This window comes from Cyprinus carpio, chromosome A14, assembly GCF_018340385.1.
Source record: "Cyprinus carpio isolate SPL01 chromosome A14, ASM1834038v1, whole genome shotgun sequence".
Lineage (NCBI taxonomy): Eukaryota > Metazoa > Chordata > Actinopteri > Cypriniformes > Cyprinidae > Cyprinus > Cyprinus carpio.
Window position 1 is genome coordinate 16667503 of NC_056585.1, and position 288358 is coordinate 16955860.

The following is a 288358-nucleotide window of genomic DNA, read 5'->3' on the forward strand; positions in this document are numbered from 1 at the left end:
TTGTTTTATAAACAATGTCTAATATTTTTAAGTTTGACATAAGGTTGGTATGTAGAAGCAGTAGGGGTGGGTAATATGGCAAAAAAAAAATCACGATTGACAGAAATCTTTATTAAAAAAAATAAGAACAAAGATACATATTACCAATACACATACAAATAAAACAGTGCTTTATTTTTCAGGTATAGTAGGTGTATTTAGCAGTAGCATTCAAGAATTTGAATTAACAAATATAAAAAAATAAAACGCTTTATACAATATATACATCAATTATACACTGATTCTTATCAAAACAACTGTATTAGTTCAGACTGTATTGAGTCAAGAGCAGTGAGTGATTTTTCTCTTTGTGTTTTGTTTTATTTACAATATAGTTGCAAAAAAGAAAAAAAAAGAAAAAGGTTCTGTCATTTAGATCACTCTCAAGTTGTTTCAAACCTAAATAAGTTTCTTTCTTCTGTTGAACATAAAAGTTATTTTAAAGAATGTGGTTAACCAAACAGCTGCTGGTCCCCAGTGACTTCCACAGTATTTGTGCCTGCTGTCAAAGTCAATTGAGACCTGTAACTGTTTGGTTACACACATTGTTCAGAATATATTATTTTGTGTTTAGCACAAGAAAGAAACTAATACAGGTTTGGGACAACATGTGAGTTAGTAAATAATGGCATAATTGTAATTTTTGGGTGAACTAAGTTACCCCTTTAATGACAAGCGGTAACATGTTTAGTAGTCTGCTTTCACCGCACTCATCAAACGTTAATATACAAGCACGCATCCGTTTATCTCTCAGCTGTTTACTTTCACTTTAGACAAAACTAAATGTGTTTATATGTAAACCTTGTGTTTTTGACAGTATTAGTGCAACCAGACGCAAATGTCCAGTAATCAGTGACATGACATACAGCCAAGTATGGTGATGGTGACCCATACTCAGAATTCGTGCTCTGCATTTAACCCATCCAAAGTGCATACACACATTTAATTTGTTTTATTATATAATTTTTTGCAATAATATATTTTCTATTATTTATTTATTTATTTTTATTTTATATTTTATGTTTCTTGGAATGTTTTGTGAAATGAAAGAGCAGGGGTCGCACATTAAATGTGTTATTTGTTGTGTTGTCAATAATGGCGTCGGAAATGGACAACAACGGGGAACTTTTTCCCTTTAAAAGTTGCCTAATAAAATACCGAGTTTGTAACCATTTGTGAATAGTTTGTCGGATTCATTTCTTAAATGCTTTATGCATCATTTATTTTACGAGCACATTATCATAATATAGCTAGCGATCTAAATAACTATTGATTTATTGATTCATACTTGAGCATCGTTATCCCATATAAGTTTGACACATTCATGTTAAGTTTAATACGAAGATTAAGTTGCAGACCAACCTTTATAAATGGTTAATTAATAAATCACCTGTCGTCAACAAAATATGTAACAGCAATAGTGGTTCAATAGTGGTTCAGGAAACACTCATGTTTTCTATAAAAATAACTAATCAGACTTGAAAATTTGGTAACACTTTATAATAACTGCACGCTATTAATCATTAGTTAAGCATTAGGAAAACAGTTAATTCATCATTTATAAAGCATTAATAGACATTAATAAGCAGTTTATAAATACAGATATAAATGCTTTATTCTTGATTTTAAAAGCATATCTATAATGTATTTTATTTAATTGTTTTTTCATACTTTATTAATGATCAATTTATCATTTCTAAATGAAGTATAGCATTATTTACACACCCAGTTCTAAAGGAGTTGTCAGTGGTTCATAGGATCACTTAGAAATTGTAAGTAAATGATTAATTATTTAAATGTGCATTCATACATCTTATTATTCAGACATATAGTTTATAGTTACTTAGAGTGTTAATAAAATGGTTCATTAACGTCAGGGTTAATTCAGGAGTTATAAAACATATGTAGTTGTTAGTTAACTATTTTTGTGAGCTCATCTAAAGTGAGAACTATTTATGCCTTGTAAAGCATACAAAATGAGATTTAAAGGCTGTTAATATTTCTATGTCTGTATCACTGTGTTGTGTTTGTTTCCTTTTCCTGTTAACCGATCCTTTAAATATCCTTTATAAATGCTTTAAGGCATAAATAGTCCTCACTTTAGATGAGCTCATACATTTACTGACCACTACTAAATGGTATAACTACCTGAATTTACTACATTTCTTACCTGTCGAATCACTGGCAACTCCTAAATAAAATAATGCTAGACTTCATTAGAAATTTGATCATGAATAAAGTATGACAATAAGGTTATAAACACATTATAGATAGCTTTTAAATCAAGAAGTACCAGCATTTATATCTGTATCAGGAAAACTACTTATAATGTCTATTAATGCTTTATAAATAAATTATCTGTTTACTAATGCTTAATTCAGATTAATACTTCTGTTTACTAATGCTTAATTAATGATTAATAGTGTGCAGTTATTATAAAGTGTTACCTTTGTGTCAGTTCGCCTTCCTGTTGCTTGATTCCTTCTCTCCTTTTTTCCAGATTAAAAGACCTTATTTCCATGTGAAGGCTCTGGATAGAGCCCAGCTGAAAGCCTGGCAGGGCTATCTGGACTGGGAGATATTTCAGAAGCTGAAACAGTGGCAATTGATGCTGAAAGGTCGGCTTTGGAAGGCCATGAAGGCTCAAAACAAGAGTGTATAGCTGGGCACAAAAGATTACTGATTCTGTTTGAACGCTGTCTCATTGCTTGTGCACTTTATGAGGAATTCTGGAATAAATTAAGTGGAAGGGAGATCCAACAACCTGTTCTTAAAGATCACAATAGCTGTGTTTCCACTGTCGGGCCAAAAGCAGGCAGTGTGTACCAGGGCTAGTCGTGTTTCCACTGTCACTCCTGGGGCTTGAGGAATGGTCATGAACAAAGGCTGGGTTTCTCCAAGTCTGGAGAGCATCAGTGCTGTAGATCATTTCATATAGTTAACAGATATAACACCAGCATTAAAGACTTTTAACATAATTTTAGCTCAAACTCACTTTCAGACAGCAGCGAGTGTTTGAAATAACATCTGTTTAAGATCACCATACATTGGATTATGATCACCATACAAGGCAGAAATATTTATATGTGAGGCAAAAGACTATGCACGCTAGCCTTTGCCATAGTAAACATGGTAAATATGGCCGCTTGAAGAAATCGGACAAATCATATCGGCTATCAATACAATCCTGTATTTATTTAGTTACACATTTTATCTGTCAGAAAGTATCGTCTCTTTATACCGGACTGACTGATGTTCATATTTAGTTCCGCGTATGTCATAAAATATATATTATAATCATAGTTTTAGTTCAGGAGCTCCCTCTGTGTGACAAATTTTGATCAATTATGATCAGTATATCACTTATAAATGTAAAACATTGATGCTTTGGTTTTAAATATTTAAGTGAACAAAAAAAAATGCAAACAAATGGCTGCTTTTATCATGTTCGTTTCATGCTAGTTCCAGTGATTTATTTCTGATTAGTTTTCTGATAAAGTTTTCTGTTTGGTGAAATGATGAGGTTGCGTGATGTTGTTCCAGAGAGGCATGTAAAGGGCGGGATTTAGTGAAGTGCTGACAGTGGACAAGCGGCTATTGATCTGTTTTATAATATTGCTGACTTATAAAACTTTTTTGTTGCATTTTGTAAGCTATTATTGAGGTTGTGGTTTAGTGGATTTTTGTCTGTTTTATAGTATTGCTGACTTATAACCTTCTGGTTTGGAGGAAAACTGCGGTTTAGCAAAAAAAAAAAAGATAGACGTGCGTATTGAGAGATGAGTAGTTTAGCTGCTGGAGTGTACATTACGGATTTTGAGCAGGAGCGTTTGGATGTGCCGGTTTGGCTCTGCGTCATGAGAAGAGGAAGGAGACAGGGTTTGGATGTGGCAGCTCTGCTGAAGGAGACGGTGGAGCAGAGTAAAGACAATCCCCCACTCCATGCCTTCTACTCCATCAAACTGGCTCGCTTTCTTCACAAGCTGTGCAAGAACCCTGCCAGGGCCCGCACTGTTCTACAGGAAGCCATAGAGCTAAGTCCGGTAAAACACCAGCGTTTGACATTTCATACCACTACCATTCAAAAGTTTTGGCATCAGTAAGATTTAAAAATAAAATAAAATAAAAAATACTTTTATTCAGCAAGGATGCATTAATTGAGATAAAGACATTTATAATGTTACAAAACATTTGAAATAATTACTGTTTCCACAAAAATATTAAGCAGCATAACTGTTTTCAACAACAACAATAATTAGAAGAAATTATTTCTGAAGGATCAAGAGACACTGAGAACTGGACTAATGGCTGCTGAAAATTCAGCTTTGCCATCACAGAAAAAAAACATTTTAAAATATGTATAAAGAAAAGTTATTTTATATTTTAATATCATTTTACAACATTACTGTTTTAACAGTATTTTTGATTAACCTTCTGGAGCTGGAGATGTCAGGTGCCCTGCGGACTAATGGAGGTGGGGTTCTACAGTGTGTGGCCAAAGCTCTTGCAGCTCCTCTCTCCCCAAAAACCAAAATCCTTTTCTCCCAACGTGGCCTGCAATTTGCTGAGGACTTTGGGAGCACAGTACAGAGGTCAGAATTAATTCGGACCATTGTGGAAGTAGCTTCAGCACAAGTGATAAAACATGTTTATTATGATAAATTACAAATGTATTATTGTTATCATTTTTTACATTTACGTTTATACAAATGTATTTATTTATTCACTACATTCTATTTTTCCGTGTCGATTCAGCATTACTAGGTTTACTTAAATGTTTCTTAATGTTTTTCTTGTATGTTATCAGTGTGTGGAGCATGTATGAAGGGCACCAGAAGCTGCTGAAGGAACATGATGCAAAGAGAGAAGCAGAGAATGGGTGAGCTAAAAAAAAAAACAAGATCTACATTTTATATTCAGTTGTGAATGCCTTTAGAAAGTGCGCTTTTGTTTTTCCTCAAGCGATAATGATGATCCAGAAAAGATGAGCAAAATGGACGTTGCATTGGCCTTGACGGCGCCACCCACAATGCCTCACGTTCCCATGACAACACCACCTCCCTCTGTGATGGGCGGAGACACGAGTGGATCATACAGGAGCTATGACAGCTGGTACCAGGTAAAGGATTGAATGAGCACATTAAAGTTGTGTTGTTAAAGCACTGCATTTAACCAGTAGGAGGCAATTAAAGCTTTAAAAGATTAAACTCATAATTCAGTGCATCATGATTTAAAATGTGTATTGCATACAAATGTTGTCCCTGTGTCTCAGCAGCAACAGTATGGAGGGTATGGCATGGAACCAGTATAATCAGTACTACACTACCAGTTAAATCCCTTCAAAGATGGAGGTCTGGGGTGCTGCTTCATGTGATCCACTCATACATCCTCAATCCTCCAAAAGGCACAGCAGTGCGTAACTTGAGATAGTGTCAAAAGAGAGAAGGTTAATGTAGAAACCTATTATGATGTTTTTAAAGGATGTTACCCTGTCTTTCCCTGAATTTTCTGTACCATGTGCCACCTTAAAACCTAAAATGCATCTGTAGATAGAGCTATATATGTATACCTGTTCATGCTTGGTTTTGAAGTAATTTATCAGTGAATTAAGTCAAATTTATTGAATTCCTGAAATGTATTATAAACATTATTCTTTTGACCATTTTGTACCAATTATTTAAAATGTTTAAAATTAGGTTTATTCTGTGCAGTCACCATCTTATAATTTTAATAAAATATAATGTATACAAAACATGTTTTTTTAAATTCAGATATTTTGTAATAAATATAAATGTAGTTTTTACTTAATTGACTTTTAATAGATGTTGGCAGATGAAAGAGACTTTCATTGTCATCTTGTATATTTATTTTATTTTTTGTGTGTTTTTAATGTTTCACATCTGTGGTTCTCAACTAGGGACCTTAATTTATTATATTAAAATATGATTATTAATATATAACTAATATTAGGTGTATTATTAATGTATATAAACAATCTGTGTGCATTTATCAAAAGGTTAGGAAGCACTGCTTTAAATAGTATAGGTAATTTGCTATGATTGTCCAATTCTGATAAAAGCTACTATGAACACTGATGTGTTTTTTAACCCCTTTTCAAACATGAATATTACAATTTGGTATAGCACAATTCTTGATACTGGCTATTTTAAGAGCTAAAAGTCACTGTATATGCAATGTTTAGAAGCTTCTGCTTATTTACAGATTTTGCCTTTACTTCCAAAGCCAATATAAAATTCAAATCATAAAACTAAGAGGAGTAAGATAAATTTTATTGTTGAAAATGTCTTTCAAAACATGAAGGTAACACCACCTTCTCAATGATCATCACTGTGAAAACTCACTTGACCCTTTATTAAGCAATATCAACAGGTTTATGTTTAATGAAATTATTGATCACTTCACTGCATTGCATGTTTGGTGCTTCAAGTGAAATCATTGCAGTCCACTGATTCATATTCTCCACAGAGAAATCCTTTTGAACTTGCATTGACGTCTGGAAGAACAGCTTGTTTCTAAAAATTGTTTCACTTCATTTCTTGATAACGACAAGGACGGCAGAAGGCACCAAACCTGACAAGTAAAACAAAAGATCCGTAAATGCCAGATGTTAAGCACTAATTCTGAAGACAAAAAAGATAAGGTTAATTCCTCAGAGACAAAGAACTGATCATTTTAGTTCTATATCACTAATCAATGTCAACCTTATTTAACCCTTGTGTTGCCCTTATTTGTGAACCACACTCATGTTCCTTACAGTCAAAAGTGACCGGACACCTGAAATGTAACTTTTTTTTCTTAGGTAAAATCAAAGTAACATATTTTTGTTCAATTATATTTTGCATTTTGAGAGAATGTTATGGTACTAATTAATATTTATGCAATAATTATTATCCATATTTCCATACTGAAAATTATATATATATATATATATATATATATATATATATATATATATATATATATATATATATATATATATAAAAAACATGATATATATATATAACATGATATATATATTACATATTTTTTAAAATATTTACTATATTTTTTCAGATTAGTGCTGGTTGTAGGCAAGGCAAGTTGTTAGTCCCTAGTTGTTCTTAGACAGTTACATATTTTAATAAGGTGGAAGATTTTAATATATATTTAAACAAAAAAAGTGTTAGTTTTTGCATTATGATTACAGTCAAACCTGAACATTGTGTTAGAATGAGAACACAAGAAAGCATTTTGTTACCCATTTTTTGATTCAGAATTTAATAAAATAAAAAGGCTTAAAAAGTATGAGTGGGTGTCTATTTCACACTTTATTATTATAATTTTTTCTCCCCTTCACTCTTGTGAGTTTTTTCTTCATTATGACTGAATTAGTAAATTTATTTCACAAATTCTCAAACTTTTCTCTGAGTTACAGTTGCACCAATTCACAGGGGTGTGTTTATTTTGCACTCTTGGCGTTTCAAAGTGTCACTCCTTCATACACCCCTGTATGCTTTTTTTCTGCATCGTGGCAGATTTGTAGATCATGTACACAAAATATTTTCTATGGAGGTCATTTTTGACAGCAAAGACCATGAGTATGACTTTTTTTTTTTTTTTACGACCATTTAGCATGTTCGAATCATGCCCTCAATTTTATTTTGTGTTCACATGCCAAGTGAAATAGAAAGTCACCAGATTTCATACCATTCTGATGAAGCTACGATTTTTAACATTTCAGAAAGTAAAATTGTTCAGTCTAAAGTGACCGAAGAACGCAAGAGGCATAAGTTGTCTTACCCAGCTCACACAGGGGTTTTTCCATGTCTAGATCTGTGAACACACGTCTGGGATATGGGGTGATGAGGTTGAAATCCTGTCCGTTTGCCCCATTCATCTGAACATAGACTCTCACAGCAGCCAGAGGCTCCTGAGCCTTGAAGACATTGCTCAAGGTGGATCCATCTAGAAGACGCACCTAATGACCAAAGTAGGGTAAGTTGTTTACATTTTTTTTATATACATTTATGGAATCATTCATCTTTAAACACCTTAAAATCCATTTTACAATCTTTTCCTTTTGCTCAATTCAACTTCATTCTGGAATCTAAGGACTACTTGAACACTGCGTTAAGAGTGAAAGGTGGCATCATTTTGTGGCAGTACCTGTATCCGACAGTCATCGTAGTCTTTCTTAGGATGAGAAGCCTCTTGGTTCTCAGGTGGAGACTGCAGAGGGGCTTCAGAGGGGGGAGATGACAAACCCATGCTTGATGAACCACCTCCAAACTGCAGAGGTTTTCGTTATTTATTATATATATACACTTGATATACTAGTAGGCACATAAGAATAAAAGTACACAAAATATCTTAGATTACAATTTGCATCTAGACAGATGTACTGCTACTTCCTCTACTGTCAAAAACTTGGGTGTTATAATAGACAGGAACTTGTCTTTTGAAAAGCATATTTCACGTGTTACAAAAACAGCATTCTTCCATCTTAGAAACATTGCCAAGCTACGAAACATGTTACCTGTTTCTGATGCAGAAAAGCTAGTTGTTGCATTCATGACCTCTAGACTGGACTGTTGTAATGCACTGCTAGGTGGTTGTCCTGCATCCTCAATAAACAAGCTACAGGTAGTCCAAAATGCACCGGCTAGAGTCCTTACCAGGTCAAGGAAATATGATCATATTACCCCAATACTACAGTCTCTGCACTGGCTACCTATTAAGTTCCGTATCAGTTACAAAATATCATTACTTACTTATAATGCCCTTAATGCTTTAGCTCCTGCATACCTAACTAGTCTTCTACCACGCTACAATCCATCACGCTCCCTAAGGTCACAAAACGCTGGACTTTTGATAGTACCTAGGATAGCAAAGTCCACTAAAGGAGGTAGAGCTTTTTCACATTCGGCTCCCAAACTCTGGAATAGCCTTCCTGATAACGTTCAGGGTTCAGACACACTTCCTCTGTTTAAATTGCATCTCTTTAGCCAAGCATTCAAATAACGTATGTCATAACCTTGAACTCCAGTTATATCTGATCAAATGCACATTATCATTTTTGCTTGGTTGGAGTAGCAGCTACGCTAATTTTTCTCTATTTGCTTCTCTGTTTCTGCCATGGGAAGGGAATCCAGATGTAACTAGGATTTAAACAAGCTTCAGTCTGGATCCAGCCCTAACGAAGATCTGAGATGACCAAACACCTGAGAGGAGATGATGGCAACCCCTCAGAGGACCTCAGATGACGCCAACACTGAACCAACATACAAAACTACCAAATCTTCCTATAAGTTTGATCACAACATATAATCATTGCTTTTAATTGTGTTCACCATTTATTTGAATACATGTCATTAATATTTTTGTACATTTATAAGCTACTCCTAAATGTAATGTAGAAACTTTCATTTTCAGTGAAGCTGCTTTGCAACGATTTGTATCGTGAAAAGCACTATACAAATAAACATGAATTGAATTGAACTGAATTAAAAGCATTAATACCTTTCGTGCCCTCTCCTCTCTGTCTCGTGCAATCTTTTCTTTAACTCGCTGCCTGAGAAAGGATCACAGGTTATTACTAGTGGTTCTCAACTAGGAGGCCCCAAAATGACTTCAAATAAGATAGAAAATATTGTATATATAAAAGGACATAAAATGAGCATTAAAATAAAACAAAAATATATATATTTGCTTTTTTTATTTTTGTTATATGAAGAACCAATTATTTTCAAAAATCATTTTTAATTTCAAAAGAAAAATTTCTAGACCCTGAAATGTAATGCTAAATGAATAAAAATTATTTTAACTTCATGGGCACTTTTATAATGAAAAAACATTTTTATAGTTATGCCAAGCTCTAAATGATTTCCGGTAGAGAATGGGAGTAAATCTTTGCATTTCTCCTCTTCTCTAGCTTGCTTCCTAATTGTCTAAGAAACCTGGTTTTGTGTACAATGAGTATTGTTGGCTCTTTGATGAAGTGCATGGTTCCTCTTTTTTAAGTCACTTTGGATAAAAACTTTGAATGCTTTAATGTAATCCTTATTCAGTAAATCACAAAATACTGGAAAGGTTATGTGTCTGTTGTGGACAATGGTGGGGCTTTGAAATAAAAAAGAATGAGGAACCACTGAATTCAAGTTAAAACTTCACTGAAAGTGCTTGATCAAAGTCAAACAGGCAATGCATCCGTGTTCATCTTACTTGGCAAGCTTGTCCTCCATCTTCTCTCTCCTGCGCTGATCCGCTAGCTTCTTCATTTCGTCATCTTGAAGCTTCTGTTTAACATGCAGCAGGTCTTGGCCCTGTTTCCTCCTCTGCTTTTCTCTTTCTATTTCCTCCTTTCGCTCTCTCTCTCTCCTCTCCTCCTGTCTTATCTTCATCAACTCCTCCAGTCTGGGGTGGGGGGGCAATACTTTGCATCAGCTTTTAAACGTGTGCTTTTTACGTTAATACATTTTAAAGGTCAGCTGCAGAAAACACAAACCGTTTTACTTGTTCCTTCCTTTCTTCCTCTGACCTAGGTTGTTTAGGATCTCCCTCTTGTTCAGCAACTTCAGTGGCTGTTTTTTGTTTTGGTTAAAGACAAAAATGAAAGAGAAAGTAACATTTTGTGTTGGGTGATGAAATGATGACCACTGTGTTTTTGTGAAATTGAGAGTGCGGAGCATCAGAAGAGAAGAACATACATTCAGAGGGTTCTGTGGGAGACTGGCTCTGTTCTTCTGTTGTGCCGAGAGTATGTCCAGCAGGCGGAACATAAGGCTCGTCTATATCTGGATCATTCTCATGCTCCATTAACCTGTACAGTTACAGAACTGTAAATTCAACTTCCGAAAAAATATGATATATTTAAATGGTACATTATTGCTCTTGAGGACTCACCAGTCCATCGCTTTCTCAATGCCCTGGTTTCCAGTATGTGCTACTGCCTTCTCCCTACAAAACAATCACAGGGTGAGTGAAAGTACTGGATCAGTGTGTAAACATAGAGAAATCATCACTTACGCTCTGTTTCTGTCGAAGCCCATTTCCAGCAGACTATCAAACGTAGTGCACTCAGCCATTGTGCTGAAAAAAGTTTATTATTGCATTATAACAACACAGTGACATTATATCACAGTACATATAGTACAGTACATGAATATAAAACCCCTCTTTTATCATTCACAAAGCTTCCTTGGACTTTTTGAAGATATTTTCAGAAAACGCTTAAAGATTTTAATAAATGTTTTACAACTTAATATACAAAAAAACAAGTCATACAGTTGTGTAGATACTAAAGTGACTGCAGCTCGAAACAATAAGATTAATTAATTCTAGCCTTCTGATTGACATGATCATATCATCACTTCGCAAATCAAATCTGACTCATTAAACAGTTAAAATAAGTGTGGCAGCAGCCTATATTTATTCTGATAGAGACATGATCAAATCCAGTTAGCTGGCAGGCTAACCCTGAACAGCCTCCAGCAACAGCTAATTATTCTTTTGCATAACGAGTATCTTATAGAGAGCGGGTGAGAATTTTCTTTATAAAGTAATAGCGCTTTTGTATATCAGGAACGATATTTGTTACTTAATTTCATTATTAGCTGTCTCGTTGCAATCTTTTCTTTAACTCGCTGCCTGAGAAAGGTTCACAGGTTATTACTAGTGGTTCTCAACTAGGAGGCCCCAAAATGACTTCAAATAAGATAGAAAATATTGTATATATAAAAGGACATAAAATGAGCATTAAAATAAACAAAAATATATATATTTGCTTTTTTTATTTTTGTTATATGAAGAACCAATTATTTTCAAAAATCATTTTTAATTTCAAAAGAAAATTTCTAGACCCTGAAATGTAATGCTAAATGAATAAAAATTATTTTAACTTCATGGGCACTTTTATAATGAAAAAACATTTTTATAGTTATGCCAAGCTCCTAAATGATTTCCGGGTAGAGAATGGGAGTAAATCTTTGCATTTCTCCTCTTCTCTAGCTTTGCTTCCTAATTGTCTAAGAAACCTGTTTTGTTACAATGAGTATTGTTGGCTCTTTGATGAAGTGCATGGTTCCTCTTTTTTAAGTCACTTTGGATAAAAACTTTGAATGCTTTAATGTAATCCTTATTCAGTAAATCACAAAATACTGGAAAGGTTATGTGTCTGTTGTGGACAATGGTGGGGCTTTGAAATAAAAAAGAATGAGAACCACTGAATTCAAGTTAAAACTTCACTGAAAGTGCTTGATCAAAGTCAAACAGGCAATGCATCCGTGTTCATCTTACTTGGCAAGCTTGTCCTCCATCTTCTCTCTCCTGCGCTGATCCGCTAGCTTCTTCATTTCGTCATCTTGAAGCTTCTGTTTAACATGCAGCAGGTCTTGGCCCTGTTTCCTCCTCTGCTTTTCTCTTTCTATTTCCTCCTTTCGCTCTCTCTCTCTCCTCTCCTCCTGTCTTATCTTCATCAACTCCTCCAGTCTGGGGTTGGGGGGGCAATACTTTTGCATCAGCTTTTAAACGTGTGCTTTTTACGTTAATACATTTTAAAGGGTCAGCTGCAGAAAAACACAAACCGTTTTACTTGTTCCTTCCTTTCTTCCTCTGACCTAGGTTGTTTAGGATCTCCTCTTCTTTCAGCAACTTCAGTGGCTGTTTTTTTGTTTTGGTTAAAGACAAAAATGAAAGAGAAAGTAACACATTTTGTGTTGGGTGATGAAATGATGACCACTGTGTTTTTGTGAAATTGAGAGTGCGGAGCATCAGAAGAGAAGAACATACATTCAGAGGGTTCTGTGGGAGACTGGCTCTGTTCTTCTGTTGTGCCGAGAGTATGTCCAGCAGGCGGAACATAAGGCTCGTCTATATCTGGATCATTCTCATGCTCCATTAACCTGTACAGTTACAGTTACTGTAAATTCAACTTCCAAAAATATGATATATTTAAATGGTACATTATTGCTCTTGAGGACTCACCAGTCCATCGCTTTCTCAATGCCCTGGTTTCCAGTATGTGCTACTGCCTTCTCCCTACAAAACAATCACAGGGTGAGTGAAAGTACTGGATCAGTGTGTAAACATAGAGAAATCATCACTTACGCTCTGTTTCTGTCGAATCCCACTTTTCCAGCAGACTATCAAACGTAGTGCACTCAGCCATTGTGCTGAAAAAAGTTTATTATTGCATTATAACAACACAGTGACATTATATCACAGTACATATAGTACAGTACATGAATATAAAACCCCTCTTTTATCATTCACAAAGCTTCCTTGGACTTTTTGAAGATATTTTCAGAAAACGCTTAAAGATTTTAATAAATGTTTTTACAACTTAATATACAAAAAAAAACAAGTCATACAGTTGTGTAGATACTAAAGTGACTGCAGCTCGAAACAATAAGATTAATTAATTCTAGCCTTCTGATTGACATGATCATATCATCACTTCGCAAATCAAATCTGACTCATTAAACAGTTAAAATAAGTGTGGCAGCAGCCTATATTTATTCTGATAGAGACATGATCAAATCCAGTTTAGCTGGCAGGCTAACCTGAACAGCCTCCAGCAACAGCTAATTATTCTTTTGCATAACGAGTATCTTATAGAGAGCGGGTGAGAATTTTCTTTATAAAGTAATAGCGCTTTTGTATATCAGGAACGATATTTGTTACTTAATTTCATTATTAGTTAGCCCTGCAGGTCGTTCTACAGCTACTTACATTTGTTGCCAGCACTGGGTTGCTTCCACACACATCTACGGAAAGCCGCAAAGATCAATTCGCTTTCTCTGCTCTTCCACATGATTAGCTGCTATGGAGGGCTGCAGGGACACAATAAAGAGCAAACACAATAACACCAATTATTATCTGTATATCATATTTATATATTATTGTATGTTTGTGTTATTTATGGTATATCTGTATAATGGTTTTTTGCCATTGAGATGACTGGGAAAAATTGTCCTAATCAACTTGAATCCACTATTATATATATTTGACTAAAAAGAAAAGCAAAGGCTATATATTTGCAATTAACCATATCTTTTGAAATGGCGTGTCATGAAATTGCATAACTTTAAACAACAGTCAGGTTTAATTTTAAGGACATTTATTGGCATCGTTTGCTCAATGCATGACTAAAACCATCCAAAGCGTCCAATGTCCATTTTCACTCTGCGAGGTGTTTGAGGTGAAGACGTGATGTTACTCGGGTGGATGTGCAAACAGTGCAGTATGGGATGGGCCTCATAGCTTGTTACTTATTAGATGAATGTATAATAATTAATCTGCCAGCACTCTTACTCTGGTGCATTCTTCTTCTGAATGACAAGAGATCACACATGCTACTCTCCGTTTGCTTTTCCACCCTTTTTTGTGTTTTACTGGATCATCATGCTGCTTCAACCTTAGCTTCTTTCTGCATTTTGATACAGAGGAGAACAAGGGTGAGTTATTTTTTTTTAACAGTTATCATTAGTACTTTATTTAGTAATTATGTGACTTTGGAAAGTTTACATAGTATTTCGGCTACTTTGTGCAGTTTAGTTTTTGGGAAGAATTTGGATAACCAGATGACTCTGAGTGAACATCTCTAAATACTTCAAAATACTTAGTAGTAGTAGACTAGTCGACAAAGAATATGTTGTAATGTTTATTGTATTAAACAAAGTAAGAAGACACAGGGAAGATTTCAGTAAAATAAATTTGCTCAATCATGACTTTATAACTTTAAATAGTCAAGGTGTAATTTGGGTAAAGTTCAGTGTGTCAAAGTCCTTGACTTTTTATAAGAAACAGATCAGCAAATGAAGGGTTTAACAGTGCAAATAAATATCAGTACTAACATCTCATTCAAAACCTGCAGAGTTTCTCTGTCCTTTCAAGCAGGGTGTTGGTTTATTGGTTATGTTGTTTTTTTCATCTAACCATGGCTCTCTTATCTTTAACAGAATAAAATTTGTTGGACATTGGACAAGCATAGGAAGTGTTAAGAGCTGCTCTTGGTGCTCACTGGGTGTAACAGCCACTCCATGTGGACATTTATTAAAGTGCCAGTGGAGGAGCTGTTACCTGCAGAGAGTCACATGTAACGGAAGCCGGAAGTGCTCTGCTTATCTTTTCCAAAGGATGTCTTCACATCCTTCACATGTAACTGTGTATTATAATGTATCGAATGCCTCTGAATACATTTACAAAATATGTAACATTTACGTCATCATCACTGGTTATACAAAAACATGGTTTGTAAAAATAAAAAATTGCATTTAGAAATAATTAGATTTATGTGCTATTTAGCCCAAAAAAATAAATAAATAAAATAAAGTATCATTGTGAGAGCTGTCGCGGTAAATCGTTCCTTAAGTTGAGGTAAAGCAACGATTCCGTTTGTATTGTGCAACAGTAAGAATGTGTCCACCGTGTAATTAGCTCTGGTGTCCACAAGGGTACAATGTTGTCTAATCAGTGCTCTGTGTTTTACAGTCTATGGTTCATATTAAAATACACATTTACTTAACTTTTCATTATCAAGTGACAACCCTTCTATTAATCGTTTTAATTTTCTGCATTATTTTTTGCATTATCTTTTGTGTGATTTGTTTTTTAATTTTTCTAAATAAAAATGTGTTAATGTCTTAATGGGCCTTAAATAAATGTCTTGATGGTGTAAATGTTGGAAAATGCACAACCCCGCATGTTGACCCTAAGAAAGACATCTTGATATTCCTGAAAGTGAAATATGTTTAACCATGAAAAATAAAATGTTTAAAATAATGATTAGGTTCTACGCTGCTAGGTTTATTCAAAATGTATTTATGAATCATGTTTTACAGAATAGTAATGAAAAAAGTACTGACCAATAAAAAAAAATCGCATTAAATACATTTAGAAATAATATAAGACCCCACGTTTTGGTGTTTAATGGTTCTGTCTTTATCTTCCATATCTAGCGATTCATTTCAATGTATTTATTACGCATGCTACCTCTCTCATATTAATGCTTTTGGAAATCCAACATGAATAAATTACTATGTTAGTGTTTACAAAACCGAGGCTTTTATTATGAAGTGTAAGTTTCCGCATGCAAACCGCAGTCGGTTTAGAGACGAGTAAAGTTGAGATCCGATTAAAACAGAATTCATCTAAACGACGCACAGTCACAGAGGAGCCTCTTGATTGCGTCACAGATCTTCAGAGCTTCGAATCGTGACGTAGACGTGGGGTGGGACAGTCAAACTTTCGACGGGAGGTTTCTGGGTTTGTGGCGAACGTTTGAGAGCAGAAGTCGTTTCCTTTCGAATTAGACTCGCCGTGTAACGACCATCATGTTCAGCTGGTCTAACAGAGAAGGAAAGAAAGACCCAGAACTTTTCCAAAACGTGTCGGAGGGACTGAAGCGCCTCTACCGCAACAAACTCTTCCCTTTGGAGGACACCTATCATTTCCACGACTTCCATTCACCGGCTTTAGAAGATGCTGACTTTGACAACAAGCCCATGGTGCTGCTGGTGGGACAGTACTCGACCGGGAAGACCACCTTCATCAGGCATCTGATGGAGCAGGACTTCCCCGGGATGAGGATAGGCCCCGAGCCGACGACGGATTCCTTCATCGCGGTTATGCACGGCGAGCAGGAGGGCGTGATACCTGGCAACGCTTTGGTTGTGGACCCGAAGAAGCCTTTCCGAAAACTCAACGCCTTTGGAAACGCTTTCCTCAATAGGTGATACACCCATTTATCATGTCACATAAAGGGTCCATTGATAAAAAGCTCAATTGTGTGACTGTATTTGGAGGGACAGGTGTGGTTTGTGTTGAACTATCTTTGTGAATCAGGAAATCGCGCTCAAGTACGTGTCACTTATTTGACTTTTAGGACTCGAGCATCGCAGTTATTTTTATCTCTGGCAACTGTTTGACTAATGGACTAATGATAAATTGAGATGATCTAGTTTAAAACTCTCGTGCCAAGTTTTTGTCACTTTTGTATTTGTTGATTACAAAAGCAAAACAAACATTCATAGATTTTCTACAAATATCTTGACTCTAAAAAGTCAAATAGTGTAACTATAAATAAAACACACACGTATATGTGTATATATATATATATATATATATATATATATATATATATACGTGTGTATGTATAATTTCTTAGGGTTGCTATATTTGAGCTTAACAAAAACTTGCCTTTTAAATAGCTGATATTTTCAGACATTACTTGTTTTTATAACATGTAATACTGCATTATAATAATTATTTAATAAACCTTGAAACAGTCATGAGGATCTAAATGGGTCCTCTCTGTTTTATGGTTTTCCTGTCACATGGCAGCGTGTTGGTTGTCACACTGACTTTGGTAAACAGAAAAGTGGTGAATAAAATAACAAAAATTATCTATTAAATAATAATAGAATATTATAAAACATAACTGGTTTACTTCTTTTTAAGAAAAATAAATATATAATAATGTTCATCAAAATAAACCCTTTTTACATTAATTGCATTTTAATGTATTTTTTAGTTACGTGGAGAAAAGGAACTTTACAGTATCCATTTGTTTTTAATTATGACCTAACAATTACTCAGTCATTATTCAGTTTCTAGAAAATTGTGTGTCATAGTTTCCGTGTGTGTTGGATTGAGTCATCATGACATATGCTGAGAACAGGTCACACACAGGCGATGTTCTTCACCTTGAGTTTGTCTTGAGCTGTTAGTCTGTTTGTCTTAACTAACTTACCTACTATCACACAGTTACTGTACATGAGGCAACACTTAACCTGGACGTTTAGCCCACGTGCAATACATGTGTCATGTTATGTGATGCCAGTCTGAACAACATCCACATTCGCTGTAAAATAACTGTAGCAGATTTCTGGGTGGTGTCAGATGTTGAGTGTTACTCAAGCAGATTGAAGCAGGCCGGGATTAGTTCAAGGCTGATGCAGCAGAATTAAGTATTTGGTCCCAACCAGAGAACCATACAACCCACAAAATAATAATAATGGTATTTAATTCTGAAGATATTTCCCTTTTTTCCACTCTTAGTGTTGGTCATGTGGTTTTTTGTGGTCATTGTGAAATCATGGATTATAAAAGCAGCATAAACTGGTTCCATTTTCAGACCTCTGAATATGTCAAAATGTGAAGCTCATGTGCATATATACATTTTTGAAGTTCCTCTGTTTTGCATTTGTTTAAATAGGGCAGACTATTCAGCACATTTTGTCATAGGATTGCCTGTCCTTTCTTTCTGAAAGGAATACTTAGTAACCTAATTTATCAGTCCAGTTAATATTTATTATTTAATAATACTTTATGATACTTTACATTGAGTCTTCCATGAACCTTTTTTGGCCTGGTGGAAAAAGGTTGGTAAGCTGTTTTAGTGTTGCATGTTCTGTTTTTTGTCTCTCGTCCGAATCTAATTTCTTAAAGTTTGTTATTAGACGACACAAAAGTGCTTTGTCAAACAGTCAGTACAATGAAATGTAATCATGAAGCCTCCTTGGGTTTTTGTCAGTTTTCTTTAACATATTATTATCCAGTTTTACAGTCCCTTGTCATGGCCTGCATTAAAGTTTTGCCTTTAAACAAGCTTAAATAATTGCAGCAAAACCACTGGAGAGAATTGGTTTTTTTTTAGGGATACCTATGTCCTAATCCTATATGTCTTGTTTTTGAAGTCTTTGGGAAACAGCTTCACTCTAGTGGTTTCTGTGCTTCATTAAGAAGGTCCTAGCTGTAAGCTTCAGTCTTGTGACAGAGATTCACTTATGCGTGTTAGCAGGCGGTTGGGCTGTGCTGTGCTGTAGGCTGACAGAAAGAAAGACTGTTAATCACTGTAAACAATCCACATCTTTGTATGTAAAGCAAAGTTCATTTCTTGTTATTACAGAATGAGACTGATATTCTTGAGATTTGAACTAAAGTCCTGATCTCATGCTGACTGAACCATTTATGTAGTTACACAAGGAAGTAAAAATAAATAAAAATCCTGTGGTTTTTATAAAATTGTGCATTTTTTCCCCCGCATATGTTTAAATATTAATTTGTTAATAAAATCATTTTGTCAGATATTTTTACTTTTGCTCTCTATAGTATTTTTAGACAATGAAAAGAAAGAGGAGGAAGAGAATGGTGTGATATTTTGGCTTCAAATCTCACCAAACCTGTTACAGTCTCTTGAACACTTGCATGACATTCTCTCTCTCTCTCTCTCTCTCTCTCTCTCCTTGCAGGTTTGTGTGTGCTCAGTTAAAGAACCCCGTATTGGAGAGCATCAGTATCATCGATACTCCAGGCATCTTGTCAGGGGAAAAACAAAGGATCAGCAGAGGTTTCTGGCTTATTTTTATTTTTATTTTTTTTTTACATATTATTTATTTGTAATAATGATAATAATAACATCATTCTATTTTATAAAATTTGTATTACTTTAAAATATTAATGAAAATCATTAAATTAAAATACATGATATACTATAAAATTCTATACAAATTTAAATGATTAATAAGACGTTCATAATTTTTTTTGTTTTGTTTTAATTTTTCTTATACACCCTCATATTCATCATTTTGAGATTTACTTTGTTTGTATCTGACGTCACATAGCCCACAAAACAACATTGGCAGCCTCTATGGATGCAGTGTTTATGCAAGTGGTACATTGTGAGAAATAGACTTTAGGACAATATAACAGCTTCTCTTGCCTTATGCGCCGTTTTTCCTCCTCAGTTTCCCTCAAATAAGCAAGGAGTAAGCACCTTTGGTGATAGAAATTATTGTAAATGAGCATGAGCCCCATACGGTCCGCCATGCTGGTTTGTTAACATCTAGCTACCACAATTCCTTGGGCTCAGGCAGTGTGGTGTGACTTGCCTGGAACGCTACAAAGTCGTGGTTTGAAGTCATGACTTACGGGCTCAAAAACCTGCCTGGAACGCAGCATTATTATAGGACCGTAAATGCAAACAGGATTGTAGTATAAATCAAAAGATTTTTTTTCATTAGAATTTGAAGGGTTATTTGGCCCTTCCATCTACCCCTACCCCTTCATATGAATGCTCAAAACAGAGGGGTTGGGGAAAGGAAGGGGTAAGGGGTAGAAATGGGATTGGGCCTTAGTTTATGTATAGTTTCTGTAGAAAACTATTAGTCAGTATGTTTTAGTGAAATACTTAAGGTCATTCCATGCAAATCTTTGGAGTCTGACTCTTTATTGTGAACTCTTTATTTGTTTTGCAATGAAAAGCAAGTAAAAAAAAGTCTGACTCATCTCTCTTTTGTGTAAACTCTTAAGTGGATTTTTTGTACTTCAGATGTAACAAAAATAAACAGGATGTCAGGGCTGCTCAGCAAAGTTTGTTCACTGTGCACAAATCCCCAATCTAAAAGCATTCAAACCTCTGGCCTTATGTTAATGTTAGTAGCAATAAAACTATTGTGCCAAAATAATCCTGACCACATTGTTCCCTGTTCCCTCTTTTAATACCACTGAAAAGATTTTTGTGGGTGGAGAAGTGTTTAATCATCATACGACTCATAGATTTTACATGTGTTTTGTTGAGTTGCCCAATATTCCATAATAGGGGTGGGCGATATGACCAAAATCTTATTTCACGATATGAGAAATTTTATTTCACAATTATTATTTGTATCTCAATATATTTTATTTTTGTTATTTAAAAATAAGAAAAAGAAGCAAATTACAAACGCAATAGAACAAATAAATATATATATATAAAAAAACCTTTTAATTTATTCAGCTACAGTAGGCTAGGTTTATTTAACGTTGTAAGAAATATTACAGAAATTGAAGAAAGTGTATAAATGTAATAAATCTTCACTGTATTAATCAAACATGAACTTATTAAAGATCCAAAAGTGATTCAGTCAAGTGCAGTGAGTGATTAACATTAATAATGACAGACAGCAGCAGGTAAATTAGATGCTGTCCCTTTAAGACCTACTGCTCAGATCCAATATACTGATACACATCCAGTTTTCACCCAACTGTTTGTGTTTATTTGACACACAACCAGTGTTTGGCTCGTTACTCCAAAAATGTAATTTATTACTCATTACTAGTTACTCCTTTCAAAAGTAATATTATTACTTATTACTGGCAACAGTAATTAGTTACACTTCTAGTTACATTACTTTTCCTTCATGCCTCACAAAAGTTGTAATTGTGTGTCTTCCCCATAAAATTCTTTTAAAATGTTACTTGCAATATGTTTCTGCCTCATCATTTGACCAAAATCTAGATTGGATCGCAGTCAGAAGTTATTACAAACACTCAATGGTGATTGATAGTGACTTTTAAGTGTTGTAGTAATTGTCATGTGTACCTTGAAGCTAATTGTAGCTATAATTTCTCTGTTACCCAAATATGATTATATTTCATGATGTATTTTATCAAAAGAAATCACATGAGTTAATAAGATTTTTATTATAATAATATAATTTATATGGGGATCAGGGGGATGTGGGTGGGCAAGTCATGTAATGCCACAACTTACACATCTGTGTTCAGATCAGCTTTTCTCCTTACAAAATCAGTGTAATGGCAATATTTCCATCCCCTGAATGTAAGCTTTTCTATATTCCAAGCTTTCCTGATGAATTGGTGGCTTCATGCGCCTTTGTGATTCGTGAAAGTTATGAAAATAAATGTAGGAATAATTGTACTGCATCAAAAGTAACTAAGTAACAATCTGTTTTATGGATGGTAACTGTAATATTATTACTGAAATCTTGTAAGTAATTAGTTACACTACTAGTTACTGCAAAAAGTAATATTATTACAGTAACTATTTGCTGCCCAACACTGCACATAACTGACTGTGTTTATGGGAATACTCCACACAATGGGCATTTTGAGATAATTGTGTGTGTATTTGACCATTCAGCGCGCTTCGGCTGTGTGTCAGTCAGTACGAGCAGCAGATTGAATTCTTTTTCACTGCTATTGCACTTAAAGCAGCACTGTGTAACTTGTTCTGTGTTCAAAATATAATGAGCGAGTACATCATGAATTTATCTTCCAAACCGCGTTTTGTTACAGGACTGAATTACTTTGTAGTTTGAACAAGAATGAATTCAGTCAAACCAAAACTTATTCAGACACCAGATATAATTTTTTTTATATATTTTTCTTTTACTAGTGGGTGCAGGACACTATAGTTCATTTATGTAAGTGAGTATAGCAAAATAAACTGTGTCAGATTATACCCAAAAATTCTTCATATATTGGACTACCAGTAAAATTTATAAGAAATTTGGGACCAAAAATTATTCAGACACTTTGACCTGACCATGTTTTGCTGAAGTGTTTTTTTTTTCTTTAATTGCTAATACGACCTTTTTACACAACAGACTGAACAAAATTAAGCATTGCTTGGTAATTGGTCAACAATGTATTGATAGTTGTGTAAATATTGTCATACTAACAGTTGCCTGAATTTTTGGTTGATTGTAATCCATTACATACCTTTCTATCAAAGTTATCTGACATTATCAAGATGAATTTGTTCTGACTCAGAGTTCTTGTCATATTTCTTTACCATTTTCTAAACTATAGCAAATAAACTGTGACAATGTGAGAAATGTTGAAGGTGTCTGAATAAATTTTAGTTTGACTGTATATTTAATTTTTGCAGTGAAGTCTTTGTGGTGCTATTTTACATTTGATTATTCGGTTTCTGTACCTGGACACCTACAAACTTGAAAAAACTTTAAACATTGTGTAATAGCACAAATAAATAAATAAAAAGAACGAACATACAGATTAAACAATTTCAAACAGGACCCACTGGTACAACCTGCACTGGGGCCCCGCAAACCCCAGCTATGGCCCTGACTATCTGATAATACACTTTATTATACACTTTATTTAATACACTGATAATACAGAACTCCATTCTCCTTATCAACAGGAAGAATCAGAAGGAAATGCTGAGTTTTGGCCCGTATGTCAACTCAATGTAGATACAGATCACAAAGAGACATCTGTTAAGAAACAGAAATGTGGCATTGTTACAGAATATGTCTCAAGAAGTCATGTGACCCTTTTGTCCCTTCCGGGCCCATTGTGCCAGTAACCAGATACTGTGATCAAGGTGCCCCGCTTACCTTAGACACACAGCAGTCATGCTACAGACCCTGAGGCTTCCTCAACACTAGTCCCAGCAGAGACACAGCAGACTGTCCCGCAGTTGTGGCTATGTGGGATTAAGCATGAAAGGCCATTCGGGCATTTCTGTCTGACTGCAGCTCAAACGGCCTTTGTGCTCCATGTGTTGCTCTGGGTTGCTGTTATGATGTCATTGTGCCGCTTGCTTGGGAAGGTGTGTGTATAGTGAATGGCTGGAAATAGGGTCATGAGCTGGCATCTGGTTTAAAATGTGGAACTAAAAGTTACTGTGTGGTACAGGGTCATGGGAGATTTTTCTCAGAAAGTTTTCCCAGAAGCATCTCCTAATGACTGCTACAGGTTATTTTTTTTATTTTTTTTTGGATTGTGATAATTTTTCAGTTTTTCTTTTGGAATTTCATAAATGTTTTCCTGGGTCAGGAGTATCATACCTTTTCAAATCAAGGGGTTGTGTAGATTTTCAATGCAACTTTCAAAATCTGTTTATCTTGTGATCATTAAAAAAGGCTTTTTTCTTCTTCTTTTTGTAAATTATTAATTTAAAATGTTAGAACTAAATCGCATAATAATTTAAAATAAATACAAACATTTAATTGATTGTGTTAATTTAATATTTTGGAATGGATTGTGTATTTTATTTTATTTTTTTAAGCCTCATATCCATACCATATTTTCTTTCTTTATAGTTCTGACAGCCTGGTAACAGGTTACACTTTACTGTAACCTCATGGGGTTTTTGGGGGGTTATAGTAAAATTTCTTCCTGTAAAATTTAAATGCAGCATTCAAAAACAACAATTTATGTTACAATTATTGTAGGTTAAAATAGTGTTTGACTTTTTCTTTGGAACATTTTTATCAATTTAAATTATTAGAATTAAATATAATAGTTTAGAATAAATGTAATCATATAATTGTATTTAAAATGTAAAAATACAATGTTTTATATGAACCTCATATTCATATCATGTGTATTTTTATAGTTCTGATGGTCTTATTTCTGATTTTGGATAATAGTTCCTTTGATGCAAATCTTTGGAGTATACACTCAAGTTGTTGTTGTTGTTGTTGTTTTCTGCTTATAGTTTTTCATAAATGTCCAAAAAACACAATTTACATCATGAATTTGTAGGTTAAAGAATCACTCATTCTTTTCCTAAAAAAATTTTTTTATTACCTTGCCAGTACTGCCACAGGTTCTCTACTGGAAAGAAATAGGTGCACAATTAATGATGATGGGTGCCTTTCAGTTCCTGTACACCAGGGATTTCACAGGCAGCAGATCTCTTTCTCTCTGAATCCATGGCTTTATAGCTGCTGTTTACAGTTATGTGAATTCACTGAGATCAGATGATGCTGTCACTAATCAGATCCATTATCCCTGACCTCCTTTTCAAATAATAAAGCATGTTGCATGCAGCCCTGCTGAGCTTTGATTTAGGGCCCAATCTAATGCACGTCTTTCTAACTTCTCTCAATTGCAGGCTATGACTTTGCCGCAGTTCTTGAGTGGTTTGCAGAACGAGTGGACAGAATCATCTTGCTCTTCGACGCCCACAAGCTGGACATTTCTGATGAGTTCTCAGAGGTGATCAAGGCCCTGAAAAACCATGAGGACAAGATGCGTGTGGTTCTGAACAAAGCCGACCAGATCAGCACCCAGCAGCTGATGAGGGTGTATGGTGCCCTCATGTGGTCACTGGGGAAGATCATCAACACCCCTGAGGTGGTCCGAGTGTATATAGGCTCATTTTGGGCTCAGCCACTTCTGATCGCAGATAACAGGAAGCTGTTTGAAGCGGAGGAACAGGACCTCTTCCGGGATATTCAAAGTCTTCCCCAAAATGCAGCTCTGCGGAAACTCAATGATCTGATCAAAAGAGCACGACTCGCAAAGGTGAAACTATGACAATTTTGCACATTTACACTAGTATTCAAAAGTTAGGGTCAGTAACATAAAAAAAAGAAATGAATGCTTTTATTCAGCAAGTATGCATTCAATTGATCAAAAATGATAATAAGGTATTTGTATATACTTAAAAAATGCCACAATTTCCACAGAATGATTAAGCAACATTGTTTACAACATTGATAATAACAATGCATGTTTCTTGAGCACCAAATCCGCATATTAGAATGATTTCTGAAGGATCACGTGACACTGAAGACTAGAGTAACTTATATTTAATATCTTGCATTTTAAAATATATCAAAATAGGAAACGGTTATTTAATTTTTTTCCCACTTGATTGTGAGGGTTGAAGTTCAGCGTGTTGGTCCATGAAAATGCCTTTTATCTGGATATTTGTATGAACCTTAAACCTCAATAAGTGTGAACTTCTTATGGTTTCACTTCTTATTTTCATTTTATGGAATAACCTAATACTTGTGAGAAGTGTAGTTCTGACACACTAAACTGATGACAAAATGCTATTTGTATTTAATTTGAGTGCATTGAATACTTTCCTTTTAGGTACAAGCTTACATTATCAGTGCTCTGAAGAAAGAGATGCCAAGTGTATTTGGCAAAGACTCAAAGAAGAAAGAGCTTATTAACAACTTGGGCGCTATATATGAAAAGATTCAGAAAGAGCACAACATTTCACCAGGAGACTTTCCTCATTTAAAGAAAATGCAGGTATGAAGCTATGAATTTTTATCCAGTTTTCTAAAGATCTTTTCTTTAAAAAATAAAAACACAACACAACCTTTTTTTTTTTTTTTTTTGCAGGAGTTGCTAGCTGTTCAGGACTTCAACAAATTTCCTGCCTTTAAACCAAAATTGCTGGAGTCAGTGGAAGACATGCTAGGTAAGGACATCGCTAAGCTCATGACGCTGGTCCGTAAGGAGGAGGCTGCCATGACAAACCAGTCAGTGAGAGGTGGTGCATTTGAGGGAACCATGAATGGGCCATTTGGTCATGGATATGGAGAAGGTGCAGGTGAAGGCATTGATGAGCTGGAATGGATCGTGGGCCGTGATAAGCCATCCTATGACGAAATATTCTACACGCTCTCACCAATTAATGGGAAGGTATCTGGTGCCACGGCTAAGAAGGAGATGGTGAAGTCCAAGCTGCCAAACACAGTGCTTGGAAAGATTTGGACTCTGGCAGATGTTGACAAAGATGGCTATCTGGATGATGAAGAGTTTGCGCTTGCGAATCATCTCATTAAGGTAAAGCTTGAGGGGCACGAGCTTCCGGCCAAACTGCCTGCTCACCTTGTGCCACCTTCCAAGCGGCAGGAGCAGAATTGAAGAGCCGGCTTGAGTTGGTTGGATTTCAGTGGCTCTCAGCTACATTCCAAAGTGCCCAAGCCACACTTCTAGCTTGTTTTGACCATTCAGGTGACTAACCAGTTTTCAGGTACTCGATTGTCTTAATCAGAAATGCTTGGCTAAGAATGATAGGACTGAGAAGACAAACCAGGAACTTATGTGCCAGTGAGAGACTTTTTCTTTCTTCTGCTTAATTTTTTAAATGGCTTGGAAATGGAGAAACCACTATGAGCACAGAAATAATTAAAATTGATTGCAAAACTTCTATGGTACTGTTTAATGGGCATTTGATTGAGGTTGTAAAAGCAGCAGGCAAAGATTGAAGAGTTGAATTTAAAAAATGTGAAAATACTCCATATATGGTACATAACTCCAAAATGATTGCTGTTATATTTTTTAATTTTTTTTGGCAAAACTTCTTTAACTTATTGTTTTCCTTTAGAGCTATTTTATCTTTTTTTTTTTTAATACTGATTGTTTTCTTTTGATTTAATATCTCTAAACTATATATCAATATATGTATTCTGTAATTTTTTAGTGTATCTTTATTTTCCTTTGGGATCTTGTGATCTGAAATGCTCACCTTTATTTGAATGCAACAATTTGACCAATAAAAGAGTTTATTTGTAAGCTGTGCTTCAAAGACTGCTTGAGTTTTCTGCATTTAGAAACATTTTACAAATTGCAGTGTGTAGTGAAACCTTTGGAGACAAACATGTCGTGTACATTTATTTGTCATCTGTTTTCATGAGTGCTGACAGAAATCTATGTACTTGCATCGACAGAGTTATTGAGTTTGAGTGGAAAATCAAAGGTCTTCATGGAAGGGCAGTAATGCAATGACAGCATCATATTTTTCTCTGTTTATCAAGTTATGTTGAGGCATGTTGAGGAGTCTTGTTTCCTTTGGCAGCTATTGGGAGTTGATCACTGATTTTTTTCTTCTTATGCAGTTGGCTTACTATCTTAGTTTGGTGTCATGTGAACCCTCTTGCGAAACTTTTTTGGCTGAAAGGAAAAAGGCCACCTATTGGTTCCACTTTGTTTACATTATGATGCATCTCAAGATGTCTCAAGTTTGGGGTCAGTAAGATTTCTTTGAGGAAATTAATGCTTTTACTCACCAATTGATCAAAAGCGACAGTAAAGACTTACATTGTCTCTACAAATATTTCAAGTAAACTCTGTTCTTTTAAACTTTCTAATAGACAGAGTCAGCAATTTAGAATGATTTCTGAAGGATGCTGTGACACTGGAGTAATGCCCGCTGAAATTTCAGCTTTGGCATCACAGGAATAAATAAATAAATGCAATTTGACAAACTTTTGAACAGTACTTAACTTAATATACATACTTCTTTCTTTTGGCAGTGATATGTGCATTTCAATATCACCGTATACTATCAGCATGCATTCTGCCTTATAAAAACCTCGGTTTACCTCCGTTTGAACTTTCTCATTGCCATTTTTCAATTAATGCATTCTGTTTTCACAACACACTTTGCAGGTAGGTGCTGAAGTTCTCAGTAATGTCCTAAGTGACAGTAAGAATGCAGATGTGAAGGGTTTAAAATTACCACCATCAACTCGTGCTTTATCCTAAATTAAAACGGCTTTGCTAGATAGGGATAAGATAGTTGCATTGTGAGAGACAATAACATGTAATTCATATAATGCCATATAATTTGTTAGACCTGACCCATGTAGCACCTACTCCTTACTGACACAGTAACCTAAACCATTCTATTAGAGATACTGGTTAATAACAGCCATGTGTAAAAGGGTGATGCATCTTTAGAAGTGGTGTGAGACGAAAAGCAATGACTCAGATTTCTAGCAGAGAATTGCTTCACTGCTCTATGTGTGTTTATGAGTATTTGGCCATTTTGTTTATTTTTAGATGCCCTTTACAAATAACCAAATGAAAAATCAGCAAATTAGATTTGTACTCCATAGTGTATGTCACTATGTTAATCTTAGTTCCCTGTTGAACAGAATAAACCACATTAACAGAATAAAATAAATAAAACCAGACATTCAGTTAAAAGAACTAAACTGATTTATTGAGGATTTTCCCAACTGCATTTGAAGCCGAGTACAAAATGACTTGCAGTCATTTTCATTCCAGTAGGTGCTAAAATAGTTTTTTTGTTTGTCCATCTCCTCTGTGTTTGTCATATGCACAGTCACAGAAAGAAAAAGGAAAAGAAACCAGCATCGGACAAACCCTGTCTCATTGTGACAGGACATCCCAGGTCTTTTCAGGGACAGGACTCCCTTTGTTGTGTTGGAGCCTCATAACTGAGCGGCTTGAGAAGCAGTGCAAGTGACATCACTTTTCTGTTCTTCATATTAGACGGCTCAGTTGTAACCTCTTTCAAAAATACTGATTATGCGTCAACATTAGCCTCAAAGAGATTTAAACTACTAAGAAATGAGGCCAGAAGAGTCCTCTCGGCCAAGTGTTGGTGGTCTGTGTGGCTTTAGGTGTGATGCACAGTGAGAGTCTTCATTTAGCAGCAATACAGTAAGTTATGATCTCAGAGAGGCATCAGTCTGGAGGTATGTGAGGTGATCTATATGTCATGCTCATTTTCCGAGGGTGTTTTCATCCGAACATGTCCTGGGATGCATAGGTTATGTAGAGGAAGCCATCGGGGTCTCTGAACTGTGAGTAAACTTCTCCCATGCTGGCTGACAAACAGGACACATTCTTTCCTGAGATCAGTAGGTACAGAGCTTGAGATGCCTCTAGCACTATTTTACTTCTGAAAGAGGAAGAGCGAGCAGGAAATTAGCATTACTGAAAATAATAGCTTGAAAGTGCCTGAAACTTCAGGAGGTGCCTCATACAGCTATCCTGTGATTGAAGCAACGTGGCACAGCAGCACAGGTCTGATTCACTGTTCACACAACACGCATTCACACTGACTCAAGAAAACAAGTCAAGACTAATGTTCTTTTGAGCTGCAAATTCTGACACATGCAGCTAAAACGGCATCATATAATTGAGAGAGAGAGTCCACACACCTGAGCAGACTGAGGAACTGCCCTAATGTCAGCTCATGTGGGACAAGAAATTTGGTTTTGTCAAGTAGGGGAAGCTTTTTCTCTCGAAGATATCGCTCCACAATTACCTAAAATACAAAACAAAATTTCTGAAGTGTAAAAATAGCCGTTGTTTCATTTTTCTTTAAACATTTTGTATTTAAAAAGTTATCTTACCGGTAATTTGTTGGGAAACTTAGAACGAATAGTGCAGACTTCATCTTTTCTTGTTGCTGCAATTGGAAGAACAAAAAAATGGAAAATTGCTTTACTTAAATATAAAAAAAGTGTAGCCATCTTTTCCTGTTGTTGCATTTTGTTATGAGGTAGAACTAAAAAAAATTAATTATATATTTTATTCTAAAAGTAAAATAGAATTAAATATTTCTCAAAACATTCTAAAACAAGTGACATAATAGAGGAGTCAGTGAAATGCAAGGGTGTCGTGACCTACCCAGGCACTTCCTTTGCTTGAAAGGCATAATTTCCATGGATTTCTCGTAGGGAGGCATTCTGACCGGAGTTTGGCGAGGCTGGAGACCTGTACGATGCTGAGGTATGAGGAGGCTGTGCCCGGGCTGACGAAGTACCCACCGGTGGAGGTTGTCTCAATGCCTGCTTTCAGCTCGCGTGGCTCGGCCTTTATACGGGTGTGTGTGTGTGTGTGTGTGTAGGGGGAGGACAGTCTGAGGTGTGAAAAAATGAGAAGTGCTTGCGCTAATTAAAGACCTTGCGATAATATTAGGATATTAACTGTTACGTAAGCTCTCCAAACCCTTTTTCAGAGCCTCTCCCGTCCGCGCGCTCGATCAATAATCAACCGGTCGCTGTAAATGAACAGAACATTCACAGACACCGATTATTTGAAGTTCAACTCCGTTTTTTTAAAGAGTGCCATGACAGCTTAATGACGAATCACTGCATCCGTTTTTTTAACACCGCAGTGAACAACAGACGTGAGAAACGGAGTTCCCTAAACTCAACTAACGGGACAAACACAAGCTTATGTGCGGCATATTCAAGTTGAGCGTTTATGCCGCAGGGTGAGAACGTTTTGAAAGCATTCTTTGTACTGAAAAAGAGATGAAATCACAGAATTTTAGTCAAAAGTTTAAACCGTAAAACAAGACTTCAGAACAAAACTCACAACTATATATTCATGAATCATGTACAGGCATCCAATGTAAAAGGTAACATACGAAAATAACATACAAACACTATACAGTAAAATGTTTTAGTTTCCAAAGAAGGTCACGTGGTTAGTTTTGGAATGACACGAGGGTGACAGATTGAGCATTTCTGGGTGAACTGTCACTTGTGTTTTGATGACTGATCCCCAAATAGTTAGTAGTGTTATGGACTGCATAACCATATACTTAAACAGAACCCAAGCGCCTCAGAGTCTGGAACAAAAGCTAGTTTTTCCACTGACCCCCTGAGGCCCATCCACACCATGACCCCACTCTCAATGAGGTCAAAGAGATACACAGTGTACATTATGTGCCTGATGGACATTATATGAATCAACAACAAGGCCAAGATAACAACAGGGTCTGGCATAGGCTTTATGTTACTTTAAACATTTTACACCTCACTGGCTCACCAGTATGTATTTGTTGAATCACTGAGGGCTAAAAGTCTGTTCAGAGTGTTTAAACTAAACTATTTAAAAGTAAAATTTCAAAACAGGTTGAAAAGTTAGGCTATATATTAATTGGGGATCTGAAGGTGTTCACATCAGTATGAAAAATATTATGTAAATTATTAATATTTTAAAAACAGAAAGTACATTTTTAGATTAGATTCAAATTAGATTCAACTTTATTGTCACTGCACATGTAAGGTACAAGGCAGCGAAATGCAGTTAGCATCTAACCAGAAGTGCAATAAGCAGTAAGTACAGAATATACAAGGTCTACAATATGTACAATAACTATACAGATAAGTATTATGGACAAAATTTACAGATTTTAAATACTATCAGCATGATATACAGATAGGTGTACTATGAACATATTATACAGATGAATATGTGAAGTGTATGTACACTATAGGCAGAACAATGAACATATGAACAATTTAAACTATTGCAATGGAAAGTAAAGTGCATAGAAAATATTTCAGTGTGCAATGGATTATTCAGTGTTCCTGGATGAACAGACAGTAGTGCAAGTAATAGCAAGTTTGTTGTTTTTGCTTGTTGTAAATAAATAAATAAATAGATCAGTCAGATGTAGTGATGAAGTGGGGGAGGAGTCTGTGTGTATGGGTGTGGGGGGTGTCAGAGGGCAGAGTTCAGCAAGGAGACAGCTGTAGGGAAAAAGCTGTTCCTGGATCTGCTGGTCCTTGTCCGGAGGGTCCTGAAGCGCCTCCCGGAGGGCAGGAGGTTAAACAGTCTATGGTCAGGGTGAGAGGAGTCCTTAAGAATGCTGCGAGCTCGACGTACACCAGCGTTTCCTCTGGATGTCCTCAATAGCAGGAAGTGGTGTCCCTGTGATGCGTTGGGCAGTTTTCACCACCCTCTGCAGTGCTTTGCGGTCAGCCACCGTGCAGTTCCCATACCAGACTGTGATGCAGCTGGTCAGGATGCTCTCGATCGCACACCGGTAAAAGTTCACCACTATGGCTGAAGACAGCTGGTTCTTCTTCAGTGTTCTGAGGAAGAAGAGGCGTTGGTGAGCCTTCTTGACCAGGCTGGAGGTGTTTGTGGTCCAGGACAGGTCCTCCGTGATGGTGGTTCCCAGGAACTTGAAGCTGGAGACACGTTCAACAACCATCCCGTTAATGTGGATGGGGTCATGCGTGCTTCCTTGTCTTCTTCCTGAAGTCCACAATGAGCTCCTTTGTTTTACTGGTGTTAAGGAGCAGGTTATTGTCAGCGCACCATGTGGCCAGGGGGCTGACCTCTTCCCTGTAGGCAGTCTCATCGTTGTCACTGATGAGGCCAATCACCGTGGTGTCGTCTGCAAACTTAATGATGGAGTTGCATCCATGCACAGGCTTGCAGTCATGGGTGTAGAGGGAGTAGAGAAATGGGCTCAGCACACAGCCCTGTGGTACGCCAATGTTAAGTGTGATGGTGGAGGAGCAGGTGTGGCCAGACCTAACATGCTGAGGCCTGTTGGTCAGAAAGTCCATGATCCAGTTGCAGAGGGAGGTGTTAATGTCCAGGTCTCCAAGTTTTGTGGTCAGCTTGGAGGGAATGACGGTGTTAAATGCTGAACTGAAGTCAACAAACAACATCCGTACATATGTGTTGTTACTGTCCAGGTGTGTGAGTGCAGAGTGCAGCACTGTGCATACTGCATCCTCTGTGCTCCTGTTTCTGCGGTAGGCAAATTGATGTGGGTCCAGTGTGGGTGGGAGGCAGTCTTTGAGGTGTGCTAGGACCAATCGCTCAAAGCACTTCATAATGATGGGTGTGAGTGCTACAGGGCGGTAGTCATTTAAGCACATCGGGGAGGAGTGTTTCGGTACTGGCACAATGGATGTGGACTTAAACACATGTTGGCACAGTTGCTTGGGTGAGGGACAGGTTGAAAATGTCTGTGAAGACCCCTGCAAGCTGCTCTGCACATGCTCTAAGCACACATCCAGGAATGCCATCCGGGCCGGCAGCCTTGTGTGCATTGATCCGGCTCAATGCAGTGTGGACATCTGAGGAGGTGAGTTTGAGAGGTTGGTGGTCTGCTGAGTGTGTGGTTTTGGTGGCCGTCTCCTTGCTGTCGCTGTTGAAGCGAGCATAAAAGTCATTTAGCTCGTTAAGGAAGGAGACGTCCGTGACCATTGGAGTGGAGTTGCTTGGTTTGTAGTCACTGATGGCCTGGATGCCCTGCCACATGCGTCGGGGGTCAGAGTTGGAAAAGTGTTCCTCTACCTTCAGCTTGTAGCAGTACTTGGCCTTTTTGATGCCCCTTTTCAGGTTAGCCCTGGATTTACTGTAGGCCTGCACGTCATCTGACCTGAAGGCAGTGTTGCGGGCTTTCAGCAGAATTCGCACCTCCTTGTTCATCCATGGCTTCTGATTAGGGTATGTTTGTGATCTGTTTTTCTGATGTAACACTGTCAATGGTGGTGTTGATGTAAGTCAGTACAGAGGAGGTATAGGTATCAATGTCCGTGTGAGAGCCACAGGCAGCCTGAGAAGCAAACATACTCCAGTCCGTGTGTTGAAACCTGTCCTGAAGTAAAGAGTCTGCTCCAGCTGGCCACACTTTGATGGTCCTAACTGATGCCTTCACACGGTTGATGAGGGGTGAATACTTGGGGGTGAGAAACAAAGAAAGGTGATCAGACTGTCCGAGGTGGGGGAGGGGGGTCGCGGTGTAAGCTCCATCAATGTTTGTGTAAACATGATCCAAAGTTTTGTCTCCTCTGGTGTGGCAGGAAACATGCTGGTGAAATTTGGGGAGCACTGTCTTTAATTTGCAGTGATTAAAATCACCCGCGACAATAAAAGCAGCCTCCGGGTGAGCAGTCTGTTGTTTACTAATGGCTGCGTGAAGTTCGTTCAAAGCAAGCTTGGCATTAGCATCCGGTGGCATCCGGTGGAATATTTTTGTCTTAATTTGATCTGAAATGAACACCGTGGAATATTTTATTTGGGAAAAGAGGCTAAAGAACTGAAGTGGAAGAGAACTGCCAGAGTTTGAGGTTTCACGTTTAGTTTTATGGTTTCAGCAGGAAGTTTGCTCATGAATAGTCAAGTTAGTTTTATTTAAGGGAGTGATGAAAGAAAAAAAAAAGAACTAATATGCAGAAAATATGGTGCTATAGGCCAGTTTCATATATTTTATTTAAACTTAAGAATACTCTTTCAGAGACAAATGAATTGCAATTGTAACTGTTTTATAATTAACACATTTATTTTACATAGATACATTATTCTATGTATCATGTTAAAACGAGTCTTATATTATCTATTTATTTTCATCTGATGTTTTCATTTGTGATTTGGTTTAAGTATAAACTAAACTCTACAGCTATCCAGCATGGACAGGACAGGAATATCCGACCTATATTCGACTGTCTTCCTACCCTCGTGTCAGAAAGACAGGGGATTAAACGATTAATGATGGCAATCTTGTTTATACAGGCGCGGGTTTAAGCGGCAGATAGTCACCTGCTGGTTAGAAACGGTCTTTGTCGTCTGTGTCTACACTGAACGTTCTCGTCGCTTGCAACCGATACAGGAACCTGCTATTTGAAACCAACAAAACCAAGCGGATATTTGATCTTTTGGAAAAGCACACAAAGTAGGGTAATACACGTCATTAAAGTAACAGCATACTCTTTTGAATCACAATGTGGGTCATCATTTTTTCTTTATTTACGTATAGCTGAAAGTATTCCAATATTTCTCTAGCAGCGGCTCGTGAATGTTTCAGGTGAACGAATCGTTCCATGAACTGACTCGTTGCTCGCCTCCGTGTGCGAACGAATCTTTCTCGTGAACGAATTCAAAGATTCAAATAAATTCGAGTCACTTCGGTGAATAAAACAAATTTGTTATGCTATTTTTGTCTTAATTTGATCTGAAATGAACACCGTTCAAGTTTGTATTAAGTATTAGGCAACGAGTCAGTCGGCACATCTTAACAACTAACGTTAGCAGATTCACATTCCGCGTCTTAAAAAAAGCTAGTCAATTCTGTTCGAAAACTTCCCCGGCCAATCAGCAGCGAGCTTTCACGTCTAACTCCTCCCCATTCATACTCTTTTCTTCACAGCGGTGAGCTGTGTGCAAGACTGTCGCAGATGATTCAATCCACATCATCTTCATCATCATGAACCGAATGATAGCTGACGTGTTGGTTGTGGCGGCTCAAAATGGTTAGGTGGGAAAGGAGCCTGGATTTTCTGGGGTGTAAATTAAGACCTTAAAAGCATGCCTTTGTTAGATGTGCCTCAGTGCGAAAGTTGAGTTGCCACCGTACTGCATCTTCGTGATACATTAATACGGACTCTGAATTTTAAGCGTCTGCTCCGGTGCTGCTCATGTCGCGCAGCGCTCATGCTGCATTGATAGCCGGTGCTCAGGTTAGCGGCGAGCAGTGAGCCCTCCCGTTCACCGGAGACCACGGTGTTTGCCTCGAAACCGATTTTGCGCGCACAATGGCCGGACGCCGCGGTTGCGTGAATTCGTTATGGTCGGGGAGCGAGCGGGTTCGTATTGGAGAGCGACTGAAAGCCACTCTGGCTGGCATAATGGAGCTGGATCTTCTCAGAGGACGACAGCTGGAGATGGTGGATGCGGTACTGGACGTGAATGGAGCACCCGCTTACCAGGGGGACGGACTGGAGAGCGCCGCCGAGGATGGTGCCGCAACCTCCCGCAGGCAACAGGTCAGTGGGGACGTGGGAAATTCCACAGGAACACAATGTTCCTTGTAATTTTAACTTTGATCTCCTCGTGGAGGTGGAACCCTGCTGGTTGCACCTGCTAAACGTTTCGGTGACAGTGGCACCCATTGGAGCTCAGGTTGCATGGCCGAGACAGGACGCTGCTGTGTTTACATTTCAGAATTGTACTCATCTTTTTCTTCAAGGTTGAGTTGGAGTGCACAGCTATTTTGGGCCCATGCATACAATGCATGTTGATTGCGCCAATACAAAATACCTTCTGTCTAGTGTCTTATGAAAAATATATAGGGGGAAGGGGGTAACTTGTGTCGTTTTTAAGTTGGCCTCTGGGCAAGGGAAATAAGATCTAATATGTCCAATTATATATTAGGAATTCTGCTATCAAGTGAAATGAGAAAGCATCTATTAGAAAACTGAAACAAGTAATTGCTTCATGTTGGGGGTAAGTTGAATCACTGGACAATATGTGAACAATTTACATAAAAAATGGACACAACCAATTTACTAATATATTACTCTCATTCCTCAGTCTTATAGAACCAGACAGAATAAAATGTTTAATATTGAGAATATTTGATTGTAATTCAACAAATTGGAAAATTTTTCAGTTGTATTTGTAGTAATAGTTCCATATATTTGCAAATTCATCATTATGGGAAAAATGCTTTTAGTAATGAAATAATTTGGACAATTTTTGCATGGTTTTAAACACTAGCAAATTACTTATATAGCCAACATTATGTATTTAGAACTGGATAGATTTGTGTTGATATTAAATTAATTTCAACTGCTATGTGGAAAATTTACCTTGGGATACAAAAGTTTTTTTTGCATAAAAAGAACAAAAACAAATAACATACTACTTCGTAGATTAAGAGAGTGGCACAATTTACCTGCTGGCACATCTTACCCAACTATCAATTCCTTATTAATCTACACACACTATCTGTATGTTGCACAGACTGTGTGGTAACAAAATGTTGATTTTGTAAGTTTGATGTGGCAGGGCTCTTGACCGGGTATGGAGGACTGATAACAGGAGCAGTGTGCTTGTGTAATGAGAGGAGAAGGAAAGTGTATGTGAGAGCTGACAATAGAAGCACCATTGTGTGTTTTTATAAAATGGACAGTGTGCAAGTGGACTCAAGTGAAGCCACAAATGTGAAATGTATTTAATAGTGGCAAGCAGCTCATAAATGATATCTCATGTCCTTCATTTATTATAGGGCATTTATATAATTACCCGGGATCTGCTAGAACAAAGTGATGTAATTAAGCGTGTCTTTCATGGCATTAAAAATTGTTTTTGCAATTTCAAAAGGCTTTTAAAGGACACTTACAAGTAGCCATTCAGTCCAGCATAATCTGTGCATGAGAAACAGCAATATGTATCATGAGACAAAAAGTATTAGTCATCATCGGGGCAATGTTGTTGCCTCTCCACCTACGCGACTGCCATTTGCATAAACACCACATGGAGTAATGTTTCTGTTGTCGGCGTCACAGATATCACCTCTCCTCTGCTACCTGCTGAGGGAGAGAGGATGGAGGGAAATGGACAGAAAGATGGAGAATGGGGGTGTGCCATGCAGAGCAACTCTCACTAGGATGGACTTCTGTGCAGTGGCCGAATGCAGCATCTGATTTCATCGCTAATATCCATATAGTCTTTCATTTTACTGACGTTGATTTATTACTGTTACAATATATGATATGTTTTTCAGTCAAAGGCTTGATTGCTCTGATTCAGTGGTTGAAAAGCCGTCTTCCTGCTGCCTCCCACAAGACTCACCTTGTTATTAAAATACGATGTTAAGCTGTTTCCTGTGTCAGTAAGGGAATTGAATGAGTAATTCCTCTCTTGATGGAACTGATGGCCAGACTGGATATTCACCTCATTATTTCCATTATTTTATGTCCAATTGGATCATTAGCCTCATATAATGTAGTTTCCATGTGCCAGAGTACTCCTTCATGAATTGATCGGTAGCTGGAAAGTGGCCAGTGGGTCCTGCATGAGACCCATATCAGGTTTCCCCCACTGAGCAAATGCTGCTTCCAATTCCCTTCTTGGTGAAATTAGAAAAAAAAAATCGTTACTGTGTACCGGGTTAATGCAGTATAGATTTTATCTAGTTGTGTTCATGAGTGTATATGAACAAATTTGGACTTTGGAGGCAAATTATATACACATTCAGTTGTGCCAAGGAAAAAATTAAACTAAAGTCCTTGACATGTCCTGGCTGGGATTTCTTAATTGTCTAAAATGTCCAGGTGTTGGCTCTTATTGTTTTTATATTTTCATATAAGGTAATCCTTGAAAAATAGTTTGTCCAGTAGCATGCAGGCAATGCACATAATTGACCAGTTGTGGTGTGCGAGAAGGTGGAATCTACAGAGAATGGTCAAAGCAATGCAAATATACATATAATGTACGAGGACTGTAGAGGGAACGTCAACACGAAAACAAAGCCAAAACCCAGACAAATAAGCCAATTTGGATATCCCGACCGGATGTACGGTCACTCTAGTACCACAGAAGTGTTATTTTGTCAAATGGATGTGGAAGTGGCAATGCACGTGTTAGTTCACGTTCCACCAGCAAAGACAGAGTTAAAGTATTGCTGCTAAATCGGATGTGTGGGCGAGGAGAGGAGAAGGAGAGCGAGAAAGAGAAGGAGAGAGAGGGCAGGAAGAGAGAGTTCTCTGAAGTGAAGTGGGGGAGGCAGTTAAATCCAGGAGTGGTGGTGTTTGGGAGGGGGTCTCGTATAAGAGATGCCTCCTTCATGCTGTTCGTCTCACTAGGCAACCCATCCCCTGTGCTCTCTACTTTTCTTCAAAACTCTTTTTTTTCTTTGCTGTCTAGTCTCTTTAGAGCCTCTTTCTTGAGTTTTCCACCTTTATGTCCTGCTCACTCATTACTCTGAATGTTTTTCCTTCCATATATATTTTTAGAGTCCGATACAGGAATTGTGGGTAAACTGCTGAAGCAGAGATAAGCCTGGTCAAAGTCTCTTTCAATACCCATTATACCCCCGTCTTTTCTCCCTCTCTCCTTTGTTTCATTTTCTGCCTTTCTCCGCACTCTGCTTATTAACAGCCCTCCCCCGACTTTTTTCATTTCGCCAATGCATCACCTGCATTGTCTGTGTAAAAGTCTGACAGAAGGTTGATCGGACTTAACAGGATATGCACAATAGTCTCTTGGTTTGATGGGATTCCTTAGAAGTGCTGCAAAGGGAGATTCCTTGCGATTGGGGGAGGTTGGGGATCACAAACAACTAACCCCAGTAAACACTTCACGTAGATAAGCGATTCAAAACTTCTGAACTTTAAACAAAGCATTCCCTTGAAGGATCTCAGTTTATTAGTCCTTTAAAATCCTCTCAGAAAAGCAGGCTTAGACATCATAAAGTCACCGGGTAATGATGTGGCTTCCCCTTACAGGTGTGTAAGGGGATGTTTTGTAAATATATACATCACAGATACACGACTTCTATCGTGGTATTAACATCCGTCTCTGGTGATCCGATTACAAGTGGTCAGCTGAGACAAATTACTGTTTACATTAGGTTTTAACATGCGTCTCAAATGCACCTCCAGTAACCAGCTGTGATAGTATTTCAAGAAAAGGATCTCTGAATTCAGGACTACATACATTACTCGCTATGTAAATGTGTTATTGCATGTTGATGGAGCACAAAAAGCACAAAATAAAATCTCATTTTAATTGTGGACATTGTTTTGATGGGAATGTTTATTTTAGTTGAGCATATTAAATGAAATAAAATCCCCAAAATAAATATTCTCTTTTTTGCTTGCCCTTAATGTCGTCTCAAATGTATGTGACATTCTTTTTTCAGGTTCCCTCAAAGCTAACACTTCAAAAACCACACAAAGTGAAAATGACAGTAATCCATGTGACACCAACTGATGAATCAATGTTTTCTGAAGTGAAACGATTGGTGTGTGTGAGGAAAAATACTAATATTTTAAACGTTTTAAACTATAAACCATCTGATGTAGTGCTTCACAACACTCATGAACCCATTTGTGAAAGTTTTTCTTTTTGGGTGGAGTATCCCTTAAACTTAACATTTGTTTGTGTGGCACATTAGCTGTTTGTCACTGCATGCTGATATCAGTGATATCATGTCTGCATATTCCAGATTTTTCAGTCAGATGGTTATTTTCTTCTAGAATGTTTCTTAAAAATCAATTGACAGGTGGGTAGGCGGTCCTTCACCGCTGCCTAAGATGCATTATGATGGATTAGTGTTGAGCTACAGATGCAATGCTTTCACATGCATCATGATCATTTGTTAATACCAGGTGTAAACAAGGTCTTTGTGTCATCACCTCATCCTGAAGTAACATGACTCCTCCATCTGTTTCAGAGTCTGTCCCCTGCAAACCCTGATCTGTCTTGCCTTGGCACTGCAGGAGAGGGGATAAGCTCACGCTGGTCTACGCTGTCCTGGGACATCCCATCTGATCTGCTGTCCTCTCCCACTCCAGACTTCCCTAGCACCACACCGCTTGAATGCGACTCTAGACCCAGCTCAGGTGCTTATACTCCAAATACCTTAATAATAAACCTTTGATGTTTTGTAAAAAGCAGTTTAGAATGTCTGTGTGAATACTTGAATCTGTAGCAAAGGCCTAAAGTGCAGCTCTAAAGCTCTTTTGATTCACAAAGTGCGAATTGTGTGATTAATCATAGTTCCACAGTATTGTTTCCCTTTTTTAGTATTTGGCATTTGGAGCATTTTATAATTATTTAGTCACAGTTGGTTATTCTTGGTATTGTATGTTATTCAGTAGTGTTGGTCAAAACTGGTATAAAAATATGAGTAATCTGACGCACCTAAAAATAAATATCATAAATACTACGATTCATAGTTTTGAAAATCCATGAATGCTGACTTGGGGGGTGGGGATAGGGGAATTAAAGAGACCCAGTCGACAAAATAACAAAAATAGCAGTCACACATGCATCCAATGCCAAGTCAACACGTGCAACATGGTTTTGGGCTACAGCTTTTGATAAATAAGTAAAAATTTTGTACTGTCATTGAAGCTGCATTTATTTGATCACAAATACATTAAAAACTGTACTATTGTGAAATTTACTATTTTTTAATAACATTTATATATATATTTATGTATATTTGTATTAATTGTATATATAAAAAAAGGGCTGACTCTGTAATGGATACAGAGAGACAATATGCCATATTTATATATTCAGAAATAATATATTTCTGCCTAGATGCTCAGACAAAAATAGCAATGTTTTGATAGTTCCACAGAGCCAAAAATGGCTCTCATGGCTGGGATAGAAGAACATACTTCAACATTGAAAAGATGATACACTTTAGCTTTTTGTGGTAAGATTAAACTTGCACAACAAGATTGAACCTTTTTTAGGATAAACTATGTAGAGATTCCTTGATCATTGAAACTATGTGAAATATCTAAATCAAAAGATATTTATCCTTTAAGCCCTCCCTGAGGAATGAGCCCTGCATGAAATAGTAATACACTTCACACAAGTGCATGACTCATAGCTTGGATGGCTTGGGGCTCTGTTTGGAACAAATGTTTCAGTGTTGACCTTTCAACTTCAACATGACACATAGTTTCTGTGTTTTTGGCAGTTCTCTTTTTACTTTGGCAAACATTAACCCTGGCTTTTTATGGCGATCCCATAATTTATATCATGTGTCACCCCTGAAGCACTGCTCCCCCTAACACTCTTAACTTCATCTGTCATTCCCTTGTCCACAGGTTTTTACTCGGTCAGTGGGAGTTCTCTGTCAGACTCTTGTTACTCCGTATCCAGCGAGGCGGCTCCTGGAGGGTCAGTGAAAGTCAGTTGTAGGCCTCGCTCACTCGATCATAGTGTCACTCGCTGGAGCGAGGCTGAATCTCATAGTACGGAGTGTCCTGAGGGCACAGTGGAGAAACAAGAAAGAAGACCCTTTTCTACTGGTATGACTTGTGATCTTAAAAAACAAACAAACAAAAAAACACGCAGGAGTCATATTTCATTCAAAAACCAAAAGAAAGAAGAACTTAAAAACCCATTTGCCCATTTATACAAACAAAAATCGTTAGAAGTACTTCTACACGATGGTAGTATTTTTTTGTACATTTGCATTTTTTCAAGATAATTTAAATAATTATAAAAATCGTAAATCATACTATAAAAATCCTGTAAAATAGTAATGAGCATTTAATGACAATCCCTGTTTGACTAATATTAGGAATTAAAAACTGAAAGTACAACAAAAAGTGAAATGTCCATATGCATAATTATTATTTACAATAATAATAATATAGTTGGGAATTAAAAATTATTTTAAATAATGGAAAAGAAATGTTCCCATAATTTTTTTGCAATGTTTTAAAGGGGTCATATGATGCAATTTCAAGTTTTCCTTTCTCTTTGGAGTGTTACAAGCTGTTTGTGAATAGATAATATACCTAAAGTTGCAAAGACTAAAGTCTCAAACCCACAGAGATATTCTTTATAAAAGTAAAGACTCGTTCACGCCCTCCTAAAATGCCTCATGTAAACACCCCCCCCACATCTACGTCACTGTGTGGGAAGATACAATGCCGGTTTCCTGACAAATAATGCTGACTTACAGTCTGTAAGTACGTTTTCATATTTAAAGGATTTGCCACTGATGATTCAAATGCGAGTTTTGAGCAGTGTAGAGTAGAGCTTGTTGTTTGTCGTTTCTCCAATCACACATGCAGACATTGTTTTAGGTTTACACGGCGCGATTCAACGCAATGCGTAAAAAGACAGTATAAGTCATTATAATCAGTAATTATGTCCCCACTGGATGCTGCAAATGCCTCGTTTGTAATGGGTTTTATTGGTTTTGTCTCGTTGCACCGGGACACAGCAGCACAGTATGGTAAGGGAGGTAACATTTCCGTCACATGCTTGAGGCATTTGACCATTCACAATGCACTGGATAGCTGACCAATCAGGGCACAACTCGCTTTTCAGAACGATGAGCTTTGTAAAAATAGATGCGTTTCAGAAAGGCGGGGCATAGAGGAGAAACAATAATGTATAGTATGTGGAAAATAATGTTTTTTGAACCTTAAACCGCATAAACACATTTCATTACACCAAATACACAAAATAATATTTTTTAGCAACATCATATGACCCCTTTAAAAAAGTATTTCTTTTTTTGTTTTAAATTCATTTTGAAATAATTTTGTGCTTTTGATTTGATGCTATTTTCTAATTAAAATCATTACATAATTTATTGTATACTAACTAAGAAGAATGTATATAACATTACAACATTTATTTTGTTATTTATGAACAGGGGATCTTGAGCTCAATAGCCTCATGTTCCTGACAGACCTTTGTTCCAGTTTGGGAGGCATTCAACCAGGCACTCTTTTACCCTCTTCCAACTCCAGTCCACAGCTTCATCTGGACCCTAAATTTTGCTCTGACCTAGTTTCTCGGAAAACAAAAGAGGTGTACCCTTACCCTAGTCCACTTCATGCTGTGGCCCTCCAGAGCCCCCTGTTCACCACCTGCCAGGAACCTTCCCCCATACGCCTCTCCCCCAGTCCAGAGAGTGAGCAGCCTGTGGAGCCAGGGCTTGAGCAACCTCCTGTGAAGGGCCAACCCCCAGCTTCTCCTTCCTTTACTCAGCTGGAGCAATACATTAACAGATTAGTCCATCGGCATTACTGCAGGGTGGCTGCTGAAACTTCCAGTCGTGGACCCCAAATAAACATTGCTGGTGCTGGTTATGAGGGACTTCACCCAAGAAGTGCTTCCTCCTCCAGCATGTCTGGAGGGAGTGTTACTCCTTGTAAGTCTATCCTGGGCAATTCAGCGAGAGTTAGCCTCAGCAGTATTGGTAAACGTGCAAGTAGGAATTCTATCAATCTTGGTAACTTGCCCTCAGTGACAGGTGAGGATTTCAACATCAGCTTCCACTTAAATCTTAATTTGAACCTGAATCCAAACCTGAACAAGACTTTGAGTTTTGATGGTAAAAATGTGAAAGAAGAGGTCTCAGGATCGTGTGGGCATCTCTCCGCCAGTATAGTCACTCCAACTGCTTCCCCTTCCTCTTCGACGTCCACCATCACCAGCACTCCAAACTGGAGCAGGAGACCAAGGATCTCCACCTGCCCTTCCTCTGTGAACCATCGAGGGTCTCTGGAGATAACTGGAAAAAACTTTGAGCAAATGGGATTCTCCAAGTCACTAGACTGGAGTGGAGCATCTAGGGAAGAGGCAGAGGGTTGTCCTCCAACCAAAGCTTTAGACAGCCCTCCCAAACTTAACGAGGACTCTGCAGTTGTATGTGAAATCTCTCGTGTATCTGGCCTACCAAGATCTGTAGTTCTCAGCTTGATGGAGGAGGGGGTGGAGTTGGATGCTGAATGTTTTAGGAGTGAAAGAGAAAGAGGTGTAGGATCTGCTTCTCCAAGTAACGTTCCTACACAGCACTCCTCCCGCTCATCATTTCAGCACCCATTTGGATTAGATCAAATTAATCTAACACCACCATCAACCACCTGGGCAGGTGCAGGCACTGGACAGGATTACATATCTCAACAGCATCGCCTACAAGTTTCGCACTCGGATTGCCATTCGGCACTGACATCACAGTCAGATAGCCCTCATTCGGACAATTCTGGTTCCACGCCTACTGTTTCTTCTCCCATTCTGCCTTTTCCACATAATCAATCAGACTCTGCCTCCTCTCCGGGCTCCTCCCACACCAGAGTCCACTCGCCTCCTCGGCTACTTTCAAATTCACCCTTCACTCCTGCTCAGCTTTCAGTATTTCGGCGTGACTCCCCATCTCAGTGTTCTCTTCCACGCTTTCACCCATGTAGTTCCCCACTGGAGGGTCCCATTCGGCCTCGTGGAGGTTCCCTCAGGCAGAACGCAGGGGCTGGGTGGAGGCCTCAAGATAGAGGGTGGAGGAAGAGTGGGGATGGAGAGAGGCTCTATCAGGGCAAACATGCCTCAAGAGAACTTATTCGAGCATCCACGGTTAGTAGCTATTCGGGCAGAGACTATGGCACTGGATGGGAGGATGAAATGAGCACTCAAACACCTAAAAAGGGTGGAAAGTTTTGGAAGGGGTTCGAAACACGATTTTGGGGACGAGAGGAGGGCTATGATGAGAGAGATGAGAGAGCTGGAGGATTTGGTTGGAGACACACCTCGTTGAAAGAAACATCATCCAGTAGGCAAGATCAAAGAGGGAACAACTCGAAAAAGAAAGGTACGAGTTGGGACAGTCGGAGTTCCAGCCTCCGGTTGTCCAGGAGAGCATTATTTCGAAGCGAGTCTCAGGGAATTCTCGAGCCACATTCTCAGAAACGGGAAAGCAATCAGTGGCGTTCCTCGTTTGAGATCAGCCGTGCAGGACGGGGCTCTGAACGTGCTCGTAATCTTGTAAGAAAGGAGGAGAAACATCATTCTTCAACTGCCAGTCTTTTCCATCTGTCTCGCTCCCAGAGCCTGGAGGGAAGCAGTCACTCTCTTTCTCCTCTTTCGTCCCCATCGCTCTCACCCTCACCTCCCCCATCAGCTCCTCTCACCCGTTCCAGATCGTTCCGTGACCTTGGAAGGAAAATGTTTGGCTCTATGAGGTCCCTCAGTTTCAATAAAAATCACAAGTCGAAAAAGAAAGATTAATATGAGCAATTCAAAATGGGAGAAACCATGCTGCCAACTTGTCCAAACTTAATTTTCTCTCTTTCTGCTTGTTTAGGTGCTTCTGCATGCCATGTCTATGTGCACTCTTATGGTCATAGTGGTTCTGGTGTTGTTTTTACTATGAACATATTATGCTTAAAAAAAGCACTCTTTAAGTATATGCTGACCAAATACAAAAAGATGTTGTTTGAACCTATGCTCAGGACTTTGAAAAAAATAAATAAAATACAGAATTTGAAATTATTGTTAAAGAGTTCATGTTTCAACAATCAATAAAAGTCTTTCCAATGTAAAATGATCCTTATTGATTTGCTTGACAATGACGGAATATATTGCTACTGCTGAGAGAAGCGTTTTGTGGTACAATAAGATTACATGAGATCTCACAAACAAAAAAATCTTCTGTCATAGACTTACCTTAAATGTCTTATCACAGCATTTCCATAATCATTTTAGCATAATCCATTAATAATAGGTTTTGAACACTCCTTTTCAAATGGTAAATACATTATGCATAGAGTTCTTTCAAAAATATTTATTAGGATGAACAAACAAAAAGCAAGAGAACTATCATATGGAAAAAAAAAAAAAAAAATACAGACCCACAGCTGGAGGAAACCGAATGCAAAACAGAAGCAGCTAGACAGTATGTTAACTATACAATACCAGAGTACAATGCATTTTAAGTGCATTAAAATACTTGCACAAGCTGCCACGTTGCACCAGAGTTCAACCACACATTCAGTCCTGCTACTGGCCATTCAACATCAGTAAATGCCATATGTAGCAAATTATCCATGCCCTGAAGCAAAACATCCCACTTGCTTCCTGGTGCTGTCAACTCAAGCTTAATTTAATGATGCATGTTCCTGCTGAGTCATGTATTTGTCCGTTTGGACCAATTTCTGGGTCTTCTCCTCTGCTAACTGGTCCTCAGCCTGTTTCTGCTTGCTGAACATGCCTTTATACAGTGCCTTCTCTTTCTGGTAGTCTTGGCTGAGTCTCTCCTCTACTCGCTGCAGCTGTTTCTTTACATCAGGATCTGAGAAATGGAAAACAGGACGATATGAATGTCTCATTATTTCCAATCAAATCATTGACATGAACTTTGAGTGCAGATGTGAAACAGCAGTTCAACTGAAGGCTGCAGAGCAGGGGTCTTTGATCTTACTAATTCTTAAGAAAATGGATGCATCCGCAAAATGTAATAAAATAACACCACGCTACATTACATAACAGGCACCCGTGCTGTATTCCCTTGAGAAAATTGTAGCTGAAAATCCCTGGCAGAATAATACTTTAGTAGTTCCCAACCTTTATCTCAGGGGACTTTTTCTATGTCACATGCTTTCTGACACCACATTTAAATGTATGCACACATACACTTCATTTAATATGACAAGGCAACAGAAAAGCCTTTTAAACCAAAATAAGTTTAAAAAAAAAAATACTGTGGAAAGTTTGGTTATTACCTTCTTAAATAACAAGTCCAGATATTTTAATGGTAACCCTGTGTCTGGCTTTTTCAGCAAATAGTGTTATATCAAATCATATGATTGCATTATGAATATCATTGCACAGTTTCAATCTGTATATCAGGCTGAGAATTTTCACTGATTCTGTGTGGCTTACATAGGACACATTCTTGTGTTTAAATATAGCTAAATGTACAGAAGAGAATGCATGACATGTGACATGTTTTTGGACTATTTTTAACTTGACTTTGCACATGGCATCAGACAGAATGCAGTAAGTGAACAACCCACTGCTCTTTCGATTTTTTTCTCAGCTAGACATCTGTTTATATCATAATATGTATAATTTGACAAACTGAATTCAACAAAATCAATTAGTTCCCCTAAACTCAACTTGGTGACCCCTAGGAGAGCTCTGGCGACCCCTGGTGCAGGTTGGTGAAAGATGAAAATAGGCAAGAAAAGTGTGATGTGGTTTGTTTTTACCGTTAGGTTTCCCCCTGCTGGCCTGTATGAGGTAATGTCGAGCAGTCTGAGCATCACCCAGTTGTAATGAGGCCACTCCAGCTCTGTAGAGGGCCTTAATGTCACCTGACCTCCACCTGAGCACTTTCAGACTGTACTCTAACACACGGGCATAGTCCACCACCTGTCGCTGTAGCAAACATGCTGTGAAACACAGAAATATGTTAAGAGGAGAATGCTTTCCAAAATAAGATTTACAAACACTACAATTCAAAACTTTGCAGTTAGTAAGATTTTTGAAAGAAGTCTCTTATGCTCAGTGAAGACAAGCTGAATTTTCAGCAGTCATTACTCCAGTCTTCATTGTCACATTGTCTAATATGCTGATTTGCTGCTCAAGATACATTTTTTATTATCATTAATGGTGAAAACAGTTGTGCTGCTTATTTTTGTACAAAAGTGTGATGTATTTTTCTGAGGAATATTTGATGAGTAGAAAGTTCAAAAGAACAGTATTTATTTGAAATGGAAATCTTTTGTAAGATTATAAATTCCTTACTGTTACTTTTGAGTCCTTGCTGAATACAAGTATAAATTATTAAATGCTAGAAGATTAATGATGAAGCAAGATCTCTTCTGTTATGGGTTATCATGAGATCAAGGACAGAGTTCACACGATTTTGTTTCCCATTTCTCATTATGATTAACTGCTATGGTTAGAGGTTTCAACGTGGTCAATACGATGAGGTGCCAGCAAAGTGTGAAAGCAAATAACAGGATCCTAGCTGTGGGGGTAAGATGATGGTGAAATAGATGGAAACTTATGTTGAGATAGACAGAAATGGAGGGATTTGGTTTGGAGCTTTCAAACCAATAGGAAGTGAAAGTGAAAGTGAAGTGACATGTGGCCAAGTATGATGACCCATACTTGGAATTTGTGCTCTGCATTTAACCCATCCAAGTGCACACACACACACACACAGCGTGAACACACACCCGGTGCAGTGGGCAGCCATATTGGGGCAGCCATACAGTTGGGGGTTCGGTGCCTTGCTCAAGGGTCTCACCTCAGTCATTGTATTGAGTGGGGAAGAGAGCGCTGGTCCTTCACTCCCCCCATCAACAATCCCTGCCGGACCCGCAACCTTTGGGCTACAGGTCCGACTCTCTAACCATTAGGTGAGAGACAGTGTTAACATTAAGTGACATGGCATCTGACGTACGGAAGCTGTTGGCACATGCCACTATGCTCAGTGGCACATCCGGTGACATTTCTGGTTTTTACTGACATGTGTCAGTGGAGAGTGGCACTTGTGGCGCGTGTCGATGGATTGTGTCAGTGTCACTGACATTGCTGCAGAACACATCACGTATACTGCGGCAGTGACACTGCTGCTGTCAGCCGGAGTATAATCTACACTGTGTAACACACACACTTAACGGCAGAACGATATTTAATTGATGATACGTTTTGTTTTTTGTCAAGTGTAATTATTGCATTGCAGAGTTAATTTATATAACAATTTAGTCTTCTTAATGTGTTTAATATATCTCGTGTCCCTTTGTTTGCCTGAATATTTAGCCAAATACTGCACAATGTTATAAAATGGTTTCATTTCTTATTGCATAATTCTATAAAATAATTTTTTGAAATATTAAAGCCACAGATGAGAGATTGCGCTGGCCAATGTATTGATGATGCTGCATGCACACAATAGGTGTCAGTACCAAAATCAAAGTTTACAGTAACGGATGCCATTGTAAATGTGGTATTGACACTGACTCAATCCATCGGCACGTCACTCCTGAAAACCGGAAGTGTCACCGGATGTGCCACTGAGCATAGTGGCATGTGCCAATGGCTTCCGTACGTCAGATGCCATGTCACTTAATGTTAACACCGCTACTGGCATTAGGCCACCACTGCCCCAAACGGTATGATAATGCATGACCAATGACGATACCTAGCTTAGCCTGCCCAGTAAGAAACTCTTCATAAAAACATGCTTATAAATGCACAGAAAGTAGCTTTGGATAAAATTATTAAATTTCAGTGTTGTGCAATTCAGTACCAAAGCACTATTACCTCACACGGCTACAGTATCTTGTTTGGAAGGAATACACACCTGCTAAATTGTTATAGCAGTCTACTTGAGTGCTCCTCAGCAGGTCTTCCTGCTCCTGGTTCAGTTTAGGCACCGGAGCAACAAACCCTTGCAGTGCAGAGTTCACCTCAGAGTCCAGGCCACGGAGAACGAGCAAAGCACGATGATAACGTCCGATGGCAGTGCGCACATTTTTCTCCCGGTAGAATGCGTTCCCCTCCGTCTTTAACCGAATGGCCTCCTGGAGCTGCGACTCCAAACGGGAACCAGATGATCCTCCAGTGGCTCCCAAACATGACGATGCACCGGCCTCTGCCCCATCATCCCCTGCAGTAGGATCGAAAACCTGCCACACATAACCAATGCCATAAGAGTGGACAACACAGAACTACTGCATTATTAACCCTAAATATAGCCACAGCTTCTGCATCAGGAGACCAGTGTGTCAATTCATTATATGCTGCTTTTAGAAGATTTAGAAAGGTCTCCCATCCTGGCTATGCCAAACCAGTATATCTGGTCTTCACGTATGATCAGGTGAAAAGTCCCACAGCTGGTCATCTACTCCCTCAGACCAGCTCAGCCAGGCTGGGAGACAAACTAAGACCAGCAAACCACCTTAGGCTGGTTTTCCAACAGGACGCGGATCACTTTCATGTTCATTCATGACAGTTTTAAACCCTTACTAATAAATAAATCAAATCAAACACGATCATAAAATCTAAGTAGACAAATATTACAGTTCATGTAATTAAAAAAGTCGTAACCTTACCTTTTGAAACCAAAACACATAATTTCAACGAATTTGAACTGCGCCCAGCACAGCATGCAGCCTCGCCCAGCTTTGATCACTTATAAGGAAACAACAAGCCAAGTATCTTTTTTTTACCTTTTCGTCCATTCCGTTTAAGGTTTTAAAATGGTTGCAGTCTGCTTAGAAGCCAGTTTAATGAAGAAAATATTGTTGGGACGCTAAAGAAACAAATCTTTGACACTCTTCTTCGTGGATGTTATGGTTGCAGCATTGCATTTGGCGATACTGCCTCCTACCGGAGGAGTCTATATAGCGCAACATCTACAGCTCTAAAATCTCAGTGAATTAATCATTAAAAAAAAATCAATGAGGCGTTAAATTAAAATTATGTATGAACAATGTGAAATAGATTTATATAATATAAACATAATTTAATGAATAAAATGGAAAACACTGACAAGTAGAGAAATGTAGATCCCCATAAATATTGTTTCAGGAGTCTGTCACATGTTTGAACGAAAAAAAAAAAATGTTATAGAGTATCATTTTAAAAGTTGTGTTGACGGAAAAATGTACCAAACAAATATAAAAGAATTCCGATATGCTTTTCTAAAAACCAGGATGACGTTTGATTTAGAGACATGATAGATGACCCAATTCACCCCCTGACCGAATTAAGCTTTAAAGGGGCGTGGCGCTGCCTTTGACAGAGAAAACACCGACTTTTACTGACATTTTAAATGAAATGTCAATTAAATATTTAAATTAAATTAATTACACGCATATCTGATACTAAAAAAAAATAAAAAATAAAGTCAGTTTATGTTGGAGCTCTATTATAGTCGAGCGTGTCGTGAGGATCTTGTGAGAGTGCGTCACAGAGCAGAGTCGAAGCGTTGTGTAAGCAGCGTCCCGACACAAACACACGCGCAGTAAAATTACACTTAGTATTTATGGTTTACATTTGCCGGTACACTGTCGCAAACAAACGTCGAGGTTCCAGCAGGTACCGTTAGGCTACGCTCCTCCACCACAGGCTGAAAGTAATCCTCGAGTACATGGAGCTGGATCGGCGGCTGCTGCTGGCTCACTGCGCCGCACACACCCTCTCCGTGATCGCGGGGCTCCTGGTGGTCGTGCCGCTCGCTTTAAACGGATCCGCTTTCAAGGGAAGGTGCGCGCTGTTTAGTCAAGGGTTCTGGAGGACGGAGAACCTCACGGTGGGCCAGGAAGAGTCCAGATCGTTCACTCATTTGGTGGTTCAACAATGGGGTCCATTAGCGGCGTGCCAGTTCGCCACATTTGTCGGTGTGTTCACCGTGCTGTACGGCGCTGTTCAGGGCTGGAGGAGCCTGTTCTACCTCCACCGGCGGCATGACGAGTGAGTCTCACTAATGTGACATAAACCCTAAACACAATTAAAACATCTGAATGCCACATTCGTTACTGGTACAATCTCTTATCTATATAACAGCAGAAACTAGAATAGGCATATTTTATTAAATAAAATTAAATTAAACTTATCTATTATTAAAAAAAAAATTCAAAAAATTAGCATATTTCATCCGACCAATAAAAGAAGTGTTTTTAATACAAAAAAAGTCAACCTTCAAATAATTATGTTCAGTTAATGCACTCAATACTTGGTCGGGAATCCTTTTGCAGAAATGACTGCTTCAATGTGGCGTGGCATGGAGGCAATCAGCCTGTGGCACTGCTGAGGTGTTATGGAGGCCCAGGATGCTTCGATAGCGGCCTTAAGCTCATCCAGAGTGTTGGGTCTTGCGTCTCTCAACTTTCTCTTCACAATATCCCACAGATTCTCTATGGGGTTCAGGTCAGGAGAGTTGGCAGGCCAGTTGAGCACAGTAATACCATGGTCAGTAAACCATTTACCAGTGGTTTTGGCACTGTGAGCAGGTGCCAGGTCGTGCTGAAAAAACGAAATCTTCATCTCAATAAAGCTCTTCAGCAGATGGAAGCATGAAGTGCTCCAAAATCTCCTGACAGCTAGCTGCATTGACCCTGCCCTTGATAAAAAACACAGTGGACCAACACCAGCAGCTGACATGGCACCCCAGACCATCACTGACTGTGGGTACTTGACACTGGACTTCAGGCATTTTGGCATTTCCTTCTCCCCAGTCTTCCTCCAGACTCTGGCACCTTGATTTCCGAATGACATGCAAAATTTGCTTTCATCCGATAAAAGTACTTTGGACCACTGAGCAACAGTCCAGTGCTGCTTCTCTGTAGACCAGGTCAGGCGCTTCTGCCACTGTTTCTGGTTCAAAAGCACACGCCTGTGCACGGTGGCTCTGGATGTTTCTACTCCAGACTCAGTCCACTGCTTCCGCAGGTCCCCCAAGGTCTGGAATCGGTCCTTCTCCACAATCTTCCTCAGGGTCCGGTCACCTCTTCTCATTGTGCAGCGTTTTTTGCCACACTTTTTCCTTCCCACAGACTTCCCACTGAGGTGCCTTGATACAGCACTCTGGGAACAGCCTATTCGTTCAGAAATTTCTTTCTGTGTCTTACCCTCTCGCTTGAGGGTGTCATGTCGGCAGTCTTACCCATGATTGCGGTTTTGAGTAATGAACCAGGCTGGGAGTTTTTAAAAGCCTCAGGAATCTTTTGCAGGTGTTTAGAGTTAATTAGTTGATTCAGATGATTAGGTTAATAGCTCGTTTAGAGAACCTTTTCATGATATGCTAATTTTTTGAGATAGGAATTTTGGGTTTTCATGAGCTGCATGCCAAAATCATCAGTTTTAAAACAATAAAAGACCAACCTTATATGTATCAGAAACTAAATTGTGTGATCCACTGGTTTTCATTTTCCTGCAGCACGCTGTTCTCTGCCTTCCTCACGCTGCTGTTGAGTCTGTGTGTGCTCTTTCTCTCTGGAGGGGCCAGTGTTACTCTCACCCTGGGCCTGGTGTCCTGGTGCAACACTGTTACAGACCACAACACCAGATCCTACAGGTACACAACGCTTTAAATCTATAAGCTGATGTGAAGATTGTTTGAGTAGCAATACACAATACAATACATATTGTTTCAAAGCAGCTTCAGAGACTTGATTAATATCGATGATGGTCTAAAACATAAAATGCATGCTGTAATCCTATCTAAAAAATATAATGCATACTGTTGAATGCACATGTTTCAGGAATGAATGAAATACCTACATAATGTTGTTAGATTTAACGATTCTCTGTCTCTGCAGTTGTGCTGAGTCTCAGTCTGTTCCTCTTTATCTGGACGTCGAGACATCCTCTTTCTACTCTGAGCTCAATTGTGCGCAGGTAAAGGAGCAACTGGAGTAATTTGTTTTTCATTCAGTAATATATGGCGCAGTTCAACAAAACATGCATATTTTACATGGTAACATGTTATCCTAAGTGTGTCTCTCTTTGCAGATCTCTCTGTGGTGTGTAACAGCTCTGTGGTTGGCTCACTCTATTCTGTCCTTCCTGAGGCTCTATCATTCTCACAGTCAGCAGATCAGCGGACCGTGTTTATCCAGAGAGAAGGAACTCCTCCTTGGCCAAACTCAAGTGGAGTGTCCCATTCATCACCCGCATCCACACTCGCACCCTTCACACACTCCCAGTGTTTTTATTTAGTGTTCATAGAAGTTGCACTTTGAGGTTGATCTAAGGCCGGTTTTATTGATTGGAAAAGAAGGAATAAGAAGACTGGTCCAAGATTAGCTTAAAAGGGAATTTACTTCTAATCTAAACAGAAAACCCCACAAGTCTCATGCATGTTACACGAAGAATATCCTCAGTAATCAGAATTAGCCTGAGTTTTATCTATTCGTTACTTTTTTCATGTAGCTTTGTGCTTATGTGAGGTAAAATGTTTTGTGTGCACCCATTTATAACTTTTCCATTACAAATGTCAAAGGATTCTAATACACACACACACACTGAGTTTTATCTATTCGTTACTTATTAAATATATTGCTCTATTAATGCATTGCTCTTGCATATGCAAGATATCGTCTAACTTTATATGTTCAGCCATATAATGTGAATTTTAAGTGAATGGGAAGGAAAGACTAGCCCGTTGCATGTGCTCAAATCTGATCCATGCTTGTGCTGTGCATGTCTTTTTGCATACTGAATGGTACTGTCACTCAAACCAGACGTTCTCTTTCTAATCCAATGAAGGTTTCTTATATGAAGCTGTTTGTGTTGATGCAGGCTCCTGGTTCAAAATCTACTTTTGCTGGATATTGCATTGCTTCATTTATGTGATGGAAATTCAGAGCCAAAGACAAGTTGTAAAAACGTGACATGGAATGTTGCTCATCGTTTTTGAATCCTGAACCTTTGACCTGGAGGATTGTTGTGAAACACAAACAGCTGAATAAGAAGCAGGAGAGAGATGAGAGAGAAATGGTCATTTATGGCTTGGAAATGTGATGACGATTGTGTTATATACTGCTGTTTGAATCCATTATGTCCTATTTAAAGCTCGTTTCACTTGAGTAAAGGTAATAGAACATGGTGTCTTGATATTAATTTGGTGAACTTTGTTGTTCTTTTTTTAAACAAAATAATTACTAAAATAAAATGTTCAAACTTAAATGAAAAAATCATGGTAAAAGCAAACAAGAGCAAACAAAAGAAAATATATTTATCAAAATTATGTTATTTAATTAATTAAATGTTAATACCAGACCATAAAAAATATTCATTGTTTAAACAGAACACATTTTTGACAGTCTCAAAAATAGTACAATTTTCAAACATATATTTGTGTGTCGATATTGCAATAGAAATAGTTTTAAAATGTTAATACTTAAGGACTAAAACTCTGCACAAGTACACATAAAAACAAGAAATACACATTTTTTTAGGGATTTGGAAAATATTAAGTGTGACATGCAACTAAACACAAAGTTAACTGCAATTACATTTTCATTAAAGTGCATTCACTGACCATATAATAGAATAATTAAAAATGTAAAGCAGCACCAACTAGTCTCATTATTCATAATTTATTTGATCAACATGAATATAATATTTATTAATATATAAAATCATTTAATATAAGGCCCTGTTTTCTCCCTGTCATAGTTATCAGTAAAATGGTAAATACAGTTATTATTACTTTATAAACAGTTCTGTTAAACTGATAAATGGCTCCAGAGGCGTCATGCACTCAAGATTTTTGAGGGGGCACACATGAGTGAAAAAAAAGTTTTGCAGTGTTCCTGTGGCTCAGTGGTAGAGCATTGCGTTAGCAGCCCAAAAGGTTGTGGGTTTGATTCCCAGGGAACACATGTTAGGTAAAAAATGTTAACCTGAATGCACTGTAAGTTGCTTTGGATAGCGTCTGCTAAAATGCGTAAAAATTAAGAAAAAAAAACATTTATAAATTGTTATTTTATCTATAATTTATGATGGGCAAAGTAGACTAATACTGTAATGTATTAACTACACATAAAACCCATCTTTTTACTTAAGTCCCAGATATGGGTGTCATGCCATAAAATATTTTTAATACGACTCATTTTGTATTAATGTGAATTTAATAACAATGTTGTAAGTTACTAATTATAACATTAATTTTACAGAGAGCAAAGAGTATTTAAATTATCAAAGAACAATTTCATTTAGACTAGCCAGAGTTCAGGCACTCTCCCATTTAAATCACAAAGCCCACTGTGAAATTAATATCTTGTACGCACATCTACACTTTGTTATTTCTGATGAGGGAATTCGCCAGATAATTCAGTCAGCGAGCAAGTGAACAAAACACCGTGTTTCAGAGATGACTCATCTGAACGTCTCTGATTGGCCATCGCATTCATAAGCTCAACAGAATCGTGTGTGATTGGTTATAATGCAGCGCTGTACAAAGCGTGAACGCAGATTTGAATTTAGCAGCTGGTGATGTTCCGCACTGAACTATCTAATCATACCGGTGCGATTGTATCAAATATAAAACATATTATTCGGTTATTTTTTGTCTTTAGGAAGCAGCATTCAAAATTCACTTGGCTCAGAAATCTGAGGGGGCACGTGCCCAAATCACTTTGAATTGGCATGACGCCTCTGAATGGCTCAGTAGTTAAGGAAAAGGTTAGCTGGTTACTATTGCTCAGAATACATTTTTCTCCTCAATACTGTTTGCACCTGTTATGCTACATGTCCTTGGCAATCTTAGACAGCTGATTAAACTTCTCTCTCTTTCATCACAGTCCCTTATTGTAAGTCAGCACCTTGCAATCCGTTGCCATGGCAATTTCCGGCTCAAGGTGAGATGCCTCGATCTGTGAGAGCAAAGAACGATTAGCAAGCAATTCCCTGCTAAAATATTTATTATTCAAAGCATACGCACACGCATACACACACACACACACACACACACACACACAAAGATTAATGGCAAGAGGTCGACAGACAAAATGAAAACTGCTGCAGCAACTGTTTGCAGTAGAGGAAGAGGGGAAATGATGCAGGTATTGCTGCAGTACCTCTGACATCTGTGGGAAGAGACTGATAGCCAGCGGCAAGGACAGACCAAAGACGGCCAGACACACTAAACTGTGCACAGGCAGCATCATTCTGCGATGGGCCTGCATCAGAGGAAGCCTGGTCGAGGACAGTAAGAACTGTAAGACTCTCATGACTGTGATTTTTTAGCTATTAAACAATAATTGAATTTTCATTTACAGAATTAATTACAAGTAAAAGTATAATTTATTCATAATTATAATTAATAATATATATATAATGTTAATAATATTTATAACACAATAAATTATTAGTAATTATAATTAATAATGATTCCAATTCAGAAATTAATTTAAATGCAACTGAAGCAAAAATAACTCCATACTTTTCCAAGAAGGCCATTATGATTGGTGGAAGGACAAAGATTGGCAGTGGTAGCGCTACTCGAGTTAGTGCTGTTTCTATCAGTGCCTGATAAAAAAATAAAAAAAAGGCATAAAAATAAAAAAGTCTATTTATGACCTAAGGAAAATAATTACTTTTGTAAATTCACGTAACAACATGGCTAGTAATAATACAATTTGGACTATTTATAATTATGTCTAGCTTTACTTGCATTGATTTGAAAATAAACAATTAGCAAAAAACATTTAAAGCAAAAAATGTACGCACATGTTTGGCAGCTATCCGTGAGGATCCCACTACATTCCCTTTGCTGTCTAGCACATCTATTCCCTCAGACAGCTCATTGTGTCTCATTAGAGCCACGTTACAGATGTTCGCACTGGCTGAGAAGTAAAACATACACACATCTTAATAATGAGCATCCATGCTAAACAAAACATGACATCCAGTTTCTGTGAAAGGTCATGATGTAATAACCTGATATAATATATTTCTGAGGTGTGTCTATTATTTTAAGAATTCACAGTTGAATCTGCAATGTACTTGATTGAAGCTTATAGTTTGGGGTCAGTAAGATTTAAAAAAAATATTACTTTTAATCAGCAAGGATGCATTAAACGGATCAAAAGCTATTCTAAAAATAATGTTCTAATTAAAAAAAATGCATCACAGTTTCTACTAAAATATTAAGCAGCAAAGCTGTTTTCAACACTGACAATAAGAAATTTTTCTGAGCATCAAATAAGCATATTAAAATGATTTCTGAAGGATCAAGTGACTGAAGTAATAGCTGCTGAAAATTTTCCATCACAGGAATAAATTACATAAAAAAAAGAAAACAGGTAAATTTAAATTGTAATTATATATCATAATATAACTAATTTGCTTTATAATCGATCAAATAAATCAGTTGTGGGAAGAAGAGACATCTTTCAAAAACATTAAAACAAAATCTTACCGACTACAAACTTTTGAACAGTGGTGGATGTGTTATGCTTTCATTCTGACAGCAGGGGGAGCTTCACACAATACAGAGTGAGGGACTGAGTCCAGCACTTTACTGTCTCTGTGTAAGGACCTACCTACAGCAGGGAAGGGGATAAACCTCTGTATGAACAGTCTGGTGGCAGGGCTAAATTTGCTGGATTTCTCAATAAGTACATTCAGTCCCACCTAAAGTAAGACAGAACATTACAGGAAGATTTAAATGAGATTTGCATGTAAAACATTACTAAACAAGATGTTATGGAAGTAGAACACCATCACCCCTAAGGGCTATTTAACATTTTATAATAATAAATAAATGTTCTAAAAAATGATTTTCATATCAGACAGAAATTTTAAGGGGGCGAACATTTATACACAGCTTATTTAGAGGTCATGACAAACATTTACAATCATTTACACACAATTAATCTGAAACAAAACCTGCACATCACTGACTTACTGCAATAGAAACGGCACTGGTGACGGCACCCACATATCCCTGAATAAACTTTGAGGTTGGTGTTGGCTAAACATAAAATTGGGGGAAAAAAATAATCATCAAAATCCAGGTGCAGCAAATGTACCACAGACCATTGTGCAATGAAAAAAAAAAAACACTCTGAGGTTGTGAACCACAGTCAGATGCAGAACAGATGTCTGGCCCTCGGGACAAAACAATGATCACTCAAATGGAATCGAGTAGAAGAAACGCTTCACTGAATGAGCATCTGCAGCAGCATCGCAATAGTTAAACCTCAAAAACCTGACCTGATTTAAAAGAACTTTTCAGACCGTACCTTTGTGGCGTTGCGGTTGGCGTAGTTCACACAAGCGTTGTGACTCTGGTTAAGCCACTGTAGGAGAGAAATCCCTGATTAGCCTGACAGTCATTTGAATTATTGGTTGATTATTGTTGAATTCCTCTTTCAGATAATCATGATTGATTTGATTTTCTATGAAGTCAGCTTCTGGTAAGAGTCAAATATATATACAGGAAATCTAATTAATTAGGACAACTTTAGTCTGATATTTATTTCTAACTGTAAAACAGTGGCTGTTGGGATACTGACGAGGCAGAGCCAGCCTTTAGGCTTCCTGGCACTGAGGCACTCAGATGATGGGAACAAGCCCCTTTACCTGCCAGAACACTGTAGAGGCCAAAGTCTGGTTTGGAAGGAGAAGACCAACAACCTGCAAGAGAGTATACAGCAATACGCTGGTTAATAATTTACACCTATCTATAGAAAGAAAGGTTTATTACAGACTTTAGAGACTCAATACAGATTTCAACACCTCGTATGCTTAGAGGATTTGGATGTGTCAACACTAGATGCATAGTGACTGGCAAGGCTTCCTTTCTCTAATATTTGCTCAGTCTGTGTGGCACTTTGATCTTTTTTTTTATAAGCAAACAGAAGACTTACGATTGGCGTTCCAAATGGCACATAGCCTGTGAAATGCAACCAGATAAGAGAAATAGCAACAACAAATTAGAACTCAGAAATCAGAACAGAGTAAAAATAACCTCTTTGGCACTCCTCACCTCATTTGCATTTGTTTGAATATTTATTACTTTAAGTTTAAACAGTGTTAGTATGGTGCAATTCTATTATTAATTTCATGGCATGACCAAACTGCTGCACACCTGCATAAATAATCACTGTTTTTTTTTTGTGTGTATATATAATGAATTATATATTTTATATATGGATTAATTATTAATTCCAGGTAAACTAACAAGCTATTTATTTAAATACATCCACTTCTAACCTGCTCTATGCTCTTACCTGACATGCGGAAAGGCATGAAGATTTTTTCTCCGGTGTCGGGGTGAATGATGGCCTGGAAGGAGATGAGTCAGTGACTATAAAACATTTAAAAGTGGCAGAGAACAATGATCACAAGACTCACCTGCTTCACCTTCTGAGCCTCCCACAGCTGAACACAAAACACAAATTGTTATAAAACACTGCACCGCATATACTACACACAAGTTATCTGTTGAAACATCCACGATTTCACCTGGTGATCTGTAATTCCTGGAGGAAGATTCCCTTGCTTGAAATCATCCAGGAGTTTGATACATTCTCTTAAACGACTCTATAAAAATAAAACAGAAATAGGACTACAGGATGCAACTCATACAAAAAATTTAATAAGTTGATAGGAATTATCATTCATTCTTTATGAATGCGACAATAACAGTATATAAAAGAAAGGAAAGATCATTGTAGGGTAAAAACAATGCAACTCTCTGATTAATTCACCACAATTACTATAACACAGACAAGATTTCCATACCTCTGTCACAAACAAAGTGGAAGGATCGATGATATCAATGAAATGTCTCAACCTGCCAAGAAATGTGCTCTGAGGAAGAAAAACATTCCTTCAGTTTCACAAACTTACATTCTTAGTCAGAGCCTAAGATAAAGAAAAGATGCAAAAAGGACAACCTACTCACAGCACAAACCAAAACATGATTAAAACTAGCTGTTTTGTAACTTAAATTGCTGTTCTAATTGTAGTTTAGATTTAGCCTAAAATATTTTAGGGCTGCTAAGACAACTCACTGACAGGTTGAGCAGAATGTGCTTAAAGGAGCGACAACTGCCTGCATTAACAGTCCCACTGTCTCTGAACCCCGGGCAGCAATGCAAGCGGATTTCTGAGAGCCAACTGTTTCAGAGGCCCGATGGTTGTGCATGCCAAGGGGTTTTTTTTTGGCAAAGGACACTGTGTAAAAAAGCAGCTTCAATCAACTGCATCTAAATTATTTATCCAGGGACAAGGCAAAAAAAAACAACAACCTGAAATCCCTTTTATCTTACAATATATAGTGAAGAGAGCAAGAAAAATCTGCTGATCTGACTTCGCTCGGCTAATAATGTTATTTCTGGGCTACATACACTTGCTTCAAAGCTGTTGCAGAGAGCCATGTGTGAGCACATGTCTGCTGGAGAAGACTTGTTAATTATGCATGTGTTTCTGCTCCCCAGAGAATATGCAACACAGTTAGCAGAGACGGGGCAGGAAGAAAACACACCCATATCCTTAAGATGCACTGATTTCACCTAAAAATAGCAGCAATAAAAAACGATCACTGTCTGCATTAGTCACATGCACATGTGCTGGATTTTGCCATAAACCAGTTAGATTTAGATTCAATCTCAACAGAAAGTGATGATAAAGACAGGGACAGACCCAGTGAGCACAGGCAAAAGACTTTATATTAGCATATATATTTTCAGAAAAATCTTGGACCAGCTTGTCAGCGGGGCAGTGATCTTTTGTTTGGTTGTATTCCCTGTAGACCCAAAGCAGACTCATTTGGGCAGCATATGGCATAATAATCAGATGAAACTCATTATTGCACCAAAAAGAACACTGAAGTATTTCATTTGGATGCATTCAGAGCATCCAAAACTAACAAAGGGAAGGCAGATTATACCTCACCATTCTGCCCTCTATTGAAGACAATGTAAATGTAAGGTTTTCTTAGATTAACAGCGCTGCATTTCAAACAATTCATCATGCTGAGCTATAACAGTGTGAACTGGCCCCTAACAAACTCAGAGAAGGAGGCTGATGACTGACATGCTTGATTTCAGACTGCACGTTAACCCATTCCGACACAGTATCCATTTCAGTGGAATACTTGAAAAAATAAGTCTTCTTTTCAAATGAAGTATTGCAGTCATGATATCATACTGAACAGTTTTTATTACATAGTTTTTTATGCAATGTACATTGTAATCAACTCTATACTGACTACTGACACAGGACTGACACATGATCTACAAATTTTGTCCAATCTTCCAAATTAAGTGAAATTATTTTTTTGTTTTGTCTTACATGTTTACATTTAACATAAAAAAATCTAAATATATATTTTTAGAACATTTAAGTAGTCAGAAATCAATTCAAAATGACTGAATTCAAGCTTTAAATCTACTAATATAGAAAATAATTTGAGAAATTAAAACAGCCTAAAACCATTTCTGTATTCACATTTTTAAATTTTAAGTGTTCTTGACATTTTTAATCTGATCATCCAGTTTTTCAGAACCAATATGGATATCAGAACTACCTATTAAAAGATTACACAGTATGTTCACAGTATGAATAAATTGGTCATATTTTTGATTGCATGGAACATAATTCGGGTCTGAACGGGTTAATTAGGATGACCGCGGTGTTTCCATGGAGGCAACAGGACTTAAATAGATGGTCATTTATTTGACCGACACGAGCGCGTGAGATCTCACAGAAAACACAGTAGATGAGACAATTATTTGCATTCGTTCAGCAAAAGCAGGTCCTATTACAAAAGAAAAAACTGAGTCCATCCGATGTATAACCACATTTGTTTTACGAAATAAACAAAACGGGGAGGACAGACAGTTTTTCCAGCTTTTTAGAAAAATTATGAACTTTGACAATGTGCTGCGAAATCACTCCCACGTAATACAAAAATAAAAGTGAACAGTAAAATCAACAGCTTTAAAAAAACAATCTTGCCCCACTCATTTCCTGCTATTTGCATATAAGAAGAAAAGCTGCTGGGCATGCATCTAATGGTTTGTGAGTTTCTAATATAACAGTGCATCCGCTCATCACGATCAGTTGCATCGGACAGTTATAACGCGGTGAAGCAACGACAAGACAACGCAAAAAGGCTTGAGAAATGGGTGACTTTCGCAGTACAGTGCTGAAGCAATGCAAAGGTATCTACACACGTTGTTTATCAAAGATGCCCAGACAAAGATGCACTTTAACATCGCGGCAAACTCTTTACCTGCTCGTAACGCGGTTTTCCGAGCTGAAACACCGGACGAGACGCAGATTCCGCCATCTCAGCAGCGGTGAGTGATGTTAAATAATAAAAAGCTCCATGAGACGGAATTTGGAAGAATAGTCAACTCGGGTACGAAACTAGTGAAGCAATAGCTCGCAGGGGTTCATGGGAAGTGTAGTTTCCTGTTGAACTCGAGACAAAACAGATCGCAGAGCGCATTCCACATCCATTACACTTACAAAAGTCTGAAGATTTACATCACTTTATATTTTTTTCCCCACAATATTTTTAAAAATCTGGTGACTTCGGACAACTTTGAAGTTAAAAATTATAAAATTATAAAATTAATTTGCATCTAAAAAATGTTAAAAATGTTTTGCACCAAATAGACCTTGTAACCATAAAAATACATATCCATAAAAAAATTCAACGAATGATTCTGAAATCTCCTTTTGTTAAAAAAAATAATTATACAAGTCTTGAATGGTTCTGATTAATAATAAATTTATATTATCTCTTAAATAATATGAACCATTCATGAGATGATTTGAATGAATTTATAAGATTGTGGTTGGTTGGTACACTGCAAGTAATACAAAAATATTTAATCGTTCAGATCTGATGAATTAAGTCCACATGTCATGCATGTCCATAGGTGTGATGAATTAAGTTTGGGTGTCATGTATGTCAGTTTTTCAATGGACGATTCTTAAAATATTAAATGTGTTCCACCACAGTCCTAAATATGAGGATTTAAATATATAGGATTATGAGTTCACCGAAGGAGCAGAAAACATCTACCAGCCAGTTACAAAATAATCTATCTTGAATTATCATATTTAGGAGATGTGATTGTTTTTAGAATTCACAATTAATTGTTTCATATATGAATCATAAAAATAACCTTATCAGACAAATAAATGTTGAGTGATGTTAGTTTGGTTTAAAAGAAACATGTTTCTCTTAAAACAGTATAACCTTTTAACACTGTGCCAATCAAGCCTATAGTAAGGACATAACTACATTTAGGGAATATTCTATGACATTATGTTTGTTCCACCAGAGATAATTAACCAAGAATGTAAATTAGTTTCCTTTATCCTCATAGTAATTGTTAAAGATCAAATTTGCATTACTGTGGCATTTTAATGTTAAAACAGGCAAAGTTATTGCTATTTGACACTGAGTTACAAAATAATCTATAAAAATAAGCCCAAACAATGCAAGCAGAGACACTGTCTGTTTGAGCTTTGAATCCCACAACATTAATATTTCATGAAACCCATCTGCACATTTCACTGCTGTTATGAATCAGTTGTGTACAATTTTATATATGTACAATTTATAATGTATTTTTTATCTATAGACTATTTTTTATGTAATATCCAACATTTTGTTACTATTATAATTTATTTTAACGTTTACAAAGTGGGCTAAGCACAAAGTACAATTAATAATCTTAAAAAGCGCGGTAGTGCCACCTAGTGGCAATTAATTATAGCACTACTGTGACTGTTGAACCGCTTTACTGTTCAGAGGTAGATGAAGAAGCACGAGTCTCATAACCTATGTCTATTCTGTAAAGAACTCAAACAAAAACACGACAAATGGTTTTATAACTTTATTTTCAAATAATTTTGAAAATGAAGCTGTATGAAATAATTTGCAATAAATAAAATAAGAAAATACAAATGTGAAAAAATAAATCCACTGAGGCACGTTGCAAAATGGTGATTAAAAGGCAAAACCAATCAACAACAATCTAGTATCACAGTGATACATGCTTCTTTCCTGCAACACACTGGGAAACACAGAGGGCGAACGTAACTCGAACTAAAAAAAGTAAAATTTTATTTCAGGATGTATAGTTGGTGAAATACAAATAATATTGATGCAGCGAGTCAACAAAATTAACAGGAACCCTGTACTTTCTTTATGTCCAATACTGAGACATAGAACTGATGTTCTTGTGGGACACAATCTCACATCATTTTCATCCGCAGAAATTATGAGGAAACATCAACCAAAGAAACCACTGAATACTGTACAAATTAATAAAAAAAAAAGTAGTGTAACGTAGTCACATGTAGTGTAAATAAAAAAAAAACAGAACAAAACCAATGGTATAAGACAATCAGAATGAATATCAGAGAAAACCATAAAGCCACTCTAACACAATTAAGTTACAATGCAGGAAAACACAAACAGATCTTTGTTTAACTTAAAAAGCATTGCTTTTGTGGTTTAGAAAGCATAGGCATTTGCATATGACTAAATTTGCTACTTTCGCAATGATGTAAGTATGCAGCAGTGCTAAGGCTTCATGAATATATTTTGTGTAGCATATATCAACTTAAGCTACAGCTTAGCAGGTTGTATTGCATAGCTTACATGTGTTGTGCGAGTGCTTGATGGAAGTGAGCATGCACTGATATCAGCCGTTTCTATGTGGCTCGAGCACAGCGGTTTTGCATAATGTGCATTAAGGTGCTTTAAAGCTATCAAGTAGTAAGATATTTATTTACATTTACATATTATTCAAAGCAATATTTTCCATCAACTTTGACACAAGGTGTATTTGTTACGTTATCTGTATTTATTAAATATTACTAGTGTTTTTAAATCTCTGGATTCATATCGAACAGTGTTTTAATACCATGTCAAGCTGAAACAATATTTTCTTGAGATATGGACAGGACTGAGATACGGAAGGTTGACGCATTATTTGAAAAGTTTAAGGGTTTTATAATATAACTTTGTGATTTTGTTCTAAACACTTCTAATTATGAGGAAAGAAGAGTGTTAAAGTGACATTTAAAGAAGTCAATTACTAAAGGCAGTGCTTTTTGTTGTGGATCTTCATAAATTTAGAGACATTTTGCTTGACATTCTGGTACATCAAGATCCCAAATCTTCTTATTTCCTATTAGTGTATTTATGAATAGGAAGACATATTTGTGTAGATTCTATGAATAATTACATCTACATGAAATCAACAAAATCTAATTGTACATCCTTTTTTTTTTACTTTTAACCACTGCCTTGTGCTCAAAGCATGACTAGTAGTAAGCTAAAGTTCAATGTTTGTGGATTTGGAAATCCAGTAAGAAGCATGCAAAGCTTTATCGTGTCTACGTGAATCTGGCAGTTTTGAAATTGAATGGAGCATCACAAATGGCTTTAGATCAATATGAGGTGTTCTTGGGACGGAGCAGGTCACTGTAGTTATTTTGGCCTGGCGCGTACCTGCAGCAAGGTCGGCGTCTGTTCCATGATGCGCACCAGCAGCTTGTCAATGTAGTCCTCCAGGTCTCTGACCTGAACCTTCATCTTCTTCAGTTCGGCCTCACGTTTCTCCAATAATGCCACCAGCACCTCAGTTTCAGCCTGCTGCTTCTTGACGTCCATTTCCTGCTGAAGCAGCAGAGCTATCAGCTCGGTGTTTGTCATGTTCTGGTACTGAGCCCGAGCCTCCATCAGAGCCAGCTGCACAGGAAACAGGTACAGAGTCACGTTTACAAGAGAAAAACAGTACTGAGGTACTGTACGTCATCACAGGAAACTTTTACAGAGTCTGGTTTAAAGGGTGTATTCAATATTTTTTTAGTTTGTCTGAACCAGGGTTTTTCTTAAATTATGGATGCCACAGATCATTAAATTTGATGTCTGCCTTTACATGTTAGGAAGGGTATCATTTACTTTGATGTATAAAGACCAGTTTTACTGTGTGTGGAAAAAAAAGATTTGTTAAAAAGATTGAAGGAAACTATTAATATGAATAAAGTACTATTTTTAGAAGGAAGTGCTATTAGATAAAAGCATTGCTTACAGCACCTTTAAACTTCCAGTACCTGGTTTTTCTCATCCCCAGCAGTGGTTGCTGGTGCAGATCGTCCTGGGTTGATGGTGGACTTGAGTTTCTCCAGCACTGAGCGGCTTTCAGGTTTCTTCTCTCCCTGCAGAGTTGTGCTGGTCAAGGGCTTCACCGGGTGAGGGCTGTACAGTGGTGCAAAAAGGAGATAAGTGAAGTATTTACACTGACCTAGGCATTTCATCATGGTTTAATTGGTAGTTTGTACGCATCCTTTTCTTTAAGTCACTTTAAATCTCATATTTATTCACTTCCTGATGAGTTAGTATAGCAAAAGCAACAGCGCATAGTGGAGGAAGCAATGGTTAAAAGTTATGAAAACCAACAATTTTATCACTCAGAGATGCTCTTTCATAACTCAGGAGATGTCCAAGTTCTTAGTTATCTTTCATTTAAGCATAAACTTGTTTAGAGATTTTCTCTTTGCAGTGTTGTTATTGTTAACTAAAAGTTAAACTTATATCATTGAAAAAAAATCATTAATTGAAATAAGGTGAAATAACTATAAATATTAGATATGAAAAAGAAGAAAAAAATATATATATTGCCTCAGCATCTTATTGAAAAAGTACTGAAACAAAAGTGAAATATATATATATATATAAACTGAAGTCCTTCGGATGAATAAAAGTTTGACAGAAATTGTTTTAGTCACTTCTAAAAGTTTTTTCTTAAGTCTCAAGAAATTTAATATCAATACTGACAAGGATGCACTTTGAGAAGCATCTTGTTTATGAATTTTGTCTCTTTGGGTACTAACAAACAGGTCAGTCATAATGACACAATCTCTACATAATCAAACCTCTCGTGAATACTAGCTGCATACAATATAACTGTCATCTAACTTTAGACTATTTCCATATGATTTGTTACCTCTACAAGAAAATGTTACTACCAAAACAGAATGAAGGCTGAAAGAAGCAATATAAAAGCAAAGATGAAAAATGAAAGAACTGAAACAAATGCAGCATGATCAAATCAGAAGAAAAGGTAATAAGAGATAATGCCAGAAAAATGCATACACATTTGTCAAAGTCCAAATTATAGGAAGCTGTGAGTGCAAAAACAAAGTTTGTTCTAGGCCAACATATGTGAGAGCATTTATGAGCCTGTCTTAGTGCACCTGCTGTGAGAGAGAATGAGGAAATTTCTCAGGTGAGAGCAGAGGTGAGTGCGCTTTTAAAGGCAGTGAGGTCTCACCTGCTTTCCTCATGGGGCAGGAGGACGTTAGCTGGCTGTGTCTCCTCAGGTGAGAGGGAGAGAGGTGCATCAGCGTGGGGCTGGGCTGTGAAGGAGGAGCATGTGGAACCCATGCTGGGCAACTCATCTGAGGGGTTCGCAGGAAGGGACGGCTCAGGGCAGAGACAGGAAATAGTACCAGCTAATGGGGTGGGTGAAGGGCAAGGACCATGCAAAATGAGATCTGATGTAGGATGAGGAGAGTCTGGCAGTGAATCGGGACCCGAGACAGTTTTGGGTGAGGCTGTGGTTGAGCGTGGTCTGATGCGAGCTGATCTGACTTCCGTTTCATAGGGGCTTCTGGAGTTTCTTGGAGCTACTCTAGCATGCAACTCCTCAAAGCTTATTTGTTCTTCCAGTGTTGAACAAGATTCCTCGACCTTGTTGTCCTTTAAGAAGCAGACTTCAGAGTTCAGGTTACCATCTGTTAAATGATTATGCTCCTTATCATCATGCGTAGCGAGCAAGTCATTGCCTTCTGCTAACTCTTGTGTGATTAGCATTGTCACAGTGTTGTCTTTGCTTGAGCATGTTTGAGTGATCACAGTGATCTCTTTGTTGAGGAGAATGTCAGCCACGTTGTGAGACTCACAGTTAACCTTTGAAGCAGTGTTCTGGTGTCCTCCCAGTTCTTCACAAGATCTCTCAGAAGGTGATGAGCAATGGGTATGGATTTGTGAGTCAGACAAATGTGACGTGATATTGTTACGGGTGTTTATTGGTGAAAACATCTTTAACTCTGATGCCATTCTGCACAATATATCCTCAGGTAAGCCGGGGGAGCACCTGGGAAGCACCAAATGCAAATTTGAACCATCTTCGGATGATTTAACACCATCTTTATTAATTTCAAAAGGTGGTTGCAATTCAGACAGTGAACTTCCGGAATCAATAAAAGCAAACTCTGAAGCATCTGTATTGTTGTTTGAATCTCTAGGTGAGAGGGTCAACAAACCCACTCCATTGGTATTAGTCTTGCATTGTTGTTCATTGGAGACCCTTATTTCACAGGAAGATTCTGAATCATGTTTTGGTTGGGCCTGAGGTGAACTGCAAAGTGATTCGGTCACTGTGGTTTCCCAGTCAGATGGGAAACACAGAGTTTCAGGTGCCATGTACTCACATTCAGAGCTTCCATGTGCATCTTCACCAAAACCATTCGGAGAGCTATTAGCATTGTTGTCCGTAGCAAAGTCATGACCCCTTGCTTCCCCAACCATGAATTTGTTCAATCTGATACCGCTGTGCAACTCTGCATCCATCTTGTTACACCCTACTGAAGAAATATGGTGAAACTCTTTATCTGAACAAAAAATCTGAGAGTTCCTCTTCACGTCTCCATCTCTCACATGCTGAAGGGAGGCGAAGTCAGTCTGGGAAAGGAAGCAGGCCTCTTTCTGCACAGCCAGCTCCTGGGCTCTGTCCAACCAGCTGTCTGTGGTGATCCCTTGGGTCCTCATGGGTCTACGTGGTGGTAGAGGAGGCAGATCCCATGGCCTTAAAACACCCATGTCAACTTCATCAACCCTTAAACCAATGCTCGCTTTGTTGTTTACACACAGCATCTGGTTTGTATTTGGTATATGTGAGAGAAACGGTGCTGATGGAGGTCTAGTTGGAGTCCCACTTGGTGATTTGAGCCGGCTGGTGGCAAACGCTTCAAAATCATCCCATTCCCCAGCCCTCTCAAGCAGAGAGTGGTTCGGATTACTGTTTGATTTTGTATCTGGTGTCTCAGGCATAATGGCCGGAAGAGACCTCTGCCTGGACATACTTCTGGGTCTTTCCCGTTTTATTGCGGACATTTTGTTCTGTGCTCCATTATGGAGGGGGCTGCATCCGACTGGATAATTATAAAGACTGGAATTAAGAGAACAGTAACCAGCAGTTGGAGACTTCAGTCCTTCCTCGGCTATAAGATCCTCAAAAAAGGGGTTTTGCTGTAGTCGTGTGAGGAAAGGGTTGGAGGGAGAGATGGAAGGGGGTGTTGGGGAAGAGTGGGTGAATGGGTTGGTGTGATTGCCACTAGGGGGAGACACCGAGCCAGTAGTGCAACCGAGGGGAAGAGAGCATGGGGGTTGACTGGGGGAGCAAGGGATCTGACAGGGGGTGTCTGAGCAGCTCTCTACCTTAGGAGAGACTCCCAGCCTGTGAAGGGAAGGCACAAGTAGTCCTCTTAGTCATAGATGTCTTCTATTACAGAGACATCTCTTAATCAAAGAAAATTTGTCTTTGGATTCAAATTTGTTCATGTTTTGATCGGAAGTGTCTGGCATATTTTGACCAGCTTGCACCTACATAAATACTGCTGGTTCAGTAGGAACAAAAGGCTTTCAGCCTATAAACTCTAACTAGGGGTGGGCGATACACCTGTAAACACGATAAACAAGTAGAAATTTCACAAATGGTATAAATCTTGGATTATAATCTCTAGTGTGGTAATGTGAAGAGACATTTTGGTGTTGCCGCCTTTAAAAAGTTTATCATTTGCATGCATTTTTTAGCCTTCTCAGTTTAAACTTTCAAGCAATTTTAAAACATTCAAGCACAATAAGACATAACACATGAAAGAGAATTCAATTTTGGTTCTTCATCTCACACCAGTGTTGCACGATATACCGGTACTAAAAAAGTATTGTGATACCCTGCTTTTAAAAACGGTACAATTCCTCATTTTACTAGTACTTTAAGAATGACAGCGTTTTAATAAGAGCCATATTTCCTGAATTGGATTGACATGCGACAGCAGGACAGCTCCCTGCATTCTCACTAGCCAGGCAAAAATTTTATATATCTGTGCAGCCCAACACTGCTTAAATTTACTTCAGAGTGAATGAGTAACATGCATAAATGAGAAAATAAAGTGCGGGACATGCTTGGTGTTAAAAAGAGTTATTAAGCGCAATAAACCTCGAAAAAGAACTCATGCTATCACACACCCGAAGCACGTGCACGGAAGTCCTCTCTCTTGCCATCACAAATTTGATCTCTTTCAGCAATTACTGCATTTCAGCGCTCAAATACACACACAATCATGTTTTTTATTTTTTTACTAAATTTTTTGTCATGATATCGGTTCAGTAGTATTATCAAGATATTTTAGTTAGGTATCGTATCAAAGTAAAAATTTTGGTATCGTGACAGCAGTATTTCACACAGTGTAAATACTAAATTGGCAATACCGGTTTATTAGCAAAAAAACACAGTTGGTGATGTCTTAAATGAATATAGACAGTTGGGAGAAAATTGGATGTGTATCAATAAATTATATCCGTTTTAGGTCCTAAAGTGACAGCAGCCTAATATACCTGCTGTCTGTGTCATTTAAAGGTGCTGTGTGTAAGATTTTGACTCTACTAAAGCATAACAATACCATAATATGTTTGCAGATATTTAAGAAACATGCCAAGTTAACATACTTGCTTATCTGAAAAACAATGCTACAGTCAGTAATTCTCCTTTGAAAATGTGCATTCTGGGCCAAAATTTCAGCCTGTGTTTTGGTTTGTGAAACCCACCCACTGCCAATTTACCCAGTTGTATTTCGGCATCCCGGGTGAAAAAGACCCTCTCCAATATTTTGAATTTGGACTGCAATACCTAGTTCAACCACTCAGTGTCAATCCTACATACAGCACCTTTAAAGGAACTGTTCACTCAAAAATGAAAATTTTATGTTTATCTGCCTACCCCCAGGGCATCCAAGATGTAGGTGACCTTGTTTCTTCAGTAGAACACAAATTATGATTTTTAGCTTCAGGTGTTGAATATTAAACCAAATTAAACCCTGCGGCTTGTGACGATACAAAAACGATCGTCTGTGCAAGAAACTGAACAGTATTTATATATTTTTTTTTTTTACCTCTGATTCACGCAATGTCCGAACTGTTAGAACTCTTGTGAACGCGCTTCACAGCAGCCTGCATCATCATCTTCTTGTGGCTTTATGGTGGATCGCAGACTTATAAGTGCATTACCGCCACCTATCTCTCAAGTGGACCATTGACACTCCTGATTGAGATTGTAGATAGAGTGTTAATGGTCCATTTGAGATAGGTGGCGGTTTTATTGCACATTTGATTATTCAATTTCTGTAGTATTTCTTACCTCTGACAGAAAGACCTACCTAAGAAAGGCACTGATTTTTTTTATTTTTTCATTGTTCTGTTACATTTGTTCTATTAAATGTTTATTTGTTTTCACTAAGCTTGAAAACTTATTACTTTCTAGTATTGTGTAGAATGTATAATTGTGAAATTTCAATGTCATCTTAAATTTTATCATCATAGCCACCTAATTTCCAGCAAAAAAATAAATAAAACAACTACATCAATTTGTGACACATACTATCATGAATTAAAATTATTAATAAAGATTTTGTCATATCGCCCACTCCTAAATCTATTAAAAGTAAAACAGGTTGAATGGTTGAAAAAATGGTTGAATGTGTCAAATAATAACATGCTGCTGAATGAAAAAATTAAATTACTGAAATGTGAAATAATAAAAATATAAATCAATGTAATATAAGTGGACATTTCTAATAAAAACAGCTGATGTTTTTGAATGGTTCAACAAATTTGTGGAACTTGACAAGTTTTTTTTTGGATGAAAACACACATTAATAATCCCTTCTTTGATTTCTTAACCTATGTTCTGCAGACCAAGAGCAATATAAAGGAATGAGATGGAAAAAAGCTGCACAGTAACTGTTGCATCAGCAAATTCAAACTCTCCATTTTCTAAGAATATTCTCTGAGGACCAAAATGCAGGCTGACATTCAAAGCCATTCACTTAAAAACAAAGTATCCCTTTAGATGAATGTCTGGCTGTCAAATATAGATAATAGGGAACAGCTACTGATGACACTGATACATCTATTGTACTGTAACATAAAACCTAGTAGCCTTGCTTGGCCTTCACTCACCTTGGCTTGTTCTGGGAGTCACCGGAGCCAAACCACCCTCTGCGTCTGCCCTCAAGAGGAGCAGAAACCTGGCTCTGCTCCGGCTTGGCTGGGAGAGAGTCACTCCTCCCGCTAGAAAACAGAGTTTTCCTCAGCTTTTTTCCTTTATCCACCACTTCCACAGGTCCAGCGGCCTGCACTGGCTGTCCCTCTGAGGTTGTGGCCCCTTGGGTCTGGCTTTGATCTGCTTCACTGTCCTCCTTCTTGCTCTTTTCAATGGACCAGCGTCTCCCATCGCTCTTCTGCGTGTCCTCGCTGCGTCGGGTCAGGTTCTGCAGAGACCGAGAAAGGGGCGCACATTTCTCCAGCAGGGAGCGCTTGGCCGGGATGGTACTTGGACTCTTGGGGCTGACAGGCTCGGATGAGTAGATATGGCTACCGTTGATGCATAGGGTTGATTTGGAGAGCGCTATACTTTGGCCTTTTAGGTTTTCCACAGCAGGGCTGGGACGAGGAACACCCATGATCTTACTGGCTTCATCACTGTGTGCACGCTTGTGGGTCATCACTTTAAAGACAGAGGTCACAGAGAGAAGACAGAAAAAGTGTAAAGACAAAGATCAGTATTTGTCACAATCAGACATTTGAGGAGAGGTTTTAATGATGGTCTTATATAATGGTCTTCATTCACTCACCCGTTCCAAACATGTTTGACTTTCTTTCATCTGTGAAACATAACAGAAGATATTTTGAAAAATGTCTCAGGGTTTTTTTGTCCACACACAATAAAAATCGATGAGTGTTTTGTTTTGGACCTTACTGACTTCAACTGTATGCACAAAAACTGTTGAAACAAATTTGAAAAAATATCTTTAAATATGATCCACAGAATTAAGAAACTCATACGAGTTTGGAGCAACACAAGGGTTGTCATAAACTATCATAAATTATAATGTGGAGCCCATAGTTTATTAACGGGTTAGCAACATAGTTATTATGTAAATTCTCAATGATGATTATGATAATGAATTCTCTCAGTTTATCTGTTCTTATAGACAACTGACCTTTAATTCCACCTTCAGTGTCCATTTGGAAGGGCTCTATCACTTTGCTGCTGTAGATGGGTGTTCTGGACAGCTCTGCTGAGACGAATGAATCCCCAGCGGACGATGCCATGCTACTGTCTGACGCCAGTGATGAACAAGACCGTGTGTCTGAATTCTTGCGCAGCTTCCCCTTAAGAAAGAAGTCTTTCACCTTGCTCCGGTGTTCATCGACCCTCTCTTCCTCACCTGGCTCATCGGGTCCACCATCTCCTGCAAACGGAGGACCTACAGACCCTGATAGGGCGGCGAAGCGGCCAGGTAAAATGGCAGAGGAGGATTCCATGTCTCCTCTCTTTCTTCCCGTGACGCGGTCCTTCAGCTTTCCAAATGCAGATCGGGGCTTGTCCTTTATGGTCAGATCGTACATACTAGCCGTCATGTTGTTGCGGGTAAACTGGATGGTGACCTGCAGCTCTCCCCGCTCCTTCTCCTTCCGACCAGCCTTGGAGTGAAGCTTGAGCCACTTAAATATAGAAAGAAAACAAAAATCAGCTAGAAGCAAATTTATATTATCTAACACTCAAAGTTTTTTAAAAAACTTAGAAATTATTGTTAATAACTTTATTAAGATTAATCTTTAGCAAATGTCTAAATGAATGATACTGTTTCATACTGTCGTTATATTGCTGTTATAAATTTACTTGTAGTATTTAAAGGGGTGGTTGATCAGCTTTTTTCAAAGGCTTGATTGTGTTTATGGGGTGCAGTGTAACGTGTTCATGCTTTGTTTAAAAAAAAAAAAAAACAACAACATTATTTTCACGTATTTTAACTTTATTCTACATCGCTGTTTCCGATCTCTTTTAAATCAGTCTGTTGAGTTCCTGGTTCTATGAAGCCCCTCCCTCAGAAATATGTAATCAGGCTCAGATTGGTTAGCTGGACCAAAGTGTTATGATTCGCTCAGAACAGCTCTGGATTTGCAAACTACCTAGTGCACGTTGTCTTGTGTTGTCATGAAAACTTTCAGTTGAGTTTATTTGTATGTTAACGGGGGCAGGGTTTATGTAAACATCGGGGTTAGTGATGTCACAAACCCAGGAAGAAGACGTAGTTTAGGATCTAACAGCAACATTAAACACTAACTAAAGTTTTAAAAAGTGAAATCCTAATCAACACTGATTTCAGTTTTTAGTGTTTTCATTTATTTAAATATTATAGAATTGTAATATCTGTAATTTAACAGTTAATTACTATAACATATATATAATTAAACATCAGGGCAGCAAGGTGCATCCTTACTTTCAGAACATCAACATCTTTCAATAGTTATCTTAACATAAATGATCTTAATGATCCTAATTTTCTTTAAGCAAAGTATACAGTACCCTTCAAAAAGTTTGGGGTCTGTTAGATTTTTTGTTTTAAAGACATTTATACTTTTATTCAGTTATGATGCATTCATTTAATCAAAGGGGAATTTAAAAGATCTACAATATAACAAAATATATATATTTTTTTTTACTTTCTATTCACTAAAGAATCCTGAAAAACGATCACTGTTTACACAAAAATCTTAAACAGCAAAACTGTTTTTAACATTTTTTTTATTATTTTTTATTGATGTTTTCAGAATTTCTTTGAACTAATGTTTATTAATAAAAAAATTTGTAAATATTACAATAGAAAACAATTATTTAAATTGTCTTTATACATTTTTGTTCAAATAAATGCAGCCTTGGTGAGCATAAGAGACTTAATTCAAGTGTAATCACTATATTTCTTTCTTTTGATTTTGGGATGTAATTTTCACACTTAAAATAATGCTCTCACTGATGGCCTCCTCTTTTATAACACTGACTAACAATTTCCTGCACCACACTGAAGCAAGCAGCTATGATCTATACTGCAGTACAAACACAAGTGGGGGCCTCTTGAACGAATGTTACTGCCTTAGTATGGTGCCGTCCCTTTGTCTCACACAGAACCAGTGGCGAAACTATTTCCTCCATTTCCGGTAGAGCACAGAGCACCTCATGTGCGCACACGTGCAGAGAGCCAAGACAAACGCCCTACACTGGGAGACGCAGAAGAGAGAGAAAACGAGGGAGAGAGAGGTGCAACTCTGAGCTGAATTAAAGCCAGATGTGCAGAACAGCCTCACGCCTACAACGACATGTGATGACTAGTGTGTGCAGAGATGGACATTTCTCCATACGTCTCTCCACATGACCTGAAACGCTGAGAGGCCTACATGGCAGTGCAAAGTTTGTCAAGATAAACACTGAATGCTGACTCGAAAAAGTCATTGTTGCGTGGTTACTCACAGATCCACCCACCACACTCCTGCACTGTGGTGTTCAAGATGGTTTCTAGGGCATTGCTAGGCTGTTGTTAAGATGCTTTTTAAGTGTTTGTTTGAGTTATGCTAAGTAAGGTGTTCTGAATATTGCTAGAGAGTTGCTAAATGGCTGCTAAACTGTTCTAATTGGTTTTTAGGCAGTTGCAAAGGTGATCTGGAAGGCTGCTAGGCAGTAGGTGTTCTGGGTGGTTGCTAGGCAGTTGCTAAGGTGCTCTGGGTGGTTGCTAGGACATTGTAGTTTAGTGGATCTCCACCTTTTTTTTTTTTTTTTTTTTAAATCTGCTTCTTTTCAAACGTTTTTATTACCAGAAACTGACTGTTTGATTGATTTTTTTTGTTCCACGATTGATTTTGCAATTTCAGAAGTTTTAAGAATTTGAATTGGATTTTCTTGAAACACCCTGACAGATAAGGAACTATTAAAATCAGCAACCTGCTTACAACACTGATAAGAAACAAACATACTGCTTAATAAACATTACATTATGCATTCAGTGCTTACTAACATCTTGATCATCTTTAAATCAATTTTGTTAGTCAGTTGAACGTTATGTGAATTTAATAGTTGAATGGTGGACGTGAGAATAAAGGTAGAAGTACTGAATATGAAAATAACAATGTTATTGTTGCTCAGCATGGCTCACTGACTTCCTCCCTCACTTGTTTATAGAGGTTTCAGCCAAGAGGCCCACCTACTTGATCTCGTCCTCCCCTCCCATGACATATGATTTACTCCTCCTAATGACGGCACTGCTAGTTGAATTTCATCTATTAGATGCGCAAGCTTTCAAACAAGAGATATATTTAAATAAAATTGAACAATGAAAAAAGAACAAGATTCCAGGAAGGTTACGTTTGTTGGAATGCAGTGAAATGCTTGTTTGTTGAGTTCAGTGCAGACTCTGTGACCATTCTGACACATGCTGGTACTGCCCTGTGTGGAGGCATGACTCTGTGCCAGCGCTACGCAAGCACACTGATGAGGACTAGATGCAGCATGCCCCTCCAAGTATGTTGCTGTTGCTGTGTCTGTAAAAACATATCCCCTTACTCTGGTATTCACAACAGTGTTGGTTTTACACTTCTCATAGATTGCTTGTGTGGCTTCGAGCACCATTCATTTGGTTGATACTGCTTGTAATCAGTAATTTAGGTTGTTTTGGTAGTTGGTTAAAGAATATTCCTGCAGTTCTGCGAATTGGAACGTCTGTCCAACTGTGAAATGGGTGCACAGAAATTCTTTCACCCAAAATCACAGACTCAAGGTTTTGGCATGCCTGTGTCAAATTCCCAGGACTATATAAACTGAAAAACAAGAAAAGCTATTCTTTAAATAGCTCTAAATTCTCTTTTTTGGCCAGGACTCCCTGGAAGAAGATATTTTTTATCTCAGTGGGACCTTCCTGGAATTAAAAGTTCATTCAGTTACATGAACACAAAGCTATAAAAAAAATCATAAATATTCAGTTTCTTAAGCCTATACCTTTTTACACTCACTCTTTGGAATGAAGCAAAGTGGTGAAACATGATTAAAAATGTCATGTCTTTTTTTTTATTATTTGACATATACCCTATAATCAGTGTTTTTTTTTTTGTACTACTATACTTTTAATTAATATTTTTAATAAGCTTTCATTTTGTATTTTAATTTTTTATCAAGTGTTTTTGCCTTTTTTATTCATTTTTTAAGTCTATACAGTTTTCAGTCATTTATTTCAGTTTTTAGTTATTTCAGTACATCAAATTAAAATATTTTATTTGAATTAGCTTTATATATATTTTTAATGAAAATGAAAACTATGTTGTGTCTACTTATTATACTATGTTTATGTATAACTGCTTGAACATAAACCTGCTTGTCAGCTGGTCTTCTAGCTACTAGTCTGATAGTTTAAGGAGGGTTTTTAAGCACTTTTATAATGTAACGTTACACTTACATGAATATGGTAATCATTCGGTACCATGGTACTGCCACAGTACAAAAAAGTAACAAGGAGGCCCTCGACCAAGAGGCCTATTAATTGATCCTATTATTAACTGAAACACTCACTCATTTCTGGGACACATTCCACCTTGAAAAACTTTGTCGAGGGGAATAATAGTTTGGCCGAGAAACACGTCCAGCCCGATCAGCACGCGATGCATCACGGTGAGCACCAGGTTGCTGCTCCCGGGCGGGTACGCGCTCATCCCGCCCGCCTCCAGCAGCCCGGGCGGCAGCTCAAACGAGCACTCCTCGTTCCACTGCGGCTCCTCAGCCTTCTCCACCAGGCCGGTGGTGTACTTCTCCTTGCCGACCTGGATGATGGTGTAAACATAGCGGTTGGCTTGCTTGCCCTTCGTCCGCAGACTCCTCGCGCGAAGGACGGTCACGTTGACGTGCGTCGGGACCCATCTCTGATCATCGTCGTCCAGGCTAATCAGAGGCATCCCGCTGCAGTTGGAGAGAGACGCAGTTGTTTGGGATAATCCAGCAGAATGACACTTGCGCACTGGATAACTATACACTGCCCGCCGCCCGAAGTTGCAGTGAGAGAAATTGCTGCATTATCGTGCAGCTCAATTCAAAAACACAATCACAATTGCAACGTTGATAATAAACCTAAAGTCCCTGGCGAGTCAAACTTCACATCAGTTTACCGTAGTGGGCGTTCTGGACCCTCGGCGTCACCACCACAACAGATTTTGACAACTCACTGCACTGCTGCTGCTGCTGCGCGGCCCGCCCTCCAACATTTAGTGGGGGCTCCGCAATAAAATATGCAGCTGAATTAAAGAGAAAGGCGACTCAAATCCGTGCTGCTGTAGTTCATATCAGAACATAAACAATCTAGCAGAGATCACTAGCTTGAGCTCTACTTTGGGAAGCACGCTGTGAGGAGTGCGGGAAAGCTGAAGCTGTTCATTGCTGTAAGTGGCGTTCGTTTGGTGAGCGAGTTTTGAATGAATCCTTTAGGTGAACGAATCTGTTTGTTTGAACAAATCTTTTAACTGAATGAATCGTTCTCGTCCATTTTCATGCACTTCAAATAGCTTTCGAGTAGGATATGCGAAGGAGCACATAGGTTAGACCAAAGTTACTGAAAGAATAATAACTCCCCTTCACTGATCTGAACAAGTCGCTGTTTTGAACAACCTTTACAACCAAAATCGACCAAATCAGTGGACGTTTAAAAGTTTTTTTTAACAGCTTTACCCGATTTGCTAATCACATAGGGTTATCGGGTAAAGTCGTTGTAAAGTTATCGGTTATAAGAACGCCCTCCAGCGTTCTGCAGAGATTTATCATTGGGTTTTGAGTCTAATTAGAGTTTTCAAGTAAATTAAGGACAGAGGAATCTGAACGAATTTAACTGGAATACCAATCGCCAAAACCTAGAGAGAGATTAAAGGATTAGTTCACTTTCAAATTAAAATTTCCTGATAATTTACTCACCCCCATGTCATCCAAGACGTTTACGTCTTTCTTTCTTCAGTTAAAAGGAATTAAGGTTTTTGATAGAAATATTTCAGGATTATTCTCCTTATAGTGGACTTTAACGGCTACCAAACGGTTGAAGGTCAAATTTACAGTTTCACTGCAGCTTCAAAGGGCTCTACACGATACCAGATGAGGAATAAGGGTCTTATCTAGCGAAACGATTGGTCATTTTCTAAAAAAAAAAAACAAAAAAAAAAAACATGTATATGCTTTATAAACAGAAATGCTAGCCTTGCACTGCCCTCCTATGTGTCCCCATGATTTAATGTAATACGTAATTAAGTTGAAAATGTCACGCTTGACGTAGGCGGAAGTACCGACTCAGTGTTTACAAATGTGGAGAAGGTGGACCTTTCAAAAGTTGTTGTATGTTCAATGACACACATTATTTTTTTGTAAACATCGTTTGATTTAGTTTTTGCACGTTCATTTGTAAACAGTCGGTACTTCCGCCTACGTCACGCATGACCTTTTCATTTTCAAATACGTATTATGTGAAGTGGACGCGCATTGCAGAGCAGTGCAAGGCTAGCATTTCTGTTTATAAAGCATATACATTTGTCATTTTTAGAAAATGACCTATCGTTTCGCTAGATAAGACCCTTATTCCTCTTTAGTATTGTGTAGAGCTAATTGAGCTGCACTGAAACTGTGAATTTGACCTTCAACCGTTTGGTAGCCGTTGAAGTCCACTATAAGGAGAATACACCTGTAACGTTTTCATCAAAATCCTTAATTTCTTTTCGACTGAAGAAAGAAAGACGTAAACATCTTGGATGACATGGGGGTAAATACATTATCACGAAATTTTTATTTGAAAGTGAACTAATACTTTAAATGCAAGCAAACACATTTCCGGTTATCTTGGTGCATTTAACTAAGCGGTTGTGCGAATGAGTCAACTCGCTCGTTTGTTCCACTGTAGCGTGCAAAAAGTCACTGAATGAATCAGAATCGGTTTTATTCTGCTATTGAACCTATTCAAAAGATTCGAGTCAATAAATCAAAATCCCCAGCACCTTACAGTACTGTGATGATAGTTATCTCACTCTCTCTGTGTGTGTGTGTGTGTTTGAGTACATGGGGTGGGGGTATGATGCTATCTCTCTCTGCTTAACTGTTCCATGATGAAGATGATTTTTTTCCGGCTAAACTAAATCTCTGTTTCAGCCACATATATTACACAATGCCTGTGCATTACAAAACATACTAAGTTGAAGATATAACTTTACTTAATTAACAATGGATGGACAATAAACTGCTGAAAAACATCAACAAGAACTTAAACTAAATTGGTTTGCTGGCCTTGGTCTCTCAGCTTGGTCCATCCGGTGTGCTGGCTGAGTTTTAAAAGCGCTTTTAACTTTGAGCCCAATTTTGCACTCTTGTTTATCATAAATAGGTTAACATGCTGCATCGCAATGATTTCATAAATTGTACGCACACTCACTCCACAGACATCTGCAATTATTCACACTGGACTGAATTTGACAGCCTTTGTTTGGATTGGGTTCAATAAGGAACGTTGCAAAGGCTTTATTGTTGTCTACTGCCATCTATTGTTCAACTTCTTGAATTAATAGAGTAGCTACTATTGAAACACAACACAGATGGCATTGTCTGGATCAGTCATTTTGCTTCATTGTATTTTCTCTTTTTTTGTCCACATTACACAAATGCATCTTCTGTTTGAAAAGAAAATATCATTAATAAGTAAGAGGGAAAACAGTCTCATCACTTTTGGTGGGGTTCACAGTGTTGACACGTTCTTTGAACAGACTAGGAGACTAACAATTTCCAGTCACCATGGATTTGTACAATCACAACAGGCTACATATCACAACAACAGAGGCTTTTGTATGTCTGGTAGTCAAAGGCAACAGCAACTTGGTAACTTATTTTGAAGTCTTTATAGCACTCTGACACAACTTTATCAGCTGTTTAATGTTTGGGAATTGCTGACATTTAAACCTGAACATGAAGATGTGAACTTGGGCGAAACAGTAGCCTTTAGTTGCAGATGAATGAGGCCACAGATCTTCAGATATGAAACTCCCTCGATGATCACAAGTTTTCATGCTATGTGAACAGGTTTAAATGTTAGGGATTCCCCACCATCAGACTTCTGATGAAGTGCCACGGAGAATTAATTCAAAATTAGTTGTTAAAAGACATTTGACTGAATTCTACCAGACATAACACAATGACCTGGATGTATAAACATTTTCACAGACAGAGACTTTGTCTAAGGCATTAAAGAAAGATGGTCCATTTTCAAACATATTTCTCTTTAGTTTGAAAACCCAAACAGCCAGAGGCCACTAATGTAACAGAAACACAGAGAGATAACAACAGTCTGGAATTGGCAGTATTTGTAGTTCTTAGTGGTAGATGGTGTTTCTTTTTAAGGCATTTCATTAAGTCTTTTATGCACTCACACAGAATATTATAATGTGGTAGAATAAATGAAGTCCAGCTGATCCTTTAAACATGATCTTTGTGGTGCTTGACAAACTAGAATCAAGAAGAAGCAACACAAATTACGAACAACATCGCCTCCTTATTGGATCAGAGGAAAGATTAGGAAGCCACCCAACACACTATATTACAGACTTACTGTATCTCCACAGTCACAGACACGGACAAATTGTTCAGTAATTTCATCCTGCAGCCACTATGAAACTGATTTCGCAAAATCACAGTTTTTATAAACATCATAGATTATTCAACATCATATGATAAAATAGAGGGCAACACTTTAGAGAGAATAACAGAAAATCATATTAGCACCTCATTTGCAGGCTTTCTTAATGAACATTTGACCAATCCGACACAAGAAAGGAAGCTCTCATTATTTACAGTGGAGTAAAATGGATACATTCATGTTGCCATAGTGGATCACATTCTTAATCACATTCGATGGAATGAATTAGGAAATGGAGCGCATAATAAATCTGATTTTGTGTAGAATTCAACTCTGCTACCTAGTGACCACTAACTGTTTAACACATAAAAAAAAGCTTGGTGAATCCCACATAATTTAGTGGGTATGTGTGAATGCCCCGGAATGTTTTGACAGGAAGGAATAAGGATTATATTCATACACAAACCACGTTAATATCATGTAAGTGCTGCAATTTCTGTATGAGCCGATCCGGAGGGCTCACTTCTCTTCTTGATCCATGATTTGGACGTATTTTTCTTCTTTAGTCCCCCAAACCATTCTGTGAGCCCTTCAGATAGAGCTCATCCTGAGAGAGCTGCCCGTCATAGCTCTCCATGTATAAACTACCACTACTGCTGCTGCCGCTGCCCAGGAAAGTGCCTACAGCCCGGCCCTGCCGCGCGTGCCCTACTGCATCGCTGAAGACTTTGTTTATCTGCTCCTCAGAGGGCATCCACCAGTCAGGATTAGAAGCACAGTGCATCCGGATAAACTCTGTGAGAGGGAACGCCGTGGGGCAGAGATGGATGAGGGAGATAGAATGTTTGAGTTGCTAAATTAAGTTTGCATAATTATCGCACTGATAATCTGATTAAAAGTAGATGCTAAAGAAAGTTTTAGCTCACTACCTCTGAGACAAGTGACCTTGACGGGGTTGAGAGGTCTTCTCTCTGGCCCCGGCTCCCCTGTGTGTACCGAACGTTTCCTCTTCCCCAGACCGCATGAGTATTTGAGCTCATCTGTGGTGAACACAAACCGGATAAGGTAACGCAGGAGCCGCCGGCCATCTTTTTTTGAGGAGTTGACTGCCTCGTCCCACTGCTTATTGGTGATGAAGAGAGGATAGTTCCCCAGAAGCTGTTTACTGCCCTATTTAGAAAAGACAGAGATTATGAGATTATAGAAATCTTTAATGCGCTTTAATACATCAACATTTAAAGAGACGCTGCACTAAATACTGTACCAGAAAACAGGCAAATTTACTATACAGAACTGAAACTTTACTGGGATGCTAAAAGATTCTGTTGCTTTTAGTTTTACGTAACAGTCCTTCAAAGTGATATTTTCATAACCCCAGATTAGACTTCAATTTGACTGACAGTTTCAGTTCTTTTTCCACTGGTAATAGTTTCTTGTGTAACCTGTGTCTGTGTGGTTTTCATGACTATTAACATTGACTGTAACATCACTGAATGGTCTTTTGTCAGGCTCACCTCGGTAAGCTGCTCTTCAGGCTGGGGCTGCACAAATTGGTTGTAGTGCTGAAGAACAGTCTTAAAAAAGTCCAGAACATTCTGGCAAGGAGCTGTTAAAGACAAAACTTGTTGGCTGATGAACTTTTAGTTTTATTTAAACCAATCAAGCTGTTGTACATAAGCAAAACACAATGTACTGTTAAGAGTGCACAGAGTATTTTTTTTTTCCAATTAAAGTTTTATACCTTATGAATCAATGCATACTACTTATTTTGATATTCTCTGTGGCCCGGAGAAAGCTGTTGTAATCTTAACTATTTACTGTTGTTTCCTTTTTATAGTGGCAAATACAAGATAAGCCAAATGTCTTGATAAACTTTTCAGACACTTTTCAGTTGTGGAATAAATTAATCATAGCTCACAAATACACTGTGAAAAGGGAATTTTCACAAAGGCATCCAAAACGGAAACTTTCAATAATAACTTCAATAATTTCCACTGCAAAAGTCAGATATGTGATCAGCTTAGGAAGAAAATATAATGCTATATTTGTCTTAATTTCTCCGCTTTCAAATATTACACTACAGACTTTATTTTGGTGGCAAACAGCAGGTAGACTTTAGAATTTCTCTTTTGTTGACACCAGATTTTTAAACGAATTCTCTTTACAAATTTGTGTAATGAGAATCTACTGTGTCTTCAGCAAGTTCAATAAATATTTAGTGAACAGAATGAACCCCTTTTAATTACACTGTGCACCTTTAAAAGCTTAGAATAGTAATAATGATTTTGTGGGAAAAAAATGGCATAAATTTGAAATCTTACAGTGAATTATGTGTCTAATATCAAGAGAAATAAAACCAAATCATCAAATTTCATCAAGTTTAATACCTGGTATATTGTCCAGTTTTTGTCTCAGTTCCTCGTTTTCCTGCTGTAGACTAAGAACTTCCTGTTCCAGCTCCATGCAGCGTGGACAGCAACCTTCCTCCTCATCTTCCTCAGGTAGTGTGGAAGAGGGGTGTCCATATGATTCAGACGGTGCAGGTGAAGCCCAGCCGCCCAAGTTCTGCCTTGGGGACCCTGATTCAGCCTCTACCGGGCGACTCCGTTCACTGTCTGATGACTGGGGTCCAGAGAGCAGGTAGTTCTGAAGCGACTCTGTGAAAATCTGGAGGAAAGCAGAAGTCTGCTGCTGGTTCCAGTGGTTGCCCGGTTGGGTCTCCTCACCTGTGTTCTCCAGGGATGAGTCCTCTGATCTGGGCTTAGAACTGAGCCTCTCTCCTGGAGACAGGCAGCTGTTCTCCTGTTTTATTAGAGAGGTGATGGAAGAGGATGGAGGGACGAAGGAAGGCTGGGGCTCAAGGAGCCGCCCGTTGCTGTTGAGGAGGCTGAGTACTCGACTGCACTGCTGGGCAAAAGCATCCAATATGAGCCGGTTTTCTGAAGGGAAAATCAAAATCACAAATAAGGACACAAGTATTGTAGCATCAGATCCTTTGATTGATTTTTCATATTCAAAGAACCAGTTCAACCGTTACTGAAATTTGAAATGAAACTCATTTATAATGTATTTTAAAACCTGCATGACATCTGTTGAAGTCAAAAAGAGATATTTACAGTAGAACTTTTCTATACTACCACAAGTATCAAGCAATTTTCAAGGCAAATTTTTCAATTTGAATTTTTACAATGCTTTTTTAATACTATTTTATACTTTTTGGAACTTGGATATTCTATTAATGTCTCCTTTGGTGCTCTAGAGAAGAAAGAATATAATATCCCTTTACATTTCTTCCCTTAATATTTATGTGTATTTTTGGCTTTTTTTTACTATTCTGTTTAAATAAAACAATCTAATAATAACTAAAAAACATTTTTTTTTTTTATTTTTAGTATTTTTTGAATATAGTTTTTTTTTTGATTTTTTATGTGCTTTTTTTTTTTTTTTTTTTTGTGTTTCATGTCCTCCGTTTACAATTTCCATCATTTTTATCTTTAAATCTGCAACTAAGTCCTGCATGCCTACAGATTTAGGAGATAAAGATAAGGATGCTGCATCTGTACACACACACATACACACATGCTGTCACTCTTCTAATAAACACTATTCATATCTTCAAAATCCTCTAAATATGATGAGAAGAAGCAGAGAGAGATTAATAAAAGGAAAATGCTGACCAACCAACCGCATACAATTACTCTGTCTCCCCACAGCCTTGTGGCCGCGCCCAGATGCAGAATCTTAAGAGGATGATTATGAATTTGCCACTCTCACACAAAGACACAGGGCAGACAATTATCAGCTCAGGCAGTCGCTGTGGCACCCGTATGACTGACGGGGCGCGAGCCTCTGCCGTCGCCTGGATGTGTCTATCAGGCTTGAGCAGATGTGGCCATTTATTAACATGCGCAGCATCTCTGTTTACCCCCAGCAAGATGGATTTGATATCATTCTCCTCTATCTTACCCTCTCCATCCTCCTTTGCTGCTGTCGTTCTCTTTCTTTCCTTTCACTTCCCCTCCTTCCTTCTCTCCCTCCCTCTTTTTCTCCCTCTGTTATGCCACGCAGAGTGAGCCTCATGAAATTTCATTAAACACAACGTGCTGCAGAGCCAAATTTATGAGCCACATTTATTTTAATCACAATCCTTTTCGAGGAGCTTTTAAATGCAATTTGGATTATTGCACTGATCTCAGAACTGTGTCCTTGGGTGTCTACGGCTCCTTTCCCCAGGGCTAGAAAGATGAAACCATTAGTATTGTTTGATTGGCCAAAAAAATCCCCCATGTATTCTTTTGCAGTGGATATTCCATAACAATAAACCAAAAAGGGCTTGGTATGAAATTAGAATGCACTGTTTACAAACAGGCACTGTGAACTCTGATCTTCACTGAAAACATCTACTGCATCTCCAACAAGTGCAATTAATATTTAGTGAACAGCCTGAAGCCCTTTTAATGATGCCCAGGTGTATTTCAAAATGGAATCTGCATGTTAAACGCTATATAAAAAACAAAAAAGTTACAAGGTTGATCTTAAACCTTCCCACATCTAATCTAATAACTCACATGGAGAAAAACAGATCAGCTGAATGTTTGTACAGACACTGAGGCACCCTGTTGTACGATAATGACACAACTTCTCAATCTGTGAAGGCCTGAGGCTCTGCTGAATGAAAACTCTTGCAACAAGCACATGAGAAACAGTTACTGAAGTTGACAGGTTTAGGTAAATCAGAGAGCTGGTGAGAAAAACAAGATGTTTTTCACAAATTCATGCTGGGAGCATCTTAATGCAGTGCGTAACGAAATCTGACAGTACTTGATGAGACTTTCATTTTTATGATAGATAATCTCTGTGATCATGAGATCAGTGTTCACATTTCACTGTAAAACTTTATCACTGATACTCATGACATATTTCTCTCTCTCTCTCTCTCTTTTTTTTTGGCAATATGAGAGATTTGTGAACATTTTAGAAATGACCTAAGCAGGAGTGTCAGCCACTGTGTTAGTAACATAAAGATGTAAAACAAGGTTTTGGTAAATATACCACAGTTCGACTCACAGTGTCATCTATAACAGATTATTATTAGTATTATTGATTTATTATGCCGCTGTTGTTGTTATTTTTTCCCTGTCATTATTTTCGGGTAAAAACTAATGTGAAATTAAACATGTCGCATCATTGGGCGTAGGTCCCAAATTGTGGCTTTAATACAGTCTAAAAATAATAGCAATCTTCGTAAAAAAAAAAAAAAATAAACACCCCAAAAGTTAGACACTTCAAGTCTTCAGCTTCGTGACGGATAAAAGTTTCTGGGCAAACCTGTTCACTCACCTGAGCTTATTCCATAGGTGCAGTCTGGAGACTGGTGGCTGAGCTCGGCGCGACACGCCGGGTATCTGTCGGGCTCCTGGCCGGCGACCCTCCTCTGGCTGCCAAATGATGCCGCGGCCGTGGCGCTCCCCGCTGATGCCGCGCTGGATGTCGCGACTCTGCTGCTGGGCCTGATTTCGCAGGGGAGACGGTGCTGCTGACTGCTGCTGATGGAGAGGGACGCTGGTGGAAGCGGCACGCGCTGTGAATACTGCTGCTGCTGATGATGACTGAGATGATGAGGATGGTCTCCGAGCTGCGGGATGTCCACCATTGTGGGTCTGTCATATCTCGCCTTGCCCGCCGCGCGCTTGCTCGGGAAGGTCTTGAGGGAGCTGTACGGACTACGCTGCTGCTGCTGTCTGCAGATTTTGGGCGCAGAGAGACCTTCGTCTGCCGGTAGCATCTCCTCCTCCATCTCCCTCGCACTTGAGTGTCGTTCTGTCCCGGTCTGGTTAAATCAGTTATCCCAGTGTCTCGCCGCCTTGCTCTGTGTCTCAAACACTTCTAACTCTGTCTGAGATACTCAGAGGGTGGGTGACTTTACTGACAAGTCATTGCTCCAATCCCCTGGCGGTAACAGCACGCGCTGGCTTTCATTCTACCAACAGGGGAATACCGGTGTTCTGACAAATAATGCTACCTATCAGATTATGCTACCAACACTGTATTTATCCTACTGTAAGGGTAGGTTTAGGGTTGGGGTAGGTGTACATGTTAATAAAGCCTCACACCTCATTAATATCACGCTGGAAGCAAAATCTGATAGGTAGCACAAATCGTCAGAACACCGGCGGCGCGTGCATGTATGTGGCTTTCGCTCCCATCAGTGGGAGTGTCAGATAAGAGGTGCAAGATGATATAAAGAGGTGTGTGCGATGCCTCCATGTTTTCTCGCTTAGCCATGTTGTCTATTATGAGTGTTACTTGTTTGTTTTTTAGTCTGTTTGTTATTTTTAATCTGAACTGACTGAAAAAGAAGAAGAAGAAGAAGAAGAAAAAAAAAGAACTTTAGGACTTGTCAGTGACAATTGGAAATACAAATGTAGTGTAGATGCCAATATAGGCTAGATACTTAAAGGGATAGTTCACCCAAAAATGAAAATTTTGTCATCATTTATTCATCATCATGTCATTCCAAACCTGTATAACTCTCTTCTGCAGAACACAAAATAGGATATTTTAAAGAGTAGTGATAAGTGTACAACACTGGAGCCCACTGACTTCCATGGTATGGACAAAAACAAACAAAATACACTGAGACATTTCTCAGAATATCTTCTGTTCCACAGAAGAAACCACACGAGGATGAGTAAATGATGACAGCATTTCATTTTTTTTTTATAAAATGTTTAATTTGATATTTACTATTACATTCAATTTAGAGAAAAAAAACAAAAACAAACCACAAATATTAAATTATATTGTGCAGATAAATAAATACATGACGTTCCTGTCTACTGTCTTACTCGCTGGATGGAAGCAAAGCAGGAAATGAGTTTTGAAACTATGTTTTCGAAGGCTACGTGAATGGAAAGTTTGTGATATATATATTCATACAACAGTTACTTCTCGGATCTGACTGACTGAGAATCTTTCCAGCCATGTGATATTGTACCAGTATCAGCATAGGAACCGTTTCTTCTGGAATTTGCCACTGGCTCTGATGTCCCTTTAGTCAGTGGTTAAACATAAGATATAATTTGTTTTGGGTATATCTAATGGTCTAATATCATATCTAATTAAAATATTAAGGTATCTTTATAATGAAACTTAAATTTGCTCTCAGCCTAAAATATTAATATTTGTATATTAATATTTTAGGCTGAGAGCAAATTTAAGTTTCATTATAAAGATACCTTTAGTCAAAAGCAGTGAGCAGTTTTTTTTGTTGTTGTCTTTTTTGGTTGGATAAACAGTCACTTTAAGGCATAATGCACTTATCCAATATGATACACATGTAAATTCTTTTCTCAATTATTCATATTCACTTGAGAAACAACCGACTGTTTCTGAGGACACTTGCCAAAATGGTATTTTGACATAATTTTGTATGTATTTGTCATACAGTTTCGTGTTGTGCTTATGCCTGTATGGCACTCCTCATGTGATATTGCTCATACATACATTTTAGACAAAAAGAGAGCAAATTTTGTAAGTCATATATTAATTACTTTTAATTTTTTTAGCTTAAGTGGTGAATATTAGCTTTATGTAATTACATCCAGTGAATGACAGCAGTGTTGAAAAGGGGAAATAATAATACACCGTCAACAGAAGGAAATATGCATCTGCTGTGGAAGAATACTGACTATTTATTTATATAAAAAAAAATGCTGATTCGTTTCAGAATCAGTACAGTAAGAGTAAGTGTAAGCAGCCTTCACACCAGTGTTGTACCAGCAACAGTGGCCAGAAGAGGGCGACAACATGACACTAATTTAAAGGCAAACCCTTCTCACCCTTTTCCAAACGACTGAATGAATACGCCAATGATAATTCTGAGAATATAAATATAAATTAAATGACCAAATGCAATGAAATAACCAATTTAATTTTAAAGACTCTCCATGCTACGTATATATGAAACTTAAGTAAACCAGAAGGAAACTGCTAAAAAAAAGGCAATAAAAAAGAAACAAACAAATCGTTCAAAAAGTTGTTGGACACAGAATACAATCAGGTCTCAAAGTGATTGTCCATCTTGCGTTCCCTGGGCCACAGGGCGCAGATTCAGCTACATGAATGCGCACGTCAGGCCAGCCAACGGCGTGCGCGTCATTGAAACGGAGCGGGTGCGAGTCTAAAACAAACTTACAGCAGCACATTTGGAAAGTGGCTTCAGAGCAGACGCGCGGGGCTCTGAGCAGCCAGAACGTCTTGGGGGAGAACGGCAAGATAGGAAAGTGTTTTTAACAGTCTTTTGAAAAAAATAAATAAATAAAACACCAAAACGTATAGGTGACAGTTTATTATTTTACATTCACATGTATATTAAAACATTCGCTGAGTAGTTTACAACTAGACTAAAATGTCAGTAAACAGCGGGAGCGGATGAAATGCGGACAAAATCATGGAATTTCTGGAAGTTATATTTTAAAACAAACCAAGACCGGCGCTGGATAACTCTTCGTTTTGGATTTGGACAACAATCCCTGGATTTAACTCCAGTGACATTTAGATCTTATGAGCTAATGGAGTATTTTCCTAAATCAATTCAAATTCGTTTACAGCTCGCTTAACCCCAAAACGGCCAGTTTATCGGGCGCGCTCTGTTTGAGAGGAACTGGCGAGTTAAAGCGCATGTTGCCGGTATGGTGCGCCTGCTCAGTTGCCTAGTCTTGGGGTATTTGACATGGAATCTGGGGATATCTGATGCCCGAGGAGAGTACTGTCACGGCTGGTTAGACAGCAGCGGGAATTATCACGAGGGCTTTCAGTGTCCAGAGGACTTTGATACGGCGGACGCGACGGTGTGCTGCGGGAGCTGCGCGCTGCGCTACTGCTGCGCGGCCTCGGATGCGCGCCTCGATCAGGGGACCTGCACGAACGACAGAGAAGTGGAGAACAACACGCAATATGCTGCCCGTAAGACACAGATGAACTTATAAATAAAAATATCTCAGACAAAAAAAGCAGTAAAATAAAAATGCATTATGTAAAAACATTCAGATAAAAAAGCTGTAAAAGTAACCAACTATTTATTAAAAATACTCATTAGGCCTATATGTGTATGATTCAGATAACTGACCAAATATGCTATAAAGTTTCTACTCTAGAAAAAAAATGTTACCTGCAAAGTTTAGTAGTTTTATCCTCTTACTATTAACTAAAACCAAGTACTATTGTAGATATAGCATAGTATAACTTAAATCACATTTTATTATAATCAGTAGGCTAAATAAACTACCTGACTAGGGATATCAAATTAAGTCATAATGGCATCTGGTTGAATTTTTCATAATAGTTTTCTTGTTGCCAGCAAAATGATCATATTACAGAATGGCATCAACAGGATTATGGGATATTTTAGGTCTTAGGAATTAAGTGTATTACAGAAGGGCAATAAAGGGATTTCAGGCACCTGTTATAATGTCTGGCAGAGCAGAGGTTAACCTGACACACCTGCAGTCACTGGAGAAAATGTTCTCATCATTCGAACTTCTTACAACAATTTTTCCTTTCTACAAGTTGTCAAGTTTTCTTGATTTCTTCATCAGAAATTAAGTGCAATCATTCTCATATCATTTAATCTTAATAAAGTCAATCTCAACAGTCATTTAATCTGAAAAAAGTAGCCTATATGTTCACAAACATTTAGTTTAACATGAGAGTAGATGATGTTTCAAGATGAAAACCTGAGGATGCCAAAAAGGAAATGTACAGTAGGTCACTACTATGTATCTAATTACCTTTAAGCACAAACTAAATATTTTTAAATCAGTGTATTTTTTACAAAGGCTTCATTTATGGTTTAGATAACCCATCAACTCTAATCTGTTTGACCTTATCATTATTCCTCATTCCACCTAATATACTGATCTCAGCTATAAAAGAATATATGCGTAAGTAGTTATGTTTAATGTGAAATAATGTGTTTATGTTGGTAACTGAGAAAAACTGGGCCCTACAGTTTCTTAGTCTTTACGTTTACACTGGATTCAAAACACATTTGGGTGTGTTTTACAGCCATAGCCTCGAGCAAATGAGGAGTATGTGCTTTGAAAAGGCATGTAAAAAAAATAAAATAAATCTTGCCAATTTAGATATTGAAAAGATTTTATTTTGAATAAATTACAATGCAAAATAAGCAGTAGAGTTTCAGATAAGAAAACAGGTACAATATTTAGTAATTATGTTCTTTGATTCTTATACTGTATATTCCCTATAAAATAACCTTTTAAAAAGCAATTAATGAAATATTAAGCAACAACTCACACATTTGAGAAGCAATAATTTACAAGACTAAATATTAACAACATTATTGTCCTGAAATATTTTAAAATTAGTAGTACACTTAAAAATTAAAGGTTCATTATTGGCGTCTATGCTTCCATGAAGAACCACAGAAGATAGCTGATGTTAAACATCTATGAAAACCTTTCCATTACACAAAAGGGTCTTCAGTGAATACAGGATCTTCAGATTATTACAATCTTCTTCACACTAAGAAAAAATGGTTATTTTAAGAACTGTTCACTTAAAGATTCTTTGGAGAACCAACAATGATTTTTCTATGGCATCACTGTGAAAAACACCTTTTGGACCCTTTATTTTTAAAATAGTAAACTGAGGAAGATCACGGTCTCTCTAACCACTCGTGCCGTTTCTCTCTTTCACAGAGCCCATGTATGTGCCCTTCCTGATGGTGGGCTCCATCTTTGTGGCGTTTGTAGTGGTGGGTTCTCTGGTGGCCGTGTACTGCTGCACCTGCCTGCGACCCAAGCAGCCCACACAGCAGCCCATCCGCTTCTCTCTGCGCAGTCAGGGCGAAACCATCCCCATGATCCTCACCACAGCCCCTCCCAGCCTCCGCACACCATCACGCCAGTCCAGCACGGCCACCACCAGCTCCAGCTCAGTGGGAGGAGGCAGCTCAATCCGGGGAGACGGGCTGGGACAGTGCTCGCAACAGCAGCTCCTGGTGGTCTCCTCTTCCACGGCCTCCACTCCTGTGTCTGTGGCTCCACCTCCTCCACCGCCCTACATCTCCCAGCAGGGCCTGCAGGGCAGTAACTCTCTCCAGCACACGCACGCTCACAGCCAGTTACAGCTCCACAACCAGACCCTGCAAAGCTCCGGCTTCCTTCTGTCACAACAGTACTTCTTTCCCCTGCCGCAGGAACCGTTCTCCACAAACAAGGGCTTTGCTGACTTCAGCCAGAGCTGACCTGGGGTACCCGGCTGCTGCTCAAAAGGAAACGGACACCAAGGAATCTGTCACACACAATGCCGTTGTTGTAGACTCATATTACAGGGGCTTCTGTTCACTGTTCAAGGAAATAGGCACTAATGTATCTTTCAGCAAGCTCAATTGGCACTTTGAGACCGCAGCTGGAATTTAAGAGCCACGTGGGCCACTAAAGCTGGTGAGATAGTGAACTATCAATCTGACAGACACTCAAGTGCTGGATACAACATGCCAGAACATGGGCACCTAAATGTACAACTGATCAAATCTCGTATGCACTTTCAATCTGCTTATTTGATGAAAGACGTCTAATTTTTTTTAAAGAACTCCAGCTGGTCAATGACACTCCACTGAACATTTAGTCTCTGTATTTGAGATAATTTTATATGTATACTGTATAGACATTACAAAAGGAGGACAGAATCTCATGACAATCTCAATCCTATTTTAGGGGTCCTGCACACAAATGGTGCATTGTGTGAAGGGGGTTTTATAGAAATTATCTTTATTTTTCCAAAGGGTCAGATTAAAGGTTTAGCTGCCAGATTGAGACAAAAATTGTTAATAATGTTTAAAACAGGCATTCATCATGCATTATTTCTGCTCATAATACATAGAGTATCAGTCACATAAGGAACAGGTTAACATCACATGAATGTACAGCTACTCTTGGGAAAACCTCTGTTTTTTAAAGTTTGGAGAACATTCATTCTTCAATTTTGTATAATTTGTAGCAATCTGAAAGCCATTATTGGCTCAGTTTCAGATTACTTTGGCAACACAGTTTTGTTATATTTAATATGAGACGTTTTGTAAAGGATCAGGTGTATCTAAATGTACAGAGCAGCTGGAAGCTTGTGACGAGAGAGCCTTCAAATAAGTATTACAGTCTCGAACCAACAGTGTTTTTGAGCTAAATGAAACTCTTATCTTCCACCTGTGGTTAGTTGGTCTCATCTCTCTGAAACAACAGGAATACATCAGATATAAGAATGAAAGAACATTCAAGAAACTGTACGACATCACTTACATAAAAGGTTCCGTTTTAGAACAGGCTGACTGAGAATACGTGACATTCCAGTATCCTGTTACCCAAGAAGGGAAAACTTGTTTTAACCTATGGACTAATTCTTTTTAGGGTCACAGCCACAGATACGTTTACATCAAGAGCAGCCAATGTAAATAAACGGCTGTTATTAAAATATGGAACAGATAACAACTCTATTAATGTCACTGACCAACAGAGCAGTCTGAATGATAGATTTAAACTACAGGGGATGTCATCTATTTGACATCTCTCCACCTTTTCCTGTTTAGATTGATATCACATCCTGTTTAACGCCACACACGATGACCAGCTTCAATATAATTTGTCTTTCCACTCTAAGAGCAAAATTCTGTACAATGCAACCATCACAGAAAATACTTGATGCTTAATATACATACACTACTGTTCCGTTTGGTCTCAAACATTTTTTTTTTTTGTTCTGAAATAAATTAACACTTTTATTCAGCAAGATGATTTAAATTAAAAGTTATCAGTCAATACATTTATAATGTAAAAAATAAATAAATACAAATAAAATAAATGCTATTCTTTTAAACTTTCTACTGATTAAATAATCCTGAAAAAAAAAAAAAAAAACGGTTTCAACAAAAATATTACTTAGACAAATTTTGTCAATAATAGAAATAGTCTCTTGATGATGGTTATGGCAGACTATATTTCGCATTAAATATATTTCACATTGGACACTGAAGATGTCACAATAACAGAAACCAAGCGTTCAAAAAAAAAAGGAAAAAAAAATAAAAAGTCAAACGTTTGTGGAATACATTGGGTTCATGGGAAGTGCCGGGCTGGAGTTTGCTCATGATCAAACAGTGTAAACAGATTTTGGTGGCTGTAAACAAGACTTCAAGATAGATTTGAACACCCTAACTGCCCTTTGAAGAGGATCAGCAGTACACATCCTGAAGAAGTGAGTATTAGCAAGTGCTCTGCAGGCAGCGAAACACTAAAAGGTGTTTTCAAAGAGGACACGAAATCCAATGCATTAAGAGTTTACTGTCTTTTTAAGACAAACATAGCGGCCAGAAGAAGAGATTTATGCATGCAGGGAAATGTTTGCTGAAGTATCATTTAATGCTTGTGTAAAACAAGCTAAAAAATGCATTGGTCTAGACAGGAAATAAGCTCTTGGGAGTTTATGGTATGGAAACAAAAGAGATTATTGCCAAATCATGACTGTGTGTTCAATGAATCCCCGATAGAGAGTCATCTGATCTGTACTGTGAATGCTCCATACGTCAAATATGATCAGGGATTCTCCTGATGCCTGCTACAAAACTATTCTTATACTAATAGTGTAAATCTTGAACAACCTTGGAGCTTCATCAGGATATAATTAACAGAATCTGGTGATGCAACAAAAAATGAGAGAAATCACCAAAGATGCTTCAGTTGGAAAGTTTATTTCAGTAGTCCTTCATGGCAATTAAGACAAAACACTTAAACGTTTGCAGTTCCAACATGCTAAACAATCATTTAACAAAAAAGACAAAAGAAAGAGCCGAAAGAAAAAATGAAACACCCAATAGAGAATCTGAAACCATACAAAAGTGCATTTTCAATCTTTAAAGTGACCAACACTAGATAGAGATTCAGTGTACAATTAACATTTAGGCTAAATCAAGAACGACTTTTCCATTCATGCATTCAGTCACTTTGACAGACAGGGTTGTAGAAAGCAACAGTCCAAGCCGTTAACCAACATCACTTCATATTTCCAGTGTTCGAGCGACGACCCACAACGCCAATCGGTCAAAAGCACAGCTTGAGGAACTAAATGCACAGTACCTATACACGTATTCTTTTCACGTTAAATAGAATACTTTTCTGCTGGAATTACAATACAGTGAGATCTGAAACTAAATAAAGAATGTGTACAGTACATCCATCCAGAGAAATAAACTGCAACTGATATGAACTAGATAAGAGAATATTCATCACATTAAAGATAAAAGAGTGCACTGTGCAACATCTCTGGTCAAGCTTTAGCAGAGCTTCATACAAACTGAAACACACAGACACGTCACACTTACACCTGCACACACCTGCTGACGTACAGGGCCATGCATCGGCATATAACTCACCGTCAGTATACCTGGAGTCGTGCAGATGAACAAAACAAGCAGCGGCACACAACCGGACAACACACACACATCCTCATTCCAGTCTCTCTTAATATAGTTAAACAGACATGCACACTGACGGGATCACGAACACTCACTCAGTCACGCACACACCCGAAACGCAGCTCACATGCACATGCAGACGACACACACTGCGCAGACGCACGATACAAAACGTGCTCTCCCACAGGGAGAAGAAAACCAACGCACAAACTCCACCATCAAATAAAGAAGCGTTAATAAGACAGTTGTAGTCACTTAAGCTCATGAGCCACGACCGGTGTCTGAAGGGGAACCACCAAAAAAAGGGACGACGTTTTCATTACAAAGCAGATCAGTCAAAAAAGACACAGTCCAATATAAAAATACAAATTCACTAAATAACTACAGAGACAAAGTTTTATCGATACTGTGTGGGTCTGGCAAAATCCTCCATTCCTCCCCTCTGCTAATGGCACTTATGTTTGAGGGATAAACACTCTGTTCTAAGTCAAATAAATGTTATGGTGAACATCTGATCATCTAAAAGAGTTTCGCATGAGCCCCTTACAATGAGCTGAATGCATTAATGGGGCCGAGGTTCAATGTGTGGCTTAAAAAGCTCTTGCCTGTGTAGCAGCCTGATACATCATTATTTTGGTCTAACTTGTAAGCGTGCTGTAACGCTGCCTAGCTAGAGTCTCCGAAAACTTCTCACTGGGAAAAAAAATTCCTGTTAGGCACCTTTGTGATCACTGCAGCCGTGTAAGATGTGGAATGCAGAAACGTGTTCAAGAAAGCTGTTGAAATGTTGCCAAATTGTTAAAAAAATAAAAGGTAGATACATGCAAGTTATGACCTGAAAAATCAGGCACGATAAACTGACTGATCAAAACATAATGTAAAACTTAAATGAAAAACTTAAAATCTAAAAAAAAAAAATATATACAACATAAATACCTAAATCCAAAAAAAAAAAAAAAAAAAAAAAAAAAAAAAAAAAAAAAAAATCCAAACAACTTAATACATTACAAAAATAAAAAATAAAATTGTGTGTGTGTGTATATATATGTATGTATATGTATATGTATATGTATATATATATATATATATATATATATATATATATATATATATATATATATATATATATATATATATATATATATATATCCAGTAATGGCTGAATGCAACAACAAACATAAAGGCGTTGATGCGTTAGAATTTAACACGAAAAATAATAAAATAAAAATCAAGGGTAAAGTTCTCAAATTAGTGCAGAACGCATCTGAGGCGTGTAAAAACATCTGGTTAACATCTAATTATAATTTCTAAATATTGTTTTTAACTGAATTTATAATGTTCTTTGGATCTTAATTTCTGGTTATCTGGCATACGTCTCATTTTCTGACTTAAATAAAATACATATGTAATATAAAAACAAATGGGTTTTATGTGCCATTAATGATTAGGAAGTCACAGTCAAAGACCATTACCACAAATGTTTCTCAACACTTTTATCACCACCCTCATCAACGGCACATTTTTGGCTGTAACACTCATAGCCGAAGGAATGGTGCAGGAGAGAGGAGAGTCAATTCTTTATGCTGTTCTCCTCTGTTTGACAGATCAGAAACCATACTGACCGCAGGCTGGGCAAAAATATGCTAGCACAGTGCTTGTGTCTGCTGTTGAACATAGTCTCTCTCTCTCTCTCTCTCTCTCTCTCTCTCTCTCTCTCACAGTGCTTCGTTTTTCATATCCGTTGTTGCCCAGGGTGCCCTAGGCTGGCCAAAGTTAAACTGACAGGCTTCAGCTCTCTGCCAGCCATCAAAAAGTTGAGTGACCGCTGAGAGGGGGCGGGGCCCAGCGAGCCGGATCTCACCACTCACTGGTCCGTTGCTTGGTGGTGTCATAGGCTCTGATGACCTCAGACTGGGAGAGCACTCCGTTCTCATCCTGTGAGAATGCGTAGCCATCTGTAAACAGGACCCAGAGAACATGCATCAGATAAATACACTCAACTAAACATTCTGCTGGCAAACTTACAAGACAAGTGATACAAATTAAATCATATAAAAACATGAAGCAATTAAAATAAACTCACAACGAGATGGGGAAAAAATGCTAATTTTGTTTCTCTAACATGAGCCTTCTCTTAAATCATCACCAGGGTGTTGACTTCGAAAAATAAATAAAAGATTTCTTAAATCAGAAGGAAAATAATGTGTGCATACCAATAGTACTAATAGTACCTTAAGGTTGTCATTAAAAAAAAAAAAAAAAAGAAGAAGAAGAAGAAAAAAAATTACACAAGGCCTTTAAATTTCTAAATAATATTAATTATAAAATTATATTATTCATGTATTACACAAATGATTTATATTCTATATAACACTAATAATACAATAATTTAATGAAGTAAAAATAGACAATTATATTTTATTTATTATAAATAAATATTTATGGCCATAAATGTACATTTGCTCAGCAATAAAAAAAAAAAAAAAAAAAAAAAAAAAAAAACTAATTTGTAGTGCCCCAAATTAATTCTGTGGTCTGCAGAAAGACGCAGCAAAAAGACATCAGTATGCACAACATCCTCCTTCCAGAAACAAATAAAAAAATTCAAATCCGTCTAGGAGGGGACCTTGAGAAACCGGCTAAGGCAATGTGGGTGGGCTGCCTGGGATGATCAGGGTGGTCAACAGTAATTATCTTGGCAGAATCTAAATGGAAGCTGGCAGGAAATAAGACACTGTGAGTGTCGTAATATCAGATTATTGATTCTACCTGGAAAAATCAACTACTCCTTCCAAAAAAAAAAAACAACAACAAGCAATGTGACTCATTCCATCAACTACAGTTATTCTTATCCTTTGATTTGGACTAAGGATATTCAAATTCTAGTTATTTTAATATTAAAGATCTCACTCATACTGGCACTATGCTCTCTACAGCACTGCACACTGGGGTTGGCCCTTAGATCTATGACTCACCTTATGTCTCAACCGACTCAACCTCTACCTGCTGGCCTGAGGGGGCACATGCAAGAGGCCGAGGAGGGCAATGCATTGTGGGAATGATAGCAGGATATTGAAATTATTAAATATGACTCTGCCTATCAATCAAAAACACAGCAGCACATGCACAGGTGGGGAATGGGAAGGACATGATGGACAATGCAGGTTTAATTATGGTGTTAATATGTATAGTGTTTTTAAGGCAACTGTATTAATGTTTAGCGCTATGAGCTAAGGGGTAAGAAAGCATATAACATCAGACTATCACTGAACGTCCCCCATCCTCACCTAAAAGCAAACACAAAAAAATAGAGCAAATAAAGAGAGGAAACGAACAGAAAATAAAAAGAAATGTAAATGTAAAAGTACAAAGAAATTAAAATGACAATGGTTCTCAACTGGTTATGCTTCAGGAGCCAGAATTGACAGTTTATTACACAGAAGAAAAGAGAAATTGTTAAAAGTAATATATATATATATATATATATATATATATATATATATATATATATATATATATATATATATATATATATATATATATATATATACATACATATATATACATACATATACATAAAAATGATACAATAAATTTAAATATATAAACCTAATATATTAAATAAAAAAATTCAACTTTAAAAAAAAAAAAATATCACTGCTTATTTAATAGAATACACTTAATAAATATTATATATATATTTTTTATAAAATTAATAGTTTATAATAGTAATACTTTATATAAATAATTTATTCAAATTTGTTATTTTGAAATATTTAAATAAATATTATTATAAAATATATAATTATTTATTTTAAGCCTTATTTCTCTATCCTTACTAAGCATTTGCATAGAGCAGACCTGTAGCTCACCAGCTGAAAACCACTGAAAGGAAGCACATGAAAACTGGAAGTGTAGTATAACAGCATATCCAGGAAGGAAATGTTAGTAATTTGATAAGACTGTGTGCATGTGTGTGTGTGAGAACTCTGTGACTGTACATATTATGACCTCATGAATGAGCTTCAATAATCAGTCAAATCTGGACTGCGATATCCTCAGCAATATTCTCCAGATTTAACATGGAAGTGCAAGTTATTCCCTGATAAAACATGAGTTTTGAGTCCCTGTTCCCAAATAACAGCTGCCTGAGAAGGAACTCTACGACTCGTGCCATCTCAGTCTATCTTGAACACTGTTGATGCAGCTGCTGATTTCAAGTAATATCATGACTACATTAGTTACTATCCACAGCTGTCAAGAACAACCATCCTCACCTAGGTTTCATGGGTTTTGGTTAAGATTTGAACATCTATGAGTGTCTGCAGTTGCTCATCTATAAGCCCTTGCATTTGAGAGTGAACCTGAATTTTGATGCTGCAGGTGGGTATGGTAGGGTGTGTGTGCATCAGTGATTCTGCATGAGTCTGTCTGTGATGTCTGCATTATGAAGAACATGTATGTGTGTCTGCATCCATGTTCCTGTGGGTGGCAAAGCACATGTGTTTCGCTGACGTACGGAGTATATTCTGCTGCATGGAGTCGGACCGGTACAGACTGACGGTGCTCTTCTTAAAGACGTTCTTCAGGAGCTGGGCTCTCTCGGTCAAACTACAGGGAAGGACACAAAGAGGAACAGTACTGAGACACAGACATCATTATGCACACAACGGATGTCTCTTATCTCTTCCCACAGAAGAGCAATTAAATTAAAGAAAAACTTCCTGCTGGACAGATGCGTCTCCAGTGAGAGGTTGAGGAGACAGAATGAGACCGGAGCCAGGAGAGTAGCCAGTAGGATCGCTTACACTTGGAGGTGTTTTAGCTTGTTCTGTTTTATTATGAATTGACGAGGAATGGCCCTCACCTCTTCCCATGCACCACAGCTCCTGGATCTTTAGACAGTGCCTCCAACTCCTGCACCTCATCAACCAGGGTCTTAAAGTACACCTTTTTCATACTGAAACACAGGGAGAAAAAAAAAGGTGAAACTGTGAGAAAAACCCCTCAAGGTGGAAAAAAATGCATATAACGTCAGACTATCACTGAACATCCCCTATTCTGTTCTAAATGCAAATCTAAAAAAAAGGTGAAACTGTGAGAAAATATTATAAAAAATATTCTAAATATTTTTTTATAAAAATATAATGTTTTTTTTTAATGTTATAAATAGTTTTAAATAAGTTACAGCTTACTGTAATAATTGTTTGCTACACAAAAGTAAACAAAAATATTGTTTGTTTTATTTTGAAGCTTTAGTTTTATCTCATATCTATGCATGATTATTTATTCTTCGGTGCATTACAGTATTTGCCTTCAGCAAATTTGCCTTTATTTAAAAAATTCATTTTGATTTAACCCCAGTGTTTCAGGTTTCTTGCATCATGTCAAACTGACTTGAAACCGTTAATCTTTGGCATAACTTGATGATCATTTTGAAAAAACATGTTCAATCAAGTAGATGGAAAGGGAGAGAAAAATTTTGAAATAAAATAATATTTAAGGCATTTTTAGCAAGATGAGAAAATAGGGAGACTTGTTAATGTTTAATGCTCTGTTATGTTGCTATTTACATTTCTATTATGTTGGCGTCAAGTGTGTGCTTGGGTTAAGAACCTACTAACAAGAATTTATACTGCTTTAATTAAAAAACAACTATAATAGGAGTGCTAGGGATGTAATCTGTACCATCTTCAGACTGCCAAAATCTAACATCCTATGTGTACAGAAAAGTTAGATTTAACTTGCTATGTTATTCTAACACTTTGGCTGAACTTCATTTAATCATGGACAGTGCTTCCGCATGATGAGTGTAGCAAGCATTTAAAATTGTAGATCAATACTTTTAAAATGGTATACATGACAAAAAATGTAAACAAGAAACTCTCATAGAAAGATAAGTTCAGGGTTTAATGACTTGTAATGAAGAATCTTAACTTACACTTTGTAGGCCACATCAAACACCAGAGAGGTGATGGGAATGAAGATCAGACCCATCCAGAAGACTCCTGAACTGAACATCATGTCCGCCTGGAAATCAGACACAAACACACACACAGACAGACAGAGATGAGACCAAAGACAATCTGTGACTCAGCACCAAAGACAATCTGTGACTGATTTCTAAACTTAACCAAACCATTTAACTGGACTCGTACAACATCAGTACTACAAAGAGCTCAGCTTTCAATCACCAATCTGACCAAAACTTAAAAGATGTAATCTAGTTAAGCGGGACTGGAATGCGTCTCATCCTGGTACATTTTAAATGTGTGTGAGAAGCCAGACAGACAAGAAGAGGTGAAATGAGAGACAGATGAGAGAGGCAGTTGGCTGGAGTACGGATCCCAAATGTGAACTGCTAATGGTACTTCCCAGATCACCTCTCTAAAACCCTGATCCCAAATGATGACCCTGACCTATCAGAATGCCTTCTTCATATGATACATGGGAGACAGTGGGGTAAGATGTCACCATATTTATAAAAAAAAAAAAAAAAAAAAAAAGGGTCTATCATTACACAGCTGTCTCTGCCTGTCAGAAACACACACACACACACACACACACACACACACAATGTTGGCATAGCAAGTAGTCATTAAATTGGTCAAAAGTGACAGTAAAAACATTTATAATGTTAGAAAATATTTTTTTATTATTCCAAGTAAATGCTGTTCTTTTGAACTTACTATTAATCAAATTTTAATCAATAAAAAAAAATATTAAGCAACTGTTTTCAACAGTAATCAAATGTTATTTGAGCAGCAAATCAGCATATAAGAATGATTACTGAAGGATCATGTGATACTGAAGACTGCAGTAATGATGCTGAAAATTCAGCTTTGCAATCACAGGAATAAATTACATTTTAAAAAATATATTTTAATAGAAAACAATTGTTTTAAATTGTAATAACATATCAAAATAATATAACAGGATTAATAAATTAAGCATTTAACATTTAAGCATATAACAGTGTAACAGATGCTTTTTCTAGTTATTTTTTGTATTTGCAATATAGTAACTATTAATTCACATTACAGTTAACCTCCAACATCACTGGACCACTTTTCAAATAATATTTATATTATTTATATAATAGTTCAAATGCTATTTCATGTTATTTCTGTTACAGAGCTTACTTTCACAAGTAAGTTGACTGAAATATAATTAGGCATTTTAGTAATAAATAAATAAATAAATAAATAAATAAATAAATAAATAAATAAATAAATAAATAAAATAAAAATAAACACTCTCCCCTATGTGTGTGAATAAGAAATGCATATGTAAAGGAATACTAACCACTGCAATCACACCAAAGACACCAACCCAAACAGTTAAAAGTGCCTAATGTTTCTTCCAAACTATTTTAACCCGGGATGAGATTAAGAAAAAGCTGTGAGGGCCATTATTTGGGTCATATTTTAAAATGGATGAACTCAGATATGCATAAACAGCACTATCTGTTATAACAGTCAAGATTGCTGGATGTTACCACCATTCACTCTTAGAAAGCACTTCATGGTACTAAGGGCAAAATTCAGACACATAAGTCTTCATTACTTTACTGAATCAGTTCATAACTGTAGGATAAATTGGAACAGAATAAAAACGTTATATCAACCTTAACAGATGATTCCTAAATAGCTGTTTTTTTTCTGCTGTCTGGCCAGTGCGAGCCAGTACTTTAAAGGGGCCAGGTGGGGCTAATAGTCTCGGACCTGTAGCACAGAGCCTAAAATCACGATGTGTTTCCACTGTCGGGCCAGAAGCTCCACTGCGCTTCACTAAAACCTGCCCTTTATACGCCTCTCTGGAACAACGTCATGCAACCCCATCATTTCACCAACAAAGAGAAGATTTATCAAAAAAATAATTAGAAAGTCACTTGAACTAACGTGATCACAAAACGAACATGATAAAAGTGGCCATTTGTTTGCATGCTTTGTTAAAGATTTAAATCCAAAAGTATCGATGTTTTACAATAATAAGTGATACACTGATCATATAATGAATTAATTTATCAGGATTGAAAATTAGTCACACAGAAATAATGCGGTATGAACTGTTGTTTAACAAAAGAAAGAGGACAAATAGCCTACTATTTCAATTCAATCTATTCAATCGAGTCTGTTTCTGTTTATTTGTAGTCACAGTATACATCATATTTTATTTTTTTCCATCAAAAATAGCCTACGACCTGAGTAGCAGAGGCAGCTCCCGAACAAAAACCATGACATACGCGGAGCTAACGCGGCTAGCATGTGTAGTACTTTGCATCGCATATAAATATTTCTGCCTTATATGGTGATCATAATCCACATCAGATCTCAAACAGAAGTTATTTTAAAAACTCGTTGCTGTCTGAAAGTGAGTTTTGAGCTAAAATTATTTAAAAAGTCTTTAATGCTGATGTTATAGCTGTAAACTATGAAATGATATGCGGCACGTTGACGCTCTCCAGATGCGGAAAAACTCCGCCTTTGTTCACAACCACTCCTCTAGCCCCAGTTGGCACGCTTTGGCCCAAGGTTTTTGTCGGGCCAAAAATCCCTGGCCATTGGCCCCGAGGAAGCACCGATGAGGCACGATCAAGCCCCGGAAGTGACAGTGAAATGCGACTGGCCCTGGCACTCAATAGCATGCCCGCTTTTGGCCCAAAAGTGGAAACGCGGCTAATGAGAGCCAAAGCAAGGCCAGTTTCAGAACATCCATCTACTAAAATACACTCATTAATTAAATAAACAAGCAGTGAACAGATTAAGCAGTCTTGAACTGGGTGATACTAAGACAATCAGTGAGGTAATGATAAAGGTCTTCAAAAACATCAATTTCTCAGTTAATTACAGTAGTTTGTGGAGAATGTGTCTTTTCATTGTAAAACATCTTAATCATAACAGGCACATCCAAAGTGAAGAGTGCGAAAGTCTTTGAGGATAGAAGGAAATTGGAGAGACAGAAAGAGAAAAGGAGAGAGAAACAGAGTAAAAGAAATGGTGCTCTGTTGTTCCACAGGGTCTGATTCACAAGATATCCTGGCATGGGCTAGTGGGGCGTGAGATGCAGTTGTCTTTGCTTATCCTGTTTGTTTTGGCTTAGCTGCATTGAAAATACCTGTCATTAAATGTCAAAGAGCGCCGATCCACCCCCTTGTAATACCATTCAACATACATGCTTGCACCACTTGTCTAAACTCGGCACTCCGAGACAAATCAACGTCCTGTAATCTAAACCAGTATAGGCCCCAGCACAAAGCCAAGAGGCACACCTGCTTGGAGCAATCTACCAAAGCTTTCAGGTGTTCTAAATTAGCTAATCTACTCACCATTACAGGAAAATAGACTTTGATGTCTAACAAAACAACTGGGAGGCAGGAAATCCCAAATGACTGGAAATCTGAATGGCTTCCTCCATTTTACAAATGTTATCTTTGACCCTGAATGAAACAAGTGTTGTGTGTTGCCAAGGAGAATTAGAGAAAATTGTGCATTGGTGAAAAGATATTTATGTTGTGCTGAAATTCGACAGTCCCAGAGGTAACATGTAATTTTCTCTTTGATAATGGCAGTTAAATAATTTTCATTGGGGACCAATGTATTGAACAATCAGACAGGACCAGAGGGGCTCAAAAACATCAAGTACGAATAAAACCAGTGGTGGGAAGGTTACAAAAGTCAATAACTATGAATGTACAATGTCAAACTTTATTAATGTTTTCCTGCTAAGTTTTATGTTATAAATACTCTTAACCAATAAATGGGAATACTATGCTACAAATTAAAATGATAAAGAGAACTTACAAAGTTTCATATAGTATGTTTTTTCTAACAATTTCTATGGATAGTTCTGGTAAAAGACAAAATCTAGCTGGCTTTTGGGAGCATGCAGGCCATAGGTGTATATTTACGGCAGAATAATAAAACACTATGGCCTCGTCTAGGCTGGCAATCAAGGGTGTCTGCATCAACTGTTTAGACAGGACATCGACTCCCTCTGTCTGCCGGACATATTGTCAAACAGATACATACACACACATCATGCAAATTTCCTGCTGGAATAAAACAGTTAAGCTAGTAGCCAGCCACAATGTTCCAAAAACCAGCTTAAAATTGATGGGACTTTGGATTTGTTTACGGTCCTAGATGGTGTACCAATGGTCTAAAAACAAAGTTAATAGCTGAAGCTGATTTTTCTCCCCTCTCTTTACATTAAAAACAACATGCATGCAAAATATTAAGTATGCAAATACTTAAAGTAATTGTGCAAAGATATGCACACAAACAAAGCATCCCATCCTTTGTCATAAGCAATCAAAGCACTGAATGTGTTCTCCAGAGCTGGCATGTGTGCGGTTTGAAGGGCTCTTCACTAAAGCTAAACTAAAGTTACCACTGAATAGGGGGTTAGATGATCACATTTCCCTATTGGATTTGACCACATCGTACATGCAACTTGGACAAAAGCAGATGCTAAATGGAAATCTGACAAAAACAAACTCTATATAAGCACACACTGTAAACCACAATAAGTTGACATACACAAACTTTCATGCACAAACTGTAATTAATCAAAATTACTATGTTGCTCTGTCAGAAGCACACACAGACCATTTAAAATCTTCAATCAGGTCTTTCAAAACCTGAAAGTGAACGTTGACCGATTCTATTAACGCTTAAACCAGGCAAACTGAGTCTGAGTGTTTATCATTTGATCCCATGTAGTAACTTCCTCTGGTGATTGACAGGATGGATTAACTATGCCTGGGTGCACTAATCAGCGGTGCTGTGAAATAGCAGAGTTTGGCTGCTCATGCCTGCCAGTGATAATGTTGGCCCAAGAATGTTAATACCACCCATTGTGATGGTAAATATGAGATGAGAACAATCCAGATGTGGTCATTCATCCTCGGCCTGGCACTTTGGCTTTAGGGACTACAGTCGTGGCCAAAAGTTTTAAGAATTACATAAATATTGGAAATTGGAAAAGTTGCTGCTTAAGTTTTTATAATAGCAATTTGCATATACTCCAGAATGTTATGAAGAGTGATCAGATAAATTGCATAGTCCTTCTTTGCCATGAAAATTAACTTAATCCCAAAAAAACCTTTCCACTGCATTTCATTGCTGTCATTAAAGGACCTGCTGAGATCATTTCAGTAATCATCTTGTTAACTCAGGTGAGAATGTTGACGAGCACAAGGCTGGAGATCATTATGTCAGGCTGATTGGGTTAGAATGGCAGACTTGACATGTTAAAAGGAGGGTGATGCTTGAAATCATTGTTCTTCCATTGTTAACCATGGTGACCTGCAAAGAAACACGTGCAGCCATCATTGCGTTGCATAAAAATGACTTCACAGGCAAGGATATTGTGGCTACTAAGATTGCACCTAAATCAACAATTTATAGGTTCATCAAGAACTTCAAGGAAAGAGGTTCAATTCTTGTAAAGAAGGCTTCAGGGCGTCCAAGAAAGTCCAGCAAGTGCCAGGATCGTCTCCTAAAGAGGATTCAGCTGCGGGATCGGAATGCCACCAGTTCAGGAATGGCAGCAGGCAGGTGTGAGCGCATCTGCACGCACAGTGAGGCGAAGACAATTGGAAGATGGCCTGGTGTCAAGAAGGGCAGCAAAGAAGCCACTTCTCTCCAAAAAAACATCAGGGACAGATTGATCTTCTGAAGAAAAGTATAGTGAATGGACTGCTGAGGACTGGGGCAAAGTCATATTCTCCGATGAAGCCCCTTTCCGATTGTTTGGGGCATCTGGAAAAAGGCTTGTCCGGAGAAGAAAAGGTGAGCGCTACCATCAGTCCTGTGTCATGCCAACAGTAAAGCATCCTGACACCATTCATGTGTGGGGTTGCTTCTCATCCAAGAGAGTGGGCTCACTCACAATTCTGCCCAAAAAAACAGCTATGAATAAAGAATGGTACCAAAACACCCTCCAACAGCAACTTCTTCCAACAATCCAACAACAGTTTGGTAAAGAACAATGCAATTTTCCAGCACGATGGAGCACCGTGCCATAAGGCAAAAGTGATAACTAAGTGGCTCGGGGACCAGAATGTTGAAATTTTGGGTCCATGGGCTGGAAACTCCCCAGATCTTAATCCCATTGAGAACTTGTGGTCAATCCTCAAGTGGCGGGTGGACAAACAAAAACCCAGTAATTCTGACAAACTCCAAGAAGTTATTATAAAAGAATGGGTTGCTATCAGTCAGGATTTGGCCCACAAGTTGATTGAGAGCATGCCCAGTCGAATTGCAGAGGTCCTGAAAAAGAAGGGCCAACACGCAAATACTGACTCTTTGCATAAATGTCATGTAATTGTCGATAAAAGTCTTTGAAACGTATTAAGTGCTTGTAATTATATTTCAGTACATCACAGAAACAACTGAAACAAAGATCTAAAAGCAGTTTAGCAGCAAACTTTTTGAAAACTAATATTTATGTAATTCTCAAAACTTTTGGCCACGACTGTACATACTAACGGCTGAGCCAAACCGACTTTATCCATGTTCACACATGTACAAAGTCATGTGCAAAAAAATTAAGAATGTTTTTGCCTCTTTTCCCAAAAACTAAATATTCCACTTGCAATTAATTCAAATATGCTTTTATTATGAGCCAAGTCAGTTACTCAAAAATTCTAATGTCAACTTGTATATAAACATCCTAATTGTAAACGCTCAAATGTTCCTCTAGTCAGTTTGTGGTTTGAATGTGTAGAGCACAGAGATTCAAAGCCTCAATGGATGAGATGGTGAAATACAGCTGGAGTCCCATCTAATGCCTGTTGTTTTGGAAAGAGAGAGAAAAACAGAGGGAGAAGAAAAGCAACAGAGACATCTAATTCCAACAGGGCCTGCAAATACAGCAATACTCAGCTGCTGTCATCTCGAGGCATGAGGGATGGAGGTATTCACAAGGCCTTTGAGTGTCCAGTATGGAAAACTACATACTGTAATATCCCATTAACCTCATGTTCCACTCTCAGCATGGAACATCTCCATGCATTGAGGGAAATTTAGGAAAAACTATCTGAAAACACATACACTGATGTACTGGAAAAATATTACTTTAAAACAATCCTCATCTCTTATACCATGAGGATCATAGGCTGCTCAGGTTTTACTGATTTCCAGAGTTAGAAGTCAAATCTCCATCACTAACTAGTAAGACACAATTTCTCTATTTGTGGCACTTTAGTCCTCAAAATGCCACAAATAGAGAAACTTTAAAAGAAACATCCCACACATTCTTTATAGAGTGGGGTCCAAAAGCATGAGACAACACTGAAAATCTAGAATTCAACATCTAATTAAAGCCAGATAATAAATAGCAAATTCCAGGACTTACTACGATTTATATTTTAGATTGTGCTCTATTTCTAAGTTACTAATGAACAGATGGTCAGATGTTCTTGCTTCCATTGAGCACAAGATGCAATTAGAATCATCCCAATTTATGTTGGAGAACATGATCATCAGGTTTTACACAAACTTCTGGAATTGCTGCAACTCAAGTGCTGCTGCCAATAAAGCAAAAGAGGAACAAATGAAATATCAAGACATTCTGAAAAATTCACGTTAATTTTTTCAATTAAAATTGTTAGCTGATAATATAATTTGAAATGAAAACGAACATTTAGAATAAAAATAATTAAATTGGGAAAAAAATATTTATTATATTATATACTGTAAATATGTAAAGCAGTAGCTTTTTGAAATAGTGTAATTTGAAATGAAAACGAACATTTAGGATTTTCCAGCATGCAGTGTTACAAGAGCAGCAGTAGGCTGTAGTTTTATCTGCTGATAGAGATAGTGAGGCTCCTAAGGTGAAATCTTGTACATCAAAGAGAGTGGAACAAGATGAATGGTCTGTCTGACACAGATACCAGGTGCACTTGAATAAAACAGACCTGTCTGCTGCATTCAATGGAAGAATGGAGAGGAATGCACCACAGAACACTTTCAATGCGGCTACAGCTAACCGTTACATCATGCCTCTGACAACTAAAGATCTTTTCTGCATTGTTGTAGTGCTTGTTTTATCCGCTGTGACTTTCTTTAGAGTGTTATCTAAATTCTACATGCTTTTGGATGCAGGATGTGATGTGCGTCTGTTCAAAGGTGCATTCATGACATGACTGGCTGAATGTGTGTGTGTATGTGTGTCTTTAACAGGTGTGTGAGATGAGAAGGGTTTTGTAATGGCAGGTGAGGTGATAGTTGGATAATTGGCAGGCTCTTGATGTTGAACACAGTATCTCAAGTTGCCTTGAGTGGGACACAGTGTGATAAGACTGTCTGAACTAGTGCGGCAGACAACTAGATCAAAAGAATATTGTTAACATTCATTATTTAAGAGTACATAGCAACTCAACTTTACTAATTTAGCAATTGTTCACTTGTCACTAACTCACTGACTAGTGAGCTACTAATGTTGTAAATGACTACAGAGTGCATCCCACACACAAGATGACACAATGATGTCATGCCATGCCTAATGCTTTCATGGTTCCTTTCAGCCTCTGAGCAACTCTTGGCTAATTTAAGAGGTTTTTAGAGCAGTTCAGACCATCTCAAAGGTCTGTGGTTTCATTCTCTTGTAATATTATAAATTCAAGGTTCACTGTCACATTGGTGTGACACTAAAAAATTAAAAATGTAGCAGTCACAGGTTACCATATAACGCTATGCCACACAAGTACACTAGAATGTTGAAAAAAAAATTCCTTTTGAGATGCAATTATGTGATTTACAACTAGTCGACAAGAGCCCTAAAACTAAAGCAATCAACTAGTAGCTGTTTCTGAAAATTGTTTAGGGAAAGAGATGCACATAGCTGCTCATACACTTTATCATACATTTTTGTTAATCTCTTTACATTTATTTGTGCATCATAATCTATTCGTTTAGAATTATGCAACAATTCTATCTCCAAACTTGAAGTACCATGAAAATGTCAAAATAACGATTCATTACTGTAAGTGTGATATGTTAGAGTGACAATTCAACTAAATAGATTTAATGGTGTGGCATGTATTTTCATCATAATCGTTTTCCCCTTTCTCAGCCCTTCAGGCAGCTGTGGCAGCAGTTAGAGATCAGTGTTAGGTGGCCCAGAGGTGTGTTCAGGTGTGCACTCTCTCAGGCGCCCCCCTCTCTTCTGATGTAGTGCTGTTGGCTATGGTTCCCCTCGGCATTGGGTTACCCTTAGCCTCAGGGGTCTGATCTCTACTACCCTACATGTATAGGGAAAGAGCTGATAAACGAGCCCACTTGATTGGCCATTCAGGCCGGGTGTGCAGGACACACATGAGAGGAAGAGGCTACTGTTACACAATGCCAGATGCTGGGACAAAAACCTTGGATGCTTTCGAGAGTATTTAGACAACGCCAACAAAGTATGTGAACAGAGCATTCTAATATTGGTGTACAGACAATATATCAATAAATAGCAAACATAAATGAACTTGTATTACCTTTGAATGAAAAATATACAAAACTATTATAAACACAAGTATTCTGTCTAGACTCCAGGATTTCTTTGTTTGCACAAGCAGTTGCAGATGTTTTTAAACTGCTCTTCCTCACAGGTGACACAAATAAGGCCTATTAGGCCTCATTAGGAGATTATGAGGTGAGAAAAGAGCAGAGACCTATGGTGCCCTGAGGCCTTATGGAGGTATAGAGTTTCCAGCCCCATGCTCACCCTAATGAACACACACAAACTCTTAATGCGCAGATTATGGCATAGATAGTGTAGAACCCCAGGCAAGAAAAAGGGTGGTCTCTGTGTGTGTTTTATATCACCTGACACATCCAGAGCCCCAAGGATAAGGATGGGCTATGTGTGTGTTTTAGTATAGTCTGAGGACAAATTTGCTTAAAAAAAAAATAGTTTATTCCTGTGATGGCAAAGCTGAATTTTCAGCAGCCATTACTGCAGTCTTCAGTGTCACATTATTCCTCAACAGAAATCACTTTAAGGCTACATTCACACAGAAGCAGAATACAGTATACAAGAGAGTCACTCTGTGCTGCACATAGGCATGTCAAGGGAATGTTGTGGGTTTTCATGTGTGGTGTGTGCATGACAAATTCTCCACTCTCATTCTGCTGTTGGTTATTGAAGATTTGGTGGATAAACTCACACATTGATTGGACTTTCGTGTCAAATGTGACAATACTTTTCAGTTTTATGAACGTCACCATCTTTGATTTTACTTTAGTCACAGTCGCTATGGTTACAGGTGATAGACACGAACAGAATGAGCTTTACTCCTGTTGCATGTTCATAAAGATAGAATTTAAGTCGCTACTGTAAGCTGCTATGTGAAAAGGACATTTCGAGCCCTGCAAGAAAATGAGTCTGTCAATCCCAAACACTGGGTGTTTGATGAACGATAGAAAGAAAGCTACGATAGAAAGTAAGTTAAGACAGAAAGAACATTTTTTGTAACATTATAAATGTCTCTGCTGTCACTTCTTATCAATTTAATACATTCTTAAAAAAAACAGCAAAAACCAGTAGTGTAAATAAGCATGTTTGTACTGTATGTTTTACCTCTCCTGACATATCCGGGGCCAGAGGAATCAGAGGCCATAGTGAGGAATAGATGCCAAAGAAGACTACCCACAATCCAATGCTGCCCCAGATGGCAATGTGGCTGAACTATAAGCCAGAAAAGATTAGAAAACACAGTAAATTGAGGAGATACGTCATTCTGCTAATAATACTGGCACCCTGACACTCAAACAGCCCAAAATCTCATATGAAAGATGTATTTTAGTTTTAGAGTAGTGACATACATAACAACAACCCTTAACACACATGAATTTTACATGAACACATGCTAAATCACAAGTGTGCACATATGGGAGCATGTTACACACGTGTTTTTGTTTAATAACATGATCATCAAGCATTTGAAAGCATTTGAAGGCTTGAAATTTGCACATCTGAAACATTGGAACCACATGTGAACGCTCCAAAACCACACAAACATCATGTGATTTTATGAAAATTACACTTGCAAAAATAGAGTGTAGTGAAAAAGACTGAATTTAACATGCATGCATTCAACTTTTTTTTTATGGCATACGTATATACAGTAGGGCGCACAGACACACACACAAACACACACTAATAGTCAAAAATTTGGAATTATTAAGATTTTTAAAGATTTCTTATGCTCACTAATGCTGCATTTACTTGATTAAAAATACAGTAATAGTGTGAACTTTTATTACAATTTAAAAGAACTGTTTTCCGTTTGAATACATTTTAAATTATAATTTATTCCTGTGATGGCAAAGCTGAATATTTAGCAGTCATTACCCCAGACTTCTAAATTACTATATTTTAAAATTCAAACTTCAAAAAGAAAACAATCCAAAAAAATTTTAAATTCAATAAATAAAAAAAAAAAAAATAAAAATTAATTTAAATAAAAATTTTATTTTTCAATATTTTTATTTTTTTTGTGTTTTTTTATAATTTTAATGTGATATTGTATGTTTTTTTTATTTTTTATGTTGTGAGCATTTGCCTTGCAAGCACCATAATAGCAATACAATTTCTAATAGTAATAAAATTTAAGCAACACTGCACTATAATTGCATTTGTGAATAAATGCTTTGATTAGCAATGCAACCATGACATCATTTTTGAATGCTCTGAACTTTTCCATGACATCAGCGGCAGAAGAAAAGTGTGAGTGAGAGGAGTGAGAGGGGTGGAGGAGCATGTTTCTACTGATAGAGGGACAATAAAGTCAAAGGAAACGGGAGGACACAGTGAAATGGGAGAGAAAAGAGAGAGAGGGATGGAAAGAGTCTTCCAAATGCTCACCATGGTCCAGGACGATGTCTCCAGCCCAGCCTTCAGACACACTGTGATCACCACAAACTGAAAGAGAGACATGTTCTTATCTGAGGTTGCATGTACACATAAACAGATTCAATTGTAAAGACGTAAGATCTAATGAGAGACAGTCAGCAGACAGGAACTTCCAAACAGTTTCTGTTTGGAGTACAGTTTGAAATAGAGCAGATCGATTTCATTTTCATTTCAGTGCATAAAACTTTTGCAAAAAAGGGAGCAAAAATCCTCAGTGAGGCCAGACTCTGCACAGAAGGAACATTTCACAGCAGGACAACCAGGACAAAGTGTCAGGAGACGGGGAGGACACAGAGATGCTTTGTGAGGATCTGAGGACCTAAATGCACTTACTGTATAAACCATGTTGCCTAAGAGGAGATAGTCTGGTGTCTTTCCGTTTCCAAAGACAGTATCTGTGAGGAGAATCAACAAGAAGGCTTTTAGAGTGAAGGATCACATGTACATACAAACACAGCTCAGTGGGACGGTGCTAGATACTCCATTAAGTTGTTGAGCTCAAGAGGGCTCTAATGCTCACATTTAAATGGACAAGAATACCAGAAAAGGACTGTTCACATATATACATGGTGTTGAAATGCAGTCTCACTGCAAAAATTACAATTTTGACTTGATATGATTTAGCCTCAGGATTTTTAACATAAGAGGAACAAAATTAGGTATTAAGTCAAAAATATTGTTCCACAAATTCTATTGACAGAGCGTAACCTGTATTGAATAAGAATTAAAAAAGTGTAAAAAGTGTTTAAAACATTCTCTAGGATGTCCTGTTAGGGTCATAGCCATGGCCTAGTGGAGCTGTGGTGCTCATGAGGGACATGCAAGTTTGCATCTGACCTCTTTACGGATTTCTACCCTTTCTCCCCATTTCCCATCCTCAAGAAAGTGGCCAAAGGCCAATAAAGCATTTATGCCCGTTTAATCTGAAACAACAAGTTATCTTGTTACAGTTACAAACTTATCCTCTTCTTATGACCCACCTGTGCTCCAATGGTCATGTGAATAAAAAGTAAGAGTGGGTGTAAAGGAGTTGTTGACAGCTGTACAGAGAGGTTTGGAAAAGAGATCTCCCTAAATCACTGAGGATTAATTGACCGTAGAGACAATCTGGTTTTTCTTGCCTTTTCAGGATGATAGCTATTGGCTTGTGCTAATTGCTTCAGCAAACATCTCCAATTAAATGGTAAATGCTGCATAAAATCTGGAAAAGCCACACACAAAAGTGCACACATGGCAGTGTGGTTTAGTGGAGGAGTATTAGTCATTCCCCGACTGTAAGTGAGAGCGGATGATCCAAAACCATCAGCACTCTGGCACAGCGAAACACAACGGACGCCACATGTGGATCAGGAAGGTATGTGTGTTTCAGTGTGTGTGTGTGTGTGTGTGTGTGTGTGTGTGTGTGTGTGTGTGTGTGTGCGTGTGGTGCTGACAGGCTGTCAGTCAGACAGAGTCTCCAGTGCTTTGTTTAAAAAGCAGGTTTGATTCTGACTGTGTGGTCCTGCAGTCAGCCAGATAATTGTGCTGACACACACACACACACAAAATCTGTTCACATGCTTTACACACTCCTTTGTACATGCTTACACTTACGAATACATGTAAAGAGCAAATTACAGACCACAGAGCAATTTACTAAATTATACCAAAATGAAAACTGTCATTATTTAATGTAAAGCTTTGAAATGACAAAAAAAGCAACATAAAAGTATAGATTTGTTGATAAATTTGTGTGAGGAACAGGCCAAAATTGTTAGTTATTGACTAAAATTGGCTGTTTTAGCTCTCCATGACATGTTAATGAGAGAAACTCAGAAGAATGACTCAGAAGTCATTATGAGCTGAATCTTTAAATGAATCCGTGAATCACGTTCACAAAACCTCGTGATTGATTCGTTCACAAAGTTCAACTAAATCTGAATAATCGGTTCCAAAAATATTCAATTAAAATTAGGCCCATTTCGTCAAACAAAGAAATCATATAGCATTAATAGATTTGGAATATAATACATAAGACGTATAGACCATTTTTATTATGATTTTATAGTGCAACTTTTGAAGCTTGACAGCCACAGTCCTCATTCACTTTCATTACGGTATATTAAAAAAAGTAAGTAATAAAGATATTTTTTGTGTTTAATGGAAGAAAGTCATACAGGATTGGAAAGGCATGATTAATGATGACAGTTTTATATATTTAGTGTTGTGTATATGAGTGATCTTGAGATATTCATGGTGGCAAATGAGAAGCAATTAAGCTGAAGCGAGAGTAGACACGTCTTTCAATATGACACCCACTGACCTCAAAAATAAAACAAAACTAAAAGTAGTGTGAGAGAGTGTGTGTATGTGTGCTTACCGTGCTGGAAGGCCTTGAGAGGAAACCAGAAGAGGATGACTGAGTGAAACAGGCCGTTCAGACAATGAGCCCAGAAGACCTGCAGCAGAGTGGAGGAGGGGCGGAGGAAAAAAAGAGAGAAGAGAGGCATGAGAAAGACGATGGCCACCCTAACCCTGCTGGTGACCCCTGACACGGGGCCTTTGTGTGTTCTCAGCGCTAGTCTAAGTGGAAAGTTTGTCAGGCCTCCATGCTCAATGGCCTCCCCGCTGACAGACACTTTGTATATCCTGTGAGTGAGGAGAGAGCAAGAAAGAGGGAGAGGGGAGGCGCGCCAACTATATGAGAGATGTCAGTAAACTGTGTTTTTCTGCCATCCCTTCTCTTGTTGCTGCAGTTAGTTAGTTTCCCCAATCATTCCTTTGTGAGTTGTGAAAAAAACAAAAATCCTTAATGGATACTTTTAGTACAATTACAGACAAGTTTAAGAAATTAAGATGTATGAGTCTGTCGCTACAGTGCATGGTTATTTGGGAGCATGGAAAAACTATCGCTTATACAGGTACGGCATGAAGTCTTTGAGTGTCTGCGATTGTATACAAGGGCATGTGGACTTTGGATGTACCATTTAAACAAATATCCTCCTCCAAAACTGCCTTGTTTTGAATTGACATTATGCATGGACATGGCCAATCAAAACACTAATGGGTGATGCAGCATGAAACAGCCGTGAAATTAAATCAGGCTCATCACAGGTCCAGTTTCCAAACCCCATTTTTTTTTCTTGGTGTTGATCTTTTCACCTCTGCAAAGTCTGAGACTGTTCACTGCCCACAGACACAACAGATTATTCCCATATTTATAAGTAAAACAGCATAATACTTGTGCTGAGAGACAGTCAACAGTATTAAAATGTCAAGTAAGTTTTTTAAATTAATTCACTAAAATAAATAAACATTTCTCCATATGAACAAAAATGTTATTGGAATGAACCAGATTTTGAGTGTCTGCTAGAGAGGTCCATTTTGTGAATGAAACTGGTTCAGGAATAGATAGCTTCTATGCTAATTTCCCTCAAACACTGTATTATTTCTATCAATTAGGACTTTATGGCAATAACTTCATAATATAGTTTTAAGTGAGGAAAAAGACTTAAATTCTTAAATTACCAACACAAATTTAATTTCCTTTAAAGATCCTTATAAAATTTTATAAAATATGTATTTTACAACAAATGTTAAATGAACCATGCTGTGGACGTATGGGAAAGGTTACAAGTTATGCAAAAGAATAAAATCTCTCTCTCTCTCTCTCACACACACACACACACTTCCCTTCAAAATTTGGGGTCATAATGTCTCTTATGCTACTAAGGCTGGATTTGATCAAAGATACAGAGCAATATTATTACAATTGAAAACTGTTTTAACTGTTTGATATATTTTAAGAAGTAATTTATTCCTGTGATGGCAGCTGTATTTTTAGTAGCTCCAGTCTTTAGTGTCACTTTTAATGAATTTAATACACCCTACCTGAATACATGTATTAAATAAGCAATAAGTAAAAAAAATCTTACTGAATAATGGATCTACCTTTCCAAATCCAACTGTGTGGTGGCTATGAAACCTCGTGAGGGGATGGGATGCAGAGAAATGAGAGGAGAATGAGAGAGTGAGAGAAAAGAGGAATATCCTGAGATTGTCTTATTCTGTGTTGTTTCACAGAGGCCCTGTATGACCTCTCTGCCCTGACCCCCTCACCTCTGCCATCGGCAAAGCAAAACAATGCTCAGGGCTCCGGCCCTCAGATAGTCGGCTCATCCTAAACCCATGAAACACACCGCAGAAGGGCACTAAAGCACACCCCTCATATGCTTTGGAATAAGTGGTGTTTGCTAAGTTCATACTTAAAATCTAAATTTTCATAACCCATCCTGTACTAAGCTATGGATATTAATCCACCCGCAGTAATTGCACTTGAGATTTTCATTTAGTAGGCAATTTTTTTTTAAAAGACTTAAGGACTTGAGTCATATCTATGGATAAGATATCAAGGGGTGGGATTTTTTGACGCAGCAACCATCCAGAACATCTCAGCAACTGCATAGCAAAACATTAAAAACACTTAGAAGAATCTAGCAACCACCCAAAACAAAACATGATCCAAGTGCCATGCGAAACAACCTGTTCTCACCCTCACCCGGTGCTTTACACGCACAGTCCTGCAATGAATGCTAATGAAATCAATAAATGTTCATAATCATTTGTCACAGGGAGGCCCTGAACTCCTCCATTTCTAAACAGGTTGCTAAGAATGTAGGTGTGAATGGCTGTCTGTCCTGCCTAAAGCAAAGCACCGCATTCTGTGTGACAGCTTAATTGCTTAAACTAGCATGAAAGGATCAACTTTATTTTGTGCCAACTATTGCCAGATGCTCTAATAAGCCTTCTCCAATTCTTCTCCTATGTTGGGCTACAAATAAAGCCAGAAAAGGACAGAATAAAAGAGAAAGTGGCAGAAAAAAAGGAGGGATAGAGGCTGCAGTGTCTTGAATGATTGTAGTAACCACTATCCTGGTGTCTACTCGGGGATTTCTCGTTATTAGGGAGACTTTAGTGTCAAAGCTATGTAATTAAATGTGAAAGGGGACATGGTGGGTAAAGACCTAAATATTTCACACTCTTTGTTTCTCCCCCATCTAATGAATGATCTTTCACTCTCTGCTTCCATTTACAAATAAAGTATCTGTTTTGTACACAGATGACGTGCATAAGTCTAAAAACGGGGATGCAGCACACGTACAGCTGGTTGTTGTAGCCATGATTCAGCATACATGTATTCCTATATATATATATATATATATAGATATATATATATATATATATATATATATATATATATATATATATATATATATATATATATATATATATATATATATATATATATATATACACACTCACACACTATATATGTATTTTATCACTGGCACCGCACACACACACACACAAACACAAACAACTAAGACTAATGCAAATCTCAGACTATTTCAGTAGGAGTTGTACACAAATATTTTAGATTGTTTTTGTGAATGAGTCATAAAAATCTGACTCAAAAGAACAGTTCACAAATCAGACATTGTTATTCAACAAATGAATCCAGCATTTTCTACTAAACATCTAAAAACTGTGTCACTGCCTCTATTTTTCCAAGCAAACCTTTTGTCCTCGCTACTAAATTATAGAGAAAATAACGTAATACAGTCTAATATGATATATACAAGTTAGAAACCACACAGCACTGTGCTGAATAACACTTAGAACACCTTGATACCATGTAGCAATGCCCTGGCAACCAACAAGTTTCATTTACATTAAACAATACTAAAATGAACTTCTTTGCCCATTTCAGTCTGATTTGTAAATAAATAGTTTAGACCAGTTTTGTGAACTGGTTTCATCGATTCAATAAAAACGTTTTGTACAATTAGTTTATATATCATTTACTGCTATTCCAGAGATGATGAAAAAAAATCGGACTCAAAAGAATCTTTGATTCACAAATAGGACAACTCTATTCCACAGACGATCTCATTACTTCCCTTTATACATCCACTAACTCTGTCTTTGCCTCCTTGTTTCCATTCTCATTATTTCATTATAGAAAAATAACAGAAAGCAGCCTATTACAATATAGTAGAAGTAGTAGCCCTTTATCTAATAATATACAGAATTCACCCTTTTCCCTTTTCCAACAAGAAACTGTTATGTTATTGATTAATCCTTTTTTTCTTTACATTTTACACGTAAAAATGATGGTGTTTGTGTTACAAATGGCCAGTAAATCTGTCTTTCCCTCTCTCTCCCTCCTGCCCCCAGGGTTTTTGTAATCTGTGTCAGTGTGGTGGTAAACGGGTCTCCACGCCTGTGGAGCAGGGCAGTGAGGTGACACCAGCGCAGACACGCCGGAGCTGGAGACCAGACAGCTTTATTAACACAAACAGATACAAAGCCAGCAGTCACAGACACCAACAGAGGATGGAAATATGCTTGTCCTTTACAGACACTAACACTATTAAGGTCTGAAAGTGAAGAAGGAATAAAGAACATGTATCATAATTTTACTAGGACATATCAAGCATCATAGGGATCTAAAATATAGTTATATTAGATAAACTTGATTATAACTTTTAACAACATTAACAAACCTTATTATTTTAAATAATGCTTTAAAGACCAAGTAAATGTACATACAAAAAGTAGGAAAGCCAAAAACCTTTGCATTATTTTTTTTCATATACATTCATATATTATAGACTCTGGGTGCACAATTTTGAAAGACTAAATTAGGAGTGTCTTTATATATATACCTATCAGACACTGTGGACAAAGCTTCACATTCATACTGGCCTGGAATAGTTTATGACCTTCTAAAAAGGGAGATGAACACTCAAAGACATTTCAGATAAGCAGAAAGGCTGAAAGAGAGGGACAGTTTAATGGATGGCTAAACCAACAAGGTCCTGCTGTTGACCAGCATTTTTATGGTGTGGAGAGTTGTAACAAGATCTGTTTGTTCAGCAGGGTTTTCAGCCTGAGTGCCAAACTTTTCACCAAACACAGGTCAGAAAAGTGTACTCAGCATGACCTGTCTACAGGGTCATCATCATCATCAACAGAAATTCATTACCTTATGGCATAAGTTTTAAGAATTTTTCATATTTTTTAGATTATAAATGTTTCATCTGGTATTTACATCATCCCTTAATCAGTAGGCTGTTCATCTCATCAGTGCAAACACTGATGGAGATTCAGCTAAACTTAGATTTATACTGCAAGTTTGAGTGCATTTACCTTGGTGTTGAAGCCCATTGCATTCTGGGAGGTTTTGTAGAGTTCAGGGTATTTAAGCATGTTTTCTTTTCTGCAGGAGCGTTCGAAGATGCCCAGAGTCAGTGGAGGCAAAGCAGTGAAGAGCTAAATAAACATACAAACAAAAAAAATAAAAAGATAAAAATAATAAATGACAGAAAATTCAACAGTCAAGCTGTTATGCAGATAATGTATACTGAAAAATCATACTCAATTCTAAACAATATGACAACAGATTCTTCACTAATAGATATTTGGGTCCCACTGCAATGTCTTTCCCAAAGATATTATCTTAGGATATTATTCCAAGATATTATCCTAGTCCTCATTACAGTAACGACTTTTTGATGAACTAAGAAGATAAACTGTTACGTAAACCAAATAAACACAGAAAAGAAAAATAAACAAAAAAGAGATACCTAAAAATAAATCAATACCTAAAAATACATAGCAGTCTGAAGAGAACTATTTCCTAGCCTGAGCAGCAGACGTGTTCCCCTTGTCTGCTGTTTTCATTTGCTTGCTTGGTGCAGCTCGATGAGCGTGAAACTTTCTAGCATTTATCATATTTGCACTCTCCCTCCGTTTGCAAAAATCATTCCAAACAAACATCTGTCACTGTGCCTGCAGCTTGTTAGCAGATCTGCTGGATGCTTTCGTTTTTCTGCGCCGCTCTAACGTTTCTTCGTGCAACAGCTGTTGAAAGCGAGAGGGGTGGTATTATGGTCCAGAGAGGGTTGCGGGGTCAGCCTTAAGTGTCTCTCACTGGCCCAGCTGAAGTTGCCTGGCTGTGGCTGACACAGTCGCCTGGGCTTTTCCATTCAGGGGTGGTTTCGGCCCGTCGCATCCAATGGACCCCCTCTGACGCGGTGGAATTCCTCCTCTCGCAGATAAAGAGAGAACGCGCCAGGCCGAGTTATTACTGGCCTCACAATGCCAATTATCCATTATACAGGACTGATAGGAAGCCGTGTTCAAATTTTTATTATTTGTTTAGGTGTAAAGAAATAATTTCTGGGGACAATCAGTGAGTTGAGTGGCTCAGTCATTTTTCCTACTGTGTATCTTCAGTTGTTTATGCAAAATGGAAACACGTACTCCACCCGGAGCATTTTTTCCTGAATAAATTTCCTTCCTGTTGAAAACATGTTAATTAACAGCATCAATTCCTATCACCAAGCCCTAAGGCAGCCCAGTTCACAGGACTCCACCCAAACGGCCATGTGTGTGCATTTAACCTGTTCCTTTATCATCCACCGCTGACCTGTTTAACGCAGCTCTTTGGGGCATAAGCGTCTGTTGTTGCAGCACATTCAGGACATGGTTCTGGGTACGGAGGGAATAAGGACTGACAAGCGGTCATAAATAAGAGGGAGATTTTTCATGATGGAGCTGACACGGGCCGCAGTAAAGGAGCCGTCTGGGGTGCCGCGGCTAATGAGTTTCTTGCCTGAGCGCGACAGGGGAGGCGTTTTAACACATTCCCTCTCAAAGTAATGAAGAGGGGAGAGTAAATCACACCCAGACAGATGTGTGAATGCAAACACTCTTACCACGTTGTACAGGCCGATGCACCAGCGCTCGAATAGAATCTGACCGGAGAAGCCATTCACAAATGCAAACCAGATCTGAAAGACAAAAAGACAACGGAATGGTAAACGACTCATCCATGTGAACATTTAAAGCGGAATTTAACATTTGACCCTATTAAGTAAAACACATGATTAAAATAAACAACTGAAATATATTAATAATAATAGTAACTCCATGCTTCCCAAGTTGTCCTAAAGGAAATGGTAATATATTAAAAGGGCGATGACAGACCATATGATAATCATTACAACGTAAATGTGTGACTAAAAGGTAAATATATACGATCATTAATCATATATTCCCCACTTTGTGTGCGCTTAACTCTGGTTCCTTGTGGATTTTAATTTAGGTTGATCGATGGCTGTTGTTTTCTGTGGGGCCTCTCAGTGCTTGAAATTACCCGAGAGAGAGCGATCTCTCAAGAAACTGGCAGTGAACTGACCCCATCAGTCCTTTATACAGTCTCATACACTGAATCACTGCAAATGGTTTGGTCCAAGATCAGTCTTGGAGAATAAAGAAGCCAGATTTGGGTCACTTTTTCATATACAGAGAGGGGTCCAAAAGTCAGACCACTATTAAAAATTCTACCATTGTGCATTTTTATAATATAATACTATTCTTCTGTTATAAAACAATTAGCAAGCAAACAAGCACAAAATGTATAATTAAAACAATTAGCAAGCAAACAAGCACAAAATGTATAATAATGTAACAACAAGTACAAACAACTAAATAAAATTATATTATATAGTATGAATGTATATATATATTAGTATTTTGTTTTAAGATAATGGAAATGTTTTTTTGAAATGACCTGCCCAGCCGCTAAAAGCCACAGTTTTACATTGTAGTACATTTTGATAAAAAGATTAATAGTCCACAATCAATAAGAACAGCTGTGAGAGGAAACCTACTGGAAACATACTGCCAAGGTTTTCAAAACATCTAAACATAGAGAAGCCCCACTATCTTGTCATGCAAAGCCACAACCTGGGCTTAACACATCATTACTCAGCAGACAACCAGGCAGGAATGAGAGAGGAAGGGTGTTCATGCTGGAGGTAAGAGAGACAGAGACTTCAACAGTTCCCATGACATCAGCCAGAACAGCTCGTAAATCAGACGCTCTGTTTCCCACCTTGATCAACCCCCAGTGTTTGAGTTTAAGACCACATTGAGTTTAAGACTATACAAAAAACAGATCAGAGCAAAAGGACTAGATTTAACATTTTAAAGATCCGAAAGATGTGAGTTATTGGGCTTAAGAGTGGAGAGCAGGGAAAAGACCACAAATGAAAAGGAGAAGAGAGAAGAATGTGTCTCTAAACCACATGTCATGGAGATGGAGTCCATCACTTAATATCTCTATTAGTTTGACTACTCTGGCACACAACTCTGTCATAGTCATCTAGAAACTGGAGAATGTGATAATATCAGACAGCAGCTGTTATAAAGAGGGGGGAAAACAGTAATGATCAAAAATGGGTTGAGAAAATGAAAAACGGGTCGTATGACACCAAAATTTAAACATAGTTTTTAATTACCAATTAATTACCAATTTGCAATCTACACTGTTCAAAAGTTTGTTTGTCAATTTTTTAATTTTTTAAATAAGTCCCTTATGCTTACCAATGCTGCATTCACTTAAAAAATACAGTAAAAACAGTAATATTGTGAAATATTATTAAAACAACAACAACAGTTTTCTCTTGTAATATATTTGAAAATGAATTCCTGTGATGGCAAAGTTGAATTTTCAGCATCATTACTCCAGTCTTCAGTGTCACGTGATCCTTCAGAAGTCATTCTAATATGCTGATTTTTCAGGACTCTTTGATGAGAAGATTAAGAAGATTATTACAGTCTTTTGGAGTAATTTTATGATACTTTTATGGTGCTTTTTGTAATTTTTGGAACTTGTGAGACCCTGGTCACCGTTCCCTTATATTGTATAGAAAAGAGCAGTTTGAACATACAACCAAACATTTCTTTTTTTGTTGTCTATGGACAAAAGAAAAACATACAGGTTTGGAATAATATGACGGTGAGTAAATGATGAAACAATTTCTTTTTAAATGAATAAGAAATACCTGAGTCAAAGTTCAGATCTCAAGCAGCGCTGTTCAGTTTTTGCTAGCCTTAAATGCTGTGAGCTTCTCCATGTATTTTAGACTACAGTAATTGTGAACATGAGAGGACCAAACATTCTTCAGTATGTGTGTGTGAGAGGCTCAACTTGTGTGTCGAGAGGCAGACACCACGTTACTGTGCAGTGCCGCGGCCAGGCGAACATTTCCTCGCTTCATTTAACTCCATTATGAAAGCGTGAACTGCTACAAATTTTTGGGGTTTTGACAGAACCCTCTCCAACTGCGGCCCCCGTCGGTCCTCTCACACACAGAGCACATCCACCAGCCCCTCTCATTCAATAGAGTGAGCCAATATGTGAAAATCTTCCCAAAACAAATGTCTGTCACCCCTCCCCTTCGGCCTTGCTATAGAGAAAAAAAGAGAGAAGAAGAGAGGACAATTGGCCACACTCCCCAAAGCGACCCCCATGGCCACGCCCACCCGTTCCAACTCCAATTTTCCTTTCCATCAGGTGCATTCTACCATGATATTGTTTTTTAAAGAGATCTGCTGCTTCTGAAACCCATTTGTACACACAAACATGAATAAATTAGTAATATCGCATCACATGTTTTTCTCCTCGCAAACAAATTCCCTCATGACCACAATTTGATCAAAAGCCACATGAAAAACCAAATAGTCATGGCCAGAGGCATGCTGGTAGTCAAACAGGTGGGTCAGAGAGCTGAATTAATGCAAGTCTGCCTCATTGAGGGGCTACGGGCTGCAGGATATTGTTGTGCTAAGTCAAAATAAAGCCTCTATTCATGAGCAGCAGTACATGCATATGAGAGAGCGTTTTGGCCTGGTCCTCTGAGTCCTGTGAGTGCCCCTCTCTCCCGCTTCCTTCAGTGAAATAGATTCATTGATTTGCTCATTAGGGACCGAGGACATAGTGTGGAGGGCTCTCTCTTTCTTCTCCTCTTCTGGCTCATTCAGAGCCATTCGGCGTGGAGGTGTGACTGCCCTCTACCCTCCGCTGCACAATCTGAAAAAGCAAGGAGTGTGTGTGTGTTAGGGACCGAGAGAGAAAGAAAGAAAGAGAGGGAGAGTGTGTCCCCATTAAACTCGTCCTGAGGGGCTCTAAGCATATTTTTCAGAAAATTTTGCAATCTGTGATTCCACCCCGTCATCGGTCTCCATGTTGGGTAGGAAGAACCCGAAGGCAAAAGAAAAAGAAAGATGGCACCTTTTAGTTCCATGTCTCTGCTTGAGAATCCAGCCAAAACTAGCTTAGCTGTGTTCTGGAACATGGCAGCTGGTCCAAGATGGTTTAGGTGGTTGAGCAGCTGGGCCAAGCTGGTGGGGATCTGGCTGTCCTTGGAATGGCAATAAACTAGCTGCTATATCATAAAAAACAGCCTGACCACCTTAACTAGTATATTTTCTAGTAGGGCACTTGATCAGTAGCTCACCCAAATATATGAATATGTATATTATAAAAGACAACAAAATTAAATAACTGTTTCCAAAGTAAAAAAGGATATACAGTATATTGCAATTGACCTAAAGCAAACTGCTAAAACATAAGAGATTTTGGGGGAAAAAGGGATTTTTTTTTAAATAATAAAATAATCACAATAAATTCATGATATATGTCTTTTAAAAGCAAAATAAAAAAAACGGCAATATCAAACTCACTGAATGTAAAAAAAAATTACACATTTAATTGATATATGATAAGAAAGAGCAAGGATGCAAGGATGCCTTCAATAGTCCAAAAGTGACAGTAGAGGCATAATGTTACAAAATATTTCTATTTCAATTAAATGCTCTTCTTTTGAACTTTCTATTAATCAAAGAATCCTGAAAAAAAAGTATCACAGTTTCCACAAAAATATTTTAACATTAATAATAATAATAATAATAAATGTTTCTTTCTGAAGTAATTTTTGAAGGGTCATGTGACACTGAAGACTGTAGTAATGGCTGCTGAAAATTCAGCTTTGGCATCACAGGAATAAATTACATTTTAAAATATATTAATATTAAAAAAAGTTAAAAAGGGTTATTTTAAATTATAATAATATTCCACAATGTTTTTAATGCAGTCTTGGTGAGCACAAGATGATTCTTACAAAAACATTAAAAAAAAATCTTTCCAACCCTAAAATGTTCAACATCTCTAGAAAACTTATGAAATGCTGGCAAGACAATAAGAGAGGGCCACTGAATTGCAAGTGTGAGTGACAGAAGAACTGAAAGAACCAGTTGGGCGTTTCACAATGATGGCACCAGTGAGACTGCAGGGCCCAGGGCTTCCACTCAGGCCTGCAGTCTTTCTCTAAACCTGCTGCTCTGTTTGAATGAGGCCCTTGTAATTACCTCAGAAATGCTACTCGTCCGTCAGCCCTTCTGGTGCCTGCTGAAGAGCTGTCAATCAAGCTCTCAAGAGCCCAGCAGGATAATGACAGCAAGCACAGCAATTTGGTTGTAAGAATGGCTTTTTGCATGTCTCAAAGCAGCTAATCCAACTAAGTTTCTGAAAAGTTTTTTTTTTTTTTGCTCATGCTGAAAGAATGCAAGACCACAAACCAAGGACTAAACAAACCAGCATGACAAACGTTTAGGTTAACCCAAACTTATTTGTCTGAATGTATGGAAGATCATGTGCTATTATGTGTTTACAATTGGAAACAATAGTCTGAAACGATAGAAACCATTCTAAGAATACTGTCTATATACAGTAGGCAGCTGCCTTCTTAGAAAGACTACTATCTTCAGATGAAACCAAGTAACTGATTTGAAAAGACTGAACACTCTTCAAAGCGAGCAGCTCTCCACACCATCCTGATACATTACTATTGAAGAGTTTTGTTCTGTAAGACTTTGTAAGCCTCTATTTATTTTTAATTCAGCCAATAGACAAAGCAGACTCTTGATGAAGTACTGATATATAGGATACAACATTGGATGGTGGAATTTAAAAAAAAAAAAAATAAGATGTGCACATATCCATTGCTAACCACATGTTGAGAAGGATAAAATGACCACTAACATCCTTATTCCACTTCGTTGAGGTTAATGTCTGGAAAAATGAGATGAAGAAAAGCCTTCACGGACTCAAAGGTAAACCTATTATGGCGACAAATGTATCCCTTTAACTGAACCTTGGGAAGCAAGTGTCTTGAATGTCAAGCCCTTACAAAACAGAGGTGCTTTTGTGAAGCAAGGAAACAGTAAAGCCTTGCCCTATTCTATTCGAAAGGCCCCTTATGGAGAGGGGGAATACATTTTCTGCTCATAACAAAAGATGGGCTGAGGAGGAGATACATTCACCTCTAGGAGCTGGGGTGCGCTGGGTGCTTTTCAGTTCTCTGGGAGATTCAAAAGCAGAATTTAAAGAGAAAAAGACAAAACGAAAAGTGGCTGGAAATATTTGGAGGGCGTGTTCGGGTAAGGCCATTTACTGGATGTAGTTGTTCCAGTGCCACCTCTTATGCAAATTAAGAAGAAAAGAAAAAAGGAAAGAGATGCTTGTTTCTTGATTGATGAGAAAGTGTGAAATGTGATCACAGTCAGAAATGTTTGTGTTGAAGGGGAACTTTCATTCTGGAACAAAATACGACAACCCCACGGCAAAAGCCAAAAGAAAAATACATTAAAGCCACACAACATGACTACTACTGAAAATGTTTAAAATATCAAATTCATTGAGCGATAACTGCTCACAGCTACAAGGGCTCTAAGATTCCCACGGATTTCATCCACTGAATTTTAAAATAGAGGAAAAAAATCATCATGGCTTCACTACATTTATGAACACAACCAAAGCAGCTTCTCACACCTGAACAGCACATTAGCATGTAAACAGGAAATGTACATGAAAATGGGCCGAACTAACTCAAACCATGCCATGCTTTATCATTCAGGGAGGGCAGAAGAAAACAACGGTCATCTGAAGTCCTGATTCATCTCCTCATCCTTGTTCGCACAATCTATAGCAGCACTGGATGCCAACAGAGTGAAATCTAAGGCGCTTTTCAGAGATTTACCACAGCACATAAAACAAAATCAAGATGAAGGGAAAAAGAGTTCACAGGTCAAGTGGCACGCAAGAGGGCCGAGGGGAAAAAAGACGGATTTTTGAAGTGCTCGTGTTTCTGCTGGGGTTGTACAGCTCAAGAATACTGCTGTTGGTCTGTTTTAAATCGTAGTGAGCTGCATACGGAGGGAACATTTTACACAAGAGAGATAAAATGGATAAAGCATGGATAAAAAATCAGTTACAAAGCTTATGTTCTTGGATCGGATGCATTAGAGATTAAAAGGCTTCCTGTCTTTGTCGGGAAGTGAAAAAGAGAAAGAAATATGAAATTCCATTTTAAACCAAAATTATATCATAATTCCGATTTACGAACGTGCAAATCAAAATATTACAGGAATATTTAACATATTATGTTTAAATGTGGACATACATTTTATATTTGTTCTTCTATAGCCCTAAACACATACTAGCATGAGGCTGGCGTGACCAAATGTCCATTTCATGGATTTCAGAGACCTTAGACATTAAACAAGGAGACTTAAATGGCCTAATGTTGTTTTCAGACCATTAGTCTGCGTCTAACTCTTCTTTCAGCTCGAGGAAACCTAAAGCTTGTCCCCGAGGTGTAACGTCTCCTAAACCATGTGTGTTGCAGATCAAAACGGCCAAACGCCCCTCATGATAAAGCTGGTGCTGATAGCAGCCCTTTAACTCGTCAGGTCAAGTCTCTGAACCGGCTATCAGCACCAGGCCTGGAAACTGTCAAATCCCATCACAGATGGATGGCCTGTGGCCTTCACATCAACAGACCTACATTCCTACAGCTGGATAGGAGACTACCACTACCAACATGCATGCAATGCCAGTTAATTTCATTAAAGAGTGGTCATTCAATCTCCTTGAAAAGGACATTAATGGTTAATGCAATAACAGGCTTGGGTGCTGTCATCCATTCTGTATGTCCCATGAGTCTGATAAGACACGACAGTGAGTAGATGACAAAAATGTCATTTTTGGGTGAAAATGATCTTCATTTTATATTGCATGCACTGACTTTCTTACCTCAATAATATAAAGCACAATGTTCTTGTAGAAGCAATACAGGATGCACTTGGCAACACGGTTGTAATTCCAAGCTCCGTGAACCAACAGAAGATTCTTCAAGTACTTGAACTGTGAGAGAGAAGGGAGGACAGAGATAAGTTCATTAAGGCCTACTATTTACACAAGATCTACAGTTTCCTATCCAACACAGAAAGCGGTTTTGGATTTGAAAATAGACTCAATCTTATCCATGCTGGGCAACAGGAAGAATGGAGTTGCAGGGACAAGACAAACACTGTCTCACCCATATTCCTGAGAACTCCAGCTACAATCTGTCTTATTTTGATGAAAAGCAGAGGAAGCGAGAAAACGTTTTGCAGCTGTACAAAGAAAATAAAGTTGTTTTTTTGGTTAGTACATTAAGTTCTGCTTTTAATAACTGCCTTTTATTATGAAAAGTTTATCAGCTGGCCACTAAGAATTAGAATAAACCTGATTGTGATGAAAAATAATAAAGAAAATAAAAATTAATCCAAACTGTACTTAATATACTCAGAACCCAACACCCAAACTGTAGATATAAACTGCTTAAATCATCTGGATTCTGTCAGATTTACTGAATATAAAGTGCTGTTTGTGTTGCTGTCACTGTGTGTTTAACTTTCATCGTCAGACAGATGTCTTTTTCAAACAATCGATGAGTAGTTCCCTCCAGTTTATTATGCTGCTTCATACATGTGTATATTGCAAAAGATTGAGTTGATTAATATATTTACTAAACATTTTCACCATATTTTCTGCTAAGTTCAGCACACTACGTGCCAAAAGCAGGCTCAACACCAAAACTCTACTTCTGCTTCACAGCACAGTGCTTAGGCGGACAGAGTGAACACTGAGTGATTTCACACGCACAACAATACGCTGATAATTCATAAAATTGTGTTTTCATCTGGCTTAGACATCAAAATGTAAACAGAAGAGTGCTTCACTCACTAAATCAGCCCCAAAATGCTGATGAAAGTGTTTATCCAGATCAAAATCAGGATACCGGTGATAAATCTATATGGATTGTTTTCTTTAAACAGTTTATCAAATTAAACTAATGAAAAACAACTGACATGACCTTACATGTTATTGGTTACAAAGTGTAACAGATAAAAGTTTGTTTGTTTCACTGTAACCCATTTATATGGCCTCTGAAATAAATACAGTACATAAACAGCAAAACTGAAAGGATGATTGTGGCGGGAGGAGCAAACAGAAAAAAAAAAAATTCCAAAATGGGGAATAAAGTGTCCAAAGAGGAAGGAGTGTCCAAAATAAATGGGGGAATCCGGTGTCCTCATTGGGCTGGGGAATTGTGAAGGAAGGGCAGTGTTCAGAAAGGAGGGGTCCAGGTAAGGGGCGGAGTTCCGTGGCCACGCACGCTCCTCTCTGTGGTCCGCAGTGTGAGGGGTGGCAGCTTTATCACAGCGGCTCATCTTTCCTTGCCCATGGTGCTTGAGAGGATTACCGGCCCGGCATCCTAACCCATTGGCAGCATCACTGGTCCGGCAGCTCACGTTTCTGGCAGTGCTGGAGTCCCTCCACACCTCCTTTCCTGGACCCACGAGGACACCAGCATGCATGCACGGGGAATGGTCGAGGAGCGATGCACTTGGCATTTAACAGCAGCTTTGACGAGGCTCCATTCACTTCAGGTGTGCCTCATCATGCGCCGCCAGCCCTGGCTGTTTCTGTGCCCCTCCTCTCTCACACACCCACTCCTGTCAGGAACCTGGTGAACAGTGGCATTTAAAAGCACGGGGTGTCGATGATAATTAGGGGGAGCCAGCCATTCCATCACAAAGATCTGGAGATGCCATGTTTTATTTCCTATTAAGAGCATCCTGAATGTGACAGTGTTATAAACATCATTCCTCTAAAACAAACAGCTAGTCACTCCTGTGAAGGCAGGAACAGCAGGGTGGGATGTAAGGGGTACAGAGGGCCTTTGAGGGGCTCAAGGGCTGTTTGACCTTTGGATGTGAGGAGAGTGAGTTGATGACAGACAGACTACAGTGGAGTCCCCGTCTTAAAGTCTGCTGATCAGTGGAGGACCTTGTGTAGGGCTGAAGCACAGCAGCATTCCCGCATACTGATTTATCCATTCACGTAAACAATTTAATCAAATCTTTAAAACAGGCCCCAAACAAAATTAAAAGACCTTGGGTTTAACACAAATTAACACAGCAGTAACGGGGCAGTCTGTGAAAGCCCTGTGCTGTTGTGAGATTAGCTTTAAATAAATTTCACACTTGGGCAGCACATGGGTCAGATATATACAGTCACAATACACTATATACCACAACATCTGCTACCAATAGTAATAAATATTTAATTAGAATTAAATATATAATTAATAACTAACATAAAAATATAACTAATATGCCCTCAGTTAATTTTTTTTTATAAGAGTGTGATTTAACCCTGTAAAGCCTGATATATTCAATAATAGTAAAAAAAAGAAAAAGAAAAAAAAAAGAATTTTATTTATATGGCTAAAAAAGTATGATGACACTGACAGCTTGTAAGGCCTTTATGACAATCTACTTACATTAAACACATAAACATTACTCTATATCTCCTAATAGTATGTTGTATAGATTTAGGTTCAAAGCTCAGCAGTTTATATATTTATATTTATTTATATATATATATATATATATGTGTGTATCAAAACAGTAACATACAGTAGTAAATGACTAAAACTCTATATGACACCATACAGTTAATTTATGATCTTCATCTAGTTTAGCAGTTGATGAGAAGCAGCATTGTGAAAAGCCTTATAGTGCAAAACAACATGACACTAGTCCAGGAGGATAAATGCATACTAGCTGACGGTACTGCACATTGAAGTTTGCCGTCTGATCCAGAACATATCATATGAGCCATTTTGCTGGAAGGCAGTTGAGGCAATTTTTCTATGAACCTGCCCGCATTCCCTACCACCTCCACCCGCCTCTAAATACAATACGATGAGGGCACTAAAGAAAAGAGTAGATGCTTTCTTGGGTAATCCGATGCATGAGGCCAGTGAACAGACTGCTTGGGGCAGTATAGAAAAACAAGTGTGAGGAGGGATGTTTCCACAAACTACACAAAACATGAAATGAAACTTGGGATGGAAATGGAGAGCGATGTTGACAGCGATCGGCGACACTTGAGCTCTTCTTTTGTTAAACGCACAATGAAGATTATGCTGTATAAAAATCTGTAATTTACAAAACATCTTCTTAATTAAGTTTACATAAGAGGAACAGGTCCCGTTTCACCGTCAGCAGGGGTTTGAGTAAGCAAACACTCCAGCTATGTAAACTGACCTGACCGATCCGTTTTGCTATCTCAGACTGCAGAATCTATGAGCCATGGGTTTTAACCCTTCACCCTAGATATATAATCTACAACCAGATTCATTTTCTGGGAGTCACACTGTAGTGACACAAGACAAAAGTGTTATTTTATATTGGGAACTGATATGTGCTTCAGGTTTAGAAGAAGAGATTACATTTTATTTTTATAATAATGTCAAATTTTTCATTTATTTAAATTTCATTATGTCATTATTATTGACAATTTCAAGTATTTAACTTACTCACAGTTGAACACACTTATTCTTTCTTCCTGCAGGCATGTGTAATTTGATATTTTCTCACCTGCGCAATAGAGTAGTCTGATGAGTTGGCAGCCTGCAGTCCTTCATTGCCAGAGATGCCAACACCCACATGGGCGGTCTGGATCATGCCCACATCATTGGCTCCATCGCCAATGGCCAGTGTGATCACTTTCACCTGTTTTTTCACCATCTCAACCACTTCAGACTTCTGCAGAGGTGAAACCCTGAAAAAAGAAAAGAAAATAATTAATTAATTAATCAAAAACAAGTAAATATCTGCTTTGATGTGGAACATTGTTGTAACATTTGTTTTAACATTTCTCTATGGTTGAAACTGACATTTTATTTCTTTCCACAAGGACAGAGATTAGGGATTTACAACATAATTGTGGATTTGCAATGGCGCCTTTACAGGGGGATCTGAGCCTATTTTTCTTGTTGCCAGTTATTAGTGTTGACAACCATTTGATTTCTTGGCCGTCTGTTGTGACATAGAGGGATGTGGGGATATTTTTATTTTTTATGATTATTTTTTTTCTTCAAAAAGAGAGGTTAAACGAGGACTTCAAACTTTCAAACTAAAACTACTTTTTTTTTTGGTATGTATGCATTTTAAAATGTGATATATTCCTGTGATGGCAAAGCTGAATTTTCATCAGTAATTTACCCAGTCTTCAGTGTCACATGATCCTTCAGAAATCTAATCAGTGTTGGGGGTAATGCATTACAAGTAACTTGAGTTACGTAATCAGATTACTTTTTGCAAGTAACTAGTAAAGTAACATTACTTTTTCACAATACTTTGATGAATCAAAGTTCAAAAGAACAGCATTTAGAATTTTTTGTAAAAGTCTTAACTGTAGTTTTTATCAATTTAATGCATCCATGCTGAATAAAAGTTGTTCTTAAAATGTTAGTGTATGTCCTATTAACTCATTATGAGAAAAGAAAAAATCTCCTCAAAAAAATAACTGGCTCTGCACAAGATTCATTTCTAGCTGATCAGATATTTCAGAGAAACAAGAAAACTTGAAATATGTCTATTTCAAAAGAAAGTTCCATGGTTTTTCATGAGCATGGCAAACCACACCTTACAGATGCCCAACCTGAGCCCAGGATCCCTGAACTTATATATACATATACATATACATATACATATACATATACATACACACACATATATATACATATATATAAAAACATACAAAAGCTTGCAGCACATTACAGTACTGCAGCATCCGTGTCAGCAAATGAAATTTTTGGCTAGAAAAGCTCCTCCGGGGTTTAACGTTCACAGGTCATCCTGTAAGCAATGAACGTAGAGTGATGTAAGGCTCTCCAGTGAACCGGAGATTGCTGCCGATACAGCAGGAGACCTCTAGAGTCAGTTTAACATTTATTCATCTGCAGGCACAAATCTGCTCTTCTCAGGACGCCGTGTGGCTGTTCGTATGTGTGTGTGTGTGTAGTGAGCAAAAGCAGATTGGATAGATTACATCAAACATTGCATAATGGCTGTGGCACCTGTGGTGTGCGTTGTTTCTGGAAATTGACACTGATTTTTGGCAGTTCCTTGTCACGCTCAATTGGTTCCTCACATGTTTCTTTCCCTGTGTAGCATTTTTCGGAATGGCTCATTCTAGTCTGCTAACACACCATTTGACTTTGTGTATAACTGACAGACATTCTGACTACAATCTACTATTATAAAAAATAACACTCATTAGTAAATTACTGCTTTGAGAGCTAGTATAATTATGTTTATTGGGTAGGTTGTGACCTAAAGGGAAGGTATTTGGTCTTAAAACAGCACAGCCGCATTTCCCTGTAATTGTCTGCCAGTCACTTGATGTTTTTGCAAAGTGCAGAAAAATGTCCAATGATGGCGTCAGTTTCCTGGAGGGCAAAAAGGGTTATTGACCTGCAAAGACATATTTACATCCACCTGCAAAACAGTAAACATTCAAGCAGAGCATGACATTACGACTTCCTGTGTACTTTGGTTTAAGAACGGAAATAAATTTAAAACTGCATCCAATTACTGTGGAAATTTGTAATAATTGGACTTTACTTTTCCCTCAACCTGGACACTGGAAAATAGAATTCTTTCATTTGTAGCAATAGTTAAATTGGAAAATTTCTTTGAATTATTGTTTTTTTCAAACTTTTTGACCGCAAGGACCACCGAATATGATGATACCCTTGTGATGGTCCCTTTTCATTAACTAGGCAGCTTGATATGTTCATGCTGACAGAACTATTCAGATTGTGTGTGAAAATTAAGCATTATATTCCAAAAAAAATTAAACTAATAACTTTTATTCCTCACTGTACTACGGCCAAATCAAACTGAAATATTGTCTGAATAATATTTACTTTCAAGTACACAATTACATTTTTTTGTTTTTTTGCCCAACAAAAAACAAATATCTCTTTTTCCAAAATTGTTCATGGATCCCCTTGTGTGCCATTCTGAAACCCCGGGTTCAATTAATCTTTGATGTTTGTTGTTATATTTTGCAATGGTTTATGTTACTGTCATTAAGTTGTTCTTGCTGGTTTTCAGCAAATTCTCCATGTATAGTTACATACCTGCAGCATATCACAGCCTTGCAGGAAAGAGCCAAGTCCAGGAAATACTGGCGTGCCCCAAAAGTGAGGGCATACTTCAGTGTCTTTCCATCTATGATGAGAGCAAAGTCGTTCTCCTTGTGCAGAGCATCTCCCAGCATGCTGCAGTGACGGCTGAGGGTCTCCCTGGTACCCTGCACACAAACATGTATAGAATAACATAAAAAATTGATAAACATTTCATGCAAAATGACATTACTACAATTGTGTAACTGACTAAATCAGCTGGTATGTAAATATTTCTCTGAAAAACGTGCAACTCAGACTAAATTCATTATGATAGGGATTTGTAATGCAATAAATCATAAAACTGTTCACAGACGTCTGATGAGACACCACACATGAACACGGGGATAATTTCCTCCTTTTCCTTCAATGCCAATGTAATCAGTCCCAAGAATAACATGGGATTTCGCATGCAGAGCACCAGACACTTTTGCACATGGGGTTTACGTCTGTTTGTCGTCAATGCACAGGGCATCAAAGTGAGAACATCCATATGGCACGCTTCATTACGGAGAGTGCAAAGCCGAAGCTGGGTGTGATGGTTCGTTTGTTGGAACAAGGCCTTTCAGTGGCCCTGACCAGGAAACACAACGGCATGGGAATTTACCCTGAGCACTAGCAAAGCTACAGACCTTAGTCTTCTCCCACTCTCACTGTGTTCACGCAATCGAGTGAGCATACATCTGGGTTTATGGGTTATTTCGGAGGAATGTCCTGTCTCAGCTGTGTGGGCTCAAACCGGGAGCCAGGAATATTTCTTTGTGTTGATTAAACCTGCAAGATCTTAATCAACACTGACTGGACCAGAGAAAAATTGGGATTTTTGACTTGACCTGACTGTTGTTTCATACGGAGTTTAATGGTGAAAATTGTACCGTCAGCAGAAAATACACCTTGTAGTAAGAGGCTGTTATTGGGATGTATGGGAGGACGCTTCGGTGTCTGGATTAGAAATGCTGCTGAACTCCATATAAATTTCCTATAAAATCACACAACTCCTGCCTCTCATTTGCTGGAAGGAGAGGGCGCTCAGAAAATAATCCAAATCCTCATAGTTGAAGAAACACCACAAACCAACTCTCGGTTGCATAAGCATAAGAAAGAGTGCCAGAGTGGTCTCCACTGCATAACCCCTCAAAAGTTCTAAGAGTGATTGAGAATCATCACAGAAATTCCTCTTTCCTCAAAGAAGCTGGTATTCACAACCTTAAATCCCTGAGCATTTTGGGTAAACAAACCAGTGCATGTCTCTATCTGCAGCTCCTGTTCCACAGCTGTCCAGCATTTTTTTGGCTTTACATTCCAACATAGTGAAGACCATGACACAAACAAGCCCTTCTGTATCCGAGGGGTGAAATAATGACTAATGAAAGCAAGTTTATGCCGAGCAGACAGGATTGAAGGCTGAAGAATTTGAAAGTATTCAACATGACTTGCAAATTGAGCAGGATGTCTTTTACTGTTAGATTTCTCTTTCAGGTCAACTACTCTCACAGTGGAGAAAAAAGGAAAAAGGGAATAATTATAATCTTTTTAGTTAACTTTGTTTAAATTGTTTAAACTTTTTTAATTTTTTATATATAGATATATTATTGATTTATTGCTGACATTTTAAAAATATGCCTAAAATCTGACCAATACCAATAAGCTGATATAATATAATACAATATAATATAATATAATATATACTCCTTTGAAATAATAATAAGAATGATAAAAAGTGAAATATATATACAAGAAAAAATAGAAACAAAACAACAAAAAAGATGCATGACACATTATAATCATTATAGCTGTCTTACAACAAAAAGCTTCAATGGAGATCTATGCTGATGAGCACCACTAAATCTGAGACCCTGTGTGTGTGTGTGTGTGTGTGTGTGTGTGTGTGTGTGTGTGTATCTATGCTGATGAGCACCTAAGGGTAGTGAGATTACACCTCTGGGACCAACCAACATTTTCCTGGCATAACAGACTCTGAAACCCAAGCTCAAAGGAAATATTTAGAGAGAGAAACCATGGCTTAAGAGAGAGAAGCCTCAGGTTTCAGAGAAAGAGAGAGAAGTGCAGCTGTAAGAGCTTCTCTAATATGTGGCATCCATCCTCTAGGTGCCCTTGTGTGTAATGTGTATATATAATAAGCAAGACTGCCACAGACAGTATAAGATCAGATAAGACCAATTATGAAGACTAATGAGAGGACAATGTCTCCATTTCCTCACAAGTCATTGTCATTTCCCAGTCTCCACTTGGGAAGCTGGGCTTAAACCCTTGCTGTCGTCCAAACACGCCTCTGTGTTATGGCTGTGCAAGCAAACTGGACCGTGATGACTCAAGAGTGTTTGCTTTGCAAGTGGGCAGAAGGCATCAGTGGGATATACAGTACATCAGCGCTTCCACACACTGCCAAGATCCAGCAGATAACTGCTGATTTAGGCGCTTTGGAAAAAAACCTTTTACTGAGATGCCTGGACTCAAGCATGTGATATCGGACATTATAAACAAGGAGCGGAAGAACATAAAGGCCGGGTTACATGTGTCATGCAATGAAGCAATGACAGATAGAAGACTGCAAGTGCATACATACACTCACAAATGTATATAAATATGCCTAGACAGACACCCACTTGCACACTACTGCCTGACAGAATCAACTGGCTATGAAAGAAAGAAAATACGATTTCAATTTTTTATTTTTGCTATTTCAAACAAATGAGAAGCCCAATTGTTTTCATGCAACATCTATATATATATATATATATATATATATATATATATATATGTGTGTGTGTGTGTAAAAAAGTAACAGGGATACAAATGGCAGAAACTGTGAATCAAGGGATCACAGTTATTGCTTTACTTATGGCTAAGAGGCCATGCACGTTTTTGTCATTTTTTTTGTATTGCTTTCAAACAACCAGGACTTAAATCACATCCAAAATCAGTGTAAGATTATTACTAACAACAAATTATAAATGCCTATAATGTGGCTTTTGTTTACCCCAAATCAAGATACTGAATACTGAACTCGGTTTTTTACATTTCTTTCCCTCCATTTTGTCAATTAAATGGCCAAAAATGTGCTTTAACAATATCTCCTTAACACTGAACATTTTTTAACATTCTAGCAGACATTATACCAATAAAACACAATTTAACTTAAAATTAATAAGTTAGTAAAATATTATTCATCAAAAATATTAGATGACACAAATTTGTTGTGAAAAATTATCACAAGAACAACTTTACTTATGTTAGTCACAAGAAAATTAGGTCAAGATAGAAAAAATTTATTTTGTTAAGTTGAAATTACAATAAAATAAATTTATGATAAAATAAATCACTGCGAACACAAGATTGTTTTTTATGTTGAGAAAAACCTTTTTTTAAATTTGAGATTAAAATTAAACCAAGGTCTTTGAACAAAACTTTTATAAATCTTTTATAAAACTGTTAAGAAAATCAAACTGTGATAAAACAGAAATCTTCCTTTCAACCAATGGCATCCTAGATTCTACAAGCACAAATTCTGTGTGGGTCGTCTACTAGCAACGAGCAGCAAGCAACTTCAGCAATTAAAATGCTGTCAGCATAATGGAGTGAACGATGAATTATAGTGAAGAAAACTGAATTACAAACTGTATTTGCTCATGAAACTCACTAACATTAGAAATATTATAAAAAAATTCCCTCAAAGGAAAATAAAGTAAATGCTAAAAAGGCAAGAAACTGGCTCCTTTACATGAAATTAAATTAAAAGACTAAAGTAAATGCTAAAAAGGCTTGATTCTGGCTCCTTTACATTACTTTCCGCCTTTGTACTCTTCTACAATCTCTCCATTCTCTGGCTAATCTGCACACTATAGCTCTCTTTTATGTGCGAGCAGCAGAAGGGACTGGGGTCTTCCACATATATAATGTGATTACTGAGTTACTGTTCTTTGACCCGTCCCACAGTGCCTTGCATTTTCCTTCACTGAGATAATGAACCCCACTCAGACGTCCGGTGAAGACCTCAACCCCTCTCTGGGCCGGATGAGTGGGCTCCTTCATCCATCTTGATTTCCTTAATATGCTGAATGTGTTAAACGCAAAAAACAAGAGAAGGACCGAGGGGAAGGAAGGCGCACTGTTCCAGTGTTTTCTCCTGCAATGTGAGAGCACGGCAAATCCCACCACTGCCGGACCTCCGAGCGCTCCGAGAATTCCTCCTTGTTTTCTTTTCTCGTGTTGTATAAGCATGTGCATATGCATAGGAGACCAGGCGCTGACATTTCAAATGGTGGCCGTCTGCTTTATGGAACGCTCCTCTTATTTCTCTCCTCTTTTTCTTTGGCTCCATCTATCACGTTAAACGGCTGTTTGACAGACTGAGAGACGTCCGTCATCGCCTAAACTCCACCTCCCTCGTAACAGGACGGGCCCCACCCGAACAGGGGTTCTGCTGTATGTGCGCTAGCTGTGCAAAATGGTTTCTAGAGCCCTTAACTTCAACAGACAACAGACGAGACCCTCCATGCAAGGGCCAGCTGACCTGTAAGATGTGTGTGTGTGTGTGGGTTTCAAATGGTTTCCTTCTTTTAAAACGGATGGCTTTCGGTTTCATAGTCAACAGAATAGATTCTCCCATCAGGGAGTTTTTGGCCTGTACCATGTGCATGTGTATATGAAGAGGGTCCTAAACCCCTGTTCTAGGTCCATGAACCTTTCCCCTCTTTTAAATGGCTCCATGTGGTGCAACCACATCTCTCTCCACTTCCATCTGAGCAACACATACAGTAGGATCCCAAAGTCTGACCACATTTTAAAATACATGATTTAAACCTGGAAATAAACAATGTTTCAGAAAGTTGAACATTTTTAAAACAAAGAAATGTTACGATATAAAATCAATTGGAAAGATTCTGCAATATTTCAAGGCTGCTTATCAAAAAAAAAAAAAAATTATTTACATTACCTTTCAAAGGTCTGGGGTTGGTGAGATTTTAATGTTTTTGAAAGTCTCTTATGCCTACTGCATTTATTTAATCAAAAATATTATGAAATATTACAATTTAAATGAAATCCTGTCATGGAGTAATGTTTGTTACTCAAGTAACTTTTCTTATTATCAATGGGGCAATCAATGCATTCACCGCACATTAAGTTAAAACAAGAGATAAAAAAAATACTGTTTCGGCAATCTGCCTTCATCAGTGAAACAATTCTTAGTTTCTCAATGATTACATAGAAAATGTCAAACATCAGGTGATCATAACCCACAGTCTCCAGTTGATGTTTTTTTTTAATTGTGGGTACAGTGTTTATAAACAGCATTTTTGCCTGATGTGTTATTGTTCTCATTAATTAGTTTCAGATGCGGAGTGGAGTCCATGGATTGATTATGATTTGTTGTTTTTTATATAATCATTTAAAAACCAATTTTGTAGTTTATTAGCAATGTTGGAAACGGTTGTGCTGCTTAATATTTTTGTGGAAACTGTGAGAATTTTTTCAGGTTCCTTTGCTGTCTGTTTTGATCAGTTTAATCCATTCTTACCCGATAAAATAAACAATTTCTTTAAAAAAGTTACTGACCCAGACTTTTGCACAGAAGCGTAATGTAAAACAATAAAAATGTATTATTAATAATAATTTAAAACATTTTTATAAGAGCACCTGTCTTTTGGGCCCCACTATATCACTTTATTCCTTTCTTTCAGAGAAAAATGAGAGAGAAAAGACAGAAACTGGAGGGGAACGGTTTGGGTAAAAACCCTAAAAAAACCCTATAACTGTTCTGGAAGAGAGTCACATTGGGAATCATGTCACATGCTTTCATGTACCGGGGCTGAAGCGATCCCTCTGCTGTCGTGTCTTTTCATCTCTTCTCTGAGCTTGCATTACAAATGGTGACATGTAACTGGTTTTACAAATAAACATAAACCTCCGTCTCAATACTCACATCCAGGGTGTCCTCGTTTATCACCAGCAGGCCCATGTTCTTTGTGAGCAGTTTGCAGGAGTGTCCTACAGAAAAATAAAAAAAAAAAGAAAACAAAAAAAGAAAACTCATTACTTAAAACTCTCACTAAGCCTGAAAACATATGGTATGTTTGTGGGGAAAAAACGCCTTGCTTGGCATTTGAATAAATGACAAATGGTTTGACGCAACTTGGTATTTTAGCAATACATCAACATTACAAAACTATGTGATGTGTAACCACAGCAACGGATGAAAGAAATGACAAATTGAGGAGTGTAAAGAACATTGTGATTAAAGTTTACAGCAGACCTGAGTTTAAGACTCTCACGCTGCATTGGTCTTAACATGCCTTTCCTCTGTTCATATGAGATCACAACTGGAAGGTTGACAGCGGGCTCTCTCAACCCGATAAAAAAAGCATGACATCCCATCATCCATCAGGATGTGTCTAAACAACATAAAGGGTGAAACAAGCCCATTTGTTGTTTAATAGGTTTCCGACACCTCAGTATTTGAGGAGTGATGTCTGTGGGGAACGGTTTGAGTGTGTGTGTGTGTGCGCTGGAAAGAATCACCGGGACCGGGACACTACTACTATCCTAGCAATGATATTTCAAAAATCTATAATTGTTGGTGCTGTCATGGACTTACATTATACATGTAAAACATTACATTATTTTTTTTTTAAATTACTCACAGAATAATGATTTACACTATTAAACATTTAGCATATGATTCCATGCCAGTTGTGAGTACGATACTGCAAAAATAATTTCCAAAACAGGTTTCCCAAACCCTAAGGTCCCAAACTCAAGCCCTAGTAGTGGGACCATATTCTTATGAATAGTAGCCTTGTAGCTATCTTTGCACATTTTAACAGAAAACAAAAAAACAAACAAAAAACAAACAAGACGACAAACTTCACTCTTAAGGAAAACTGACTGAACCATTACAAAACTGTGACCAAATTCAACAAGGGCATGAATGAGTATGTATTTGTGTGCCGGTGTCCTGTCCTGTCATTCCCATTTGATGTGTTTCTGTTGATTTCAAACTTGCATATTCACCAAAATTTCCTGTCTGTGTGGAAAATAGATTCGGATTCCTGACAGTGACCCAAACCTTGACATATTTCTGCAGCTGCTGGCAGTTTAATGTCACTTCACCCTTCTTCAACTTGGTTAAACTAAAACACCCTTGGTAAAAACGATAGATTTACACTGTGACACCTGCATTACGAAACATAACTCCGTATGAATCTGTAAAGGAGGCATTGTGGTTACAATCAGCGGTTGCATTGGCTCCGCGCTACTGCAGGGTGGGTTTTCATTCGGTCTGTTGGCAGTGGCTGTGGGTTAGAAGAGGGCATGTTGAGTTGTTTGAGTTGGCTGCATGCTGTTTGTTTGGGCTTTAATCTCTGAGGCTTTACAGTGGCACCCAGTGGCCAGGGGCAACAGCCCAGCGGTAGCAGCACAGTGTGGATAGCTCGTCTGTCCTCAATCCAGCTTTCTGCTTAATGGTCTGATACATTAATAAGGCCTTCAGAGGGCTAGTGTGGATAGAAGAACTGGAGCGGTTTTGTGTACTATGTAAAAGAGGCGGCCAAACAACTCTAAGTGCCCGCTAACCTGAGATTAAACTTGACTTCACAGTGCTAGGGTTCGCTTCACTTCTGATAGTTTTTCTTATGTTTTTGGAGAGTGCAAGGGTGGGAAATGAAGAACCCTTATATTTTTAAACATGCTGTGGTTTTAATGTATGCATTCATGATTTCAAGAGATGAAAAAGCTTAAAGGGGTCATGAACTGCCTTTGTTTTTTATTTTGTACTGTTCTCTGAGGTCCACTTATAAGGTTTTTTTTTTTTTGTTTGTTTTTTTTACATCACAAAACCCACTGCTACATCATAATTTACTGTTGTGATTTAGTAAAAACAAGCAACATTTTCTGGACCACCCTGATCCTTTTGACCCCCTCATCAGAACGCTCTGTTTGAATAGGTTGTGGCGGTTTGTAGACTCGAAAGTAAAACAGTTCCCACTGCTATGTTCTTTAAATAAATTGGCTGGCAGTTGTGTATGGTGTCTATGACATCCTTCACAGATGGATCTTCTGCAGGCTGTTGTGATTTAGGTTAAAAACGCAAACCATTGACAGTCTACTCAGAAAAAAAAGTATAATAATAATTACTAGAGAAAGCAATAGGGGCCATTTTCAAAACCACACAATGCGTGATCTGGCACTGATAGGGACCACACAATTAAAGCAGATTTTCTGTAAGGTATAATTTATTTGGTATATAATATTTTTTTTGCTATGGAGCAAAATTTATGTAAGGTTTATTATTTTCGGTACATTATTGTCTTTTGTTTTATGTTTTTCTGAAAAACTGTGCCTTGTTTACGGTAAATGAATCGCAGAACAAAAATGAAGTGTTGCCACATAGCTTCACTGAACAGCGTCCGTTCCGTTAACAAAGGACTACAGAGTGAAGAGCTGAAAGGGCATCAAGCGCGAGCCTCTGACGCCCTGACGTGACCGCGAGCTCCCATTCCTGATTTGACGGCCGCGCTCTTCTGGAACAGGGTTCATTAAAAATAAAGATTTTCCCCCCTTCTGGTCATCAAATAAAGTTTATTGCAAACCCGCTCTGACGTCCAATTGGTTTCTGCGTAGACCCTGCGTTTGCCGTTGTGTTCTTTGCTCGCTTTCTCGAGTTCTCGTGTTTGAATAACCGTGGACAGTGTAAATCATTACAATTACTAGCTTACAATGTTTTTATTAAACACATTTCCGTCTCTCGTCATGTACCTACTACACACGCGCATCAGTGATGTTGATGCAGGCGTGAATCTTCTGCGGAGGCGGGATTTAGCTACACTATTTTTTTTATTTATCTTTAATTTATCATTTTATTTGAATTGTTAATTGAATGTTTAGTCGAATGGTTCATAAGAAATTGAGGGGAAAAAAAAGTATAATAATAATTACTATATTATTAAAATTTGTTATATGCATATGGGTTGATAAATGATTGTCGGTGGATAACTAACTACGCATTATGTATTTTTTATGCATTTTTATAATGTATTTTAAGATACATGTCAACTTAACAAAAGTTTTGTTTATTTATACAGTATAGCACATTTAAAAACAGCAAGCATAGCTGTCTGAAATGCTGAAAAAAAACATAAAACGAAAGCACACATTCATGACAGCAGCTCACAATGAGTTGAAAGCCAAAGAAGAAAAATAGGATGCTGGCAAAGGATTCTGGGAACCTAAACTAGCTAGAAGACTCTTGTCTCTTGTCATCCTCCAATTTCTCCAAATGATAAATTACAAAAAGCTAAATATACAAAGTAAACACTGAAATGGGTGTCTTTATTTTAGAGTGCATGCCGGCCAAGTGGAGGTCCAGTAAAAATCCCTTCCTCTCCGAGCGTGTTCATTTTCAAGCTGCAGCACAGCTGGCCGGTGGGCACAATGGGCTGATTCAGGATCAGTGTTGGTAGGTGGCCACAGACTGTGCTCTGTTAAGTTCTGTTTTTCTGACCGTAGCGTTTAACATGAAGCCTGTTCGAAAGCCACACTGGTAGTCGCGCAGCTGACTAATACGAGACGCCACATCAAAGGAAAATAGGAGGAGGGGCCATGGTCTGTTTTGAAAGCTGGTGGTTTTAGAGCAGATTAGAGCAGAGCAGGTCGAGGACACGTGTGTTACATCAGATTTCAGACGAGGAAAGAAACCAAACACCTTATACCTGAGCGACAGCTGGTCAGGAAGAGCTATGTTTGTTTGAGTGTAAGAGCGAGAGAGGTCTGGGTTGGAATTTGTATATTTTGATCATTTAAATTAGAGAAAGAAATTCTCACTGGTTAATGTCAATATATAAGGAAAAAAAACCCTGATGCATCTCATCTTTAAGAACTAAAATAAGATAACATGACTGGGATAGCAGGTAGCATGGCATAACATGTTCTTATATGTCGCTTTGTCACTCATGTGGACGTTCACAAGCTGTTCACTTCCCCTTCATCTCCACATCAAAGTTTATATTCATACAAACAATCTTTTTATGTCTGCTCTCACCTATGTTGACGGCAGTCTCCTGTTTGTCTCCAGTCAGGATCCAGATCTTAATGTCGGCTTTCATGAGGGTCTCGATGGTTTCAGGTACTTTGTCTTGAAGTTTGTCTTCAATCGCAGTGGCCCCCAGCAGCTGCAAGTTCTGAAGAGAAACAGACCAAAAATATATTAATAATAATAAAAATAATAAAAATAAAAAAAACTAATTAGATAGCTCTGATAAATGAGGACAGTCTTTTCCCAAGTGATTCCTGTTTGTAAGCAGATTAAAGAAAGATATAATGTATAATCAATCAGCCAGTCATCATCAGAAAATAAACCCAGACAGGGTGATCAGGATTTTGTATCTCCGTGTTGGGGATTATTTTGGGATAATGACCAGCTGATTTTACAATATTCCTTTCTTTACAGCTATTTTTCGCAGCATCTTATCAAATAAACACATATGAGCGTGAAATTGTTCATTTGTATTTCAAACAGTGAGTTGAGAATGACTGTGAAGTGATATAAGAGACTAGTGCAGCTCCAGGCAATCCCTTATAATCTACTGTACATTAAAACTGCACAAAAACAGGAAATAAGTGTGCTGGGCTGATTATTAATTCTTGTTGGTGCTTTCCTACAGTCAGCTAATTATTCTTACATTTAGATGCTAATGTTGGACCAGAGGGGAATTTGAGAAAAATCATCTCATTCTTGGATCACAAAGACTCAGTTATGTGTGTAAGAGAGAGACAGGAGGAGACAGAGAGAGAGAGAGAGAGAGAGAGAGAGAGAGAGAGAGAGAGAGAGAGAGAGAGAGAGAGAGAGAGAGAGAGAGAGAGAGAGAGAGAGACAGAGACAGAGAGAGAGAGAGAGAGAGAGAGAGAGCGTGGACTGTTAATGTGTTTTTCTCAGGAAGCCCCTGGCCCTTTGACCAGCCATGATCCTATTTGGAGCAGACAGGATTTTGAGGAAAGTCAGCTGCACCAAAGAGGAAAAATAAAAAGAGAGAGCGCGCAAATGGTCTCCTGTAAGCTGATCAGTAACGTGGTGAGCGGGGGGGTCTCAAGCAGGGGCTCGGATGTGATAAAACCTTTACTTAATATCATGCTTTAGCTCTTTTTTTTTTGTTTGTTTGGTTTAAGGGCACAAATCTGTCAAATCTGATAGAATTTAAATGTAAGGAGAGCTGACACTCTTTTTGGCATGAAAATAATTAATTAATTCTTTAAGGGGTAGGGCAATTGCAGAACTGTGGGAATAACGACCATTAAACTACTGACCTCTCTACAGGATTCTGGGCGCTTATTTATGCTCAAAAACAAAAATGATTTAGTTCAAGACCCTCCAAAATCTCTCAAGTAATTTGATCATGAATGTGAATTCAAGATACATACACTACCATTCAAAAGTTTGGGGTGTGTAAGATTTTTTTGTTGTTGTCGAAAAATTATTACTTTTATTTAGCAAGAAAGCTTTAAATTGATCAAAAGGTGTGGTTAAGATGTTTATAATGTTGTGCAAAATGCTTTCTATTTTGAATTAAAGCTGTTCAAATAATTTTGTTTAATATGCTTGCTATCTTTTATTAAATCATTTTTTTTTTGTGTTAAGGATTTTTATTTGGATTTTATTGGATATTTTTAAGCTGAAGACTGCAGTAATGATGCTGAAAATTCAGATTTGCCATAACATGAATAACATATTAAATAAAAATAACATCAAATAAAAATATTTCTTAAACAACTGTTTTTTATTTATTTATTTTAATATATACATACATATATATACACACACACACACACACACACCATATATATATATATATATATATATATATATATATATATATATATATATACACATATATATATATATATATATATATATATATATATATTAAAAGCTACTAAAATTGTAATATCACAATATTATTGTTTTTACTGTATATTTGAACAAATAAATGCAGCTTTGGTGAGCATAAGAAACTTAAAAAAAAAACAATAGATATATATATATTTTTTGCTTACCAAATGTTTTGTAAAAAAATATAAATAAATAAATATTTTGAGTGTGATGTGAATATGTAATCCAATCATCTATTACTAAAGATTTTATTTTATTTAATTTTTTTTTTTACATTTGATGTACCCTAGAAGGCAATGTGTTTTTTAACCTACTGATGTTTTACCTATTATTTACATTTTACCTATTAAGAGTCAGAGAGATTTAATGTCAGTTACATTCATATAAATATATACAGAAAGATGACATAATGTTTCCTTGAGACCCATCGTGCTAAAATGGCCAGTGCAAAAAAGGTGCAACAAAGTAAATAAAGCAATAAAATAGAAAATAAATAAAAGATTTGTGCAACAAACCATTTGAAAGCCTCAATAATAAAAACATACATTTCAAAAGTATTACTTCATTCATATAAATCCTTTCTGATTATGCTCAGACCAGAACTGAGATGTTTCAGAAGTCTAACTGCTATTCCTGCTCAGACATACAGTAACGGCTCGCTGGAACATCAGGAGCCACTGTTACCACCTGCTGATGGAATGTTGTAATTACATCTGCCAAACCAGCTGCTTTTATGTGAAATGACTGATTAGTTCCATTTCTCAGAAGAGCTGGCAGGGCTGCTTCAGCTAGTGATTAATGATGGTGGTCAGCCATGTTTGACGAACACTTCCAGAGCCCAGCTTTCCACAGGTCCACCACTGTGCTTTCCTCACGGTTTGGGCCTAATCGTTTATACTTTTTCGGATGCCATGTTCGCAGAGAAAACCCAGCCCTCACTGATCAAACCAAAGCCATGGAACTGTTCTGGGACCTGCCAAACTAAACATCCTACAGGAGAAGAAGGACTGCTGTATAACCTGCAGACTGTCTCAAATTCCCCACCGCTCTCAGAAGCATGTCATTTGTGAAGTATGGCTATGTTGACTTTTCCTCACACCGTCCCTCTTATGAAGAAAAATTACCTTATGAAATTTCAGGATGATAAGTCCAAATTAACATGGACTTTGCTACTGATTTAAATCACTAATATAAAGAACTATGGCTTGTAGAAGGACAATTGTGTTAATACCATGGTACTGAATAATCATCATATTCATATGCGTTACCAAAACCATGCGTTCAAAAGCCTGGGGTTGGTAAGATTTTTCTATGGTTTCTGAAAGTCTCTTTTGCCCCTTGAGACCCATGTTGCTATACAATATTGTGAAATATTATTAGAATTAAAAAAAAAAAATGTATTTACTAACACTTGATTAATTCAATTATCCTGGCAAAAAAAGTATTAATTTTTAAGCATGGCATTACACCCTTGATAATGTAGATGGTAATACCATGATACATGATGTGGTTCTTTGTTTGGACTTTTTTTGGCTGGACTTTTTGTGTGTGTAAAAATCTGTGTACAGCTAAAAAAAGAAAAAAAAAAGAAAAAAAAAAAGAAAAAATGATATATTGCCTTCCCTTGCAGTTATTCTCGTTTAGTTTTGATGCAGGAAGGAGAACATATGAGGTTCTGGAAGTTTCTGTGATCTTTCGATGCAGACCACCTCACCTGTGCACACTGGAAAAGCTATTTGGATACCTCACCTTTTCAATCAGTTCATAGCTTTCCTCCATCTTGAGTGCCCTGTTTTGGACAGACGTCGAGGCACGATAATGAACCTCCAGCCACTGCTGATAGGTCGACTCTGAGATGTCCGCCACAGCGAAACACAATGTGCGGAGACCTGCGAAAATGCATGATACATGAGCTTCTCTTAGATATGCTAATTCTCAACATATTCCCTTCCTCAAAAATCCCTTTTTTCTAAAAAGCCATGATCTGTTTTTAGACTGATGCTAATACAACGGAGTTGATGATCTCCGCTCAGCATGAATTATTCATGCAGGATGCTTAAAAGACAAAGCAACTGATTGCTTGAGGTTCCTTTTGATAGCTTTCAGTCACGTGACCGGCTCGAAGACCTGGAGGGCAAAACATCCATAGAACTGTAGCCTATCAATTTTCCATCTGTTTCACAGCCCTCAATATTTAGATCACCTCTCATAAGGGATGAGAACAAAATGCAAGTTTTGGCCATTTGCAGTCCATATTAAGCACACGCGGCAATATTTCAATCATTTAACAGTGCGACAAACGTTGTAAAAACACTTAAAGTGCTTTAATATATGTAAAACAGTAGATCAAATTCAGTAATAACTATTTTAATGATGCATGGTTTACATAGGCAAGCAGATGTTGTCAGAATACGAATGCAATCGGCTTAATGGTTCAGTATTTTCCTTATAATGGTTTTCTATGGGAAACCATTTACCATGAAACTTTGCACATTGTGTTTATATTTTGGGTTCATATGCTTGTCTGTACAAAATATACATCATCATTAAGGTGTTTACTGAATTTCACCTTTTAATATCTGCACTTTACTACATTACTACTTAATGCAAACTGCGTGAAAACTGGCGGTCAGTGGAGCAAAGCTTCGTTTTGCCCTCCAGGTGGGCGTTCCTACGAGTGTGTGACATCAAGTGAAAACTATCTATCAGGCTGACATATCTCAGTTCTTCCATTAGGGGGCGCCATCCCCACAAGAGAGTGAAGCGCTGCAGTATGCCAGTCCATTCAAACACACCAATCTCTCCTCAGTTCTCATTAATCTCACAATCTTGCTTTAAGAAGATCTGGCAACCACCTTCAATACCTACAGTGCTTTGTTTGGATTGTGGATGCAGAACATTTGATAACGGATAAACAGAAGAGAGACAGCAGATACTAAGCAGGTTTATGTGTGTGTGAGTGTCTCTCACCCTCCGTGGCAAACTGTTCCAGGTGTTTCAGGGTGATGTCCTTGTATCTGGAGCTGTCTGCTAATCGCTCATAGATCACTGTGTCCTGGGAGACAAAAACCATGGGGTGTAATTTCTCTACTCTGCATTTTATGTGATCCATGAAGGCAGCATGGAGGAAAATAGAGTCACAACATATGTCTGACTAATTCTACATTATTTATTTTCTTCAATGACACATTTATAGTATTATGTTAATATTTCATCCAGTTTTAATGCAATACACAACAGCTGGGATGCGACGATGAGGGAGGAAAAACATGTCTTTCCCATCATTCTCTGTCCGAGCACTAAAGAGTGCTGCCAGCTTCTATTACATACACTAACATTTCTAATATACACACTCACACACTCAGATTACTCAAGATTGAAAAGATTACTCAAGATACTCAAAATTACTAATTGATATAGAAATTGATGTAAAAAAAAAATTATATTAATAAATAAGAGCATACATTCAAACATTTATATTTGTATAAGATTACTTAACTACCATAATAATGCACTAAGGCAGCATGCTTTGTGTATTTGTCTGTCTTTTCACTTGTTTTCACAAAAGAAAACACTCTAGTGGTGTGAGGATTTGGATGCAAGCCTGATGGCTCTGTTTCCATAGCAACAGACAGATACTCACAGCTCCTTTGCAATAAAGGCGGATCTTTCCTGATGGAGTGCGCATGATGACTGACATCCTCTTCCTGGTGCTGTTGGGTGGGGGAAGGGGGAACATAGAATAACACCATCATCATTACTACCATAATCACTGACATCATCATGATCATCACCACTATGAGTAAATACGGTGCTGAAATACAGCAAAACCATCGTGTTTTTGTTTTCTCTCCAGCAAAACGAATGAGCACAGCTGAACAAATGACAATGAGAATGGAAATGAAAACATGAAAGAAAAATCTACTTGTGCTGCAATAATTTACCTTGTGAATTCCAAAACGTGCAGCAATTCGTATTTCTCCTCCTCTCCACACTGTAAGAAAAAGATTTCACTATATTATAACAGATGTTTTACCATTGTATTTTCTTTATATTTATAGATACCTTACAGGAAGCATATACAAAAATTACATATACAAATAAATACTTTTTATACTAATAAATAATAAATGCCCGGAGAAACCATTTATTTCTGATTGGCACTGATTTTGTTGCATCACACATTTTTAGAATAAAATGACCAGTCACTGAAATCCCGTCACACTTGGTTACGACAGTATTAGCACCGAGTCTGAGATCTCTCTACCATTCTCTTAGCTTATTGTGAAAGACTGAACTCATCTTGACACCAAGGAGCAGAAAATTAAAACTTTTAATTGCTTTTTTGGCCCCTGTGACTTTTAGAAGTAAGCAAGTATGATGATGGGGTGAATTGTGGGAGTTGTCTTGCACTAAAGGGCCGAAATTAGAGTGTGTTACAGGCCGGGGAGCACAAGACTCGTTCTCTTTCTCTTGCGCTGGCGTTGGAATTAGATTATTATATTTTAGATGTGTGGTTTGTTCTCCTTGCTCCCAGGTCTAAGAAAACAGCAGCGCTTTCTGTCTCACTAATTAAATTTTCGCTAATCTTCACTCGGCAAGTTTCTATTAAGAGCTCTGCACAGATATCTGTAGCACATCGGCCGCATCTCTCACTATCCCCTCCAGTGCTGCAAAATTTCTCACTTTTTTTCGTTGCATCTAAAGAAAAAGTGAGAAACGGGGGGGTGGGGGGGTGCAAAGTACTGCGTGAAACTGCATCAAACCATCACGTTCTCCAGCTCTTCTCCACCGAGACATTGTGTAGGGTTTGAAAATCACATCTGATACTGTGAAATCCAGCATCTCTCCTAACTGAACTCTTCCTTAATTTCAAATCAACAGAAGCATTGATTTTTAACAAAAAGAATGCTATGCTTTAATGATACAGTACAGCAGTTTCCTGCATAATTCTATTTCTGCAATAGTCCTAAATAAATATTAAACAGAGCTATATGATTTCTTTTTTTATTATTAAATGACCTTTTATTACGATACAACTCTTTTGTGATTTCAAGTTCCATAAGTATCCGGTAAGTAGGTCAGCTAATAAATCAAATAACTCATAATAATCATCTGTTTGTTAATTAGATTCAATCTAGTCTGCAAACCCACAACTTGGCTAAAATATAATTTACAATCACTTCATTTTTAATCTAAAACAACATTTATTAATTCTGATTAATGTTCATTTCTGCATTTACTAATAGACTACCAATTATTCTATTTAATTACAAATTAAATACTGTTCATGACACGTAATGCAATAAACTAATTTTAACAAATTAAATTTTATCATAAATCATTATCAATTCATTCATGTATTATTGCTGTGAAGATTCAGTAGCGTCACTGCCGAACAGCAGTGCAGAAAACACTATTACCAATCGTCAAAGGGTTATTTGTTTCAGAAAGAAAGAATGTTCACTATTCATTGAATCAGTATATGAAATGAAGTTGCCACAGGTCCGTGGTGCTTCCTTTCTATCATATATTATAATAAGGGAATAATGGATCTGTCGAAGTGGGACTGCACGTACAAATTGCCTGTAATAGTTCTCCAGAGTGTAAAGTGTGAGTGAGCTATGTAGCATGACAGAGGGCTAGTCATGTTCCCAGTGCAACTCATCATCTATTCCCAGGATGTCTCTACTTACCGACTCCACAATAACACAGTCTGGAGTTCTCCCAGAGAACACGAAGCCCAGGTTTTGTGCCGCCCGAACCAGAGCGCCTTCATCTGTGGAACAAGACAGCATGTGGTCGGGGCAGGTGGCAGTTAAGCTGCATTGGATAAAAGCGTCTGGTATATGACTACTTGTTTACAACACTAAGTAGACAAACTGTTTGAGATGGCTCTATTAAAACCTGCTGCTACCTTTTGTCCTCCAATCTGTCTCTACAATCATCACTTATCACAGTACACTGACCTAGCCTTCCATCGATCTCAAACACAGGTCTTGCTAATATTCAATGCACTGCCGCACTGACGTAAAATTAAAATGAGCCACATAAACCCATCTCGCTAAGCCTCAAAGCCAGGGATAACTTCTGACAAATGGTAAAAAGATCAGTTATGCATAAACATGAAGTGTCAAATGCAAAGTAGCAGAGAGTGAACCAGCATTAATTAACTCATCTGTATTATATTCACTTTCATGAATGTCTTACACAAACAAATTTTATACGTGGTGAGGCAATGATTAAATGCATTCAAACAGCTCCACGACACTGCTCTCAGTCTCAACTCAACATTGATGTCTGCAAGAGATTCAGAAACATTACAAATAGAAACAGGAAATTAAGAGCATGCTGTGGCTTCCCTGTTCACTTCCTGTGCCCTCTTTTCAACCTCAACCAGCTGCCTATCTTGTCTGAGAGCCTGCTTACCTAGTGTCTAGTGTCTTTATCTATTGAATACATGCACTACCATTCAAAAGTTTGGGGTCTGTAAGATTTTTTTAATGCTGTTGAAAGCTGAAAGTCTCTTATGGATTATTTGATCCAAAATACAGTAAAACAGTAATGTTGTAAACATTCTAATTAAAAAAAAAAAGTTTGTATTTCAATATATAATTTATTCCCGTGATTGCCATTTTGAGTAGTAGAAGTTATTTTCACTGCCTTGTCAGCATCTAAGGCTTTCTTCATGGCAAAAAAGTTGGGATAATTCACGAGTTAAATAAACACAAAATAAAAACCAAGCAAACACAAATATCCAACAATTATAATTACAGATTTTCTAAATTAACATAAAAAATCAAATCTAATCTAATTTTTTACTGGCCTTTTTTTCTCAACTTAATGCATCCTGGCTGAATAAAAGTAGTAATTTGATTAGTAAAAGTAAAGACTGTTGAACGGTTGTGTATTGATAAGGGCTTTCTATTAACGTGAACCTGATGTGAACATTTGTAACTTCAGTGTGTGGGGAGCAGTTTGACTCACCTGGGGATGCAGCCTGGTAGGTGATCTTGTTGTCGATGCGTTCAGGGACAGCCGTGTGACAGATAGCCATCATGGTCATGAACTCCTGGATGACCGAAGCAGTGGGCTGCATAGGAAAAAAAAATAAAAAATCAAGACAAAGAATAAAAAGAGTAAAATCACTCAAACTCACCTTAAGTTTTTGCACAAAAGTTTGTGCTACAGACATGAATGACACCTGAAATCGTGCAATTTGTTGAGGTGATGTCTGTGATTATTTTTCTAACTTGTAATATTCACCCTGGCAGCGTAAAAGAAACAATCTCAGGCTTACACTGTAGAAGGAATCCAAGCTATATCTAGAAACAAGAATATCAGAAACAGCACCTAAACACCTTTGCACCTGTATAGCAGCTTGTTAAAAACCCTCTCCACTCTGCTTTCATTATCACCCACAATATTCAAGCATCATGTTGAGTTGTATTTCCTCTATTCAATGTTCAAATTTGAGACATAAGCTCAAATGACGGCACCCGACATAATCATAAACTTAATGTTTTTTTTTGGACTGTGAATCTGCTCAGAAAAGCCTCATAATTAATGATTTCTTTAAGTAATGTTTGAATATGATTAACGTTTTTACTGATAAACTGAAATGAGAGAACAAATGCCTCATGAAGTAAGGAAAGCCTGTTTGGTTGCAAAGGCAAAAGAAGCTCAGGTGGCCATGAGGAGCTGCACAATATACCTGCATGCACTTAACACAGTCACGCAAGCGCCCCCGCGTTCATGTATGATTCAAAGGCATTGTTCACATTGTCAGCCCAAATCCGATCTAAGCGGTCAGACTGAAACGGGAATGCGATTTGAATAGGATTTCAAACTACATATGAATGTAGCTTGAAACAGATTTGCAAAAATTGGATTTCATGTAGTTCATTGACATTCAGACTAAATATGATTGGATTTCAATCGGATTTGGACTGACAGTCGGAACGACGCTAAAGTGACAGAGAAACTAAAGCATTCTGTTGAGGTTTTCTTGTGCTTGTGACTGACGACCACAAATTCTTGACTGATTGCACTGGGCTGAAAGATCCCTTGCACAGACAGCTCAGCTGAATCAATAAAACCCATGCATACAAACCAACAATGTTCAAATAAATATCTTACTCTTGAGTAGCTGCATATGGGGTCTTATTTTTATATTAAAAAATATGTAAAAGTCTTGTGTCACAAGTATTGTGACTGTACACTATTCATAAACAGCCAGATGGGCAGAACAGAGCTAATACGAGCCAGAAAAAAAACTGTGAGGGAAGACAGGAGGTGTGAGCGTGTGGATATCAGGGCCTGTGTGTAAATTTCTGGCTGGCTGGGCATGACTGAGCAGCTGTGATGCCATTACAGTACTTACATGATTACTTTGGAGGTTTTCCAGTAAGCTGGGGTCATTAAATCCAGCTTCCTCAGTAGACTGAGAGCTGTGACTGCATACAGACAGAGAGATATGAAGGAAGACAAAGATAAATACACAAACAGGTGCTCTCATTTATAAACAAAAAAAGACATTTTTTCTCTCTTTACTGAAAAACAACAATTCACCATCTGTAATGAAAAGTATCTGAAAAATTTAATTACTAAACATCAGTCTGATGGTTGGTACATGAAGTGCCATTTACACATTTGAGCCCTAGGGGATCTGCAATGACACTGCAGGGGGTCTGTCATTGTTTGATTTCAATCTAACTTTTGCATTAAACCAAATTACATTCATGAGTCAATGTTAACAAAAGCCAAAATTAAGAAATTTTCAATGCATGTACTGTACATTACATTTTAATTAACACAAGTATAGCAAATAATGATTATTTATTATTTATGAACATTTATTATGTACTTATAATTGAATTGAAATTTAAGCATCAAACTAGAGATGTTACATAACGTTCTTTAAAAATCAACAACCACAACACCATCTAAAAAATGGCAAGGGCAGTTATTTTCATAATTAAGAAAACACTGTGTTGCTATTAATCAAATCTAACACAAAGGAACCACAAGAGGTGATTTAAAATATTAACATGAAAAAGAGAAGAAAAGCTGGAGTGTTTCATGCATGTATTAAGTAAAATTAAAATGTATTGTGCAAGTATGACCTAAGCAAATAATTATTATTTATTTATAATGGATTTGCAATTTCAGCGTCATAAACTAGAAATGTTACATAACTTTATAAAAATAATAAAATAATAATAACATTTTATTTTTTAAATGGCAATGGCAGTTCTTTTTATAATTAGGAGAATAATGTTTTCCTATTAATCAAACCTAATGCAAAGGAACCATAAAAAGGTCATTAAAAAGGTATCAGCAATATTAACATTATGCAAAAGAGCCCCTTCATCAGGGAAAGCTCATCAATGCAAAACATTAATATTAATTCCCTCACATGCCTTGCTGCTTACCTTTGACCCAAAGCACGCTGAACCCACTTCAACAGTACTACCACATTATCAGACACTCTTGCATTTAAAAAACGAAATTCTCCTGTTACTATGCATGAAGCATCGCTTTAGAGTAGATACAAACATAAAGTGACCGCCCATTGACACTTCCACCAGTAGAGAGGTACACTGAATTTACACCTTGCAGACTATAGCATTTTTAGGAAGGATATTGATTAGCAGGTCTGTGATATACAGGCCATTGAACGGCTCAATAGTGGATGTATCTGTATCTGTGGTCGTATGCTGAACATGACATTTTTAAAGAACCAATTTACATATCTAAAGCACTGTACCAGCCTGTGTGGAAAACACTTGACCAGAGCATCTCACTGCAGCAGCAATCTCAGAAATCAGCACCATATAAATCTGACAATGAAAAGGTTAGGGCAGATTTTCAGCTTCTGGCAAGGGAGTCTGGGGGAAAATGGCATGGTTTTGTCACAGCATTGTTCACCTCACTGTTGCATTTTAAAAAACCTGTCACAGCTTATTCAGATGGTGGTTGGTGAGATTAATCTCTCAGACTGAGGATCTCATGTTGAGATAAGGACAAAATAATAGATGGGGGGGGCGGGGGGGAAAGATGAAATCAAATTCATAAAGGTGGGGGGGGATGAATTTGAAATTGTACTGACACCAGCAAAATCCAATTTCCTGTCTCTCAGCACCTCACTTCATGCAGGGATACGTGCAGACATGCTTGTCTCACTCACACACACACAAAGATACAGGTTTCTAAACATGTTGAAATGCACTGGTCAAACATTAGCTTCTGAATATAAAGCAGCGCATCATGCAACATGAACACTCAGATCACTGCTCTCCTGCTGACAGAGCACTTTCAGCAAATGCTAGGTTGCATATACACACAGAAATATAATACAGCACATTTACCAATTATCATCAATAAATAATTAAATGAACATCTTTAAAGCCTTTAATTTTAAAACTGTTGATTTCTTATGACGACGGGTAGTAACTTCCTAAAAAACTATGTCTGATCTGGCTATTTTTAGAACAACAGGACTTTTTTTTTTGTTAAGAAATTATTTTATTCACAAAGGATGCATTAAACTGATCAAAAGTGACAGTAAAGACATCAGTGATGTTACAAATGATTTCTATTTCAAATTAATGCTTACATTTGGAGAGAATCCAGCTTTGTCATCAGAGGAATAAACTGCATTTTAAAATGCATTAAAACAGTTATTTTAAATTGTAATAATATATATATATATATATTTGATCAAATAAATTCAGCCTTGGTGAGCATAAGCAATTTTATTCAAAAAATTCTTACTGACCTTAAACTGAATGGAACTGCAACAATTAGTAACTAGTTGCAATTTTTAACATCTTTACTCATTTTTTTGATCTGATTGCTGACAGGTAAGTCTTTTAAAACAAAATTAGCATGGAAGAAAAAAGAGAAGTATTTCCAAGATACTTCTGGCTGAATTAAACATGCAAGTAATAAGTAATGAGCTCATGTGACAATGAGGTTGTTAACACTGCATAATGCATTGCTTTACATGCTATTTATAGAAACAGTAAGCAGTATTCAGGGTATACTGCACAGTAAGCAGCACGCTAGTATTCCATTCTGAACACAGCCTGTTATTGGTGATCCAAAGCAAAGCAGGGCAATCGTCTCCATGGAAACAGAATGTAGTTGTCACTGTAGTTATCAGACTTTCATGGCCGATTTTGCTCATTCATTCATATCCCTCCTGCAATCTACTGTAGTATTGAACTATAATGGACTATAACAGATAAACACGTTATTTCTCTCTCTATCACGCACACTACACTGGCCATTGCAGCATATCCTATTACAGCCCCACTGAGAGCTAAGCAGTTCACCATTGTTTAAATGTGTGTGTGTTTATGAGAGGGATTAAACAGAGTAAACAGCAGAGGTAGAGGGGCAGGAGGGATATGTCAGTGTGTTGCTTACACAACACCCACAAGAGGCATGCACACACGTTTGCATTGTTCCCCTGCACATGACTCCACCGCTCAAATGAAGTTACAATCCTGTCCTGAGGACTCGATGCTCACAGCTCAGACAAAGACATCAACTGCATATATTTTTCAGTGCATTAGTTAATGATGACATTTTCAAAAAGCTTTTATCTGGAAATAACAGACAATAGTTCTCATATCTTGCCATAACAGGCAACCCTGTCCTTTCAGGAATCACTATGCATGCTTTTATTCTTGCTTGACACATGCAACTTCTGCATACATTCGAAAAAATAATGTTTCAATTAATACTGCATAGCGTGCAATTCATTTAAATTTGCGAAACCAAAGTTTACTTGATCTATTTGTATTAAGAGTGCACCCCCCACCCCAACAGAATTTCTTGCAGTTAACAAGTTAACATAGCATTCATGTACTGCTCACTAGTTTGTCAAAGGGATGGCTTACAAAAAATTTCACCTTCAAATAATTTCAAACTTGTACGAATTCTGCAAACACAAAAGATGATATTTTGAAAAAGTATGTGAAGTGTTTTTTTTTTTTTTTTTTGTCAATGGCAGTCAATGGGGTCCAAAAGTTATACAGGTTTGAAAAGACAAAGGTGAAAATGTTCATTTAGGGTGAACTATGTTTTTGACTGAAAGAGATTCTTTCACATGTATAATTTTACTGAGTTTTACTCAATTTTAGGATACCACTGTAGAAAGTTAGAAAGTTAATATTAATTATTTCCCCCAGTTGCACAGTGTAAATTGTGAATTGCATGCACTAAAAAAGTTGACAGAATGCACTTTCTGTACATGTTTTGCACTACTTGAGTTACATATACGTGTTCATTTAATAAAAAGCAGTACATGATCACTTGGTCTAGAGTTTTTTTATTATTTAAATGTAAATGCAAACATATCGAGATATATATTGAATATCGTAAACATTTTGACAAAATCGAGATATATATATTTTTTTATATATCGCCCAGTCCTAACTGACAATACTCATTAGTACATTATTGCAATAATTTCCATTTTAGCATTAATACTGTATATTGTAATATTTATTGTACATGCTAATTAAAATTCATTGTACTACAGTAATGTTTTACTGTAATCTTATAAAATGTAAATAATACATATTTAGCAATGCAGTAAATGAGAATTTGTCTTTGTGTCTATAATTCTGTTCCTTTTTTTTGCACTTGCACAAAATATAATTTCTTATTTCTTCTTATTTGGAGTGAAATTTGGTCCAGACAGATTCACCCAGATAAAGTGATACGACTGGATATCAGTAAGAGTTTCTACTTCTCATATGCTCTGGGGAGAACATCTCTGCTGCTCTAAGAAATATTTCAGTAATACCCAAGTGGGAAGTTAAATTTTCAAGTTGGCGCTTCATTCATATTTTTTCCAGTGTTGTCTAAAATTAATGTGTCTTAAGTTTGGCTGTTCTAGTTACAAATCGTAAAGTGTGTCATGACATGGCATAGATGGCGTTGTACCCTAATGGTTCAGGATCTGGGCTGCTCACAGGTTGTAAATTCAATCCCATGAAAACCTGACTCATGAGCTGGAGACTGATCACAAATCTCCTTGATTCATCACAGTGTCCTTTAATTAGATCTTTATCTACAGGTTACATGGGGGACTTTCCCAGCAACTAATAGTAGACAGAAATCTGAAAGAGTTTGCTAAATTACATAAAAATTACTTAAATGTACAGTAAACAAGTTGGTGCTGAGAAATCAAAGAGAATCTGGCCTCACACTACAACAGAAAATACCTGATGCTGTTTTTACCATACAGTACAGCCCAAAACAACAGAGATTAATCAGATTTAATCAAACAAGCACAGCACAGAGGACAACAGCTCATCATTAATTCACATTCAACATTCATCTGCTTCACACCAGTTTAGGGTCACACCATGCTGACAAAGTCTACTAAACAACCACATCACAAGAAAAGGGCTCAAACCACATTTCCAACAAGGCGTCATGGTCACATCACAGAAGCATAAAACAAATAGCCAATGGTGTTGGTCCTTACCAGTCCTCCTCCGCAAAACTACCATCCTCAACTTCAGCTGCATGACTGTTGGGTGGAGTGAAGAGAGTTACAGACAGAACAGAACAGAAATGACCATGTTTACCCTGCATTTCTGCCACTGCAGATGGATCAAGAAAATCCTAATTATATTTTCCAAACATTCTGCAGAGGCAAAGAAGTTAAGCAAAATTAGACCAAATAAAATAAGAAAAGGATTTTTGAGTGATGTAAGAATGCTGATCCAAAATAAGTAATTAAAAATACATTCACTGTAAGGCAAAACTCTTATGTGAATATTTATCCGTAGCAATCATCCAACAATGTAGCAGATTTAATACAACAAATCTCACACATGAACTTGAAGGGTAAGGGAGTATGACTAGCCAAGCACAAATCCAAGTTAAGACAAATAATCAGGTGAATGCTGGAATAGCTACATTATCTTCTAGCAATATAAAGATTAGTGAGAGAAGCCAGTGCTAGTAAAGGGGGCAAGGATGAAGTGCTGGCTGCTAAACTGTGTCTGCTGGGATATGGAGACACAGCCACTGCTGCCGGCTTGACAGCAGCCAATTATTCTCACGTCTCTGCTCCGATCAACAGATTTGGGCGTTGAGGGCTTAGTTAATTGTAATACAAGTGGACACTGGCCTGATCAAGTGTTTAAGGACCAGAAACTGGTGAGGGAAGGAGTTAGACAAAAAAAGCAATGTGTGTACTATGACACAAAGGGAGAACGGCATGCTAGAAAAATAAAAGAGCAGTAAATGAAGTTCTTTCTGAAAAATGAGTGCCATGTGTCTAATGGTATTATTTGTGCCAACCACAGTATCATGGTTTGTGAACATGTACCATATAAAGTTATTCTTTGAATTCCCCTTTGCATGAAGTACCATGAAAATACAGTACCATGGTACATGAATGTGGAAATCATCAAAAAAGCATTAGCATTGACCCTATTGCTTCATGCTTTATGTGGCATATTTCAAACCTAAATTATGACTTGAGAAAAACTATAAAAACAAAAGACAGGTTGACTGGCCATGCACATATCGGACTCATATGTAGCATCAGCCTCAGGGGGAAGAGAACTGTTTAGCACGCTGAAACAGAAGACCTGCTTTATAGCAGGGGGGAACAGTGCATTTACGCTAATATAGGCCAACACAAGTCCTGCAGGTATTAGACTCAACGACTTCTTCACCATCCAAACAAAAGAGATTTCTGCAGACGGGTGGCACTTGGCCTTTTAAACAAACATGCTTTAAAACTGACAAATGCTAGCTGTGTCAGGCCATTTGGGTTGTTACTGAGAAAAAGAGCCTTGAGAAGAGAGAGAGAGAGAGAGAGAAAAAAAAGAAGAAAATAGATGCAGCAGGGTTCCTGAGAGACTTGCATGAAAGGATCCTGCAGAACTGCACTACCTCAGCTCACTTTAAAGAGACACTCTCAAAAGTACTTTTTAAAAAGTAGGTGGAGCCTAGTTGGTAAAGATCATGGCTATTCATGTTGCAGATTCAAACATGTTGCAGAGTTGGTATCAAGACCACACCCAAAATAGACCTCGAGGCCTAGATCCAGCTCCTTGAGTCAAACACACATACACACAAAGACAGAGTAATGAACTGAAATCATAGTTGAAATCAGTCCTTCTACTTCCTTCTCAATCATCAGTGTATTACATTGCATAGTTTTGCCCCCCACAAGCTATCAGAATTTTATCTTACATTTTAGCCATATAAATGACAGCAACAGCACCAAATTGCATAGTTTTTGCTCTGTTCCATAGATCTGAATACATCTGAAAACCATACTCTCTTATATCATACTTTTTTCTGTATACCATGCCAGTTGTTTCAAATATGATACACAACAAAAAATCACATATGCTCACACAACAATTGACAAACAAGCCACAAAAGTGGAGTAAACAGCACATTACCATCTTGTTTGTCAATCATCCAATGCTTCTGCCAGAATCTACACTCTATGTTGAGTATTATGCCAAGATAGAGCCAGGCTACATACGTCACTGTGTTTTTTGCAAGTTGCAAAAGAGATGGGTCCAGTGGAGACCCTGATGTAGGCCTACAAGTAAGTGGAGGAAAAGATGAAGATTTGGCAAAGAAAAGTACGTGCAAATTACCATCCATAAAAAACTGCTCAGCTTTACAAGCCAAACACAGCCATTATAGTCCAAAATTTGTAATACCAAAAGCAAAAAAATAATACAGAAAAAAAATATCAGATACAATAATTCCTTTAGTGCTGATGGCTGAAGAGCACTTTGGCCATCATGTCTTCATGAAAGCTCATTACATTAATTAACATCTTCACCCAAAGGGAAAACTTCATTAACTACTGCTCTATTTAATTAGCTGTGCAACGTAACACAAGTGGAAAGGATGAGAGGTCTTTTGGGGGGGGGCAACACATCACACCCTTTTATGAGAATGTCAAATCATTGTTGTACACGAGACATATGACTATAAATTAAAACGAAAGCATTCAAGTCTATTGTACAGTGCTGTTATTGTTAACAAACTAAAACTATTAAAATCTTTGCTAACTGAAAAGTGAAAAAATAAAACTTAAATATTAGAAACGTTTGCTTGGCACTTAACAAATAAAATAAGATTAGGTTGCTTAGGATTAAGACATGTGGTAATAAAATCGCAGAAATTCAAGAAATTCAACTCAGAAGTAACACAAAAGACATAAAAGACAAGGTCTAGTGGAAAGACGTCAGCTTGTCTCAGCATTAACACCAGAACTCCACCACGCTACACTAGCAGCATGTTGGTTTTTCCAGTCCAACAAACATGTCAAGTCAAAAATCTAGGCTATATTTCACTTCAAACCCTTCCTTTGGGCTTGCACCAAGTTTCCCCACTCACTGTAAGAAAAGATGTCACGCTTCAAAAACATCAATGACTTGGTGTGGTGCTACACTCACTCCGACGCCCAGCAAGAGGAGAGGAGGAGGGATCATCAAACAGGACAAAGTTTATTTGAAGCTGGTAAAAGATGGCATACATATTCATGAGGTGGAGGAAAAGGACTTGCTTCTGAAATACAGGCTAGTTTGCAAGCGTCAAAGAGCCGTGAACATACTTGTGAGAGATTAAACAGGTACCGCGCCGACTTCACCAAATCATAAGCAGAGGGATTCCTCCTCTGCACAGACAGATTTATTCTATTTATTTGTATCTAGTACTGCCTTGGAAGCACTAGCACTGGAAATGCAAATCTAGTTCAACATAACGACTTTAATATTTCCAGTGAGAGTCTTTTCCTTTAAGTGTCACAGAGGAAGTGTCTTTTGAACCTCCTCATCTCAGAAGAGTTTTAATTGAGCTAATAGGATTAATGTTGCTCCTAATGCTGGATTGCAGATCATTTAGATCCAGCTCTGATATTGCCACCATATGCTTTATTCTCCGAATGCAGAACATAAAGAGACACCATTAGACAAGAATGTGAACATTAGGCTGTATTTTGTGATGGTTGGCATGTCTGTGATATGATCTGAAGTCCTTGTAAATATCCAATAAGCTCAGTGCCGTGGCCTCGACGTGACCTCGCCGTGACCTCGCCCAGAGCGCCTCATCTTTCGTAAACTGCTTACCATAAACATCACTGTTGTCATAAAATCTATCCGGTGAGAAGGGAAAAACAGATACCGAAGAGAGCTAAGCCATCTTATATTGTTTCATCTGCCACATGCTAAGCACACTGATGAACATTTCTTCAAATATACACTCGCATAGTGTCAGCTGCAGCACAGTGGAAATCTCACCTTTCATAACATTTTAGGCTAATGAATACAACTGTTTCTAATAAAATCTAGTTTTAGAACACATTTATATATTCATGCTCCATAAAAATGTCCTAAGTTAGACAAATGCATTGTTCCTAAGCATGTAAAAAAAGAGGAAGAAAACCTGCGAGTCCCCTTCTCTGATATTTATAGAATCGCTCTGGCTGTGCAGGGAAGCATCGAGGCAGCTGCTAACAAGGGAGCTGAGGACAAGACAGCTAGAGCCAGATGTACATTCTACAGATTATGAAAGCAGAGTGAAACAGAGCCTTACCCGTAGGCCACGCCTGCAACTGTGCACTTCTTAAACTGCATGACATTGCAGGTCAGGGTGCCTGTCTTGTCTGAAAAGATGTACTTCACCTGGATTATGGAAAGAGAAAGCAATAAATAAATTAGGTAGTTACACTTAAAGCAAATATTTTCAACGCATTTTACTTCCATAATGCAACTTATTCTGTATGAAACAGAATATTCTACACAAAAAGGGAAGGACTTGATTTAATGCATTAGGAATAAACTAGATTGTGAACAGTGGGCCATTAGGCTGTATTCCACATTTTGAAATCTGCTACAGATTACATTTAACAGTGTTATTAAATAATTAGTGTTTTCAGTGATTAACTTAAAATGAGCATTACACGATAGCAAAGTTGATCTACAAGATAAAAACTGGGGAACTGAAGAGGAACAATTAAATATCCAATATTGGCAAACAATATTGATAAATTAAACCATTTTAATAATGGTAAATAATCAATATGGAATCAACACAATACAGTTCAAACGTTTGTGGTCATTAAGAATCTTTTTGAAAGAAGTCTCTTATGCTCACCAAGACCATATTTATTTGGTGAAAAACAAAAACAGTAATACTATGAAATATTCTAACATAAAAGAACAGTTTTCTATTTTAATAGAATTTTAAATAGAATTTTTAAAGCTGCAATTTCTCCAGGCTTTAGTCTCACATGATCCTTCAGAAATCGTTCTTATATGCTGATTTGGTGCTCAAGAAACATTGCTGATTAACAGTATTAATGTCAACTGAACAGTAGTATATATTATGCATAATTGCATGAAATGTGATTTTACAAATATAAATCAAATGTAAAAGTTTTTATTTGTTTTTCATTTTCATTTGGTTTATTTCTGGATGTGAGTGTAAGCAGTACCTGTCCCAACTCCTCATTCAGGTTTGATGTCCGGGCCATAGCTGGTGTGTTGGTGGCTTCATACAGCATGTCAGTGTCCTAAAATACAGCGCAACACCAGGCAGAATTTTCTATTATTACCTTGCCATCTGGACTCCAAAACATAAATGTACCACTCTAAACAACTCTTTTCATACTCTGTCGATCAAAACAAGAGGAATGAAACTTCCACTCAAAGGTCTTGCCATTCGATGGGAATTCACAAATCTAGACTGCATCTAAAAGCGGTGTCTGTTTGCTTTAAGTAGGGATGCACCGGTTGACCGGCCGTAAATCGGAACAGGCCGGTTTTTGCTTAAAATACGCGATCGGCAATCGGCCGGTTTTCGGTCTTTTTCCGGCCGATTTTTCCGGAAGTGCGCCCGCGTGCACAGACCATTGTAATCATTCGCTATCATGTCATTTGTGTGGCAGTATTTCGAAATCTGTGCGCAGGACACGGGCAGTCGTTCAGCACTGGAAGTGCAGAGCTACATGTCTGAGGCACAGACAGCAGGAAGCGAACAGCTGTTGGTGTACTGGCGCACAAATAAGAGCCCCTTTCCTGCACGAAATAAAGCTGCGCGAGCGTACTGTTGCTGTCCGCGCTCTACACAAGCGGAGATAGTGAAGGGACGTTCAGCTCAACTTCTCGCTTGTTGGATGAGAAACGAAACTGTCTAAACGGAATTTTTTTTTTTTTTGTAAAGTAGAACTTGCATACACGTTTGAAAAGCCAGAAGTAAACGTCAGTTCTGTATAGGATGTTTATTTTTATTTTACCTTAAAATTACATCGACTTAATTTGATTTAAAAATCACCTGCTGTAGCACATTGAAAAAAAGTGTTTCATTCATCCAGTTATAACATTTTAGTGTAATGAATCACATCTATATATTTTTTTAACTTGAGCCAATAGTTATTTATTTTTCATTGGCTCAAGTAAAAAATATAGATGTGAATCATTACCCTATTTTTTTTTTTAATTGGATGAATGAAACACTTTGCATCTTTGTTTTATTCGCACCAACGTTGTTTGATTTTAACATTTTGGAATAATTTATTTATATAGCATACTTTTATTTAGTCTCACTGGTAAAGACCTTTTTTTTTTAATTTAAAACCAAATTTAAAAACTAAAATACTGAATGCTGATTAAGAAACATCTTATTGAATGTCTGTTGATTGTGTTGTTTGGACTGTAAAACTATGCAGTTTTTGCCATTAATTTCACATGGTTACAGTTAATCTTTTAATTTAAGGCCAGTTCTATGTAGTTTCAACACAATTCAAAAATAAAGGCTAAATGCTGATGTCTGTACCATCTATGTTTGTATTGAATGTAGGCTACTTACTGTGCAGTTACTGCCGTTAATTTCAGATGGTTACGGTTATCGTTTCCAATAGCCAAAAGCCAGTTTGGCCTATTAAATACCAAATAAACATCTTGTTTATGCACACTTTCCTTCTTTCTTGTTTGTTGCTTAAAGATAAAAAAAAATAAAAAATCGGAAATCGGTATCGGAATCGGCCAGTTTGCATTTAAAAAATCGGTATCGGAATCGGCCAAGAAAAATCAAGATCGTGCATCCCTAGCTTTAAGCCCCCTGCCCCAAATCCAATTTTGGCATCTTTAAATGGGTTATTTTGATAAAACTCCACTTTCGTTTGGGCTGTGAAGTTTTCTGGGATTGGCCCTGGAGGTTTAGGCAGTCTACATTTCAAAGACAGCAGATTCATGACACAGACAGAGCTCTCGGGGTTCAGCCTCACACTCACCCAGTTGATGAAGAAAGCCTGGACGAACTTGATGACCTCTAGAGTCACCAGAAGACTGATGGGAATCAGATTGTTGAAGAGGATGATGAACGTGAGGAAGTTCAGGCCAAAGTTGGCTGCTCCACCATCTGGAAAAAGAAAAGCGAGGAGAGAAAGAGGTAATAAGGTGACAGACAGTTTTCTGAGCTATGAAAGGCATTATAGGATGGGGTGGATTGGGGAAAAATGATGGAAGGACAATAATGCCACAAGCTCATCTGGTCTAATCTACAAAGTTTCCACAATGCTCCACTAGTGTTGTGTGAGCGTTGTGCAAACACTATACTCTAAAGTTATACAGTACAACTCTTCCAACCCAATCTCTCCAATAAGCCTCTAACCTACAAATGTACATTTAATTTTCAAATTAGGTCTTCCTTAATCAGTAGCTAAACTGAGACTCGATTCTTTGATGTCATAGCGGCAGCCTTGGCAATATGGGTAAGATTCAAAGCAACACATTATCCCACAATGCACTGGAGGTGGGTGATCATGATTTCCAATCTTAATCAAAAACCAAATTTAACAAAGAAAGAAAAGTGTAATCAGTAAAACCAAGACCACAGACACAAGACCGTACACACAGTGTTAAAGTCAACATGAAACAACATTCACAACCCATTTTACTTTGTGACATATGCCCATGTTTAAAAGGATCTTCAAAGAGAGAAATATATTAAAACTCTAACTATTAGCAAGATCTAAAAAACAACATTACATACAACAGTAGCCTTAAACAAAAATAAAATTCTAATTTGGGTAAATATGGGAGTCACTGAATTGTATTTTAGAATATAATTTTTGGCTATTGGTTAACATTAAACACTGATGAAACGTTCATAGTAAGCCCAAGAACATTTTTTTAATAAAGTAAATGGGTTCTTTTTGACTTCATGTTGTCTTTAAGGACAAATAAAAAGCTTTACCTGGGGGGTCCACAGAATGCAATAATTCTCTTTCTGAGCAGTTAGGAGAGGGAGTGCTTTTCTCATAAAGAGTCATAGAACTAGAGAGGACATACAACTACTATTGGAACTGACTTACGGAGAGAGGAAGAGGATTTGGCTAGTGGTGGGAAGGAAGACAATCAGTTTGGATGTTTCAATGTAAAGGAGGGAGACCAGTCTAAAGTACCTTCCTATCAAATGGAGCCGAACAGGGAGATGTGACATTTAGAGAGATTTCAATAATTCAGAAGGTCTGAAACATGGTACAAGTAATACCAAACAAAACTTGACCATGTCTTGCTTGTCGGTTGAAGACCTTTCCTGTTGGAAGATTTTTGGATGCAAACTACTAAATTCAAGGAAGAACTTGTTTCCTGACTACTGAACAATCATTCTAGTCTTGAAAGTGAAAAACTAAACCCAACAAAGACCAAGTTGGCAATAAAGCAGACTACTTCTCTGTATTCGACAGGCTACAGTAAACAAATGCAACTCTAATCGCTAACCTTCTCCAGTGCACATGCTCACACGATATAGTGAAGCAGCAGAAGATGCAGCACCATCTCTCTCAGCTACTGCAGGTCCAGTGACATCAGTGCAGCAAGGAGTCGTGCTGCGGGGTCAGCACTTCTCAAGACACCCATTTGTGCAGCACGAAACCTGCTACCTTTTATTATATGGTCAGGAGTTCAACATGGGTGACTGTTATTGCAGGTGGCGTGAATGCATAACAAATGACTGTTGCTCAAGTGCTCTGGAGGCCCACCTGCATAGAGCCACATGCCTTGGTTTGGATATACTGGGACAGAAGCACAGTAAAATATCACAGGGGTTCAAAGTCAAATGAATTATTTATGATGAATAATTACTCATCTGCCTGAAGTGTGCAACCCTCAGACTAATGAGTGGAAGGTGTGTATCCGTCACACTCAGCGTACGCCTGCTAACCCAATCTAGAACCCTTTTTACCTCTAGCCTAGGGATGAACCATATTATGATATCCAGCAGAAAAAAAAAACAAATAGATCCAAACATGCCCAAAAGGTCAAGAGATAGCTGGTTAGCGTGACTCAGTTAGCTACCTGATGTCAAAACTACACCATCTGGTTGCATAAAGAATTTTTCTCCATTGACAGCCATTCAGAAGGCTGTATTCTGACTAATTTACATTTTGAAATGTACTTGTGCAACTGCCATTGAAATGAACAGAAATGCTACATGGATTCACTACCATTCAAAAAAAAAAAAAAAACCTTTTGGTAGTATAGCCCCCTCCAGGTATTATTAACCCTAATCATCTTATCATGAACCCTTGATTATAGCACTGACTGAAAAGCAGGAAGCCTCCTTGGTTTATAAAGTAAATATGATCTGCAAAAGCATGTAAACAACAAATCAATGCCACCTCTCCCTTTTACAGCTCCACTAGGAGGGCAAACAACAAACATAAAAAACAGAGTCTCCCTCCTTTAGAGGAATAATCAATTTGATGATGGATACCTGCTTTATGACCTCAATGTTCCCCCACATGGCACCCAACACCATTGTTATTTCCTTTCCAAATGACCGCGCTGGATATGAATGATTACACATGGAACCCCGAATCCAAGGAGGTGCTTCTCAACATTTGACGACATTTTCAATGAGCCCTCAGAGCTACCAAGAAGGGAACCATGTAGGCCATAAAACAAGCTGCGATCGATTCGGACACAAACAGCCCCTCCTATTTAAATCAAGAGTAATGATGGTGGTGACACATTAATCAATTTGCAAGCATCTCCTGCCACAAATATAACACATTGTTTATTTTCCTCTTTTTCAATTACCTGCAATGCTCAAGGCATGCAACAGATGTGTTGCCATCACTGCTCATTAAAAATTAAAGGCAGTGTTGTATTTCTTAATATCGTACTTTTATAATCCAAACATTAAACCTATTAGCTTTGATTTGCTCATCTTCTCCAGAGCTGGGCCTTTTCTGCCTCATCTGTCAGCACCGGTATAACAAACACAGCTGAACGAGGAGGTGGGTAAGAGGAAATCACGGTTTGAAATCCAGGGTCTTCTGCAGAGGAACACATTTCAAACTCTTGCTCTGACAGCGCCCGTGGGTAACTCGCTTCTGTCCACGTGTGTTTCTATGGGTTCAAGGCTTACTGTCATGGCTCATTTGTTAGGCACGCATGAAAGGACGCTGGTGCGGTCGAAGCTGGAGCTTGCAAAGTGTTTAACATGTCACCAAAATAAAGAAAGGGAAGGCACATTTTTGACATCAGGCATTTAGAGTCTATACCAGGGATCCTCAAATCTGGACCTTGAGATCCACTTTCCTGCAGAGTTTAGCTCTAACCCTAATCAAATAGACCTGAGCATATACTAATCAATGTCAATCAATGTCTTTGGGATCATTAGAAAATCACAGGCAGGTAACTTTGATCAGGGTTGGAGCTAAACTCTGCAGCGCATTGGACCTCCAGGGCAAGGTTTGGGGAACCCTGGTCTATACAGTGTAGAGCTGGAAGGGAAAAACCTATCATTGGACTCCTGGTGTGTGTGCGGTCCTCTGCAATTACCCTCTCAAAGTAGGGCAACCATATAAGTGGCTTCGGTAGCTTAGCAAAAGCTGAGCTTCAGTTAGGGGTTAGTAAGGAGGGGTCATTCACAGATGGCCAACAGTTTTAAATGGTTGTTACCTGGAGCTGTTAAGAAAATGACAACAACAAAGAAACAAAACACAAACCAAACAATGTTAGAAAGGAAGCTGATAACAAAACCAACGAAAAAAAGAAGCACAGCAGCGTTTGTGATATTCAACCATTTATACATTCACGAGTCTATGCATATTAGAACTAAAAGGGAAAAGTTCTTATTTCCCTTTTTATTGACAAATATTCACATATGCTATGCATATTTGTTTACATAGAGGGAACGGAAAAAAAAAAAAACGTAAGCACACATAGACGCGCAAGCGGTCTAGCATGACAGAAGGAAAGGGGGTCTGGTTCTTACAGTTGAGGTCCATGTACCAGGCGTCATTGCCGTACTGGTACTTCCAGATGGTCTGGCCGATGGAGCAGACCAACGAAATGGCCAAGAGACAGCCGAAAAGCACGAGGATCTGAAAGTTGGTGATACGCTCCACGTTGGAAAGCTTCAGAGGGGGGGACGTGGAGTTCTGGAGACACAAAACATGACGGTTTCTCAGATTGAAGCTGGATTTAGGATACGACTGAAGTGGACTGAAGCACACAAATGACCTGCATGAGTTTGGTGTCGTGTCCTGTGTAGACCACGATACCGTGGACCCACTGTGTGTTCCTGAGTTGTGCTCCTCTCAGCAAGATCTGATCAGGGCCGAGTGGTACAGTGCTAAATATGGAGCCAACATAACAATTGATGCGATTTGAACATTTTAAACAATAAACACCACTTAAAGGATAAGAGATGCAGATAACTGCACGGAAGGAGGTTAAATGAAAACACAACAAATATGATATTTGATAGCTGATAACAAATATAAGTATATATTTTTTCCTTCCAAAATATCAATAACCTACTAAAACTGCCTTAAAGTATCAATGAGACATTTTCATTCAGATCCTTCCTGCTGAAATTAACTTGTCTCATGCTCATCAGTATTTCAGACTAAGGAAATACAAGGCTGAAATCAGCCTGAACATATCTGTCATGGATTCTGCTTTTCTTTCATTCACCTCAAGCCAAATTTTACCTTTACACTTTATCACTCACACTCTGTCTGTCAATTTTCTCATACCTGTGTCCATCCAGGCGAATATTCCCCACAAACTCATATAGGTGTCTGTTGGGAGTCTCACATTCCATCCGTCCAGAGAGACGCATTAGACTGTCAATGTCCTTGATGTCCGCAGTGATCTGTAGACCCTGGGTATAAAAAATAAAATAAATTCACTTAGTAATAAAATTCACACTGATAAACCATCGGGCAGAATTGTAAGGAATCACTAATAACAGCAGTTATGATATGGGGGAAAAAAGCTAAATTCACCTGTCTGATCTTGAGATTTGTTTCTCCATCTAGATTTGAGGTCTCAATGTAGCACATTCCTTGAGGTTCACTACAATAAACAACACCATTATGAAAAAAAAATATTTTTTTTTTAAATATTTTAATACACCATGAAGATATATGGCTCCACCAGTAGAATACTTTACAGTTAACTGAAATATATAAGAAATACAGTAATATTAACTTATACTTTTCAAAAGTTTGGGGTCAGTAAGTTTTTTTTTTTAACAATTATTTAGCAAGGAAATATTAAATTGATCAAACGTGACAGCAAAGACATTAATAATGTTACAAAATATTTCTATTTCAAATAAATGCTATTCATTTGTGCTTTCTATTCAAAGAATCCTGAAAAAATATATATCAAGGTTTTCATAAAAATATCAAGCAGCACAATTGTTTTCAGCTGTGATAATAATAAATTGCTCTTGAGCAGCAAATGATTTCTGAAAAAATTATTTAAAAAACAAAAACATTGTACTGACCCCAAATTTTTGAACAATAGTGTATCTTAAAAGAATTTAGCACAGCCTAGCCAATCATGTAAAATAGCTAAATGGCATTGGCTAAAAACATGTAACTAATGTATTTCAAGTTTCAAACATAATAACTAAAGTTTTTTTGTTTTTTTTTTTACATCAAACAACACCACACAGCTAAATGAAGCCCCATAATCAAAGATGCCTTGTTTTCCAGAGCTACCTCAGTTTTCTGTTAAAATTGTATTGCTATTATTTATTTTAGTGGGGGAAGTCCACTGGGCAACATATTTCACCCAAACTGCATAAAACACTTTAGAACTTGGTCAAAATATGAAAACCTATAGCTCTAATGGCACTTCTTTAGATACTTTGTTTTGCACTCAGCCATTAGGAAACTTTAACTCAATGCATCTTTGTTTATGGCCATACATTCTGCTGTTTTTTTTTAGTGACATCTTCCACATGCAACAAAGGAAAGATGCAGCACACCAGACAAATGAACATTGAGTGTTAATACTGAAAAGAGCAAAAGCAGGATAGCGAGCTCACAGGGCCAAAGCTGTTACACATCTCTACTTTAATAAATGATAGCAGGAGTGATCAGAAAAGGTCCTCATACTTAAAATGAAAAGTTATCAGAAAGGTATGCTCTGCTTTGGGTCTACATAAAACAAAAATGAATGTCAATACTCATTTCTTCTGTATTTAGTTGTCAAAAATGTAACAAGTCCTAACCAAAACATCATGTTAATCTTGGAGTGAAAAAAAACAACCTTCTCATAGATTCAGTCTAAAACAATGTGATTTACAATAAAGGTTCATCACAATACTGTACATTGTGGTGATGTGACCGCATGCAGAGAGACACATCAGAGTCTGAGCTCCTGCTGAAGCCATGCACTGTGCCAACAGCTTTGACATTTACAGTCACTCAATGGTTCTTTTCTCCAGCTGTGTTAGAGAAGCGCTTTGTTTTTCCTGTGCGCAAAAGCTGACGTATCTTCAATACAAAGCAGAGGTCTGTAATACACGACTCTACAGTTATAGAAAGGGCTTCATCAGTATTTTCTGCTGGGAGTTGAATAGACATTTGTCCACAGTCAACCCATTTTTACTGTGTGCGAATTTAAAAATCTCAAGAAAAAAGGGTGGTCCAACAATGGTGCAAGAGAGGTATTAGTCATGAGATATTCTAAATAGGCCCTTTTACTGCACAATTATCAGACATACTGTATATTGTGGCTGAGCAATATATTGAATATAAAACAAGATATATTCAGGATCATTATTGCTGGTGATACAAAATAAAACCACTGTGAATAAAACAATGATTTAAATGCACTTTTTATTTAGACATTACGTTTCTAGAAAATTAGTTTTGTGATCAATGTCTCACTATTTTTAAATATGAGCCTTTAGAATTTTTTATGAGATTTTACCGAATCACTGACTTCAACTTCAATAGCAAAATGGTATTAGAATTGGTAAATTCAATTAATTTCCATTACATTAATTTGTGTTTCACTGCTTCAAAAGCTTCATTTTTCTTGCACTAAAATGCTTTAGTAAAACATGTGTAGGTAAATGTAGGTAAAATATGTTTATACTGTACTAGTGTATTTCCAAAATACGCTAAAAGTTATATCAGACGGTCTTTGTACTTTTTGAATACTTTGTACTTTTTGAATAGCATTAAAAGCTGACAAAACATAGGATGCAAAAAATAAAAAATTGGAGAGAGCGAAATATTAAAGTAACAGATTCTCTCCACTTGTGCACCACCTTTCCCCTTCCCACCTAGCCCGCATGCAAACCGGAGCTGTTCCTGACCTGGACGACAGAATGATGAGGTCGGCCGGGAGGTGATCTCCATTGGCTGCTCGGACTACCTCCCCTACCGACACTTAATTTACCCAGCAGCCCCCACGCAAGGGGAATGACGCGAGTGAAGTCGGGAGAAGGTTGTTCATCACATGATGTGGGAGGGGAGGGTGAAAGGAGGAGATGAGAGGAGAGAAAAGACATAAGATGGGCAGAGGAGGAAGAGCACACACAACAAGGGAAGAAAGACACAAACACACTAACGTTTAATCTTCACAGAGGAAAAAACACAATGTCCACTGCTCAAAATCCACCAAAGCCAGGCTAAACCACCAGTAAAGTGGGAGAAAACATACAAGCTCTTAGAATTAATACTTGATGACAAATTACTGATATCTGTGGCTGACATAAGCATCTGTAACACCCCAGAACTTTGGGACAACTTAAGAGCTGGCTGGCAAATGGATTTTGACAGTGAAGAGGATAATGTTGAACACCACCTCATCAGGTCAGTATTAATCAATAAGCAAACATCCACTAAAGGAAGTGTTGATTTTGACTTTATTTTTATTTAATAACAACTCTTCTAAAAATTAAACTTGCCATTTATTCACCTCCTTTCATAAAACCCCTATAATGTTTGGGTTTGGCGAGTAAACAATGGCAGAATTTTCAAAACCTTCATGCTTTGTGGATTACAAATAACATTTATATTACCACAACTAGGGCTGGGTGATATATCGAATATTAGCGCATGCAAACACTCGCTCCTCATTGTGGAAGCGCCGCCGCAGATGATCTGAAATACAAACAAGCTGGAGTCTAGCGATCTAAACGAAAGCATCATTCAGCTGGTCTGTGTTCTGTCATGAGATCTCAACTGTACTGTTTGTGATTGTGGTCGCTGTATAAAGGCACTAACTCAATCGCTGTTGTGTGAATAGAGAAACATAGGCTATGGCTATGGAAAAATTTATTATTGTATTATATTTTTCATATGTTTTACCAGTTTTCATAATATAGACAGAGAGAGTGTATAAGTCTTTGGTATTAATATATAAGAAATACCTATGTGCTTCAGCAAATAGCTTCCCATCTGAGAGGTTTTTTTGTGCCTTTTTTGCCACAGAGCTTCTCTTAAACCAGAGACAGTAGACAGACTGTGTTGTTAGCTAAAAACTTGTAAAAAATACTTATCCCAGTTTAATTACTTCCTCCAGTTGCACAGTGTAAATTGTGAATTGCATGCACTAAAAAAGTTGACAGAATGCACTTTCTGTACATGTTTTACACTACTTGAGTTACATATACACATGTTCATTTAATAAAAAGCAGTACGTGATCATTTGGTCTAGAGTTTTTTTACTATTAAAATGCAAATGCAAATATATCGATATATATATCGAATATCGTAAAAATTTTGACAATGTCGAGATATATTTTTTTTATACATCGCCCAGCCCTAACCACAACCACTAACTGATACTATTTGTAATGTCACTGCATTGATTTAGGGCCTTGTTTCAGGGTTATTTGTTATTAGCCAGTTAATCATCACTTCCTTTGGGTGTTGAGTGTGAGACAGGGGCAAAAGGATGGACAAGTTCCCTTCTGATGGCATAGATTTGTCTACCTGGACGACAGCAGAATAACATCTGCTGGTATGAAATCTTTGCCATTAACTTTAACTATGTCGCCAACCACAACCTGTAAAACACAAACTAGTTATCAGTTCAAAAACTTTATAGCAATCTAGCAGTCACTGGCGAGAGTAGAGAAATAACATATTACTAGAGCCAATACATCTGGCTGACATTGGCAAGAACTATGCATTTCATATTAAGAAAGTATTTCGATCCATAAGCCTTCTTTTGAGACTAGCATTTAAAATTAGGCCATTTAATCAAACGTATTCTCTGTGATATCCACAAATAAACAATTTATCTTTTTGGATTTGCATTTTTAATCATCTTACTAGCCATAATCCATTAGAAGTGGATTAGCTGCTATTTTGAATCAAAGTGGAGAGCTACTTAAATATGCATGAGTTTATATACAATTTATAAGTATCAAAAATTCATTATTCATACTGTACACTATTTCAAAGTGTGTCACAATGTGGCTTAATAAAAGGATGGGTGACAAGAAGCCTGGCTCTGGTTTGAATAGAATAGATTTAATGAGAGCTAAAGCAGAATCATATTGTACCTCACTGTCCATTCTAGCAGCTCCAGAAAATAATATACTAAAAGGACACAACTATAAGCAGTCATAGTGGACATCACATCCTATTCTGTGCCACGGTGAGGTCACCAGGGCACAAGTTAATGCACTCTCACAGATGTGCACTAATATAGCAAATGCTAATGATTGCCCAGTCACCAGGTAATTATATCTCCAGCCATTTCCTTTTGCACTCACCTTATAATATGGACTGTGTCTTTCTGTCAGGGTAATCAGCTCTACTCTCTAATAACACATTGAAAAGCTGCTCTGTTTCTATATTAAGATCTCTATGGAGACCGCACATAAGCTGCGGCCTGGTAAACAACTCTATCTTGACCTAAAGGATAGAGTCAGGAATCAACAAAAGAAAAAGAGCTGCGAGTAAATTACCCTCTTCGGACAACACCAAAGTTTCTGTTTTCAACACCAGTGGGCATCTTTTATGCATACTCATTTCTCACTCCATTTCTAAGAGTATGTCAACTTATTTTCATGCTGGAACTCAGTGAGGCAATTGGTATGAGAAACAGCATCTGCTGCAGTACCTTCTCCCAGTGTACAATCTCCCAAGCGCCGTTCCTCAATACTATAAGAGAGAGAACGAGAGAAAGATCACCATAACAGAAAAGCATGTAAAGAAAAGATCCACAGACTAATCCACAGAACACAGACTAAGACCCCATGATATAAAAATGCATATATATACACACACATTTAAAGTTGACGGTCTTCTTCTTGCAGGAAAAAGACATGAAAATGACTAATTACTAAATGCTGACTCATTCTGTATTTATGGCTGTGTCCAATTTTTTGGCAAATCTAATTTAGGAGGATAGTGCCTAACTAGTAAATCACAGCCAATGACTGAATGAGAAAATTCATGAGTTATTTACATCCCACCTTATCTTTGTTTCAACAGGAAATACTCCAAATCAGGGAAGAAAATCTAATCAGACAAATGTATGGGTTTTTTAAAGACAAACAGTGAACAAACAAAAATCTTACCTTGTGTCTCTTTCTTGTTAACAACACTATCAGCACTGTGACGTTTCTGAAAAAAAAAAGGAAAAAAAATTAATCAAATGAGCCAGATCAAAGCTTTAAATAATATTAGATGGACGGACTTTATGGATTGTATTGCTTTCTTCTAGATGTGCACTATAGAAGAATACTGACACACATATGCACACATAAATATTAGAGACATAAGTACAGCACACATTCAACACAGTCATTAGAAAAAAAAAACAACTAAAACCTCTTAATAAACAAAATAAAAATTCTTTATATAGAGTGATGTTTTACATGTTTAGTGATCAATAAAACGGTGCTTAATGAGATGTTTGTCTATTGAAGTACTCTTTTCTGTCCCAGATTACAAGAGCTGTTTGATCTGCTCTAATCAAGAACCATTCTGAGCTTTTCCATCTCAGAGAGCAAAGGTAAATGAGTGAGACTGATCTGAAAACACTCCATCTCCAGTGCTCTCTGATTGTCTAATTATCCTCCCGGTTAACAAGTAAAATATGTCCAATGTCCCTTCTGTTCGTCCGGGACGACTAGTTTATGTGCTGTTAGGCTCAATGGACATTCATAAGACAACATGAGAGAAACCTGAATAACTTAAAATTATGATACCATGCTTAAAGTGCCACGAGTGCCAGTTAAATAGATGCACATTACATCTGTAAAATAAAGCCATTCATATGTTTACAAACCTTCTCTAATGAAGTTTAGTGTAATGTTGCTACTGACTATGTCCAAATGTAATTTGTTTACATAGACACAATTTATCAAAAAAAAAAAAAATTAAAAAAATTCTAAAAATCTCTGTTGCTTATATACTCTTCATCATAAAAAAATAACATAAAAAGAAGAAGAAATAATTGCAGGCTGCCATTACATGGAGACCACATCTCTCCAGCCTTTCTATATATTCCTTTTCCTCCTCCCTATCTCCTAAAAAATTATATTATATTAAAATAACATTAAATGTGAAAAAGAGCCACATTCATATTACTGAAGAGCTTATTGAGCGGCCCATGTCACATGACCTCTGCAGGAGAAAGAAAAAGTTAGACCGCTCTCAGATCCCATTTATCATCCAAATCAGCTCTGATGCACTGTTGTAGAACTCATTCTTTCTCTTTCTCACTCTCTCCCATCTCCTCTGTTTCTATTTCCCTCACTTTTTCCTTTACCTCAACATGGAGCAGATATCAGGCTCTGCGAAGGGAAGTGATGATTTTATTACGCATCTAATCTAACTGATGGCTTGCCTGCAGTGAACATGGGAGCATGAGGAAGGATGATATTTAACAGTACAAGAAGGCCCCAAATGGAAGAGGAGACAGTGGTTTGGCTTTGTGGGAAGATGCAGCACCAAAATCCAGATGGATTAGTGGAGTACAGTGGGGTGCAGCTGATAAGCAGGCCAATGTGTGGAGAGCACTGGCACATCACCTCTCTGTTAGACTCGGTCTTTGTTGGATGCCGGATTATGACGAGTTATGGATTATACAGAGCCTGCTGGCTTCTTTTGAAACTTTTATACAAGCACTCTAACATGCACACACACACATATATATCTATCTATCTATCTATCTATCTATCTGTAAAGACATTTATCATGTTCTAAAACATTATAAAATATTTCATAAATGGCTGCCCACTGCTCTGGGTGTGTGTGTGTTCACTGCTGTGTGTGTGCACTTTGGATGGGTTAAATGCAGAGCACAAATTCTGAATATGGGTCACCATACTTGGCTGTATGTCACGTCACTTTTACTTTCAATCAATCTTTTGAACTTTCTGTTTTTCAAAGAATCCTGAAAAAAGCATCACTGTTTCCACAAAAATATTAAGCAGCACAAATGACAGTAATAACAAATGTCCATGTCTAATAAGAGCTAAATGTCTAATATGCTGATTTGGTAATGAATGGTCTTTACAGTAACAAATGACATTTTAAAACTGAAATAACAGTTTTTTAAATAGTAATCCAATTTCAATTTGTTATTTTTACTGTATTATTTGATCAAATAAATGCACCCTTCCTAAGTAAATGACACTTCTTGCAAAAAAAAAAAAAAAAAAAAAACTTTAAACAGTAGTGTGCATTCAAAAAGTATGATGAAACTGGTGATGATAAATCCAAAGTGGATCATGTTTAGCAGCATGACCAAGCTGGTTTTTCCATACAATGAAGGCAGATCATGAAATGACCAAAAATTTTAAATAAAAAAGCACCATAAAAGTACTTCTGCACCACATTTAAAGTCCTTGAAACTTGATTACTAAAGAAAAACACCACTGATTCACATCTTGAGACTGTGACTTTCCATTAGAAAGCTACAGTTGAAAGCCCCTTGTCACAGTCTACATCCGTTGTATGGAAAACAAGTAGTGTGAACATTCAGCAAAATATCTGCTTTTGGTGTTTGAAAGCCAGTCATTCAGGTTTGGAACAACATGAGCGTGAGTAAACGAATTAAACTAGTTCATTTTCTGGTGACTGGTGAACTTCGTTTAAATACAAAAACAAGCCATCAAAGTCTAACAAAAAAAAAAAGCTTTATGGGACGCTTCTAAAATTAGAGTTTGTTTTTACTTGAAGGGAAAAAAGCAAAGGTCATGTGACCTCCACTCACAGTATGACAGTAGAGAGGTGAATTTACCATATGACCTTCACGTCCAGAGCTAGTCTTGACCTTTCAGAACTGAATAACACATCAGAGACCCGTATAAAGTGCTGAGCCGGTCATTCTGACCACAGCATCCAGCGTGATGTGATCGGATGCCTGTCCAGAGGGAGCCGGGAGAGCAGGCTCTGATTTCAGGGTCACAGCACTATGGTGGATCCATTTGGGCTGGCGGTTTTATCTCAGTGTTCACTCCTCTATGTAAATTTCTATGTAAAAAGGTCTTGGAATTCATTTACATTGCAAATAAGATGATAGTTCAGGTCAGGAAAAAAAAGTGTTGGCTAATGGGAGTGAGATGCATTCTTCCGTGTACATGATCAAACGAGAGAGTGAGACTGAATTATCAGGAAGAGTAAAAGAGGTAAATGTGAACGCAGTCTAAAAACTGACTGTGAAGGGCAAGAGAGAATAAAACCTACAGCAAGCACAAATGCACTGCGGCAGAGTTCTCCATCATTAAATCACTCATTAAAAATCACCCCAACTGCAGATGAAAAAAATTAACTGAAAAAGGTGAGCGATCTGCACAAAGTTCACATGCATTTTACTCTAGTGTTGTCACGATACCAAAATTTTGACTGCGATACGATAACTGACTAAAATATCTTTAAACTACTACTGAACAAAGCAAACTTTGCTTTCTCTGCTCCTGTAAACAAAACCTGGTTCTCGTGAGACTACAGTAGCTTATTCTCACCTACGTCATCCGATGGAACGCCACTCTCTCGTGTACATGCAAACCAGTTAGCGGAAGCTAAAGATTATGGTTTATAAAGTTTTAAATATAGATATTTTTCTTACAAAAATACATTGATTTGCTTCAGGAGGCCTTTATCAACCTTTTTTTTTTATGATGGATTGGCACAGTTTATTGGACTTCTATCGGACTATTGAATATCACCCATTCACTGCCATTATAAAGCTTGGAAGAGCCAGGACATTTTTAAATGTAACTCCAATTGTATTCGTCTGAAATAAGAAAGTCAAATGCACCTAGGATGGATTGAGGGTGAGTAAATTATGGGGTAATTTTCATTTTGGGTGAACTATCCCTTCAACATTATAGATACAGACAGCAGCAGGCATATTAGCCTGCTGTCTCAACTTTTTATGTTCACTTAAGTCATAAGACAAGTTGGGGATTTTAATGTAATTGTGTGTGAATTTGACCTCTGAATCGCATTAACTCGTGAAAGAGATCTGAATTCACAATTGCGTGCTGTCTGAAAGAGTTCTTTTTCAAGGTTTATTGCGCTTAACTAATTTTTACATCAAGCACGTCCCATGCTTTATTTTCTCATTTATGCATGTTTCTTATCCACTTTTAAATTGCTTAAGTTTATAGCAGTCCTGCGTTGCAGAGATATATAAAGTTTGGCACGGCCAGTGTTCATGCAGGGAGTGAAAGCTGAGCACTGCACACACACTGTCCTGCTCAGGAAATATGGCTCTTTATAAAATACATTCTTAAAGTACCAGTACTAATAAAATGCAGAATCATAGTTTTTAAAAGCAGGGTTTCACAATACCTTTTTAGCACCGATATATATCATGCAACACTAATTTACGCAGTAATCTAATTTAACAAATCATATATATATATATATATATATATATATATATATATATATGAATGCTCTCACCAGGTCTTCTATAACCTCCTTCACTGCTGCCACCAACAGGATGAAGAGTAACGGCACCAGCGTGGTCCACCGTCCTGTCGGTGAAACATCAGGGATTTGCTGTCGAGAGAGAAAAAAGAAAAAAAAAAACAGAACACCAAAATGAAAACAAGAACACCCAAACGTTATACAAATCTCGTCATCTACAGGGCATGAATAAAAATACGAATTAATTAGAGTCCAGCAGAGCATTTAAACGTATGACCTCATGAAAAACACTCAGGGGGGTTGATAAACTGCTCTCGTTTTGTTTCCTAGCAATCATAACACAGCCTGAAGGTCTACGTCCCTGGTGGTGTTAGTACTTATCACCAGGAGGTCAAGAAAGCAACCTAAGCGAATGGCAATAACCATCAGAAAGTCAGCAGCAGTGACTCTGACGGATGTTCAGAAGTCGCCATGTGACATATCTGTCTACCGTGCTGAAGAGATCAGCTTAGACTAGCATAAATTTCCAGACTGGTTCAGGCTGGTTAGGTGCTGGTCCAGGCAATTGGGAAAGGGCCCTCAAGCTTATATATAATTCACACCACTAGAACTTGATTGACCTTCTACAATTTCTCTTCTGATTCTGGCAAAACTCACAGAGCTTACATAATATCAAGAGGTGGATTGTCTTTGGAACGTGCCCCTATCAGATAAAGTGTCAGAGCTGTGACAGGTTTAGACAGAGGCCAACAATGCAAAGACATACAATAGGAAACCCGAAACGGATTCCTTTTAACCTGATGCCAACACTTTCCCTTCTGCGTTACGTTTCACTTAAACAGGAGAGTACGCTCACAACCGAACCACAGTGGCACAGAAAACCAGAGCAGTCGATCATGGTGGAACCTGGGTGTCAGCATCAAAATGTCTTGTTGATTATGACGGCATATCCAGAAGCAGCACTCTGTAAGTATGATGGAAGCGAGCGGTTTTGATAAAACAGCAACTGTAAAAATCAGATGGTCACCTTGGCCCCCTTGTTGTCTCAGCAAACACAACCCTCCCATTTTTCTCGTTCACAACATGCCTGTGCATTTCAAGGTCACTGCATTGACGGTGGCGTAATGAAGATACACAGAACCTGTGCTTCGAAGCCACCTCACTCGCTCTGTTTTACTCTCCTGTCTCACAGTTTCTCTTCATCTCCCTTTCTCCCAGTCATTGATTGAGCTACATTAAAACAGAGGCACTAATTTAATGTGCGGTGCACCCACAGGGTCACGCCGGGTTGCTCGGTGGTGGAGTAATTGTACCTTCTGTCTCTAAAAGAACAGCATGTTTATAACACTCTGGAGTCCTCGGTGACGGCAGCGTCTGGTAATTACACAGAAGCAGTGCAGCCAAAATCTGTTTAGAGTTTAAAAGCAATATAAACAGTACACAACTGTTCAAAAGCTTGGAGTCAGTACGATTTTTAAATGTTTTTTGAAGAAGCCTCTAATGCTCACAAAGGCTGCATTTGTTTGATCAAAAATGAAATACTGCAGAATACTTTTATAATTTAAAATGACTACTATTTTAACATTTTCAAATGTAATTTATTTCTGTAATGGCAAAGCTGAATTTTCAGCAGCCATTACTTCAGTCTTCAGTGTCACATGATCCTTCAGAAATCAATCTAATATGCTAATTTGCTGCTCAAAAAACATTTCTTATCATTATTAATACTGAAAACAGATGTGCTGCTTAACATTTTTGTGGAAACGGATACATTTTTCAGGATTCTTTGATGAATAGAAAGTTCAAAAGAACAGCATTTATTGGAAATAGAAATCTTTTGTAACATTATTAATGTCTTCACAGAAATATTTTGTAACATTATTTGTGTTTTAAGTGTGAATGGTATTTTTTTTTTTTATTTGAATTATAAAATTTTTAATTTTAGTATTAATGGTGGAAATTTTGTTAGCTTTAAAAGGATGTGCCATCTAAACAGACCTTGTGTAGCAAAGTAACGTTTATGTTCACATACTTGTAAATTGTAATGTAATGCACTAAATCACTGAGGCTTTCACACTTGGTTTGATTGACTGGTCTGAGTTCGATTCCACCCTGCTCTTCTATAAGTCCTATCTACTTAAGAAACCTGGTATCGAGGTTCAGGGAATCCGCAGACAGATGTTTATCTGTGACCGTGAGAGCTGACAGTCCTAATCTCTTTAGCTTGTCATCAGTATTCATGCCCTGGGGGAGAAAGGTGGGAGACTGACACTGAAGTCTTACCTGCAGAAGTGCGATGAACAAGAAAAAGGAATTTGCTGCTCTTCTGAACTGAGAATACAGGAACCGAGGCAGGAAGGTGAGGACATTGTACTTTGCAGTGCTGCAGAGAAAAGAGGAGAGGAAGTCAGAAATGTGGTTACATTAAGAATGACCACAATATAAAACCACCTGACATCATCTGCAAACTGGGCTGACAAAGTTTATCATCCATTCATTTCTCAGTTTTAAAATTTTAGTTGGTCACTATAATAAAAAGTGATATGGATAACCAGGAAGCATAACCATGATCACCACCAGAAAGAATCAAACTTCCTCCCCCTTGTCACACCTAGTTCAAAGCCCCAGTGTCAGGCTCAGGGCCAGCCTGAGACTCAAGCACAAACACACAGAGCGTGATGGAGAGAGGCAGTTAATGACCATAAAGAACAGCTGAGTTTGAGGAGAGAGAGAGACTGAGCTTCAAAGAGCTGTGAATTTGAGTGAACTACGGTAGGAGCTTGCCAGAGCCTCCATCTCTCAAGGCTGCCGACTGATTTATGCTCACATTAGGCCCAAGACAGCGAGGCCACTTCAGACTGAGATAAACGTCCCACCTGCCTCTCTATCCACCCACTTACCAAAAGAACAGCCAACCAAAACAAAAAACAACACACTCATTTCTATCAGAATATTTTTTTTTTTTTTTACTATTCACTAATAATTCATATAATAAAATATAAAACAATATAAAACATAAAAAGATAAAATATAATAAAATAAAATACAGTATTCTTAACCAATGATAAATAATAAAATTTAATACATATGCAAAGTAATAATATATAATACAAACAACAGAAAATAAATGTAAAACAGAAAATACATTACTCCCAGCCCACCAAGAAACATCTGAATTTTTATTAAAGTTTCTAATATAATATAGTTTAATATAATATAATATACAATAAAATATTATAATATTGTAAAATAAATACCAAACTAATACCTAAAAAAGCATTTCAATCAGAATACATAAAAAAAAAATTAAAAAAAAAATACATTAATGACTAATGACTCATATGTTAAAATACAAGTAATCTGTACAATACAATGCACCATGTTGGAGAGACTGAGACAGTCTGTGAACGTTTCTAACATGGAAAGCGATACGAGTCCTCTCATTGTCTCTACGTTTCACAGAGATCCTTATCAGACCACCGCACACAGCACACCGTAGCATGGCAATTAGCAGCAGCGTACGAGATGGAAAGTTCTGTCAGGAGCCTGTCGTTCTCGCTTTTCTCCACTTTCTCTTGGCTAGTTTTCAGCTTTTGTTCAGTGTAGTTGTGTCAGGTAGCTAACTGCAGCTAGCAGCTGCTCTTACTGTTCGTCAGATAAAGAAACACATTTCCATGTTGCTGGGCAACTCAAATTCATGGAGGAGAGCAAGAGTGAAATACGACATCTCCATCTGGCCTCATACTCATCATCTAGCATATTTAGACCTTTTTCCTAAAAATTCAGTAAAATGGGTACAAAAAAACAACTTTACGAAAAAATGCAATACAATATCTAGGGGACAAATATAATAAAACAACAAACAAATTAGAGACAACCACTAGCAGCAATCACAAAGAACATTCTAACTTCATAGTAACATGCAAGCATCCACCCAAAACACCTTAGCAACTGCATAGCAATGGTACCACCTCCAAGTTTTGGACCGATAAGCACCATTCAAGTTTTCCAGTTATGGGAGCTATTGTTACTATTGTAAAATCAAATGAATTATTGTCAAACAATATATGTATTTCTTTAGAATAAACATTTTATTGAACGTGGTTGCTAATGTAAAGTTCATTTAACAAGAATAACAAGCATTTTTACAGATGTTGTAAACTCAACATTTTGTGCTTTCTCACGGCAGTGCAGAGAGAGCTGACCTGCGTCTCTCTTTCAATTTCCTCTACACGACCCCAGAAACCAGATCTAGGTCTGCTTCTAGACCTCAGCTGGCTGCTTAACCCACACGCTCAGCTCGTTTAGCACTACTTAGTGTCATCATGCTTTTAAACAAACATGTATCCCACACGAGGGCTTCGGGAGGCTGGCTCATCAGGCAACGTAAGCGTAGTGTAAGTGCTCATCAAAATGAACCTCAGGGTTCAGCCACGTACTGTTAATCATTTTAATGGAGAGACTGTTGTGGCATGGTTGGCAGTGGCGTATTTACAAACGCATCAACAGCTGTTTTGTATTCCTAAGGCACACAGTGTGAGGAGCAAACATGCTTTTTTGGTTTAAAAAAGGGCTGTGTTAGGATATGTTAATAATATTTGTTTGCTTCAGGTGTAAATTTGTGTAATTTTATATAACTTAGCATGCGCTCTATTCCCAGCTCCGGAATGTTGGGTTTGTTCAGGTAAAGCAAATGTTAGTATTTTGTTCAAGTAAAGTGATCCCTCTTCCTTGTAGACTGGTTTGCTAGTCCTGATTGTACAGTACAACTGCAATGCTATGGGTAGCAGTTTGGCCAATCAGCTCTGATAGGAAAGATATACCGAGGGTAACAACTTGAACATGACATATACAGTTCATATCAGCCACTAGGGGTGGGAATCTATGGTTATCTCACGATTCGATTGCAATTCAGAGGCCCACAATTTCATTCAATTGCGATTAATGATGCATCACAATGTTGTCATACATCCTGTACATCTATTAGGTGTGGGAATCTTCAGGCACTTCACGATCCAATTCCAAAACAATTCTTGATCTACATTTCCCCCCCAATTAGCTAATTAATTTGCTGTGCAAATACATCTTTAAAACTTTACATCTTAAATAAAATTGCAGTTATATGCTTTTTGTTTATAGTTGGAATCTCTGTATGTCAGTACTTCCATCTTAAAAATAGGGGTGTGAATCTTCACTGGTTTCACAATTCAATTCAATTACGATTATCATTATCAACTCAATGTCATGATGCGTCACATTCTCAGTTTTCAATATTACTGCACATGGCTACATTTTCATATAAATTTTATATCAAATGTATTTTGTGCAAAATTAACTTTTTTTTTATTATTTAAGCACAGCAGGCTATTTTTTAAAACCATTAATTATTTAAAATAAGTGTTCTTTAAGTGTCTGAAAATGTACAGACAATAGTTGAGGATTTTTTTTTTTCCCTCAGCATTATTGCCGTTTGATTATTTGATTATTACTGATGAGATCATAGACGGTGGCAGCTTTAACAGTCTGCATTCACACTAATGCACATCAGATGTTTTGTCCTGCTCTGAAAACATAACTGACTGTGTGTACATCAATTCGTATAGAAGTATTCGAAAATGCAAGTGCATTTAACCGCAGCCGTAATTGAGCTTCAGGACAACAAACACAAAGCGCACGTGAAAGTCTGTCTGTCAGTCAGTCCCTCCAGGATTTTTGCAACCTAAAATGACAGATTTTGCTGCGGCTTTTCTCAAAATTTGCGGCATTTCTTATTATTTTGCAGTGAAAATATACCACAGATCTGTAAACATATCTGTAGCTTTAACAGAATTCTGCACTGAATGTGAATGCTTCTCACAATATTTCACAGAGATGTTGATTCTGTGGCACAAATCCTGGCCACTTATGAAAACTACAATGTTGGTGACCTGTTTTGGCAGCTTAATGTCACAACCACAAGCACATGAACTTACAGTACAACTGGTGTTTGCATATCAACAACACAACAGTTCTGGAAAAAAATAAAAAAATAAAAGGTAGAGTTAATAACAGTAGGGACAATTATTTTTAATTGTAATATTATTTCAGAAAATTAGTGCAGTTTTTACTGTATTTTTGATTTTAATACATTTTAAAATTAAATTTAGTCCTGCCACGGCAAAGCTGAATTTTCACCTAATTCATGTTAATTAGCATATTCATGCCTTCATGGTCATATTTGTAGTCTGTCTATTGCCAGCTCTTTAAATTTGTTTGATTCATTCCTACTCTCTGTGCTCACATACTCATGTCTTTACTGTCACTTACAATTCAATGTGCCCTTGCTGTATAAAACTTAAAAAAAAAATCTTACTGACCCCAAACTTTTGAACAGTAGTTTGTCTTTATGGATGAGTAAATACTTTAATTCCAAGAACAGTATTTTCCCCCCAATTTTTTTTTTTAGTTTGAATCAAATGTTGTAATGTAGTGATTCATTTTGAAGCAGTGTGCTTTGGTTCAAGGCTCTTTATTGAATTGCCTACAAGACAAATGAAATGGAAAAACTTCCAGAAGCAAGGCTACAGAGAAATGGGTGTTCACGGCTGCAGTCGGTATTGGCCTGACCTGATAAATGACAAAATGTCAACTAAGGCAGTATGTGGAGGTTATCCAGTCACAAAGGAGGTCAATTACATACAGATATCTACAGAGCAGCAAAACGAGTGGGGAATTTGATGCAAGAAACTTCAACTTTATAATTGGGATGTAGTTTAATAATAATAATAATAAAAAAAGCTACAAATGTACAAAATACATATTCTTTTAAATGATTGACTTCTTATTTTAAGGAACTCAACAAGCATTTGTATGCTGTATTAAGTGCTACTGTTTCAAGAACAAATGCACAAGGAAATGAAAATATCTTGACCCTTGCGTGTGATCTTTCTTAATGGACACCCATTACGAGCTAAACATGACTGTAACCCATTACAACTAAAGCCTGTTTTCTTCTCATGGCAGTTCACGTCATAAAATACAAACCTATAAAAGCAAGCACTCCCATCCTCTCAAACTGCAGGAATGCAAACATTAAACTAAAAACACAGTCCAATGTTGTTCCTCCTTGCATTAATCAAAGGACGGCATTATTAGTGAGTAATTATGCTCTTGTCAGACTGCAGTGGCCATTATGATCACTAGATGGAACTATCAAATACATAGATGCTTTTGGGTTTCAGTACTGAAGGTCTGCAGTCTGAGTGACATCACACCTGGATGCCAGCTCTCTCACTGCAGGGTGGAAGAAAATCCACCAAGCATCTTAGACCAATCACATCGGATTCAATTCACAAACAATACTAAAATATTTGTCAGTTCAAATCAGTTCATTTCCCTGATCTTTTTAGGGCAAGTAAATAATTACACAATTGTAATTTAGTTTTTTTAACTACTCCTTTAAGGTAATTCAGAGTAATTCAGGAGAGATATCAGATATTAACTGTAGCACCTGCTCTCTGCCTTCCATACATCACTATGAGTCCATATTTAACTTGGACACTGTGAGCCATTGTGGCAACTGGAACACAGCAACACTTTTTCAAAACCATTTTCATCCATCCATGCATGGCAGTACAGTCTGTTCAACAGTTTTATAACACTTTTGTTTTTGTTTCTGTGACATTAGATATGAGTTCTGTTCTGAAACCTACTGAGTTGCCTTGGTGCCTACGCTAAAGTTTGAAAAGTTTGTGGATATTAAGATTTTTTAAATGTTTTTAGAAAGAAGTGTCTTATGCTCACCAAGCCTGCATTTATTTGATAAAAACAGCAAAACTGTGAAATAATATTACAATTTAAAATAACTGTTTTCTATTTAAATATATTTTAAGATGTAATTTATTCCTGTGAAGGCAAAGCTGAATCAGCAGCCATAACACCAGTGTCAGTGTCTTACAGTCACATGATTTTTCAGAAATCATTCTAATATGCTGATTTGGACCTCAAGAAACATGTTGAAAATAGTTGTGCTGCTTAATATTTTTATGAAAACCATGATACGTTATTTTTTTTTTTTTGTTTTATTTGTATTATAATGAAAAGAAAATAAATAGAAAGGAATTTATTTTATATTCTGTTATGGTATTTGTATTTACATTTTTTTTTTTTTTATTTTATTTCTTGCTAAATAAAAGTATTAATCATGAGATTAAACTACACAAACAATTATTAGGTAAAATAATACATGTATTTACACATACAAACTTTTAGTCAAGAAATCTCAGTTTAAATAAGTTTTTGTAATCAATATTTCATCTGATTCATCCACCATCTTGGAGTTCATCATCCCTGTGGCCAGCCCTTGTTTGATATTTACTCAATACACAAAGCACAGGATACGTACCTGACATGATTACTGCAGAACTTGGTAAACTGGGGCTGATTGATAAAAATTAGTCTGGAAACTTCTTGGTCTGCTATAGAAGTCTTTTCTGATGTGTCTTCTGTCTTTTCATAACCTGAGACAAGAAAAAAGGGAGAGACAGGGAGGAATAAAGCCAAATGCAATATACAGCATGCAAAAATGGAGCATTTAAATATTATATGAAATATCAGCCTTTGTTTTATAAAAGCAACATTTTTATACCATACAGATCAGATCTCCCAGCCACTGAAAACAAATCGCATTTAATAAGATTACATTAAAGATCATCTTTAACAAGTGTCAGACCCTGAGGAGCTAAAGACTTGACCTATAACCGCTAGAAGCTTTTCTGCAGCATACAGTAGCTTAGCTGCTGACATTAAGAGTGTCCTAATGTCACTCAAATTAAATAAAAACTATTAAATACTTTTACAAAGTAGCAATGTATAACTAACTAAATCAAAAATAAATTGTATTGTATTAAATAAAAAAAACAATAAAAAAAAACACACACATAAATCTTGTAAATCTAAATGTTAATATATATCCTTTCCCCTAGAGTTCAGATCTCCAAGTAGATTAAGTCATTATTTGGGCTGGTGACAGTCAGTGGAAAAAGTAATGTGAGATATTACAGGCACACTGAGCCCAAGGGAACAGATGAGTGAAAGAAGGGCAGCTCAAAAAGATTCGCCTGCAGGCATACACACACACAAACAGATGAGTGAAAGAAGGTCAGATAAAAACACACATACACACACACAAGCTCAGTCTATTACAGGCCACACTTTAACTGGCTTAAGATAATACAGTTTACAACTACCATACAACTTACAAACTTTAACCAAATTCTAATTCACAATCCATAAGTTCCATATAAATAAACAGCAATCAATCAAAACCAAAAGTGAACATTTCAAATAAAAAAAGACTGTATTGTCATTTATGGGTGAACTATTCCTCTACAAAAATAAATAAATAAAACAGAAACACCCTTATACCTGCTTGTTTTATTAGAACAATCTGGGCAAGGTGAGAGTGCATTGTGTAAAATCATCATCAGTGAAGGGCGTGTAAGTCGAAACATAACTTGACAACAGACATGGTTCACCTAAACAGACTAATTGTTTAAGAAGATTAACAACATACTCCCTTAAAGGAGTTTCCCTTTACAGAGCTGGTTTACCGGTTCCTCGTATTTGACATTAGCACTAACACAACACGGCTAAAGCTGTGAGACATACTGTGAACATTTCTGTGGCATACTAAACAAAGAGGTCAAGGCTAAAAGCTTGAACATATTATTGAAGGTTTGTTTGTGTGTGAAGAAGCAAAAAAAAAAAAAGCGAAAAAGGAAGTAAGATGTAGCCACTAGAGAGGTTGAACATAAAACGTCTATGCTGCAAGCGATGAAGACACACTGAGGAAGTGAGACCTGCAAGTGTAGCTGTATGTGTGGTAGAGGTTGGGTTTACTTAGCTATACTTTGGAGAGGAAATTTAGGATTTTAATCTTTTTCTTTCTGGGTGATTTGTGAATTAGGGTTTGGCTGTTTGTCAACGCCATCGTCCATCGCCAATGGCTGACAGACATTACGATGTTAAGCTGACATCGTGATTCCTTTCCCCACCCCCATTCCTTCTCCCGCTATCCGCCGCTTATCTCAGTTCCGTGTTTGGAAAGGAAATTAAGTTTACTAGGGAAACCCTAAAGGGAATAAATAGGCTACGAGATGGGAGGATAAAAAAAAAATTAAAATAGATATGTTTTTGGATGGGAAAATAAGAAAATAATTAAAACGCTTACGAGATGGGTGTAATTTTACTTTCACTTTCAAGAGTCGCGATCACAAGGACTCTATGGAGTGGCAGTACTTACGACACATTTGACAAGATTAGATGTTTGTCATTGGTGCTCAGGATCTGCAAATCATTTGCCATAGGGTCCTCTGTTTTCCTGTCTCCTTGCAAAAGGGTATGCATTGTAAGTGAATTGCTTCCATGTCAACTGTAAAGCAACAGGCTATTGCCTTTTGCACAGCGGCTAACTGATTGGTTTTAGTGAGTCACCGTAGGAAGGGATGCGACTGTATGTTGTTTTGTTTCTGCTGGCTTTTTTTGGGACACACCTTTGCTGGAGCTCTCCCAGGGCTCTGCCCCTGCCCTTTCTCTCCCTCTTTTTTCTCCCCCCCCAATCCCCTCATCTTTCTCTCTCAGGTAATATTTTTACTTACATGTTAGATTTAACTATATGTTTTTCACCCTTCATCTATTTTGAAGTGTAACCATAACAAAATATTGTTATTAAACATTTCGCTAACTAATCTGATTCAATATTAACTTTGAAGTGCTACCTATTGCAATACAGTATAGTCACTTAATAGCAACGCTCTCCCACATATTTAGCTATTGTAAACTGCGCTTATTTCCGTCGTTGGTATAAGTGGCAGTGGGTTGGTAACAGACTAGAAATGTACAGTTTTATACCATCGTGCTGATAACATTTCTTTAGTCCTTCGGCAACCACAAGCCTGAACCACTTAGGGAAACCATCATTGTCCTCAATGTCTCCTTGTTATGTGGTAAGTGAACTTCCATGTACTGTAAAGCAACAGGCTATTGTTAGCAAGCGGCTAACCTTTTAGTGACTCCGTAGAATGCGTTATTTGTTTCACGTTTAGGGACACCCCTAGCCCCACCATGCGTTATTTGTTTCACGTTTAGGGACACCCCTAACCCCACCCCGCCCCGCCCAATCCTAATGTGAACTAAAAAAAAATTTTTAATGCAAGCTTACCATTCAATAATCAAAGTTATGTGAAACTATTTTTGATATTAAAGTCCCAGCTTTCAAATTCTGCCAATTTTATCACTAAATCGAACAATATTATATTAAATAAACTTTTATAAATATATTAAAATACATAAACACACAGAATCACATATATTAAAAAGTAAACTAACCATTCTCCCTTGAGATCCAGCTTGACTGCATCTAGAACCACACAATGCCCTTCTCAGTGAAATGACTCTCCATGTGTAAACACAACAGCCCCATTCATGACAGCGCTCAATAAATAATTAATAGTTGCGCTGATAAATAATGCAGATGGCACATGGTGAATTGGCTACACTCATCTGAGGATCACTGTTATTAAAACAACAGCGGGAAGCAATATGAGAATGAGAGCAGCAAAAGACTAAACACATTCAAACTGGAGCACCTAAAAGAAAATGATGTGCTGTCAGTACCATCCTTTACTTTTGACCTCTTGACCTCAATTAAAATCAAATATGAGCATAAAAGAAAGAAATTTCATGTTGCTGATGCTAGTGGTGCAGAAAATACCTCACCTTTATCTTTAAGAAACTGCTAGAGTCAGAGCCACTATCTCAGATCTAAAGATTTTCAGAGATGTCATCTTTGCAAACACAAGTGTGTTATTGTGTGCAACCATCTGCAGTGATGCACTGCAGCCGATGACACCATTACAGGAAGTAAGCATAAACAAAAAGACACATGACAAAACAAAACAAAATAAACAAGTTTTTCAGGAACAAATGTACTCACTCCACTAGATAACATCAATTCTATACTCAGTATTTTTAAGATTATGGATTCACAGATCAGTGAATGATTTTCTTTTGTTCTTTGATTAACATTAATGACAGGCAGCACATTTGTTAGGCTGTTGTCTCTTTAAGCAAAAATACTGTACATGGTGTGTTTTCTTTCTCATCTGTTTACGTTCATGTAAGAAAAAAACGGCTGTGTTTATGATGATATACTGATGTAGTTTTCTGTATATTGGTCGACAAATACGAAACAAGTCAGTTTCAGCTCGGAAAACCCCTTTTCTACAGTGGAAATACACAGAACGGTACGAGAACGGACACAAACCGGGAACACGCAGACACATGCTGCTCTCTGTGCACGCGCTTGCACTTCATGTGCGCTGCACACAAACAGGGCGCAAATTCTTTCCGTTCCTGCACTTAATCGTTTTTAATCAAATTGAAATGCGAATGCAGGAATCGTTAAGCAGAACCGAAATGCACATGTCTTATCGAATACCTGGTTCTTGGAAATTTGGAACCGGTTCTAAAATGGATACGGTTTTCGATACCCAACCCTACTTGTGACAAGGCTCCTGAAATAATCAAGTCTTCACTTTAAGTTTTCATTTAGTGATGAGTAAATTTTTGCTAGAAAAAGAGCAGGAGAAACAACATCCAAGTGTCTCAGAGCCAGCAAAAGCTATGAAAAGAGTGACACTTTATCTCACAGAGTATGACGCAGCCTGCAGATGTGACATGCATGCTTGTTGTCACCACTAGAATTACCTACTGTAGCCAGCGCAAAATAAACTCATTTAACCTCTTCCAAGGCCCATTTTTACAAAATAGAGACTTCTGGGAATCCATACTCTGGTCTCAAGAGACCAAGTCAATCATTTTGGATCCAAAATCATCCAAAATGTTCTGGTGTTGCTAGAGGAGGAGTACAGTGAGAAGTGCTTTGTACCCAAAGTGACGTTCAGTGGTAGTAAAGCTTTTATATAGGGATGAATGAGTGCTGAAGGTGTGAGGGAGTTGTGCTTTATCAATGCTGGCATAAATTCACACACTAATGTGTGATGTAACACAAAAACTTGAACAGATGTTACCCTCCCCTCATTCCCTGCATTACTGGGCATTTTTTCAGAATGACAATGAAGATATTCATTCTCCCAAGGTGAAAATCCTTCATGTATTTCACTCAATCTTAACACTCTTGAGCAGCTGTGGGGGATTCTGTAGAGACGAGCTGAGCAAAACTCCTCATCGAGCATTTAAGGAGGTCGTCCAGGAGTTAAACAGGACAGACGTAAAAATTTGTCATGAACTTGTACACTCAGTGCCAAGAAGGGCTAGAGAAGTATACTTTAAGTTCTGGAGGACATACAAAGTACTAGAAAATTATAAATTTTTTGAATTAAATCTAGCATGTACTCATTTCTGCAATCCTAATTTACTTATTTTACAGAAAATATTGGCATGTATTTTGTTGTTTTTATTAAGTATGTTTGATATACTATATAAATCTTTCCATGAATTATATTAGTGATCATAAAAGGGTTAGTCCACCGCAAAATGAAAATTGTCATTATTCACTTACCCCCATGTCGTTACAAACCTGTACAAGCTGTGTTCATCTTCAGAACACAATTTAATATATTTCGGATGAAACCCGGTAGGCTTGAGACTATCCCATAGACTGCCAAGTAAATAACAGTGTCAAGGTCCAGGAAAGTATGAAAAGCATTGTCAGAATAGTCCATCTGCCATCAGTGATTCAACCGTAATGTTATGAAGCGACGAGAATACTTTTTGTACATGAAGAAAACAAAAATAACGACTTTATTCAACAATTCCTCTCCTCTGTGTCTCTTCCGCTCTTCTGTGTCAGCCGCGCCACAAGGATACATTTTTTTTATGTGTATTTACAGTTTGGTTTGAAAGAAAACATTGCATCAGCACAGCGTGGCTGACACAGAAGAGCGTACGCCGCCTGCGTACTGCTCAGATTTGTCAAAATGGCGCTACGCTGATTTGGAGGTAAGTGAATAATGACAAAATTTTCATTTTGGGATGTAGTATTTTTTTAAGTAAAAACATCCTATATATTTATTCAGGGGAGATGTACTCATTTATGCTGTGCACTGTATGTGATAGATGTTCAAATGTAATGGTGAAATGCTCTTTAAGTGAACTCTCATAGCAGCTCTGAAGATGAAGTTCATGTGTTCGCATCTTCAGTGAGAAAACACCACAAGCTTCATACTTTCTGAAATGTGTAGCAGACGAAACTGTAATGCTTATTTCACAAAGAGACTTCACATTTAAATTAACATTTTCTTTTTACGGTTTAATAATTACATACACTAGTCCATATTAGAGCCCGAACGATATGGGTTTTTTGGGGGCCGATGCCAATACCAATATTAGGGAGTAAAAAAAAAAGAATGATACCAATATATAGGCCAATATTCTTTATGTGTAGGCTATATTATTATAGTGAAAAGTTTGGACACACTTCCCAATCGTGTGTCCAAACTTTTGACTGGTACTGTATATAGAATATAGCATATAGCCTGCATAAACAGAATATATATACATAAACTCATTTTTTGCAATGATAACTTAAATGTGGTGATCAGACACTTATAATGGATGTGACAAACATAGGCCTATGTAGTGGAGGCAGGGTATTTATCAATTTAACAGTACACTTTATTATTCAAAATGAGTCTGACATCAGTGCACTTAACAGTTAACTTCACTTCACTTCATTAAGAAATTAAACATGGTTACTTTGTAGGGCAAGCAATCTACTGCCAAACCAACAGCGGCAGGTTATGCAGGAAGCACAGCTTTTCCAAATGTAAACATATAAAATTAATAAATAATAATTAGTAATTTTATTTTTCACAAACTCTGTGTTGTGTATTTTCTGGTAATCAAATGAACATGCAGAACATTCATATTTAAATTTTCTTTTTGCAGTTTAATATTCACAGTATATATACACACAGGTGCATCTCAATAAATTAGAATGTTGTGGAAAAGTTAATTTATATCAGTAATTCATCTCAAATTGTGAAACTTGTGAAGTGAAGTGAAGTGACATATAGCCAAGTATGGTGACCCATACTCAGAATTCGTGCTCTGCATTTAACCCATCCAAAGTGCACACACACACACACACACACCCCGTGAACACACACCCAGAGCAGTGGGCAGCCATTTATGCTGCGGCGCCCGGGGAGCAGTTGGGGGTTCAATGCCTTGCTCAAGGGCACCTCAGTCGTGGTGTTGCCGGCCCGAGACTCGAACCCACAACCTTAGGGTTAGGAGTCAAACTCTCTACCCACTAGGCCACGACTTCCCCTAACTTGTGCACTAAATACATTCAATGCAAAGGTCTCCTGAGCCTTCAAAATGGTCTCTTCACAGAGTGCTGTATCCAAGCATGTTAAAAGAAAAATGAGTGGAAGGAAAAAGTGTGAAAAAGATGCAAAACCAACCGAGAGAACTGCAGCCTTATGAGGATTGTCAGGCAAAATTGATTCAAGAATTTGAGTGAACCGTTCTGTCATCTATCCAACTGTGACAATGAATAAAAATATCACAGATAGTAAGAGAACATGAGAAAAAACACAGACTTGAATCATTAATCTAAGAACCATGATTCACAATATGCGTAAAGACGTGCTGAGGGCAGCAGCTGAGGGGGGAAGCTGTAGTGATCAAGGCCAAGGGTTTTCAATTAAGCGAGAGTACTTAAGGGATTATAAACACGAATTTAAAAAAAAACAGTTTGGTCTTTAGGGCTGAAAGAGTCTGGTTCAAACAGGAGGGATTTCCCTGTTGAGACGGCGGGTGCTCTCTGTAGGTGTGGTACAGTGGGCAGTGGGGCGGAAAGGATGGAGAGCTGAGGAGATACATGACATACACTGGCAGAGAGGAAAACGTGAAAAGAGGAATTCCGAATGGCACCGACACACGTGGGCTATGAGTCATGAGGCTAACGGGTGACCAGAGGCTCTGATCTCAATGCTCTCTCACATTTGGAGGTTGATGTTACAGAGTTAAATGAGGTGGGAGGCCCAAGTCTAAGAGAATGCCAGAAGATGCAGATTTTGGTCAAATCGAAAATTAGAGGAATAGGGCAAGAATTCACGTCTAAGAGAATGCCAGATGGGGGGGGGGGGGATGTAAATCATAGTAAATGAGATCAAAAAAAAAAAAATTAAATTATATTAATAGATAGATAGATAGATAGATAGATAGATAGATAGATAGAGGTCCATTGATACTACTATAGCCGATGTATGAAGTACAGCTCACAGAATTCACTTTCAAACTAAACAGTTTTCTGTTGGTAGGGAGTCCGTTTTTAAAGGGGGGCTACAATGGTGTTTCATGTATTCAGAGTTGTTCACAGTGTTAAAGAGATGGATTCTCATGCTAAACATGGCCAAAGTTTTAAAAAATAATTTGGACGAATGACGGATAATTTCTGTGCCGAAAATCTTACTTCCAGGTTGGCACAAGTTTCGGCTGTTTTTTTTTTCAATCGTGGATCTAATGACGTAGACAGTGGTGGAACTCCTTATATGAGCATTTCTCTTGGAAAAGCATGCCCACGCACACGTCAACCAGAACAGAGCGAGACCGCGCTCATCAACACGCTTCATCGGGAAATCCTCTGCAGCACTGCATAGGATTTGTTCTAGAATGTCTCCAAATAAGTGTGTTTTTGGATGTGAGGGAAAGTTTACCGTGTTCAGCTTCCCAAAGAACCCAGCGTTACACGAACAGTGGATGCAGTTTGTTTTTCCGAGGCAGCAACGGAGTGTAGCAAGTGCGTTTGTGTGTTCTCGTCATTTCAGTGACGGCACGCCTCCAGGAGCTCGGCTTTTTCCGGAGAGAATGGGAAAGCTGTATTTTTCTTTTATAAATATGATAAAACTAAAGACTTTTTGGAGATATGAAGGATGCAGTACTACTCTATAGGTACTCAAAATTAACATGAGATTAGGTGAAACTGTGTATGTTATGTACCCTTTAATGAAAGGTTTAAAAAGACATTCACGCATACTGGTTTGAATCAGTCTGATGAACCCTGCCCTGAACTGACTAAACCCTTGAAAATGTCAGAATGGTTACCGATTGACATCTGAATCAATCCAATCAAACCACAATATAAAGTTTAATATGCTATTAACAAGTCCCAAAATAAAATAAAAAGAAGAAAGGAAAAAGAAATTAAATGATGAAAATTTTGTTTTTTAAAATATTAATGACATATTTCCCATGTTACAAAAACAGCATTCTTCCATCTTAGAAACATTGCCAAGCTACAAAATATGTTACCTGTTTCTGATGCAGAAAAGCTAGTTCATGCGTTCATGACCTCTAGACTGGACTATTGTAATGCACTGCTAGGTGGTTGTCCTACATCTTCAATAAACAAGCTACAGGTAGTCCAAAATGCAGTGGCTAGAGTGGCTTGACCTTACCAGGTCAAGAAAACATGATCATATTACCCCAATTTTACAGTCTCTGCACTGGCTAACTATTAAGTTCCGTATCAGTCCACTAAAGGAGGTAGAATTATCCCAAAATATTATTACTTATAAACATAAGGCCCTTAATGGTTTAGCTCCTGCGTACCTAACTAGTCTTCTACCACGCTACAATCCATCACACTCCCTAAGGTCACAAAACGCTGGACTTTTGGTAGTAAATTTTGCTATAAGTTTGATTGCATAATTGCTGTTAATAGTGTTCATCGTCTGTTTGTTTACGTCTTTAATTGATTTTTCTGAACATTTCTGCTGTATGCACATAAACTGACAGTCATTTAACACTTAATTTTCTGTAAAGTTGCTTTGCAATGATTTGTATCATAAAAAGCACTATACAAATAAACTTCAATTGAATTGAATTGAATATTGCTACCAGAGGACTCTGGCACTTGTACCCTAGTGGAAACTTTAATTCTCATTTTACACAAACACAGCCTCCAGATATTGCAGTGGTACAGTTCAGTTAGAAAACGACTGTCCTGCATCTTGAATGCCGAATCTAAAGACGGAAATTTGATAAGAAGCTTTCAAAGGTTTTTGCCAGTAAGTTTGTGCGCTCCAAGAACTGAGTGACAACACACTAGAAATTTGATAAAAGGAAACACATCTGCTTACATCGATATCCACAAGTTCCAGCACAACTACGTCAATCTTTGGCTGTGAAGAACCTTTGACACACGGAGCACTTAAATCCCAGTGTAGTGCTAGGACTTGGCTGCATAACTGGTGTTAAAGTAATACTAAAGCTACAACTAAAACTATTAAAAATCTATTTTTTCCCCCAAATTAAAATAAAGCTCAAATAAAATTTTATATTTGATGAAAAACTTAGAAAACTTAGATATTTAGAAATGCCTTTGCAATTAACTGAAATAAAATAAGCTGAAATATTAAAATTACTAAAACAAAAATAAAGCTAAATAGAAAATAGAAAGATTAAAAAAAAGCACAAAAGAAAGTAACGAAATTATTAGAACAAACATATAATATAAAAAAGCCCATTCAAAAGTAATAAATACTATAATAGCATTTAAATATTATAAAATCACACTGGCGCTAACAAATGTAATCCCCAGTGGGACTAAACATTACCAAAAGCAAGCTCCATGCTGAAACAGGAAAGCACTGGCAGGGTGGTTGCTTAATTAAAACCGCAACAAGAAAAAAACGTCACGAGAAGCTTTAAGAGGAACCCAGTATGAAAACAGCCCACTTGTTATGTTGCAGGACCCCTTCATCCACCCCCTGACTTTCCTGGAATAGCTTTTCTATCATTTCTCAAGCTAAAAATAGTCCCCTTAACTTCCCCCTCAATGTTTTGATCAACAAGCCACCACACATTACATATCCTGCCAACCCATGCAAGTTACGCAATGGGCCACCCAAATGATGGCACAAGATGAGAGGCTTATTGGATTCCCTGAGGCTCAGGAGGAACTTTCCAATAGTACAGGCTTATATAGGTAACCCAGCTGGAGCCTGAACTTCATCTGACGTGATACTGGTGCTAATCCTGCTAGTGCTCTAGAGGTGCTGGTTATATGGGGCATGACTGGCCACTAAACAGCAGCAGATGCTAGCTCCAACAGTGCTAATGTAAACCAACCGTGAGAATGAAACGGGACCAAATTATACACACTGCTGCTATTTAGGCTATGGCTAATGCACACCATGACAACAATAGCAGCAAACATTATAACGGCTCATATAAATGTCACAGACATCTTCAACAGGTGTCCTCTGAATCTGTATGCAAGTCTTAAGGGCTTCCCCGTTTTACTGTCTATTCTTGGTGAGACGAGTTGTAAATAAGCCATGCTGCAGGGGAGTGAATTAGATACAATCATTAAAGTAAAACCTTCAATCACCATCTTTGTTTGCGTAGGCAGAAAACTGAAAGCTAATGCAGTGCAGAAGAAATGTATGAGCTGGAAATGTTTGGCATCTCTTGGCAGGGGAAGAGCGGCTGGGGTCAAGAGCCAGCCTGAACCCGAGCAGAGACAGCTGGCCCAGCAAATATGACAGCAGGAACTGGAGGTGAGACTCCAGACAGGTTTCTACACCACTAATAAAAAAAATGTAGCTAAAGTACTTTACATTTTTTCAAAAATGAACAGGTAACATGGCAGACACCTTTGGGAACAACAGCTTTTTTTTTTTTGTAACCACTTAACACTACCACTCAGTAAATTTTGGGGGTCTGCAAATTATTTTGATTCAGCAAAAATGCATCAAATACAGTAAAGATATTTCCATTCTTACAAAAGATTTTTATTTCAAATAAATACACCAAATTCATCAAAAAAAAAAAAAAAAAAAAAGATTTTCATGGTTTAAACAAAAATTATATTATTATCATTATTATTATCATTAATTTACATCATGTGACAATGTAGCCAAAATTCTGCTTTCCCATCACAGGAATTAATTGGAAATATATTTGTACAAATATCTTTTAGCAAAACCAATCAAATAATTCAAAAATGGATGTTGGCAAAAAAAAATGGAGAAACCTCACTATAATCATGTGCCAGTTCAGACAACACACTGGAACTGGAAGGTCATGGCAACCAAATTGCATTGTGGGTTCCAGGGTGCCATCTGGCTATTCCATGCAAACAGAAAATGTGCATATTGTCCCCAGTATATTACTTTCTGCAGGAATTCTAAGAATGTTAGCATGATAAGCTATTCAAGGTTCATTGTACTAACTTTAACTTGACTGACAACAAGGGTTCTTGTTAAAGACAATTATGAAAAGGATTTTTCTAAATAGAGGATCGGGGCAAATTTACAGAGTATTTTTCAACATCTTTGACTGGAAAACCAACAACAAAGTAAGCCAGTAGATTAAGAGGGCTTCCCATCTGATCCAATACTCTACCACATAAAGGACAAGAACTTGTATAATTAATGACTGCAGTAGGAGCTGAGACAAAGGAGGGTCACAGGCTCAGAGTGAGGAGACAGTGACTGATTCAGTAACTATGTTTTTCACACCCCTCCTGAGATAGAAACCGGAGAATTAAGTAAAGGACAATGATGTCATGGATACACCACTAAAATCAACCTAAATGAGCACAAGCACCTCAATGCAGCAGTTATTTTCTCATAAACTATGGATCCTTCCTCTTGATCAAAACTGGATAAAAGAGGATATTGTGAATTCAATTGTGTAAGATGTCAATGCAAACATTTCTACACATTTAATCAGTGTTAAGAAAGCTAGATTGGTAAACTACATTTACTACTCTGTATAGTTTGCACTGATCTTGCGGATCAAATACAATTAAGCAACATTGTGAACATTGCAAGGATTGTAATGCACTTTTTATTTGGCCATTGCGTTTTCAAAAGTGTCAAATTCTGAGGTTTTTATAGTTCACACGTTCATTAAGTCTAGAACAAAGTGGAAAACAGTGATTATTTTAAAATAGATTTTAGATTATTTAAATTACTTTCGGCTCTTTGGTCCAAATAACTGGTACCTCTGAACCCTTTTCTGAGCTCATTTGGCTGTAAAGCTGCTGGCATAATACAAAACAAAACATTAAAACTGGCAAGTTTGGGGAATAGATTTTCTGTGTATTATTAATAGTGCACAGAAATCACAACTGAGCAGAATCAAAATCTTTATGTTGAATCTGTAACCTTGCATTTCACAATGCAGCTAGTGGCTTTCATTGTATTGTGCTCCTTCCATTTCACAACTCTTTTCCTTTCTTTGACATTCAGACTCCAGGTGTACTCACACTAGGCAATCTGAACTGTGTCCGAGCATGTTTGACTCCCAAAGCCCAGCTGGTTTGACTAGTGTGATCGCTCCGTACTGTGCCCGGGTGCGGGTCGTTTGGCCATCTCTGCCTCGCTTGGAAGAGGTGGGCCAGAGCACGGTTCAGCTGGGCTCAGGCGGGGCACGCATGTAGTCTGATCACTTACCACGCAGTAGAAAGTGACATGCTTTAGAAACAGCAATAAACTCCAGTGAGATAAAGTCCTTTTATGCAAAACCATTGATCTTTATCTACAGATCAAGTATAATAATAGGAACACTAATTCATCTGGGAGAGAGTTTCATCATTGTAATCGAACATAACATGCGGTTTTAAAGCTGAACGGAGTGACAGCCGAAGCAGAGAGAAGAGTTTACGTGAACTTGAAATTAATTTACATATTCATCTGAACCTCACATTAAACTATGTGGAACGGCTTCAAAACAGTTGAAATATAGTGCACGAAAACTTTATGGCGCTTTATAAAGTTTTTGTGCCTTTCATGGGGCTTAAAAATATCACAGAATAGTATACGCAGAATATCGGATTTGGATCGGTGTCATCTGACTGATACCCAACCCTACAGAAAATCTGCAGTATCTGAGCATTTCCAATCCTGAATATCGGATTGACGCACCCCTAGTATTCATAATCATCCAGCCCTACATCAGCCATACTCACAGGTCTGCTTTGAAGGTCACAGCCTATGGCCACCATGAACATAACCAAAGGGAAGAAGGAAAGAGAACAGGTGTGCCGACTGAGAGTCACCCCTCTCTGAAAGAAAAAGGAAGGAGAAACAACAGGAGAAAGAAAAAGATGACAACAACAAGAAAAAAAAAAGTGAAAAAAAGAAAAAAAAAAGTGAAAAAAAAAAATGTGAAAAAGGAAGCTGATGGGAAGCACAGTGAGAGAGGGAAAGAGAGTGAGTTAAAAGAGAGAGCAAGAGGGAAATGTCACCATAGGGAAAGCCTCTAGGGGCAGGATCAATGGTGGCAAGAGCTGTAATGAGGTTGGAGGGAGGCCAGATTTCAAGATTATTGCTTGTGTCAGCCAACAGACAGGCAGCCAGAACAATGACACTGGGGTCACACAATCCGGAGGGGTGCCTGCTGGAGGAAGAGGGGCATAGAGGCCCTGCACTGGACTTGGCACTCTCTGGTATGGCCTGAAAGACTGTTTGTGTATGTAAGAGACTGGCTGAATGCAGTGGAAACGAAAGGGAGACAAAATGTGTGTCATTTTTCCTTTGGCACACAGAGACATTTCCCTCCAAAAGGGAGATATTATGTTGAGAGCGTCACTTCCTGACAGCAATGCCTTATTTTGACATTCTGTCATAATTGATTTTTAAGTCCTGTATTTAGATTTGGGCACACGTTTGCCACACGATGACATTACTGAAAACTGTCATTTGCATTTCATTCTCAGATGAATATACAAAATGTGAATATCATGTTCTGAAAGAAAGTTCACCCAAAAATAACAATTCAGTGTCATTTTCTCACATTCATGTTGTTTCAAAGTATTGATTTTCTGACTTCTGGAACACGGAAGGTTAGTGTAAATGTTCACACAGCTCTTTTCCACTAAGGAAATACAGGAAAGGTACAGGACAGGATATTTTGCGCTCCGAAAATAGAAAAATAAATAAATAAATGAACTAATAAAAGTAGTCCATACAACTGCCGATGACTACAAAATAATCTTTCAAAGTTTATTGGAGTACAGGAGCATGATTTACTTTGTAGTTAATTGTGTGTTTTTGTTTTTCAGTGTACACAATTATTCAAAATCAACTATTCAAATATCAAATATCAGACAATAACCAATAAGGTAACAATATTGCATTCAATATGCATTCAAAATCATTATTCAAGTCTAATGGACTACTTTTATTTGTGTGATTTTTAAAGGCTTGACAGCACCATCCCCATTCACAGAACATCCAGAAACCCTCTTTTGTGTTCCAAGTCAGAAAAAACATTAGTTTTATATTAGTTCATTAATAGTTTCAGAACTATTATGCATTTCAGAGAGTGTGCAGTAGCGAAAAAAAAAAAATGGTCAGCTCTGACATGTTTTGATCTCATTCTCGTTCCCTCTCCCCAATTACACTGTACCATCCTGATCAATAAAACAGGCTTAAAAACTTTCAGCATAATACACTCAGAATGGAAGCTGATTTTTAATTAGTCCACACATTATTAACTTAAACATGGAGCTATTAGAGAGCAAAGGTTTCTCTTGCAGACTACCATCAAGCTCAACTGCTGTTTTGACAAAGACGCTTCTAAAAATTATTCACAAGAAGTCATTATTTCAATGTATCTTTCATACTGCTTCAGGCCTCTCTTCTGATTTACGACTGAGTTTCACAGCTTTGACACCTGTTTGTGTGTCTATGGGGGGGGGGGGGGGGGGGGGGGGGGGGGGGGGGGGGGGGGTTGACTTTTGAAGGATTACCGAGGCATTGCTGTCAACACTGGTAATTTTAAATGGATGCAGTGTCATTATGACAGAAACAACAGAGAATGCCATTACCATACATGACCTGTTTGGTGTTCTAAACGCTCAATGCATTAAAAAAAAAAAAAAAAAAAAGACTTATCCTGGCAGGTCGGGGAGCAAGGAAGCATCTGTTGAAATGAGTGACACAAGGCCATGTCTTATTCTGCACATAAACAAAAGCAACACAAGAGAGCAAGCCGAGAGGAAAACACCAAATCCATGGCTTGATATCAGTGGTTCAGTGTAAGGCAGCATGTATTGATTGAGTCCTCAAGGGGGATGGGCTGAAATCACTGCTTTGAGTCTCAGGGGCTTTTGTAACAGGCTCTGAGCCTCTGAAATTGGACTACTAGATCACGAATACTCCCAGAACACCTGCACTGAAGAGTTTTTCCCCCTGGTAAAGAACTACAATGCCAATGATTACATTGAATTTTGTACAGTTCAATTAATGAAGAAGCAAGTCATCTTTTTAAACGTATAATAAACTATCAAACAGGCATTTCAAAATTTCTTCTATGAGCCATCATACTGGACAAGTGCACTATGATGAACAAGTTCCAGTTAGTCGATTTTAACTTCACTGTTTTTCTTTAAAAGGTGCTCTAAATTAGAGGGCTGCATTGGGATTGGAACGTAAATCTCGAGGGAGTGGGTGGTTTTGCCTTTACTGGGCGCTCAAAAAAAAAAAAAAAAAAAAAAAAAAAAAAAAAAAAAGTAGTGTGGGTCCCTCCATCCCGCAGTCCGCAGATTTGGCGCAAACCAAAAATGATGGCATTACACAGGTGAAGCAAGTGATTACACGGTGTTTGGTTGCACACCGATTCCATTACTTGCCCACTGTGGCACCACCACCCCACTGTCATTTTGCTTTTTAAATAGAAATAATTTAGTTCAGCTAGAAAACGTACACTACACTGAAAGCATCTGCTCTGCTCAATACAGCCAGAGTTGCCAGGTCTGCATCTCAAAACTAGCCCATGCCAGTCAAAAACATCCCAAAATAGCACAATGACCATATCCCAAATATCAAAACTCAAAATATGTAATTTTCATACCTAAAAAAACATTTTACAGTCACTGTTATGTACTTTGATCAGACACAGATCAAAGACTAACTACCAGTGGCCCTCCTTCACAAAACTTAACATTTAGCAAAGTTTCATCATATGTAGAAACAAAATGCATCCAACATGAGCTGCAGGAGTCAGATTTCACTGATCACGGGTTGAGAGTAAGTAGAGATGACTGACAGACCATGCTGGAGGATTTGCTGCTCAACAGATCCAGAGCTCATTGACAAATATCTGATCTTGTAATAGGGCTGTGCGATTAATTGAAATCGTAATAAAATAATGATTTGAGCGTGTGTGATTTCTAAATCGCTTTATAGCACGATTTTCCCCGGTCCCGACCTCCCGCAGTATGCCATCCAATCCAATCAGAATGCAGCGCACCTAAGTGAAGCGCGAGAACAGAACAGACTGGGCATATGTTCACACACTGTCTGTGATGAGTATTTTTTTTCCGAGCCCATGTTAATGGATCAGAATGTTCACACTGCACATGGTAAAAGATGTAAACAGAAAAGGTTAGAAAGCGAAAGGTGCGAAAAGAATGAATATCTAGTGCATGAGCATAGAGAGAGTTGTGAGTGAGTGAGTGAGTGAGTGAGTGAGTGAGAGGAGACATGTTTTAATTGCGCGCACTCTCTCCAGACAAGAGCAGCGTGTATCTGAGCACGCGTGTCTGGTTTTGTGACAAAGCAAAGGAAATCTGCGAGCGGAGAAATTCGTGCTCGCGCATTATTTTAATGTGCTTTTGCATTACAATAACGCGCTCTCGCTGCTGCTTCTGAACCGCATACACACTGTATACGCACTGCAAACGGAGTACGTGTGAACATTGGGCAATAAATATATTTCAGCACCTGAGGCACCGCAACAATGAGCTCTATGACCAATGAATGGCAAAAAAAAAAAAAAAAAATGACCTGGACACGGGTTTTATTTTATTTTATTTTATTTATTTATTTTATTTTTATTTTTTTTGTTGCCATATGTTTAGACATTTTGTTTGACATCTTTACTTAGTGATTATTTATGTCTGTTCTAGAGGCACGTTACAACTTTTTGATAAAGCTCTCATTGTTTTTCTTTTGGAAATATGTTTCGAATTTATACTGAATGCATTTATGACTGTAAAGCATGTCTGTGTGTCAAAATAGTGATTAAAATCGAAATTGCAAAATTGATCAAAAAATCGTGATAGGTTTTTTTTGTCCATATCGCACAGCCCTATCTTGTAAGATATGCTCCCTAAACAGAATGCGCGTTAACGCGAAAACAAAAGTGAAAGTGAACAGTGAGCGATCATTGAAAAATCGATTTCAATATACAGTTATATACAATATCAGAATTAGAGCCCTGCATTTCAGCATGGGCCTGACGGGCCCCGACTTTTTTTTACACCCCTCGGGCCAGGCTTCGTATGCTTCGTTTCCTCCAAAATTACCCAGAACAATTGTACCAGGAACTTTTTTTCCCAGGAACTATTTTTCCCCCAGACCTGTTGCTTTCTGCGTTTCTACCGCGGTCTAAAGTACTGTGAAGATTAGGCAAATAGTCTGGTGACGTAGGTCTGTGTGCATTTCTCAATACAAAGTACGCAAATTTCGGACTTGCATCCTCGGTAGTTCAGAATTTACAAGTTCGACTCGGGAGTGTGATCTCCAGCGGACGGGAAGACGCAAGTCCGATAATTCTGCAAACAGCAGCGTATTTGATAACATCAATCAGCTCGCCTGGCTACTGCAATTTTCCTCACTGTATATTTACAATAAGATGAAATAGGATATCAAATACCACTGCCTCCTTTCATTTTCATTTAAACATAACAATAGCTGCAGAAATGTACTTAGTTCAGGGAAATGTGTGTATATACAGCCTACATTACAATTATGTAAAAACGAAATATTATATCAATTGCCTCTTTTTATTTTCATTTTAATATATAGATAAATTGAATAATGAAGATGAATCATTTCTGATGTTATAACGGTTATTTAGTCAGGAGCAGTGAGCACTTGTATTTTTCTTTGACAGCATTAGATTTATTATTAGTTTGCTTTCACTTTGAGAACGAAGCACGGATTTAATATAGCCTACTGATAAACACGCCTTTTCTTTCTGAACTGTTAACGTTAAAGACATATGCCTAACGACTGTGTTTACTAGGATATTTGTCAAAATGCGCATTTTGATTTAATTTTGTCTGTATTTATTCATCCACGCAAAAAAAAATAAGGTGCCTATTTATACTACAGATATCGATATTTTACGTGTGGCATCGACAGCGCATCGAATCGTTCAGACAATCGTCTTTGATGCTTACCGTGCCATCGGGCAATGAATCGAGTCCTGACACGCCCTAGTGGAAAACGCGGCTAGACGAACATAGTTCAGACACGGGCCAGGTCTCGGGCCTATGTATTTAGGCTTCTCCTTATTTTTGTGGCATTTTAGACATCCATCAATTAGTGATCCATAAAAAAAATTGGTGGTGGAAACGACATAGTTCAGACCGTGCTATCTGCGACTGTCTTAATATTTTAGACTTGACAGTGTTTAGTGTGGAAACGACCGAGACCGTGCTATTGCAGCAAGAGTGACCATCAATTAGTGATAAAAAAAATTGGTGGTGGAAACTTAAATGGAAAGTGCTATCTCTCAAAATGACAATGTTGATAAAGTACTTATATTATAGCTTTAAATAAGAAACATGGACACCAACAGTTTAATCAGTTTGTATTTTGACAAGAAATACCAGCCACCTGAGATAAGTTACTGCCCAAAAGTTTGGGTGTCAGTAAGATTTTTTTATTATTTTGATATTTATGCTCAGCAAGGCTCCATTTACGGCAAAATACAGCAAAACAGTAACATTGTGCAATATTATTACAATTTAAAACTGTTCCTATGTACGTAATTTATTCATTTGATGGCAAAGCTGATTTTTCAGCAGCTATTAAGTCTTCAGTGTCATCTAACAATCTGATTTGGTGCTCAAAGTAAAATTGCATACACATTTTCTTAACAGGTGTTTGATTAATATTTTTGTGGATACTGTAATACTTTTTTTAGGATTCTTTGTAGAACAAAGTTCAAAGGAAACGCAGTTTATACGATTATATATTTTTTGTAACAATGTGAAAGTCATTACTGTCACTTTTGACCAATTAAAAGGGGAGGTCTAATGCTGTTTCACGCATTCTGACTTATTTAAACGGTTAAAGAGTTTTTTAAAAAAAAATTATTGTGCCAAATACACTCCTTCAGGGTTTGTAAGTTTTAGAAGTTTTTTTTTTTTGAGTATTGCCCTGTATGACTTCATAAAGTGTGGAATTCCTTCTCCAGGAAGAACGCACACGCACATCAACCTGAGCGAGAGCAAGAGCACGTCCATCAATGTGCTTCACTCAGGTTACAGAAGTCGTCAGCAGCGCTGCTCGAGAAGGATTTGTCATATTGTTTTTAGACCACAAAATCAACAATGTCTCGTGTGTTTTTGGTTTTGAGGGAAAGATAACATTGTTCAGCTTCCCAAAGAACCCAGCATTAAGGGAACAGCGGATACATTGTTTCTCTGTGGCAGCAACGGAGTTGTGCAAGTGTGCTTGTTTGTTCCCGGGTTTTTGGTGATGAATGTTTTATAAACAAATTAAATAAAATTTAAGTCAATAAAGTTTTTGTTCCTGTTTTATTTATGTCAATATCACAGCTTGCACACGATCGCTATGCAAAAGCTTTGAGTGCTCGTGACTCTTTAGCTTCACCCACAATACGCCTCCAGGAGTTCGACTGTTTTCGGAAAGAAGTGTAAAGTTTTACCCCTTCTTTTATAAATATGATAAATCTAAAGACTAAAGATATGAAGGATGCAATACTACATATGTGCTCAAGAATAACAAGAGATTGGCAGAAACTGTCTTATGTCCTCTTTAATGCATCCTTGCTTAATTCATGTTTTTTTTTATTATAATTAAAAAAATAAAAATAAAATTACTGACCCCAAACTTCTGAACCGTAGTGTTTTTTAACATTAAACAAACACACATTAAGAATCTTTATTATGTGAATTTGGTTGCAAAATGTGGTTGTCACTCCTCCAAAGAAGCCATTCAGGTAAGAACCCAGAAGAAGAATGACAGCTATTTTGAGCTGTAGTGTGTACGTGGCCTTAGTCACATTAGACTTGGTATGAAGTAGCCTTTAATCTTCTGGTCTGCTGCTGTAAAGGTCAAAAGGCTGGTGAGCAGCAGGACACATGCTGAAGGCACCAGGTGAAGTCCTTACTGAAGCACTGCTTCTTGGACATTTTGCCAGAACAGTAAGAATAAGACTAAAGCCACTACAGCTTGATCAGCCATTTGGTTTGCAGCAGGGGGTTGAAGTGCAGATACGTGGCTAATGCCAGGTAATACCGGGGTGCCCCTGGCTTAAAGTTAATCAGAGTAGAGGACACTAAGACACTGAGGGCTGCTTAATTAGTTAAAAAGACTGTGATTTGTTTTTCCAAGAAACAGGAATGCTGTAATGAGGACATATGAGTCCCGATGAGTGACATTTGGTCCAGCCATGTGCATTAGTTTTAAATCTGTCTTGATGTATTCTGCTCAATATGTGTGGACGAATTAGACATGTATCACGATAATGAACATGCATGGTATTGTTATCATGGGCACTTCAAAATACTGTGAATAATTACTGATTACAAATTATTCAGCCCAACACCGCTGCACACTCTCATGTAAACAAGCACGGATGAGTAGGGCTGCATGATTAATCGAAAGCGATTGTCATGCGTATCTTGTCAGTAAAGCCGGTTCTGTGATTAGTAGGAAATCTCCAGCACGTGCTTTCAGATGAAGCAGCATTTACTACACAGAGCCATAGTTCACTGACAATCTACACATTCAAAATCACAGAAGATTTAATCGCACTATTATGAACTCGAAGAAATCGTTCTGCGATTATGAAAGCTGTTTGCATAGCTTGTCAGTGAACTACTGCATATTTTTTTTCCGCACTCACGTTAACGGATTGTTAATGGAAATCGTTCACACTGCACACACGGTCGCGGTCAGGCAGTGCGTCTGCAGTAGTGTAGAGATCGTTTCCGCACCGAGTCTATTGCTGCGCTGCAAGCGCTAACTTAAAGTAACAGCGTGTTGTTTTCAGTAAATATGAACATGGATTGACACGAAAATGTAGTAATTACACCATACATGCATATTAAAAAAAGTCTACTGTGTTTCACAGTCAATGCATATGGCTTTTTGGCTAGGTTTAAAGGGAAACAACACTTTTAGATGAACAAGGCAATAAGATGGCACTCCTGGAGGAAGAAAAACAAAGTTCTTTATGAACGGCAGGATTGGTTGTAATAAATATTTTAAAAAAAGGAAAGGCAGTAGAGCGGACTATTTCTGTCAATTGTAAGTTTGTGATAACGTAAGAAAAGTAGTTTAAATGTTTTGCCACTTGCTTGAGCAAATTAATATATAAATCAAGAAGTAAATGCAAAAGTAAAAGCATGGAATAATGTGTTGCTTATATTTATTGTTTAAACGTCTGTTAAAGATTGTATTACTGTACAGTGTAAAAATAATAATTGCAATGCAATATTTTCAGGGACAATGTTTGTATTTGAAATCAAAATAATGGATAAATGTTTTGTTTGTGCCTTTGTGGTATACAGCCATGGTTCAGTAGCGGACTCTTGTGTGAAAGCACAGTCCGTGCTGCTTCCCCTCTCACAAGAGTCACCTAAGAGGGTAATTCCCCCATTTTCACAAATGAAATTCAGGCCCTGAATAAATTTCTAAAAATGCTGATTGGAGTATCACTATATATAGCTATAAATTATAAAAAGAAGCCTTTAAATAGATTGGTATCGGTGATCGGTATCGGCAGATACTGCTTTCTGTGATCGGCGATGGGTCTCAAAAATCCTGATCGGAGCACCCCTAATAAAAGCATTAGCATTTAATCGCAAAATGAAAATCTGATACAGTCACATGCCTAGGATGAATGGGTTAAAAAGTCATATGTATGGAATGGGTGGGTGCAAGCATGTGCATGCTTCAAGCATTAATAGATCCATATGACTGAATCAAATACGGCATCTCCTACCATCTGCATCATTTATCTAGGGTGAATTAATATTTCAGCCCCCTATAATATGCATTCATGAAGCCAAATCCTCGTCTTGAGAGGATTAACTCTTCTATGAAAAGAGATAATGACTACATCAGATAGTAACTGCTGATTATGAGCATCCCCAGCTGAATTAACTAGGGTCAATGCAGAAATGAAGATCCAGCTTCCACATCCATTCAAAACCAGCAACAGCAAGGCAAAGGAATAATGATTAAGACCCAGAATCCCTCTCCCCGCTCACTCTGTTCCCTTGAGGCTAAGCTGAAACTAACTAGGACTGTCTGAGAGAAGGGAGGAGGGGTGGAAAAATGAAGGATTAACAGGGTGATCAGTAAAGAGAGAGGGAAAGACACTAGGCTCGACGGATTCATGAATGATAAAGCAGATTTCATGCACCATGTCTATGATCCGTTCATTAAAGAAAAACAACAACAACAACAACAGACTGGATTCTGTGCACACAAACAAACACAAAATCCCAAATAACCGTTCCACTCTTAGCCATTATAGTACTATTATTATAATTTGAACACCTAAAATTTAAGTAAATATTCATTACTTAGTTCAAATACATTTCCAATACCAAATGATTTACATGACAATAAATCAAATAATTTATTCCTTACCATCACAGGAATAAACTACATTTTAAAAAATATTAAAATAGTAAACAGTTGTTTCAATAATATTTCATAATATTGAAGTTTCTACTGTATTTCTCAGCAAATAAACACAGATGCACACACTTTTCAGTGTTCAGCAATCAACTTGCTTTTGGGAAAGGACGAATTTAACTGAACTGAACTGTCGGAGGTTTGGAACAACATGAGACTAAGTAAATTATAACAATTTTAGTTTTTGGGTTAACTGTCAATTTAAGTACTAAATGTTTCTACTAGTTAAATCAACGTCGATGTAATTTAGAAAGACTAGCCTAACTAAACATGTCTCGATCACCTCAAAGTTGCAAACATTTTTATTGCTAAAAAAGGAAAGCAAGATTTTCTAATTATAGCTATAATGAGAAAACACAGTAGGTGGTAGGGCTGCACGATATTGGGAAAAAATTACATTGCGATATTTTATTTTTCTGCGATATATATTGCGATATGAAATCTAATCTAATTTTTTCTTACAAACAAAAATGGGGGTGAGCACACTTACATTCTCATTTTAAATGATTTAAACATCAGAGTGTTATTTAAATTAGAGTAAATTATTTGTTTGTAACTTTAGGATATGGTTTGAATTGTTAACATATTAACTAACATGAAATTTACCACGAGCAATACTTTTGTTACTATATTTATTAATCTTTTTTTATCTTAGTTTATAAAAACACAGCTGTTCATTGTTTGGTAATGTCACTTCACAGTGCATTAATTATGTTAACAAATACTTTTGATTTCAACAATGAAGGCTATAGCCTAAATGTTTAAATTAAACGTTGTAGAAGTGCAGTTTAGTAATAGTAAATGTTAAATAATGTAGTTAAATATTTTAATAAATGAACATTATTGTAAAGAGTTACAGATTTTTTTTTAATACACCAATTCAGACGTCTCGTGAGTTCAGTGTTGGACAGGTCAGTTGTTTAAACCATCATTCATTAAATTGAATCGGTTCAAAGGAATCATTAGTTCGCGAATCAGACGTGTAAGGCACGTGTTGTGTAATTATCTCGGCAGTTTAGGATATCGCACAAGATTTGACCACACAGAAAACATTTCATCACTGGATAGGTTTTTTATTTTTTTTTCAACAACCATCGTGCAATTGATTTTGATTAATATGCGAGGGGGAGAGAGAAAGAAGCGCTCGTGTTGTTTGAAGACGGTGAAGTTGAGCGCGCGCGGCCGGGGCGCTCTCTCTCTCTCTCTCTCTCTCTCGCTCGCTCGCTCGCTCGATCTCTCTCTCTCTCTCTGCTCGTTCTTATATGCGCCCTGTTAAACTGACAGGACTTAAAAACACATGCAAAATGATAAACTTTCACTCTATGATGGTTAAGCTGTGCAATTTATCCGTGAATCACATTGTCAAGGGCCGGGGCGCAGCTGGCCCGTAAGGTTAATGAATAACGGATCAACTACGACAGCCTACATCGCACATCCTGCGATGTGACTATCGTGGATTCGTACATCGCGATATCGATGCTTAAACGACACATCGTGCAGCCCTAGTAGGTGGTAATGTTATAGTGCCCCTATTATGCCATTTCCAATATTGCCTTTCATGCAGTCTGTAATGTAGCTGTATGTGAATATGAACGATCTGCTAAGTTGTAAAGCAGAAAGTGCACGATAAATAAAGAATTGACTCTGTACACCCCAGACGAGTCATTAGTAATTGGATTCCAACTTTCGTGACGGCTACATGTCACGGGGTAAAACATTTGCATAATTTCAAGCCTGTGTTCTACGTAGGCCGGCCGCGAACAACTTGACCCCGCCCACAAACACGTCATTCTACTGACAACTGCTTCTCCAATCACGGGGAGTTCAACACACGATTCACAAAACGCTTGCTGTTGAAAGATGGATCAGTATCCTGCTGCTCCACTGAATCACAGTCTGTAAGTGAGATACATAATAGAAGTTTATATTTTCTATAGAGCATTCAAAATACAGAACTATTGAAATAGGCGTATCATTTTCGACACCACTGTACGCCGTAGACCAATCACAGCAGACTAGGCCATCTGACCAATCAGAGCAGAGCAGGCTCACAGAAAGGAGGGGTTTAGAGAGACTGAATCTTTGAACTGCTTCGTACTACTCGTTTGAGAATCGCCAGAAAATGAGGTGATATTAAATGTAAATGTTCATCAGTTCATCACATAGCACCAACCCATCTGTGGCTAACAAAAACTTAACACTGCATCCTCTACAATGACTTGCAAGCCCATTAAGCAATCACATTTGAGACGACAAACCCATAAATTCAGTGACCACAGCATGTGCCCATTTCAAATACGGTGACATAGATAGCTTTCATTGCTCCGAGTGTAAATTGTCAATACGCTGTGGCTATTTCAGGCCTCTCGAACGAGGGATCACTAGAGGTACTGACAGATCTAACACATCCATCTTCAAAAGTGTCAGGGTAAAAATAGCAAACCAGCATCATCGTGAAACACACTCTGTCTGCAGGGCACGGAAGATGAGACTGTCTGACACCAACTCTACAGCCATTATCTACACAAATGATGAGCACACAGCCGAAAGAGGCTGTGTTTCCACATCTTTCGTATGTTTGCATCATTATAAAAACCAAAGTGCATAATTTTAATTTTAAAATCTTAAAAATGGTCATGAAAAAACCTGGTCATTCAAATTAGAAAATAAAAAAAGCAGTACTTTTAAAGGAAAGATGCTTAACGGTAAAACAATGTGCTGGTTACTGTTGCTTAAAAGGCTCCTGGATCATAAAATGTACTTCACTGTTTTAGAAGAGTGATGTGTGTGACTGCGGATCCATATAAAGTGAGGTCAATCATCATCTGAACAATCCCAGATGCTTTAATAATCCAAACAGGTTATAGTAACTAATAGTTCCACTGAGAGACAGAGAGATACATTCAGGAGGTTAGACATGATACTCTCTGTACACTAGACAGTAGATTTAATACTGCTAAGCATTACTACTGCAATAAAACAGAGAAAAACAGCAGATCCATCTATGAGGAAATATAGTATACTGATAGACGCAGCTTTCAAACACTCCTGTGTGTATCTGTGTAAGCACTCGGTGAAGAGTGTGAAGCGATGATCTTTGTAGCCAATCAAAGACATATCTGTTGAGCGTGTGAACACAATGTCTTTGTTTCACACTGTACACGTTAATGTCTAAATCCACGTGTACTATTTTAAATGATTTATTTGTTAATTTAAGTTTTAAAATCGGCCATTTACCGGTTATAAATTTAAAATAAAATAATGATCAGTCCATCAGTATCAGCAAAGGATTTTAATGTACGTAATCCCTAGTTAAAACAGCATGAAAATTAGCTGAACTAATAGCCTGAGTTACAGGCAGTGCAACCTGTTTGTCCGATCAGTTGAAGATTAGGGCATTGTTCTGGAAACTGTCCTATGAAAGCGGTTATAATTTTGCCAAAAGCATTTGGTGTTAATAGAGACAAAGAAATTAGCTACTACATACTTGTCTAACTAGAAGAATAAATAAATAAATAAATAAATAAATAAATAAATAAATAAAGTTACAGGTGCATTGCATATACTGGGTCGATTGGTCCATAAAAAAAGTTCTCTGGAAAGGTCCAGCCAAATAAAATAAATAAAGTAAAAAAACAACAACAACAACAACAACAACAAAAAAAACCACTCCATTGGTGTGGGCTTCACTCTGATCTTCAACTGCCACGCAGATAAGGCTGCTTTGGCAACCGCCCCAGCCTGGTCTGGCAAGTGCTCTGACGTCCCCAAAGAAAAGAGAAACATGGGGGCTGAGGAGGAGTTGAAGATGGAGTAGGTGGAAGGTGTGAAGCTGGGAGATGTTAGACAGGGTATGAGTGGGTTAGGCCGACGCTTTGCCAAAGACCCGCCCTGCCCTGCCACATGCCAGTCTGATGCACTGCAGTGATTATAAAAAAAAAATTATAAAAAAAAAAGACAACATATTGTGCTGCACAGCAAGGTCTGTGAAAAAAAATAGCACAGGCGCGAGCACAAGCAGCAATAAATAATGCATTTCAAAACGGGTCTCTTGCTTTCATTCAAATTGGTACAGTGTAGGTCATGGGCCTGATTGGACATGCAGGATTATTGATTGCTCAGTGCTGGGAAGTGCTTGCACTGATGAACAGGATACTTTTCAAACACGGTAAATGTGGCGGCAGGAGGCATGGCGTGCTCCAAAACCAAGGTTAAAACCAGCCAGACACTTTTTCAACTGAAAAACAGCTAGATGAGAGCTGGACTCTGGGCCAGCAGAGCTGGCTACTTTACAGACTGTATTTGCACAAGTGCTTGTGAAAAGAGTGCAATCAGTATTAGCTAGAACCTCTTAAATTATTAAAGTGAACTGTATGACCTATATTTCATCTCTTTCAAACTGTAGTGACCACACAAGACTACGACAAACCCAGCATCACAGGTTGCATACTCTTTCCCAACCTAATCACCCCCCAGTATCAACAAGTCAATAGCATGTGGAAGTAAAATTGTTCAAATATGTTGATATTTCAAACGAAAAACACTATTTCTGGTCAGACTTTTGACTGCAAATCAAACTCAAACACATGCAAGCAGTCTGATTCTTAACCAGGAAGGTCACTGGAAGCATGACATTTTATCGAGGGTGCAACCCTTACACATCTATACATTTAAAAAAAATTAACACAAAAAAAAAATACATGCGAGAAAGTCTCTGCCATACCCAAATACTGCAGGTGAAGCACATCTGAGCAAGCCATTTGCTGACGCCGATTCATATTCCGTTCACTTCAGTCTTTCCCTTTTGAAGTGCGAGAGCACTGTCCTGCCTCGAAAGACTGGTTAAAACACGAACCAATAGCATTCGAGCGCAAGCTATAAAGCTACATTTCATTGGTTGGCACTACTGAATGAACACGCCCCCTCAATGAACGAGTCGTGTTTTATCGTGTTTTATATCTGAACGAGACTCTTAGCTTTACTGATCGAGACATTGGTTATAGGCCTACATTATAACTGTATTTTGTATGTGTGTGTGTTTTATTGTCATTTGTAGAGAAACGTTCATTACAAATGACTATAAGAGTTGCTTGTGAAAGAGTCGGTGTTTATAACGAATCGGTTGAGTGAATGATTCAGTGATTCAATTACAATACAAAAAAGCATAACATAACTCCATCTACTGGCGTAACGTAACCCTACTGATTAATATAGAGATCATTAAACAGATCATTATCAGTGCACAAGAGATTCAAAAGCCTCGAATCACCGGAATTATTTTTTTAGTTAAGGACTCAAAAGATTCGAAACATTGAGAAGAATCAAAATTCAATTCACCACCACCAATGGTTATTTAAAGGCTTATGAATTATTTACATTTAATTGTGAATACATGTTTATATGACAAGGAGAGCAAGGAAATAGCTCATGATAGCAACATAAAAACTTGTTTGACATGCAAACACAGCAGTGTTAAGTTACAAACGAGGTCTGGCCTACTTCTTATGACCAACTACAACACAAATAATAAAACGTTACATAATATAATACCTTCATAATTACACACACACCTTCAGCTTTCACCTTAGTCATTACTTCGTCCTCGATATTAAAGAAGGGAAGACGTAAAAAAAAAACGTAACAAATGAATAAATGATGAAAGCAGATGACAGTCCAAATATGAAATTAACTATATGCGTAAATGTCCTATCGGAACCATATATGCATCTCACCTTTACAAATATCCACATATAAATATCAAATGCTGCTTACTGTCTTTGAAAGCAACTGTGAAAGAACTTATTTGCAAGCTGGAATCACGCAATGTAGCCCAATGCAATCTACTTTAAGTGCTCTCGCAACAGTTGTCGAGCACGAGAAAGATTGCGCAGATGTAACAGAACTCAAGATGATAGGTACAGATTGACACAGATTCGTGCTAAAAACGTGTCTTACCTTCAGCACGAGACCGGAGATCCGACATAGTTCTCTGAACGGGCGGCATCTGTCCACCTGTCAAACTGAACGCATAAAACTCCGCGTTGCGTTTCTCTCTTCACCCGTTTAGAGATTTTAAGCGCCGGTGACCGTCACCAAAGTAGCTTTCCCCCACTTCCCGTGACCGGTAACCATTTATTTAGTGTTAGCATTCATGCTGTTGATGAACACCAAAATTTCCGCCCTCATAAACACGTTCCAGCATCAGCGCGCGGAACTGAACGCCAAATCTCCCCAGAACGCGCAAGAACGAAGATGCTGTTGAAACGCTGAATGTGAGCGAGCTCTGTCGCTTCACAAATTGGACCGTACCAACTAAGAGCGCAGAGGGGGGTCTAGTCGCAATATATCGCGTACAGTATGGTCGTTCACACTCTGAAAAACATAAATTTCTTATAGAAACAATATTCCTTTAAGTCCAAATAAAATCAGGTCTCCATATATACAAATTATTATTTGTACTCTGCTAAATAAAAACTATACCAAATATGTTCCCCTAATATGATCTCAGATTTAAAAGGGTCTGCTGGAGATTCCCTCGCTGCAGTTATTGTATTGCAGAGACAATGACAGCCCACAGTTTCTTTATTTTAGGCCCTGAAGCAATCACGACTCAATTGCCTCTCGTCTTATCCTTCAGCCGGAAAACATTTTGGCTTTGCTGATGTGCTGAGGGTTTGCTCTCAACAAGCCACATGTTGATGGACGATATTCTCCATTCCTGTTTCACGTTCCTCTTCTGCAGGCCAACTGCAATTAATATCATTGCTGTTATTATAATTAGACAAATTAATAAAATAAAAGAACATAATTTAGATGGTCATAATTGATTTTTATTTTAATGGACATATTGACATATTTTCGGCCTTTATTTTGTAACTGCATAAGTCGGAATCAAGCGGCAACCTCTCGCTCTCTCTCGTGAAGCCAACAAGGAAGGGACTTAAACTGTAATTTGTCAACTGGCCGCTAGAGGCTCCCATGTTAAAATGGCCAAATTTACAGCAGAAAAACGTTTACAGCCTGGTACAAAAAAAACATTTTGGTCTATATAGCTACTTTTGCCCTTCATGACAATTTTTTTTTATAACTCATCCGTTTTAATTATATTAAGCCTTAAAGTTCTGCATAATTAAGGGCGTGGTCACTTGAGTGACAGGTGGATTGCCGCTGCTGACACTGCCTTTGAGCTAGGTGGGTGTGGCTTCAGCAACCAGCTCCCGCCTTTTTGCCCATTTTCGATTATCAGGCAGTGACGTGATGCACTGCCAAGATGGCTCCGCCCCCGCTCCGCCCACTTTGAGCTTCAAAAACATTCTTCAGAGAACTACGGATGACGTCACGGACACTACGTCCATGTTTTTATACAGTCTATGGTCTGAATACTGCACACACACATTAATTGTCATCTTAATATATTTCATTGTATTGTATTCATAATATAAGATCTATGAAATTGTAACCCACGAATAATGACATTTCTTATTTTCAAAGCTTTTTGGGTTTTGTCTCAAGCTAGTTGACATCCACCCGCCTGCACAGGGATTTGGCTCTATTGCTCTGCTCCTGAGGTTGCCTAGCAACAGTGACAAGATGCCTGAATCTTTGATTATGTGCCCGGCGCTTTTATCTTTGAGCACATATCAGTCTAAATAATGACTCATCCTCTCAATACACACACACAGACACGCGCTCTCTCATTCACAGACAGATATAAATAGATCAATCTTTTATCTGAATTCTGTTGAACACATTAATGTCCAGCCTTGTTCCCACCCTCCATCTGTGCTGATCAAAAATGATCAGACTAACATCTGGTATAAAAGCTGCATATAATAGCCTATCTAAAAATATCTAAAAATGTGTTTTAACACTGCACATTTATATAAATTATATAAAAGAAAATAATCTAAAAGGAACCCAAATGCAACCTCCCATTTCAAAATTTCTCTTCTTAAATTGATATTTCACCTGAAAATTAAAGGTGGCCATTATGTAGCCTACTTCCCTTTAAATTCCTAAAATTTAATGTGTATCCTCAGAAGGCTTAGAATAGAGCATGAGCTATATAGACGACTCTTATTAATAATAATACATACATTTATAATGCTTTTACGTCCCTTTTGAGTAAATGATGACAGAATTGTCATTTTGGAGTGACATATTTGTTGTGGGATCCTGTTTAGTTCATATGCATATTATTTATTTATTGGCTAAATTCCATATCCATAAATGTAAATTCTCAGGAAATAAATCATGGTTTTAGTATTTTATAGCAAAAAAAAAAAAAACACAAAGCTATTCAGACTGCACCGGCATCATCTTTCATGTCTTTGTGTAATATTGTTTATTTCCCCTAGCATATTGTTTATACGTTTGTAATTCAATTAAAAAAATACTGCTCAGTGCATCAAAACATCATGACTCATTCATATCTCCTGCACGCACAAAAGTTCAATCCTTCTGTCTATAAAGCCACGGAGTGACGTCTCACTCTCCACTAAAAAGGGCCGAGAATCTTCTGTGCTCCAAGCAGTGGTCAGAGGCCATTTCTGTGATAAATGAGCCAGCCGCTCATCAGAACACTCAGGCCACACAAGATCTGCACTGGCTGCAGGCTATGAGTGTGATCTACTTATTGACAAATTAGACTGCATGTGGTTGGGACCATGAAATATTCAACAATGCCTGTGCATGTATTTATAAGCAGCATGTTGATTCTTTTGAGAAGAATATTTGCGATTGAGATTATAGGTTTCAATGGATGGCATGAAAATGAGTTCAAAATGGAGTGGACTAATAAAATAATAGGTTGTGTTTCAGACTAAAGACTCGGGCTGAAAGGGTCATGAAGAGTACCAACAGCAACACCTGTCTGTCAACAGTCAGATGCCACCATCTGTCCTGGGCAGCGCTGGCAGCCTATCAGCTGATATGATCAGAAAGGCCTCTTAGAATTTATGGATCTGCTAACAATAGCTGAGGATTCTGGGACGCTATAACATGGGTAAAAAAAAAAAGACAGTGGGCTTAATAGATATTGACTGAGGGATCTATTTAAAACATGGACACCCTGCATGTTTATTTTGCTCATAAACTGTTTGTCTGAAAATATTGCACAGGGACATTTATGGGTCCAAAAGAAACTGTCTAGATAAAATAAAGCAAAAAATTAAATTGCTTACGTGCTGGCCAATATTGCTGTAGTCTTGGAGTTAAACTTATTACCTTTAAAAAGTGGTAACCTGCAACTGTTAGAGCTATTTTTACTTAAAAATTAGTTTTGTTGGTATAAATTAATTGATTTTTATGTTGATTTAGTTAGTGCACTTAAGGAAACAGATCTGATCTGTACAGTAGATTGCTGCAATTCATTGTTCAGTAAGATCAGACTCTGCCCCCTGCTGGAGTAGGACTATCAGTGAAACCCTCGCATTTTGATTTGCCTGAGAACACTTTTTCAATTATAGTAATATTAAACCATATTTACCACTTCTTTATCAGTCATACAATTCTCCATAATCCTCTTATAAAGTGCTAAGCCACAAGTTATGAATTTCACTGTTAAGCCCTGAAGTTCATTTATTTTGTTAGTTGAACCATATGTATAAATCACCTGAAATATTCCATTTAATCATGGGATTTAAGCCAAATTAATTCCTTAAGTCACTGTAAACAACATGGAATTATATTAATCTTCATTGTTCTTTATATGATGGGATGGTTGGTTGAATTATCTCCATGACTCATGGTGATCATTGACTTAATATTTATAAATCATGCATAAATATTGCTTTCTTGGAGATTATTATTTTCTAAAATGCTTGGTGTGATGGTAGTGACAGCAGTGCTGAGAACAGAGATCATTATAAAAACATAATTTAAGAAATTGTACACATGATTGATATATTTTATCAGTGGATTTTCCTTGATTTATACACTTTAACTTTAGTAGAGGAGAACTTTAAAAAGTTAAAATGGTCAAAATGAACTTTTCCACACTCTCAAACAATTAAAGAGACAAATAGTTATAATAATAATATAAAATCAATAATAAAAATAAAGCTGTTACAATATATCATTTAAACCTATTGTAGATTTAAAAAAATAAAATAAAAGCAGTTTTTCTTTCAAATCATTCTAGTGGAAAAGTTTCCCTAATTGAAGAATCCTCCATAAATAAGAGATCTTAGAAGCTAAATGATTTTGTCAAGTATATGTTCTTATGTCAGTGTCCTCTGTTGATCCTGGAGCAACATTCCTATCAAACAATCATATGCCAACCCGGATTCTACCCACAACCAGCCTGACTGGTTCAGCTTTGTTGTTTCATACCAACAAGGATGTTGATCCAGGAACATTAAGAACAGACACGATCAGCCTTGAGCACTGATCACTCACACTGACAATCACAAGCTCTGACGTGACATCATTTAGTGAAAGATCAGATTGAAAAAGCCCTGGAATAAAACAGATGCTGCCATCCGAGTATATTGGCATGTGGCTGGAAACAGATGATTTGTTTGTTTTACTAAGTGAAATGTAGCCCAATATATTCATGATGCTGCAGATCACTGGTTGATTATTATTGATGGATGATTTGCAGCCTCTTAATTATGCTGAGTCTTTGTGTTAAGCTGTTTGGTTCTTCTCATGCTACTGTTTAAAATGCAAAGAGCATGTGACGTGACTGCATGTTTACTCAGATAACTCCTTTAGGGGAATGGCTGAGAGAAGAACCGACAGTTCAGCATGATAAATGAGAAGGTACAAAGACACCATTTCCAAATATGTGTGTGTTATTTGCCATGATTTTGTAAATGAACTGTCATTTTGTGATGCTTCAGAAAAAATATGGAGTTAAAAAAAAACTGTAATCAGCACTTAAGATCCATGAAAATGGTTGAGGAGTGCAGTTTTCTTTCCTGTGTTGTTGTATTTCATAATGAAAGAGGAAGTTTGGGTGGGATGTTTTGTCTTTGAAAAGTCCTTAACATCACAGCCACAGACCATAATTTAGTTAGTTGCATACATACTCTACTGTTCAAAAGAATTTTATTTATTTACTGTATTTATTTATATATATATATATATATTTATTTATTAAAGAATACTTTTATTCAGTATTAAATTAATCAAAAGTGACAGCATTTCAATTAGAAAACTTTTGATTCACACACACTCACACACACTCACACACACACACACACACACACAAATAGCAGCAACTGTTTTCAACATTTATAATAAGAAAGCCCAAATCAGCACATTGGAATGATTTCTGAAGGATCATGTGACACTGAAGACTGGAGTAATGGTTGCTGAAAATTCAGCCTTACCATCACAGAAATAAATTAAATTATAAAATATATTAAAATAGAAAACAGTTATTTTAAATTGCAATATTTCACATAATTAAATTATTATTATTATTATTATTACTCTATGAGCAAATAAATACAACCTTGGTGAGAATAAGAGACTTTCAAAAATCTTACAGCCCAAAACATTTGAATGTCAGTGTACCTCTATCTAGAAAGTAAAATAAATAAAAAATAATTTTTGTCAACATACACTAACAAATAGATGACTTCATTGCTAACAGTCAAGCATGAAAATCCACAAAACTTTAACATGAAAAAAAAAGAGGAAATATATCTGGCATTTTTGTTTTCGGTAAGAATGCTCACTTAAAAAAGATCCTTTCTCTAGTACAAACTATGCAAACAGAAAGTGACAATCTGCCTTAAGGCTTACTTCCAATTAATGTATAATATATTCTATTTCCATCAACTGTGCCGGCACGCAATATGGCTCGGTCCACTTCTGCAGGGCCATTGTAGTCACAGAACAGCGCAGTGCTACCTGCAGCCCCACTGGAGGGCGGATGGGTGCAAATACCACCAGCCAATGACAGTTGAACTCCATTTCCCCTCGTGCACAAGCACAGTAGGTGTTTGCATGCAGAGCATGCGAAGTCTTTTTAGTGGCATGCAGCTGCAGTGCATTAAGAAACTCTGATGCACTGAGAACCACAGGAGCCAGGTGCGTCATGCACTCATGAGGGGGGTGGAGGGGTGAATCATGCTTGTCATGTGACACACAGCAGCCACGATAGCACCATACTGATATCGGCTTGTTTTATTTATTTTTTCCTTTTTATTCGAAATATTTCCAAATATGTTAAATACAGGAAATATCTTGATTCTCAAATATGTGTAGCCTAAGTAAATGAGTTTTGCACCTTTATAGATTGTTATTTGATCACTAAATGGCGATGGGCAAAGTAGACTAATAGTAATCAATATTGTAAATTACTAATTATAACACTTTCATTTTACAGAGAGTAAAGAACATTTACATTGTCAAATAACATTTTTATTCAGTCTAGCCAGAGTTCAGGCACTCTTGCATTCGTACGCACATCTGCACTTTGTTATTTCTGATGAGGGAATTCGCCAGATAATTCAGTCAGTGAGCAAGTGAACAAAACACCGTGTTTCAGAGATGACTCATCTGAACGTCTTTGATTGGCCATTGCATTCATAAGCTCAACAGAATCGTGTGTGATTGGTTATAATGCAGCGCTGTACAAAGCGCGAACGCAGATGAATTTAGCAGCTGGTGATGTTCCGCACTGAACTATCTAATCATACCGGTGCGATTGTATCAGATATAAAACATATTATGGAGCTATTGTTTTGTCTTTAGGAAGCTGCATTCAAAATCCACTTGGCTCATACATCTGAATGGGCACGACGCCTCTGACAGCAGCTAATTAAATAGAAAAACTCTCCATCTTACTGACAAGCAATCATAAAAGATTTACCAGAACTTCTAGCTGGTGAAACCCCTACAGGGCAAATCAATGTCCCTCTCAAACCATATGTAAAAATTCTGTCTAAAAAAAACTCAAGTCAAACCTGCTTTCTACCATGGAACTTTGTGTGTATTTTTTGTCCATACAATGAAAGCCAATAATGTTTTATACAGGTTTAGAAAATGAATGGTGACAGAATTTATTTATTTTTATAAACCTAAATGTTGCAAATAACTTTTGTTTACAAACTTTCGGTCTATGAGTCAAGGTTATTCATAGAAAAAAACAAAATCTATGACATGATAAATTATTAAAAAGGCTATCAGTTTCTTCATGGTCCGTTTTCTCAGTAACCATGGCAAGGCCTCATGCATTAGTAACATGCACAGGAACACTGGTGGTGAAGCTGATGGTAACATACAGATCAAACTCTTTCCAGGTCTGTTTGCTGTGCCTGGGCTCCAGGGGAATCATGGAACCAAACCGGGGCTAATTCTTTCCGTCCACCAATGAAACTGAGGGATTTAAAATCACCTTTTCTTTTTGGACCATGTAAGAAGACGCAATGAAGGAGGCTTTGTTAACACCGGAGGATGGAAAGAGGCAGAAGAGGGTGAGATTCCGGGTGGCCTCAGGGAACAGCGGGCGGGTTTTGAAAGAGATGTTTAAGGATGAAGGGCCGTATGATTCTCTGGATTCAGACTGCACCAGTAGCACCGAAGCGGACCGGGCCAGCACTCCATCCACCAGCGGGGAGGCGAACGGCCACCTGTGTAGATTCTTGGGGTCGGAGTTGGATGACAGTGGAAGTGAGCCTGATGACTTGCTGATGTTCGCAGGAGGGAGAGACAAAGTGTTGAGAACCAAAAGAGTGAATATCCTCAGTAAAAATGGGACGGTCCGAGGAGTCAAGCACAAAGTCAGTGCTGGCCAAATACTCTTTAATAACTTGGCTAAAAACAATGGGGTAAGTCTCCGAGGGTCAGTTTTTACATCTAAAATCTTTAATACTTAACAGTGGATGTCAATGCACATCAGAATGTACTGACTGTGATGAAAAACTGACATTAACATTATCAGGCTTTCTTTAATACTGACAGCTGCTCGGAAGCTTTGTGTCCTTAACAGGGTCAGAGCCTCCTTTCTCAACTGCTATTGGTTACAAAGCCTGGTCTCTTCTCTCAGGCTTTGGCCAGACAAACGAGCTGTCCCGCTGAGCAAGATCACTGTACGATTAAAGATTAATGATGAATTTCTTTAAGTGTTTTGGTTAAGCTAATCATCTTAATGTATTCTCAGGACCTCTGATTGGTAGTTGAGCACTGAAAAAGTTGCTGACAGCTTTTGCCTGATATCAGATTTCAATATATTTCAATAATGTAATACATGATGTCTATCCAACAACTATGGAGCCCATAAGGGGCAAGGAATTTGAGACAGGAGAAAGAATTTTATTTCAATCACAAAACTCACAAAACTTGCAAATGCAAAACAAAATTATGTTTTGCAATTTTTTGGTATGTTATGAAAAATCTTATTTCTGATGTTCAGTTTTTAAAAAAGTGTTTTCGAAGAGTTTTTCTGGGTTATACAAACGTCAAAGGATTATACCATTTTATTATTTCACAGACATTATGGGAATGTTACTATTGAATGTTCTCTGAATGTTCTGAACAAGTTACATTAAAAAAATCATTAGACACATCCAAATGAAACATTTCAGAAAAAAATCTTCAATGATTCCATTTTTTGTGAATACATTTTTAGAACATTATTAAAGACCAGATAAATTTGAACCAACATTCTTTTAATGTTACTGCAAGAATATTAGTTCATAACTTCGAGAGAACTTGTCAGTGCAATCACAGTTACCTGTTAGCTGTGTAGCTGCATAAAAGTCAGTTCTGAGAACAGTTCTAAAACTGAAATGGTCCCAAACTGTCTGTTTAATGCACTGTTTTTTCTTTTACCACAACACTTAACAGGAAAAGCCTGTTCAGCATGGGTCAGAATATCAATACAGCAAGTATATAAACTTTTTATGAGCTGCCATATGATGTCAGAAAAGGATGTTGAGAATCATTAGTCTGACAATAAGTGCACAATAATTGCATTACTGCAGGTTTTACTGGCACTTCATCCTTTAATCTTACCAGCTGACTCATTTTAAAGCCTGGCTTATAATGCTACAGTATTTGCACTATAGGTTTGCAGTCATGTTCTTATTGGAATTTGAGGATTAGTACAATTTTCCTCAACTAGAAACATTTATAGGTTTCTTGTAAGACCACATCAACCAAACCATTAAGTAACTACATGCTACAGCTGCATTAGACAGTTGCAGGTCATTCTCTAGTCTCACTTCAAAATGTGTGAAGGTTGAGTCTATTTTTGGTCTTTGCAAAGAAAAACACCTTCGCACTTCATGAGAGCTGCTCTTCTGAGAAAGGATGCTGAAGGTCAATCTCAAGAACAGTGACTCACAAAATCAATAGATGCTGCCTCATGTTACCTGCTGCAAACCTTGTACAAACACAGACTTAGAAAGCTAAGATATAGTTTAATTTAGCTTTTTTAATAAGGATATTAAACTGTTTTTTTTTTTGTGGCAAATTCCATTTCTTTCTCCTGGATGCAAGCGAGATGTGTCATGATTAGATTGAGTACTGTGAAAGAGAGCCTCTCTCATCTAACGGCAAACTTTGATGTTTTCTTTGGCAATCTCAGGCAGAACTGACTCCTGAGCTCAGGCGAATTGTAATCTACACCACCAGTTTTAGAGTGGTCAGGACTACATTTGAGCGATGTGAACTGGTCCGAAAGATCTTTCAGAACCACAGGGTGAAGTTCATAGAGAAGAACATCGCTTTGGACTGTGAATATGGGAAGGAACTGGAGACACGCTGCAAGCGAGTGGGTGAACCTCCCTCGCTGCCTGTGGTCTTCATTGATGGACACTACCTAGGGGTCAGTGGTCAAACAATTGCTTCACAGCTGTTTCAAAATTCACACCCTATTGAACATCATTATGCTAGTGCTTGAAATCTGAACAATTATTTGCACATTTTGTATATTCAGGGTGCAGAGAAAATACTTGCAATGAATGAATTAGGGGAGCTTCAGGATCTCCTCAACAAAATAGAGGTAAATATTGATATTTAAAGTTTCCAAACCAAGCTTTTTGCAGCAATGTCAGAAGAACCATTTTGGGTGAACAGCTCCTAAAATATTTTTTTTTTCTTAGTGTGAAAAACATTTTAATCAACACCCTTTTCCACTATAACGAGCTTTTTAGCATGGAAAAGATTCCATAGATGTTAAAGTTTCTTCTTTGAATTATAAAAGTCAAGAAAGAACATTCATTTTTAAGTGCAGTATAAGCCAATAGTCTACATAAAAAAGTTTTTACATATTGGATCCAATTGCTAAAGTAAAGACAAAGTCAAATCTGGTTTATTGTCAGTTTTTTCTGTAAAAGAAAACAACCATTTACGAGAGGAAATGTTTATTATTACAGTTCAGTATAGTCTTTACACATAGTCTACATTATATATCAGTGATTAATGTTATTTACATATATGCATTTGGCAGGCACAATTTGCTATACAGTGATTTCTCAAGCATAGTGAATGTCAACAATTTCAACACAATCTTATGGCAAATTTGTAACTATTTTAAGTTTTGGAAAATTCTATGAAATATGAATTCATAAAATCTCATACATTTTTTTTTTTTTTTTTTGCTAAAAATCGTCAGTTTTTGTATGATTCACATTGTACAAATTCATATGAAATCGCCACTATGTAAAATAGTTACGTCATCCTGTGAGATCGGGTTGACACTTTACAGGTTGGGTCCTATCAACAATTGCAAATGCTTTCTAAAAAAAAAAATAAATAATTAAAAGTACTAATAATAGCAAGCTCAAATTGTATTGTGTATTTACATAGTGTGCAGAACAGCCCAAAATAATAGTCAAACTTGCATTTGTCTTAAATATAGCATCACTCAGATTGTATCTCAAAGAGAATCTGCACATGGGTAAGGTATTTCCTTCAAATCCACTCACATTTTTCTCTGTCTCTCTGTCTGATGGTAGAGGGTTCAGCACCCCGACACATGCCAGACGTGTGGTGGATTTGCCTTTGTCCCGTGCCCTATGTGCCATGGCAGCAAAATGTCTGTGTTTCGCAACTGCTTCACCGACTCCTTCAAAGCCCTGAAGTGCACAGCTTGCAACGAGAACGGTCTCCAGCCCTGCTCCAGCTGTTCTCACTAAGGTCCTCTTCAAGTGCCTGCAAACCCCTTCCCAGCACCACCTCCAAACCCATGAGCCATGTATAAAACAAGAGATGCAGAAAGAACTGCTATTTGTGAATAAACCGTTTTTTTAGAAAACTCAATTACATGTCTCCAGATGTAGTTTTTACCATATTTGTTATTTGATGATGATCATTTATTATAGCATTAGGCTTTTTGTCACATGCCAACAGATGTCTGGCAACATTACGGACAGCACAGACACTGCTGTTATATTTAATAATTCATTGAAAGAAGATGACCTAATGTCTGTATACGAATGATATCGCTTTTTAGTTCAGTTACAGGGTTGATTAAACAAAGCTTCAAATCTATTAATAATTAAAATAAGTATAAATGAAGTGCATTGCAATGATACAAAATAATCAGATAAATACACTTGAGAATGACAGAAATCCTTCACAAACAGCCGGGGTGACACTGAAGTGTGTCTCTGTGCTTTCATAGCCCTGTACAATGCTGCTTGATTCTGGGTCTACAAGGCAGCATTGTAAAGAGGCTCAAAGCTCAGAGTAAATCATCTGTGCACGATGTCTACTGAGGGTACATAATAACACCTCTGGCAGCCTGTCTCTCAAAATCTAGTGAGCAGCAGCAGCTTTTTATTTTTTTGGACATCATTGCAAAATGCCTCATAATGCTGTAGGTAGGCAGCTCGTTAGGTTTTTCCAGACGCAGCCAGTGCCACATTAAGGTTAGATAAATGACAATATTGAAAGGACGTGGCCATCAAGATGAGACCGATAGCGCCCCCTATTGGTGTTTTTGCTATGATAAACATCAATAACAATAGGAAAATTCACACGAATATCAAATATCGACAGTCGATAACCAATTCAAAAGACCTAGCATTCAGACACACATAGAATATATATACGGTTAAACAATCAATAAGCAATATTAAAACAATATTTAGGTATTTTAGATAACATCTGACATTAAATATATGATATATTATGAGCAAAACACAAATGTGTCGTGTTTGACTATTTACAAACAAAAAGCTCATTACAAAATGCGCGCGACGTAAAGAATCCACAGATTTTAATGAACCTCGGTGATTTATTTTGATATCCAAGCCTCTCAACGACAATGTCCATTTTTCTACAATCAGTCGAGTAAATATTACTCATCAGATCAAAAGAAAAAACACACTATACCTTCACAAAGAGATCAAACCCTCGTCGTTGGATGAAATCCGATGTTCAGCCGCGGAGTCTCTACCGTTCTTCATCATCACCATCACGGATGCGCCACACGTTTCTGATGTCCCTGTCTCAAACACTACTGTCCTTCCTACCCAGACGGCGTTTTGGGAGCCGTAGGGCGAAATCGAGTCAAATGCTCACAACCCGCACACAAATGTTGTCTAGGTAGGCTGCTCACCAGAATTTGAGCCACAGTCTATGTACATTGTCCCTGCTGCTGTAGATGCATCATGTACATCGCAAACTGAAATCACGGCTGCCTCTGACCATACAGAATCCTATAAGCTACATATTAGCTGTGCGAAATCTGTATGGTTCCATTATTCTGAGAAACCCTTTTGTATTTGTAGGTTGCAGCTCAAAAGTCCAGAAATATATCTAAACCAATCAACATAAAAGACTACGGTTATTAAGTCTACTAGCCAATGACATTGACTTTTTTTAACAGCGACGTTAAATAATAGCCGTCATAAAGGAAAAAAAAATAATATACATATTTTTTTAAATATATTTAAAGTCTCATGGTCACCAAGGCTGCATTTATTTGATTAAAATTACATTAAAACGATAATATTCTAAAACAACTTAAAATAACTATTATTATTAATGTTGAATTAAAATATATATATATATATATATATATATATTTATATATATATATATATATGAAAATAAATATATATATATATATATTTATTTGAAAGACAAAATGTTTTGTAACATTCTAATTGTATTTAATGTAACTTTTGATTAATTGAATGCATCGTTTGTAGAATAAAAGCATTAATTCCTTAAAAAAAGGAAAAGCCATATATTTTGTAAGTAAAAAAGACAAATATTCAGTGGTTTAATAAATTAATTGCAATTTATTCATCCTTTTTTTTTCAGTAGCTCCAAACAGCTCAAAGATCTAACCAAACAACAATCTGTCAAATAAACATATTTAAAATATATATAGCCTTAAAGCCTTTTCCAAAACTATTTTTTTTAACTTCATCCCTGTCTGACTGTTCCTAAGAGAAAATGTTGAAGCTTTGATTAAATTACAATGTCTAAAAACATTGCACAGGCTAGCCTTCAGCACAAGAGCGCATGTAACTACCACAAAATATACTGTCTGCGTGTGTACTGAGAGAATTTAAACGGACTGAACGCTTCTTTTTCAGATATCAAAATCAGAATGTTGTGTTTTCAAAGTCAAGAATTATTTACAATGGGGGGGGGGCACTTGGGTTAGTGTTCACAAACTAGGCTGGCAACTCAACAATGCCACCAATGACTTTAGAAACACAGAGCTGTTTTTGGACATCTACAATTGCTTTCATTCAGTCACACAAAATTACAGTGTAAACAGATGAACAGTCCTGAAAGCAGCATAATGACATCAGTACTTTTACTATAGGAAGGATGTGAAGAAGATCTGAGTAGTCTTCATCAGTTGAGGGGTCTGAGGTGGGCCATGGATACCTGTTGTACTAAATTTGATTCAATAGGTCTCTGATTACTGATAAATGTGGATATAATAAATCAATATAGTTTGGAACACACTTCTTTACTCTGTTTTTAGTACTATTTTAATCTATTTTAAATAAGTGGTTATTATAAAAGAAACTGAAAATCTTTTTTTTTAAACATCAATTTAAACTGGACTTAAAAAAAAAAAAAGTAGATTAGAATTGCTGTTCATTTTTGTAACTCACTCATAAATAATAAATCAGCTTACTTCTTTCAGTGTCAATGGCATTGTTTGAACACGCCATCATCTCAGTGCATTTAAAAAACAATGGAGTGACATGGGAAACCTTTTTACATATAATTTAAACCAGTGCTTTCATATAGCAGAATGGACGCTTTACTCTTCAAGCTAACTATTTTTGGTTATATCGTGGTGTTATTGCGAGAACTGTTGTAAAATATTAGTGTTTATGCTGCTTTGCATGCAAACTGTAAAATGAAATAAGACTGGTCCTTTTACATTCCATGGACATGATTTCAAAGCTCTAATGGTACAAACTACCACAGATCTGAATGCCAATGACTGTAAAATAATAATTTATCATAATCATGTCCAGTTGGTGTCCTCTCTGTATTGGCTATGGTTCTGCTATTTCAGCAGCTACTGAAACCATGCACAGGTTAGTGCTTGGTTGACGTGCAATGGGTGTAACATAAGACCTCAGCTGATTGGCTGGTTGGAGAGAATGGGGTGCTCATGGTCACTCTAGGTTTGATTAGTTTTCCTTCCACTCCATCCTGATCCCCATTCGGCAATGTGTCATGACATTATAAAATCTCCAGATCCACATGTCGCACCTCAGGATTACGTTGCTGTTGGAGATACAAAGCAGGAGTCAGTCAAGGAAAAATGAGGACTACTAAGTACTAACTTGTTCTTAAAAACATTCAATTCGACAAAAAAAAAATGTAAACTTCAAAAAATGCAGTTCTTTTAAACTTTCTAGTCACCAAGAATCCTGAAAAAAATGTATCATGGTTTCCACAAAATATTAAACTGCTTTAAATGTTGATATAATAAATGTTTAAATGTTTTTTGAGCACCAGTGTACTGAAGGATCATGTGACACTGAAGACTGGAGCACTGGCTGCTGAAAATTCAGCTTTGCCATCACAGGAATAAATTACATTTTAAAATACATTTAAATTAAAATAATATTGTTCAATAAAAAAGGTTCCATGTTTGTTAAACATTCTTCATAGAACCATAGAGGCCAATTAAGAACTGTGTGATCTTATTAGATACCTTAAGTTCTTTCTCTAGACGGTCCACCTCTGCTCCTAAGGTGTCAATAATGTTCTCCCCATGCTTCAACATAAAGTTCTCCAGCTCCTCTGGCGTCTTCACCTGCTGAATATCCTGCAGGCCAAACGCACACAATTTAGAAGCACAGATAGTTACACTATTAATATGTAGAGCTCCCAAAAAGATGATTCCTCAGCAAAAACTACCATGAATTTGTTTGCTAATAGTTTAGTAAGTTTTATGCAACCATGTATAGACTTGAAACAAACACTTGAGTCACATCAGATGATCTACATCACAGCAGAAGCCTCGTCTCTCAGCACGTACATTGAGGATCTGTTCAATGTCTTGCTTCTCCAGGTATGAGCGTGTCACCACCCGCCCATCAAAATCCACCTCCGCCTTGAAGCGCACTTTGCTCAGCCCTATATCTGTGGCTTTGACATCATGAATCGCCCTGGAGACAAAATGACCCGAAGTGAGGACATCAAATCTAATTTCATCAAAGCAAGAACAAGCACTGATGTAACTCTATCTGAGCAAGCTTACAAGTCAGGATGTGATGCTTGTCTTAATTTGAAAAGCATTTGAAGACTGCATCTGCCTCCTTGTTAAAGTACTGTTATGAACTGTAAGATGGCAGCTTGTTTGCTGACGAAGCTCTTATTATGTAGACTGTGGGTACACGTAGAGGACACATACAGTGGAGAGAGGCAGGGACAGAGGACTGACCTGACAGCAGGATCGTTTTCTAGAAACTCTGTGAGCTTCTGCACATGCTCGGCCTGGATGGAGCGACCCAGCAGAGCCTCTGTGTTAGTGTAGATGAGGAATGCAGACACTGTTCCTAACAGAGTGCCCACACCCAGAGAACCCAGACTGTCATAGTAGGGGTTACCTATGAAGGGGGAGAAAAAGACAGGCATTAAATGCATTGAATGTCATGTTCACTAAATAATGAGTGAGACTAATATGACTGCAACCCAAATCAAAGGTGCCAGTTGATATACTGACAATTGAATAGAACATCTGCCATGAATAAGATTACCCACAACCCATGGTGTTATGGAAAAGGTGAAATTTGTTAGGACATTTTTTTTATTTTTGGAAAATGGTGTTATGGAATGGGTGTGATTTTATAGTTATTTTTTTTTAATTTTTTACATTTATGCAGCTAAAGGTTAAGCAACATTTTGAGGTAATCCATTTAGCTATATGCTAACATCGACACAGAATGTTTCTTTAGTATCAGATATTAGAATGATTATTGAAGGATCATGTGACACTGAAGACTGGAGTAATGGCTGCTGAAAATTCAATAGAGAAAAGCATAATAGAGACCTCTAGTGGTACAACGAAAAGTGCTATTTTTTTTTTGAAGCCCTGCTATGTAAATTAACCCTGCTTTTAGTTTCATGGTTGATTACACTTCAATAACATATAACTGTAATAAGCACTGGACAAAAAACTGAGCTGAAACTCCCATCAGGACTGTTCTCAAGCATGAAAGCAGGTTTACTGATTAGAGCATTAATCAGATCTCTACACAAATTTTCCACAAAGCCATGACAACCACAGAGCAGGAGGATCAAGCTTCTGGGCATCTGTAGGTGTTGACTTTGTGTGAGCACAGATGCATAGAGATGGGTTTACAAAGCTTAAAAAGAACATCAACTGCTCTTTACAAAGGGGATAAAGCTCAGTCCCATATGCTTATTAAACTTGACCCTGTAGTAGAGACTGCAGAAACAGGAAAGAATGAGTTAGCATTAAACAGGAGGGTCAGGTACAATGACACTCACTTTCCTGATGTATGATATATCATTCCTGCATTTATTTTAAATACCTGTAAGAGACGTTAGTCCCATACATCCAGCTGCCAGCACCACCCCGAGCACAGCAGCAGTGTCCTCCAACATGACCACGTTAGTGCTGGGGTCTCGACTTTGCATCACTGTCATACATAAACAAAGAAGAATTATCAAATGGATCATCTCCAAACTTTGTCAAAAATACAATCACAATCAAATAACATAAAAGGCTAACAGAAGAGTTAAGCAGAAGGTACATACCGTACTCATAAAAAGACAAGCCTTGTTTACTTGCACTCTTCTTGATCTCGTTAATGGCCACCAATAGTGTAGCTTTATGGGGAATCAGCGGACAGATGATATTAAAATAGTGAGTCAGACCTTTCTGAATGTTAATGAAAATATGGCAGAGGAAACCACATCTCACCTCCTTCAGATACCAGAGATCCTGCTAAAATACAATAAGCCTGCAAAAGACAATAATAAAAAACAGCTATAAACACAATTGTTCAAAAGTTTGAAGTCAGTAAGACTTATTTATTCCATTTTTTATTTAGCAGGGACAGATTAAACTTATAGAAAGTGACAGTAAAGGCATTTATAATTTAACTTTGTATTCATCAAAGAATCCTGAAAATAGATACATCACATTTTCCACAAAAATATCAACCAGCACAGCTGTTTTCAAAAAGATAGCAGATAGTTTAAGATAACACATTAAAATGATTTCTGAAGGATCACGTGAAACTGAAGCTTGAAAATTCAGCTTTGCCATCATAGAAATAAATTTGCATTTTTAAATATAGTCCAATATTTCACAATATTAGGATTTTTCTGTATATTTGATCGAATAAATACAACCTTAAAAATCTTACCAACACCAAACTTTCAAATGGTAATGTAACATCACAGACTTAATATTATTTTGTACATGTACAAGCTCTACTCCAGTGCTACTAACCCAGAGCAGTGATTCCATTGGCTGAGGGTGCAGGAGTCCCATAATGCCATGATACCAGGACAAGCCAGCACCCATCATGAAGATGCCGACTCCGCTGATGAGAGAGGCGATGTAACGCATGTTGGAGAAGCCGTACCTTTAATAATACAGGACAGCTGGCTTAGACATGACCACAAAACCAGAGGACAACATGGAGCTTATGAGCTGTACGTACGGATGGACGGCATCTGGGTTCCTGACAGACTGGCTGATGCCTAATGCAAGAAGAGCCTGTCAAAGAGATGAACAAGTATATATGTCTATGTTATTTATTTTTAAATCATACACCATCTTTTGTAGGCATGTCATTCAGATCAAAGGTGGTAATACGGACATAAATGCCAAATTACCTGATTGCAGGTATCAGCCAGAGAGTGGATGGCTTCTGAAAACATACTGGCTGATCCTGTATAAACCCACGCCAACAGCTTGAAGAAAAAATTCAGTCCATTTCTGCAGTTTAAATCAAAGAAATTAGACATTTATATCTCCACTTGATGCACAAATACAATGATGCTCAAAACAGTAATACTTTTATCAGCAAGGATGCATTAAAGTGACAGTGAAATAATCATGTTTTTAAAATAAGTGCTGTTCTTTTGAACTTTTTAGTCAAAGAAACCTGAAAAAAATGTATCAGTAAATATTCAGCAGCACAGCTGTTTGCAACACTGATAATAAGAAATGTTTCTTAAGCAGCAAATCGGTATATTAAAATGATTCCTGAAGGATCATGTGACACTGAATACTGAAGTAACGGCTGCTGAAAATTCAGCTTTTTCATCGCAGGAATAAATTACATTTTAAAACATATTACAATAGAAAACAGTTATTTTAAATTGTAATAGTATTTCACAATATTATTCACAATAGTTTTATTGTTTTTTATCAAATAAATGCAGCCTTGTAAGCATAAGAAACTTCTTTAAAAAAAAAACAATGTTCACAAAATTTTTTTTTTTTTTAATGTCTTAATGTAACAGATTCCTCAAGCAACACATAATTACATAATTTGACTTGTTGTATAATGCACTAGACAGAGATCTAGTTGTTTTAAGGCTAACAGACAATGTGGGTCAGGTCTCGTGTGGGAGCACATGCCTTTTAACTCAATATCCTTAATCTAATAGCTAGATAGCATGAGGCTGGTAAAACTTACATGCATATAGCCACCATCACCACTTTTCCCGGTCCTTGTAGAAATGTCGCTCTATTCCGAGAACGAGGCTATAGGAGACAAAAAATGATCAAACACACAGTTAGCTAAAAGCACACTGTACTCATCATTATGCTCTGCTTTGGGGTTGAATTAAGAGCAGCAGGAAGATATGAATATGAAAAAAAGGTCAAGAAAGGGACAATGGAAGAAAGAAACAGAACCTGAGGAATATCATGAATCACAAGGCCTGGTTACACTCAGGCACAAGTACCAAAACATAAAAATCATATTGACAGACTTGAAATCGTTTTACCTTCGTGTTCCCCCAGAAGTCTTTGTACTCCTTCAACAGCTTCTGGTTTCTAAATATGTCTTATGAGAAAGAGAAAGACAAACTGTTATCTAGACAGCAGATGACATGAAAACATCAGAATACAGATCATGCAGTAAATGAGGAGAGAAATGACATACTTTCCTGGTATTCGCTTTCCACGTCTTTCCTGAGACTCCTCTCTCTAGCAAGTGCCTCTTGACTTCCCCATACATCCAGCGCTCTAAATAAAAACACAGAAACATGCTAATTTATCTCTCTACTCATAATTTAAGATCATTATACATGATGCCCAAAAGAACATACAGTACACTATCATTGAAAAGGTTGAGGTCAGTAAGTTTTTATACTGTTTATGTTGAAGGTTGCAATTATTTGATCAAGAATACAGTAAAATATTCAAATTCAAACTTTCAAATTGTAGTTTAAGAAGACAGTTGTACATACTTTGCCTCCACATCTGATCGCAGGAAGACGGTGAAGGCTTCTGTGTCATCATGGGGACTACGACGACGGATTTTCCTGAGCTGCTCAAGGTCACTTTAAACACACAGAAACGCATGGATTCAATGTAAACATGGCAGAAGCAAACTGGATGACTACAAAGTGAACTACAAAGCTCCGCTTCCTAAAGGTACCTGGGTTTGAGGCAGAACTCGTTCATAGCCCTGACTGCAGTGATGAAATTATTCTGGGTGTATTTGGTGCCATATTCCCTTTTTTTCAGGACAGCCCGTACTGAAAACACAAGAAACATGCAAGATAGTTCAAATACACAGAATCACGACATACAGTTTTATTGGACTGAAAGGTGCTACAAAGTGTCTGTGTGTAAAAGACGACTGCACTACCTTTCACTTGAATGCTCTCTGCTTTCAACAGACCTTGAGGTTTGGAACCTCAAATGCAAAAAAGAAAAAAAAAATTATTTAATAAAATCCATTAAAAGTTAGAATAAATTATAAGTACTACCACACATACATTACATAATATATAAATAAATAATACATAAAACTATTTATTTACATATACTCAGAAAAACCTAAGAAACAAATGGTTTATAGAAATGAGCATAAAGAAGCATACTTTAGACATCATTCAAATGCCGATGAATGAACATAAAATAATGCTGAAATCATTACCAGCTGCTTTTGCAGAGGGCTGTGCAGCTTGTTCTTTCCCTGTGGGCTTTGGCTCTACAGGGCCTGCTGGAGATCCGTCTTTATCACTGCCTGTTGTGGAACAGTTCTGAACCCGTGCCCACTTTAAGGAAGTGACTCTGGAATCGGGGAAGCTAAACCAGAGTTTGTGCACCCCTCCTCCACTTTGCCAACCTATTGAGTATCACGAGTTACAAAATCAGAATGATTTCTGGATCTAGTCTAGAATTATTAAAACTACCAATGTTGAATGACAACATATGAAACAGAACTAAATACACATCCTCTCTCAGTCCTCATGTTGAAAAAACATGCAAATGACACTGCGTGAAGCTCTTACCGAAACATGGCTTTGCTATTTTAGAGGGTCTCTGAGATAAAGGGGCTCGCTGCTGCAGGTAGACCCGGCAGAGGACTTGCCATGGTCTGTGGGCCAGGCAGGGGAACATCCTCTCTGTGGCAAGTCCAGGAGAAACACACTGAATCCTGCTGGACATTTACAGTACATTATGTTAGTAAATAGAAGTCCCTGGACATATGTGATAACAATCAAACATGTATGCATAAGATCCAACACATTACACAGGATTTGAATAGAACCTGTGTAAATAAACATTGTCCACAATCATAGTGACAGTTCTATCTATCTATCTATCTATCTGTTGTTCCAACTATCCATCTATCTATCTCACATTTTGAACACTACTTCAGCTAATTAGATAAATGTGACAGTAAGTTCAAAGAGAACCACTTAATACAGTTACATAAAACCTTTTCAATTCAGTAAAAGTCAAATGTAGGAAACGTTTAAAACCCATCCCGACAGTATAAACACTTGCATGCTTTTCTAGATCAGCATAAGCTAAGAATTACCACCCAATGAAATCAGTATCCGGCTAGATATCCCGTCAACGCGTACCGAGCCGAGCAGCAGATGTCTGAACCACAGACTGGTTAAAGTCTGAACGTGCGACTGCTTTAATTTCGACTAGTTTAAGTGAAGACTGCCGTTCTGATAACAATACACACTGCTGACTGAATCTGACTGCACCAGGTGCCTTTCAGTTAGCTTAGCATGACAGCTACATTTTAGCAAGATGCTACAGTTGCTGAGGTAATTATAGACATATTACACACAGAAGCTGAAATAACAGACAATCCGTTAGGTATTATTAACCTTTATGAAGCTCGATCCATTATTTACTAGTGGTGGGCGGCTAACTCAACACAGTCCATAACAAATAGAACCAACACCAGTGAAGACGGAGAGCTCGCGAGATCATGAGTCATTGAACGAGAGCGCGTTAGTTTTGAAACTGCGCCTGCAGTCTCGCAGAGCGGTCTACCAGTGGAGGAGCCCATCACTGGAGCAGTGCTGTTAAGATAGCTATAAGACTATAAAACTACTTTAAAGAGTCAAAATTTACCATGTAAATTAAACAATTAAAAATATGGTTTTGGAAATTCGTGTCAGTCCAATTTATTATAATAATAATTTTAAACTATTTAAACATTTAAGTACAATAACAAAATGGTTTTAAGATAAGAAACATATATAGTAGTGTATATGGCCAGAATATACATTTAACACAAAAATTAGGATACACATCCTTGCAAATTTTAATGTTGCCTACAAAATAAATAAACATAAATAAAAAACATACTATTAATTTACAACAAAACTGTATCTTGGAAACTTACAAAGTAGCATTTGAATGTACAAAGATATATAAAGGAAAACTATTTTTCAACAACATTAATGATGATCTCAGCTGAATTTTCCTCAGTCCCATTCAGAAAAGTTTTCAAGCTCTTGAAGCCACTGCTTCTCCACCTTCATAAAGAGAGATATCAAAACAGTTAGGATATGATTTTACTGTATAGACATCTAGTGACTGTGTTCTTCTAGGCTACATGTCAGATAGAACAAATGCCATATAGTATTCCAGTACTGTATAAGTTTAGAGTTATCCACCTGTTCATTTTTCAGTTTAGCCAGGCTCAGCGCTCAGGGTTTGTCTGTGATCATTCCGGTTTGCTGACTTTGAGGAAGCTGTTTTGGGGACAGGGGATTTCTCTGGATGTTTGCTGCCTCAAAGACACTGTTCATGAAGGTGTCTGAATTCTCAGAGAACATCTCTGAACTTTGTCTCTTCTTAGGGATAAAGCTTGAGCACTGAAGGTCACAATGAATCCTCTTAGAAGACAGTTCTGGTGTATTTTTAAACTCTAAAAAAGGATGATTCAGCAACTTTCAAAATATAACAACCTCAGCCAAGTCCATTAATTATTTCTGTGGCACTCTAAAATCATGAACACAGAAATGAAATACCTTTACGTTACTACACACGCTCATTGGTGCAAAGCACCCATCCACAATGTTTTGAAGAGACTGTCGTAGTGAGACACATAACTCGCTGGTGCTCTTGACCTAAAACAAGCCCAGTTTTAAAACATGTTTTACAACTTTCATAAAATAGGGTGTCTTGGGAACCAGTATAAATTATAGCCATATATTATGCCATGCTATCAAAACTGCATTTTCAGCAGCCATTACTCCAGTCTTCAGTGTCACACAATCCTTCAGAAATCCATATGCTGATTTGGTGCTCAAGACATTTTTTTTTCATGTTTTTCTTCTTTTTCATTATTTTTATAATATTGTAAAAGTCTTTACTGTCTTTAATGTGTCCAAAATAAAATATTAATTTCTTAAAACAATCTTACTGACTCCCAAACTTTTGAATGGTAATTTAAGTAAGCTTAATTTAAAAATGAAGTTAACAGAAGAATCCTACACCATGTCTTTGCTGAAATTCTTTTAGTGTGTTTTTCATGGTTGACTGTAGAGTCACCCTCACTTGATCTCCATTGTACCAAAGAACTGCATCCAAGTGTCTCTCGAAAACCTCCTCACTGCCTGACACATTTAAAAGCAGAATTTCAAAATAGTATGACCCATCTCAAGATGTCTATATGATAGGAAAACCAAATGTGACTCACTTATGAAGTCGGAGATCTGGGAGCGGAAAGAGTCAGAGTACTGAGCGAAAAATGAAGACAGTCGGAGTCTTTTCTCAATGTTCTGCTGTACAGTACAACTACATCTTGATTCCTGACTGTAGTCAGTTTCAAGAGAGAATTCTACACATTCTACATTCAGAACACAGAGATCCTATAAAAAGAAAAGTAAGAATTAAATAATATATAAACATGCTGGAAAATTGTCTGAACAATTCTAGCCCCAAAGCCAACAGTGATTTGTAGCACAGTGCCCTTTATGCTTTGCAGCGAGGCTTTCATCCATAAAATTATAACACAGCGAGGGAATTTACTCTCAGTATCCCCAATTTCTCCCCATTTAGTTCTGTAATTTATTATGGATGTTTTGGGCCGAGATCTGCCCAGGAGGTTGAAGTAGCCAAACTCTGGAGGAAACTCATCTGTGTTTGTTGCATTAAAGGCATGCCACATGCACTGTACACTAACATGTGCACTGAATGTTAAGTAAAACATTATTGCAGGATAAAAAAAAATATTTTTTTTGTTTATAAATATGAATAAGAATCAGCTTTGGAATCACATTTTTGTTTACCAATTAAGACAGGACAGGTAGCCTAAAATCATGTGCATGCTCTTAAATTTGAATAACGATATTTATGTGAACATTACAAAGGATATCCGTATGCATGAGAGACGAGTGGGCCAGTTGGAATACTGATCCATACAGGGTGCAAGTGTTGCCATGGTAACCATGTTCATTTCCCCACACAGTCCAGCCTCTATTGTGTCGGTGGGAAGCACACAGCTCAGTGTGTCTCCCAATACTGGGTGCATTTGTGGAAAGGACGGGAGACACCGTGAAGAGAATGGAACCTTTCGTTATAAAATCACAGAAATAAAATGTGCAAAGACATACAAAATGCAAGTAGAGATATTTAGGATGTTAAAACTGAATGACCAATCTGGGGTGTTGATTCTGCTTGCCAATAAGCTGTTCTGTTTAATACAAATTTGCAGGAACTGACTGTCCGTACGTGGCAATTTCCATAGTAATGCTGTGATCCATCACTGAAACTTTAGAACAAACAAAACACATTAGTGGTTAAAAACACAATATTGAATGTACCTGTGGTAATTTACTGTACATTTTCAATCCCAATCAAAGCTTCGTCTGAAAGGCCCTCAGAAAAGCGAGCAACCGCAGTTGCGCTGTCCATCCGCTCCACTAGATGGCGCGAAAGCCTGCTGAAAGAGATACTTTAGCGCTCTGTCACCTACTTTGCTACCATATCTAAATAGGGAAGCGTATGTGGATTTCTGTTGTCACTTTCGTAGTGAAATATATCCGTTTCACCTTTAATTGTACAGGATGAGCGCGCAGCAGATGCTGAAAGTGTACGTCACGAGACGCATTCCGCAGGAGGGCATGAAACTACTCCAAAAAGCCGGGATGTACGAAACTTTCTATGATCTAGTATGCATGCATTATACGCGAACTTTGCGTGTACAAAATGTCTGAGATGCTTTCCCTGGAGGTAATGAGATAAAGTAGCTCGCGTCAAAACTACGGTGACCACGGTGTTCATTAAAAGCATGTGTGAACCTCAAGGAGCTTCGGAGGAGGATAACGTTACAGTTTGGCTTCACTCCTGCATTTAAAAGTTTCACCAGTGACCTTTAGGTCACAAGCTTTATTGCATGCTTTGATATTTTACAACAAATGTAGCAGAAGAAAATGTAAATGATTGCACAACACATTTTATGAGCAGTATTTGTTCATTTAAATGCCTCTGTTGTTATCCATTATGTGCAGTTGTAATTTGTCAGTGTGGGACTCTGATGAGCCTGTGCCCCGGGCAGAGCTCCTGAAGGGGGTGGCAGGTGCTCATGGGCTTCTCTGTTTACTCTCAGACAAAATTGATGCTGAGGTCTTGGATGCGGCTGGTAAGGCAAACCTCTAGTTACACTTTAGAACCACTGCAGGTGAAGATACTGATTTGGTAATACTGACATCACACATTGAATATTCTCAGGACCCAACTTGAAAGTGATCAGCACTCTCTCTGTGGGGTTTGACCATCTTGCCATAGATGAGATAAAGAAACGGTAAGTTCGCATTTCTGTAAGCCATTAGATTTGACCCCCTGAAAGTGAGAAAATGGACAGTGGATCGATTATGATGGATCAGAGTAAGAATGTTTATATAATTTAAATGCATGTACTATCTTTCTTTGCCCCAGAGGGATAAGAGTAGGCTACACTCCTGATGTTCTGACAGATGCTACTGCTGAGCTGACAGTGGCTCTGCTCTTGACCACTTGCCGACGTCTTCCTGAGGGTGTAGAGGAGGTGAAAAAGTCAGTCTAACACCTTTTCTAATGCTTTGTGTCATATATCACAGCTTTGTAGTGATCAGTTTCAAATGTTCAATCTTAAAGGGATAGTCCATCCAAAAATTAAAATTCTGTCATCATTTATGCACTTTGTCATTAGGAACACAGAAGATATTCTAAAAAATGTTGGTAACTAACTAAACCATTTTGCTTCCTCTTGACTTCCATTGTTTGGACAAAACATAATGCAAGTCAATGGAAACTGAAACCGTTTGGTTATCAATGTTACTTGAAATATCTTCTTTTGTGATCCTCAGAAGAAAAGAGAAAAAAAGACATAAGGGTGAGTAAATGATGACAGAATTTTAATTTTTGGATGGACTATTCCTTTAATGTTTAATAAGCATAAACTTTAAGAACAAAGAGTATGTACCCCTGTAATATCTGTTTTTATTTTAAATGTATATCATTTCCCATCTCTCTCAGTGGCGGCTGGAGTACATGGAAGCCTCTGTGGCTGTGTAGTTATGGTCTTTCGGGCAGTACTGTTGGGGTGATTGGTTTGGGCCGCATAGGTACAGTATTAATTATTCATTTTTTTCTCTCTCTACCATAAATAAGCTACCTATGCATCTGCTCTACTATGTACACCATCTGTTCTTTTAATGAAGTGACAATCATAGTGAAAACAAATCACTTTACAAATAAGCACCCTGTTACCATATGCAACATGATCTCTCTGGATAATTGAATATGTTGCCCAGTTTATACTGTTAAAACAATGAAGGTGAATTGTTTAGACATTATTATTATAGAGAGAATTACATTGGCTCTCATAGATATGTTTAACTGGTGATTTGTAGGTTTGGCCATTGCAAGGCGACTAAAGCCTTTTGGAGTGAAGAGACTGCTGTACACAGGCAGACAACCCAAACCTCAGGCTCAAGAGGTTGATGGGGAATATGGTAAGAAAAGACACGAAATTGCTTGATGCAACTCAATATATGAATACAGATGGAATAAAACTATTCAGAGGGGATATGAAGATTGTATGATGGCCTCTCTTTCATCTCCTCTCAGTGCCTTTAGACACTCTGGTGAGAGAGAGCGATTTTGTGGTGGTGTCTTGTTCTTTGACTCCTGACACTCAAGGCCTTTGTGACAAAACCTTCTTCAGCAAGATGAAGAAAACGTCTGTCTTCATCAACACCAGCAGGTAAACACATTTGTTAAAGCAGAGCAGCAGTGGAACGTGTTTGATTCTTTACTGTTGTGTTTGTCAAGCGCATTACAGTTCTTCTGTAGACTGGCTCTTCTTTTTTCTTTTAAACTACTCTGCAGATAATGATGATTGATTTTTCAAATCAATACTAAAGTGAAAAATACTGTATTCTCCTTTCTCTAGAGGGGCGGTTGTGAATCAAGAGGACTTGTTTGGAGCCCTCAGCAGTGGTCAGATTGCAGCAGCGGGGCTTGATGTTACAACCCCTGAACCTCTGCCCACTGACCACCCACTGCTGAGCCTTAAAAACTGTGGTGAGTGAAAAGTAGCTTTTAAATCTCACTAGTGCTCTTGTAAATTGTAAACCCACTTCAATACAGGGTTGTTTTTTTTTTTTTTGCAAATGAAAAGCCACGTAATAGTAGAAAAAAGCTTGTCTAACTCAGTTTTACTTTGTGTTACAGTGGTTCTCCCTCATATTGGCAGTGCCACCTACTCCACACGTGGTGTCATGAGCGAACTGACGGCAAACAACTTGCTGGCAGGCCTGACAGGCTCTGAAATGCCCAGTGAGCTGAAACTGTAGTGCTCTGGAATGCAGATGTCATTATATGAATGGAAAAGTCTGTAGCATACATCTATCCAGTAAATCCACTGCATTAACTAGATGAGAAGGAATAAAAAAACATGTATTAAAATCATCTCACATGGATAATCTTTATTATGACTGGAACAAGATGACATAATTTGATATGCTAAACACGCATATTTGTTCTACTGTGATATTGCACAATCGACGTCAACACTCAAGTGTCCTTTTACACTCAAAGCTGAAGTAGAATGAATGTAATAGGTATTTAATTTGTAAGTTGAACCACATTTTCTAAACATCAGGATTTGAATCTAACGTGAAATGTCATAGTCATTAAATAAACTGTCTGTATCATGTTTAGCTTTTACCCTCTTAAAACATTATAATGAATCCAAATGTATACATGGGAACTACTGGGATTTTAAGTAAATGTTATAAATCCAATCCAAGTTTAAGTCACAACAACTCTCTCAATGGGAATAACTGATGAAAGATTTATTGCTTGAACCATTGTGAACATGACAACATTCTGGTAGACGTATCTTATTTGCCATAGTTTTCAACTGAGAACAAATCAAGTACATTCAATTGCATCCAGTAAAAAATTAAATAAAATAAATGATACAAAGTTACATCATCTCTTTATTAACTGCTGTGGTAAGTGACTGTGCAGCAGAGTCCTCTGTGCTCATCTGGCAGGGAACGTTTCTGTTCATGGTGAAGTCTCATATGCTGTCCAGCTTCTTCAAAACATAGGGTGCTGAAAAACAAAAAGCCACGTATTTCAACCACCATAAACCTTTTGATTGACGTTAAGAGACGTGGCTTTGTTTGACACATTGTTGAATAAGCTCTAACTATACACTGTCTCTAACTTTAAAGGTGACCTCTATCATTCATAGCCATGGGGACCCCATTAAATAAATATATTAAATAGTACAATTAAATAGACCATCAATCAACACAATGTGCATCGTGAAACTCATTTAAAAAAAATCATTAATAAATAATTCCAGTTTTAAACCGATCACACGTGCACATCTGCTCTAACCTGCTACATGCACGAAGCGCCTGGACACTCACCGACTCGCAGAAGCGCTACATAAATCAAAAAGTTCCGCACAGACATGATGACATCCTCGCGCATTTTTTTCTTCATCTCCTCCGGGTCCATCTTTGGCCCAAGTCCCTCAATTTTAAACATGTTTAAATTGGAATCAAGGATTATATGTGCCTCAAATGATCACTCCAATCCACATTCAATCCGAAAGGCATGCGAAAAGGGAAATACATCACGCCGGACCTGCTACTAGGACCCCCGCTATTAGCCTGCTACATTGTGCCTGATAGTAAGTCGGGTATTATCATGATCAACAGATAATTAAAATGAATGCGTTCCTTATATAATAACATTTTATAATACTTCAATGTACATATATACTACGAATTACTAATATGTATTTTAGAAAAAACATTTCAAGTCTGTCATTTTAGTCAGGCAATATTAAAAAGAACACTTTTTGTCACGGCTCAGTGTTTTGATTTTTGGAGCGTGCTTGCTGTGAATTGCCTCTATCTGTGATTTGATTCATTATTTGTTGATTTTAATTATTTTATACAGACATTATCACAGATATCCTGGCGTTTATTTAGTATCCTATGGCACTGATTCGATTTAAAAAGCACAAAAATGGTAGCTGCTTATAATTTACATAAAAAAGTCCACATTAGTGTACAGTATTTAGTGAATAATGTGTAATCATGTGTACTAGAAGCTACACAGAAGCTAAAACAAATTCCTTGTGTGTAACGAATATATATATATATATATATATATATATATATATATATATATATATATATATATATATATATATATATATATATATATATATATATATATATATAATTGTAAAAAAAAAAAAAAAAGTGAAAATGAACCCAAAATGAAATTTCAAAAAATGTACTCAGCCCTGATTTTGTTTCTTCATCGGAACAAATTTGGAGAAATTAAGCATTACAATACTTGCTCATCAATGGTTCCTCTGCAGTGAATGGGTGCTGTCAGAATAGTCTGAAATAGTTGATTAAAACATTACAATAATCCACAAGTAATCCACACGACTCCAGTTCATCATTTAATGTACTGTGAAGTGAAAAGCTGCCTGTTTGTTAGAAACAAATTCATAAAGACATTTTTAACTTCAAACACCACTGCTAAAACTAACATATGTGTCCTCTATCCATAATATTGCTTCATCCAATGAAAAACTCTTCTCTTTTCTGAATATACACTGATCAAGCACGGTTTACAAGCCAAAATAGTTGTAAACAAATATGTTAGTGGATTTTGATGTGGGATGACAACAGGGAATGGACTTTTTTCACTTGAGGAGCTATTATTATGGATTATGGAGTGGTATTTTGGCCAGAAGTGACAATTTAAAGTTAAAATCCCTTAATGATGGATTTGTTGCTTACAAACACACAGGTTTTCAGTTCACAAGAAGTTAATTGATGTCATGTGTATTATTGTTATGTTTTTATTAGCTGTTTGGTCTCTCATTCTGACGGCACCCATTCACTGCAGAGGATCCATTGGTGAGCAAGTGATTTAAATTGACTAAATTTCTCCAAATCTGTTCCAATGAAGAAACAAACTCCACTTATTCATCTTGGATGGCCTGTTGGCATGCAAATTATAAGCAAATTTCTATTTTTGAAGTATTCCTTTGTCTATCATGTATCATTTTCTGATCCTATTCTTCCTCTTTATCCTTTCCCTTCTCATATTTCACTGTATATATATCTGAAAATGCTGAATTGTTACAAAATTGAATTTGAAATTGGAAAGGGCAAGGGGCTAATATAATTTTTCCCTTACTCTCAAAATTGCTCGCCCTTGGTAAAATTTGTTCAAGCATAGACTTCAGCTCCCCCTCCTCATGTTCATACTCCCCCTCCTCCATCAGTCTCAGAAGGTAGCTCTCCATAGATCATTCATTACGAAGATCCTGTGTGAGTCAGAGGCCTGCTGTCAGACTGGAGAAATATGATGGAGTGGAGAAACTGGTTGGTTTCATGAGGTGAGTGAATAAATTTAATATCTTATGAAAGACAGATTATAAGCTATCATTCCTTTTTCAAAAAGAAGTAAATCAAGACTTTATTACTCAAAATGCCATTCAAAATTGTATTATACAAATTATACAGAGATGGCTATTAATGTTTTAAATGAGTCTTTTAACGGAACTTTTCAGCTTTAATGGTAATTTTGAGAGTACAGTACCTCTATTTGTGTTAAAAGCAGCTGACTGATGGTGAAGGTTTCAGTTATTATAGCTCACAGAGGGGTTATAAACACAGCTGGCAGCCAAGATTCACTTTCAATTTAGTGCAAAGAGACCTTATTGGCACCAGTCTAACTGATTTGTTACTTTTAGAGCTAAGAATGTACGCGAAAACAGCACCACTGATGGCAAAAATAAGATGAGCTTTAAATGGAATTTTAATCTTTGGCATTAAGTTAAATTTTAATTTAATATAGACCAGACAATAATGACTGAAATGACTTTCAACCACCCGTTCAATCTAAAATGTCCATGTCAATGCATGTTGTGAATGTCAAAAGAGTGTTAATCTTTTAACAATTTAATGTAATAATTATTTCTAAATAATGTAAATAATAAGAATGTTATCTAGTACACTGACAAGATTTTCACATTTTCTAAAAAAAAAAAGAAAAAAAAAAAGTAGTTTTCACTCAAAAGTAGTAAACTCAAAAGCTATCACGATACTTACATTGACATTATGGTCTAAAACAGGTGTAGTTCATTTCTTTGAACACTAGACTGCAGCGTAACACAAGGCATCTCCCATGATGCTTAAACAGAGCGTTAACCTAAACATGAAATGAAGTCTGGATGTGAAACCACATGAGTGGCACACAGTGCACCCTGTAGTACACACGCTATATAAATAAAAGACAAAAACAAGAGAAAAAAAATTCACCTTCACTTGATTGTTGTTTTCGCTTTGAGAGATAACTCTCCACACAAATGTCTACTGTTATCAAGCTTTACCCTAGGTTTTACTTAACTTTAACATATATACCACAAAGGGTATTTTTCTAGGCCCTAACTCCACTCAGGTGGGACTGAAAGCATTATGCACACTTCACTGAAGACAACAGACACAAGTGTGCCTCCTATGAGGATAGAGTATTTAGCTTTCTGTCGCAGACAGCTAGGGCTCTCTCATGTTTCATGTCTCATGCTCTCTCTGTTTCAGTTGGCGAGGGGCATTGGACAGTCCTAATCCTGACTTTCTTCCTTTCTAACTGAGAATCTGATTAAATGAGGCCTGGATGGCTCTGACAGATACCGAGTGCTGGTGTGGTGATGAGAAAATGAGCTCATTATCACTGCCTGAGAGAGTGAGTCAGCATGTTTAGTGGGGATGAGATTTGCTCATTTCAAAAGCTTCTGCGTCATCACTAACATAACTCAGATTTTGCATTTAAACATTCAATGATGTTACGTTTGGTTAAATTGAGATGTAAATCATTTTGAATTTAACTATATGCCTATTTATCCAGCTAATACCATTAAAGAGGATATTGCTATTGTGATAATGGCAATTATTATTATAATGGCTTGTACATCTATGGCAACATGCGTTTATGGTTTCTCAGTCTGCAGTCTCACACTTTAGTTGCACATTAGGGAATACTACCAATTTCTGTTTTTCTTTGTCCTTAACTTGAACTCAGTGATAAATATCAGTCTATGAACTACACCTTACAGAAGTCATATGAACATGTTTCTTCAATCTACAAATATTTAATTTAAAGGTTAAATAACTGAATTCAGAATTGCTTATAGTGTACTGTACTACTCTTAAATTTGGCATTAAAATTGTTATATATTCTTATAAGTTCACATCTTATTTTGAATGATTGATCTAATCAACAACTGATAGAACAATGTTCCGAGGTTTTTTTTTCATTTTAGAGAATCCATATCACTCGCATAGGTGAAGCCAGCACTATAATCCATATCACTCACAATATAGAAAATGTAAAGTAATTTAAAGGTGAGTCAATTTTATTTGTATAACACATGTTTTGCATTATATAAATATAATGTAGCACATTTTGAGACAATTTGCTATTTATAGCTATACATAAGCATACTGTATATATCTGGATAAAGTTGGATGTACTATGTACTATATCCAACCTTAAATATATCTCTTAGTGATATGATAGTCTAAAAGATCTGTCTGTACTCCCTTTACATTTTTTTGCCATGCAATGATGAATGTTTTTAAACCTTATTTAAAGATAAATTACCTAAAGCCTATGCTGTCTATGATGGAGGTATTATGCAGTTGAGATAATGCCTGAAATTAGCTTCACATCGATGCAAAGGGCCAGCTGTAAGAGCTTCAGTTTGATGTGACATCAGATCAGTGCTTACAGGCATCTGTGCTTGTCTAGTCAGAGCCAGCTGTCCTATGCTATGATTGAGATCACACCGGCACCTTGTCTGTGCCAGACTAGCGGTGTTTGGCACTTGCCATCAGCCATTATCCAAGACCCTGCAGTTCCTCCATGCACTGCTGCACAAATGCAGGATAACTGCCATCTGCTGAAAATCCTGTCACAGTCAGAATCTTTTAACCAGTCAGTGCATTAGCCAGGGAATGGATTGCTACACTGTTAGAGCTGGATGGTAGAGGATGATTATGATTATGGTTGGGAATGAAAGGGCAAAGGGGTGGGGCTAATCTAGACATATATTACTGAACAGCAAGTCTTTACTTCGAAACAGAACTGCCTTTTTAAGTTTTAAATGGCTGAAGATTAAACTATTATATAGTTGCTCTTTTGAAAAATTAGTTAGCTACACTACAAACAAATAATAAAAAACAGCAAAAACAACATTTTATGAATGTATAATGAATGTATAATTTACTGTTCAAAAGATTGGGGTCTGTAAAATGTTTAAAACAAATCTCGCATGCTGAATTTACTGAATCAAAAAGTTAGTAAGAAGAGTAATATTGTGAAATGCTATCACAATTTAAAATAAGTGTTTCATATTTTAATATATTTTAAAATCTAATGTATTAATGTTATGGAAAAGCTCAGTTTTAAGCATCCATTACTCCAGTCAACAGTGTCATATGATTATTTAGAAATTATTCTAATATGCTGATTTGGTGAAAACAGTTGTGCTGTTTAAAGGGCACCTATTATGCAAAATCCACTTTTACAAGGTGTTCAAAAAGTTTAAAAGAACATTTATATGAAATGGATATTTTTTCCCTTTCCTGACTACTTACCCATATGGACTTACCTGAACGATATCTTTTGCCCCCTTCTATCTTCAACGAATCTGCTTCCAGCTACCTAATTTGGTTCACCACCTCCATTACATCCAACCAGCTAAAGATAAGACTGTTATTCTATTACCTCTGCATTGATCCATTTACCATTTAATCACCTGCTTTCTGCATTAAACTATACCAATCAGCAATAAAAACCTGTTTTCTGGAATTACCTGTCTGCATCCTTCTGTTCTGACATCACATTACAGAAAAAATGTTTTTTAAACTACTACTGTTACTACAAGTTTGTTTTTATTACTCCCCAGAATGGTTTGTATAGATTCACTTGTATTCCTAACACATCTGAAGCAGCTTGTCGCATATGATAATGGTTATCACACATATCCAACGGCTTCCCAAAGGTGCATGTGACACAAAAAGAGATGCTTTCTGCACGATTGTGTATCTCGGAAAGCCTTGTGAAAATTTTCCCCAGGGAAGGCATTTTCACCCTCAATAAGTCATAATTCAGACATTGAGTCCCTTCAGTGATAAGACTATACGAGCCATGTTAACAGGGGGTTCAAAGAGCCCTTGATTACACGCTCACCTGGCTCCGTATAAAAACCCATGCCTGGACAGGAGGAAGATAGGGGTCATGATAACCGGTTGTATGAATCAACACGGGCTTCTGAAAGAGCAGCAGCCTGCGGACATGTTTATGCTAAAATATCACAAGAGGAAACAACATGGTGTGACTAGTGTGCATTTACTTCTCTGTAGGTTAGGGAAAGGTTTTGCCATGCCCTGTGGCTAACTGTCATATTCAAATGGTTCCCAAAAGATTTAAGAAAAATCGTGCTTTCTCCTGACAGCTGTCTCTAAGTTTTGCTCTCATTGTGCCACAGAATATTCCACTTGACACTTAAAAGCGACACGCTAACATAAAAAGACAGCATTAGTCCTCTCTTTCATAGGAATATTCAGAGTTTAGTTTAGTTTAATTTTAGCAGAAGAATAAAAGTGCTTTTATAAAATTATTTACTTCACATTTCTGCTTTTAAATCTCTAATTTGCCTCTTTTACTTCCATTGTAGGTGCCTCACATTTAAGCAGGACAAGTCAGTATATATATATATATATATATATATATATATATATATATATATATATATATATATATATATATATATATATATATATATATTTTGTGGTACTCAACATTACATTTATGCATTTAGCAGACGCTTTTATCCAAAGCGACTTACAGTGCATTCGGGCTATACAATTTTTTTACCTAACATGTGTTCCCCTGGGAATCTAACCCTTAATGCTCTACCACTGAGCCACAGGAACTACATTATTCCACAAATGCTGTTGATTGAGCTTATATTCCTTTAATCTAAGATCTATCAACAAATCAAGCATGTACACAAGATGAAAACTGGAGAAAAGCAAAGAATACTGACAACACATTAAGCTGTCTGACTCCTGATTACATTCATATTTCTCTGTGATAGGCCAATTGTGACTCTCTGTCAATTAGCAAAACTGTACTCATCTTTCTGATAAACTCTTTCTTTTCCCCTTTTCTTGCCCCCTCTTTTTCATCTCTCCTCTTGTCATTAATTATGCCGGGGCTCTTGTGAGTGGTAACAGCCAGTGGAGATATAATAAAGAACTCTTATCACTTTTTCATTATGTTCCAAATCAGGCCTCCCGGTCAGCGGCTGCAGGATAACAGATTGGCCCGTGTAATATTAGGCCATGGCTGTGGACAGATAGTGGCCTGGGGTTGGATCTGATACACTATAGGTTATCAGAGTGATATGGTTAGAGCTGTGAGATTGGTCACTCAATGGCACGAGTGCTGGTCCTCCAAGGGTAACCCGCCAGAAGCAATTAAAGTCAGAGGAGTGTTGCGCATTGTTTGGCTTTAGCGGAACAGATCATATAGATACAGTATGTGTGATGTCTTCTGTCTACTGACATCCATCAATCCATCCATCCACTTTTTCAAGCCAACATTCATAATGACTGTTTTCCTCAAGGGAGCAAGTCCTGTTTCCTGTGAAAATTTAGGCTTTTATACTTTTAACTGGAAAAGAGTAATAAAAAAAGAAGCAAAAATTAGTTTTACTTTTGATTTTTGTAAAACATTCTTCAGTTTTTGCTTCAATAATACCACTTAAAATAATCATTAAGACAATAACACCAATTCATATCGCAAAGTGAAAACATCAAGGCCAATGGCATTCTTAATGACAAACATTAATACTAAACTCAACAAATTGGTAATTAAGAAGCTGTTTGATGTCACCTTCTACTTCCTTTTAAAGTATGTCCTCAGACATCTTTTAAATCTTTTGGTGAGTCATCATCATACTGTCATACATAGCTTTTTTGCTCAGTAGGCTTCTTGAAAGATGTAAAGACGCACATGCACGTCTTTCATATTGCCATGGTAACGTGAGTATTCAGAAACCATTCTTGTGTGAGCTTAAGCTCATTCACATCATAGACATTTTCAAACATCCCTATTCTACAGAACCCCAGGAAGATTTTTACTTTGACAATTGCCAAGACACTAATCGTAAGGATGAAAGACCCAAAGAAACATTACCATCTGTATCAGCATGGTGACAGAGTCTACTTCAGACAAATTAAACTGCATCTTCTAGCTTTCTCTTATTTGACTCGCTAGCTAACAACACAAAATACGTGTTTGTAAATAACAGATGCTGCATTAGTTATAGTCAGTGTGCTTGAGCATATGGATGATGTGGAAAATGGAGTGCCTGTCAGTTATTGTACATAAGTGCATATGCTGTTAACGGCATCTCTTTTATGCAATGTCTGCAGCTGTCTTTGTCCATTTACAGGAAATCAAAAACGCTATATAATGTCGGATGTTTTACACAGGGAAAAACTACTTTGGTTACACTTTATTTCGATAGTCCACTTTAGACATTCTACTAACAATAAGTAACTTTGTAACTACATGTCAACTACATGTCAACTAATTCTCATTAATTTGCAACTACATGTCTACTAACTCAGTAGACTGTTAGGGTAGGTTTAGGGTTAGTGTTAGGGGTATGTTTAGGGTTAGTGTTAGGGGTAGGTTTAGGGTTAGTATATGCTGACAATAAGTTGACAAAGAAAGAATTAGAAGATATTAAGCAGACAGTCTACTAATACTCGACTAACTGCTAGTTGACATGTAGTTGCAAAGTTACTTACTGTTAGTAGAATGTCTAAAGTGGACTATCGAAATAAAGTGTTACCAATACTTTTTTTTACTTAAGAAATGAAAAACAGGCAGAAGAATAAAAAAAAATAACAAATCCTTAAATTGCCCATTATGCTTCATCCAAGAGTGGTGCTGAGATGCCAGCTTGTTTCAAGTTATTGATCCAGAATATCACAGTTCTATTGTAGCTCTGCTTTTCTCCTGGAAAAGCTCTATATTTTTTCCCTCTCACCTGGCTCTTTATTTTCACTTCATTTCAACCAACACTGTGAAAAGCGCTGCGAGAAAGATTTCTGTTTGTGTGCATGTACAGATGCAATTTGGTTAACGGTTAGCAGGTGATTTTTTATTAAAAAACAAGTGCCTTTTTTACACCCACATAAACCACTGTTCAAAAAATGTAGGATAAGTCTCTTATGCTCACCAATGCTACACTGGTTTTTATAAAAAAACAAACAAAAAACAAAACAAAACAACAACAGTAAAGACTGGAATATTGTAAAAAACAAAAACAAACACACAAAAAAACAAAAACAAACAAAAAACCCCCCTTAATTTAAGTTCATTAACTACAATAGTTCTCCTAAATTAAGAAAATGACATTTTTTTTGATAAACAGTGCCACATAGTAACAGTTTTCTAAAACCTTTATGCTACACCTCAAATGACAAGGGAACCTATAGTAATGTAACAATTCATAAGCAAGTTCTGTTATGTTCTTTTAAAGTTCTGATGCACAGAAAGCATTAGCAATCCAAATATTCCTACTCAAACACGTTCACATCATGACAAGGCCAAAAATTTAAGTCACCTGACTTTCACTTCCTCTTTACCTGCACATGTGCTTCCTAAACAGCCTCATATTTCAACTAGTGTACAAAAATGGAATTACAAAAAAAAAAAAAAAGATTTGTCATAAACAATACAATATAATAACCTTGTTCAACAATGGATAGACATTATAATGATAGATAGAGTGATGGCAGACAGACAGACAGATAGAAACAATGGAAAATGAATTAATGTAAACAGAATAATCTAATTTAAACTGACCAGTTTTCCCAATATGCAACTGTACTGTGTTTTTCTGCCTATTAGACATCATTACTTTAGCAACATAGACAGCAGCTCCATCATGGAAATAGCATTCCTCACACAAATCAAGCTATGCAGAGCAATGCTGGAATCAGTCATTAATGAGACGTTTCAGTTAGGATGCTGCCTTAAGGTTTTGTAGACAGCATATCTTGATGTGTAACATTAGTCATTAGTAACTGTCATGTTGTTGATTACTTGAAATATGAAATCTCATTTAGCCTTTCTACAGCCATACAACTTGAGACAGATGGAGGCTGTCTAAATTGTAGAGAGGTATTTTGCCCTGTAAAAATGATTATCCATTCTACACGTCAGGCTTTTCTTCTTGCCATTAAATTTGCAGTATTTCAAATGAATTCACAAGTACAGGAAATGAAAAAAGCACATCCATTTTAAGAGAGAGTGTGAATTTAGTTTAACATTGTGGTGGGCTATTAGTCTGGCCAGTAGGAATTCTCCAAAGGAATAAGCTCCACAGAGGCTCAGCAGAGTTTCCCTCTTCATCTCCGGCACTTGTGGCGCTTGGCAGCATGCAACAATAATGAAGGCAGCACCTGCTATGAATTCATTCATAGATCATCTGCTTCCTTCATTAATGCGTAAAGACTTACTAGGCAGGCTGCGCACCTCCACATCCAACCTCTTTGATTAATGCTTCTTCTGAAAACTGCATCAGTTAGAGAAGGCGCTATCTGGTATTTGTCTTTACAAGATCATATCGACTTTTGTGAGCCCATGCAGAAAATGAACTGTCATGTACGCAACCGGTCACAAAATGAATGCCATTAATACTTCTGGACTAGCGTGGACAGACTTGCCATCCTCTGCCTGGAGTGTTGGGAAAATAAGCACGTCTGTCTGGCTGCTGTGATGAGGGAGTACTGACATCCATTCAGTCACATCAGAAGAATGGCTGTAATAAGACCGACTATCAGCACTTTTCTTAGAAAAACATATTAGAATGGGCATGAAGAGGGGAGATGATACAACAAGCTATTCCAGTGTGTGTTTGAGAAGCTAATGACATTACTATCAGCACAAGCACAAGCGACACCGAGACTTCCACTCCACGCAATGAATGCCACTGATGTCTGGCTTTTGCAGGCGCATAAACTGAAACTTGAAGCCAGATCAATGTGCAAACAAAGGGCAATAAGAGCAGATACATTGCACAACAACATTTCGCTCATGATACTAAAAAATCTTCCGGGCTGAGTTATTAAAGTGAATTGGTTAGTTTATTATATCATTTTTTGGATAATGTTTAAAGTGAGAGATGCAATTTTGATCTAAAGTATTCTAGACTATACAAATCTGCTTATATATAATATATGTGGCTATAAATAGTACCCTATCCAAGATCAACTGATTTGTTCTGATGATTCACACTGGCCTACCTGTCACAATTCGATTTGATTCATAAGCACTCCACTTGATTAGATTCTAATTAGATTCAGAGTTATTTATATTTTGTAATGTCCTAATAGAAATAGAATTAAAACAAATAAAAAGATGTGCATCTTTTTCAGGTATATAAATAGGCTTTGTTGTAATTAATGGAGTATTTTGGTTGAGATCACAGTTGAATGTGAATCTACATGAGACAGATGTATGGCCTTGAAAAAAGTGAACTCTGCATTAATCTTGGTGCTGCTCTAACCGTGCATCCCATTTAAATTATGGCTTAAAATCGCAACAACCAAACATGATGCACACAATTTCCCTGTAAAAGGCCAAACTTTATGGTAATTTCAAAGCCTAACAAATCACACAGCTCTGTTGGTGCAATGCACAGAAACACGATCCAGTTTCTTTATATGTAGAGTCACTGGTTGTACAAAACCTTCACTAAGTCATAGTTGACATTAACTGAAACATAAACTAATTTAACCTCCAGGGCCCAAAAACTTCTAGACTTCCAGTGAAGCTTCACTAAGATGAACTCTGTTCGATTAGTTCTGGTCAGGTTCTCCTTTTGAGCCCTTCAGTCAGCATTTGATTTATTATTTAGCACCCTGATAATGTTAAAGAAGTGCTAAAAAAGAGATGGAAGAGAAATAGAGATAGATATTTTACAGGATTTTCGATATAAAAGCCAGTGATGGTGTCCATACCAGGCTTCTTATTTAGCTGATCTAGCATGCTACCCCTGGACAGCTATCTTCCAAAGGAAGACAATGCTAGTTGAGCATCTTTAATTTTCTTGGTGAAAAACTGCTTGTCTATCAGTTAGACCATCACCAGCTCTGACTAGCCTGGACCAGCATGGGAAAAAAGCTGCCAGTGGGGAAGACATAGCCGACAGACAGCTGCCTGAATATTTGTTGGTGTAGCAAACATCCAGAATTCAAAATGTGAATATATCCCAAAAGGCTCAGTATTTGGACACTGCTCTGGTTTTTATTACTAGAGGACTTTCAGTCCATACATCTGTTTTGGCATCAAAATTAACCCCTGTGTTTGAGCTAAAGAGACTTCAAACAGCCCTGTTCAGTTGCAAATGTCTAAAAAACAATAGCTTTACATGCATGAGAGACTTCTGTTCAGAGAGTAAAATCTAGCTGACATCTGCCTGAATCCCCCTATTGAATCTGACACTTTTTGTGCACAATCAATGCCAAGGATCAATGTTCGGCCCTTGCTGAAACACACATTTCCAGACCACCCAGATAAATAATTTATTTCACTCATGAATTATAGACTATAAGAGAGAGGCAAATACAAAATGGACTCCAAGATAAAATTCCTTCCTTTAAAACCATGTTAGCCTCTGTTTCATTATTAGTAGTTAGTACTGAGAGAAGCATTGTGTGTAATAAAATGCCCAACGCCTCAAAGATTCAGACAGAATCTGATGCAGACTTTTAACTACCGAAAGTCATTAAGTGTCTCAGCTGTAATTGGATTCTCAAAAGGACGCCTGCTTAGTGCTCATACCTCAAAGCCAACAGCAAATGCACATATTTTCCACCATCATTGTATGTGTAAACTCGCTTCTTTTATTTTCACATTGTTGTGGAACGATTTGAATAGCCCTGCAGATGCACGTGCTGTGCTTTGTCTCCCAAACATGTGTCTGATGTTCTCCGCATGCACTTATAACCACAGTGGAAGATAAGAAGCATTTCAATGGTGAGCGTCAAGAAAAGAGCATCAGACGCGTTTTTAAAATGAGGTTTTTCTGTTGTGATACCTTTGGGGCTCTGGGTCCACTTAACTGAAATGCCATTAGTTAGGATTTAGATGAGGACTTTGTTGTTCCGCAGTGCCATCCATTTAGACTTTAATTACCAACAGAATGTTTGGTGGCATCAGGGAACAGAATGCCACATTACATGCTGGATACTCATACCGTTGTGCTAGTTGTGTGAATTTCGGTTAAAAATGAAGCTAAAGAGCATAATATTGATATAGATGTATAGAAGTTGAGCCTCCAGCGAGCATATCACATTCACACAACCAAATTATGCAAACGAATGTAAGGGATGGAGTATCAAGTAAAACTGCATAGGTTGACATTGTTTATTTATTAGATTAGACATTTATGAAGCATTTCCTGTGTCTGGAATTAAATGGATAATGCAAGCCTGCTCCTGTGAGAACACCTGAGGGCTCTTTGCAATCTTTTAGAATAGTTTCTCAACCGGTGGGTTGTGACCCCAAATGGGCTGGAGGTATTTTTTAATAGGATCTCAGACAGCAGGGAAAAGCAATGTTATATGGAAATAATAAAATGCAACTAACTATATAACTTGCTTTGGAGCAACATTTTATTACTGTAAAAATGGGTAGAAGGAATATAAATAAGAAGATAACACTTCATTTAAAATTTATATTTACAGATAATATTTTAATAATTTGTTTTGGTTTCAGTACAGTAACAATATAAAAGCCAATTCTTTAATTTTGCATAATATTAGAGTATAAATGTGTACTATTCTATAATATATTGTACAAACTATTAATAGCACCTTCATATTTTATTATGGGGGTCCCATGAAAGGGGATCATCATATTTTGGGGTGCTTGACATCAAAAAGTTTAGGGTCATTAAGATTAAAAAAAAAAAAAAAATAGTTTTGTTCAGCAAGCACACATTAAATTGATCAACAGTCCCAGTGAAGACATATATAATGTTGAAAAGGATTTCAAATAAATGCTTTTTTTTAAACTTTCAATTTATTTAAGAATCTTTAAAGAGTTAGAACAAAAATACAACCATTTTCAAGATTGATAATGTTGAAATGTTAACCACTGTTTTAGAACTTCCAGTTGCACTAAGGCAAATTATGCCACTCCCTTCCATCACCGGGCACTTCTAAAAACTTTACACATTCAATCAGACTTCCTTTTACTTAGATGGCCAAAGTGCCTATCTGATCTTTCACTCAAACGCTAGTTTAACCAAAGGCACACAGAGTAATCCATCATGCAGATAGATATCAGTTTGCTCTTGTTCATCACTCTGAGCATGGAGAAACCTAACCGAAACAACCATACATCTCATTTTTATGCAAATAGTCATAAGCTGGCTACTGTGCCTCTGGATATACGAGTGCAAAATTTCCACAACTCACCAAAAGCAATTACCTGAGATATTGTTTGTTTGCTCATGATTACAAATGTCACCACAACACTGGCTATACATCATCAAACCAGACGAAATGGCAAGGAGTACCAAGCGGTGTTGGAATTCAATAACAGTCTGCAGAGTGCGGAACAGTGTTAGCCTCAGATAATGTCAGTCAAAGGCTGCTTTTGCTTTCTGCAGGCAAGCTTGTCTGACGCCCCTGAAATTGCAAAGAAGGATATTCAATAGGATGTGGAGCACACCACATACTGCATGTAATGAGTGCACCAGGCCCAGTGTCCCAATGTCACCAGTTGAGCAACCCAAGCTTACCCTGGCCTCTGGAGAGAATGCATTGTGCCCCTCTACTTTCCTCAAAAATAAGAGTAATAAAGCATAAAAGTAATTCAATAAAATGGGCACATTTTCCATTTTGCAAAGGTGTTTTTAAATTACATTTCTTTGTGGCTTTAAACATAAAAAAGCATAAAAGCACACATAAACATAAAAAGGAATGTCTTTCAGTGCTGACAAATTGCATTTTACCATCCCAAAAGAAATTAATAAAAATTAATAGGTTGAGATACAGTGAAATATTTCAAAATAGCTGCTGCTCTGTTGTCATTAGCATTTAAGAGTCAACAAATTTACTTCTTTAAATTGTAAAAAAATGCCCCCCCCCATCTATTGTATGTAACAGGACTGATATTATAAGTTTTGTGCATCTCATCAAACTTGAAAAAGCAACAAATAGTAAATTAAAGCAGTACCAAAGTTGCTACAAGTTGTGACAAATGATGTCACAATTCCTTTTCTTTTTCCTTTCTAGTAAACTATTTTTGATTAAAGTAAGTGGTGTGATGGGGCAACTCAGAATTTAAGATTTGACACAAATTATTTAGATTTATTTAAATTGTATATTTTGAAATTGTATTGATCTGATACATATTTCTTCATGGCTTTTAAAAATGCAAAATCTAAAAATAGAAAATATTTATAATAAAATACCATCACATTAACTATATTTTAAATAAAAAAAGTTTAATTAACTTTGAATTCATATATTTAGGCTAAAAAATAAATAAATATTTTTTTTTCAGGCCAGTATTATAAACACAAATGATATTCTCAGGGAGTGACTGTCATACATGAAAGAGCTTCTAGAAGACAGCAACTAAACATGACAAGTGAATATAGCATCAGTTATTGACTCTATAATGAACATTCATTATTTCAGCATAATTAGCTGTGTTTAATTACCGCTGTTTCAAATGAACAGTGAAGGAAAGCACAACAATAGTGCCTAGCAACCTCCTGTTAACTGTGGCAATCAATTTAATAACAAATAAATGCTCTGAAATGGACACAGCAACTACAAGTCATTATGTAGCTGATTTCAATTTTCCTCCGCCATGGCTTGTCTGCCAGTTCACCGGCTGACCAGTATTAGCAAGAGATTAGCCACAGATTCCCTGATTCGTGGTTTAATCATCCTCATTGTTGTGGTGGTTTTCACAGCACATGCATTTAGCATTTTCTGCACCCATATTTGTTTGATTTAATTTTGTCAACACGATTCATTGTAATTTATTGAAAATAAATATAAGGGGAAATCTATCAGACCAAACTGACTTAGTATTTATTTAACCTTTATTTGAATAATACAGGCAAAATAAAGTCTGCTGCAGACATAGTAATTTTTAGATGTGTGACTTTTGTTGTTGAATAGTTTCTGTACTGTACAATCTTATTCTGTAATTCTAATTCAATTCTTGTTCTTTTTTTTAAAGAGCAGAAAAAAATAGGAATGCTTAGCCAAATGTATTGCTGTTTCTCTTCATTTTCCTCATATACGTAAATGGGCGGTGTGATAACTAGGATTTGTTTCTCCCTAGATTAACCACAACACATTTCACAGAGGAAGAGTTTTGGTCTACGAAGCTGGAAAATGTATTATTTTTATTCAGTTTCAGTTCTCGTAGCATAATATTTTAAATAAAATTAACATGTAGTTATTTATTTTGCTCACACTTTAAAAACTGCACTAGAGAATAAACATGTGAGAATACCAGGGCAGAACTCTACATTGCTACAAAATTTTGTGCTAGGTGACTAATGTCTATTATCAGCCATTGGCTGCTAAATTGTTACATTTCACTCACTCATTAGTGTTTGAATTAGAGGTTAGGAATAAGGTTAGCACAGATATTGTTTCACTCCCCTGCACTTAAACACTAAGAGTTTGAGAGTTTTACAGTACATCTTTACAGCAAACTATTTACGGATGTGCAGTGTATTCTAAAGCAATCAGTTTCTTACAGAAACACTGAATAGCTAATAACACCTTAAATACCACCACCAGCCCATAATTCTATAAGTCCTCTTAAATATGACAAATATGCATTCATACATTTTCATTCAAACATGGTTGCCAAGTTTTAGTTCTAATTATTACTAAAGTTTTATCATTAGAAATGTGATTGACTTATGTTTTGTTAAAAGTGATGCTTCACATATAAATGAATATTCATACCGTTTTACAAACATAAGTTGTTTTGAGTTTTAAATATAACCAATGTTGATTCCATTTTCAAGGTCTTGGAATGAGGGGCTGAAGGGTAAAAAAATAATAATTCTGTCATCATTTACTCACCCTCATGCTTCCCCAAAACCTATGTATAACAATTCTTTTTTCAGTGGATGTTTGCTTCACACACTGATGGTTGATGGTGACCAGGAGCTCATACTTCTGCATGTACAGAGGACATCCATTATTAGTATATACATCAGTAATGACTGCAAAAGCACTTGTCATTAGCACTTCAAGCAGTTCAGAACTCACTTTTACCTTGTAGGATGCCCTGTGTACTCCACCGTAACTGGAGTCAGACTTCACTACTGCGTTAATTGGCAGACAGCGATCAGGCTGGTCAAACAGATGCCAGGTACATGCTATAAATAGATAAATAGGGCTCCTCTCTTATGATGCACTCCCAGCCACACCACCTTGCTTGCATAATGGATTTATGCTAATGCAGCTCACCATGAGGGATGTGCAGGTAGGCCGGCGCACATTTCAGTAATGAAAATAAAAAAAATAAATCAAGACACAAGAAGGCATTAAAGGATGCAGGTACAATTTATCACACTAGAGTTGCGGATGTCCTCACAGGACTGTGTGAGGTATAGGGGACATATATTTCTCCCACTTAACTTAGGCTAAGATGAAGCAAAACCTTCAAAATTCTCAATCATATTATTAAAATTGTTTTTCGTAATCATAATTCCTTAATTAAAATTGAAATAAACCTAAAAGACTTAAAAATTTAAATTAGAAATGCTTCCTTGCCAATTAACAGAAATAAAAGGACTAAAACTAAAACTGAAATAAAAATAAAGTTAAACAGAAAGATATATATATATAAACTAATATGAAATATGATAAAATAAAAGCACATAAATTTACGAAAATGCATTTATTTGATAATGTCTTTCATTTAAAAATAAGTTTAATATACTATATACACATAAAATGGATTACTCAGAAATCAGTCATAACCATAAGAACATTACCATATCAATGTCTGTTCAATATTCAGCAGCTTGGACAATTGTGCAAACTATACTCACAGATATAGATGTCTTTATGGTACAGTAGCAAATACACCCTGTTTAATTCTGTTTAAATGACAGAAAGAGAGAGTGTGTACAATGGAAATTATGAAACTAAATTACTACTTTTTTGATGCAAGAAGACTTCAGGGACAAAAATGTATTTCAATATAAAACTGTAAAAGATTTAGTCGAGTATGAAAACTGACAGTTAACAGGTTTTACAAGCTCTACTAAGTTTTTTGCTAATTCAAGATTCATTGATTCACATCAACACGTTTTACAACATTTATTCGTCTCTCACCATTTTTTTTTAACCAGAGTACGAATCATATCAATTGAGGACAGAAAACAGGACAGGGCTGCTCCTCTCCTTCATCACTGGTGCTCACTTGACTGCCTGTCTGTGTCAGATTTGACCTCTGTCTTTCAAGACCCACCTGTCTGACATCTCTCTCAGCAGATGCCTGAACAGAACAGGAGTGACATGTCAGATTAAGCTATGACAGTTGTCTTGTAGAGCAACTGCTTGCGTTACATTCAGCTCCTGCTGCATAGTATGTGGTCTTGTGTGAGACTCATGCTTTGTGTGACTGTAGGTGAAGTTCACAGTGTGAAAGACACAGCAGGCCTAGTTTATCAACCTCCCATGGTGACAGGTGTATGAATGACCACAGGGATATTGTGTAAGAGAAAAAAAAGGTTCCACACAAACAAACAGTGAACAAAGCTGTGTGTCATTGTCATATCAACCAGGATAACTTACTCTCTACTCCAGTAATTGTCAATCACAGAATACGCAAGCAGGTTCCAGTACCTACTAAGCAAGATTTGGCTATGTTAAACCTAGAAAACTATAAAATACAAATACATTTTAAGGGTGGTTTTATCAGTCAGTAAGAACACATTTCTAGCTCATGTCAAAGGGGAACCGGCACCTTATTGATAAAGGACAAAAAAGTCTGATCCAAACAGGAAGATTTAAATATGAAATCTGCTATTAAAGATTTGACTTTTAGTAGATTCTTAAGGCCTTTAATTCTCTCTGTCAAAAGCATTTCAGGTTAATTTTAAGGGGAGAGTTTTGATTCTTGACTGCTTTGAAAACTGTAAGGATGACTCCAGAGTTTAATTACAATCTTTAACATAAAATTATTAGCCTGAAGGACTCTCTGTGGTTTGATAAGCATTGTCAAGACTCAGCAGTGTAACATTTACAGGGCTAAAACAGATTTTCCACTTTCATTAATATAAACTGAATCAAGGCAAACATTATCACACTTGGACAAAATTACAATTTGAGAAGCTAATATTTTGCGGGCAGACAGATGCTTAATTGTCACTTGACTACAGCACAACAATGAATGTTTAATTATTTGTTTTGTTTATATAATATGTTGTTTTATTTTTTATTTATTTTATATTTTTTTTTGTTTATTGGATATTTTTAAAATACATATATTTTTGTGGCACATAAACTAAGTTCAGTGAACAACATTTAAAGAAGGAACATATACAGTACAGTTTTTATTCCATCTTAAAGCTTCATAATGCCACCCATTATCTTTATTAATGCCTTTATTAATGTTCCTTTCACACTACATGCCTGTTTTAGGTATCACGAAGTTGCTGTGGTTTGGACATTACATGTTGGATCAGCACCTGGGGATCGGATTCAAAATGTGATTCAGATTCAGTTCAGATTGCCTCTTTGATAATTCACACTATGCGATCATCACTCATGTGAACGAGCATCGATTTGCCTCAGATTTCTGACTTTTGTCTACAACTTCCAGAAAAAAAATACAATAAAAATTAGCCAAATTGACATTTATAGACGTATTATAGTTACATCTATCTGAAAATGTAGACAGAAAAAAGTGAAGAGTAAATATATAAACTGCAGGGTTAAAAATGAGGAAGAAATGGAAAATGACAATAAGGCATCACCCTGAGCAGGCTCCATCTGAAAATGTAAACTGAATCAAGTATAGGGTAAAAAAAGAAACTGCTTGCTTAAAGTCACAGTAAAAGTAATGGAAACTGACAATAAGGCCTCACCCTGAGCAAGTTAAATGTTCAAAGCTGGCAGCCAGGAAGCAGAGGAAGGACATTAGCACTGTAGTAATGACTGCTCTTCCAGAGCCTTGAATAATGCCTGATGCTGCAGGAAGGGCCAGCAAGGATTACCTGCTGCTGCTGACACACTGCCCTTGTAGCCGCCGAGTTGCAATTGGGCTGGAAAATGGCTCATCTCACACCCTGCCATCCAATTTCCTCTTTCAATGATAGAGAGGTGTACTCGCCTTATCCACTGCCCTTCAAATGCTCTTCTGCATGTGCAAGCTGACTGGTACATATGAACACACTTTAGTGCATGCTATAGTCCTGTCGAATGTAGAGAATCACGTTTACAACGTCTGTGAATGTTGACATAAATCCATTGCAAGTCAGTCAGCTCTTCTGATAGAGTGCAAATGCATAGTGTATCCTTGAGAATCTCCTGATTTGACCTCAGAGTTGATGCAATCTCCAAATGCATCAATTCCATGAAAATATCCAGTGATCTGCAGTCCTCCAGGGACTGTCATGGAGGATGCTATAAAGGCTTGTTGGAAATCATTGAAATTTACAGTGTGTATCATCTTAGCTGCTCTGGGCATTGCTCTGTGATTGATCTTGAGTGCAAAGAACTGGCCTATGCAGCTTTGAACCTGGAAAGCAGCCTGCTCCTCTCTGATGTCCTCGCTGATTGCTGATGCATGCATGATACTCGTTACATGATTATTATGCAGAATATGTTTGTGGAGGGATAGTATAGTTGATGCAGCAGAAAGAGTCACTTCTTTAGGATCAAATCAGGAATCTCATAAAGGTTCACGGAAGAACAATCACGAAATGTTCCCTGTCAAAGCCTTCAGAACTGGTGTCTTTCCTGATTTTGTGGTTTGTACACATTTACAGGCTCCTCTGTGGTTGGAGGCTCTAAGATAATCAGCATTTCAGAAGGATTTTTTTCACTCTGTCTGTTGGCAAAATGTGAGGAGGAGCATCTTTCCAAGCACGTCCTCAAGAGTGTTCTGGATCACAGTGCTATCAGAGGATGTTTTGTTTGTCTTCTTGTTTGTCTCATAGCCTTTATGTCTTGTTTTGTGTGTCAGGGCACCTTTGGCTTTGCAGTCATGATTGCACACCTGTCATCTCCTCTTCAAGCTGTCATCTTACAGTGAGTGTTGCTACAAGCTGTCAGTCAAGTGACTGATTTGATTTATTTTGACTCTCCTAAAAATGCCAGGATTAAAAATATGTAGTTAAAATAATATTAAATATGATATTTGTATGATATTTGGGGAAGTTGTGGCCTAATGGTTAGCGAGTTTGACTCCTAACCCTAAGGTTGTGGGTTTGAGTCTCGGGCTGGCAATACCACGACTGAGGTGCCCTTGACCAAGGCACCGAACCCCCAATTGCTTCCCGGGCGCCGCAGCATAAATCGCTGCCCACTGCTCCAGGTGTGTGTTCATGGTGTGTTTGTGTGTTCACTGCTGTGTGTGTGCACTTTGGATGGGTTAAATGCAGAGCATGAATTCTGAGTATGGGTCACTTGGCGTTAATGTCACGTCACTCACTTTAAAAAAATTTAGTCTGTTACTTGGAGAAAATCATCTCAGTTGACTTCTCAGTCTCCGTTCTGTATAATTAGTTGCGGATTGCTATGAATTATGACAAATTTTGACAACTCTGAATGTGAATGGGGATTTAAATTTCAGTGCCTTGTAAGGGCTACCCAAGGATGAAAATTCTCTAATCATTTACTCACCCTTATGCCATACCAGATGTGTTTGGCTTTCCTATAGTGGAACACAATCTGGGAAATTTAGAAAAATAATCTAGTCTCTCTGAGTCCATTTTATACAAGTTGATTGGTCTTTCATAGTTGATGCATAAAACCACGCAAAACAAGCATGACGGTAATCCATGTGATCCCAGTTGATGAATCAGTGTCTTTTGAAGCTAAACTATAGGTGTGTGTGAGAAAAATACTAATATTCGAATATATGAGAAAGGTAGTCATAAACATCTGGGGTGACAGAATTGTTATTTTTTGGGGGAGGGTGTCTCTTTAAAGTCATTATTCACAACTACATAGGTACAGAACTACACTTTTAATGGTGCGTCAAGAGATTGACAGACAGTGTGTGTAGAAAATGTATGGAAAGATTATTCAAAATCACCTTCTTTGTGTTCATCAGATAAAAAGACAACAACATACAAGTTTGGAACGACATGAAGGTGAGTAAATAATGGCAGCTAGCATTTTTATTTCTGGGTGAACTATCCCTTTAATGCTTGAGCAACACTTGAGCAACACATTGCTTGCCAATGCTTATGACTCTACTGCAAATTCACATCACATCTCTATTTTTTTTTACATCTACAAGCAGTACAGAAATGTAAAAACTTGGGACTTGGTCAACATGTAGTTTGCTATCATGTCTCCTTTTCCCCTCATACCGTCCTTCTTTCTCCCTTTGTCTTCGCCTGTCTCTGTCTCTGTCTCTCACAGCAATCCGTCTTACTCTTCCAGGAAAATGGAGGCATTTGAGACCATGTGGTGCAGTAGCATCAATGACAAAGCTGTTAAAAGACTGGGAAAGAAAAGAAGAAAGTAAAGTAAGATAGAGAGAGTGGCTGGGGGCTACTTTTGGCAATGGGAAGGGAGTATAAACTATATGTTAAAAACGACCTTCAAAATTGACAGTAAGACAAAATAAAACTACCAGCCTGGTAATTTTGCAAACACATGCGGACAAAATCATATCATTATTATGCTGAGTAACAGCACACACAACAGGCATACACAAGGATACGTACTATGACGTAACAGGATTAGATGAACAAGCTCCACTCTTCATTTAGACTTCTATATGATGAAAGATCTCAGGTAAATCAGCCTGTTTGCTTAAAATTGCTTGGTGGCTAGTGAACGTAGACATTTGGTTGAGCATCTGCCAAGAATGAGATTTATTATCCAAAAGAGTTCTACCCACAGGTTACTGTAAAGCTACTAGTTTGATATAGTATGCATATTCAGGCTGAGTGTCCTTTAATGGGAGTCATAGGAATACTCTCTAACTCGCATTTGAGCCAAACAGCTGATCTGGCAGACTTCTAGTGTCTGTCGTCTGGTCGTTAACCTTCCCTATGGAAATAAAAAATATTTAAAATTGTAATATTATTCTGTTAACTACTATTATACAGTTCAGCAAGCCAAAAGTATGAGTCTCATGCCCCCATGGTGTTGAATTGTAGTTTGTGTGAAATTTATATTACAAGCACCTTTGCTTCGTATACTCAGCATTCCCTCCCTAGTCTATCACAATTCCATCATGCTCTTTACACACTCCTGTGACATATTGCTGTACCAACGCTGAGCTAATACACTCCTCATCCTTTTATCCTACCACTTACAGATTGTACGCCTTCATAGCATAGAGCTGATAATCTACTGCCTGCAGCAAAACAGAACCTTTTTTATTGGAAGATTGTAGGATTACTCACAACCGCAGTGCATTCAGACTCCTTGTGGTGGCAGTGTTGCTTTGTGCAGTTTGTCACATCCACATGCGGCTTTGTGGAGGTTTTGACAGGTCACTGCTCTCTCCAGATGCCCTTTATTTAAAATGCAGCAAAGGGCCAAAGAATGTATGGGCTTGTTGTATAACAGAGTCTGAGTGCAGCCGTAGTTCAACGCACACATTCTCAGTCAAACAGATACACGCACAGACTGTCAGCGGCATGGGGGGTCAAAGAGCTATTCACTTGTGCACCTATTATACAGCTCTCTCTATACTCAAGGCGTACTGATGAAAGGGAGAGTGGAGGGGGGTGAGACAGAGTTCAGGCTCAGTGTTTGTCATGTGTTTTGTTCAAAAAGCATTTTCAGGACTAGATATGGTCGGAGACTTTGAGGAAGCTCAAAGATCGAGCAACTCTAGACGTCCAGGGAGGCGGAAAGGAAACACTGTGGCTGTGGGAAGCCAACAAGTATGGGTGTGAAATGCTTAGTGAAGTATCTCCTTTCAGATCTATTATATCATCACTTTTACCGTTTACTATGGTGGTATGAGAAGGTACGCTCTTAAAAATAAAGGTGCTTTAAAAGGTTCTTCATAGCGATGCCATAGAAGAACCAGTTTTGGTTCTACAAAGAACCATTAAGTGAAAGTGAAAGTGAAGTGAGTGAGAGTGGCATAGGGATGAGTGTTGTGACCCATATTCAGAATTCGTGCTCTGCATTTAACCCATCCAAAGTGCACACACACACAGCAGTCAACACACACACACACCGTGAACACACACACACACAGAAGTGGGCAGCCATTTATGCTGGGAGCGGCGCATGCTGCGGCGCCCGGGGAGCAGTTGGGGGTTCAGTGCCTTGCTCAGGGACACCTCAGTCGTGGTGTTGCCGGCCTGAGACTCAAACCCACAACCTTAGGGTTAGGAGTCAAACTCTCTAACCACTAGGCCATGACTTCCCCCTAGTCAAAGATCTTTCACAAGTCAAAGATTCTTTAAAAAACATCTGTTTCTTACCTTTTTATAATCTGAAGAACCTTCTTTTGCCACAAAGAACGTTTTGTGGAACAGAAAGGTTCTTCAGATGTTAAAGGTTCTTTATGGAACCTTTTAGATAAAAAGGTTCTTCTATGGCATCTTGAAGCACCTTTATTTTTAAGAGTGTAATATCATGGTACTATGATAAATATCACAGTACTATGAACCATATGTTCACATACAGTGGTATTTAGATGGCAGCACTTCAAAGAATACCATGGAAGTACAAAACGTATCATGGCTATTTTGATGTAAACCATGCTATTTATATGGAACTCTAATCTAATTCCCAGAATATCATGGTACATTTCCAATATACCATGTTATTACCATAGTACTTGGTCAAAAAAAACCTTGTACCACCACAGTAGCCTAATTTGTTTCAGGTAAGTGATAAAACGTCCAATAAACATGAATTTACTTGGCAATGTAATTTCTTGTACTTTTTGTTAGTCTAATGATCATATTATTATTATTTATAACAAAAAAACACCAACCACTTAATTGTTCTTGTTTTTGATGTTATTATAAGTACTGAACACACTGTACTGCTGCTTTCTGTTTCTATGATTAACAGTATAACAATAAAACTTTGCAAGTCAGAATGCAATGCTAAAATCACACCTTGACCTAAAGTGTTACTTATGCAGTATCACTTCAGCCAGAGTGCGAGTAACACTTAACTGTTCCGTAAACATGAAGTTAATACACACTATAATTTACATTTTAGACATGGTATTCCCAGGTAATTTGTCAGTTTTTTCTCAAATGAAACTAGTTTAAAAAAAAAACCTAAAGGAATTCAGCATTGCGTCTTTGAACAACTTCGCAGTGGTGTTTCCTTTCTGATTGAATCAGACTTGAATGAATCCTTTGAGTGAATGATTCAATGACTCGCTTGACACTTGTCACTAGGCTTGTTCGAGATGCATCAGTGTATGACATCAAAGTACCGAGAGCAATTCAAAAGCATAAAGAGTCTTCTTCTCTCCAATCGCTCTCGCGGTACTTTGATGTCATACGCTGATCGGTCTGCGCAGCCTCTACGCATCTCGAACAAGCCTTTTTTCATTCTTGCATGAACCACCTTTCTAGAACGAATCATTTGAATTAATGATTTAATGACTCACTCAAACTCCATATTAACCTTTACTTTTTATTTTCATTTATCACAGCAGAACCCCTTCTCTTAGCAGCACACAGTAGTATTCAGTTACAGGAATGAGTTGATTGAACAGATTTTTTTATAAAGCGGTTGTTTGATTGTTCCGAATGAAGCATTGTTTTTGAAAGAACCAGTTTAGGACTTATACATACACTTGCTGCCACCTACTGGCGTAATGATTTAACCTGTAGAAAAATGAGTCCGTGAAAAAAAAAAAAAAAACTAAATGTTTTTTCAATGGAAGCGGTGTTGCTTTGAACACCATGTTCTGATGACACAAGAGTTGCAACTATGGCAGCTGAGAAGGCCATTCTTTGTGTTCTTTTGAAGAATTTTCGGAGCCTGATGAAATCGGTATAAATACGTGTTTAATACTACAAAATATGCTCAATGTTACAGTCACTGTCCTTGCTGTCCACAATAAACGTGAACATCCCAATCAAGTGAAGGGATTTGTGGAAACTGTGGTTCCTAATTATTGTGATCCAACATTTACCACGCATTTCAGGATGAAAAGACAAACATTTCAGGTGAAGGCTAATTCATTTCCTACCTCCAAGTCTGTGTTATGATCTATATGACCTTATTATTTTTATTGTGAATATTAGGCTTATCATTATTGCTGATCACTGTTGTTGTGCTATGATATTGTAACATCCCATCGTTATCAGGGTCTCTGTTTTGACTCCTAACCCTAAGGTTGTGGGTTCGAGACTCGGGCCAGCAATACCATGACTGAGGTGCCCTTGAGCAAGGCACCGAACCCTCAACTGCTCCCCGGGCGCCGCAGCATAAATGGCTGCCCACTGCTCCAGGTGTGTTTTTCACGGTGTGTGTGTGTTCACTGCTGTGTGTGTGCACTTTGGATGGGTTAAATGCAGAGCACGAATTCTGAGTATGGGTCACCATACTTGGCCGTATGTCATGTCACTTTCACTTTCACTTTCCCTTTACCATTATATAATCAGAGAAGTATAGAAAAGTTTATGAAAGTGTCCCTCCACAATACAATAGCAAAATATATAAATATGTATGGTATTTTTATGTTACATTATGCTATATTTTTACTATAAAACTCTTACGACAAACATGTCTTCTAATATCTTCAATTGTTGCATATACTGAGCTGCAGCAGACACATTTGTCAATGACTTTACTTGGATCCATTGTGTGAGCTGTCTCTTTAATACCTTTTATGTTATAAACATGGTTTATATACATGTTGCTGTTGATTGGGCTGACATTTTTGACACACCAACCATCTTAAATCCCGTTGGACACCTGTTTCTAGGAAACATGTCATTCAACCCGGAAAATGTAGCAAAACGTTGGGCACCGGTTTGAGCTTGAACGTGCCCCTGATTTAGCTACAGTCAAATTCAAGGACTGAAACTAACTGCTGTTTTAAAATACACATTAAACCAAAGTTATTAGACTGTAAGCTTGACAGAAACCATTTTTTTTCTTTTAGTGTGAGATAACCTTGGAAGACAAAGAAGCTAAACTCTAAAACAAATAAATAGTTTGCAATTGCCTTGATTCATTTTGGGTAAAAAAAGGGGGAAAAATTTGGATGCATGTCTTAATAAATCCTAAATGATGTGTTAAATTAGGCTGTATGCATAGAGAAATTATGTAAGGTCAAGAACAATGCTTTTGAACTTGTGATTCTTATGATTGAAATACATGCCTCAAAACTGACGTCACTTTGTGAAACCAGCAACACAGTGCGAATGTTCTGCTCACCCATGTCTTGATTACAGAGGCAAGTAAAGTACATGCAATGTAGAAATTGCTTGTGAAACTACCACCTGTCTGTGTGATTCACTGCCTGCCAGGGTTTCTAACACAACCTCAATTCAACTGGGCCAAAAAAAAAAAAAAAATACAGAGTTCAAACCAATCACAGGTCACATCAGATATTCATTAAGGAGTTAAATGAATCACAGTATCCATATATGTGAATCGTCACATGGATCTATCTCATTAACAGGTGTAGAATATTATTCTAACTTCCATAGTAGAGAATCATCTACCCACAATTGCAGCTGTGATCCTGACCTCTTCCCTGTTGTGTAACGTTTCTGCAAGTGGTGCTGAGCGTGCCCCCTTCAGTTTCCACGTCTTGCATTTAAGCGTCTGTGACTATTGCTCCATATCAACCTCTGCAGCCCAAATCAGCCTCTCTAAACAAAGGCACCCTCTCTCTCCTCTCCTGGTGGTCGGATCAGCACGCTCCCTAAAACCTAATCTCTGTTGTGCTTGACAGAAATGCCAGCCTCAAATAGAGTTTTGCCTCCGAAAGCACCCCTGCAAAGCCCAAACATGGCTTTTATTTAGCCTTACAATTCCGACCAATCGTCCCCCTCTGAGCTGAATGGAGAGGCACAGGCTGACAAAAAGACTGAATGCAGTGATCGTAGAAACATGGAGACTAGGGCTTGTTCTCTTTAAACTGAATGTTGTAATGTGCTACATTTAGTTAGAATAGTCACATTGGCTGAACACATTCCTAAGAGCTGATCAATCAAGCATTTATTTTCTTATTCCCACTGTGTTGGTAATCAGAAGAGCAGGTGAGAAATAAGTGCGGGATGAATTATAAATAGACACTGAAAGAAACACAGGGTAGTTGGAAAGCTCCTGATATTTCAATCTGATCCCAGCTGTGCTTATGCTGGTGGTAGGTGAAGTGCTGGGAACTATCATCAAATGCCAAATTGCTCAATCTCATTCAAAGTGAGGTGCATCAACACGCGAGATGAACATTCAAATCGGTGGCTCTCTCATGTTGAGAGACAGCTAACTTGTATTCATAAGTGAATCACCGAATCAAACATGGCTAAGGATCTGGGTAAGGAAGAAGAACAATTTACTCAGCTGATTCATTCAAAAACATTCACACAGGAACTAAATGGCACCTTCTGTGTTGGAAAAAGCCTGGTAAAATGGACAGAGTATGTGGGAATTAATGCGTTTAACATGTAGATTGCTCAATATATATATATATATATATATATATATATATATATATATATATATATATTTTTTTTTTTTTTTTTTTTTTTTTATATATATATTTTTTTTATTTAACTAATTTCCTGCAACATTGTCTCTGCATCTGTGATGAACAACAGCACTCTTGATTAAATATTTACATCATATCTAAACATAGAAATGACTTGGTGCACATCATTTAAATATTCTGTGACCCAAGTATTTAGTCCATGTGTTTATATTCTTATTCATAGAAAACTTGTCTCTTTAGCTATTACTTTGTCAATATTTACAATTGTGCTTGGAGTGCCAAGCTTAAAATAGTGAAAATGGCTTGGCATATCAAAATTTTCAGACCACAGAAAATGAAAACCATTATAATTGGTGTGGGAGGCTCAATTATCAAACCAGTATTTAAAACAAAAACAAACTGCTGGGACTCTTTGCTGTTTATGGTTTCGGTTTATAATCACCTCCAGGGTGACAATGAATCAAACAGACAAAAGTACATCAAACTGAAAGTGAATTCATGCATCTACTCTAGTTTTATTGGTATTCAGGGGACTATTGGAATTAGAGCTCTTTTGGCATAATCGAATCATTTTGGTGTAATAATAAATCTGATTTCAAGAAATGATGTGCTAACATATTTAAAGATGCATACTGATACCAAAACAATAAAATAAATCTGAGCGCTCTACATTAAGTCCTGACAGGATTTTCACAACTCCATCTGTGCTGCTGAGGCTGTTGCAAACGTAAGCTGCTGTAACTCATTTTTAATTGCTGAGTTTTGATGGATTCAGGAGACGCTCTGTCGTGAATGCTGCTCTCACCTTCAGCCATGCATCTGTCTCGTCACCTCCCAGCATCCTCTCATTCTTTTATTGCACAATATTAACAGAACTTCCAAGAGCTTGCTTAATTATTTAGTGACTTGGATCCCCAGAGAGGTGCTTGAAACTGTTCTTGAATTTTATTATAAATAGCCTGCTCTTCTTAAAACAGCCTTCATGAGCCTTTATGGCCACCATTGCAGAGGGATGCCTGCAGACAAGGTGTCTGTAATACAAAGCTGGTATCTGCTGAAGGATAGCAGTTTATAGTGCAGTCACGTAGCCCACATTTCTGTGAAGTGTGATTATATGATAATTTGATGTTTTCTTCTTACCTTTCCTCTCCATTACTCTTACAATGTCTCCATCTGACTCCCTTTGAACAGACATAACCTTCCGACAACACACACATTCAATAAATTATCTTGGGAAACAGGTAATATACTTTTGATTGTAAATTTCGAGCAGTCACAAACTTACTTTACAAAGGACCAATAAAGAGAGAAAGCAAGGAAATGAAATACACTTAGGAACAGTTGTTGTCACATTGGTTATTTTATTGTTTTTGCGAGGTCGGTTATTGAGACTTGCTCAGCAGGAGTGTGTCCCGAGGGCTTTACCTTCCAGAGGCACTGCCATCCATTCTCAAATAGCCCGACCAATCACACGACTATCACACATGCCAGCTACACAAAATCCACGGTGGTATTGAATTCTCCCTGGGACAATTATGATTACCTGACTGGGCACAATCGAAATGGAATAGCAATAAAATCTTTAAAGGCATTGTAATTGTCTGAAAATGTAATTGTAATTATATAAAAATGCTGTTGTTTTTCATAGTAATGTCATCAACTCTAAAAAGGACTTTTTATGAACTTTAAAAAAAAAAAAAAAGAAACACTACAAAAGTAGGCAATATGACTCATAAACTATTCTACCTAGAATAGGGTACAAGTCAAATGAGGATTGATTAACAATTCTCTTTCTTTCTAAAATATGAAGGTTACATTACATCTGTCTTGGAAACTATTTACCATGCTGTCATCCTTTATTTTTTGAAACTTTAAAAAAAAAGCTATTTATGCATAGTTTTTGTTTTATTTTAGTTTATTTTACCCTTGTCCCTGACCCAGACTTTGAAGTCTAAAATATGAAAATCTATCATAAAAATATGAGTTATTTAAATCTAAAATAATCTACAAACACTGAAATATACAAAAAGCATTTCAATATCTATTGTGCAAGTGATTTATTGTAGTTACATCAAAAATGTTCACATCATATTTTTTACTTATACACTTATGTATGCACTTCTATGTATGCGCTTTTTAAAGCAGGCTATGAATAATACAGCACACACACACACACACACACACACACACACACACACACACACACACACACACACACACACACACACACACACACACACACACACACACACACACACACACACACACACACACACACACACACACACACACACACACACACACACACACACACACTTTATATTTATTTAGTGGGTCTTTCCAGCTAAGCTGTAGTTTTGTTTTATACATTTATTATTGTTTATATAGAATATGTAAAATGTAACTCCTGTGAGAAAATGGCCATTTTATTCCAAAAACATTTATAAATGTAATTTGCATCACAGAATGTAAGTAAATACATAATCTGAAATGTGGTGGAAATGACAATGTGGGGAGAATTTAAGACTTCCAGGAAAACATACAGGTTTGGAATGACATGAGGGGGAGAAAATAATGACAATTATTTAATTTATTCCTTTACCATATCCCTGCACTCATACAGTCCTTTGTACACTGTACAATTTGTACTTTTTTATAATAGCAAACATGGCTATCCCATAAACCCCATTATCTGGCAAAGGATTGTTTCCGAAGCTGTCACTGCAGGATTATTCAAAGTTGCGGTACGCCCATCATATCTACCTGTAATATTCTTATCCTGTAATGACAAAGCTCATTCACTGACCCCAGTACTCACATTGCAACTGAAATGAGAACACTGGAGGAACAATGCCAGTGGGGCGTTCCTTCTTGCGGTGCAGTGATGATGGGTAATGCTGGGGTGAAGGAGAACAGACAGGTGTCTCCATGGGAGCTAGGCATTGGCATTTAGGCCTGTAGGAATGCAGGATAATAGCAGATGATTGGAGAGGTGAAACCCCCCCCCATTCGCAGAGCAGTCGTGCAATTACAGCAGAGACCCCTCAGCCTCTCCTCCCTGACTCCCCTCAGACACCACGTCTGGGCTGAAGTGAATGAGTCTCTATTATGTCCATTTTATTATCTCTCTGTGTCTCTCTCTCTTTTTTGCATTCTTTTCTCACTTTCCCACTGACAAACAAAACATTTGCGAATAAAAAAACAGACTTTCTAATGGTGTGCTGCGAGAATCTTTGTTCCTCTCTGTCACTTTTGCAGGCCACTTAAGTACTCAAATATAGTCCCTGAAAGCTTCAAAGTATCCAATTATCCTCTTTAAATTCATTAATATGAAATGTTTGCATGAGAAATTAGAAATAATTTACATCCAATGCTTTGATACTCTGTAAAAACATTTGATAAACAACTTATTTGCTGAAATGTAAATTAATTGGTCTAAATTATAATTTTATACGACTCAGTCAGCCCAACATTGTTAGGTCAAAAATAACTAATTAAGGTAACAACTGTGTTTTGCACTTGATTTTGAAACCTTGCAATATGTCCAGAATCTATAAGGAATAAGCAGATGGATTATCAAACTTTAGTTTGGCTGGCCCTGGAAATATAAAATTTTCTTGTTGACTTAACCTTTGCAAGTCAGTTTATTGTCGTTTCTCTCTAGCACAGCAGGAAAAGAAACCAAATAAAAGTCTCTTAAAGGTGCAGCAAGCTTTCAAGATGTAAACAGACTAAAGCTGCAGTCACATTTACCACTGCTAATCGAATTTTGGTCAACAAAATCCAGTAATTTCATCAGGAATCCTCATGATCAGAAATTTCAAATTGAGGGTTAAAGGATTTCTCATGCAAATTTTACAATAACTTCAACTGTTTTTCCACACTGACCAACAGAAAGATGTTTTGTTTGAAAGAAACTGCTTTGTGAGCTGTTACACTATTAAATCAAATTTTTAAATCATCTACACTATTAAAATGATACAACTGACCATTTTTGCCTGTGATTTCACTTAATAAGACCACACTTTATTGCTGAATAGTATGTCCAAGCAATATCACACAATCACTGATACTTATGCAGATGACTCAGAAGACATTGCTCAGGATAATAAATGTGCCAAACCAGCTTAGGTCATTTTAACACTTCCAGCTTGAGGTTAGAACATCTGACCTTTTAATACCAGTTTAACACAAGCCCTAGGTTAGCCTCTCAGCTTGTAAGTCATGCAATTACAAGAAGTATGACATGAAATGCATGACTATCAGTCTCACTTATTTGGCGTATGGGGCTCTCTATGGCATAAGAATCTTCCTCTCTGATGATAGGACATGTTTGATACCATGGTTACCATGACTCACCCAACCGCTAAATGATGTGTCCAGTTCATGAAATATCATGAAATATTCTCCTGGTCTCTAGACTTGTTATCTACCTGCCTACTGTTGGAGTGATAAGTCTGTACCTGACTAGACTGAACCTGAAAACCCATAACATTCTGTAAATCAGTCTCTTCAACTAATTTTTTTTAGTTACAGCTGAGCACTGAGAATTTCAGCGATGCCAAAATGTTTCAGTATTTATTATGCCTCCTTGTATCTTTCTTGATTTCTTTTCCTCACTTTCCATTGACAAATATTTGCGCATAAAACAAGCAGTATGTGCAGTACTTATTAGTTCTCTGTCACATTTGTAGGTTACTTTAGTAGTCAAACATATGCTCTGAAACCTTCAAAAAGTATTCAGTACACAAACGTAGCCAGTGCATGCAATTCAGATATAATCATTGTCTAACGCAGAATAAACTTGATTTGAGGATGTTCAGGATAGAGAATACTGACTCTCAGCTGTATGTAATAATAATAATAATTACTTAAATTTTTATAGAGCTTTTCTGCATACTCAAATCGCTCTACATGAAAGCGCTTCTCCTCAACCACCACCAGTGTGCAGCATCCACCTGGATGATGCGACGGCAGCCATATTGCGCCAGAACGCCCACCACACACCAGCTTATCGGTGGAGAGGAGACGGATTGATGAAGCCAATCATTATATGAGGATGATTAGAAAGGCATGATGGTCAGAGGCCAATGTGCATATTTGGCCAGGATGCCGGGGTTACACCCCTACACTTTTTCGAGAGACATCCTGGGATTTTTAAAACAGGGCAAACAGTCTTGGGCTACAGAGTGATATGGCTGCTGGCTATGTAGAAACAGGATATATGTTTATATGCAAGTTCAGTGGAGGCGTATAAAAATAATTGATGGACCAGGTTTGGCCTGCAGGCCTCAATTTGAAGAGCCTTGTTCTAAATCATTTGATCTGCTAAATTTAGAACTCACTTGTCAACAGTTTTAATATGAATACCCACCATGTATTTGTCTGTGATGCTGTGTTTTTTTTGTTTTTTGTTTTGCTCTAATCAGTAGCTTGATGTGGAGTGTCTGAGGGGCTGGCTTCCTCTTCCTCTGCTTTGATCATTCAGCTGTATTATACTGCATTATCATGCACCTGTAACTGTCGCTCAGCCTTCAAAAGGCATTATATTCAGGGCCCTACTGGAGGTGACTCAATATTTAAATAATACTACAGCACTTTGGGTTGTCAGTTTATGTGCACTTCCAACACAGATGCACCTAGAGGGGTTTGCCGCCACTCTGCCTTACCTCGCATGCACTATCCTGGTTTTGTTTTCCTTTTGGACCACTTATTCTGTCTGGTTTTTCCATGTCAGATGAGATATATGGGCTAACAGTCATTACTGTTACTTTAACATTAATTAACATTACTGTAACACATTAATCACACGTATTACAGGGCTTACCTAATAAATACATACATGAAATAATAAATTGAGTTAGAATGTGAGACCTTGAAGTGACACCAGATATGAAACTAGCATTGTGGTAAATCAATTGTCACTTAAATGGTTTTGTGGTTGTTGTACACAAATATAATTAACCAATCAGAATCAAGATAATGCCATCAAAAATATTTAATCTCGATAGTTAATTCCTGAATTTAAGTCATACACAGTACCATGAACACTAATGTGACTAAAAAAAAAGTATTGTTTCTGCTGGACTACATTTTTCAGTTCTAGCACAGTGTTAGCACAGACAATAAAATAAAGGGTGATCATGCGCAAAATGGAAAATGTGAGTGCTTTGCTAAATTGCCAATGCCATATTTCAGAGCACAAGATTATGTCTCATCATGTAAACTTTGACATTTAAATAGTCTACCCGCCTAACTAAATCTTTTTTCATTGGTTATGCAAGATACTTCATACTCTATTTTCTAGTATTTTATTTGGTGACAATTTACATAAGAATATAAGATTAACATTATTCTACAAACATATAGCCTTATGTAAGTAAACGTTAAAGGTGACTGTTAGCAGATACCGGCGAAGAAGATGTAAATTCAGTGATGAGAGGGGAAAAATTAATAAATAAATACAGTCCAGGGTGTTTATTCCAGTGCAAAATTTGTGCTTCCCCCGAATAAATACTATATATATATATATATATATATATATATATATATATATATATATATATATATTATATATATATATATATATATATATATATATATATATATATATATATATATATATATATAATCTGACTAGGCATAGTCAGATTACACCGTGAACATATTATAATTGTTTTGTACAGTTTCTGTATATATATATATATATATATATATATATATATATATATATATATATATATATATATATATATATATATATATATATATATACAAAACAATTACAAGATGTTCACGGTGTAATCTGACTATGCCTATATCCAGGATCAAAAATACAACATCACTTGAACAGTTTCCAACACACTCCAAACATTTTTTCCAAAAAGTTAGGCTCCTCCCTCTTTTAGAACATACCATGTTGAGTTGAACAACATTGTAAAAACAAGGTAAAACTACCCAAATACATAAGACAAATTGATTACTGAGTTATTAACAAACATTGCACACAAAATGCATTACAATTTCAAGTTTTCTTGGTCTCAATCTGTGACAGTGACCTTCGGTAAATGCCTAGATAATTATGAGTCTCGCCTTGGATATTCAAATTCATTTCATATTACTGAGAATTCCTCTTATTTTCTTTAGTGCAGCTTTTGGTTTATATTGTATGTGATATTGATGGGATTTTTTTTTTCTTTTGCATTACATCTTACATTTTTTCAGCACTTGCTGAAGTATGTTTTTGTTCTGTACTGTAATCCGGCCCACATAATGTTATCTTTTAAAAGACAAAAATAACAATAGTGAAACAGTGGGTTTTATTGCCTTATTTTCTTGAACACATTACTAGTAGATCTAAGGCTGCTTTAAACTTTGAAATTACAACCCAAGTGCTGGAGGATTAAAAAAAAAAAAAAATTTTTAAGAATTGCTTAAAAACAACAACACAGTCTGCTCTTTTCCTGCCATTGACTAGTAATTTATATAAGCATTGCTCTAAATTAAAATATAACAATTTCCCCAAAACCAAACATGCAAATTCACAACGACACTGACAAAAAGACTGCTCTCACTTTTTCTTAAATAATGTGAATTTTTAGCATAAAGAGTTTTCTTGTTATGAAACCAGCAGTAAAATGATTTCCGTTCTGAAACTGTTTCTGATCAAGGAAATTCATATCTCTCTCCAATTCTGACACATAGCTTTGCAATGAAATCTTGAAATTGTTTTGCTTTTAAATGCCTCAATTTGCCAGGAATAAAGAATCTTTTTCTCTCTCTCTTACAAAAAGTGCCATATTGTTTATTGAAGAAATCAAGTGTCTTTTAATTAAGCATGTTCAGAGCGGGTACAATCTATTCTGAATGTGAATCATGCACTCTTATTCATCATTACTTAACAGTCGGCAAGATATATTCTTGTTTCTGTTTGTAGTGGGTCCACTTTGTGACTTCAAACAGGATTCTTATAAAAGATGGTTGGCAGTACATAGTCTTCTTGTGCATTTTTAATTAAATGTTTCAAAAGGCTTTTTAAATTTTTTTTTTTTTTGTTAAAGTCGTTTTAATTATATATCATTAATGTCTCCTCTTTGAGACTTTCTGATTTAGTTTTAATGTGATACATCTCTTATAGCTTAGTCTTTTCCTGTAGTGGTGTTCTGTTGTGTTATTGTATCTTATACCTAGATAATGTACACTAGGTTAGAATGTCTTTCAAAAGGGGGTTTTGGTTACCAGGCAACAAGTGCTTGAACCAATCAGGAGCTAAAAGGTAAACAATGATGGTCTTGTGCTTCAAGTTTTTCTCTCTGTCACTCTTAGCTGATGTGTGTTACAGATCCACCTATTTGCATTCTGGATTGTAGATGACAATTCCATTTTCGAATTATCAGTTAAAAGGAAGCGTTTGATGTTTTGTTGATGTTTGTTATATGATGACTGTGTTTATTTTATCTTACAAGGGCAGTAGCAGCACAGAATCACAAGTTGAACTATAGGCAAAATCAGGCAAAGTATAATTGATCAAAAGGTAAGCTGAATTAAAGATACGTAAAATACAGTATATATATATATATATATATATATATATATATATATATATATATATATATATACAGGTCCTTCTCAATATTGTGAATATTGTGTCTCTTTACATATTGTGAAAAAGTTCATTATTTTCCATAATGTTATGATAAAAATTAAACTTTCATATATTTTAGATTCATTGCACACCAACTGAAATATTTCAGGTCTTTTATTGTTTTAATACTGATGATTTTGGCATACAGCTCATGAAAAACCCAAAATTCCTATCTCAAAAAATTAGCATATTTCATCCGACCAATAAAAGAAAAGTGTTTTTAATA

The 288358-nt window shown here is 37.4% G+C and overlaps 16 protein-coding genes and 1 long non-coding RNA gene across 33 annotated transcripts; 7 read left to right on the plus strand and 10 right to left on the minus strand.

Annotated features, from left to right (window-relative positions):
* Positions 1–3818: 3818 nt before the first annotated feature.
* Positions 3819–5891, plus strand: LOC109079396 (pre-mRNA-processing factor 39-like). Its single transcript, XM_042770540.1, has 5 exons — positions 3819–4095; positions 4457–4631; positions 4847–4918; positions 5002–5158; positions 5315–5891. The coding sequence occupies exons 1-5, from the start codon at positions 3819–3821 to the stop codon at positions 5348–5350; spliced, it is 717 nt and encodes a 238-aa protein (XP_042626474.1). The 3' UTR covers positions 5351–5891.
* A 417-nt stretch (positions 5892–6308) lies between these two features.
* On the minus strand, positions 6309–13887 carry LOC109079406 (UBX domain-containing protein 1-like). Of its 2 annotated transcripts, none has more exons than XM_042770057.1 (10): positions 13768–13887; positions 13144–13208; positions 13021–13074; positions 12826–12938; positions 10544–10619; positions 10261–10452; positions 9559–9610; positions 8206–8328; positions 7840–8017; positions 6309–6630 (listed from the first exon to the last, which is right to left on the minus strand). In XM_042770057.1, exons 3-10 carry the CDS (start codon positions 13026–13028, stop codon positions 6590–6592), a joined length of 783 nt encoding a protein of 260 aa, XP_042625991.1. In that variant the 5' UTR covers positions 13029–13074; positions 13144–13208; positions 13768–13887; the 3' UTR covers positions 6309–6589. The 2 variants fall into 2 exon arrangements, with proteins under 2 accessions (XP_042625991.1, XP_018950105.1); XM_019094560.2 differs by lacking the exons at positions 12826–12938; positions 13021–13074; positions 13144–13208 and adding exons at positions 10746–10858; positions 10942–10995; positions 11065–11127 and having other exon boundaries at positions 13768–13865.
* A 2217-nt stretch (positions 13888–16104) lies between these two features.
* LOC109079404 (EH domain-containing protein 1-like) lies at positions 16105–27114 on the plus strand. Its single transcript, XM_042770058.1, has 5 exons — positions 16105–16768; positions 19290–19387; positions 24689–25101; positions 25678–25842; positions 25936–27114. The coding sequence occupies exons 1-5, from the start codon at positions 16371–16373 to the stop codon at positions 26461–26463; spliced, it is 1602 nt and encodes a 533-aa protein (XP_042625992.1). The 5' UTR covers positions 16105–16370; the 3' UTR covers positions 26464–27114.
* Positions 27115–28524: 1410 nt separating this feature from the next.
* Positions 28525–30368, minus strand: LOC109079395 (microtubule-associated proteins 1A/1B light chain 3C-like). Its single transcript, XM_019094553.2, has 4 exons — positions 29986–30368; positions 29709–29764; positions 29514–29620; positions 28525–29251 (listed from the first exon to the last, which is right to left on the minus strand). The coding sequence occupies exons 1-4, from the start codon at positions 30041–30043 to the stop codon at positions 29092–29094; spliced, it is 381 nt and encodes a 126-aa protein (XP_018950098.2). The 5' UTR covers positions 30044–30368; the 3' UTR covers positions 28525–29091.
* Positions 30369–35276: 4908 nt separating this feature from the next.
* On the plus strand, positions 35277–45917 carry LOC109103083. Of its 2 annotated transcripts, XM_042770059.1 has the most exons (5): positions 35277–35876; positions 39758–39859; positions 40292–40460; positions 41685–41888; positions 43253–45917. In XM_042770059.1, the coding sequence occupies exons 1-5, from the start codon at positions 35646–35648 to the stop codon at positions 45601–45603; spliced, it is 3057 nt and encodes a 1018-aa protein (XP_042625993.1). In that variant the 5' UTR covers positions 35277–35645; the 3' UTR covers positions 45604–45917. The 2 variants fall into 2 exon arrangements, with proteins under 2 accessions (XP_042625993.1, XP_042625994.1); XM_042770060.1 differs by lacking the exon at positions 39758–39859 and having other exon boundaries at positions 35278–35876.
* Positions 45918–46144: 227 nt separating this feature from the next.
* On the minus strand, positions 46145–53302 carry LOC109103085 (tetratricopeptide repeat protein 9C-like). Of its 2 annotated transcripts, none has more exons than XM_042770061.1 (4): positions 53215–53302; positions 49691–50015; positions 47586–47768; positions 46145–46666 (listed from the first exon to the last, which is right to left on the minus strand). In XM_042770061.1, the coding sequence occupies exons 1-4, from the start codon at positions 53257–53259 to the stop codon at positions 46473–46475; spliced, it is 747 nt and encodes a 248-aa protein (XP_042625995.1). In that variant the 5' UTR covers positions 53260–53302; the 3' UTR covers positions 46145–46472. The 2 variants fall into 2 exon arrangements, with proteins under 2 accessions (XP_042625995.1, XP_042625996.1); XM_042770062.1 differs by lacking the exon at positions 53215–53302 and adding an exon at positions 50559–51158.
* Positions 51277–54196, plus strand: LOC109103084 (transmembrane protein 179-like). Its single transcript, XM_019116407.2, has 4 exons — positions 51277–51804; positions 53270–53407; positions 53652–53730; positions 53845–54196. The coding sequence occupies exons 1-4, from the start codon at positions 51482–51484 to the stop codon at positions 54049–54051; spliced, it is 747 nt and encodes a 248-aa protein (XP_018971952.1). The 5' UTR covers positions 51277–51481; the 3' UTR covers positions 54052–54196.
* Positions 54197–55064: 868 nt separating this feature from the next.
* LOC109103102 (sideroflexin-5-like) lies at positions 55065–63293 on the minus strand. 2 transcript variants are annotated; one of them, XM_019116441.2, is made up of 14 exons: positions 63086–63293; positions 60589–60657; positions 60310–60387; positions 60199–60225; positions 60075–60129; positions 59712–59737; positions 59425–59478; positions 59085–59141; positions 58748–58813; positions 58383–58473; positions 57568–57683; positions 57281–57366; positions 56916–57033; positions 55065–56711 (listed from the first exon to the last, which is right to left on the minus strand). In XM_019116441.2, exons 1-14 carry the CDS (start codon positions 63140–63142, stop codon positions 56634–56636), a joined length of 978 nt encoding a protein of 325 aa, XP_018971986.2. In that variant the 5' UTR covers positions 63143–63293; the 3' UTR covers positions 55065–56633. The 2 variants fall into 2 exon arrangements, with proteins under 2 accessions (XP_018971986.2, XP_042625997.1); XM_042770063.1 differs by lacking the exon at positions 63086–63293 and adding an exon at positions 60861–60926.
* Positions 63294–64693: 1400 nt separating this feature from the next.
* Positions 64694–79563, minus strand: LOC109103086 (rab11 family-interacting protein 5-like). 3 transcript variants are annotated; one of them, XM_042770064.1, is made up of 8 exons: positions 79151–79563; positions 78561–78944; positions 74167–74672; positions 73798–73827; positions 73124–73670; positions 68157–70343; positions 66937–67081; positions 64694–66571 (listed from the first exon to the last, which is right to left on the minus strand). In XM_042770064.1, the coding sequence occupies exons 2-8, from the start codon at positions 78938–78940 to the stop codon at positions 66311–66313; spliced, it is 4056 nt and encodes a 1351-aa protein (XP_042625998.1). In that variant the 5' UTR covers positions 78941–78944; positions 79151–79563; the 3' UTR covers positions 64694–66310. The 3 variants fall into 3 exon arrangements, with proteins under 3 accessions (XP_042625998.1, XP_042625999.1, XP_042626000.1); XM_042770065.1 differs by lacking the exon at positions 73798–73827 and having other exon boundaries at positions 78561–79557; XM_042770066.1 differs by lacking the exon at positions 68157–70343 and having other exon boundaries at positions 78561–79556.
* A 2049-nt stretch (positions 79564–81612) lies between these two features.
* Positions 81613–88883, minus strand: LOC109103493 (BEN domain-containing protein 4-like). The gene is made up of 5 exons (XM_042770067.1): positions 87976–88883; positions 85023–85574; positions 84150–84241; positions 83565–83805; positions 81613–83430 (listed from the first exon to the last, which is right to left on the minus strand). The coding sequence occupies exons 1-5, from the start codon at positions 88430–88432 to the stop codon at positions 83198–83200; spliced, it is 1575 nt and encodes a 524-aa protein (XP_042626001.1). The 5' UTR covers positions 88433–88883; the 3' UTR covers positions 81613–83197.
* Positions 88884–90757: 1874 nt separating this feature from the next.
* Positions 90758–94860, plus strand: LOC109086651 (protein shisa-3-like). Its single transcript, XM_019100954.2, has 2 exons — positions 90758–91602; positions 93357–94860. The coding sequence occupies exons 1-2, from the start codon at positions 91329–91331 to the stop codon at positions 93902–93904; spliced, it is 822 nt and encodes a 273-aa protein (XP_018956499.1). The 5' UTR covers positions 90758–91328; the 3' UTR covers positions 93905–94860.
* Positions 94861–98253: 3393 nt separating this feature from the next.
* LOC109072451 (phospholipid-transporting ATPase IA-like) lies at positions 98254–222397 on the minus strand. Of its 9 annotated transcripts, none has more exons than XM_042770073.1 (38): positions 222047–222397; positions 192760–192874; positions 186660–186759; positions 184410–184508; positions 180068–180113; positions 179608–179648; positions 178470–178543; positions 174513–174582; positions 174261–174388; positions 173743–173854; positions 173495–173660; positions 173179–173184; positions 169500–169627; positions 167703–167780; positions 166802–166890; positions 162708–162752; positions 157584–157656; positions 156188–156293; positions 154897–154979; positions 153145–153194; positions 152844–152913; positions 152171–152255; positions 150950–151089; positions 147356–147494; positions 143243–143307; positions 137254–137426; positions 134702–134885; positions 131022–131132; positions 123799–123873; positions 122228–122350; positions 117396–117474; positions 115370–115431; positions 114989–115045; positions 113702–113809; positions 103065–103153; positions 101991–102083; positions 101643–101734; positions 98254–99078 (listed from the first exon to the last, which is right to left on the minus strand). In XM_042770073.1, the coding sequence occupies exons 1-38, from the start codon at positions 222093–222095 to the stop codon at positions 98981–98983; spliced, it is 3501 nt and encodes a 1166-aa protein (XP_042626007.1). In that variant the 5' UTR covers positions 222096–222397; the 3' UTR covers positions 98254–98980. The 9 variants fall into 9 exon arrangements, with proteins under 9 accessions (XP_042626007.1, XP_042626011.1, XP_042626003.1 ...); XM_042770077.1 differs by lacking the exon at positions 178470–178543 and adding an exon at positions 176846–176919 and having other exon boundaries at positions 222047–222089; XM_042770069.1 differs by lacking the exons at positions 178470–178543; positions 222047–222397 and adding exons at positions 176846–176919; positions 220815–220951.
* A 5607-nt stretch (positions 222398–228004) lies between these two features.
* Positions 228005–233187, plus strand: LOC109086670 (glutaredoxin domain-containing cysteine-rich protein 1-like). Its single transcript, XM_019100980.2, has 5 exons — positions 228005–228133; positions 229348–229875; positions 231636–231875; positions 231987–232052; positions 233008–233187. Exons 2-5 carry the CDS (start codon positions 229474–229476, stop codon positions 233185–233187), a joined length of 888 nt encoding a protein of 295 aa, XP_018956525.1. The 5' UTR covers positions 228005–228133; positions 229348–229473.
* LOC122147445 lies at positions 232397–234857 on the minus strand. Its single transcript, XR_006161631.1, has 2 exons — positions 234389–234857; positions 232397–233272 (listed from the first exon to the last, which is right to left on the minus strand). It is a non-coding gene; the product is annotated as an uncharacterized LOC122147445 (long non-coding RNA).
* Positions 234858–235282: 425 nt separating this feature from the next.
* On the minus strand, positions 235283–243974 carry LOC109086661 (zinc transporter 9). 3 transcript variants are annotated; one of them, XM_019100966.2, is made up of 19 exons: positions 243836–243974; positions 242999–243144; positions 242641–242832; positions 242350–242397; positions 242137–242236; positions 241946–242038; positions 241639–241721; positions 241481–241539; positions 241168–241235; positions 240359–240461; positions 240184–240239; positions 239970–240105; positions 239436–239475; positions 239270–239341; positions 239044–239151; positions 237930–238095; positions 237525–237654; positions 237198–237311; positions 235283–236764 (listed from the first exon to the last, which is right to left on the minus strand). In XM_019100966.2, the coding sequence occupies exons 2-19, from the start codon at positions 243105–243107 to the stop codon at positions 236720–236722; spliced, it is 1722 nt and encodes a 573-aa protein (XP_018956511.1). In that variant the 5' UTR covers positions 243108–243144; positions 243836–243974; the 3' UTR covers positions 235283–236719. The 3 variants fall into 3 exon arrangements, with proteins under 3 accessions (XP_018956511.1, XP_018956510.1, XP_018956512.1); XM_019100965.2 differs by having other exon boundaries at positions 242999–243147; positions 243836–243973; XM_019100967.2 differs by lacking the exon at positions 243836–243974 and adding an exon at positions 243532–243700 and having other exon boundaries at positions 242999–243147.
* A 2946-nt stretch (positions 243975–246920) lies between these two features.
* Positions 246921–249917, plus strand: LOC109086669 (glyoxylate reductase/hydroxypyruvate reductase). Its single transcript, XM_042770080.1, has 9 exons — positions 246921–247113; positions 247475–247605; positions 247695–247767; positions 247902–248018; positions 248481–248569; positions 248858–248959; positions 249075–249210; positions 249400–249530; positions 249681–249917. The coding sequence occupies exons 1-9, from the start codon at positions 247031–247033 to the stop codon at positions 249800–249802; spliced, it is 984 nt and encodes a 327-aa protein (XP_042626014.1). The 5' UTR covers positions 246921–247030; the 3' UTR covers positions 249803–249917.
* Positions 249909–251130, minus strand: LOC109086662 (mitochondrial import receptor subunit TOM5 homolog). The gene is made up of 2 exons (XM_019100968.2): positions 250892–251130; positions 249909–250568 (listed from the first exon to the last, which is right to left on the minus strand). Exons 1-2 carry the CDS (start codon positions 251010–251012, stop codon positions 250534–250536), a joined length of 156 nt encoding a protein of 51 aa, XP_018956513.1. The 5' UTR covers positions 251013–251130; the 3' UTR covers positions 249909–250533.
* Positions 251131–288358: the final 37228 nt, after the last annotated feature.

Bases quoted from the DNA above. Each gene is read 5' to 3' on its own strand.
- LOC109103086 (XM_042770064.1), bottom strand. From the start codon at position 78,940: ATGCCTCTGATTAGCCTGGACGACGATGATCAGAGATGGGTCCCGACG. The intron at 73,828-74,166 runs GTCAGTTGTCTA...TATGTTTCACAG, and splicing joins CACTGAAGGTGGAATTAAAG to ATGAAAGAAAGTCAAACATG. The intron at 70,344-73,123 runs GTGAGTGAAGGC...TTCCCTTCACAG, and splicing joins GACTCCCAGAACAAGCCAAG to GCTGGGAGTCTCTCCTAAGG.
- LOC109079395 (XM_019094553.2), bottom strand. From the start codon at position 30,043: ATGCCTCCCTACGAGAAATCCATGGAAATTATGCCTTTCAAGCAAAGG. The intron at 29,765-29,985 runs GTAGGTCACGAC...TTCCAATTGCAG, and splicing joins CAAGCAAAGGAAGTGCCTGG to CAACAAGAAAAGATGAAGTC. The intron at 29,252-29,513 runs GTGTGTGGACTC...TTCCTCTTTCAG, and splicing joins CAGTTCCTCAGTCTGCTCAG to AAGTAAAATAGTGCTAGAGG.
- LOC109103085 (XM_042770061.1), bottom strand. From the start codon at position 53,259: ATGAAAACCAGTGGATCACACAATTTAGTTTCTGATACATATAAG. The intron at 50,016-53,214 runs GTTGGTCTTTTA...TATGTGTGGCAG, and splicing joins TAGTTTCTGATACATATAAG to GTTTTCGATCCTACTGCAGG. The intron at 46,667-47,585 runs GTAAAAACAAAC...TCCATTTCTCAG, and splicing joins CAGCAGGGGGAAACCTAACG to ATCCTGATGTAAAGAAACAG.
- LOC109103493 (XM_042770067.1), bottom strand. From the start codon at position 88,432: ATGGAGGAGGAGATGCTACCGGCAGACGAAGGTCTCTCTGCGCCCAAA. The intron at 85,575-87,975 runs GTGAGTGAACAG...TTTTCCCTTCAG, and splicing joins CACCTATGGAATAAGCTCAG to AAAACCGGCTCATATTGGAT. The intron at 83,806-84,149 runs GTGAGCCTGACA...TTTTCTAAATAG, and splicing joins CTGAAGAGCAGCTTACCGAG to GGCAGTAAACAGCTTCTGGG.
- LOC109103102 (XM_019116441.2), bottom strand. From the start codon at position 63,142: ATGGCGGAATCTGCGTCTCGTCCGGTGTTTCAGCTCGGAAAACCGCGT. The intron at 60,658-63,085 runs GTAAAGAGTTTG...TTTCTTCCTCAG, and splicing joins GAAAACCGCGTTACGAGCAG to AGCACATTTCTTGGCAGGTT. The intron at 57,684-58,382 runs GTAGGTCCTTAC...TTTACTTCTCAG, and splicing joins TATCCCCTTCCCTGCTGTAG to CCAGTGCGAACATCTGTAAC.
- LOC109072451 (XM_042770069.1), bottom strand. From the start codon at position 220,869: ATGAATCGGCGTCAGCAAATGGCTTGCTCAGATGTGCTTCACCTGCAG. The intron at 174,583-176,845 runs GTCAGGAACAGC...TGTTTATTGTAG, and splicing joins CTCATCATTCTGTCGTCCAG to TGAACCTCAAGGAATGTGCT. The intron at 143,308-147,355 runs GTGAGAGCAGAC...ATTTTTCTGTAG, and splicing joins GGAGACTGCCGTCAACATAG to GACACTCCTGCAAACTGCTC.
- LOC109079404 (XM_042770058.1), top strand. From the start codon at position 16,371: ATGTTCAGCTGGTCTAACAGAGAAGGAAAGAAAGACCCAGAACTTTTC. The intron at 19,388-24,688 runs GTTTCTGGCTTA...TCTCAATTGCAG, and splicing joins AAAACAAAGGATCAGCAGAG to GCTATGACTTTGCCGCAGTT. The intron at 25,843-25,935 runs GTATGAAGCTAT...TTTTTTTTGCAG, and splicing joins CTCATTTAAAGAAAATGCAG to GAGTTGCTAGCTGTTCAGGA.
- LOC109086661 (XM_019100966.2), bottom strand. From the start codon at position 243,107: ATGTTCCCCTGCCTGGCCCACAGACCATGGCAAGTCCTCTGCCGGGTC. The intron at 242,833-242,998 runs GTAAGAGCTTCA...GATACTCAATAG, and splicing joins AATAGCAAAGCCATGTTTCG to GTTGGCAAAGTGGAGGAGGG. The intron at 239,476-239,969 runs GTTAGTAGCACT...TGTCTTTTGCAG, and splicing joins CAATGGAATCACTGCTCTGG to GCTTATTGTATTTTAGCAGG.
- LOC109103084 (XM_019116407.2), top strand. From the start codon at position 51,482: ATGGAGCTGGATCGGCGGCTGCTGCTGGCTCACTGCGCCGCACACACC. The intron at 51,805-53,269 runs GTGAGTCTCACT...ATTTTCCTGCAG, and splicing joins CTCCACCGGCGGCATGACGA to CACGCTGTTCTCTGCCTTCC. The intron at 53,408-53,651 runs GTACACAACGCT...CTGTCTCTGCAG, and splicing joins CACAACACCAGATCCTACAG to TTGTGCTGAGTCTCAGTCTG.
- LOC109103083 (XM_042770059.1), top strand. From the start codon at position 35,646: ATGGCCGGACGCCGCGGTTGCGTGAATTCGTTATGGTCGGGGAGCGAG. The intron at 35,877-39,757 runs GTCAGTGGGGAC...TTCTTTTTTCAG, and splicing joins CAACCTCCCGCAGGCAACAG to GTTCCCTCAAAGCTAACACT. The intron at 41,889-43,252 runs GTATGACTTGTG...ATTTATGAACAG, and splicing joins AAGAAGACCCTTTTCTACTG to GGGATCTTGAGCTCAATAGC.
- LOC109086670 (XM_019100980.2), top strand. From the start codon at position 229,474: ATGAAGGAGGCTTTGTTAACACCGGAGGATGGAAAGAGGCAGAAGAGG. The intron at 229,876-231,635 runs GTAAGTCTCCGA...TGGCAATCTCAG, and splicing joins ACTTGGCTAAAAACAATGGG to GCAGAACTGACTCCTGAGCT. The intron at 232,053-233,007 runs GTAAATATTGAT...GTCTGATGGTAG, and splicing joins ATCTCCTCAACAAAATAGAG to AGGGTTCAGCACCCCGACAC.
- LOC109079396 (XM_042770540.1), top strand. From the start codon at position 3,819: ATGAGTAGTTTAGCTGCTGGAGTGTACATTACGGATTTTGAGCAGGAG. The intron at 4,096-4,456 runs GTTTGACATTTC...CTGTTTTAACAG, and splicing joins AAGTCCGGTAAAACACCAGC to TATTTTTGATTAACCTTCTG. The intron at 4,919-5,001 runs GTGAGCTAAAAA...TTTTTCCTCAAG, and splicing joins AAGAGAGAAGCAGAGAATGG to CGATAATGATGATCCAGAAA.
- LOC109079406 (XM_019094560.2), bottom strand. From the start codon at position 13,802: ATGTGTGTGGAAGCAACCCAGTGCTGGCAACAAAT. The intron at 8,329-9,558 runs GTATTAATGCTT...AAACCTCTGCAG, and splicing joins GAGAGGAGAGGGCACGAAAG to TTTGGAGGTGGTTCATCAAG. The intron at 8,018-8,205 runs GTACTGCCACAA...TTTGGTCATTAG, and splicing joins ACGATGACTGTCGGATACAG to GTGCGTCTTCTAGATGGATC.
- LOC109086662 (XM_019100968.2), bottom strand. From the start codon at position 251,012: ATGTTTAAAATTGAGGGACTTGGGCCAAAGATGGACCCGGAGGAGATG. The intron at 250,569-250,891 runs GTGAGTGTCCAG...TTTGTTTTTCAG, and splicing joins TGTAGCGCTTCTGCGAGTCG to CACCCTATGTTTTGAAGAAG.
- LOC109086651 (XM_019100954.2), top strand. From the start codon at position 91,329: ATGGTGCGCCTGCTCAGTTGCCTAGTCTTGGGGTATTTGACATGGAAT. The intron at 91,603-93,356 runs GTAAGACACAGA...TCTCTTTCACAG, and splicing joins CAACACGCAATATGCTGCCC to AGCCCATGTATGTGCCCTTC.
- LOC109086669 (XM_042770080.1), top strand. From the start codon at position 247,031: ATGAGCGCGCAGCAGATGCTGAAAGTGTACGTCACGAGACGCATTCCG. The intron at 248,570-248,857 runs GTACAGTATTAA...GGTGATTTGTAG, and splicing joins GATTGGTTTGGGCCGCATAG to GTTTGGCCATTGCAAGGCGA. The intron at 249,531-249,680 runs GTGAGTGAAAAG...TTTGTGTTACAG, and splicing joins GCTGAGCCTTAAAAACTGTG to TGGTTCTCCCTCATATTGGC.